Below are 243,793 nucleotides of genomic sequence, written 5' to 3' on the forward strand. Positions count from 1 at the left end.
CAAATATTAAATATCATAGCAGTATAATGAACTTTCAGATATATTTTATGATCCTGATTGGGAAAAAGGTTTAAATCCAACGAACGAAAACGCGTTATGTCACACAGTGTTGGTCGTTGGTTATGGAAAAGATCAGAGCAAACCACGTGGTGAAGACAAGTACTGGATTATCAAGAACAGGTATGCCATCATATTTTTGTGTAAACGCCATGAGGACAACATGTTATAAACCATTAGTTACCAATGTGGAACAAAACCAAACTACAACAAATCAGCAAAGTGTTTATCGTTTTTATCGTGTACAATTATACCTTAAATAAGATATATCCTTGTTGGTAAAGTCTTTAAAAACTTCTTAAAAATACTGTAAAATTTCTCAAATTGACTATATTTGCTCAGTTGGGGAGTTGACGATGATTCGGGTTTCAAAAAAATTGCCAAAGATGGAGACAACAATTGTTTTGTTTCCGGACAAGCAATTTATCCTGTTGGCGTGCGTTGCTACTCACCAGAGGAAAGCTAGGCCACAGTTAAAAATTGTCAATGTGCCAAGAAGAATAAAAACGTAACAAGGACTCGCATATTTTGACTAAAATAGTAAAATAGTTTTCGATCAGTCCGATCACACTTGAAAGGCCCGTACCGTAACTACGTAGCAACCAAGATAACGTTGCCATGTAATTTTCTGGTGATTGTTTGTTGGTCGTCTCCATGGCGCCAGTTTTCCTGTGTAAAGTTTAACCCGGTTTTCCAGTAACTGAATGTCTTCTGTTAAATGCTTGCTGTGAACAATCTTTTTTCAGAACCTCTAAATCGTCACCCCTCTCACTAGAAAAGTGTGCTTTTATATCAGGCTCAGCCTTTACTACTTAACCTAATAGTCTCCGCTTTATGTGTTAACTCTGTATGCTTACATACAGATAGTGTATTTGTTAATGCGTGTGTCTAATTATTTGACTAACTTTGTATCAAAGTAGTTTTAATGAAGTAATAAAGATGTATTTAGTGAAATTCTCCGCATTAAGTTTTCAATTAAAGTCAGGTAAGGGAACAACATAAGAACCCACGTGCGACATTATGTCAAATGTACTGAACAAATAGGATTTCCCAATCAAATTCTACTCAAGTTATATTAGATTTATATATCGCAAACTTGGAGAACAAATTGGAAAAAAATGCAGCGATTGAAGAGTGCAATTCATCATAACGTAATTAATAATTTGCGTAAATTCAATATTATCAAGTGTACATAAAACTAATATCAAAGGAGCAAAAATCCATGGTTAATATTTACATCCCAGTAATAAATGCTTAACTGATCGGAACCGGGGGCACCCTGGGGTTGTGGATTATTGATTTAAGTGTGTGAGAAGTCACAAGGTTTGTGTTTAAAAAAAACTTCAAATTTCAACATTCTGCCCCAGGCTTTAATGCAGATTCCTACGTCATTTTGTCTGACTCGCGCCCTGAAATTTGTTTGCTGCATTCGTGCAAGTTTGAAACTTAAATTCCAATGCGAAAAACATATGGCCTTGTAATTATCATGCTTTTTGTCTTTGGTTTAAATTAATGCCGGATAATTGTCCATGCTTTAACGGTTTGATATTTCGACAATTTCTACGAAGGAATGTGAACCGTTAAGTTATCATTATATACCTTAGTTGTTCAGCCACAATTTACACTTCCGTCAGGATGTTTATATTACTTGTGGTACAATCTATCCGCGGTGGAGTTAACATGGACGTGAGCCACAAGCAAAACGTTGCGCGTCATCTTCTCCACTGTGGTGAATGCAGATATCATAGAAAATTTAATACATGAGTTACAACTCTGTGATGTTTGGTCCCGAAATAAAAGTGAGAACATGCATACGATGAACAAACTCTCCTTTGTTTGTGATCAACGTTGTAATTATCTATATATAGCGTCCTGAAACCCGGTAGTAATAAACATTGCTGGGCTTTGCACGCACGTTCAATCACCTTTCCGTGTTTACTGCGTGTCTGTGATTGCAGTGTTATGATGTCATGCAGTACCTGGTACAAGATTAATCTGAGGTTGTTTGATGGGAGACGAGATTAGATGATGAAGTAAGCGCTTGGTGCTGCGTGTCGCGATTGCTAAAAGTAGCGTTTGCCACAAAAACTTGAAATTGACAATTTGCCAACGCTTCCTTGAAAACACCTATTTATAATAGTCGGGATGGTTGAACCCAGAATAATAGTTGAATGTGTCTGATATTCTGAATGCAAACGAAGAACAGGAAACAATGCAAACGAATGTCGTTTTGCGAACACTTTTCAACCACCTGTCTGTAAAAAATAAGTAACTTTAATAATGACAAATTGATTGCAAAAATAACCTTGATATAAAGAGTCCAGTTTAATCTTACCCTCCTGGTATTATATGCTTAACTGATCGAAACCAGACCGCACCCAGGGGTTTAAATAACATTGAGTTAAGTGTGTGAGAAGTCGAGATTTTGTTTTAATAAAGTCGCCTGAAACGTTCGATCGGAGCAAAATATTGTAAATAAAATAAAATCAGAACCGAAATGTGAAACTTTCTGCCCCCAGGCTTCAGCGCACATATTGTTACGTCATTTTTCTGACACACGACGGCAATTTTGGTCTTTCTGCATTCGGGCAACTTTGAAACGTAAATTCCAATGTAAATCGTTGGTGACGTTGAAAAATATTAAAGCCAGAGAATCGTTCCTGCCTCAAAGACTTGACATTTAATATAAAATATTATCATCTGTCAAGTCGTCATATAAGGTATTGACCTGAATGTGGAGTTGTTCTCTCATTAAAATATTTACCTGTTTCTATTACTTTTGTTAGTTGTGCTGCAAGCGACGATTTAGAATAAAATTTCTCTTGCAAGTAAAACGTTTGCGTATCACCTCTGTTGCGATGTCTGCTCATATCATAGAAAGCATGAAACATTAAATATTCTGTGCATAGATGCGCGTTGAAATCACCTCATGTTTATTCACATATTCATGATGTCATGCAGTACCTGGTACAAGATTAGTGTTAGGCGGTGCGTGTCGCGATTGCTAAAAGTAGCAACAACTTCGCCTCATGTGGTTGGGAAGTTACCTGCTGCGTGTTTAGTGGTAATGCAATTTTTCTATAAAGCCGGGGGTCTTGCAGCTGTTTGTCCGCATTCAGTTGCCTGGGACAGGAAGGTGTCGAGGGACAGGTAAAGAAAAGTGTTAAGAAATAATACGAGATCTAACTAACTTGGATGCAAATTACTTGGGTCGCATTACAAGAAATTGTCGATTAACATTGGTAGCTCACATTGTAATCCTTGTCCTCAGTTTCGCCACATTTAACGTTTCTCTGTGAAGTAAGTACGTATCCTCGACAACACAAAGCGTGTACGTCTAAAGAACAACAGGTTACCTTACAATAAAGATAATGCAAGCCAGGGAAAATAAATGACTGCAGGAATCAGCCTGTGCAGGTCGCGGTGATCGGTGGACTCCTTTTGGAGTCTCAGGAATATAATAGAGATAATGCAAGTTCACAATTGTTTGGTCGAATACAAAACAAAGACGTGAGCAGAAGAATGTGATAAAAATAATGTGGTGTTGATATTAGTCACAAGAGTAAGTTTTGTAGCTGTTTCAAAACATGTTTGTGTGTAGTTCGATGGAACGGTTAATCAAACGTTTCTTCTCAAAAAAGGTCATGCTTTATCATTGAATCCATATTTTCACATGATTGTTTATATCGTTGTCATAGCAACGAAAGCGTGGGAGTGGCGCACCTAGTGGCATTAATTGCTAGTTGATTGTTACGATGTTTTACAATCGGTTTACATTCTTTGTAACTTCATGTGTAGAATTTATTGCAACAAGTTGATTTTTAAGATTCTCCCTTCATTTGAAATGGAATTTATTTTCTTCTCATGTTTGTTCCTGCAAGTTGCTGCAGGTATTTATATAAAGACATTATGTTAAAATCGTTATATGTTATTCACGAATATATTACACGTCGTACTTGTGTAGGTGGAGGTTCGTCCACTTGCCGACCATCAGGTTATAGTGGACACATTACTGGTTTCGGCATCTCACCATCTTGTTCAAGTTATGGAAGAATTTTATCCACTGGAAATAATGGGGGAATTGCTGCAATACATTTGTACGCCGGCACAATCTTCAACAACATTTGTTCGGTGAAAATACTCGCTCTGTAGTTCAACCCAACTAACCTTAACTTTGAGTTGTGGGAGATCTTGTGCTTACGTGAACCAAACTTATCACATTAAGTTGATAAATATTCCTGTTCGCTACTAAAAGATATAAAAATAGTCAGCGTGACGAGAAACACTTTTGTTATTTTTGCAGATCGAATATTCCACTTTAACATTTGTGACATTTTTCAATTTACTAAAAGATTTATCCAGGAATCCGTGGTTTTAATATTTTCTGACATTGATATCAAAACGACCTGAAAGCCAACCATGAAACCAACTCATTCATGCGGAACAACTTACGTCACATACTTTCGAAAAAAACTTTATTGTAAATTCACTTTTAATTAATATTTGTTAACAACATGTCAACCTCCAACTAATGAGGTAATCTGAAAACCTATTCCAAAACAACTGCTTGAAGAGGTGCCAATCGTTTGATAGTCAACAACAAAACGAACGGAAACCAAACCACGCGTGTAATGCATTGAGATACAGAATGACATTTTTGTCAGAGAGATATAATACTGGTACAGGGAAATCCCCATTTTCTTGCTAATTTATTATATATTATATTATGTTATAATTTTAATGTAGGTTTACGAAGGAAGCAACACAAACGGTGCCTTGTTAGGAACGTTTACAGGTAATGGAAGCACAACAGGAATTGTGAAATCAGATACAGGTTCCATGTATTTGAGTTGTCCCACTTTGCGAGGCATTTCTTCTTCTTCCTATCCCGGATTTGCATTCATAAAAGGTAAGAAACGTAAAATCAAACAATGTATGAAACAAGCAGGAAATATATTTAAATATTATAATCTCCGGTTTGCATCACCACGATAGTATGGGTTTTGCTTTGGCCAGCACGGCCGGGTGGCCGCCTAACGTTATATGCAATCTGTCGCAACCCATCACCTCCCAGTGCGACTGGCTGCGATCCTACGACAGACGGTGATTCTCCGTCACGCTTCAATGAACCTATATATTTTGGAAATAATCAAAAGTTTTCCAAACAAGAAGAAATTTGTATTTTTTTTCTGAATTTTCGAAAAAATCGTTCTGTGAATCACTCAACGACTGTAACAATTTTTAGTTTTGAAAAAACTTTGAAGTTCGAATTAGTTTGATGAGAAAATAATTCTAAAGCTGGTGAAAACAAATTCCAGCTGAAAAAAGTCATAAGGCTTTGATGGATTTAGATAATGTCATGATTGCAATAACATGCTTGACATAGGAAGACAACTTACGGGTTTTCTCATAATGCTGAGCATAAATAGACTGGCCCATATTGCTATTAACACTGTCATGCTTGACATGTTTTTCCTGAACCTAACGTCCTTGACATACAGTGGACATAAAAATTTTGGAAACAAATAAACTTTTAGTTTCGAAACCGCATCTGCGAAATAAAAATCTACACAAAACGTAAAATGTGTTAAACTGATAAATGGTAAACTTGGAATCTGAGCTGAACTGCATTGAAACCACTTTCATCTAAAGGCCGGGTTAAATTCAAAAACTCCTGACCATTAGCATGCCAGGCATCCTCCGTCCTTTTTGCTGAGCTGTAATAACTCTCCGGTCTGAACGTGAGTTGATTAAGCTACACTTATGCGTCAGGTCACAACGCGTCAGACTAGCTTCACATATGTGCAGTTGACCACCACTGTATAGCGCAGTTCATATCACAAACGTGTATATTTTTACTACACCGGGATTCGAACCCAGGATATCCAAAGCACCACGATCAGATTTCAACATACTTTCGTATTTGTGAATACATTTTTAACTAAGGTGACAACAAGTGTTTGATTCAGTTTCCAATACGTCACCAACTTATTTGCCAGCATTAGTCTTTTTCCGTCGAATAATAAAGATTTGGCCAAACACTGAAACTATACAAACGTTTAATGCAACATAAATTAAGTAAAATACTATATTTTTTAGAGTGATTCCCAACAGGAATTGCCGCGGTATACAATTGATTGAAGTTTATACGATGCTGTGCAGTGATATTGTAACAAAAATTGTCAACTTATAGTCGTAATGAAAAAGGTGGACTTGCTCTGACTCCGCCAACTTTCAGTTTATTTTAATTTCTGCAAACTCATGCAAGTACGTAAAATACGAAATGTTGTTTAGTTAACGAACAATCTTGTGATTCGGAGTTGAACGTGGACGATCTTCCAACAACTCTTGTTCTTCCAACTTCGAGCAATGGAAACTTGTTACAATCCCTAGCTTGTAATTATACTGTGACAAGCCCAGTGAGATGTAATTTCACAATATCTGCTTCAGCTTCCTCTCGGTTCGATAATACTGGAGGCTATGGGGACGGTCTGTACGTAAGTTACAAAGCTTTTGTTGCTGTCTCAATATAGGAACGACTTTTTTAAAATTAAACAAACTAAGTTCATTTGATCTCCTGTACCTTGCTGTTGAATAGATTTTATCCGATGATCCTTCACATCCTGGGGTAATTGTTGGCGGGGATCAAACAATAAAACTTCAAGCCCGAAGAATTAATATTCAAATATTCGTATATTACCCAAGCACTCCTCATCCTTCAATCAACATCAGCTCAGGTTTGTATTAAACTAAGTTCGACAATAATGTGAAGCGGAAGTTATGAAGTGGATTGATCAAGTTGAGCAACCGATCATACAAAGAGACTTAGAAAACACAAACCGATTACATAATTCACAAATGCGGACACTAGTGCACAATTTTTATTGTGTGTAGATGACGTAGTTATTATGTGTGTGACTTATGACATTTTGAAACCAAATATTTTTCATAGACGTTTATGTTTCAATTAAACCCTGTTCTCACGGGGACAGTTATGTGTCACCATAAGCACTCCCACTATATGGCTTTGCCGATGATATTACGCACTTCTTGTGTTTACAAGCTTTTGCTTGACATTTCGATGCAAAGCTAACTCTGACGGTCAGCTGATTTCATTTATAAAACTTCCAGTAATTAATGTAAACATAATAGTCAGAAAGAATAACGGAGAATATAAATTGAGACGAAATAAGGTTCATTGACCCAGGAATATTTTTGAACGAAAATCAAAGGAGTTTAAAACAGGAAAGGTGAAACAAGGGTATTTTATTTTTTCAGATTGCAAGATGTATAACGAAATGGAATGCAACACCAATTCTATGAAGTTGAAGTAAGATTTAAAATTTCTAGAAATTGCTAGAGAATTAAATAGTTTTTTCATGAATTGTTACTTTGAATTTATCCAAATTAAACCAAAACAATATAAAAACAAATATACAAAATTTAAATATATTATTCATGTTGTAGATATTTATAGACTTGTTAGCTTCTATTATCATTTGATCTGTTCAATTAGAACGACAACTTTTAACTTTGTATTGGTTATAAGTTTTGTTGCTTCAATGAAATTTGTTTTGATAAAACTTCAGTTAATCTAAAAAAATAAACCAGTTGTTATAAGTAATCACAATCTCATTTTGATGTCGCTTTCGATCTTTTCTTACTGATTTAAACGAAATCTTACACGTCTGTTATTTGCTTCTATTATTTTTTTATAGGTAAAAATTTAGCGACACATTTTACAACATCAACTTCACCAAATCTCATGGTTATTTAAACAACTTTTATTCCAGTGTCAGTTCTCGTGGGTTAAGTAGATTGGAAGCAAGTGGAAAAGATATTTTGTATATTTCGAATCGTACAATGACAAGTCTTGATTCTCTCCCTGGAAGTTGTAAAGCTGCAGCGAAAGATCCTGTTTTCCAATTTGAACTGGATGCGTGTCCTTCAACTCTGGAGGTAATTATATTTAGTGAAAAAATATTTTCCGATGTTCATCTGAATTTACGAAGTTAGCAATTAGGCACAGGAATATTGATTGAGATAAAGCATGTCATAAACCTCAACAAAAACATGTAACAATTTTCATTATCGACCAACTGATCAGAGCATAATCTTCATTATTAATTATTCAAACAAAAATATACTTTATATGTTCTTCGAAGAAATCCCAAAGCAACGTAAGCATCATGTACCAAGTTCGCAATTACAAATTTACCACTCAAGTTGTGAGACGGACATCTTACAATCCATTCTGGGAAATATCGTGCTTTATTCCAGGAATGTTAAACAGAGATATCAAAACTGCTTCTGGAGCAATATCAACTAAACTGTACGCATTGTAATATGTTTACTTTTTCAGTTTGGTGACATTTATGTTTTTGTTGAAACTTAAAAGGAAAGAAAGTTATCTGACTTCACATCGTAGTGTGGGGAATATTACGATCAGATTTGAGTTGTTTAGTGACGAGCAAATGAAAAATCCACTCAGATCAAATTCAATCGTCCAAGTTCCAAACTTCGTTTACGCTAAGGTTGATTCGGCCAGTGGAGGTGGAAAGTTTCACACATCTCTAAGGGTATGTTTGTTCAATGATAATTTGAAACAAATATGTCTCAGTATTCTGTGCATGATTAAGGCTGTGCTGGCTATAAGCTAAGCCATAGAAGTGTGGCCTGAAACACATATGTATGCGTTCACACATGGTAAAAATTTTATGCTAAACAAATATACTCATCAATGAATTTCTCGAAGACAAGTTTGTGAATAAATTAACTTATAATACAAAACTTTGTTGATCATTCTACTCCTTTATTACTAAACTTACGCCATAAGTTATGTAGATGGACTGGGTTAGTGGCTGGCTCTAAAGGGTGCAGTTTTTGGCAATACGTTGTTTATATATGCATGGTTTCTATTAGATATATTAGGAAATTTTTTTTACATAATTAGTGCTAGGATTCCTTGTTTAGCCACTGTTTTAATCAAACTCTATTTGTCAGTTAAAATCGTGCTGGGTCAGCAACATGGGTTCTGATGAAGGAGGTTTGAAATATGAACTCATCACAGAAAGGTAAAAATGTCGACGAAACAAAACCTTCCAAATACATTCCTGTCAATTATGTTCAAGTGAAAGTGATTTAAGAATGTCAGAAAACATAAGCATGAAACTTCACATATTTCCAACCTTACACACTATTTCTCATTTAAATTCAGTGTTTGTTTAACTTCTATTTCATGCCACAATATTAACACAGGTCTATAGAAATTTGTTTTATTCTTGCTTAAAATGTTTGAAGGCATCTTATTAGAGATTTGTTCGAGTTAAAATATACAAAGTTTACAGATAAAATCATATTATCGCAGCTGCAAAGTCGTCCACGAGTTGGAGTCAGAAGATTCAATCGTAATTTTGAGAAACTACCAAAGCACTTTCGTATCCTTTAAGTTTCGCTCATTCGTGTGGAACAACGTGTCTGTGAACGAACAATCCCTGTACGCTCACTGTTACGTGCAATTATGCGACAATGCCAACCACAATTGTCAACAACCGGTGAGGTTTTATACACAGTAACATATTGGTTGTTTTGCACAAATACAAAACTAATTTTACGATACATTTTCGAACTAGTAATTATGGAAATACATAGCTACATAAGATAATACTTTTCATATGTGTTTCACAGGATTGCTCACAAAGACGTGAACGTCGATCAGTTGATTCGGATATAGAAGAGATTTTAACGGTTGGACCATTCTACGTTTCAGCTCCGGATTTGTGTGGAAAGGTGAGGTGGCACAAAGTTTAGATACCTCGGTATATTGTGTGATAAAAATATGCATCAGGCCAAACTGCGCGACGAATGCAAGCCAAGTTTATAGCATGTAGGTAAGTGGTACAAGGAGATATGTGTAAACAGGGTAATCTACTTGGAAACAAAATTTTGCAGGCTGTTTTCCGATGACGTAATAGATTAACATGCAATCGCAACTAAATTTAAAATTAATGTTAAATTTGTAACAAAAACGTAGTCTGCCAGTCTTGCAATATTGCATGATACAAAACAGAATAAACTTGGTTCGATCTTTCGAATGCAATTTCATAATTGTTCGCACACCAAATATAGATTTTGTTTAAGAGGTCAATTCTTCGCAAATGAAATGTTTCCCGTTAATTGAGCAACTACAAAATTTCTGCATATTGTAGGAAAATGGTGGATGTTCAGATTTCTGTAATGATGAACTTGGAGTTGTTCAATGTTCTTGTTTTAAAGGCCGCTATCTCGGGAATGACGAAAAAACTTGTATTGGTGAGAATACAGTTTAGATAAATATTATCATTTATTATACCTCGTTCTTCATACAGAGATATGTTGGATTCTGGTGATATATCAATTCTAGTTATTATCATTCATATTCTTACCAAGCAATTTGCGACAAATTGTGACCATGATTAATATTTTTCTTATGTTTTAATATATTTGTGTGAGTTAATATTCACCATACTTATCTAACTTTACCTATTTATGTGCATGTGTGCAGATGTGGAAGAAGCATTGAAATCTGAAGGTTTGCAACACATGAAAGGTGTTTACATATCAGTTGGATTCATCGTTCTCCTGCTTGTTATGGTGCTGGGGTTGGTTGCTTGGTTTATAAGAGGAAGATTCAATGAGGGAACTGATCGTAGATCGTTGCAGTCGAAGACATACATGTTCATCCCTGCTAAATAACTGATCGTTTGCTGCCAAGTTGTATTTGTATTAAACACGTGCATGAATACTTGACTAACTGAGTTTGTGTAACACGTTGTAAATACAAGCCCCCATATGTATGTTTACAATTTTGATTTATGTCGTCACACAGAATATGGGAATCTAAGATAATGGCACACATGAGATCTGTACTTCATTGTTCATGTTGCGATGTAATCTTGTCAATAGATTTGTCGTATTTCAAGTTTATTAGGTTACGAAACAACAACCTTAGTTGATGGTTTGATGCTTATGAGTATCCTATTAAGAAAAATGGTAATGAAACTGTAAAATGACCACAAATCAAATCGATTGTATGCATGTGACGTTAGGTGGACACACGGCAGTGCTGGCCAAAGCAAAACGCAATATATGACAAGAAAACGGCAAGCCGAAGCCCAGTTTGCGCTACGAAGTATTTTTACGTTGTTTCATCCCATTATCAAGCAAGCGCCGGTAGACTATTGGATTTATTGAAAAACCCACCGGATAATGATAAGTGAACATTTCACTAAAGCAACGGTTAATAAACACTTACGACTGCTCGGATTATGAAAGGACGCATAAACTGTTACATATATCTGAACTTGGAGACCGATCTCAAGCAGAATTAATGGATGAGATGCTGTCATTGTTATGTCGCCGTAAGAAGTGTTTTTTTCGTCATATCTTTCTGCAAAGGATTCCCGAAGAAATACGAATTATACTCGCAAAAAAAGTTTCCAGGGAAACTCGTCAGCCGGCCGTTGTTAGCTACCTTATCGGCCGGCAAAGCTCATAACCTCTTTCACATTTGGGATCATACCACTTGTCGTTATTTTTTAGTTGATACAGGCGCCGAGGTAAGCGTTTTTCCGGGTTCACATCTTGCTCGTCAACAGCAAGCTAAAGGAATCAAGTTTATTACAGCTAACGGCAGCTGACGGCAGCTGACGGCAGCTGACGGCAGCTGACGGCAGCTAACGGCAGCTAACGGCAGCTAACGGCACCTAACGGCACCTAACGGCACCTAACGGCAGCTAACGGCAACAGGATGAATACTTTTTGAAAAAAGATGCTCAAACTCGCAGCAGGCTAATTTCGTTGAAAATGCATACTTGCCGCTGTATCGCAACCTCTACTGGGAGCCGACTTTCTGCGTGCACATTCATTGCTGGTAGATCTATACGTCACAGTTGCCTTGTTCATTTATAATCGTTCGCCAGCATTCCTACAAAAGGCACAAATAACAAATCGTCGCGCATTAGCTAATTCACCACATCTACTGACGATTTTACAAGTTTTCTCTCACGATTTCCGTCCTTCATCGCATTTGCACCGAAGTTTTCCAGCATTGACGCCAGACACAAGGTCCAGCATCGCATTTGCACAACTGGACCACCGATTCATGCAAAGGCACGTCGTTTATCCCCCCGAAAAGCTTGCAATCGCTAGAGCGGAGTTTGCCAAGATGCTTCAAATGGGGATCATTCGTCGTTCATCTAGTCCTTGGGCCGCACCACTACATATGGTATCAAAGTCATCAGGTAAAATTCGCTCCTGCGGTGACTACCGCCGCGTAAATGTGTTTACCCAGCCAGATCGCTACAGCATTCCGCATATTCAAGACATCGCGGCTGTCCGGCGCCAAGATATTTTCTAAGATCGATCTAGTTCGGGGCTACCACCAGGTAAAGACATCCAAAAAATTGCTATCATAACTCCGTTTGGATTGTTTGAATTCCTAAGAATGCTTTCGGCCCAAATTATGCAGCCCAGACTTTCTAACGGCTTATAGACCAGGTTTGTCAATCTTTACCATTTGTTTTTGTTTACCTGGACGACATATTGGTGACCAGCACTTCCCCAAGTCAACAAAATTACACCTGGCCTTCTAATCAACTTAAACAAATGTGTTTTTGTAAAAAACAAATCCAGTTTCTAGGTCATTTGGTTGATGCCGAAGGCTCAAAACCTTTGCCCAAAGTGGAAGTCATAGAAAAATTTCCTTGACCCACCACTGTTAAAGGTTTGCAGAGATTTGCTGGAATGATAAACTTTTATCACAGATTTATTCCTTCTGCCGCAAGTATCATGTTCCCCATTTATACCATGGTCGACTGGCCAGAAGCCATGTGGCGGATGCCACCCTTGAATTTATTGAAGCGTGATGCGTTTTGCTTTGTGTGTCTCGCCCTTTTTCTGCGCCTTTCTTTAGAAATTTAGCGTGATCTTGCAACGACGCACGGTCAATAAAATAGAATACATGCTCAAACACCCACTTCAATATCAAAATAATTACACAACAGATAAAAAGTGCCTCATGCTTGTGACAACGTCTTTTTCAAATAACTAAAACAAGGACAATACATTCAATTTAATAGCCACCGAAAATCTTCAAGCCGGTGAAAAATGTTCAAACGCAAATATCTACGAATATCCTCGCTTTTGTAACCTTAAGATTGAATGAAATTCGGTGTGTGAAAGTGAATAATTAACCAGAAAGCACATAAAGTTCGTTTAATACTTGATTAAATTGAATAAAATTCCGAATGTGAAAGTAAACGCTTAACCACATAAAGTTCGTTTGTCAAAGATGACGTCAAAAGTTACAGAGCGTTCAACTTCTTAATTACGAGTCTTGATTAAACAAATCGTAAACCAGGTGAAGCCAGAGGTCATTAAACAACTTATTTGTGTCACGTTTACTCCTGACATACCAGGAACATATTCGAAAATCCTAGAGCATAATTGTTATTAAACTTTATTGAAACACTAATAAACTCAACATTTGTTGTGGAAAATATTGATATTAATTTAAATAATCCCACACGACTACCATAGAAAACAAAATCAAATGCAGGTGAAAAAACTATCTGTACGAATAAATATCGCATATATTAAATACAACACGACTTTATCACAAATTTCATTGTGACTTAATTTCGGTTCATTTGTGTTAATATGGAAAACCGCTTGAGGACGCTAAAGAATCAAATGCATCTTTATTTCCGCGTGTCGATAAATGCTGATAGAAATGTATGTAAATTAGTTCATCTCAGCCCCAGTGTGCTAACAAGAAAAGAGTTGTGTAAAGTGACGTCAACCTCCTAAACTTTTACTTTCGAAAATAACGACATTTTGTTTGGAATTTGCAGTTGAAAACGGAGCTTCGGTCCATCGTTGGAAGCAATTAATGACGCGTTGTTGCAAAATAAACAAAGACTTTCAGATTCACAGCACAATTGCAGGTCGCACTGTGGACATCACTTTGTAATACATCTAGGTGTGCCATTTTTACAGCGATAATTTTTCCACGGCATTCGCGAGTTTCTCATTTTTAATTTAGTGTTAAATTTGCCAAAAGTTGGTAACCGTGAAGTACGAAAAAGGAAATTAGTCCACGTAATGCTGATCGTCGACCAATGTTGTAACACGCTGGTTTCAAACAATTGGGCTTTGGATAATCAGCCTGCATATGTGGCAAAGGTAATTAATGTCAAACTGTTGACTAAACTACGTCCATATATTTAAGTTAATAGCCACTGAAAATCGTCCATCTGGCGAATCATATTGCGTCGAAATCCTGGTTTATGTAACCTTAAAATTGAATATTTCAAATCGGTATGTAAAACTATACGCTTGACCAGAAAGCACACAAAGTTTGTTTGTCAGCTATGACGTCAAACGTTCAAGCGCGCGTTCAGCTTCTCCATTACGAGTCTTCATTAAACAAATCGTAAACCAGGTGGAGTCAGATACACGGCTGCTGTGGAAGGCTTTTAAATGCGCGTTGTTGCAAATCAAATACAGTCTTTCAGTCTCGCCCCAAGCACAGTGGAAGTTGTTTCGTAAATGAGTAGATTTGTACTGGGTTTAAACTCTTGTACATATATAGTTGGGTTTGGAGTTTTTGATTATTTGGTCGAAACACGTTTTTTGGTCAGTTTTGAAGAAAATCTTGAAAATCTCAGTTTCAAAGAAAAGTACATGAGTTGTTAAAATATATGAGATAATAATTCTATGTAAAAACTGCGGTAATTCCTGGCAAAAAGCACAAAATTTTCTTCAATCTTAAAATGAAGTTTTGTCCGGACATGTTAAAGTGATCGAAGTAAAAATCGACTTTCCTCTTTTAATTTATAGTGTGTTTGTCGGCTGTGACGTCAACAGTTACATCGCGTTCAGTTTCTCCATGATGAGAATTTGCTGCCTTCTATAGCTAGTATGTTAATATGAGACGGAACTTGAGGAAGCTATACCTTATCGGCGAGTGTCGGTGAATGCTTAAAAGTATCAAATGTACTTTTTTGTCAAGTGTGGGTAAAAGTTGGTATATTGTATGTAAATTAGCCAAACTAAACATCGGATTGCTAGCATCTTAAAATGTTGTTTCGACAACAACACAACAGTTAAACTCACAAATGACTATAATTTAGGATATAAGGAATCTATTCTGATTCGTTTTCTGCCAAATTGCCTTAAATTTGGCTGCAATTTAACACAAATTTAAAATTCTGAAAAAAAGCCTGACCCTTATTAAAAAAAATGGATAAGTTTTCTATTTTTTAGATGTCTCAGCCCATTTCTTTTCTTCTCTTAATTTTAGTAAATATGTTTTTGAAGAAAGCTCACAAGCCTGTGTTAAACCCTGATTAAACATCAATTTAATTATTCAACTGTTCTAAACAGACGTTAACACCCGATTTTTTTTACGTTTGCTTAATAGTGCCACAAAGTGGCTAAGTCCACAGTCGTCTGCGCAACGATAACTTGGTTACAGAGGTCACAATGTCACGAACATGGCGAAAGGATTGTGCTAGAGTACCAACGAAATATCTTTGTGTTTTTTTTACATAAATAAGTTTATGCAGACTTTAGTTTTAAAGAGTTGTTGGATTAATCTGTACTAAAATTTTGTTTATAATGTTTTTGGAGCCTCGGGGTCACCAGGAAAGCGGTTGATGCTTCATTGCGAGAGCTGCGCAGAGTCAGAAGAGGGTTTGCTGTTAACAATAAACCTTAAAAGCTATAAACTAGTTCCAGTAGAACTACGTGAGAATGCTCTATGCTGCAGGGGCTAGAAGGATGTGCTTACTCGAGTTAATTTTGATAAATATTGCGCAACTGTTAAATGAATTGTACAAGCATCGAGATACAAAAAAGCAACATTCGTTTTAAGGACCTAAGTTGTATTTTGGAGACCTGAAGGAAACAAATGCATTGCAGGATTGCTGACACTTGCTTGAAAGAAGAATGATATATTCGTAAATATAAGACTCATGTCCCTGCTGATGTGGCAGGATTATAGACAGCTTCTGAAAAGGATCCTGTGAAGAAGGACAGAGATAATTAATACAACTAAACACGAAATTTTCGCTTGCTCTTACCATGGTGTTGTTGTGAACACATTCCAGGAAAATGCAGCCTTTCAGTTTAATCGTCTATTATATATCTGGTAAATTAAACTCACATTATAATCAAGGACCAATTTGCAGTAAGCCTTTAAAGGCGTAAACTAACTGCCAATAACATTTCTCTGCATGCTTAGATCAGAAATATTGATCATTTATTTAGTGCAGAGTCTGAATTTACAGCCTGTCAGCCCGAGGCAGCTTAAATTAAGCTGACTTAAAAGCCCCATGTAAATTAGTCGTTTTCGCGCTTCGAATTTGAAAATCACGTGACCCGGTCAAGTCGACTTGGCCATGTAAACAGGGTTATTGCCTCCATAGAAACAGACAAATAAGAACAAGGAAAGTTTCTTCTCCATCAAATTGCACCAAAAACATCGTTTATCGAGGAACACGTGAATATGATAACTGTGCAACAGTTTTCTTTGCCTCACACAAAAACCAATTAAAAATTAGATATTTGTACATGCAGTATATAGATATAATTAATTTGCGATCAACTCCTTTTGCCATGAAATAGAATCCTTGTTTAAAACGATGCACTAAACTATTGCTTTGCATGATGTAGGCACAGTAAGAGTTATGCAAAAAAAGCAAAATTTTTATTTAAAAATTTTACCTCTCTGTGTCACCGCGAGGAAAGAAATGTGATCATGGATCTGAGTTTAATTGGCGAGTAACGACACAACCATGTAGTTGCGTCACTCGTATCGGTTGTGTCTGGTTCAAATACCAGGTAGATCGTGTTTCATGTTATCGCGTTGGATGCGTTCCTTTGTATGGCGACATACGGTTGGTTATTGTCTTTGCACAGAAACAATACGTAGTATAAGAGAATGTATAGAAATCATAAAATTTACAACCGCCGCAACAATACTGGAGCAGGGGTTCCCATACTTTAGTCGCGGCGACTGCGTTGGGAACCGTGAAGATTTAGCAGAAAGAGAATGTATAGAAATCATTAGTGTTATTAGCGCGCGAAAACGTCGGCCCGTCGCCCGGGCGAGGAGGGTTTGCCGTGTCTTCACTGTAGCCTGGCGCCCCGTCCGAGAAAGTGCGTCGCCCACTACCGGTGGGCAACGTCTTGAAACACGGACCGAGTGGTCTAACGTCCGCGCGAGCCACGGGAAAGTGCGAAACGAATAGGCGCAGTGGTGAGATGCCGTCTCTCGTGTGATGCATTTTTTCGCCCGCTCGGCCGAAAAAGTCCGAGGCGATTCTGACGTAAAATTCTTTAGACAAATTTGGATATAGGGGCGAACGTGATTAAAAGAAATCATAGCAGTGATTCGTAGACATTGTATATTATTACATTGTTGTTGCGCTATCTTAGAAATTGAAAGTTGTTGACAATCGCTGTCTAATTATGCGTCTGGCGTAATATGTAAGACTGATCTCAAGTTGCTGTCCCAATAAAATCATATTTGCCGTTCTTCGAATGAAAAAGACTTTCGTGATGTTTCTATAAACAGGCTTAAGTAAACAGCTTGTGAATCGTAGGTGTAAAATAAACTAGCTTTACGGTAAAGTTTTATTTCTCAGAGAACTATGTGACCAGTGCGGTTGGGACAAATCAACAACTCAATTGCCAAATATTTCGTATTTCTTGTTTTCGTTCTTTATTACGCGTACATTGTTTGTCATATGGATGTGAATTAAAAATACTTAAGGTGCAACAAACATCCATTGTTCCAAATCAGAAAAGCGATAGTGACAAAACAATGAAACAATACACAGATGCGTGGAGAAAAACAATCGCGATTTGATTGAGAGTCGCATTGTTCTCACTCTACAACACAAGAGTTCGCTTAACAATAAGTGCGTGACGGTTTTTTCGTTAAGGCAGCTGTTACTTTGTGAAAACAGCTGGTTTATTTAGTCTCACTTTAATGTTGTTGGAAGTTAATACTGAAAGCAAAGCCAGTTTAAAATGTCATTTATAAGTGAATTGTGACCAGGAGCAAATTTAAATGTGTGACATTGATCGTTGTGAATGAGCTGGGGGTGCTTTTATTGCAAACCAACAACAGCTGTTACGTATGGTGATGTTTTGGGGAGGTTGTAATGTAATTAAAGAAGTGTGCAATGTAGGGTGATGTGCTGTGATTTTTTTCAGGTTCCAAAATATACGCATTGATCTGGTGTGGTAATATGCTTGTAAAATGGCGATTGTGAACACTCATTGAACGTACATATAACTAAAATACAACACTAATATATGTCTGCCATTGTGCAACAAGGAGTTCTGCCAGAAGAACGAGGAACTTTCTATTCGATTTATGATCTATGGATCAAGACATGTGAAATCAGACCATTTATTGCGTTTAATTAGCAAGTAACATTTCAACTCGGTATTTCGTCACTCGTATCGGTCGGGTCTGGTCAAATAAACAGGTTCCAAACAATCAATGAACCCAGCCCTGTAGACACCCACCAAGTACCAGGTAGATCGTGTTTCATGTTATCGCGTTGGATGCGCTCCTTTGTATGGCGACACAGGGTTGGTTTTTGTATATGCACAGAAACACGGAGTAATGTGAATAATGAATGTTACGGGATAGCAAGGTGGCAGCAAAACTTTCCATCAGTCGACTTTAAATGTGTGGCTTTCCCCATTTCCTACGAAAATAACGAGCTTCCGTGTATTTACTAAAGTGTTGCATGAACGCGTCAACATGCACAGACTATCTGCGTCGCGCTACCAATCGTGAAAAGTATGTACTATTTTTTTTTGTGGACCAATCTATATGTATTGTCTAGCGCTACTTCGGTACAGGTGACGTAGGCAAATTGATTGCCTTGTGTTGTGACGTAATAAGTGAGGCGTGGTACCACAATTTGACATGCTTGGTTACTTACTGGTAAATCCATGCAACTAAACCAATTTCTCACTTAAAAGCGTAAACTGGTCGGAAACAATACACAAACGGTGGTTGTGAAGTGGCGCACTGCCTTTCTTTGTTTAAGGTTTCTTACTCGCAAAAACTGTGACTTGTGGGTCTTGAAGGAACCAGCCCAGTTAAGTACGAAACGTCAAAAGTTGCTTTCGTCATCTATACAGAAGTCAGGTTATTTCGCTCGCCCAAGCTGGGCTTTCGTATAGAAAAGAATGCACCATTTGATAAAAGCATGGAGTTCGCTTTGGCAATAATTAAACGTTAAAGCTGCTTGTAAACTGGAACGCAGACTAATTTCTTTGTCAGTTATGACGTCAAACGTCGAGCGCGCGTTCTGTTTCTCCATTACGAGTCTTTATTAAACAAATCGTAAACCAGGTGAAGCCAGAGGTCATGTCCTTCATGGAACAACATGTTAGGGATATATGGATACTATTCCAATTCGTTTTCTGCCAAATTGCCGGAAATCTGGCTGCAATTTAACTCAAATTTAAAATTCCGAAGAAAAGAGCCTGCTGACCCTTATTACAAAAAATGGATAAGTTTTCTATTTTTTAGATGTCTCAGCCCATTTCTTTTCTTCTCTTAATTTTCGTAAATCTGTTTTTGAAGAAAGCTCACAAGCCTGTGTTAAACCCTGATTAAAGATCAATTTAATTATTTAACTGTTTTAAACAGACCACAACACCCGAATTTTTTAAATGTTTGCTCAATAGTGCCACAAAGCGGTAGCGTCCACAGTCGCCTGCGCAACGATAACTGGGTTACAGAGGTCACAATGTCACAAACAGGGTGAAAGGAGTGTGCTGGAGTCCCAACGAAATATCCTTGTGTTTTTTTACATAAATAAGTTTATTCAGACTTTCTTAGTTTTTTTCAAGTTTTAAAGAGTTGCTAGATTAATCTGTACTGAGGTTTTGTTTTGTAGTTTAAGCTTGGATTAAAGAAATGATTTCTGTGAGCTGCATTTATGTTTATTTACAGTGAAAAGGTTTCAAACACTGAAAAGGTTTAAAAAATTGTGACAAGTTGCTGCATTTGTTTTCGAAAGAAAGACACTGCCGACAAACATCATGACGGACACAGAAAGCAAGAGAAGAATGACTACAACAATTTCAGAATCTGGTTCAAAAGTTGACCAACAGAAAGCAGGTCTAATGCATTATTCTCTCCTTTGTTGCATAAAATTGAATTGGAAGTTACTAAAATCAATTAGGCCTTAAACTAAACCTTAGTTTTATTGGGAATGTATCATGCATAGTGACTTTTTAATTAAAGTAACTAAAATATAATTTTTATTTTTTTTTTTTTAAGTAATTTGCAAATGCTATTTTAGGCACTAACAAGATATTAACCTTGAATCAGATTTCTCACAGCACATATCAGCACCAGGAGCAACCATAGCTGGTAGCATTGCCGGAGTTCAAGGTGATGTCAATCAACCAACAATAATAAACAACTACAATACACCAGGTATATTTGTCAACTGATCAATGCACTGTAAACTACTGCAACATAAAATGGTACATTCTGTTTATGTTCACATTTAATTTTTGCAATAAAACTTTTTAACCTTTGCACCAACATACCGTTTCATTTTATACATAACGATATTATACCCTTAAAGTCAAATTAGTGTGAATTTTTGCAGGTCCATCAAACGAAGATGACCAAGCAGATGAAAGTAAGCTGTTGTATCCTCTTTACTGCATTTAAAATATTCAGATAATGTCTGACAATAATGCCCGAATGCTTCCATATGATAATGTCTAGTGAGCCATAATTACTTGTCTCTAGTTACCGTATTTTACGGACCATAAGGCGCAACTTAAATCCTTTTTTTCCTCATAAATTGATCGTGCGCCTTATAAGCCGGTGCGCCTAATGTATGGATCAAGTAGTGCTTTATTGCCTACACTCAAAACCAGTACCGGTACTATTATAAATAAACCACCGTCTTACACAATAAACTACGGTAAAAGCAACTAGCAACTGTGATATTCATACTATTGAGACTTGCTTACATTTATTACGTAACAAGTTTTTGTTTAATGAGCTTTATACGGTATAACCCATACTCCTTAAAATACCTTGCGTTCTATAGCCCGGTGCGCCTTATGTATGAACAAAAAACTAATCAAAGGAATTTATTGACAGTGCGCCTTATAATCGGGTGCGCTTTATGGTCCGTAAAATACGGTATATTTCTGTCTGCAGACAAAAAGCAGCAAGAAGCCATTCAAATCATCAAACTTGAACAGGATAAAATTAAGTCTGTCACACCTCTTTCTGGTTTAAATGAAGAAGGAATCCCAGATGTTTGTCCACAGCTGGAGAAACGTGATTTCTACCAAGGTATTGATACCAAGACAGGTGAAGAGTTTGTGCCATCAACAATAAGGTACAATGAAAATAAAGTTAAAGGAGAGCGTATAACTTTTGATGAACTGCTTTCCACAATCGAAAGTGGTGATCAGTTTCTTGCCATTATTGGCGCAGCTGGTGCAGGGAAATCCACTTTGTCCAAGAAACTTTTGAGAAAAAACAAAGATGGGTATTTGGTGTTACACCTAAGTTTCATGAATATAGATTATGGAGATGAAAAACTCACACTTCAAGAACTCCTACTTGATAGGCAGTTTCCAGATGTTAAGCAAACTGACCTTGATGCTGCATTTAAATGGATGAAACAAAACCAAGAAAAATGTGTTTTGGTATTTGATGGTCTGGACCAGGCAACATGGTCATTAGAAAATGTGAAGCGAATTAATACAGATTATAAAACTCGGTTCACAGTTCAACAGCTTGTTGCTAATCTCTGCAGCAAAACCCTGTTCAAAAAATCATCATTGATCTTTACATCACGTCCTCATTCACTGCTTTCCATTCCTGTGGGACTTCGTCCAAAACCCACTATATATATCCGTGACCTTACTACAGAAAACACGAAGAAGCTATTTGATTTCTTTGCTGGAGAAAAGGCAAACGAACTGTGGGAAAAACTTAAAGAAACTCCAGAAATGCTAGACTTTTGTCACAATCCATTACTTTTGCAGTTTGCTGTGTATGCTGGTTTGTTTGGTGACAAAAACTGTTTTGGCACAATTACAAGCTTATTTGATGTAGTTTTGCAACAACTCGATGCATCCGAGCATTCTAAGGGTAGTATACACTTTTTGAGAGAAGCACTTGGCAGAATGGCATATAATGGAATGACTCGTAAAACTGTTGTATTTACCCACCAAGAACTCTCAAATGTGGGCCTGGAGTATCTTAAAGTACAAGATGTTATAATAAAACTACCAAAATTTTCGTGGTTTTCAGAAAGAAAAGTTTTCAATGTTGCAGCTTCTTGTTTTTTCTTTGTTCACCAAATGATTCAGGAATTTTCTGCTGCTTCGTACATTTCCTTGTTCATGCCAGATGAAGACTTCGACAAATTCCTTGATACATTGGTTGGAGAAGAACACTGGAACATGACGCGACGATTTGTTTGTGGCCTCTTGCTTGGAAAGGAAAGTTGTAAGTACATTCCTTAATCTGTATATTTTGTGTCATAAGGTTTGCAGGCTTGGCTGGATCAGCCACTTTTTCCTGACAAGTCGGAGCAAAATTTGAAAAATCAAGCTCCCGGTGAGGTTTGAACTCACGACCCTGGGCTGACCAGGCCCAACGTTCTACCAACTGAGCTATATGAGCTCAGTGGTTTCACGGGGTATATTGTGGCGAACAACTTGCCAGGCAACATTCACATACACGTAGGGGATCTCTACCACCGTATCAGATAACGCAGTAATATTTCATGCAATGGCATGATCGCCCAACTGCACAGTTCCTTGCTTGGCGATACTGCCAATCATGCCATTGCATGAAATATTAGTGGTATAGATCTCCTGTAGCTCAGTTGGTAGAGCGTTGGTTGGCCCATGGTCATGAGTTCAAACCTCACCGGGAGCTTGATTTTTCAAATTTTGCTCCGACTTGTCAGGAAAAAGTGGCTGATCCAGCTAGGCTGCAATGCCTGGGCTGCCAAGCCTGAAAACACAATATTCGCGATACGTTACCTGTGATCGCCAAGCAAGGACCTGCGCAGTGGGGCGATCATGCCATTGCATGAAATGTTACTGCGTTTTGTGTCATAATTTCTTTTTTGCTTACAGCTTCAAGAAGTGACAATACTGAAACCAACTTGGACCCTGGATGTGCTACTAGTTCCGCTAGCAAGATGACATTCCCCAGCATTCCACAAAAAGGTTTTGTTGCATTTGATGTTGCCAGTTAAGCTGTTAAGGTCAAGTAACTGAAAATATTTCAAAAACTTGCAAAACTGGACCAAAACTAAATGCCAACGTAACTTCAATGTGAGTCTAGCAGGCCACAAGTTGGAGTAAACCAATCAAATCTGCTTTTTGTTATTCTCATGTATCGGTCATTGCCTTGCCTTCATAACATTACAAAAATACGCAGTCGCGTATGCTATTTGAATTGACATATTTATACTCAACAATTTCACAGCACTGCGGTTAGTTTTGCACTGCGTTTTTTAACACAGCACATGGTAACGCAAAGCTTCTACAAATAATGGCTGTGTTTGTAAAAATATATGTGAGTGCAAATAATTCGTGCAACCAAATACATTTTTACAATTTCCATTGCAAATGTTGGTCTTTCTTGTTTTCCAGACAAAAGTGCGAAATTATTGGATGCGCTTTCAAGATATCTTCAATCTCAACCCTTGCAATACGATCTACTGAGTGAGTATATGATATAAATGCCAACAGTTTAATGCGTGTTTGTAAACATTACATTTATTTATGTAACAATGGGCTGGTCTGTTACGTCACACAGTCATTGTTTGAACCGAACACTCAGTGCAGTTTTTTATCAGTTGTTAAAAAATGTCGTAAAGGAAGGTCGTGTTTATTTCTTTCGTAATATTTTGTGATAATTTAAACGTTTTATATTGGATTGATTTGTTGGTTCTTGTGTTGATTAAATCCGACTTAAACGTGGGGAATTCTGTGCAAGAATAAAGTAAGTTTTATTTTAAGTGATTTTATTAAAACTGGAAACCAGACATCTGCTTTTTTAATAAACTTTCCTGTTTTGTTTCAGATTTATTTCTGGATTTGAAGGAAATCCAAAAACTCCATCTAAAAATATTCGCCGGGTTTTGTCCTCGGGAGTTGAATTTTCCCTCAACCCGACTTCACCCAATCCTTGAGGTTTTGTCGGAATTTTTACCAAAAGTTACAAGAAACGATTTGGGGCTGGGGCTGTTTGGTTGCGACCTGAACTCCGAAGATTTAACGATTATTTGTGAAGCAATAAAAAGAATGAAATACGGGGTTTGTTCGGTTTTTGTTTATTTTCTGAATAAGTTTTTATTTGAATAAAAGCATTTTTTACCAAAGTTTTCGATTTTAAGAAAAATGACATAAAATATTTTTATTGTAGTTTAGGGAATAATTTTTGTTTGTATATTTTTTACTCTTTTCCAGTTTTAATATTTGTTTATTCCTGGTTTAAAGAGCATCAAAACATTTCCTACAAACAATATTTATATTTTAAATAGTTGGAATGTCTCGACCTGGGTAGAAACGACTTTCATCGAAGAGAAGATGTCGAAAAAATTTGTGGGATTTTACCGAAGGTTGGGAGGTGGTTGGTTCTGCGTTACTGCGAATTGGATCCGGATTCGATTAAGATGGTGGAGGACGCACTTGAGAATATGAGAGTTCCTGTGAGGATTTAATTTAAAAGATTTATTTGTAAATATTAATAAAATCAAAACTTTTGTGACTTTTCAGCCGGAAGTTGTGGGTTTGGATGAAGATGAACAGTCCCTCCCCACCTTCGATTTTGACTCCAGTGGTTCGGATTCGAGTGATTCTGACTCCAGTGGTTCGGATTGAAGCAGAAGCTCAACACAAAAACTACCTCATGTTCCTCATAATTATTCGTTTTTTTCGTGATTCCTCAAAAATAAATAAATTTAACAAAAACAAAACTTCCACCATTTTGTTTTCTTCCGCAGCGGTCACCAAGACCGAAACTTTAACGATGCCGGTAGGGTTTTTTTAAACGAATAGAAATAAAATTAGGATTGAACACCGGGCCGATTTGTTTGGCAATTAAAATACGTGCAGTTTTAAAAACAAAGATTTAAACTTTTGATTTAAAGATTTAATATTTTAGTTAATATCTGTTTGCAAATTTAGCACGTAACGACCAACCAATAGATGCGCGAATTTGATAAGTTTTCCAACTTCTGTCATTTCGTCAAAATTGTTTTTTTAAAACAAAATTAAATATCATGTTCGAATAAACACAAATTGAAAAGATATCACAAAATCAAGACAGCTAATGACAAGCAACGAATTAACAATTAGAAAAACGTGATTCAGGCTTGGAAAGAGTAATTTAACGTATCCTTTGTAATTTAGTTCACTGGAATCGCAGCTAGGGCAATAAAGGAGTCTGGGCCTAGGCTACTTTTTCCGGTAGATACTCTAACATGTCACGAACGGACGATGGGGATTTCCCCGGCTCTTGCGTAGCTACTTAAACTTGCGTTTTCACGAGACTATAAGCAATAGTACAACTCCAATATTAGGTTGATTATAGCACAAACCTTATTACACACAAAGAGCGTCATGTTTTTTTGCGGGATTTGTTTATAGGCCATGAATTTCGACACTATAGGACATGTGTGCCATTGTCTATCAGCACGTGGTGAACGAAACGTTTCGTTTATGTAAGATATTTCGTTTGTTTTTAAAATGCCTCCTGGGCAATGCCTTATTAGCTATTTTAGTTCGGAAAGAATGATATTTCCAACAAACATGTCCAAAACGCTGGTTTAACCATGCCATGGATGAACCAAGGAAATCGACCGTTCATGAGGTGGTTAGAATATCTACCACTTTTTTCCGACAAGTCGGAGAGAGATATGCAAAATAACCCCACCTGCTGGTAAGTTTCAAACTAAAGGCTATGGGTTAACCAGGCCCAACACTTTACCTACTGAGCTACGCGATTTCAGAGATTTGAAGGTAGTTTAATATGGTCAACATACACTGGTGAGTCAGCACACAACTTTACTAACGATCTACACATCTCTACTACTAATCACACCACGCAGAAATGTATCATGATATCATATGTGAAGGTTGGCTAGTGCAGATGAGGTTGCCAAGTAGGGGTTTTCACAGTAGAGCGATCCTGTCTAGTTCCTGTGTTAGTAATTCGTACAACCATAAACAACCATGTATTTGCCTGCGGTCGAGTCCAAACATCAGCTTGCATTCATTTTTATTGGTTTTACAGACAGTAATATCTGCATGTTAAAGGGATATCGTTTTTCTGACATTGTTTTATCCAAGGTGCCACACAGTTGGAATGTCCCCCGAAGCTACAGCCTTGACAATATGTGTAGAGTCCGCGCACTTGAAGCTGACAGTAGAAACACGTGACTGGTTTGTTTTTGTGTTCCGCATCAATGCGTCTGTCACATGACCAGGGGTTACTCTGGGGCATTCGTCGTTGGCAGACTTGGCATCCCAGGGTGAAAGTTGAAGAGGATGAGAGAGATTGGATTGCAGGAACTCGGCTCAGTTTTACAACCTGAACGAAAATTATTTTCATCAACAAATGCGAAAAATAGTTTAATCTGTTGATGTCATGGTGCAAGTTTCAAACTAAAAGTAATTGTATTGGTATTGGCATAACATAATATAAAAACTAAATAATTAACAAGAAAAGAATTAACTGTGAATTGAACAAAACATATAGTAGTTATTCCACCTGAGCATGTTGTATCCATAACCTGTTCTTTGCCAACAAATCAAGGTAGGAGTTTTGCCAATGATCAACTGTTTCCACATCAATAGGAAGGTTATATGTGGATGGATAGGATGACATTGCAAGCAGCATACACACTGGACTTTGCACATCATTCATTTCAGCAAAAAATCTGCAAATACATTGCATACAATGCATGTAACATACTGAAAACTGGAAATTCAACACCAGAACTATTTTTTGGTGAATAAACATTATTGAAGGTTATGTGGGTCATGGATGGCAACATTAGAGAGAAGAACATTTATGTGAAGACTTTTTATCTATGTACCAGCAGTTGGCAGAATATTTTATCTCATTGTCAGATAAGCGTTAGTTCGGTTGTTTCAAAAATATGCTGTTGATGAATCGTTGGGTTTCTTTGTCAATTTCAAAAATACGATGTTTTGAACTGCACAAACTCACTCTAATTGCTGACAGGCAATCTCTTCTTTAATTGAATCGAGTGGAGCCGGCCAGAGAGTGGGACACACACTGATGACTCCATCTGAGATGTTAAGCTCCTCATCAGCAGGAGATGTTGAAGAAGAAGAATCCATCTCCTTGGTAACGACCTTCTCATGCCACCTCCCACCGTGAGCAGTCAGGATTCGTTTTTCAGATTCATTTTCAATATTCATTCCAGTAGGTGCATCTATTCGACCAAACTTTGAGATCGCGTCCAGTTCGATGTCCTGAAAAAGACAGGAGATTGTTTCTTACATCTTTCATTACTTAGGGTGTGGTGCAACCTTAAAACTGTGTTCACAGCAACCCTATGTTTAGCAACACAAAACACTGTGGCCTATCTATCTATATATATCGATCACACCTCTCTCTGTTGGAACGCTTCAGTTGGAACGAGATATTCGTGCTCAGACAAAAACTCAGCTTCTGATGTTATTCCACCATAACCAAACCTAAATCATTAAACTAGATTACAGATTATAATTTCCACTACATCAATTTTGGACATCTTGGTGTTTAATAGTAGATAACACCCTGAATTCTGTTGTGGATGCAGCAACAGGAAAGCATGATAATATATTCTTTTAGTAGTTTTTGCACAATTGTGTTGCAACAAACTTTGCATGATTTTATATTTGAGAATAATATCTCTAAACTACCCAGGGTCATCATCTGTCATGTAGAGATCAGGTTCTGATTGTCGTCCTCGAGCGATATCAGTGAGATAATCTTCTACCTCAAGCCTTCCATCATCAGAACGTTGATCAGCTTCCCCACCATGGTTTGCTGAACCATTCAATGCATGTGAACCATGCAGTTCATCCTACAGCAAACACAAACCAGTCATTGTGTGTAGAAGCAATCTTTATAACATTTATATCCAACGACTAGTGATAATCAATATTTACCATGTTTTGTTATGAACAAATGCTGGTTTAACGTTAGAAAATCATTTTGTTTTTCAAACATCAAACCATGGTCACAAGAATCCTTCGATTCCACCCCAAAAAACCATGGCATAATTATATCTATTCCTACAACTGTCTGCATACCATGCATTTCGCAACTATTTATGAGGTGAAGATCTGTAACAATTGTTTATTCAGTAGCACATATTACGTCACTAAAACCACCTTACCTTTTTCACAGTGAGTGAGTGCCTTTTGTTTTTTGCCTCTGCTTTTTCCAGCTTTTCTGAAACTTCAGGTTGTGATTTGTTCAAATGAATCTCTTTGTCGAAAAACACTCCAAGCAATTTCCACGTCCGAGCAACATTACAGAATCCACCTTTCAAAGCAACATCAGAGTTGTGCGAGCAAAGCTCTTCGAAAGTCATTTTTGTCCCACTTCCATCTAAAACATAGTTTTTCGCCACAAACTAAATTGGTTAAAGAGTTAATTGCTCTACAACAAAGTCTGTCATAGTTGGATAATCATCAAAGTCAGAACTTGGTTTTAAATCAGACTTGGTGCTTGAAAATATTCTGAACTTTGATCTGGAATTAAGAAAGTTGTTTTGTCTTTGAAATGCAACTGGCGAAGAAGGACTGGAAATACTCAAACCGTCCAAATCAATCACGTCTTTTGATCAAGTTTTCCATCCAAATATTGTTGGTAATTTTGAAGCAGAACCAGTGGGACTCTGTGCCCTGGGTGTTGATGCTGTGGCTTGACTTGCGAGGGCGATATGACCACATGAGCTGATGGCAAGTCCAATACTCACGGCCTGCTTAGCTGGACAAGAAGCGTCAAGTAATGAATGCATCATGAGACGGCCATCTTTCGAACATGACAAAATAAAATTTGGATCTGACTTTTTCCAAACTATTCCAGAGGGTGATCCTTAAAATATGTTCAGTTCATTGTTTAAACAGTAAATTAATCAAAAAACAAATGGTTGTTTGATACAACTACAATTATAATTCATACCTGGAAATGAGCAAATGGGACATATTTCCTATGCAGATGCCAAATGTTCACGCTGAATTCAAGCATCATAGATATAGTAGCAAGTTGCTCTGGATGGTGGGGTCTCCATTTAACCGAAGCTACGGACGACATGGTTGGAACATTGTTTATTTCTTTCTCCCTGTTGTTTTCAATCGACCAAACCTGGAATGTGACAATTGGAAACATTGGAAAACAATATTTAACACTGACAATGATTAGATCCGTTACCAGCAATGACACGAAAAGCACCTTTCTCACGCCCTCCAGTGCAAAAACAGAGTTGAAAACTTATTCGTGTTATTACAATCACCCACCTTAACCATATTATCACGCCCTCCAGTGGCAAGAGTCATTTTGTGATCTGGTTCCGGGTGCCAGTCGAGAGTATACACAGATCCCTTGTGTGCGATAAACTGGTGAACGTAACCTGTAGGTCGCCTGTAATCCCATATCTAGTAACAACAACAACAAAAATTAACATGAAAACTTTTGGTGCAATATTCTAATTTGCTCTCACTAAAATGCTGAGTTTGCATTTAAACTGAGAACATTTTTAGTATCACAAGCACTGGTTTACTGTTTCACTGCATTTATATTTACCAAAAGGACAGACCAAATATTTCATAAAAACTTACATTTTAAATTGGTTTTATATGTTAGAACAGTGTGGTCCAACTAAATTTCGTCGCAGGCCATAACAAACCGTTAGTTTATCCCACAGGCCATTGTACATACGGAATTACGGATCGAAATTGCTATTACACGAATAGCACAACTCAATTTTTAATAAATGCGATTTGTGGTCGAGCAGCTTCTTTTAACGAAAGGGGTCATGTAAACAGGAATTTGGTTGTGGCCATGCAAAGACAATTGTACAAAGTTGTGTTTCAAGTCAGGTTACAATTCTCGGGCAAACGAAAATTAGATCACGGGCCAAAATTGGCCCGCGGGCCTGTAGTTGGACCACGCTGTGTTAGAATATAACAGTGAGGTGATTTTAACAAAAATCAATTTAATGTGAGATTCCTTGAGTCGGTTTGAGTTGTTTTATTTATTCCATGACATCCATGTGTTTCTGGCATTATTATTTTATTATATTTCTATGATAACATGTTTACAACACGACTGCATTAAATATCCAGATTCAGTCGAAAATTGGCTGCAGGTATTTTTATGAAAATTAGCACACCCCTAAAACTTACTTGTACATAACCATTATCGAAGCTAGCAGCAAAAAAAAAATATTCATGAGGATTGAACTGAACACTTCTCACGCCATCAGCTTTGCTTTGAAACGTGTAGGTACTTTCCCTTCTCCACAAATCAAACAGCTTCATCGTTCCGTCCTTAAAAAACAAATGATGCAGTGTTGCTTCTAAGCTTGTGATTTGAATAAACACATAAAATATATTTTTATAAACTTTACACTTCGCTTTGACTTGTTTGCAGCCAAAAGTAAAATAACACTTATAATACAGAAAATTTGTAACAGAAAAATGTACGTGCTCCTGTAAGACGTGTTACAAGTTACATTGAGCACCAAACTAAACTTTATCGATCAAGATTTGTGATTGCGAAAAAGTCTTGTGTCACATAAAAATGCAAATTTGAACAAACTTGTCTTACGCTCTTGACAGGTCCCATCTATGTAAGAAACTCATTTTTATTTAAAAACCATACATATATATAACACCTGTGATGCACCCGCGCGAGCCTTATCTGTGACGTCGGTCAGGTCAGCTCCTTATATTGATGGAGCTCTACCAATCGCGTCAGTCAAACTGATGATGACAAAAGTTTTTGTCGAAACGTCTTTAACATGACAGTGTTAATAACAATATGGGCCAGTCTATTCATACTCAGCATTATGAGAAAACCTGTGAGTTGTGTTTCATACCTGTGATCCACTTAGCAAAAGATTTCCTTCCGAGTTGTGAAACGACACTTTGGTGACCGTGCGACGATGTTCAGACAATATAGCGAGCTTCTTCTCACGACCAGGAGTGTTTAAATCCCAAGCTACAACCGCTTCATTAGTAGCAGCAGTTGCGATCAAATTTTCATCCACGGGACTCCAACCCACGTCAGAACAACTCATGTTCAAACCCTGAAATGAAAAAACAAAACATTTTAACTAATTGTGTATGTGTGAACTAATAATGCTGATGAACAGCAATTGTAATCACATGAAAAATTAGGTTAAGCATGCAGCCACAGGTAAAAGCTAATTTGATTTCAATAACTTATGCTGTATTATTTTGTTGGGTGGTAGATGGCTATGGCCAGTCATGAGTAAAAAAAAATACCAATATGCCTTCCTTAAAAATACAACAGCAATTGCAAAAACATACACTTATAACATGAAACGAAACACAATCAGCACTATCAAAAACAGTGGCACACATTAATTCCATCGGAGCACACCTGTTTTCTTCCAACATGAAGATTAAGGTGCTCGCTGAAACCATTAACCTCATCAACATGATAAATTTTCAACAGAGACCTTCCAGCGATGACCACTTTACTGTTGTCCTTACTGAGGCAAAGTGCATTCACTGCTGTTCCAACATCTATTGAAACGGCTTTGTTTCTCTTCATAATTTCAAGTTTTCCGATGAAATATGCTGTGTTTTATATTTAATATCACTTCCACAACACGTAAGCACTTTGGTTTACAGAAGACAAGGTCATGAAATTTATTGTATATTTAAAGAACAACACACTGGCTCTGTTTGCCTTTGTAAATTTTTGATAAAATTACACAATAACAACAATTATTCCAATCCGACCCAGAAAAACCATTTAAGCGCAGATGCAAAGGTGATTTTTCACAGATAAGGAAACCTGCTTACGGTTAACTACGTAAGTACTGTAGCAGCAAGTTCTTAAACAAACTAATTCCCGAGAAAATGTAAACAAAACAAATTCGTCTCTTGCACGCTTCAGTGATTTTCCAACACGAACAGCGATTTTATCCTCGCAACCAGAACATTAACTTTTCTAATGTTGATTGCTGACTTGCAATAATCAACTAATTTTTTGCATACACAAAATAAACAGATTGAATAAAGTTGATATACATTTTGCATGAACGAGCAATATCCTATATTACAAATATTCGGTTGGAAGCCAACAATTTATTGTAGTAAAGCTACTCGATTTCTACAAAAAATTAAGTTAAATATGCATATGTCTAACTTTGTCAAACATTCTTTACTAAGTACACACGATGCAATTATGAGTAAAAAAATGTTACATCAGTGGAAGAATCTGGGATGTTCACAGTTTTATAAATCTCACAAAACGTGTCACTTCAAAAGGGAATGCAAGAACATAAAAAAGCAGCATCTAACAATCTTTCACATAATACAGGAAGCATACAAATTTTCACAGTGAAATATTTACAAACTACACGAACTTGTCGCGCAACTGCATACAATGTTTTGAACCTGACAAGAAAAACAGGAAACTGTTGTTCTAAAATAAGTAAAACTTGGGAACAGAAAATTTTTATTTCTTTGTAGAAACTTTTCTGTTGGCCGGGGAAATCGAACGTGCTCTCATCGTCCGGTGAGCAGCTCTGAAAAAATCCACATTTCAGTGTTCCTGTATTTTAACGTACACTACGAGGCATTTCCTACCCGTTAACATGTAAGGTGTTTCCCCTCGTTTGCGCTGTTTGAGGTCTTGACGGCCCTGAATAAACAAAGGTTAATATTTTTATGATTGAAATAAACCCCAGAACTTTTGCTGCATGAAAACATGTGTCTAAGCTCAGTAGAAATGTACGTTAACACAAATTGTAACGAACTTACTCCTCTTTTCTTTAACAATCGGCAAAGCGATGGTCGCCTGTCGTTTAAACTCGGCTACAAACTCATCAGACACTTTTCCATCTTCACCCAAATTGTCCGTAAGAGTGACGTAAAGGCCTTCAGTCGCTCTACATGACGTCATCAACTCTCTGCTCGCCGTTCGGTTGAAAGATAAATATCCTAAAAATGTCATCATAAAGTTTAAACCACGTGGAAATAGATAAATGTCAATATAATACATAAGGTAATAGGGAAACCAAGTGCATGTTTTCCTAAACAATCTCACGTTATTTTGTCACCCGAAAACTCCATAGAAATCATATATAGACAGCTAACCTAATGCCTGGGCAGCAGTTTGTCGAACCAACAGATTCTCCGACTTCACTTTACCAAGAAGTTTCTCCACAGCGCCGCAAGTGACGATGGCTTCAGGAACGCCCGCCCTTGTGTGGGCGAGTGACGCAAGATAATCCGCTGTAATACGTCATCATTACGTCATCTTTCTTTCATGTGAAACTACAGTTTTTTTGGTAGTTTTAAAAATCGGATCCTTGCACCAAAACAAATCCTCAAACGTTATGAGGCTCAAACCACCCAAGCGTGAAATCCGTTGTTGTTGTTGTTGGATTCGGTTGAATGCGAACATGGTTAGTGCGGATACTGCTTGTAATTTCACCGCCTTAGAAAGAACAAAACAATTGTTAGTAAAAATTACTTCCAATTCGTTCACACATAAACTATGCACACGCAATTAACTTTATCGCCAATTATTTGTACGTAAATTTCAATAGAAAGTAAATACCCTGGCTTAAAGCAAGCTTCGCAGATTCAACAGGAGTTGTGGGAAACAAGTAGTAGAGGTGGGGATTACCCACCCGGTACTATATATTGAGCATTCTTTATTACATCACAAAGGTTTTACAACAAACCCACCATACTGGGCGAGTTGCAGACTTGCAGAATAATTTCGAATCCGAATCCGTCCAATTCGTTCAGTTTGTCTTCGTTCTCCTGACAACCGCTAACAAGACACGATAAACAATGGAAAAGATCGACCTTTAGAACAAACATCTTTTGTTTAATCGCGACTCTATGACGTAATTTCTGGCATCGCGTCACCTGCATCTTCTCGTCACGTGACGTTTACCACACTCTGTTGACCAGCAGCTCAATGGCGCCCTCTTCGGCAATTGTGAGTTGAGAGTTATTGTTGTTTATGTGGGCTACACCTGGACCGATGTGAAAATAAAGTGAAATAATAATGAACAAATTTATCAAAAACAAACTTTAGGAAATTCACCGATTTTACAAACACAAAATATTGCATTCTGAACGAAACCAATATTTTCTAATTGCTAAAAACCAACAGAAGACGTTCAAGCTCCCTCTAATGCTTTAGAAAACAAAAAAGCTTCACGCGCAGCCATTGTCGTTATTATAATACCTGGAAAGTACGTTACAGAGAAAGGAAAAATTGTCACGCACCAATGCACATCTTGTTAATAGCGTCCAGTGTTCCCATGACGACTTTCCGACTGGTTTTCACCAACCTGAGCAACCGGATGAGCGGAGGGATAGTGTTGTCACGTGACAAACGCGCCTGACTCGATGAACTTTTCCAGCTCCATGCTGCCACCGCCTGGCAACCTACAAACGAGTCAATACATTCCAGCCATTGACATCATAAAATCGTTTTGCTAAAATACTCCGCGAAGAATCTGTTTAGCGACAACTTCCACTGATTGGGATCTTGTGTTTCCTGAACTCATTTTGTTTTACCGACATACACTGTTTTATTTTTAATATTATTCGTTTGTTTTATTTCAAATATCAGAAATAAAACAACTTTTTACCGATCAACTGAAGCGTGTCGGATTTGCTGAGTAACATGTCAATGATTTGACCCGTCCCGATTCTGCGAGCAATTGCTCTCTGCTGCTCAGGGTGGTGACCGGCCAACGACCACAGTGCGCATGCGCCGCGTTCCTTCACCTCATCCGACCAAATCTGTTACGAACAGTTGATGGAAATCTTTACATTGGGCTGATTAATGTTTTTTTGCAAAATGGAAAGGAAAAATCAAAAAATGTCGTAAAAGAGTTCCACTAAAAGTCACAAGGTTTCAATGAGAAATTTCTTTAAACTTGACAAACTTGATTTTTGTAACTTCATTTTCTACTTACTTGAAACAGACGACACAGAGCGGTCGGAGCTTCTTCTAACGACGCCTCGTGTTGGGCTCCCTGGTTCCCTCTAGTGATACATCCAACAGCAAGCGCAGCTTTCATCTGAGCGGGAATGCAATGTCCTCGCAATATCGCCACCAGCGGCGCCAACACTCCGATTTGAACAAACTCGTTCTGTGTAAAATCTTTGGTTAAATTTTTAACTTTCTGACATTCAGGAAACAACAAAAAAGACCAATTTTAATATTTCAGTAAATCTTTTGCAAAAATAACACCGGCCAAACAAAATGATTACTGCAGGCAATAGAAACAACGACTTCACTTCTTGACTGAAAATATTCAGTTCTTCAACAGGTGCAAAACCCCACAAGTGTGGATTAATATTTAGGTCACAATTCACAACAAGCTTCATCCCCACACCCGTTATACCTGGTTGTCCTGGTTGTCATCGCAAACAGCGGCAATCGCGTCAGCAGTCGCCGTCTGAAGCGAATCGTCCTTCACCGTGAGAAAATCAACCAGGAACCCGGAAGCTCCACACTCCATAATTCTCCGCTGGATGTCGCCCGCACCACTCGTGTCTCCCCGACAGAGTGAAGCCAGGGTGTTGATGACGTTGACAAGCACATCCACAACCTGGAACAGTACAAGCTGGAAAGTTACAATTACCTTAAATCCCATGGGAAGTATACGACGGACGTGAGGCATCGGTTTTAAACCAACTGCAATAAATTTAATCCAGAATTCCCCTGTTATTTCTGACTCACGTCAACGTGGAGTTCAACTAACGGCCGGATACCACCATGTGCGGCGATGCGTGACGCGTTGTCATCCACGTGAGCGAGATCCGAGAGAACGACGGAGGAACGCGATTGAATCTCGCATCTCTCATCCGTAGATTCCAGATCCTGGTGCTCCGGATCAAGATCGTGGGATGCCATGGGTTTTAACAGAGAAATAAGAGCTGCGAAAAATAGTCCCCGATTTAAAAGAAACAAGTCTGACCAATCGACGGCATATTCAATATATTTTACACTTAACTTAATCAAATGCTGTACGATAAGCAGACATTGCACAAATTACATAATTTTTACGCAAAGTTACTGCAGACATGAACAGAAAACGTGGGTTTCCGAGTCAGACACACAATTTCTCTTACGTTTTTACGTGATTTTCAAAAAAATACTGAACAGGTATTCAACTACGATTTCTATCCTGACAAAAGTGAAATATTAACCACGTGACTTAACACCTACTTGGAATCGCGCCAGCGTTCGCAATCTCAACTCTAACGTCATCCTGTTCCGACATGAGGCAAATAACAGAACAAGCGAGTGATCTTAAGGGAGAAGTCGTCTCGTCTTCCAAATCCTTCCCTAAACCTTCAACACAAATGTTCACTGAGTCCTCGACCACAAAATTCGATGGTTTGGGATTTCTGGAGTTACAACTTGGACTCCAACCACAAACACACACTCAGTGCATCCGCGTAAAGATTTAACGAAGCTTATTGCGGGAATAAAAACGTTGCAGCGACATTTAGCAGCAAACAACACACGTCTTTTAGTGAGTGCCAGTCAGGTTTAGTGGGTGTTTCGACCATTAGGTCTCATCCATAGGCGCCGAACACGGGTATGCCGGGTATGCCTCGCATACCCGGACGAAAATCTCGGGTATGCCGCATACCCGAAAATCTGACCAACGTTCGTCATGCTGCTGTTTTGGAGTTTCTCTTTGTCATTTGAAAAAGGCTCTTTGTTTAATATTCAATGCGGTCTTACCGCACATAAACATGCGTTCATTTGGAAAAGTACTTTGCGTTGCGTGAAGTTCGTAAACTACAAGCCTTAACATAGTCTCACGCCCAACCCTTTCTAGCGCCAAGAAAGATATTTTGCATTTGATGACGTCATAAAATGACGCAATATAATTTGGCATACCCGACAAAATTTTAAAGTCGGCGCCTATGGTCTCATCCGTGCAACTTTTGGGGCCAGTGACGAAACATCCGGGCGAACACCACGCACAGTCGCCGGGATAGCTTTAAATTTAATTTATCCGACGAAAAACATGTGCCCACATTGACCACAGTTAAAAACGAACCAGAATCAAGGGACATGGTTCCTGACTTGGGTCTTCTTCTTGCGCTCCGGAGCAAATTAACAAGAGGAGGAACTGCATCAGCCTCCAACAGAGGGCGCCAGTAAGTCGGTGTGCGATGAAGCAGAACCTCGAGGCAACGAAGCGAAGCGTCTTGGCGGGAAACGAATCGGAATTCCAGCATTTCTTAAATAGAGAATTTGTTTTTTGTGAGGTTGCGATAATGTTAGGGAATAATAAATAAATAAATTGTCACATTTTCCACACACAGAGTTTCCGACTTATTTCGAAAATAAACAAAATTTTCTCAAAATTACAACATCAACCGATGGAACCAAAGTTCCTTAAAGAGTCATCCGCCCTGCTAATAAATTCACAAATACATACGCATATACGCAAAAAGCATCTTCAGCGTAATTTCAGTACGTAATCCTGGTGCTATTACGCAACAATGACGTCACTCACCAACCAAAGATGGCCACACGTTTAAACTTTCCTCGTCATCACCATCCTTCCTCCCCTCCAAACTAATCAAATATTTGATGACGTCAGTGTGGTAACTGAGGGCTGCTCTTTGCACGGGACCGTCATTGTTGATGTCACGCGATCGCACGGTGGCGCCAGACTTGATGAGAAATTTGAGGCAATCGAGCGCTCCACTTGAGGCAGCAACGAGCAGTGGTGTAGCGTTGTCCCTGTTTCAACAACGTTGGTGAAGGCGCTCGACGTTATATTAAGCACAAAAAGCCTGATCGGAATTCATGGCAAGGAGAGTCAGGGTTCGAACCCCGGTGTGGTAAAAAATCAGCAGCTGTTTTTCATTAAATTCCCATTTTCGTGACGTATTTGTTTCATTGATGACGAAATTAGCAGTGGTTGGATACCGGGTTAGTTTAAATAAGTGCATATACACAGGGATGAGTCAGACCTAACCCGAATATCGTACGTGGAATGCGCTCCACTCAGATTGTAACAACGTCGCTAGGAATCACACACCTGTTTATATAATAATGTCACTGTTTCTTTTGAGACCAATTAGAATTGATGACGCAACTCTAGCAATATATGATACATGTGCGGCAAGTTGAAAGTAAAAATAAACTAGGTTGATATATACTGGTTAGTACAGTAATTATGGATGTGTGTTAGATCTGCGGATACATGCACGCACTGTTTCAATTTATAAAGTCTTATCAGTGCAGCTGGTGACTGTGGCACTGGGGCAGCTTGGATACTGTCAGGGACACAGATTTTAACTTCGTGGTGTCTGTGGTGTAAGTGTGCATGGTAGTCTACAAGGTAGCCCAGTGCCACAGTCACACCAAACTGCACTTATGAGACCTTATAGGATAAAATATTGTGTGCAAGTGTCTGCAGTTCTCATGGATTATTATGGCTCTTTACTGCTTGTAAGGAAGAAACACATTTAGTGCTTGTTTTGTATTTGGACCGATTCTGTTTGAAGTCAGAACACTGCACTTCATAATAGATTTAAAGTATAAGCGGGTTTAGTGCATTTTTGAAACCTTATTTTGATAACCCAACCCCCGTTTTGCCATTATTTTGCAAACATATATATCTTATATGCACGTCTTATGCCCGCGACAGATCCCAGTATGGAAACTCGTTATCACACGATCATCTCAAATCCACCAACCTGTGATCCACTCAGCAAAACATTTCCATGAGAGTTGTGACACTTTCGTGACCGTGTGACCAACATTCAGACAATATAGCAAGCCAGGAGTGTTTAAATCCCAAGCTACAACTGCTTCATTAGTAGCAGCAGTTGCGGTCAAGTTTAAATCCACAGGACTCCAACCCATGTCAACTCATGTTTAAGCCCTGAAATGCTAATTATGTGTTAGGACAAACATGCTGATGACCAGAAACTGTGATCATGTCAAATGTTAGGTTCAGTTAATTATGTCAACTATATGATTTCATTGGGTGATGACTAGCAACATGTTACAACACAAACTTGTTGATGTTTTTTGTTTAAACAAACATTTGCCTGAACACTCAGGGCTATAGGGTGAGAAATTCTTACCACAAACAAATCAAAGTTTGGGTCAACTTCTGACATTGTAAATGCAAGTTGAATTATAACCACAATTACTTTAATCAATATCACAGCTTTGTTTTCACCCCAAACTTATTGTATATATTTTTTTTATTTTTTTGTTTTTGACTTCATTTTAACACATACCGCAGGTTCAAGTATTTTCCCATGGATCATCATGAGATCACAAACAAAATAACAGAAATTTGTCGTGTCAGACTTACCAGAAGCAGTGTTTTTACAAACTATTTGGGCAGTCGGTTGGGATTTGAGAACTGCAACTAAATCATTAAACGAAGTTGGTCGGATCCATGAAGTTCCACCATTAAATAATTCAAGCCTGGTTGCTTTTTGTTGCACTAACTTTCGTTACTTGCATTTTAAATGACAGAACTCCTTTTCAAGATCCTAAGAAACAAAAACTGTTAAAAATTTCTAGAGATACAATGTTGTTTAATTAAAGTATTTGTTGGTCACAGAAAAGGAATCAGAAAGTTTGTACACTTTATTGCATGTTGTACCTCAATGTCTGAACATTTTTCCAGCAGTTTTGGGTCAGCATCTGTTGCAGAAGATTTCATTGCATCAAGTATGGGACGATATCCTGTACAAGACAAATGTCTCCATCAAAACTATCTTTGCTCGGTTGGAGTTGGATCTTCTGATAAAAGGCTAAAAAGATGGGAGGGTTACTTTATGGTTTTATTGGCAACTCCATATAAACGTGTATATACTACAATGATTTAATATAATAAGCACAGTTGTGTTTGAAAGGCCAGAAAAACATACTCTGAATAACCCACCACAAATTTTCTGTGTATTCTAATTTATAAACGAACCTGTACATATTTATGACGAAGCCAGGAGTGCAATAACCACACTGTGAACCATCGAACTCAGCTACACGAGTTTGTATTGCATTGTAGTCATCTCTTCGTGACCCAAGTCCTTCCACAGTTGTTACTCTGCACCCGTCCACTGAAGCAAGCAGGCTGAGGCACTTAATACATTTGTCAATACATAAATTTTTTTTAATATGCATTTTTATGTCAAACACAGTAAAATTAGTTAATGAACAGGAAGCATCTGCATATCAGTTATGATTAAACAACAAACCAAGACATAGAATTTAACTTTGAACATTCACCGAGTTTACAGCTTCTATCTTTCCAGGAGTTTTCTCCATGGCAACCATGCAACATCCACATCCACTCCCTCATAACACATCACTTTTGTTCCAGTGAGTCCTGGTTGTGATCGGAGCCATGAGTTCAGGCTCATCATGGGATCCACATCATCAACTGAACAAAGCAAACAGGTTTACAACAACTAATAATTTCTACTTCTATCTTTAACAAATATGTCCAAATTTTTTGTGTTATCTGTTGCCAACAACTAAAATTAACTAAATAAAAATGCATTAAAAAGCTAAAAAAAGAAATGCAGAAGATTTTTGCACATAAGCTTCAACAAACCTGTATACAGTTGTCCATTTGCATGGAATGATATTGAGGTACTTGTCACTGTACCAAGTATAAACACCTAAAGTGGATGAATAGAAAGTTTTGTCCCATGTATTCAAGAAATTCCTACAAAATCTTGTTGACAAAAAATGCACCATCGGTTTTGTATTAAAATTAATAACCTTTTACAACGGGGTTGAGAGATAAAATATAAAAAAAGACAAACCACAGCAATTAATTCATGGATGGATCCCGGATTGGAAAGTTTGTTTTTTTGAGCGGATTTTGTTTTTGGCGATCGTTAATTGTGCAGACGATCACAACATTTTTTCGTATGTTAGTGCATTACAGACAACTATGGAAAGCAAGTAGAAGTTACAGAGTTGTTCGTAATAATTACAGTGTCAAATAAAAATATAAGTAAAGTGATCGAAAAAGTGGTCAAATATGAAATACTGCCAAATGCAAAAACTGCCTGCAAGAATTTGTCAGAAACAACCAATCTGGGGGCTTACCTATCTAACAACTAATTCTGAAACAGACCACACAAAAACATGATGATAAATCTTAATATAAATTTAAAATTAACGTGAAAACAAACTTTCGCAGGTCTGGTAATACACAAAAGCTTTCACAGCATTGGAATTAAACTCCGCTGGTGAACTCTCTGCGACGCTTAGCTGAAAAGTCATCATTCATTTGTTTTTCTGAGTTTCCATTTTTTCCTAAAAACGTGACTTGGCACTGGACAGATAGGGGATTTCCCAATGTGTTAAAATAATGACGTCGTGTTTTTTTGATGATCAGAAAAGGTTGTGCTTCAGGGCCCGTTTTCTGACGCCATAAAAATTTAGGGATTTTTGTAAGGCCATAATTTCATCTGTTTTTTTTCAATATCAATACATTTTCCAAACAGAAATAAAAAAGAATTTTGTGTCCTAAGATTGCGGAACCTTCCCTTAACGCGAAACATAGACTGTACGTTTCAAGTTACGCCTCAACTACTATGCAAAATGTAACGGTTACGACCCACTGAAACTAAACACACCCTCTCCTCGCAACCAGCATTCAGTTGTTAAGTGTGTAGTAGTTTGCTGATTCACTGAAGATTTGTAAGGGTTAGTATTTGTTACTAAGATTGTTTTTTTACTGACTTCGCGAGCAATCGGTAAAGAAAACCCGAAACTCTGGCTTATTGTGAGTTGGGCAGGGGTCTACTTTCATATTGAACTGAGAAAACGTTATGCGGAAACGTTTTGTAGAAAATGTTGATTTTTCGTATTTGTGTTACGCTTCTTACACCAAACGCTTTCCAAGGTCCTCAGGACGCTGCATTACCGGCTCACCACAAGCCTGTTCCAGCACAACGGTTTTCCCAACAGATTAAATATTGTTCATAACACTTTAAAATACAAGCAGGCGAATAACGATCTACAAAGCAGCCTGGCAGTCCTCTTTCAGAGTCTCGCGTTAGTCCCGTTTCTATCTTTTATATCACTCGTCATTGGCCCAACGGTGTCACGTGAGAGAGAGGGAGTTAGCGCTGCGATATAAAATCAACGTACGGTGACTGGTGCGTTCGAGACAATTAAGTGAATTAAAATATAAATTAACATAAAAACATTTAATTAAGTAGGTGGAAGGTTTAAGAAAAAGAGGTGAAAAAACGTGGCGTAAATGAATACGTGATATAATAAAGCGTGAAAACTTGGAAAGAAAACGTCAAACGAGTGATCGCAGGTTCTTTTGCGCTACATTTGTGGAGTTAACTTTTAAGATAACCAGTTATCTGCAGACAGTTGTGCACACGGTTTCGATCTATAAGATCTCATCAGTGCAGCAGAACAGGAGATGACTGACGACGGTCTGGTCGACCAACAATCCACACAGACACTATTTGAGTTGTATGTGGAGGTTAAATATAAACATCACATTTTATGATTATATTTGCGATCAATCAACTCACCAACGTTGAAATTCAAGGATGTAATTCAATGGTTCTCAAACTGTTCGTCGGGACGCCCTGGTGCATTCATTTCAATTTCCAAAAGCGTCGGGTAAATTTAATCCCAGCCTTTCACAATAATCAGTGCGTCACAAGTACTGTGAATATCTCCAAATGCGTCGCACTGGAATATGTTCATTTACTTATTTGTTTCCACACCGAGATTCGAACCCACGACATCCTGTGGACAAATCCCGATCGCTTTTTTTGTTTGTATGACTCGGGTGCTTTAACCGAAGTTTTCATTCGATGTGCTCTCCAGCGACACCTATCTAATCAGCCACAGTCATTTCTCATGACGTAACAGCAGTCGGTTTCGCTTTGCAATCAATTGTTTTAATCGCGCAGCGTTAAAATGAGTTGAAAGCGAGAAGTTGGTAAATCATGTGTGACGTCAAGCAAGTAGTCATGGTGAAGACTCATAGTTTTATGTACGGTTGTGTATGCGTACAAATCTGTATTTGAACAAGAATTTGTATGTTAAATCTTATATGTTACTCACAGCAGTAGTTGATTAAATTATTCCAGCAAGTACTTAGTTATTTATTACAACAATTAAAGTTAATTAGCTAATCAAAAACATTGATTTCTTTATCAAGTGTAGTCACCACGTATTGTATACTGTTGGAATGTGACTGCAGCGTATATACAGAAACTTATACGCAGCAAAATGATGTAACCCATAGTATATCCTGGCGTTGAAATGGTGATAACTTATCATATACCGTTATCATGTTAATACATACTGGCATTTTTATGTAGGCATAACTTTTTTATTTCAACGTGCTGAGCCTGAACAATGTTTGGCGATCTTGATGATGACGTAGATCAAGTATGGAATGAGTGGATCGCAAAATACAGTAAGTTTATTCCTGGTTTCCACCAAATTGCTTCAATAAGTTTTCATTCTTAATTTACACCCAATTAACATTTATAGTTATATGTTGCAGTTATTTCGATGGTTTGCAGATAAACAATATTTAAACGAGGACGAACTTCGTGAAAGAAAAAGTATTTGGGAAAGAAGTTTAGCTGAAGTGAAAGAACACAATGAAGATTTCAAGACTGGAAAGTTCACATACAGGATTTCACTAACACAGTTCAGTGATCTGGTAAAAAAACAACACATGTCCAAATCAACGCAGTAATGTTTCATACAATGGTGGCTGACACAGCTAGACTGCAATACCTGGGCTGCGAAACCTGTTAACCTAATGATTTCCAACTAAGTTTTGAGTAAACGTTTGTTTAAATACATTTCAACACAGAAAAACGATGAACTCCCATGGATGGACGATCGGAATGTGGCAGAATGTTACAGACCACCCTTGTTATTCGGAGCATCGAATCTGGGTGAAGAATGTCAAGAAACTGACCCAGATGTTGGCATTGAGGGACCCAACCCTAAAAGTTTTGACTGGAGGGTCAAGGGTTGTGTAACACCCATGCAAGACCAAGGAACTGAGTTACCCGCTTGCTGGATATTAAGTGCAGTAAGCGTTCGTTACAAATGCCTAACTGGTATAACTACCGTGATATAAATATGCAGGTAGCAGCCGATGAATCTCATCACAAGAGAAACAATGGAGAATTGGTCAAACTTTCTGAACAACAATTAGCTGATTGTGACGAAAAGGGTGGAGGAACAGGAGATCTGGAATGGGCGTTTGATTACATTCGAAGGAATGGACTCGTTTTTTAACATGAATATCCGTTCATTGGCAAGGTTGATTTAACGAAAATCCATTTTTAATGTTAAACAACAATTGGATCTTCAGTGTGCTTTTTACCTCATAACATACTTCCCATAGACGTCCATTACTAAAGTACCTTGTAGATTGCCAGAGTTATAACGTAACCACCACTAAACTACTGGTTTCTGCAAATGAGAGTTTAATTGGATCCTCCGGGTACTAGCTAGTTTCGAGAAACCAAACATAAAAATCAGCAAACATTTCCGCTCGCGCAACGCTTTTTAGATAGAACAATAATAATCTAAATTTACGACAAGGTCTTCAGCATTTATATTCGACAACTTAACATAATACATCATGATTTGGCGAAAATATGTGTACGACAATTAGTGCTGTTACATTGGACATTTTTCTTTGTTGCTATAGTCTTTAAACTTCTTACAAATAATTTAAAATTACTCAAATTTCCAATATTTGCTCAGTTGGGGAGTTGGTGAAAATGATTCAGGTTACAAGATCGAGACAACAATTGTTTTGTTTCTGGACAAGCAGTTTATCCTGTTGGCGTGGGTTGCTACTCACCAGAGGAAAGCCAGACCACAGTTAAATAATGTCAATGAATTAAGAAGACTAAAAACGTAGCGGACTCTTATATAAAATAGTTATTTTGACTAAAATAGTAAAATAGTTGTGTCCGATTAGTCCGACCACACTTTGTGAAATGCTTGTTACGTAACTACGTAACCTAGCAACCAAAATAACAAAAACCTTGGTTACACACAAAAAAAGAAATAATAGATATAGTTTCCCTTGGCATATTGTTTACACGTAATATTGTTGTCATGTAATTTTCTGGTCATTGTTTGTTGGTCGTTTCCATGGCGCCAGTTTTCCTGTGTAAAGTTTAACCCGGTTTTCCAGTATCTGAATGTCTTCTGTTAAATGCTTGCTGTGAACAATACTTTTTTCAGAACCCCTACACCGTCACGCCTCTCTCTAGTATATAAAGTGTGCTTTTATCAGTCTCAGCCTTTACTACTTAACCTAATAGTCTCCGCTTTATGTGTTAACTCTGTATGCTTACATACCGATAGTGTATTTGTTAATGCGTGTGTCTAATTCTTTGACTAACTTTTTATCAATGTAGTTTTAATGAAGTAATAAAGATGTATTTAGTGTAATTCTCTGTGTTACATCTTGTTTGCCAGTAATTGCCGATTTCTATGAATGAGCATTTTTCTTTGCACTAATGTGTGTTGCAATATCATACGGTCTGTGACGCAATAATAAGAGACCAAGTTTTAAGTGACAACGCAACGTGGTTTTGTCCTTTTTGTGTCCGACAACTGTGCAGTACAGTGCTACGTCATTTTCATTCTTGCAAAAGGTTTTTGTGTTGCGAGCGGACATTTTCTGGTGAGTCTATTTGTACATATGTGTGAAACTACTCAAGAATCAAATAACCGAGATGTGTAAATTGTAATTTTGGCAAATTTAACTGCGATGACTCAGAAGTCAGTTCGCTGAACAGTATAGCTGCCCTTGTTGATGTGATTAAGTTTACGCACGGTGTTGACGCTGTCTTTGTACTCACAGTGTCTCTCTTGCATTTGTACACACGTGGAGCGTGTGGTATTCAATCTTCTGTCGCCTAAAGTTATCGGTAAGCATTGTGTGTGTTACGTCATAGTGGCGCATTGTAGTTTATGTTGCCTGTTTCGTTTAGGTGTGATACAGTAACTGCTTGGACCGTCTTTGTGGTCCAGAGTTTCCCGGTTCCCAAATAGTTGGTGAGCGTTATGCTGTAATTATCTACGTGAAGTGTATTTGTTTGACACATTGCCTTCTGTGTAGAAACCGTGTTCTAAGGGTCCACGTGTCCTATACGTGTCTTTCGTCTCCTCCCGACGTCTGTACCGTCTATACTTCGAATACATTCCATCTTGCGTACGAGTGCGTACTGCACATTCGATAACAAACATAACATCAACTGAGTGAGCGAGTTTGAGGCCCATTAAAACTGCGGGAATTCCGCCTCGTGTGACGTTCCGCGCCAAGAACCGGGGCGCGTTCAACGGACGTTACACTCTGCATCAGGTTTTCAATTAAAGTCAGGTTAGGGAAGAACATAAGAACTCACGTGCGACTTTATGTCAAATGTACTGAACAAATAGGATTTCACAATTAAATGTTACTCAAGTTATATTAGATTTATGTATCGCAGAAATGGGAAACAAATTATAAAAAATAGTAACGATTGAAGAGTGCAATTCATCATAACGTAATTAAATAATTGGGTAAACTCAGTTTGATCAAATGTACACAAAACAAATATCAACACAACAAAAGGTCATGTTTAATATTTACATCGCAGTAATAAATGCTTAACTGATCGGAACCGGGGGCACCCTGGGGTTGTGGATTATTGATTTAAGCGTGTGAGAAGTCACAAGGTTTGTGTTAAAAAAACTTCAAATTTCAACATTCTGCCCCAGGCTTGCACAACCCCAGGGTGCACATTTTCGTGGCGCGAGTCAGACAAAATGACGTAAGAATCTGCATTTTGTCTCGCGCCTCGAAATTTTTTTGCTGCATTCGGGCAACTTTGAAACGTAAATTCCAATGCGAACCGTTTGTGGCCTTGTAATTATCATGCTTTTTGTCTTTAGTTAAAATTGAAGAAAGATAATTGTTCATGCCTCAGCGGTTTGGTCTTTCGACAATTTCTACGAAGGAATGTCAACCGTGAAGTTGTCATAAAATACCTTGGTTATTCAGCCACAATTTACACTTCCGTCAGGATTTTTATATTATTTGTGGTACAATCTATCCGCGGTGGAGTTAGCATGGACGTGAGCCACAAGCAAAACGTTGCGCGTCATCTTCTCCACTGTGGTGTATGCAGATATCATAGACAATTTAAAACGTGAGTTACATCTCTGTGATGTTTGATCCCGAAATAAAAGTGAGAACATGCATACGATGAACAAATTCTCCTTAGTTTGTGATCAACGTTGTAATTATCTATATATAGCGTCCTGAAACCCGGTAGAAATAAACATTGCTGGGCTTGCACGCACGTTCAATCTCCTCACCGTGTTTACTGCAAACTGCTAGTAATTAACATTACTTGCACGCACGTTCAATCTCCTCACCGTGTTTACTGCAAACTGCTAGTAATTAACATTACTTGCACGCACGTTCAATCTCCTTACCGTGTTTACTGCAAACTTGTGATCGCAGTATTATAATGACGTTATGCAGTACCTGGTACAAGGCTAATCTCAGGTTGTTTGGTGGGAGACGACATTAGAAGATGAAGTAAGCGCTTGGCGCTGCGTGTCGCGTAGTAGCGTTTGCCGCAAAAACTTGAAATTCACAATTGCAAACGCGTTCTTGAAAACACCTATGTATAAAATTCGGGATGGTTGGACCCAGAATAATAGTTGAATGTGTCTGATATTCTGAATGTAAACGAAGAACAGGAAACATTGCAAACGAATGTCGTTTTGCGAACACTTTTCAACCACATGTCTGTAAAAAATGTGTAACTTTAATAATGACAAATTTATTGCAAAAATAACCTTGATACAAAGAATTCTGTTTAATCTTACCCTCCTGGTATTAAATGCTTAACTCAAGGTATTGACCTGAATGTGGAGTTGTTCTGTCATTAAAAATTACCTGTTTGTGTTACTTTTGTTGGTTGTGCTGCAAGCGACGATTCAAAATAAAATTTCTCTTGCAAGTAAAACGTTTGCGCATCACCTCTGTTGCGATGTCTGCTCATATCATAGAAAACATGAAACATTAAATATTCTGTGCATGGATGCGCGTTGAAATCACCTCATGTTTATTCACATATTTATGATGTCATGCAGTACCTGGTACAAGATTAGTGCTTGGCGGTGCGTGTCCCGACTGCTGAAAGTAGCAACAACTTCGCCTCATGTGGTTGGGAAGTTACCTGCTGCGTGTTTAGTGGTAATGCAGTTTTTCTATAAAGCCGGGGGTCTTGCAGCTGTTTGTCCGCATTCAGTTGCCTGGGACAGGAAGGTGTCGAGGGACAGGTAAAGAAAAGTGTTAAGAAATAATACGAGATCTAACTAACTTGGATGCAAATTACTTGGGTCGTATTACAAGAAATTGTCGATTAACATTGGTAGCTCACCTTGGCATCAGTTTCCTAACATTTAACATTTATCTATGAAGTTAGTCGTAACTGCTTGAGGTAACAACGTTGCTTATCCTCGACAACACGAAGTGTGTACGTCTAAAGTACAACAGGTTATCTTACATTAGAGATAATACAAGCCAGAGAATATGTGAAAAATGAATGCAGGAACCGACCTGTGCAGGTCGCGGTGACCGGTGGATCTGTCTTTACAAATCAATATATTATATTCCTGTGACAATGAGTGAAGCACGATCACCGCTTGTGTGTAATTTTTATTTTTTCTCATAAATAAAAATTTCGCCTGTTGGCATCCTCAGTTTCTGTCTTATTCAAATTGAAATGTTTCCACTCCTTTTGGAGTCTCAGGAATATAACAGAGATAATGCAAGTTCACAATTGTTAATGCGAATACAAAACAAAGACGTGAGCAGAAGAATGTGATAAAAATAATGTAGTGTTGATATTAGTCACAAGAGTAAGTTTTGTAGCTGTTTCAAAACAGGTTTGTGTGTAGTTCGATGGAACGGTTAATGAAACACTTCTTTTCTAAAATAGGTCATGCTTTACCATTGCATCGACATTTTCACATGATTGTTTATATCGTTGTCATAGCACCGAAAGCGTGGGTGTGGCGCACCTAGTGGCCATAATTGAAAGTTAATTATTACGAAGTTTTACAATTGGTTTACATTCTTTGTAACTTCATATGTGGAATTTATTGCAACAAGTTGATTTTTAAGATTCTCCCATCAGTCTTAGAAGTCAGTTCGCTGAACAGTATAGCTGCCCTTGTAAATGTGATTAAGTTTACACACGGTGTTGACGCTGTCTTTGTACTCACAGTGTCTCTCTTGCATTTGTACACACGTGAAGCGTGTGGTATTCAATCTTCTGTCGCCCAAAGTTATCGGTAAGCATTGTGTGTGTTACGTCATAGAGGCGCATTGTAGTTTATGTTGCCTGTTTCGTTTAGGTGTGCGACAGTAACTGCTTGGACCGTCTTTGTGGTCCAGAGTTTCCCGGTTCCCAAATAGTTGGTGAGCGTTATGCTGTAATTATCTACGTGAATTGACACATTGCCTTCTGTGTAGAAACCGTGTTCTAAGGGTCCACGTGCCCTATACGTGTCTTTCGTCTCCTCCCGACGTCTGTACCGTCTATACTTCGAATACATTCCATCTTGCGTACGAGTGCGTACTGCACATTCGATAACAAACATAACATCAACTGAGTGAGCGAGTTTGAGGCCCATTAAAACTGCGGGAATTCCGCCTCGTGTGACGTTCCGCGCCAAGAACCGGGGCGCGTTCAACGGACGTTACACTCTGCATCAGGTTTTCAATTAAAGTCATGCTAGGGAAGAACATAAGAACTCACGTGCGACTTTATGTCAAATGTACTGAACAAATAGGATTTCACAATTAAATGTTACTCAAGTTATATTAGATTTATGTATCGCAGAAATGGGAAACAAATTATAAAAAATAGTAACGATTGAAGAGTGCAATTCATCATAACGTAATTAAATAATTGGGTAAACTCAGTTTGATCAAATGTACACAAAACAAATATCAACACAACAAAAGGTCATGTTTAATATTTACATCGCAGTAATAAATGCTTAACTGATCGGAACCGGGGGCACCCTGGGGTTGTGGATTATTGATTTAAGCGTGTGACAAGTCACAAGGTTTGTGTTAAAAAAACTTCAAATTTCAACATTCTGCCCCAGGCTTGCACAACCCCAGGGTGCACATTTTCGTGGCGCGAGTCAGACAAAATGACGTAAGAATCTGCATTTTGTCTCGCGCCTCGAAATTTTTTTGCTGCATTCGGGCAACTTTGAAACGTAAATTCCAATGCGAACCGTTTGTGGCCTTGTAATTATCATGCTTTTTGTCTTTAGTTAAAATTGAAGAAAGATAATTGTTCATGCCTCAGCGGTTTGGTCTTTCGACAATTTCTACGAAGGAATGTCAACCGTGAAGTTGTCATAAAATACCTTGGTTATTCAGCCACAATTTACACTTCCGTCAGGATTTTTATATTATTTGTGGTACAATCTATCCGCGGTGGAGTTAGCATGGACGTGAGCCACAAGCAAAACGTTGCGCGTCATCTTCTCCACTGTGGTGTATGCAGATATCATAGACAATTTAAAACGTGAGTTACATCTCTGTGATGTTTGATCCCGAAATAAAAGTGAGAACATGCATACGATGAACAAATTCTCCTTAGTTTGTGATCAACGTTGTAATTATCTATATATAGCGTCCTGAAACCCGGTAGAAATAAACATTGCTGGGCTTGCACGCACGTTCAATCTCCTTACCGTGTTTACTGCAAACTGCTAGTAATTAACATTACTTGCACGCACGTTCAATCTCCTTACCGTGTTTACTGCAAACTGCTAGTAATTAACATTACTTGCACGCACGTTCAATCTCCTTACCGTGTTTACTGCAAACTTGTGTTCGCAGTATTATAATGACGTTATGCAGTACCTGGTACAAGGCTAATCTCAGGTTGTTTGGTGGGAGACGAGATTAGAAGATGAAGTAAGCGCTTGGCGCTGCTTGGCGCTGCGTGTCGCGTAGTAGCGTTTGCCGCAAAAACTTGAAATTCACAATTGCAAACGCGTTCTTGAAAAAACCTATTTATAAAACTCGGGATTGTTGAACCCAGAATAATAGTTGAATGTTTCTGATATTCTGAATGTAAACGAAGAATAGGAAACATTGCAAACGAATGTCGTTTTGCGAACACTTTTCAACCACATGTCTGTAAAAAATGTGTAACTTTAATAATGACAAATTTATTGCAAAAATAACCTTGATACAAAGAATTCTGTTTAATCTTACCCTCCTGGTATTAAATGCTTAACTCAAGGTATTGACCTGAATGTGGAGTTGTTCTGTCATTAAAAATTACCTGTTTGTGTTACTTTTGTTGGTTGTGCTGCAAGCGACGATTCAAAATAAAATTTCTCTTGCAAGTAAAACGTTTGCGCATCACCTCTGTTGCGATGTCTGCTCATATCATAGAAAACATGAAACATTAAATATTCTGTGCATGGATGCGCGTTGAAATCACCTCATGTTTATTCACATATTTATGATGTCATGCAGTACCTGGTACAAGATTAGTGCTTGGCGGTGCGTGTCCCGACTGCTGAAAGTAGCAACAACTTCGCCTCATGTGGTTGGGAAGTTACCTGCTGCGTGTTTAGTGGTAATGCAGTTTTTCTATAAAGCCGGGGGTCTTGCAGCTGTTTGTCCGCATTCAGTTGCCTGGGACAGGAAGGTGTCGAGGGACAGGTAAAGAAAAGTGTTAAGAAATAATACGAGATCTAACTAACTTGGATGCAAATTACTTGGGTCGTATTACAAGAAATTGTCGATTAACATTGGTAGCTCACCTTGGCATCAGTTTCCTAACATTTAACATTTATCTATGAAGTTAGTCGTAACTGCTTGAGGTAACAACGTTGCTTATCCTCGACAACACGAAGTGTGTACGTCTAAAGTACAACAGGTTATCTTACATTAGAGATAATACAAGCCAGAGAATATGTGAAAAATGAATGCAGGAACCGACCTGTGCAGGTCGCGGTGACCGGTGGATCTGTCTTTACAAATCAATATATTATATTCCTGTGACAATGAGTGAAGCACGATCACCGCTTGTGTGTAATTTTTATTTTTTCTCATAAATAAAAATTTCGCCTGTTGGCATCCTCAGTTTCTGTCTTATTCAAATTGAAATGTTTCCACTCCTTTTGGAGTCTCAGGAATATAACAGAGATAATGCAAGTTCACAATTGTTAATGCGAATACAAAACAAAGACGTGAGCAGAAGAATGTGATAAAAATAATGTAGTGTTGATATTAGTCACAAGAGTAAGTTTTGTAGCTGTTTCAAAACAGGTTTGTGTGTAGTTCGATGGAACGGTTAATGAAACACTTCTTTTCTAAAATAGGTCATGCTTTACCATTGCATCGACATTTTCACATGATTGTTTATATCGTTGTCATAGCACCGAAAGCGTGGGTGTGGCGCACCTAGTGGCCATAATTGAAAGTTAATTATTACGAAGTTTTACAATTGGTTTACATTCTTTGTAACTTCATATGTGGAATTTATTGCAACAAGTTGATTTTTAAGATTCTCCCATCAGTCTTAGAAGTCAGTTCGCTGAACAGTATAGCTGCCCTTGTAAATGTGATTAAGTTTACACACGGTGTTGACGCTGTCTTTGTACTCACAGTGTCTCTCTTGCATTTGTACACACGTGAAGCGTGTGGTATTCAATCTTCTGTCGCCCAAAGTTATCGGTAAGCATTGTGTGTGTTACGTCATAGAGGCGCATTGTAGTTTATGTTGCCTGTTTCGTTTAGGTGTGCGACAGTAACTGCTTGGACCGTCTTTGTGGTCCAGAGTTTCCCGGTTCCCAAATAGTTGGTGAGCGTTATGCTGTAATTATCTACGTGAATTGACACATTGCCTTCTGTGTAGAAACCGTGTTCTAAGGGTCCACGTGCCCTATACGTGTCTTTCGTCTCCTCCCGACGTCTGTACCGTCTATACTTCGAATACATTCCATCTTGCGTACGAGTGCGTACTGCACATTCGATAACAAACATAACATCAACTGAGTGAGCGAGTTTGAGGCCCATTAAAACTGCGGGAATTCCGCCTCGTGTGACGTTCCGCGCCAAGAACCGGGGCGCGTTCAACGGACGTTACACTCTGCATCAGGTTTTCAATTAAAGTCATGCTAGGGAAGAACATAAGAACTCACGTGCGACTTTATGTCAAATGTACTGAACAAATAGGATTTCACAATTAAATGTTACTCAAGTTATATTAGATTTATGTATCGCAGAAATGGGAAACAAATTATAAAAAATAGTAACGATTGAAGAGTGCAATTCATCATAACGTAATTAAATAATTGGGTAAACTCAGTTTGATCAAATGTACACAAAACAAATATCAACACAACAAAAGGTCATGTTTAATATTTACATCGCAGTAATAAATGCTTAACTGATCGGAACCGGGGGCACCCTGGGGTTGTGGATTATTGATTTAAGCGTGTGACAAGTCACAAGGTTTGTGTTAAAAAAACTTCAAATTTCAACATTCTGCCCCAGGCTTGCACAACCCCAGGGTGCACATTTTCGTGGCGCGAGTCAGACAAAATGACGTAAGAATCTGCATTTTGTCTCGCGCCTCGAAATTTTTTTGCTGCATTCGGGCAACTTTGAAACGTAAATTCCAATGCGAACCGTTTGTGGCCTTGTAATTATCATGCTTTTTGTCTTTAGTTAAAATTGAAGAAAGATAATTGTTCATGCCTCAGCGGTTTGGTCTTTCGACAATTTCTACGAAGGAATGTCAACCGTGAAGTTGTCATAAAATACCTTGGTTATTCAGCCACAATTTACACTTCCGTCAGGATTTTTATATTATTTGTGGTACAATCTATCCGCGGTGGAGTTAGCATGGACGTGAGCCACAAGCAAAACGTTGCGCGTCATCTTCTCCACTGTGGTGTATGCAGATATCATAGACAATTTAAAACGTGAGTTACATCTCTGTGATGTTTGATCCCGAAATAAAAGTGAGAACATGCATACGATGAACAAATTCTCCTTAGTTTGTGATCAACGTTGTAATTATCTATATATAGCGTCCTGAAACCCGGTAGAAATAAACATTGCTGGGCTTGCACGCACGTTCAATCTCCTTACCGTGTTTACTGCAAACTGCTAGTAATTAACATTACTTGCACGCACGTTCAATCTCCTTACCGTGTTTACTGCAAACTGCTAGTAATTAACATTACTTGCACGCACGTTCAATCTCCTTACCGTGTTTACTGCAAACTTGTGTTCGCAGTATTATAATGACGTTATGCAGTACCTGGTACAAGGCTAATCTCAGGTTGTTTGGTGGGAGACGAGATTAGAAGATGAAGTAAGCGCTTGGCGCTGCTTGGCGCTGCGTGTCGCGTAGTAGCGTTTGCCGCAAAAACTTGAAATTCACAATTGCAAACGCGTTCTTGAAAAAACCTATTTATAAAACTCGGGATTGTTGAACCCAGAATAATAGTTGAATGTTTCTGATATTCTGAATGTAAACGAAGAATAGGAAACATTGCAAACGAATGTCGTTTTGCGAACACTTTTCAACCACATGTCTGTAAAAAATGTGTAACTTTAATAATGACAAATTTATTGCAAAAATAACCTTGATACAAAGAATTCTGTTTAATCTTACCCTCCTGGTATTAAATGCTTAACTCAAGGTATTGACCTGAATGTGGAGTTGTTCTGTCATTAAAAATTACCTGTTTGTGTTACTTTTGTTGGTTGTGCTGCAAGCGACGATTTAGAATAAAATTTCTCTTGCAAGTAAAACGTTTGCGCATCACCTCTGTTGCGATGTCTGCTCATATCATAGAAAACATGAAACATTAAATATTCTGTGCATGGATGCGCGTTGAAATCACCTCATGTTTGTTCACATATTCATGACGTCATGCAGTACCTGGTACAAGATTAGTGCTTGGCGGTGCGTGTCCCGACTGCTGAAAGTAGCAACAACTTCGCCTCATGTGGTTGGGAAGTTACCTGCTGCGTGTTTAGTGGTAATGCAGTTTTTCTATAAAGCCGGGAGTCTTGCAACTGTTTGTCCGCATTCAGTTGCCTGGGACAGGAAGGTGTCGAGGGACAGGTAAAGAAAAGTGTTAAGAAATAATACGAGATCTAACTAACTTGGATGCAAATTACTTGGGTCGTATTACAAGAAATTGTCGATTAACATTGGTAGCTCACCTTGGCATCAGTTTCCTAACATTTAACATTTATCTATGAAGTTAGTCGTAACTGCTTGAGGTAACAACGTTGCTTATCCTCGACAACACGAAGTGTGTACGTCTAAAGTACAACAGGTTATACTACATTAGAGATAATACATGCCAGAGAATATGTGAAAAATGAATGCAGGAACCGACCTGTGCAGGTCGCGGTGACCGGTGGATCTGTCTTTACAAATCAATATATTATATTCCTGTGACAATGAGTGAAGCACGATCACCGCTTGTGTGTAATTTTTATTTTTTCTCATAAATAATAATTTCGCCTGTTGGCATCCTCAGTTTCTGTCTTATTCAAATTGAAATGTTTCCACTCCTTTTGGAGTCTCAGGAATATAACAGAGATAATGCAAGTTCACAATTGTTAATGCGAATACAAAACAAAGACGTGAGCAGAAGAATGTGATAAAAATAATGTGGTGTTGATATTAGTCACAAGAGTAAGTTTTGTAGCTGTTTCAAAACATGTTTGTGTGTAGTTCGGTAGAACGGTTAATGAAACACTTCTTTTCTAAAATAGGTCATGCTTTACCATTGCATCGACATTTTCACATGATTGTTTATATCGTTGTCATAGCACCGAAAGCGTGGGTGTGGCGCACCTAGTGGCCATAATTGAAAGTTAATTATTACGAAGTTTTACAATTGGTTTACATTCTTTGTAACTACATATGTGGAATTTATTGCAACAAGTTGATTTTTATGATTCTCCCATCAATCATTTTGTCGAAGTTGAGTTGTTTTATGTTCAGAATAAGTTTCTGAGTAAAGTTGAAAATATCAATCAAGCCCAACAGCTCAAAGATGTTTAATATCAGATAAATATATTTCGCCTAAAGAGGCATCATCAGTTTCTGTGACTGCAGAGTGTATAAATCAGAAGCAACGTAACCATTTAAGTTAACACAAGGTTTATAACTTCTATTACAATAACTTCTATTCTCTTCAGTTGTCGATGTCAGGAAAAACATTTGAAATGGAAATTATTTTCCTCTTATGTTTGTTTCGGCATGTTGCAGGTTTTGTGCCAGCTGCAGGTATTTATATAAAGACATTATGTTAAAATCGTTATATGTTATTCACGAATATATTAAACGCCATACTTGTGTAGATTTGATGGCGTCCAAATGCCGACCATCAGCTTATAGTGGACAGAGAACTATTTTCAGCATCTTTTCGTTTTGTCCAACGTTTGAGAAAGGTTTATCCACTGGAAATGATGGGGGAATTGCTGCAATACATTTGTCCTCCAGATCACTCGGCAACAAGATTTGTTCGGTAAATATGTCCGCTCTGTAGTTCTGCTCAACCAACCTTAACTTTGAGTTGTGGGAGATCTTGTGCTTACGTGAACCAAACTTATTACAACAAGTTGATGAATATTCCTGTTCGCAACTGCAAGATATAAAAATAATTAGCGTGACGATAAATTCTAACGTTATTTTTGCGGATCGAATATTGTACTTTAACATTTGTGGCATTTTTTAATTATCTGTATAATTTATTCAGGCGTCAGTGGTTGAATTCTTTTCTGATAATGATAATAAAACAACCTGAAAGCGAACCATAGAAATAACTGACTAATGCGTTTAGAGGGCAAATACCGGTATGTGGAACAGGGAAATCCCTATTTTTCATACTAGTTATTTGTATGTTTTGTTATATTGTAGGTTTTCGAAGGAAAATTCGGACCCGGTGACATGACAGGAGCCTTGTTAGGAGAGTTTACTGGTGATGGAAGTGCAACAGGAATTGTGAAATCGGATACAGGTTTCATGTATTTATATTGTTGGACGATGAAAGGCATTCCTTCTGTGACTTTTCCCTTCGTTGCATTCATGGAAGGTAAGAAACGTAAAACCAAACAATGTAAGAAACAAGCAGGAAATGTATTTGAATATCATAAATCGATTAAAGTTAAGATGCAACGGCATTCGGCCAACTTTCAGTTTAATTTAATTTCGACAAACTCATGCAAGTACGTAAAATACGAAATGTTGTTTAGTTAACAAACAATCTTGTGATTCGGAGTTGAACGTGGACGATCTTCCAACAACTCTTGTTTTTCCAACTTCGAGCGATGGGAACTTGTTACAATACCTAGCTTGTAATTATACTGTGACAAGCCCAGTGAGATGTAATTTCACAATATCTGCTTCCTCTGTTAGCCCTAGGTTTGAAGGCCCTGACGGACTCTATGTAAGCTGCATTCTGAAAGTTTTCGTGACTGCCATTATAGAGACGTTGTTGTTATCTTTGATATAAAACAAACTAAGTTCATTTGACCTACTGTACCTTGTTGTTGGATAGATTTTATCCGATGATCCTTCACATACTGGGGTAATTGATGGCGGGGATCAAATAATAAAACTTCAAGCCCGAAGAATTAATATTCAAATATTCGTATATGACTCTGACACTCCTCCTCCTTCAATCAGCATAAGCTCAGGTTTGTATTATATCAAGTTCGAGAATAATGTGAGGCAGAAGTAATGAAGTGGGTTGAACAAGTTGAGCAACCGATCATATAAAGAGACTTAAACACAAACCGATTACATAATTTAAAAATGCGGACACTGTGTAGTGCACAATGCTTAGTGTGTGTGGATGACGTAGTTATTATGTGTCTGACTTATGGAATTTTCAAACAAATATTTTTCATACAAGTTTGTGTTTAATTACACCCTGTTCTCACGGGGAAAGTTATGTGTCACCATAAGCACTTTCACTACATGGCTTTGCCTATGATATTACGCACTTCTTGTGTTTGCAAGATTTTGCTTGACATTTCGATGCAAAGCTAACTCTGTGATGGTCAGCTGCTTTCATTTTTAAAACTTCCAGTAATTAATGTAAACATAATAGTCAGAAAGATTAACTGAGAATATAAATTGAGACGAAATAAGGTTTATTGACCCAGGAATATTTTTGCACTAAAATCAAAGTAGTTTAAAACAGGAAAAGTGAAACTAGAATATTATTTTATATTCAGATTGCAAGATGTATAACGAAAAGGAATGCAACTCAAATTCTATCAAGTTAAAGTAAGACTTAAAACTTATAAAAATTGCTAGAGGAATAAATATTTTTTTCATGAATTTGTTACTTTGAATTCATCCAAACTAAACCAAAACAATGATATAAAATTTCTTTGTTTTAGTTATAAGTTTTGTTGCTTGCATGAAATTTGTTTTGATAAAACTTCAGTTAATCTAAAATAATAAACAAGTTATGATGAGTAATCACAATCTCATTCAGATGTCGGTCATCCGAACTTTTCTAACTGATTATAAATATAAACGACATCTTACACATCTATTATTTTCTTCTATTGCTTTTTTATAGGTTATAAATTAGCGACGTATTTTACAACATCAAGTTCACCAATCTTATGGTTATTTAAACAACTTTTATTCCAGTGTCAGTTCCTATGGGTTAAGAGCATTGGATGCAAGTGGAAAAGATATTTTGTATATTTCAAATCGTCCCATGACAAGTCTTGATTGTCTCCCTGGAAGTTGTAAAGCTGCAGCGAAAGATCCTGTTTTCCAATTTGAACTGGGCGCGTGTTCTTCAACTCTGGAGGTATTTGTATTTAGTGAAGAAATATTATCCGATGTACATCTGAATTTATTAAATCTGGCAGTAACTGAACTGGTCCGCAATACAGTTAATAATAATGGGGTTATTACATACAATTTGTGGGGTTGTTCAGTAGCAGAAAACAAACTACTGTCGCCTCCCTTAGAGCGACCGAGAGGCACGACTGCGTCTCGGGCCTCGCACCCAACGGGGCTGACTGAGTCTCGATGGCAATTCGGCCTCGTAGGCAACTTGCCTTCTCTATCTCAAGGTTACTGTTGGAGTTAAATAACTCCTTTACACAAGTCTGTGCGTCTTCTAAGTAGTCTAACTCCCGACTAAACACATACATCCACCAAGCTTCAAACCAGTCCAAAGGTGTTCATAAATCCGTTTATTGTCGATAATCCAGTAAAGTAATACAGCACACAGCACAGAAGTTTCTTTGACTTTGTTTATGATTTCAGTTATATATATGGCTTTATGGCCTAAATGTCGTGGTTAATGACACAAGTGTAATGTCGCTGCCTCTGCAGGCTAGCATTTTTTCACATGCTACTGACGCCGCTTTGTTGGACATCACAACATGGGCATTCGTTGAACGCGTGATTACAATGACTTTGGTTTTAACTCCCGGCTTGGTTTTAACATAAATTAGCTGTAAGTTTTAGGGCCTTTTTTCTTTGTAAACATGTGTTGTGCAGCGACACTACTGATGCAACCTGAGTCAATAGATAAGTTTCGTGTAAGAGGTGATTTCCATTAACTTAACTTACTTTGCACGTTAATGATGTCATCGTCGTTAGAGTTGTTGACCTATTTTCAAAGCGATAATATTTGACTTCACTCACAACTTAAGGCGTCACTCATGTTATGAAAAGTTAAAATGATAAGCAGCGTAATATGTGAGTGCACGTATGATAAGTTGCGATTTTCTTGATATTTGCTCTGAATTACTTTCGAAGAAAAGTAAAATCAACCTAAGTTTTGTAAACGAACTTAGCAATTAGGCATATTAATCTTGAATAAGACAAAGCATGTCATAAACCTTTAAAAAACATATAAAAATTTTCATTATCGACCAACTGATCAGAGCATAATCTTCATTATTAATTATTCCAACAAAAATATACTTTACATGTTTTTTCGAAGAAATCCCAAAGCAACGTAAGCATCATGTACCAAGTTCGCAATTACAAATTTACCACTCAAGTTGTGAGACGGAGATCTTACAATCCACACTTGGAAATATCGTGCTTTATTTCGGAAATATTAAACAGAGATATCAAAACTGCTTCTAGAGCAATGTCAACTAAACTGTACGCATTGTAATTTAATTACTTTTTTAATTTGGTGACATTTATGCTTTTGTTGAAACTTAACAGGAAAGAAAGTTATCTGACTTCACATCGTAGTGTCGGGAATATTACGATCAGATTTGAGTTGTTTAGTGACGAGCAAATGAAAAATCCACTCAGATCAAATTCAATCGTCCAAGTTCCAAACTTCGTTTACGCTAAGGTTGATTCGGCCAGTGGAAGTGGAAAGTTTCACACATCTCTAAGGGTATGTTTGTTCAATAATAATTTGAAATAAATATGTATCAGTGCATTATTAAGGCTCTGCTGGTCATAAGTTAAGTCTTAGAAGTGTGGCCTGAAATACACATATATACGTTCACACACGGTAAAAATTTTATGCTAAATAAATAAATTCATTGATGAATTCCTCGAAGTCAAGTTTGTGAATAAATTAACTTTTAATACAAAAACTTTGTTGACCATTCTACTCCTTTATTACTAAACTTACGTCATAAGTTATGTAGGTGGACTGGATTATTGGCTGGACCTAAATGCGCTCGTTGTTGTTGGCTGACAAAGCGTTGTTTATTTATGTATGGTTTCTATTAGATATATTAGGAATTTTTTTCATATGATTTGTGCAAGGATTCCATGTTTAGCCACTGTTTTAATGAAACTCTGTTTGTCAGTTAAAATCGTGCTGGGTCAGCAACATGGATTCTGATGAAGGAGGTTTGATACATGAACTCATCACAGAAAGGTAAAATGTCGACGAAAAAAAACCTTCCAAATACATTCCTGTCAATTATGTTCAAGTGAAAGTGAATTAAGAATGCCAGAAAACATAAGCACGAAACTTCACATATTTCCAACCTTACCCACTATTTCTCATTTAAATTCAGTGTTTTTTCTACTTCTATTTCATGCCACAATATTAACACAGGTCTATAGAAATTTGTTTTATTCTTGCTCAAAATGTTTGATGGCATCTTATTAGAGATTTGTTCGTGTTAAAATATAAAAAGTTTACAGATAAAATCATATTATCGCAGTTGCAAAGTCGTCCACGAGATGGAGTCTGAAGATTCAATCGTAATTTTGAGAAACTACCAAAGCACTTTCGGATCCTTTAAGTTTCGCTCATTCGTGTGGAACAACGTGCCTGTGAACGAACAATCACTGTACGCTCACTGTTACGTGCAATTATGCGACAACACTTCTGATGGTTGTCAACAACCGGTGAGGTTTTGTATAGACAGTAAAATTGACTCTTTCTTCCTTGGCAGAATTACGTACATAGTAACATATTAGCTGTCCTACACAAGAACAAAACTGATTTTACGAAAAAATACTCACACAATTTTCAATCGAATAATCTTGATAAGCTTCTGGATTTATTTACAAATTTTCAGAGTTTTATTATGAAAACGCAAAACATTTATTCATGTGTGTTTCACAGGATTGCTCACAAAGACGTGAACGGCGATCAGTGGATGCGGATATAGAAGAGATTTTAACGGTTGGACCATTCTACGTTTCAGCTCAGGATTTGTGTGGAAAGGTGAGTAGATGCATTTAAGCTCTCGGTATATAGCATAGAGCCGTACTTAGTTGTACATCACGTTATATACTAAACGAAAAACAGATTAACTAATCTTCAAAAACACGTAAGCAGCTAAGTTAGTGAAAGGTCCAGTGTGTATTGGTGCGTTCGTATATTTAGTTTTACACATAAACTACTAACAGGGTTATCGATCCACAGTCTACCGGGGCAGTCATCAGTAATTAAGTTTGTTAATTTTTTTGTGCTATTTTTTTGGTTGTACAAATACTCCAGTCTGTTGTCTAGTCTGTATCATAAATATCTTTTATTGTAGGAAAATGGTGGATGCACAGATTTCTGCAACGAAGAACTTGGAGTTGTCCAATGTTCTTGTTTTAAAGGCCGCTATCTCGGGAATGACGAAAAAACTTGCATTGGTGAGAACTTATATCTTTAGCTATTTGAATATCGTCTGATCCGATTTAAGGCTGCAATTTTTGAGGAACAAAATTACCTTTCCAAGTCAAAGAACAACAAAAGAGAGTTCCACATCTTATCTTCAAAAATAATTGAAGTTGTCTGACTTAAAAATTCTAAAACGTTTGCTGATGAAAATTCTATAAATCATGACAACCAATCAGCAAATAAACAATACTGGTATTTCTTTTTCCATACCATGTAACTATATGTCCCAATAACTCTATCTTACCTTAATATATGTGTGTGTGCAGAGGTGGAAAAAGCATTGGAATCAGAAGGTGTCCAGGATATGAAAGGTGTTTACATAGCAGTTGGATTCATCGTCGTTCTGCTTATTATTGTGCTTGGGTTGGTTGCTTGGTTTATGAGACGTCGTTTCAACAAGGATGTTTAATGTGATAACTGAAGACATAAGTGTACCCTGCGTGTAACTAACTGACTGATTTAATTAACAGCTTAACGTATATTTGTATAATCCCGTGTATAACGCACACTTTTGTATCTTGCTGCAAAAATACAACCTGACATATATCTGTGTGTGTAGAATTGTTGCTTTATAAGAGATTAGTTTCAAAGTGCTGCGTTGTCTCCAAGCACAATCCAACCACTCAACTTAAAAAAAAATAACGCTAACACCGCTTGTGAAATCACGTGATGTTATCGAAATACAATATGCCTGACAGCAACAGAAACATAAAATAGTATTTGAACATACGCATAGCAATGTCTATTCATTGCACCAAGAAGTATCAAGATTCACTTTTAACATGAGATTATCGCTATTATGGAAAACGCCGTTTGGCAGAAGGTTATTTAACGAAAGGGAGTTTACTTATCTAAGTAAGGGTCACTTGTTTACGGAAGAATTTGCTTCATACCATATGGCGCTGATGTACAGCGACATGGTCTATGTTTAGTGTCGCCGCACAACATATGTGCATACAAAAATCCCAAACTTACAACTTTGTTGTGCCTGAGAGTTAAAACCAAATCATTATAATCACGCGTTCAATGAATGCCCAAGTTGTGATGTCAAACGAAACGACATGGGTGAAAAAGTGCTAGCCAGTAGATGCAACGACATTATAGCTGTGTTATAAACCATGTTATGTAGGCAATCAAGCGATATAGTTAACTTAGGCAACCAAACTAACTACGTAAATAGTTATATTAAACATAGGTACTTCTTGCAAATAATAAATAACGTTAATTTAAACACAAATACTTGTTTCGCAAATGATAAATAAAGCTAAAATAAACATAACTACTTTTAGTTAATCGGAAAACAAAGACTTGGATTTCAACATAAACAACATATTTGGGGCACTTACGTAATCTAGCAATATAAACAACTGACGTAATCGACCAAATCGGTAAGCAAGTTCAAGTTGCGCAATAAGGTATATTTGGTAATCATCGACCCCTTTAAAAATCACAGGGTCAGCGTTCACGTCGTCAATATTTAACTGTAGTTCATGCGGATCTAAATATAATAAAAGTAGAAATGATTGTGAAATAACTTCAAGGAAAGACAAAGAAACAAACAACCAAAATATGTTACGGAGAATTCTTACCATCAACGAGCAGTACCAGTTCATCTGTGGTGCAGTTGTCTGACGTTGGTTTATTTGTTATCTGGTAAACCAAACCAAACACACCTTAATGTTGGTTTGTATTCTGTTGGCTTGTTTCGAGAGATGCTTGATAACCGTCGCCAGACATTGATCCAGCAAAGCACGTTCTCTGAGCAGTGATGCGTGACTGAAAAAATATTTGTAACGGTTTTAAGGTACAACATACTATTTGAATCAACAAATCAAGCACTCAGCCTAAGGTGAGGTTCTTGAGCAAACATGTACGTTATCATGTCCTAAATAACAAACAACCTTGGTTGGAATTTGTATGTGTTGATGTCTTTGAAAAGGTCGGACTACGAACAACGCTGTGTAAATATCTCAATCCGCTACTGCGTCAAACAGCAAAGTTATCTGCGTATTCGATAATTTACCCAACAATATATTGTCAATCTCTCCGCCGTCGACTCACTCGCTTTGTCCGCAGTAAGATTGTGACGCAACAAATATCAGCTGTCCAGCCAAGCGGAACCAGTAATTCCTCTCTCAGCAGCGAAACAAAATGCGGAACTTAATTCACAATCGTTGCCTGTGGCAGCATTTGTGAGGAAACTGTTACTTTGTGAAAGCGGATTCCTTTATTCGTTTTTAAGTGTAGCAGCAAGTTCTTAAACAAACTAATTCCCAAGAAAATTGTAAACAAAATTCGTCTCTTGCACGCTTCAGTGATTTTCCAACACGAACAGCGATTTTATCCTCGCAACCAGAACATTAACTTTTCCAATGCTGATTGCTGACTTGCAACATAGAATACTGTTTTAGTGTTCTATGCTTGCAATAATTACCTAATTTTTTTTGTATACACAAAATAGACAGATTGAATCAAGTTGATATACATTTTGCATGAACGAGCAATATTCTATATTACAAATATTCGGTTGGAAGCCAACAATTTATTGTAGTAAAGCTACTCGATTTCTACAAAAATTTAAGGTAAATATGCATATGTCTAACTTTGTCAAACAATCTTTACTAAGTGCACACGATGCAAATATGAGTAAAAAAATGTTACATCAGTGGAAGAATCTGGGATGTTCACAGTTTTATAAATCTCACAAAACGTGTCACTTCAAAAGAAAATGCAAAAACATAAAAAAACAGCATCTAACAATATTTCACATAATACAGGAAGCATACAAATTTTCACAGTGAAATATTTACAAACTACACGAACTTGTCGCGCAACTGCATACAATGTTTTGAACCTGACAAGAAAAACAGGAAACTGTTGTTCTAAAATAAGTAAAACTTGGGAACAGAAAAGTTTTGTTTCTTTGTAGAAACTTTTCTGTTGGCCGGGGAAATCGAACGTGCTCTCATCGTCCGGTGAGCAGCTCTGAAAAATCCATATTTCAGTGTTCCTGTATTTTAACGCACACTACGAGGCATTTCCTACCCGTTAACATGTAAGGTGTTTCCCCTCGTTTGCGATGTGTGAGGTCTTGGCGGCCCTGAATAAACAAAGGTTGATATTTTTATGATTGAAACAAACCCCAGAACTTTTGCTGCATGAAAGCTTGTGTCTAAGCTCAGTAGAAATGTGCGGTAACACAAATTGTAACGAACTTACTCCTCTTTTCTTTAACAATCGGCAAACCGATGGTCGCCTGTCGTTTAAACTCGGCCACAAACTCATCAGACACTTTTCCATCTTCACCCAAATTATCCGTAAGAGTGACGTAAAGGCCTTCAGTCGCTCTACATGACGTCATCAACTCTCTGCTCGCCGTTCGGTTGAAAGATAAATATCCTAAAAATGTCATCATAAAGTTTAAACCACGTGGAAATAGATAAATGTCAATGTAATACATAAGGTAATAGGGAAACCAAGTGCATGTTTTCCTAAACAATCTCACGTTATTTTGTCACCCGACAACTCCATAGAAATCATATATAGACAACCAACCTAATGCCTGGGCAGCAGTTTGTCGAATCAACTGATTCTCCGACTTCACTTTACCAAGAAGTTTCTCCACAGCGCCGCAAGTGACGATGGCTTCAGGAACGCCCGCCCTCGTGTGGGCGAGTGACGCAAGATAATCCGCTGTAATACGTCATCATTACGTCATCTTTCTTTCATGTGAAACTACAAATCACCCAAAAAGTCGAATATATATTTCAACACGTACCTGCCATTGCCACTACGTCATCGTTGACGTCATCGAGGAAGTTGACGAGCGTAATGACGCCTCTAGCGGAAGATTCGACAAGGGAAGTGTTTGTTATGATGCGAGCGAGAACAACCAGCTGTTAAATACACAACTGCTATAACTTAAAACCACTTCCTCCACGCTTTCGTCCCACATAAACCACAAGGTTTATATTATTGCATGAGGTTTCAATTCATCTCACAAAGCTGTCTGAGATACAAGATATTTCTTTCCAACTTTACCTGAAAAGCTGCGGTAGTTTTAAAAATCGGATCCTTGCACCGAAATAAATCCTCAAACGTTATGAGGCTCAAATCACCCAAGCGTGAAATCCGTTGTTGTTGTTGGATTCGGTTGAATGCGAACATGGTTAGTGCGGATACTGCTTGTAATTTCACCGCCTTAGAAAGAACAAAACAATTGTTAGTAAAAATTACTTCCAATTCGTTCACACATAAACTTGCACACGCAATTAACTTTATCGCCAATTATTTGTACGTAAATTTCAATAGAAAGTAAATACCCTGGCTTAAAGCAAGCTTCGCAGATTCAACAGGAGTTGTGGGAAACAAGTAGTAGAGGTGGGGATTACCCACCCGGTACTATATATTGAGCATTCTTTATTACATCACAAAGGTTTTACAACAAACCCACCATACTGGGCGAGTTGCAGACTTGCAGAATAATTTCGAATCCGAATTCGTCCAATTCGTTCAGTTTGTCTTCGTTCTCCTGACAACCGCTAACAAGACACGATAAACAATGGAGAAGATCGACCTTTAGAACAAACATCTTTTGTTTAATCGCGACTCTATGACGTAATTTCTGGCATCGCGTCACCTGCATCTTCTCGTCACGTGACGTTTTCCACACTCTGTTGACCAGCAGCTCAATGGCGCCCTCTTCGGCAATTGTGAGTTGAGAGTTCTTGTTGTTTATGTGGGGTACACCTGGACCCATGTGAAAATAAAGTGAAATAATAATAAACAAATTTATCAAAAACAAACTTTAGGAAATTCACTGATTTTACAAACACAAAATATTGGATTCTGATCGAAAGTTAAAGCTCCCTCTAATGCTTTAGAAAACAAAAAAGCTTCACGCGCAGCCATTGTCGTTATGATAATACCTGAAATGCACGTTACAGAGGTAGGAAAAATTGTCACGCACCAATGCACATCTTGTTGATAGCATCCAGTGTTCCCATGACGACTTTCCGACTGGTTTTCTCCAACCTCAGCAACCGGATGAGCGGAGGGATAGTGTTGTCACGTGACAAACGCGCCTGACTCGATGAACTTTTCCAGCTCCATGCTGTCACCGCCTGGCAACCTACAAACGAGTCAATACATTCCAGCCATTGACATCATAAAATCGTTTTGCTAAAATACTCCGCGAAGAATCTTTTTAGCGACAACTTCCACTGATTGGGATCTTGTGTTTCCTGAACTCATTTTGTTTTACCGACATACACTGTTTTATTTTTAATATTATTCGTTTGTTTTATTTCAAATATCAGAAATAAAGCAACTTTTTACCGATCAACTGAAGCGTGTCGGATTTGCTGAGTAACATGTCAATTATTTGACTCGTCCCGATTCTGCGAGCAATTGCTCTCTGCTGCTCAGGGTGGTGACCGGCCAACGACCACAGTGCGCATGCCCCGCGTTCCTTCACCTCATCCGACCAAATCTGTTACGAAAATGACAGTTGATGGAAATCTTTACATTGGGTTGATTAATATTTTTTTTCAAAATGGAAAGGAAAAATCAAAAAATGCCGTAAAAGAGTTCCACTAAAAGTCACAAGGTTTCAATAAAAAAATTCTTTAAACTTGACAAACTTGATTTTTGTAACTTCATTCTCTACTTAATTGAAACAGACGACACAGAGCGGTCGGAGCTTCTTCTAACGACGCCTCGTGTTGGGCTCCCTGGTTCCCTCTAGTAATGCATCCAACAGCAAGCGCAGCTTTCATCTGAGCGGGAATGCAATGACCTCGCAATATCGCCACCAGCGGCGCTAAGACTCCAATTTGAACAAACTCGTTCTGCGTGAAATCTTCGGTTAACTTTTCAACTTTCTGACATTTAGAAAACAACAAAAAAGACCAATTTAATATTTCCATAAATCTTTTGTAAAAACAACACCGGCCAAACAAAATGATTACTGCAAGCAATATAAACAACGACTTCACTTCTTGACTGAAAATATTCAGTTCTTCAACAGGTGCAAAATCCCACAAGTGTGGATTAATATTTAGGTCACAATTTACAACAAGCTTCATCCCCACACCCGTTATACCTGGTTGTCCTGGTTGTCATCGCAAACAGCAGCAATCGCGTCAGCAGTCGCCGTCTGAAGCGAATCGTCCTTCACCGTGAGAAAATCAACCAGGAACCCGGAAGCTCCACACTCCATAATTCTCCGCTGGATGTCGCCCGCACCACTCGTGTCTCCCCGACAGAGTGAAGCCAGGGTGTTGAGGACGTTGACAAGCACATCCACAACCTGGAACAATACAAGCTGGAAAGTTACAATTTCCTCAAATTCCATGGGAAGTATACGACGGACGTGAGGCATCGGTTTTAAACTAACTGCAAAATTTAATCAAGAATTCCCCTCCTGTATTTCTGACTCACGTCAACTTGGAGGAGTTCAACTAACGGCCGGATACCACCATGTGCGGCGATGCGTGACGCGTTGTCATCCACGTGGGCGAGATCCGAGAGAACGACAGAAGAACGCGATTGAATCTCGCATCTCTCATCCGTAGATTCCAGATCCTGGTTCTCCGGATCATGATCGTGGGAGGCCATGGGTTTCAACAGAGAAATAAGTGCTGCGAAAAATAGTTCCCGATTGAAAAGAAACAAGTCTGACCAATCGACGGCATATTCAATACATTTTACACTTAACTTAATCAAATGCTGCACGATAAGCATACATTGCACAAATTACATAATTTTTACGCAAAGTTACTGCAGACATGAACAGAAAACGTGATACATAAAATAGCACCGATAAAACCATGAGGGTTTCCGAGTCAGACACACAAGTTCTCTTCCGTGTTCACGTGGTTTTCAAAAATACTGAACTGGTATTCAAGTACGATTTCTATCCCGAGAAAAGTGAAATATTAACCACGTGACTTAACACTTACTTGGAATCGCGCCAGCGTTCGCAATCTCAACTCTGACGTCATCCTGTTCCGACATGAGGCAAATAACAGAACAAGCGAGTGATCTTATGGGAGAAGTTGTCTCGTCTTCCAAATCCTTCCCTAAACCTTCAACACAAATGTTCACTGAGTCCTCGACCACAAAGTTCGATGGTTTGGGATTTCTGGAGTTACAACTTGGACTCCAACCCCAAACACACACTCAGTGCATCCGCGTAAAGATTTAACGAAGCTTATTGCGGGAATAAAAACGTTGCAGCGACATCTAGCGGTAAACAACACATGTCTTTTAGTGAGTGCCAGTAAGGTTTAGTGGGTGTTTCGACCATTAGGTTTCATCCCTGCAGCTTTTGGGCCAGTGACGAAACATCCGGGCGAACACCACGCACAGTCGCCGGGATAGCTTTAAATTTAATTTACCCGACGAAAAACATGTGTCCACATTGACCACAGTTAAAAACGAACCAGAATCAAGGGACATGGTTCCTGACTTGGGTCTTTTTCTTGCGCTCCGGAGCAAATTAACAAGAGGAGGAACTGCATCAACCGCCAACAGAGGGCGCCAGTAAGTCGGTGTGCGATGAAGCAGAACCTCGAGGCAACGAAGCGAAGCGTCTTGGCGGGAAACGAATCGGCATTCCAGCATTTCTTAAATAGAGAATTTGTTTTTTGTGAGGTTGCAATAATGTTAGGGAATAATAAATAAATAAATTGTCACATTTTCCACACACAGAGTTTCTGACTTATTCCGAAAATAAACAACATTTACACAAATTTACAACATACAACCGATGAAACCAAAGTTCCTAAAAGAGTCATCCACCCTGTTATTAAATTGGTGAATACATACGCATATACACAAAGCATCGTCAGCGTAATTTCAGTATGTTATTATTACGCAACAATGACGTCACTCACCAACTAATGCTGGCCACACGTTTAAACTTTCCTCGTCATCACCATCCTTCCTCCCCTCCAAACTAATCAAATATTTGATGACGTCAGTGTTGTAACTGGGGGTGCTCTTGTCACGGGACCGTCATTGTTGACGTCACGCGATCGCACGGTGGCGCCAGACTTGATGGGAAATTTGAGGCAATCGTGCGCCCCACTTGAGGCAGCAACGAGCAGCGGTGTAGCGTTGTCCCTGTTTCAACAACATTGGTGAAGGCGCTCGACGTTATATTAAGCACAAAAAGCCTGATCGGAATTCATGGCAAGGAGAGTCAGGGTTCGAACCCCGGTGTGGTAAAAGATCAGCAGCTGTTTTTCATTAAATTCCCATTTTCGTGACGTATTTGTTTCATTGATGACGAAATTAGCAGTGGTTGGATACCGGGTTAGTTTAAATAAGTGCATATACACAGGGATGAGTCAGACCTAACCCGAATATCGTACGTGGAATGCGCTCCACTCAGATTGTAACAACATCGCTAGGAATCACACACCTGTTTATATAATAATGTCGCTGTTTCTTTTGAGACCAATTAGAATTGATGACGCAACTCTAGCAATATATGATAAATGTGCGGCAAGTTGAAAGTAAAAATAAACTAGGTTGATATATACTGGTTAGTGCAGTAATTATGGATGTGTGTTAGATCTGCGGACACATGCACGCACTGTTTCAATCTATAAAGGTCTCATCAGTGCAGCTGGTGACTGTGACAACTTGGATACTGACAGGGACACAGATTTTAATTTCAAGGTGTCTGTGGTGTAAGTGTGCATGGTAGCCTACAAGCTAGCCCAGTGCCACAGTCACACCAAACTGCACTGATGAGACCTTATAGGATGAAATATTGTGTGCACGTGTCCCCATTTCTCATGGATTATTATGGCTCTTTACTGCTTGTAAGGAAGAAACACATTTAGTGCTTGTTTTGTAGTTTGACTGATTCTGTTTAAAGTCAGAATACTGCACTTCATTATAGATATTTTGATAACCCAACCCCCGTTTTGCCATTGTGAATTATTAAACATATATGTTTATGCACGTCTTATGGCCTCGGCAGATCTCAGCATGGAAACTCGTTATCACACGATCATCTAAAATCCACCAACCTGTGATCCACTCAGCAAAAGATTTCCATGAGAGTTGTGACAATTTCGTGACCGTGTGACCAACATTCAGACAATATAGCAAGCCAGAAGTGTTTAAATCCCAAGCTACAACCGCTTCATTAGTAGCAGCAGTTGCGGTCAAGTTTACATCCACAGGACTCCAACCCATGTCAACTCATGTTCAAGCCCTGAAATAAAAAAAATGCTAATTATGTGTTAGGACTAACATGTTGATGACCAGGTACTGTGATCATGTCAAATGTTAGGCTTAGTGAATTATGTCAACTATATGATTTTATTGGGTGATGACTAGCAACATGTTACAATATAAACTTATTGATGTTTGTTGTTTAAACAAACATTTGCCTGAATACTCAGGTTATAGGGTGAGAAATTCTTACCACAAACAAATCAAAGTTTGGGTCAACTTCTGACATTGTAAATGCAAGTTGAATTATAACCCCAATTACTTTAATCATTATCACAGCTTTGTTTTCACCCCAAACTTATTGTATATACCTCATTTTTTTGCCTTCATTTTAACACAAACCATAGGTTCAAGTACTTTCCCATGGATCATCATGAGATCACAAACAAAAAAACAGAAATTTGTCTTGTCAGATTTACCAGAAGCAGTTTTTCCACAAACTATTTGAGCAGTCGGTTGGGATTCGAGAACTGCAACTAAATCAATGAACGAAGTTGGTCGGATCCATGAAGTTCCACCATTAAATAATTCAAGCCTGGTTGCTTTTTGTTGCACCAACTTTCGTTTGTTGCATTTCAAATGACAAAAATCCTTTTCAAGATCCTGAAAAACAAAAACTGTTAAACATTTCTTGAGATAAAATGTTGTTTAATTAAAGTATTTATTGGTAACAGAAAAGAAATCAGGAAGTTTGTACATTTTATTGCATGTTGTACCTCAATGTCTGAACATTTTTCCAGCAGTTTTGGGTCAGCATCTGTTGCAAAAGATTTCATTGCATCAAGTATGGGACGATATCCTGTACAACGACAAATGTCTCCATCAAAACTATCTTTGCTCGGTTGGAGTTGGATCTTCTGATAAAAGGCTAAAAAGACAAGAGGATTACTTTATGGTTTTATTGGCAACTACATAAACAAGCAGTTGCCTGAATACTCAACAGCAATAATTTTTTTTTTTTTTGCAATGATTTAATATAATAAGCACAGTTGTGTTTGAAAGGTCAGAAAAACATACTCTGAATAACCCACCACAAATTTTCTCTGTATTCTAATTTATAAGCGAACCTGTACATATTCATGACGAAGCCAGGAGTGCAATAACCACACTGTGAACCATCAAACTCAGCTACACGAGTTTGTATTGTATTGTAGCCATCTCTTCGTGACCCAAGTCCTTCCACAGTTGTTACTCTGCACCCGTCCACTGAAGCAAGCAGGCTGAGGCACTTAATACATTTGTCAATACATAAGATTTTTTTTAAATATGCATTTTTATGTCAAACACAGTAAAATTAGTTAATGAACAGGAAGCATCTGCATATCAGTTATGATTAAACAACAAACCAAGACATTGAGTTTAACTTTTTACAATCACCGAGTTTACAGCTTCTATCTTTCCGGGAGTTTTCTCCATGGCAACCACGCAACATCCACATCCTCCCTCATAACACATCACTTTTGTTCCAGTGAGTCCTGGTTGTGATCGGAGCCATGAGTTCAGGCTCATCATCGGATCCACATCATTAACTGAACAAAGCAAACAGGTTTACAACAACTAATAATTTCTACTTCTATCTTCAACAAACACGTCCACATTTTTGTGACATCTGTTGCCAACAACTAAATAAAAATGCATCAAAAGCCTTAAAAAAAGAAACACAGAAGTTTTTTTGCACATAAGCTTCAACAAACCTGTATACAGTTGTCCATTTACATGGAATGATATTGAGGTACTTGTCATTGTACCAAGTATAACCACCTAAAGTGGAAGCATAGACAGTTTTGGGGTCTGGTGTACTTTTAGCACCACACCTGATATCTCAGCTATCCCTAGTACAACAAACCTGAAACTTTACACGAATGTTAAATGACACCTTACCAGTTACCATACCAAAAATGACGTCATCACCTATGGCGTAACGAAACTTACAAGACTTCGAAATTTTCCTCTCTATACGCGCTACGCCAGTCAACGAACTGCAATAGCATACTCCGTAAGGTACAACACCCACAAAACAAAAGTGTTGTTTGATGAAAATTTAAAAGTCTCACAAGTAACCTCCTTGCGTTGTGTGACTATTACTGATTTATTAAATGCCTTCTTAAGCAAACACGCCAAAGTAGACCGCAGTTATTACAAAAAAACACAACAAACAGCATGTACTTTTTTCACCACTGCAAATTGTCAGGATCATATAGCAAACACCACTGGTCCAATAGAGTCCATTGTGGCATCATTACAAAGGTATAACCCTGTACTTTACACCAAAGTTACATTTAAAGATATATTTCAATTGTGCGACACCTAGTGGCGTTTAGAACAAGGACGATATACGAAACATTGTGACGTCACAAGCAAACTACTTATCGAATCGAAATTTGGAGCGATCGAAAGACATGTCCTTTGTGACAAAGCGTACCAAATTTCAGCATGCAGCAGCCTTTACTTTTGAGTTGGGAGCCCATCAAAGACCCCCACCTAATTTGCTCGTATACACGCAAAAAGGCCGAAACCGACCATGTGTACTTTTAGCACCACATATTCGATGGGTCGTAGCGTGGAAAGTAGAGACCCCATAGGGTCGGTTGATGCATCGTGTGGAAGGTCTATCTTTCTACTTTACCGTCCACCGAAATTCAAGTACCTACTGTGTTTGTGCGACACCTAGTGGCGTTTAGAACAAGGATGATTTGCGCAACGAAACCCCGGCACCTGTGTATAACCCTTTGCGTTGTTGCACACAAATATGCTTTGTTACGCAGAAGTTCGAGAAGGTTATTTACCGATAAAGAAACTTGCTTTCTTAGAAATACAGTGATGGGGCTTCGCAATTAGTTGTTTTTGGGCAACGCCTTTTGGCTTTTTTTTGCGCGACATCTAATGGTTTAGGATTTACACTAAATTTTGAAAATGCATCATTTTCAACGCGTATGACGTATTACTGCGTCGACACATACTTTTCAGACAATGTACAATGTGACATGTACGTTATCATGTCCTAAATAACAAACAATCTTGGTTGGAATTTGTACATGCTGATGTTGTTGAAATGGTCGGACTACGAACAATGCTGTGTAAATACCTCAAACCGCTACCGCGAAAAACAGCAAAGTTATCTGCGTTCATAATATGGTTAACTCGCCATTCGTCAATTAGAATCCCCTCGGTCCTTTTATCTTTTGCCTTGGAAGAACAAAAACGTAATAAATTGTTCAATCGGTGTTTCAGTTGTTATCGCGAAACTCATCAAAGGGAAAACATACTAAAAATAAAAGTGTTATTTGATAATTTCCCAACAATATATTGTCAATCTTTCCGCCGTCGACTCACTCGCTTTGTCCGCAGTAAGATTGTGACGCAACAAATATTAGCTGCCCAGCCAAGCGGAACCCACATTATTTCCTCTCTCAGAGCTCAACGAAAATGCGGAACTAAACTCACAGCCGTTGACTTGGGCAGAATTTATGAGGAAACTGTTACTTTGTGAAGGCGGATTGATTCCTTTATTCGTTCTCAAGTGAAGATTGCAGCAAGCAAACCTTTATCACAAACAAGTTCAATACATGTTCTCCAAGCATGATTTTAGGAAATAGGCAAGGTTTGCGCGAGATTTTATCGACGAAAGTGTGTTGCGTGTATGCATATGGCTTGGTGGCAACTAAAAGAGCGGCGTGCGACGGTCGGGTTGGAGTGAGTTTCGTCGAATTTAGCATAGGGTCCTCGACTGAATTGGTTAAAGTATAATTTCATTCGATGGTGGGTGGTTTTGTATAGGATTGTTGTTTCGAAAGAACAGCTTGGGCCAACGTTTGTGCAAGGTTTTATCGGCGAAAGTGTACATCGGACCACCCTTAAACCGTGTTTACAATACAGCAGCGTACAGCAGCGTACAGCAGCGGCTTAATGTGCTTCAGATAAGTTTAATATTTTTGGAAAGCTTGATTTTAGTGCTTTCGTTTGGTTGGAAATTGATAGCGGGGTAATTTTTCAAGGAAAAAAATTTTTTTTTTCAATTAGCTTCCCTCTGGTCCAATGCCAATCTTTCCTCCGTCGACTCACTTGCTTTGTCCGCAGTAAGATTGTGACGCAACAAATATCAGCTGCCCAGCCAAGCGGAACCAGTATTTCCTCTCTCAGCGCTCAACGAAAATGCGGAACTAAATTCACAGCCGTTGACTTGGGCAGAATTTATGAGGAAACTGTTACTTTGTGAAAGCGACTTTATTCCTTTATTCATTCTCAAGTGATGATTGCAGCAAGCAAACCTTTATCACAAACAAGTTTAAAAGATGTTCTCCAAGCATGATTTTAAGAAATAGCACGAGTTGAAATTTGAGCCACAATGCTGAGAAAAAAACGCGTAGAAGTTTGTTTGTTGTGATCTGGGCCCACATCAGTTATAAATAGTTTGAGGCAGTAATTACTTTATATTGTGACGAAATAAGTAAGGCGTGGTACTACACTTTGACATGCTTGGTTACTCACTGGTAATTTCTCACTCAAAAGCGTAAACTGGTTTGGAAGGTAAACAATACGTAGACGGTGGTTGTGACGTAAGTGGCGAACTGCCTTTGTTTGCTGAAGGTTTCTTACTCGGAAAAACTGTGACTTGTTGGTCTTGGAGGGATCAGCCCAGCTAAGTAAAAAAGTCAAGGTTGCATTCGTCATCTATACAGAAGTTAAATCGCTTGCTTAAGCTGTGCTTTCGTATAGCAAGAAAACGCCATTTGTTAAAAGCATGGGGTTCGCTTTGGCAACGTGTTCGATTCGCGTGTTGCTCTATAGCGTTCTAGGGCGCAAGGGGGGTATGGTCAATATTTGTCCAATTAAAGAAGGTTCGCGTTTTGTTAGAAGGCCAAATTTGATTTTATTCGATAGCAGGAGTGTGTAAGGTTGTTGGTTAAAAATGCAGCGGCATACGTTTGTGCAAGGTTTTATGGCCGAAATGTGTTCGTGGTGTGCGGAAAACATGGGAAAATAAGTGTGGTATAGTTTTTGTTTTGCAAATTTGACAATGTTCGCGTTTTTTAGAAGGCCAAATTTGGTTTTATTTAATAGAATTAAGGCAAAAGAATATTCGTTTTGAAGGATTTCAGCGGCAAACGTCGTTGCTTAGAGTTATGTCATAATACGCATATAATATTCATAACCGATTATAAATATGTTTTTTTTTCATAGTTTTGATATCGTTAGAAAGGTCAGCCTATGGACTTTTACGTGTAAAAAAATCATGCTGCTACCTCGTAGGCGGCCGAGTAACCCGCGTTCAAAGTAACTAACATCCCTCTTGGTAACTATTACAACAACAATCAATGCAGAATGAGACAAAATATCGTTTTAACCACGAATAGTAGGCTTGATTATTTACCACTTGCGTTGTGTGGGTTCAAGCAAATCTTCAAATAACAGAGAACTCGCAGTTAACATCGGTCTGCCATTGAAAGCAATTAAATGCGCACTGGATTTGAACGAGTGGTGCTTCGATATCCGTGCGCAAACACGGTTGTAAAAGATACGTCATCATATTAAAAGTGTTAGCCATCGAAAATTATATGTGGGGCGAGACGCTACACGTCCGAAAAACCTGGTTTACTTCACCTTAAAGTTGCTTGTAAACTGGAGCGCAGATTAATTTTGTTTGTCAGCTATGACGTCAAACGTTCAGCGCGCGTTCAGCTTCTCTATTACGAGTCTTCATTAAACAAATCGTAAAGAAGGTTAAGGCAGTGGTCAGGTCCTTTATAGAAATTAATTTAGGATATAAAAATCCTATTCCAATTCGTTTTCTGCCAAATTTCCAGAAATTGCCAGAAATCTGGGGGCAATTTAACACAAATTTAAAATTCTGAAAAAAAGAGCCAGACCCTTATTACAAAAAATTTTTGTGATTTCTATTTTTTAGATGTCTCAGCCCATTTCTTTTCTTCTCTTAATTTTAGTAAATCTGTTTTTGGTGAAAGCGCACAAGCCTGTTTTAAACCCAGATTAAAGATCAATTTAATTATTCAACTGTTCTAAAAAGATCTTAACACCCAGTTTTTAAATGTTTGCTCAATAGTGCCACAAAGCGGTAGCGTCCACAGTCGTCTGCGCAACGATAACAGAGGTCACAATGTCACAAACGGGGTGAAAGGATTGCGCTGGAGTACCAACGAAATATCTTTGTGTTTTATTTACATAAATAAGTTTATGCAGACTTTCTTTGGTTTTAAAGAGTTGCTAGATTAATCTGTACTGAGGTTTTGTTTTGTAGTTTAAGCTTGGATTAAAGAAATGATTTCTGTGAGCTGCATTTATGTTTGTTTGCAGTGAAAAGGTTTCAAAAATTGTGCCAAGTTGCTGCATTTGTTTTCGAAAGAGGGACATTGCCGACAAACATCATGACGGACACAGAAAGTAAGAGAAGAAGAATGACTACAACAATTTCAGAATCTGGTTCGAAAGTTGTCCAACAGAAAGCAGGTCTAATGTGTTATTCTCTCCTTTATTACATAAAATTAAATGGAAAGTTACTAAAATCAATTATGCCTCATACTAAACCTTTGCTTTATTGGGAATGTATCATGCATAGTAACTTTTTAATTAAAGTAGCCTAACTAAAATGAAATTTTTATTTTTAGGCAAGTAATGTACAAATGCTATTTCAGGCACTAACAAGATATTAACTTTGAATCAGATTCCTCACAGCACATATCAGCACCAGGAGCAACCATAGCTGGTAGCATTGCCGGGGTTCAAGGTGATGTCCATCAACCAATAATAATAGCCATCAACAATACTTCAGGTATATTTGTCAACTGATCAATGCACTGTAAACTAATGCAACATTAAATGGTACATTCTGTTTATGTTCACATTTAATTTTTGCAATGAAACTTTTTAACCTTTGCACCAACCAACCGTTTCATTTTATACAAAGCCGATATTATACCCTTAAAGTCAGATTAGTGTGAATTTTTGCAGGTCCATCAAACGAAGGTGAACAAGCAGATGAAAGTAAGCTGTTTCATCCTCTTTACTGCATTTAAAATATTTACCTAGATAATGTCTGACAATAATGCCCGAATGCTTCCATATGATAATGTCTAGTGAGCCATAATTACTTGTCTCTAGTTATATTTCTGTCTGCAGACAAAAAGCAGCGAGAAGCCATTCAAATCATCAAACATGAACAGGACAAAATTAAGTCTGTCACACCTCTTTCTGGTTTAAATGAAGAAGGAATCCCAGATGTTTGTCCACAGCTGGAGAAACGTGATTTCTACCAAGGTATTGATACCAAGAAAGGTGAAGAGTTTGTGCCATCAACAATAAGGTACAATAAAAATAAAGTTAAAGGAGAGCCCATAACTTTTGATGAGCTGCTTTCCACAATCGAAAGTGGTGATCAGTTTCTTGCCATTATTGGCGCAGCTGGTGCAGGGAAATCCACTTTGTCCAAGAAACTTTTGAGAAAAAACAAAGATGGGTATTTGGTGTTACACCTAAGTTTCATGAATTTAGATTATGGAGATAAAAAACTCACACTTCAAGAACTCCTACTTGATAGGCAGTTTCCAGATGTTAAGCAAACTGACCTTGATGCTGCATTTAAATGGATGAAACAAAACCAAGAAAAATGTGTTTTGGTATTTGATGGTCTGGACCAGGCAACATGGTCATTAGAAAATATGAAGCGAATTAATACAGATTATAAAACTCGGTTCACAGTTCAACAGCTTGTTGCTAATCTCTGCAGCAAAACCCTGTTCAAAAAATCATCATTGATCTTTACATCACGTCCTCATTCACTGCTTTCCATTCCTGTGGGACTTCGTCCAAAACCCACTATATATATCCGTGACCTTACTACAGAAAACACGAAGAAGCTATTTGATTTCTTTGCTGGAGAAAAGGCAAACGAAATGTGGGAAAAACTTAAAGAAACTCCAGAAATGCTAGACTTTTGTCACAATCCATTACTTTTGCAGTTTGCTGTGTATGCTGGTTTGTTTGGTGACAAAAACTGTTTTGGCACAATTACAAGCTTATTTGATGTTGTTTTGCAACAACTCGATGCATCCGAGCATGCTAAGGGTAGTATACACTTTTTGAGAGAAGCACTTGGCAGAATGGCACATAATGGAATGACTCGTAAAACTGTTGTATTTACCCACCAAGAACTCTCAAATGTGGGCCTGGAGTATCTTAAAGTACAAGATGTTATAATAAAACTGCCAAAATTTTCGTGGTTTTCAGAAAGAAAAGTTTTCGATGTTGCAGCTTCTTGTTTTTTCTTTGTTCACCAAATGATTCAGGAATTTTCTGCTGCTTCGTACATTTCCTTGTTCATGCCAGATGAAGACTTCGACAAATTCCTTGATACATTGGTTGGAGAAGAACACTGGAACATGACGCGACGATTTGTTTGTGGCCTCTTGCTTGGAAAGGAAAGTTGTAAGTACATTCCTTAATCTGTATATTTTGTGTCATAAGGTTTGCAGGCTTGGCACCCCACGCATTGCTGCCTGGCTGGATCAGCCACTTGTTCCTGACAAGTCGGAGCAAAATTTGAAAAATCAAGCTCCCGGTGAGGTTTGAACTCACGACCCTGGGCTGACCAGGCCCAACGTTCTACCAACTGACCTATATGAGCTCAGTGGTTTCACGGGGTATATTGTGGCGAAGGGACACTGGTGCGCAAGCGCACAACTTGCCAGGCAACCTTCACATACACGTAGGGGATCTCTACCACCGTATCAGATAACGCAGTAATATTTCATGCAATGGCATGATCGCCCAACTGCACAGGTCCTTGCTTGGCGATACTGCCAATCATGCCATTGCATGAAATATTAGTGGTATAGATCTCCTGTAGCTCAGTTGGTAGAGCGTTGGTTGGCCCATGGTCGTGAGTTCAAACCTCACCTGATTTTTCAAATCTTGCTCCGACTTGTCAGGAAAAAGTTGCTGATCCAGCTAGGCTGCAATGCCTGGGCTGCCAAGCCTGAAAACACAATATTCGCGATACGTTAGCTGTGATCGCCAAGCAAGGACCTGCGCAGTGGGGCGATCATGCCATTGCATGAAATGTTACTGCGTTTTGTGTCATAATTTCTTTTTTGCTGACAGCTTCAAGAAGTGACCATACTAAAACCAACTTGGAGCCTGGATGTGCTACTAGTTCCGCTAGCAAGATGACATTCCCCAGCATTCCACAAAAAGGTTTTGTTGCATTTGATGTTGCCAGTTAAGCTGTTAAGGTCAAGTAACTGAAAATATTTCAAAAACTTGCAAAACTGGACCAAAACTAAATGCCAACGTAACTTCAATGTGAGTCTAGCAGGCTACAAGTTGGAGTAAACCAATCAAATCTGCTTTTTGTTATTCTCATGTATCGGTCATTGCCTTGCCTTCATAACATTACAAAAATATGCAGTCGCGTATGCTATTTGAATTAACATATTTATACTCATCAATTTCACAGCACTGCGGTTAGTTTTGCACTGCGTTTTTTAACACAGCACATGGTAACGCAAAGCTTCTACAAATAATGGCTGTGTTTGTAAAAATATATATGAGTGCAAATAATTCGTCCAACCAAATACATTTTTACAATTTCCATTGCAAATGTTGGTCATTCTTGTTTTCCAGACAAAAGTGCGAAATTATTGGATGCGCTTTCAAAATATCTCAAATCTCAACCCGAGCAATACGATCTACTGAGTGAGTAAATGATATAAACGCCAACAGTTTAATGCGTGTTTGTAAACATTACATTTATTTATGTAACAATGGGTGGGTTTGTTACGTCACACAGTCATTGTTTGAACCGAACACTCAGTGCAGTTTTTTTCAGTTGTGAAAAAATCTTGCAAAGGCAGGTCGTGTTTATTTCTGTCCTAATATTTTGTGATAATTTAAACGTTTTATATTGGATTGATTTGTTGGTTCTTGTGTTGATTAAATCCGACTTAAACGTGGGGAATTCTTTGCAAGAATAAAGTAAGTTTTATTTTAAATGATTTTATTAAAACTGGAAACCAGACATCTGCTTTTTTAATAAACTTTCTCCTGTTTTGTTTCAGATTTATTTCTGGATTTGAAGGAAATCCAAAAATGCCATCTAGAAAAACTCGCCAGGTTTTGTGCTCCTGAGTTGAATTTTACCCAAACCCGACTTCACTCAATCCTTGAGGTTTTGTCGGAATTTTTACCAAAAGTTACAAGAAATGATTTGGAGCTGACGATGTTTGGTTGCGACCTGAACTCCGAAGATTTAACGATTATTTGTGAAGCAATAAAAAGAATGAAATACCGGGTTTGTTCGGTTTTTGTTTATTTTCTGAATAAGTTTTTATTTGAATAAAAGCATTTTTTACCAAAGTTTTCGATTTTAAGAAAAATGACATAAAATATTTTTATTGTAGTTTAGGGAATAAATTTTGTTTGTGTATTTTTTACTTCTTTTCCAGTTTTAATATTTGTTTATTCCTGGTTTAAAGAGCATCAAAACATTTCCTACAAACAATATTTATATTTTAAATAGTTGGAACATCTTTACCTGAGTTTCAACGACTTTCATCGAAGAGAAGATGGGGAAAAAATTTGTGGGATTTTACCGGAGGTTGGGAGGGAGTTGGATCTGCGTTGGTGCGAATTGGATCCGGATTCGATTAAGATGGTGGAGGACGCACTTGAGAATATGGAAGATCCTGTGAGGATTTAATTTAAAAGATTTATTTGTAAATTTTATTAAAATCAAAACTTTTGTGACTTTTCAGCCGAAAGTTTTGGGTTTGGATGATTCTGACTCCAGTGGTTCGGATTTGAGTGATCCTGACTCCAGTGGTTCGGATTGAAGCAGAAGCTCAACACAAAAACTACCTCATGTTCCTCATAATTATTTGTGTTTTCGTGATTCCTCAAAAATAAATAAGTTTAACAAAAACAAAACTTCCGCCATTTTTTTTTCTTCCGCAGCGGTCACCAAGACCGAAACTTTAACGATGCCGGTAGGGTTTTTTAAACAAATAGAAATAAAATTAGGATTGAACACCGGGCTGATTTGTTTGGCAATTAAAATACGTGCAGTTTTAAAAACAGAGATTTACACTTTTGATTTAAAGATTTAATATTTTAGTTAATATCTGTTTGTAAATTGAGCACGTTACGACCAACCAATAGATGCGCGAATTTGATAAGTTTTCCAACTTCTGTCATTTCGTCAAAATTGTTTTTTTAAAACCAAATTAAATATCATTTTCGAATAAACACAAATTGAAAAGATATCACAAAATCAAGACAGCTTATGACAAGCAACGAATTAACAATTGGGAAAACGTGATTTAGGCTTGGGAAGAGTAATTTAACGTATCCTTTGTAATTTAGTTCACTGGAATCGCAGCTAGGGCAATAAAGGAGTCTGGGCCTAGGCTACTTTTTCCGGTAGATACTCTAACACGTCACGAACGGACGATTGGGATTTCCCCGGCTCTTGCGTAGCTTCTTGAACTTGCGTTTTCAAGTAATAGTACAACTCTACTATTAGGTTCATTATAGCACAAACCTTATTACGTAAAGAGCGTCATGTTTTTTTGCGGGATTTGTTTGAAGGCCGTGAATTTCGACACTATAGGACATGTGTACCATTGTCTATCAGCACGTGGTGAACGAAACGTTTCGTTTATGTAAGATGTTTTCTTGTTTTTAAAATACCTCTGTGCAATGCCTTCATAATTATTTTAGTTCGGAAAGAATGATATTTCCAACAAACATGTCCAAAGCGCTGGTTTAACCATGCCACGCGTGAACCAAAGAAATCGACCGTTCGTGAGGTGATTAGAGTATTGTCGCCGCACAATACATGTATATACTAAAAAAGGCCCAAAGCGTATATAACTATCTTATGACCGAGAGTTAAAACCAAAGTCATTGTAATCACGCGTTCAACGCATGTCCGAGTTGTGATGTCAAATAAAACGACATGGGAAAAAAAGAAGAACCAATTTCCGGTTTAGGTCAATTCCTGATCGGACAATTTAATAGCAAAAACTTGCCGAGCTGGTGGCAGGTGAAAAAATTGTAGCCGGTAGAAGCAGCCACATTATAGTTGTGTTATAAACCATGTAATTTGGGAAATAAAGCCATATAGGTAACTTAGGCAACAAAACTAACTGCGTAAATCAAGTAAAAATAATTATAGGCACTTCTTTGGCAAATAATAAATAAGGTTAATTTAAACACAAGTACTTCTTTCGCAAATGATAAATAAAGCTTAAATAAACATAACTACTTTTAGTTATTCGGAAAACAAAGTCAATCTAAACATAAACAACCTATTTAGGGCACTTAGATAATCAAGCTATATAAATAACTGACGTAATCGACCAACTTCAAGTTGCATTAAAGTTGCGCAACAACTCCAAATAAGGTATCAATACGTGTGGCCAACCGCAGACTACATAAGCAGAGCGACTAGCGCCTGCCAAATCAGTGTGTTTTAACTGTTGCTGTGTAAGGGTCTAGGCTGTTGGTTCTGCTTTAGTACTCTCCATGTTTTGAAGAAACTTCTGTGCTGTGTTGTATTATATTACTGGATTATAAACAATAAACGGATTTATGAACAACTCTGAACTGGTTTGAAGCTTGGTGGATGTGTGTTTAGTCGAAGTTAGACTACTTAGAAGACGCACAGACTTGTGTAAAGGAGTTCTTTAACTCCAACAGTAATCTTGAGATAGCGAAGGCAGGTTGCCTACGAGGCCGAGTTGCCATCGAGACTCGGTCGGATCCTTTGGGTGCGAGGCCCGAGACGCAGTCGTACCCCACGGTCCCTCAGCGGGGGCGTACGCCGACAGTATCGACCACTTTTCCGACAAGTCGGAGCGAGATATGCAAATTAACCCCACCTGCTGGTATGTTTCAAACTAAAGGCAATGAGTTAACCAGACCCAACACTCTACCAACTGAGCTACGCGAATTTAGAGATTTGAAGGTAGTTTATAATGGTCAAGATACACTGGTGAGTCAGCACACAACTTTACTAACGATATACACATCTCTACCACTAATCATACCAAGCTGAAATGTATCATGATACTATATGTCAAGGTTAGCTATTGTAGATGAGGTTGCCAAGTACGGGTTTTCACAGTAGAGCGATCCTGTCTAGTTCCTGCGTTAGTAATTCGTACAACTATAAACAACCATGCATTTGCCTGCGGTCGAGTCAAGATATCAGCTTGCATTCATTTTTATTGATTTTACAGACAGTGATATCTGCATGTTATAGGAATATCGTTTTTCTGACATTGTTTTATCCAAGTTGCCACACAGTTGGAATGTCCCCCGAAGCTACAGCCTTGACAATATGTGTAGAGTCCGCGCACTTGAAGTTGACAGTAGTAACACGTGACTGGTTTGTTTTTGTGTTCGGCATCAATGCGTCGGTCACATGACCAGGGGTTACTCTGGGGCATTCGTCGTTGGCAGACTTGGCAGCCCAGCGTGAAAGTTGAAGAGGATGAGAGAGATTGGATTGCAGGAACTCGGCTCAGTTTTACAACCTGAACGAAAATTGTAAAGCTAGCACAGTGCCACTCAACAGCTGCACTGATGAGATCTTACAGGTCGAAACAATGCGTGTACACACTCTGTCTGCAGCTTTGAATGAAAATTATTTTAATTGACAAATGTGAAAGAGTTGAATCTGTAGATGTTCTTGTGCAAGTTTCAAACTAAAAGTAATTGTACTTATATTGGCATAACATCTGTATACAACTTACACAATTCATATTGTTGGCTCCACTTTGCTTATCATAGAGTAGTTATTTCACCTGAGCATGTTGTATCCATAACCTGTTCTTTGCCAACAAATCAAGATAGGAGTTTTGCCAATGATCAATTGTTTCAACATCAATAGGAAGGTTATATGTGGATGGATAGGATGACATTGCAAGCAGCATACACACTGGACTTTGCACATCATTCATTTCAGTAAAAAATCTGCAAATACATTGAATACAACACATGTAGCAAACTGAAAACTGTTAGAGTTTTGTGAAAAAATAGAAAAAGAAATTCAACTCCACAAATAATTTTGAGTGAATAAACATGATTGAAGGTTATGTGTGTTGTGGATGGCAACATTAGAGTAAAGAACATTCTTGTAAAGACTTTTTACCTATGTACAAGTAGATTATTTTATCTCATTGTCTGGTAAGTGTTAGTTCTGTTGTTTCAAAAATATGCTGTTGATAAATCATTGTATTTCTTCGTCAATTCAAAAAATGCGATGTTTTGCCGGAATGCTTTGAACTGCACAAACTCACTCTAATTGCTGACAGGCAATCTCTTCTTTAATTGAATCGAGTGGAGCCGGCTAGAGAGTGGGACACACACTGATGACTCCATCTGAGATGTTAAGCTCCTCATCAGCAGGAGATGTTGAGGAAGAAGAATTCATCTCCTTGGTAACGACCTTCTCATGCCACCTCCCACCGTGAGCAGTCAGGATTCGTTTTTCAGATTCATTTTCAATGTTCATTCCAGAAGGTGCATCTATTCGACCAAACTTTGATATCGCGTCCAGTTCGATGTCCTGAAAAAGACAGGAGATTGTTTCTTACATCTTTCATTACTTAGGGTGTGGTGCAACCTTAAAACTGTGTTCACAGCAACCATATGTTTAGCAACACAAAACACTGTGGCCTATCTATCTATATATATTGATCACACCTCTCTCTGTTGGAAAGCTTCAGTTGGAACAAGATATTCGTGCTCAGACAAAAACTCAGCTTCTGATGTTATTCCACCAAAACCAAACCTAAATCATTAAACTAGATTACAGATTATAATTTCCACTACATGTTTTAATTTTAGACATCTTGGTGTTTAATTGTAACACCATTAATTTTGTTGTGGATGCAGCAACAGGAAAGCTTGATAATATATTCTTTCAATAGTGTTTGCATGATTTTATATTTAAGAATAATATCTCTAAACTACCCAGGGTCATCATCTGTCATGTAGAGATCAGGTTCTGATTGTCGACCTCGAGCGATATCAGTGAGATAATCTTCTACCTCAAGTCTTCCATCATCAGAACGTTGATCAGCTTCCCCACCATGGATTGCTGAACCATTCAATGCATGTGAACCATGCAGTTCATCCTACAGCAAACACATCAGTTATTGTGTGTAGAAGCAATCTTGGTAAAATTCATGTCCAACAATTAGTGATAATCAATATTTACCATGTTATGTTATGAACAAATACTGGTTTAACTTTAGAAAATCATTTTGTTTTTTAAACATCAAACCATGGTCACAAGAATCCTTTGATTCCATTCCCATAAAAAAACATGGCATAATTATATCTATTCCTACAACTTTCTGCATACCATGCATTTCGCAACTACTTATAAGGTGAAGATCTGCAACAATTGTTTATTCAGTAGCAGATATTACGTCACTAAAACCACCTCACCTTTTTCACAGTGAGTGAGTGCCTTTTGTTTTTTGCCTCTGCTTTTTCTAACTTTTCTGAAACTTCAGGTTGTGATTTGTTCAAATGAATCTCTTTGTTGAAAAAAACTCCAAGCAATTTCCACGTCCGAGCAACATTACAGAATCCACCTTTCAAAGCAACATCAGAGTTGTGCGAGCAAAGCTCTTCGAATGTCATTTTTGTCCCACTTCCATCTAAAACATAGTTTTTCGCAACAAACCTAAATTGGTTAAGAGTTAATTGCTCTACAACAGAGTCTGTCATAGTGGGACAATCATCAAAGTCAGAACTTGGTTTTAAATCAGACTTGGTGCTTGAAAATATTCTGAACTTTGATCTGGAATTAAGAAAGTTGTTTTGTCTTTGAAATGCAACTGGCGAAGAAGGACTGGAAATACTCAAACCGTCCAAATCAATCACGTCTTTTGATCCAGTCTTCCATCCAAATATTGTTGGTAGTTTTGAAGCAGAACCAGTGGGACTCTGTGTCCTTGGTGTTGATGCTGTGGCTTGACTTGTGAGGGCGATATGACCACATGAGCTGATGGCAAGTCCACTACTCATGGCCTGCTTAGCTGGACAAGAAGCGTCAAGTAATGAATGCATCATGAGACGGCCGTCTTTCAAACATGACAAAATAAAATTTGGATCTGACTTTTTCCAAACTATTCCAGAGGGGCTGTCTGTGTGATCCTTAAAATATGTTTAGTTCATTGTTTAAACAGAAAAATAATCAAAAAACAAATGGTTGTTTGATACAACTACAATTATAATTCATACCTGGAAATGAGCAAATGGGACATATTTCCTATGCAGATGCCAAATGTTCACGCTGAATTCAAGCATCATAGATATAGTAGCAAGTTGCTCGGGATGGTGGGGTCTCCATTTAACCGAAGCTACGGACGACATGGTTGGAACATTGTTTATTTCTTTCTCCCTGTTGTTTTCAATCGACCAAACCTGGAATGTGACAAGTGGAAACATTGGAAAACAATATTTAACACAGACAATGATTAGATCCATCACCAGCAATGACATGAAAACCACCTTTCACACGCCCTCCAGTGCAAAAACAGAGTTAAAAAATTATTCGTGTTATTACAATCACTCACCTTAACCATGTTATCACGCCCTCCAGTGGCAAGAGTCATTTTATGATCTGGATCAGGGTGCCAGTCAAGAGTATACACAGATCCCTTGTGTGCGATAAACTGGTAAACGTAACCTGTAGGTCGCCTGTAATCCCATATCTAGTAACAACAACAACCAAAATTAACATGAAAACTTTTGGTGCAATATTTTAATTTTTCTCACTAAAATGCTGAGTTTGCATTTATACCGGGAACAATTTTAGTATCACAAGCACTGGTTTACTGTTTCACTGGAAGGACATACCAACTATTTCCAAAAACCTAGATTTTGAATTGGTTTCATATGTTACAATATGACAGTGAGGGGATTTTCACAACATGACAGCATTAAATATCCAGATTCAGTTTAAAATTGGCTGCAGGTATTTTTAAATAAGTTAGCACACCCCTAAAACTTACTTGTACATAACCATTATCGAAGCTAGCAGCAAAAATAAAATATTCATGAGGATTGAACTGAACACTTCTCACGCCATCAGCTTTGCTTTGAAACGTGTAGGTACTTTCCCTTCTCCTCAAATCAAACAGCTTCATCGTTCCGTCCTTTAAAAAACAAATGATACAATATGGCTTCTAAGCTTGTTATTTGAATAAACACATATTTTTATAAACTTTACACTCTGCTTTGACTTGTTTGCAGCCAAAAGAAAAATATCACTTGTGATGCATATATTTTCTTACAGAAAAATGTACATGCTCTGCTCCTGTAAGAAGTGTTACAAGTTATATTGAGCACGAAAATAAACTTTAACGAACAAGATTTGCTGATTGTGAAAAAGGCTTGTGTCATATGACAATGCAAATTTAAACAAACTTGTCTAACGGTCTTGACAGGTCCCATCTACATAAGAAACACATTTTTATTTAAAAACCACCCATATATAAAACACCTGTGATCCACTTAGCAAAAGATTTCCTTCCGAGTTGTGAAACGAAACTTTTGTGACCGTGCGACGATGTTCAGACAATATAGCAAGCTTCTTTTCACGACCAGGAGTGTTTAAATCCCAAGCTACAACCGCTCCATTAGTAGCAGCAGTTGCGATCAAATTTTCATCCACAGGACTCCAACCCACATCAGAACAACTCATGTTCAAACCCTGAAATGAAAAAACAAAACATTTTAATTAATTGTGTATTTGTAAACTAATTATGCTGATGAACAGCAATTGTAATCTTAAAAAATTAGGTTAAGCATGCAGCCACAGGTAAAAGCTAATTTGATTTCAATAACTTATGATGTATTATTTTGTTGGGTGGTAACTGGCTTTGGCCAGTCATGAGCAAAGAAAAATACCAATATCCCTCCCTTAAAAATACAACAGCAATTGCAAAAACATACACTCATAACATGAAACGAAACACAATCAGCACTATCAAACTCAGTGGCACACATTAATTCCATCGTAGCAAACCTGTTTTCTTCCAACATGAAGATTAAGGTGCTCGCTGAAACCATTAACCTCATCAACATGATAAACTTTCAACAGAGACCGTCCAGCGATGACCACTTTACTGTTGTCTTTACTGAGGCAAAGTGCATTCACTGCTGTTCCAACATCTATTGAAACGGCTTTGTTTCTCTTCATAATTTCAAGTTTTCCGATGAAATATGCGGTGTTTTATATTTAATATCACTTCCACAACACATAAGCACTTTGGTTTACAGAAGGCAAGGTCATGAAATTTATTGTATATTTAAAGAACAACACACTGGCTCTGTTTGCCTTTGCAAATTTTTGACAAAATTACACAATAACAACAATTATTCCAATCCGACCCAGAAAAACCATTTAAGCGCAGATGCAAAGGTGATTTTTCACATATAAAGAAACCTGCTTACGGTTAACTACGTAAGTACAGTAGCAGCAAGTTCTTAAACTAATTCCCGAGAAAATGTAAACAAAACAAATTCGTCTCTTGCACGCTTCAGTGATTTTCCAACACGAACAGCGATTTTATCCTCGCAACCAGAACATTAACTTTTCTAATGTTGATTGCTGACTTGCAATAATCACCTAATTTTTTGTATACACAAAATAAACAGATTGAATAAAGTTGATATACATTTTGCATGAACGAGCAATATTCTATATTACAAATATTCGGTAGAAAGCCAACAATTTATTGTAGTAAAGCTACTCGATTTCTACAAAAATTTAAGTTAAATATGCATATGTCTAACTTTGTCAAACATTCTTTACTAAGTACACACGATGCAATTATGAGTAAAAAAATGTTACATCAGTGGAAGAATCTGGGATGTTCACAGTTTTATAAATCTCACAAAACGTGTCACTTCAAAAGGGAATGCAAGAACATAAAAAAAACAGCATCTAACAATATTTCACATAATACAGGAAGCATACAAATTTTCACAGTGAAATATTTACAAACTACACGAACTTGTCGCGCAACTGCATACAATGTTTTGAACCTGACAAGAAAAGAAAAACAGGAAACTGTTGTTCTAAAATAAGTAAAACTTGGGAACAGAAAAGTTTTATTTGTTTGCAGAAACTTTTCTGTTGGCCGGGGAAATCGAACGTGCTCTCATCGTCCGGTGAGAAGCTCTGAAAAAATCCACATTTCAGTGTTCCTGTATTTTAACGTACACTACGAGGCATTTCCTAGCCGTTAACATGTAAGGTGTTTCCCCTCGTTTGCGATGTGTGAGGTCTTGGCGGCCCTGAATAAAGAAAGCTTGATATTTTTATGATTGAAATAAACCCCAGAACTTTTGCTGCATGAAAGCTTGTGTCTAAGCTCAGTAGAAATGTACGTTAACACAAATTGTAACGAACTTACTCCTCTTTTCTTTAACAATCGGCAAACCGATGGTCGCCTGTCGTTTAAACTCGGCCACAAACTCATCAGACACTTTTCCATCTTCACCCAAATTATCCGTAAGAGTGACGTAAAGGCCTTCAGTCGCTCTACATGACGTCATCAACTCTCTGCTCGCCGTTCGGTTGAAAGATAAATATCCTAAAAATGTCATCATAAAGTTTAAACCACGTGGAAATAGATAAATGTCAATGTAATACATAAGGTAATAGGGAAACCAAGTGCATGTTTTCCTAAACAATCTCACGTTATTTTGTCACCCGACAACTCCATAGAAATCATATATAGACAACCAACCTAATGCCTGGGCAGCAGTTTGTCGAATCAACTGATTCTCCGACTTCACTTTACCAAGAAGTTTCTCCACAGCGCCGCAAGTGACGATGGCTTCAGGAACGCCCGCCCTCGTGTGGGCGAGTGACGCAAGATAATCCGCTGTAATACGTCATCATTACGTCATCTTTCTTTCATGTGAAACTACAAATCACCCAAAAAGTCGAATATATATTTCAACACGTACCTGCCATTGCCACTACGTCATGGTTGACGTCATCGAGGAAGTTGACGAGCGTAATGACGCCTCTAGCGGAAGATTCGACAAGGGAAGTGTTTGTTATGATGCGAGCGAGAACAACCAGCTGTTAAATACACAACTGCTATAACTTAAAACCACTTCCTCCACGCTTTCGTCCCACATAAACCACAAGGTTTATATTATTGCATGAGGTTTTAATTCATCTCACAAAGCTTTCTCAGATACAAGATATTTCTTTCCAACTTTACCTGAAAAGCTGCGGTAGTTTTAAAAATCGGATCCTTGCACCGAAATAAATCCTCAAACGTTGTGATGAGGCTCAAACCACCCAAGCGTGAAATCCGTTGTTGTTGTTGGATTCGGTTGAATGCGAACATGGTTAGTGCGGATACTGCTTGTAATTTCACCGCCTTAGAAAGAACAAAACAATTGTTAGTAAAAATTACTTCCAATTCGTTCACACATAAACTATGCACACGCAATTAACTTTATCGCCAATTATTTGTACGTAAATTTCAATAGAAAGTAAATACCCTGGCTTAAAGCAAGCTTCGCAGATTCAACAGGAGTTGTGGGAAACAAGTAGTAGAGGTGGGGATTACCCACCCGGTACTATATATTGAGCATTCTTTATTACATCACAAAGGTTTTACAACAAACCCACCATACTGGGCGAGTTGCAGACTTGCAGAATAATTTCGAATCCGAATCCGTCCAATTCGTTCAGTTTGTCTTCGTTCTCCTGACAACCGCTAACAAGACACGATAAACAATGGAGAAGATCGACCTTTAGAACAAACATCTTTTGTTTAATCGCGACTCTATGACGTAATTTCTGGCATCGCGTCACCTGCATCTTCTCGTCACGTGACGTTTTCCACACTCTGTTGACCAGCAGCTCAATGGCGCCCTCTTCGGCAATTGTGAGTTGAGAGTTCTTGTTGTTTATGTGGGCTACACCTGGACCGATGTGAAAATAAAGTGAAATAATAATCAACAAATTTATCAAAAACAAACTTTAGGAAATTCACTGATTTTACAAACACAAAATATTGGATTCTGAACGAAAGTTAAAGCTCCCTCTAATGCTTTAGAAAACAAAAAAGCTTCACGCGCAGCCATTGTCGTTATGATAATACCTGAAATGCACGTTACAGAGGTAGGAAAAATTGTCACGCACCAATGCACATCTTGTTGATAGCATCCAGTGTTCCCATGACGACTTTCCGACTGGTTTTCTCCAACCTGAGCAACCGGATGAGCGGAGGGATAGTGTTGTCACGTGACAAACGCGCCTGACTCGATGAACTTTTCCAGCTCCATGCTGCCACCGCCTGGCAACCTACAAACGAGTCAATACATTCCAGCCATTGACATCATAAAATCGTTTTGCTAAAATACTCCGCGAAGAATCTGTTTAGCGACAACTTCCACTGATTGGGATCTTGTGTTTCCTGAAGTCATTTTGTTTTACCGACATACACTGTTTTATTTTTAATATTATTCGTTTGTTTTATTTCAAATATCAGAAATAAAGCAACTTTTTACCGATCAACTGAAGCGTGTCGGATTTGCTGAGTAACATGTCAATTATTTGACTCGTCCCGATTCTGCGAGCAATTGCTCTCTGCTGCTCAGGGTGGTGACCAGCCAACGACCACAGTGCGCATGCGCCGCGTTCCTTCACCTCATCCGACCAAATCTGTTACGAAAATGACAGTTGATGGAAATCTTTACATTGGGTTGATAAATGTTTTTTTTCAAAATGGAAAGGAAAAATCAAAAAATGCCGTAAAAGAGTTCCACTAAAAGTCACAAGGTTTCAATAAAAAAATTCTTTAAACTTGACAAACTTGATTTTTGTAACTTCATTTTCTACTTACTTGAAACAGACGACACAGAGCGGTCGGAGCTTCTTCTAACGACGCCTCGTGTTGGGCTCCCTGGTTCCCTCTAGTAATGCATCCAACAGCAAGCGCAGCTTTCATCTGAGCGGGAATGCAATGACCTCGCAATATCGCCACCAGCGGCGCTTTGAACAAACTCGTTCTGCGTGAAATCTTCGGTTAACTTTTCAACTTTCTGACATTTAGAAAACAACAAAAAAGACCAATTTAATATTTCCATAAATCTTTTGTAAAAACAACACCGGCCAAACAAAATGATTACTGCAAGCAATATAAACAACGACTTCACTTCTTGACTGAAATTATTCAATTCTTTAACAGGTGCAAAATCCCACAAGTGTGGATCAATATTTAGGTCACAATTCACAACAAGCTTCATCCCCACACCCGTTATACCTGGTTGTCCTGGTTGTCATCGCAAACAGCAGCAATCGCGTCAGCAGTCGCCGTCTGAAGCGAATCGTCCTTCACCGTGAGAAAATCAACCAGGAACCCGGAAGCTCCACACTCCATAATTCTCCGCTGGATGTCGCCCGCACCACTCGTGTCTCCCCGACAGAGTGAAGCCAGGGTGTTGATAAACAAAAAAAAACAAAAAAAAAGCCAGGGTGTTGATGACGTTGACAAGCACATTCACAACCTGGAACAATACAAGCTGGAAAGTTACAATTACCTCAAATTCCATGGGAAGTATACGACGGACGTGAGGCATCGGTTTTAAACTAACTGCAAAATTTAATCAAGAATTCCCCTCCTGTATTTCTGACTCACGTCAACTTGGAGGAGTTCAACTAACGGCCGGATACCACCATGTGCGGCGATGCGTGACGCGTTGTCATCCACGTGGGCGAGATCCGAGAGAACGACAGAAGAACGCGATTGAATCTCGCATCTCTCATCCGTAGATTCCAGATCCTGGTTCTCCGGATCATGATCGTGGGAGGCCATGGGTTTCAACAGAGAAATAAGTGCTGCGAAAAATAGTTCCCGATTGAAAAGAAACAAGTCTGACCTATCGACGGCATATTCAATATATTTTACACTTAACTTAATAAAATGCTATACGATAAGCATACATTGCACAAATTACATAATTTTTACGCAAAGTTACTGCAGACATGAACAGAAAACGTGATACATAAAATAGCACCGATAAAACCATGAGGGTTTCCGAGTCAGACACACAAGTTCTCTTCCGTGTTCACGTGGTTTTCAAAAATACTGAACTGGTATTCAAGTACGATTTCTATCCCGACAAAAGTGAAATATTAACCACGTGACTTAACACTTACTTGGAATCGTGCCAGCGTTCGCAATCTCAACTCTGACGTCATCCTGTTCCGACATGAGGCAAATAACAGAACAAGCGAGTGATCTTATGGGAGAAGTTGTCTCGTCTTCCAAATCCTTCCCTAAACCTTCAACACAAATGTTCACTGAGTCCTCGACCACAAAGTTCGATGGTTTGGGATTTCTGGAGTTACAACTTGGACTCCAACCCCATAAATAGAGAATCGTCTTGGCGGGAGAACGAATCGGAATTCCAGCATTTCTTAAATAGAGAATTTGTTTTTTGTGAGGTTGCAATAATGTTAGGGAATAATAAATAAATAAATTGTCACATTTTCCACACACAGAGTTTCTGACTTATTCCGAAAATAAACAACATTTACACAAATTTACAACATACAACCGATGAAACCAAAGTTCCTAAAAGAGTCATCCACCCTGTTATTAAATTGGTGAATACATACGCATATACACAAAGCATCGTCAGCGTAATTTCAGTATGTTATTATTACGCAACAATGACGACACTCACCAACTAATGCTGGCCACACGTTTAAACTTTCCTCGTCATCACCATCCTTCCTCCCCTCCAAACTAATCAAATATTTGATGACGTCAGTGTTGTAACTGGGGGTGCTCTTGTCACGGGACCGTCATTGTTGACGTCACGCGATCGCACGGTGGCGCCAGACTTGATGGGAAATTTGAGGCAATCGTGCGCCCCACTTGAGGCAGCAACGAGCAGTGGTGTAGCGTTGTCCCTGTTTCAACAACATTGGTGAAGGCGCTCGACGTTATATTAAGCACAAAAAGCCTGATCGGAATTCATGGCAAGGAGAGTCAGGGTTCGAACCCCGGTGTGGTAAAAGATCAGCAGCTGTTTTTCATTAAATTCCCACTTTCGTGACGTATTTGTTTCATTGATGACGAAATTAGCAGTGGTTGGATACCGGGTTAGTTTAAATAAGTGCATATACACAGGGATGAGTCAGACCTAACCCGAATATCGTATGTGGAATGCGCTCCACTCAGATTGTAACAACGTCGCTAGGAATCACACACCTGTTTATATAATAATGTCGCTGTTTCTTTTGAGACCAATTAGAATTGATGACGCAACTCTAGCAATATATGATAAATGTGCGGCAAGTTGAAAGTAAAAATAAACTAGGTTGATATATACTGGTTAGTACAGTAATTATGGATGTGTGTTAGATCTGCGGACACATGCACGCACTGTTTCAATCTATAAAGGTCTCATCAGTGCAGCTGGTGACTGTGACACTGGCTGGGACAACTTGGATACTGACAGGGACACAGATTTTAATTTCAAGGTGTCTGTGGTGTAAGTGTGCATGGTAGTCTACAAGCTAGCCCAGTGCCACAGTCACACCAAACTGCACTGATGAGACCTTATAGGATGAAATATTGTGTGCACGTGTCCGCATTTCTCATGGATTCTTATGGCTCTTTACTGCTTGTAAGGAAGAAACACATTTAGTGCTTGTTTTGTAGTTTGACTGATTCTGTTTAAAGTCAGAATACTGCACTTCATTATAGATATTTTGATAACCCAACCCCCGTTTTGCCATTGTGAATTATTAAACATATATGTTTATGCACGTCTTATGGCCTCGGCAGATCCCAGCATGAAAACTCGTTATCACACGATCATCTAAAATCCACCAACCTGTGATCCACTCAGCAAAAGATTTCCATGAGAGTTGTGACACTTTCGTGACCGTGTGACCAACATTCAGACAATATAGCAAGCCAGAAGTGTATAAATCCCAAGCTACAACCGCTTCATTAGTAGTAGCAGTTGCGGTCAAGTTTACATCCACAGGACTCCAACCCATGTCAACTCATGTTTAAGCCCTGAAATTAAAAAAAATGCTAATTATGTGTTAGGACAAACATGTTGATGACCAGGTACTGTGATCATGTCAAATGTTAGGCTTAGTGAATTATGTCAACTGTATGATTTTATTGGGTGATGACTAGCAACATGTTACAATATAAACTTATTGATGTTTGTTGTTTAAACAAACAGTTGCCTGAATACTCAGGGCTATAGGGTGAGAAATTCTTACCACAGACAAATCAAAGTTTGGGTCAACTTCTGACATTGTAAATGCAAGTTGAATTATAACCACCATTACTTTAATCATTATCACAGCTTTGTTTTCACCCCAAACTTATTGTACCTCACTTTTGCCTTCATTTTAACACATACCGCAGGTTCAAGTATTTTCCCATGGATCATCATGAGATCACAAACAAAATAACATAAATTTGTCTTGTCAGACTTACCAGAAGCAGTGTTTCCACAAACTATTTGAGCAGTCGGTTGGGATTTGAGAACTGCAAATAAATCATTAAACGAAGTTGGTCGGATCCATGAAGTTCCACCATTAAATAATTCAAGCTTGGTTGCTTTTTGTTGCACTAACCTGACCTTTTTAAGGTCCTAAGAAACAAAAACTGTTAAATATTTCTTGAGATACAATGTTGTTTAATTAAAGTATTTATTGGTAACAGAAAAGGAATCAGGAAGTTTGTACATTTTATTGCATGTTGTACCTCAATGTCTGAACATTTTTCCAGCAGTTTTGGGTCAGCATCTGTTGCAGAAGATTTCATTGCATCAAGTATGGGACGATATCCTGTACAACGACAAATGTCTCCATCAAAACTATCTTTGCTCGGTTGGAGTTGGATCTTCTGATAAAAGGCTAAAAAGACAAGAGGGTTACTTTATGGTTTTATTGGCAACTACATATAAACATGCATATACTGCAATGATTTAATATAATAAGCACAGTTGTGTTTGAAAGGCCAGAAAAACATACTCTGAATAACCCACCACAAATTTTATGTGTATTCTAATTTATAAGCGAACCTGTACATATTCATGACGAAGCCAGGAGTGCAATAACCACACTGTGAACCATCAAACTCAGCTACACGAGTTTGTATTGTATTGTAGCCATATCTTCGTGACCCAAGTCCTTCCACAGTTGTTACTCTGCACCCGTCCACTGAAGCAAGCAGGCTGAGGCACTAAATACGTTTGTCAATACATAAATTTTTTTTAATGTGCATTTTTATGTCAAACACAGTAAAATTAGTTGATGAATAGGAAGCATCTGCATATCAGTTATGATTAAACAACAAACCAAGACATAGAGTTTAACTTTCAACATTCACCGAGTTTACAGCTTCTATCTTTCCAGGAGTTTTCTCCATGGCAACCACACAACATCCACATCCACTCCCTCATAACACATCACTTTTGTTCCAGTGAGTCCTGGTTGTGATCGGAGCCATGAGTTCAGGCTCATCATGGGATCCACATCATCAACTGAACAAAGCAAACAGGTTTACAACAACTAATAATTTCTACTTCTATCTTCAACAAACATGTCCACATCTTTTGTGTTATCTGTTGCCAACAACTAAAATTAACTAAATAAAAATGCATTAAAAAGCTAAAAAAAGAAATGCAGAAGATTTTTGCATATAAGCTTCAACAGACCTGCATACAGTTGTCCATTTACATGGAATGATATTGAGGTGCTTGTCACTGTACCAAGTATAACCACCGAAAGTGGATGCATAGAAAGTTTTGTCCCACGTATTTAAGAAATTCCTACAAAATCTTGTTGACAAAAAATGCACCATCGGTTTTGTATTAAAATTAATAACCTTTTACAATGGGGTTGAGAGATAAAATATAAAAAAGACAAACCACAGCAATTAATTCATGGATGGATCCCGGATTGGAAAGTTTGTTTTTTTGCGCGGATTTTGTTTTTGGCGATCGTTAATTGTGCAGACGATCGCAACGTTTTTTCGTATGTTAGTGCATTACAGACAACTATGGAAAGCAAGTAGAAGTTGCAGAGTTGTTCGAAAAATTACAGTGTCAAATAAAAATATAAGTAAAGTGATCGAGAAAGTGGTCAAATATGAAATACTGCCAAATGCAAAAACTGTCTGCAAGAATTTGTCAGAAACAACCAATCTGGGGGCTTACCTATCTAACAACTAATTCTAAAACTGACTACACAAAAACATGATGATAAATCTTGATAATATAAATTTAAATTAACGTGAAAACAAACTTTCGCACGTCAGGTAATACACAAAAGCTTTCACAGCATTGGAATTAAACTCCGCTGGTGAACTGAACTCTCTGTGACGCTTAGCTGAAAAGTCATCATTCATTTGTTTTTCTGAGTTTCTATTTTTTCCTAAAAACGTGACTGGGCACTGGACAGATAGGGGATTTCCCAATTTGTTAAAATAATGACGTCAATGTTTTTTGATGATCAGAAAAGGTTGTGCTTCAGGGGCCGTTTTCTGACGCCATAAAAATTTAGGGATTTTTGGAAGACCATAATTTCATCTGTTTTTTTTTCAATATCAATAGATTTTCCAAACAGAAATAAAAAAGAATTTTGTGTCCTAAGATTGCGGAACCTTCCCTTAACGCGAAACATAGACTGTACGTTTCAAGTTACGCCTCAACTACTATGCAAAATGTAACGGTTACGACCCACTGAAACTAAACACACCCTCTCCTCGCAACCAGCATTCAGTTGTTAAGTGTGTAGTAGTTTGCTGATTCACTGAAGGTTTGTGTATATGACGTCACATTTCTCGTATGTTATGTTGTGTTTACGTGGCATCTGTATTTTTATTAACGTCGAGTAATACGCCACGAACCCATTTCAACATACGGCGGATAACACGCTGTTTATTGTATGCACGGAAGACAGCTAATTATCCGGCTATTCAAATTACGTGACCCTTCCATCAACACAGCTGTCATTTCAAATGAGTCACGTATCAGTCCGAACCCAAACGACCCTGTATGCGTTTTCTATATAAGCCACACATCTTTGGAGTCATATAGAGTCATATGGAGAAATATAGAGAAACATAGAGTCACGGAGAGTCGCATAGAGTCATTTAAGTCAAGACATTAAGTCGATAATTTTCAAGACAAACAGACATACATTTTAGTACGCGTGGTTTGTAACGTTTTATTGTAATATTCGTGCGACTGTTATTTATGCATTAAACCGACAGATTGACTTTGGTTTAGATAGTAGGCTTTTTATCAGGAGTCAGATATACGGCAGTGTTAATATTTTGTGTAGACGTTTTAAATAACGCCCTACATTTGTAAGGGTTAATATTTGTTACTAGGCTTGTTTTTGCTGACTTCGCGAGCAATCGGTAAAGAAAACCTGAAACTCTGGCTTATTGTGAGTTGGGCAGGGGTCTACTTTCATATTGAACTGAGAAAACGTTATGCGGAAACGTTTTGTAAAAAATGTTGATTTTTCGTATTTGTGTTACGCTTCTTAAACCAAACGCTTTCCAAGGTCCTCAGGACGCTGCATTACCGGCTCACCACAAGCCTGTTCCAGCACAACGGTTTTCCGATCAGATTAAATATTGTTCATAAAACTTTAAAATACAAGCAGGCGAATAACGATCTACAAAGCAGCCTGGCAGTCCTCTTTCAGAGTCTCGCGTTGGTCCCGTTTCTAACTTTTATATCACTCGTCATTGGCCCAACGGTGTCACGTGAGAGAGAGGGAGTTAGCGCTGCTATGTAAAATCAACGTGCGGTGACTGGTGCGTTCGAGACAATTAAGTGAATTAAAATATAAATTAACATAAAAACATTTAATTAAGTAGGTGGAAGGTTTAAGAAAAAGAGGTGAAAAAACGTGGCGTAAATGAATACGTGATATAATAAAGCGTGAAAACTTGGAAAGAAAACGTCAAACGAGTGATCGCAGGTTCTTTTGCGCTACATTTGTGGAGTTAACTTTTAAGATAACCAGTTATCTGCAGACAGTTGTGCACACGGTTTCGACCTATTGGGTCTCATCAGTGTATTTGATGACTGACGACGGTCTGGTCGACCAACCAGCCACACAGAGTCTATTTGAGTTGTATGTGGAGGTTAAATATAAACATCACATTTTATGATTATATTTGCGATCAATCAACTCACCAACGTTGGAATTCAAGGATGTAATTCAATGGTTCTCAAACTGTTCGTCGGGACGCCCTGGTGCATTCATTTCAATTTCCAAAAGCGTCGGGTAAATTTAATCCCAGCCTTTCACAATAATCAGTGCGTCACAAGTACTGTGAATATCTCCAAATGCGTCGCACTGGAATATGTTCATTTACTTATTTGTTTCCACACCGAGATTCGAACCCACGACATCCTGTGGACAAATCCCGATCGCTTTTTTTGTTTGTATGACTCGGGTGATTTAACCGAAGTTTTCATTCGATGTGCTCTCCAGCGACACCTATCTAATCAGCCACAGTCATTTCTCATGACGTAACAGCAGTCGGTTTCGCTTTGCAATCAATTGTTTTAATCGCGCAGCGTTAAAATGAGTTGAAAGCGAGAAGTTGGTAAATCATGTGTGACGTCAAGCAAGTAGCCATGGTGGAGACTCATAGTTTTATGTACGGTTGTGTATGCGTACAAATCTGTATTTGAACAAGAATTTGTATGTTAAATCTTATATGTTACTCACAGCAGTAGTTGATTAAATTATTCCAGCAAGTACTTAGTTATTTACTACAACAATTAAAGTTAATTAGCTAATTAAAAACATTGATTTCTTTATCAAGTGTAGTCACCACGTATTGTATACTGTTGGAATGTGACTGCAGCGTATATACAGAAACTTATACGCAGCAAAATGATGTAACCCATAGTATATCCTGGCGTTGAAATGGTGATAACTTATCATATACCGTTATCATGTTAATACATACTGGCATTTTTATGTAGGCATAACTTTTTTATTTCAACGTGCTGAGCCTGAACAATGTTTGGCGATCTTGATGATGACGTAGATCAAGTATGGAATGAGTGGATCGCAAAATACAGTAAGTTTATTCCTGGTTTCCACCAAATTGCTTCAATAAGTTTCATTCTTAATTTACACCCAATTAACATTTATAGTTATGTTGCAGTTATTTCGATGGTTTGCAGATAAACAATATTTAAACGAGGACGAACTTCGTGAAAGAAAAAGTATTTGGGAAAGAAGTTTAGCTGAAGTGAAAGAACACAATGAAGATTTCAAGACTGGAAAGTTCACATACAGGATTTCACTAACACAGTTCAGTGATCTGGTAAAAAAACAACACATGTCCAAATCAACGCAGTAATGTTTCATACAATAGTGGCTGACACAGCTAGACTGCAATACCTGGGCTGCGAAACCTGTTAACCTAATGATTTCCAACTAAGTTTTGAGTAAACGTTTGTTTAAATACATTTCAACACAGAAAAACGATGAACTCCCATGGATGGACGATCGGAATGTGGCAGAATGTTACAGACAACCCTTGTTATTCGGAGCATCGAATCTGGGTGAAGAATGTCAAGAAACTTACCCAGATGTTGGCATTGAGGAACTTAACCCTAAAAGTATTGACTGGAGGGTCAAGGGTTGTGTAACACCCGTGCAAGACCAAGGAACTGAATTACCCGCTTGCTGGATATTCAGTGCAGTAAGCGTTCGTTACAAATGCCTAACTGGTATAACTACCGTGATTTAAATATGCAGGTAGCAGCCGTTGAATCCCATCACAAGAGAAACAACGGAGAATTGGTCAAACTTTCTGAACAACAATTAGTTGATTGTGACGAAAAGGGTGGAGGAACAGGAGATCTGGAATGGGCGTTTGATTACATTCGAAGGAATGGACTCGTTTTTTAACATGAATATCCGTTCATTGGCAAGGTTGATTTAACGAAAATCCATTTTTAATGTTAAACAACAATTGGATCTTCAGTGTGCTTTTTACCTACTAACATACTTCCCATAGACGTCCATTACTAAAGTACCTTGTAGATTGCCAGAGTTATAACGTAACCACCACTAAACTACTGATTTCTGCAAATGAGAGTTTAATTGGATCCTCCGGGTACTAGCTAGTTTCGAGAAACCAAACATAAAAATCAGCAAACATTTCCGCTCGCGCAACGCTTTTTAGATAGAACAATAATAATCTAAATTTACGACAAGATCTTCAGCATTTATATTCGACAACTTAACATAATACATCATGATTTGGCGAAAATATGTGTACGACAATTAGTGCTGTTACATTGGACATTTTTCCTTGTTGCTATAGTCTTTAAACTTCTTACAAATAATTTAAAATTACTCAAATTTCCAATATTTGCTCAGTTGGGGAGTTGGTGAAAATGATTCAGGTTACAAGATCGAGACAACAATTGTTTTGTTTCTGGACAAGCAGTTTATCCTGTTCGCGTGGGTTGCTACTCACCAGAGGAAAGCCAGACCACAGTTAAATAATGTCAATGAATTAAGAAGACTAAAAACGTAGCGGACTCTTATATAAAATAGTTATTTTGACTAAAATAGTAAAATAGTTGTGTCCGATTAGTCCGACCACACTTTGTGAAATGCTTGTTACGTAACTACGTAACCTAGCAACCAAAATAACAAAAACCTTGGTTACACACAAAAAAAGAAATAATAGATATAGTTTCCCTTGGCATATTGTTTACACGTAATATTGTTGTCATGTAATTTTCTGGTCATTGTTTGTTGGTCGTTTCCATGGCGCCAGTTTTCCTGTGTAAAGTTTAACCCGGTTTTCCAGTATCTGAATGTCTTCTGTTAAATGCTTGCTGTGAACAATACTTTTTTTCAGAACCTCTAAATCGTCACACCTCTCTCTAGTATATAAAGTGTGCTTTTATCAGTCTCAGCCTCTACAACTTAACCTAATAGTCTCCGCTTTATGTGTTAACTCTGTATGCTTACATACCGATAGTGTATTTGTAAATGCGTGTGTCTAATTCTTTGACTAACTTTGTATCAATGTAGTTTTAATGAAGTAATAAAGATGTATTTAGTGTAATTCTCTGTGTTACATCTTGTTTGCCAGTAATTGCCGATTTCTATGAATGCGCATTTTTCTTTGCACTAATGTGTGTTGCAATATCATACGGTCTGTGACGCAATAATAAGAGACCAAGTTTTAAGTGACAACGCAACGTGGTTTTGTCCTTTTTGTGTCCGACAACTGTGCAGCACAGTGCTACGTCATTTTCATTCTTGCAAAAGGTTTTTGTGTTGCGAGCGGACATTTTCTGGTGAGTCTATTTGTACATATGTGTGAAACTACTCAAGAATCAAATAACCGAGATGTGTAAATTGTAATTTTGGCTAATTTAACTGCGATGACTTAGAAGTCACAGTATAGTGAACAGTATAGCTGCCCTTGTTAATGTGATTAAGTTTACGCACGGTGTTGACGCTGTCTTTGTACTCACAGTGTCTCTCTTGCATTTGTACACACGTGAAGCGTGTGGTATTCAATCTTCTGTCGCCCAAAGTTATCGGTAAGCATTGTGTGTGTTACGTCATAGAGGCGCATTGTAGTTTATGTTGCCTGTTTCGTTTAGGTGTGCGACAGTAACTGCTTGGACCGTCTTTGTGGTCCAGAGTTTCCCGGTTCCCAAATAGTTGGTGAGCCTTATGCTGTAATTATCTACGTGAATTGACACATTGCCTTCTGTGTAGAAACCGTGTTCTAAGGGTCCACGTGTCCTATACGTGTCTTTCGTCTCCTCCCGACGTCTGTACCGTCTATACTTCGAATACATTCCATCTTGCGTACGAGTGCGTACTGCACATTCGATAACAAACATAACATCAACTGAGTGAGCGAGTTTGAGGCCCATTAAAACTGCGGGAATTCCGCCTCGTGTGACGTTCCGCGCCAAGAACCGGGGCGCGTTCAACGGACGTTACACTCTGCATCAGGTTTTCAATTAAAGTCATGCTAGGGAAGAACATAAGAACTCACGTGCGACTTTATGTCAAATGTACTGAACAAATAGGATTTCACAATTAAATGTTACTCAAGTTATATTAGATTTATGTATCGCAAAAATGGGAAACAAATTATAAAAAATAGTAACGATTGAAGAGTGCAATTCATCATAACGTAATTAAATAATTGGGTAAACTCAGTTTGATCAAATGTACATAAAACAAATATCAACAGAACAAAAGGTCATGTTTAATATTTACATCGCAGTAATAAATGCTTAACTGATCGGAACCGGGGGCACCCTGGGGTTGTGGATTATTGATTTAAGCGTGTGAGAAGTCACAAGGTTTGTGTTAAAAAACTTCAAATTTCAACATTCTGCCCCAGGCTTGCACAACCCCAGGGTGCACATTTTCGAGGCGCGAGTCAGACAAAATGACGTAAGAATCTGCATTTTGTCTCGAGCATCGAATTTTTTTTGCTGCATTCGGGCAACTTTGAAACGTAAATTCCAATGCGAACCGTTTGTGGCCTTGTAATTATCATGCTTTTTGTCTTTGGTTAAAATTGAAGAAAGATAATTGTTCATGCCTCAGCGGTTTGGTCTTTCGACAATATCTGCGAAGGAATGTCAACCGTGAAGTTGTCATAAAATACCTTGGTTATTAGGCCACAATTTACACTTTTTTTATATTATTTGTGGTACAATCTATCCGCGGTGGAGTTAGCATGGACGTGAGCCACAAGCAAAACGTTGCGCGTCATCTTCTCCACTGTGGTGAATGCAGATGTCAAAGAAAATTTAATACAAGAGTTACAACTCTGTGATGTTTGATCCCGAAATAAAAGTGAGAACATGCATACGATGAACAAATTCTCCTTAGTTTGTGATCAACGTTGTAATTATCTATATATAGCGTCCTGAAACCCGGTAGAAATAAACATTGCTGGGCTTGCACGCACGTTCAATCTCCTTGCCGTGTTTACTGCAAACTGCTAGTAATTAACATTACTTGCACGCACGTTCAATCTCCTTACCGTGTTTACTGCAAACTGCTAGTAATTAACATTACTTGCACGCACGTTCAATCTCCTTACCGTGTTTACTGCAAACTTGTGATTGCAGTATTATAATGACGTTATGCAGTACCTGGTACAAGGCTAATCTCAGGTTGTTTGGTGGGAGACGAGATTAGAAGATGAAGTAAGCGCTTGGCGCTGCGTGTCGCGTAGTAGCGTTTGCCGCAAAAACTTGAAATTCACAATTGCAAACGCGTTCTTGAAAACACCTATTTATAAAATTCGGGATGGTTGAACCCAGAATAATAGTTGAATGTGTCTGATATTCTGAATGTAAACGAAGAATAGGAAACATTGCAAACGAATGTCGTTTTGCGAACACATTTCAACCACATGTCTGTAAAAAATGTGTAACTTTAATAATGACAAATTTATTGCAAAAATAACCTTGATACAAAGAGTTCTGTTTAATCTTATCCTCCTGGTATTAAATGCTTAACTCAAGGTATTGACCTGAATGTGGAGTTGTTCTGTCATTAAAAATTACCTGTTTGTATAACTTTTGTTGGTTGTGCTGCAAGCGACGATTTAAAATAAAATTGCTCTTGCAAGTAAAACGTTTGCGCATCACCTCTGTTGCGATGTCTGCTCATATCATAGAAAGTGTGAAGCATTAAATATTCTGTGCATGGATGCGCGTTGAAATCACCTCATGTTTATTCACATATTTATGATGTCATGCAGTACCTGGTACAAGATTAGTGTTAGGCGGTGCGTGTCCCGATTGCTGAAAGTAGCAACAACTTCACCTCATGTGGTTGGGAAGTTACCTGCTGCGTGTTTAGTGGTAATGCAGTTTTTCTATAAAGCCGGGCGTCTTGCAGCTGTTTGTCCGCATTCAGTTGCCTGGGACAGGAAGGTGTCGAGGGACAGGTAAAGAAAAGTGTTAAGAAATAATACGAGATCTAACTAACTTGGATGCAAATTACTTGGGTCGTATTACAAGAAATTGTCGATTAACATTGGTAGCTCACCTTGGCATCAGTTTCCTAACATTTAACATTTATCTATGAAGTTAGTCGTAACTGCTTGAGGTAACAACGTTGCTTATCCTCGACAACACGAAGTGTGTACGTCTAAAGTACAACAGGTTATCTTACATTAGAGATAATACAAGCCAGAGAATATGTGAAAAATGAATGCAGGAACCAACCTGTGCAGGTCGCGGTGACCGGTGGATCTGTCTTTACAAATCAATATATTATATTCCTGTGACTCGGAGTAAAGCACGATCACCGCCTGTGTGTAATTTTTATTTTTTCTCATAAATAATAAATTCGCCTGTTGGCATCCTCAGTTTCTGTCTTATTCAAATTGAAATGTTTCCACTCCTTTTGGAGTCTCAGGAATATAACAGAGATAATGCAAGTTCACAATTGTTAATGCGAATACAAAACAAAGACGTGAGCAGAAGAATGTGATAAAAATAATGTTGTGTTGATATTAGTCACAAGAGTAAGTTTTGTAGCTGTTTCAAAACATGTTTGTGTGTAGTTCGATGGAACGGTTAATGAAACACTTCTTTTCTAAAATAGGTCATGCTTTACGATTGCATCGACATTTTCACATGATTGTTTATATCGTTGTCATAGCACCGAAAGCGTGGGTGTGGCGCACCTAGTGGCCATAATTGAAAGTTAATTATTACGAAGTTTTACAATTGGTTTCCATTCTTTGTAACTTCATATGTGGAATTTATTGCAACAAGTTGATTTTTAAGATTCTCCCATCAGTCATTTTGTCGAAGTTGAGTTGTTTTTGTTTAGAATATGTTTCTGAGTAAATCTGAAAATATCAATCAAGCCCAACAGCTCAAAGATGTTTAATATCAGATAAATATATTTCGCCTAAAGAGGCATCATCAGTTTCTGTGACTGCAGAGTGTATAAATCAGAAGCAACGTAACCATTTAAGTTAACACAAGGTTTATAACTTCTATTACAATAACTTCTATTCTCTTCAGTTGTCGATGTTAGGAAAAACATTTGAAATGGAAATTATTTTCCTCTTATGTTTGTTCCTGCAAGTTGCTGCAGGTATTTATATAAAGACATTATGTTAAAATCGTTATATGTTATTCACGAATATATTACACGCCATACTTGTGTAGATTTTATACACCCCATGTGCAAACCAGGACATTTTAGTGGACAGAGTACTATTTTCAACATCTTAACCTTTTGTCCATCGTTTGAGAGACGTTTATCCACTGGAAATGATGGGGGAATTGCTGCAATACATTTGTCCTCCGGCACAATCTTCAACAACATTTGTTCGGTGAAAATACTCCCTCTGTTAACCAACCTTAACTTTGAGTTGTGGGAGATCTTGTGCTTACGTGAACCAAACTTATTACAACAATTTTATGAATATTCCTGTTCGCAACTGCAAGATATAAAAATAATTAGCGTGACGATAAATTCTAACGTTATTTTTGCGGACCGAATATTCTACTTCAACATTTGTGGCATTTTTTAATTATCTGTATAATTTATTCAGGCGTCAGTGGTTGAATTCTTTTCTGATAATGATAATAAAACAACCTGAAAGCGAACCATAGAAATAACTGACTACTGCGTTTAGAGGGCAAATACCGGTATGTGGAACAGGGAAATTCCTATTTTTCATACTAATTATTTGTATGTTTTGTTATATTGTAGGTTTTCGAAGGAAAATTCGGACCCGGTGACATGACAGGAGCCTTGTTAGGAGAGTTTACTGGTAATGGAAGTGCAACAGGAATTGTGAAATCGGATACAGGTGTCATGTATTTATATTGTTGGTCGTTGGAAGGCATTCCTTCTGTGACTTTTCCCTTCGTTGCATTCATGGAAGGTAAGAAACGTAAAACCAAACAATGTAAGAAACAAGCAGGAAATGTATTTGAATATCATAAATCGATTAAAGTTAAGATGCCTCGGCATTCTTTAGTTTTCGTTATCAAATGTTGAACATCGGTTTTGTGGACGCATATTAAACAGCGCTAAACGGTCAAGCTTCACTGAACCTTCACAGTTTTGATATAATAAGAAGTTTCCCAGACAAAAAAAAATTGTATTTTTTCTGAATTTTCGAAAGAATCGTTTAATGAATCACTCAACGACTTTAGCAATTTTTGGTGTTTGTCCTGATAAAGTTACGACCGAAATGTCGACCAAGCAAATAATTATTTGCCACAAGAGCTTATGAGGTTTTACAACATTATGCCTGGCAGCGTCAGAAACAAAATGTTTCTGGTGTTTATTAAAAACAATTGAACACTTTGAGATTTAAACGTTTTATATTTTTTTTTGTGAAAACTAAAGTTCGAATTAGTTTGATGTGAAAATAATTCTAAAGCTGGTGATAAAAAATCGCGTTGAAGAAAGTTCGATTGAAACTTAAACTCTCGGTAAGGCATCGATGGATTCAGATGATGTCAAGATTGCAATAAATCTAACATGCTTGACATACAGTGGACACAAAAAATTTTGAAAGTGGACACAAAAAAAGTGGATTAAGCTACACTTATGCGTCAGGTCACAACGCGTCAGACTAGCTTCACATATGTGCAGTTGACCACCATCGTACAGCGCAGTTCATATCACAAACATATATTTTTACTACACCGGGATTCGAACCCAGGATATCCAAAGCACCACGATCAGATTTAAGCATACTTTCGTATTTGTGAATACATTTTTAACGAAGGTGACAACAAGTGTTTGATTCAGTTTCCAATACGTCACCAACTTATTTGCCAGCATTAGTCTTTTTCCGTCGAATATTAAAGATTCGGTCAAATACTGAAACTAAGCCGAAAAAAGTGGACTTGCTCTGATTCGGCCAACTTTCAGTTTAATTTAATTTCTACAAACTCATGCAAGTACGTAAAATACGAAATGTTGTTTAGTTAACAAACAATCTTGTGATTCGGAGTTGAACGTGGACGATCTTCCAACAACTCTTGTTCTTCCAACTTCGAGCTATGGATTCTTGTTACAATACCTAGCTTGTAATTATACTGTGACAAGTCCAGTGAGATGTAATTTCACAATATCTGCTTCCTCTGTTAGCATTACGTTTGGTCGCAATGGATATAAAGACGGACTCTATGTAAGCTGCATTCTGAAAGTTTTCGTGACTGCCATTATAGAGACGTTGTTGTTATATTTGATTTGAAAACAAACTAAGTTCATTTGATCTACTGTACCTTGTTGTTGAATAGATTTTATCCGATGATCCTTCACATCCTGGGGTAATTGTTGGCGGGGATCAAATTATTAAACTTCAAGCCCGAAGAATTAATATTCAAATATTCGTTTATCGACCATTCACTCCTCCTCCTTCAATCAGCATAAGCTCAGGTTTGTATTAAACCAAGTTCGACAATAATGTGTGGCAGAAGTAATGAAGTGGGTTGAACAAGTTGAGCAACCGATCATATAAAGAGACTTAAACACAAACCGATTACATAATTCACAAATGCGGACACTGTGTAGTGCACAATGCTTAGTGTGTGTGGATGGCGTAGTTATTATGTGTCTGACTTATGGAATTTTCAAACAAATATTTTTCATACAAGTTTGTGTTTAATTAAACCCTGTTCTCACGGGGAGAGTTATGTGTCACCATAAGCACTTCCACTACATGGCTTTGCCTATGATATTACGCACTTCTTGTGTTTGCAAGCTTTTGCTTGACATTTCGATGCAAAGCTAACTATGTGATGGTCAGCTGCTTTCATTTTTAAAACTTCCAGTAATTAATGTAAACATAATAGTCAGAAAGATTAACTGAGAATATAAATTGAGACCAAATAAGGTTTATTGACCCAGAAATATTTTTGCACTAAAATCAAAGTAGTTTAAAACAGGAAAAGTGAAACTAGAATATTATTTTATATTCAGATTGCAAGATGTATAACGAAAAGGAATGCAACACAAATTCTATCAAGTTAAAGTAAGACTTAAAATTTCTAGAAATTGCTAGAGGAATAAATATTTTTTTCATGAATTTGTTACTTTGAATTCATCCAAACTAAACCAAAACAATGATATAATATTTCTTTGTTTTAGTTATAAGTTTTGTTGCTTAAATGAAATTTGTTTTGATAAAACTTCAGTTAATCTAAAATAATAAACAAGTTATGATGAGTAATCACAATCTCATTCAGATGTCGGTCATCCGAACTTTTCTAACTGATTATAAATATAAACGACATCTTACATTTCTATTATTTTCTTGTATTGCTTTTTTATAGGTTATAAATTAGCGACACATTTTACAACATCAAGTTCACCAGTCTCATGGTTATTTAAACAACTTTTATTCCAGTGTCAGTTCCCATGGGTTAAGAGCATTGGAAGCAAGTGGAAAAGATATTTTGTATATTTCAAATCGTCCCATGACAAGTCTTGATTGTCTCCCTGGAAGTTGTAAAGCTGCAGCGAAAAATCCTGTTTTCCAATTTGAACTGGACGCGTGTTTTTCAACTCTGGAGGTATTTGTATTTAGTGAAGAAATATTATCCGATGTACATCTGAATTTATTGAATCTGGCAGTAACTAATCTGGTCCGCAATACAGTTAATAATAATGGGGTTATTACATACAATTTGTGGGGTTGTTCAGTAGCAGAAAACAAACTACTGTCGCCTCCCTTAGAGCGACCGAGAGGCACGACTGCGTCTCGGGCCTCGCACCCAACGGGGCTGACTGAGTCTCGATGGCAATTCGGCCTCGTAGGCAACTTGCCTTCTCTATCTCAAGGTTACTGTTGGAGTTAAATAACTCCTTTACACAAGTCTGTGCGTCTTCTAAGTAGTCTAACTCCCGACTAAACACATACATCCACCAAGCTTCAAACCAGTCCAAAGGTGTTCATAAATCCGTTTATTGTCGATAATCCAGTAAAGTAATACAGCACACAGCACAGAAGTTTCTTTGACTTTGTTTATGATTTCAGTTATATATATGGCTTTATGGCCTAAATGTCGTGGTTAATGACACAAGTGTAATGTCGCTGCCTCTGCAGGCTAGCATTTTTTCACATGCTACTGACGCCGCTTTGTTGGACATCACAACATGGGCATTCGTTGAACGCGTGATTACAATGACTTTGGTTTTAACTCCCGGCTTGGTTTTAACATAAATTAGCTGTAAGTTTTAGGGCCTTTTTTCTTTGTAAACATGTGTTGTGCAGCGACACTACTGATGCAACCTGAGTCAATAGATAAGTTTCGTGTAAGAGGTGATTTCCATTAACTTAACTTACTTTGCACGTTAATGATGTCATCGTCGTTAGAGTTGTTGACCTATTTTCAAAGCGATAATATTTGACTTCACTCACAACTTAAGGCGTCACTCATGTTATGAAAAGTTAAAATGATAAGCAGCGTAACATGTGAGTGCACGTATGATAAGTTGCGATTTTCTTGATATTTGCTCTGAATTACTTTCGAAGAAAACTAAAATCAACCCAAGTTTTTTAAACGAACTTAGCAATTAGGCATATTAATCTTGAATAAGACAAAGCATGTCATAAACCTTTCAAAAACATATAACGATTTTCATTATCGACCAACTGATCAGAGCATAATCTTCATTATTAATTATTCCAACAAAAATATACTTTACATGTTTTTTCGAAGAAATCCCAAAGCAACGTAAGCATCATGTACCAAGTTCGCAATTACAAATTTACCACTCAAGTTGTGAGACGGAGATCTTACAATCCACACTTGGAAATATCGTGCTTTATTTCGGAAATATTAAACAGAGATATCAAAACTGCTTCTAGAGCAATGTCAACTAAACTGTACGCATTGTAATTTAATTACTTTTTTAATTTGGTGACATTTATGCTTTTGTTGAAACTTAACAGGAAAGAAAGTTATCTGACTTCACATCGTAGTGTCGGGAATATTACGATTAGATTTGAGTTGTTTAGTGACGAGCAAATGAAAAATCCACTCAGATCAAATTCAATCGTCCAAGTTCCAAACTTCGTTTACGCTAAGGTTGATTCGGCCAGTGGAAGTGGAAAGTTTCACACATCTCTAAGGGTATGTTTGTTCAATAATAATTTGAAATAAATATGTATCAGTGCATTATTAAGGCTCTGCTGGTCATAAGTTAAGTCTTAGAAGTGTGGCCTGAAATACACATATATACGTTCACACACGGTAAAAATTTTATGCTAAATAAATAAATTCATTGATGGATTCCTCGAAGTCAAGTTTGTGAATAAATTAACTTTTAATACAAAAACTTTGTTGACCATTCTACTCCTTTATTACTAAACTTACGTCATAAGTTATGTAGGTGGACTGGATTATTGGCTGGACCTAAATGCGCTCGTTGTTGTTGGCTGACAAAGCGTTGTTTATTTATGTATGGTTTCTATTAGATATATTAGGAATTTTTTTCATATGATTTGTGCAAGGATTCCATGTTTAGCCACTGTTTTAATGAAACTCTGTTTGTCAGTTAAAATCGTGCTGGGTCAGCAACATGGATTCTGATGAAGGAGGTTTGAAACATGAACTCATCACAGAAAGGTAAAATGTCGACGAAAAAAACCTTCCAAATACATTCCTGTCAATTATGTTCAAGTGAAAGTGAATTAAGAATGCCAAAAAACATAAGCATGAAACTTCACATATTTCCAACCTTACACACTATTTCTCATTTAAATTCAGTGTTTGTTTAACTTCTATTTCATGCCGCAATATTAACACAGGTCTATAGAAATTTGTTTTATTCTTGCTCAAAATGTTTGATGGCATCTTATTAGAGATTTGTTCGTGTTAAAATATAAAAAGTTTACAGATAAAATCATATTATCGCAGTTGCAAAGTCGTCCACGAGATGGAGTCTGAAGATTCAATCGTAATTTTGAGAAACTACCAAAGCACTTTCGGATCCTTTAAGTTTCGCTCATTCGTGTGGAACAACGTGCCTGTGAACGAACAATCACTGTACGCTCACTGTTACGTGCAATTATGCGACAACACTTCTGATGGTTGTCAACAACCGGTGAGGTTTTGTATAGACAGTAAAATTGACTCTTTCTTCCTTGGCAGAATTACGTACATAGTAACATATTAGCTGTCCTACACAAGAACAAAACTTTACGAAAAAATACTCACACAATTTTCAATCGAATAATCTTGATAAGCTTCTGGATTTATTTACAAATTTTCAGAGTTTTATTATGAAAACGCAAAACATTTATTCATGTGTGTTTCACAGGATTGCTCACAAAGACGTGAACGGCGATCAGTGGATGCGGATATAGAAGAGATTTTAACGGTTGGACCATTCTACGTTTCAGCTCAGGATTTGTGTGGAAAGGTGAGTAGATGCATTTAAGCTCTCGGTATATAGCATAGAGCCGTACTTAGTTGTACATCACGTTATATACTAAACGAAAAACAGATTAACTAATCTTCAAAAACACGTAAGCAGCTAAGTTAGTGAAAGGTCCAGTGTGTATTGGTGCGTTCGTATATTTAGTTTTACACATAAACTACTAACAGGGTTATCGATCCACAGTCTACCGGGGCAGTCATCAGTAATTCAGTTTGTTAATTTTTTTGTGCTATTTTTTTGGTTGTACAAATACTCCAGTCTGTTGTCTAGTCTGTATCATAAATATCTTTTATTGTAGGAAAATGGTGGATGCACAGATTTCTGCAACGAAGAACTTGGAGTTGTCCAATGTTCTTGTTTTAAAGGCCGCTATCTCGGGAATGACGAAAAAACTTGCATTGGTGAGAACTTATATCTTTCGCTATTTGAATATCGTCTGATCCGATTTTAAGCTGCAATTTTTGAGGAACAAAATTACCTTTCCAAGTCCAAAGAACAACAAAAGAGAGTTTCACATCTTATCTTCAAAAATAATTGAAGTTGTCTGACCTAAAAATTCTGAAACGTTTGCTGATGAAAATTCTATAAATCATGACAACCAATCACCAAATAAACAATACTGGTATTTCTTTTTCCATACCATGTAACTATATGTCCCAATAACTCTATCTTACCTTAATATATGTGTGTGTGCAGAGGTGGAAAAAGCACTGGAATCAGAAGGTGTCCAGGATATGAAAGGTGTTTACATAGCAGTTGGATTCATCGTCCTTCTGCTTATTATTGTGCTTGGGTTGGTTGCTTGGTTTATGAGACGTCGTTTCAACAAGGATGTTTAATGTAATAACTGAAGACATAAGTGCACCCTGTGTGTAACTAACTGATTGATTTAATTAACAGCTTGACGTATATTTGTATAATCCCGTGTATAACGCACACTTTTGTATCTTGCTGCAAAAATACAACCTGACATATATCTGTGTGTGTAGAATTGTTGCTTTATAAGAGATTAGTTTCAAAGTGCTGCGTTGTATCCAAGCACAATCCAACCACTCAACTTAAAAAAAAATAACGCTAACACCGCTTGTGAAATCACGTGATGTTATCGAAATACAATATGCCTGACAGCAACAGAAACATAAAATAGTATTTGAACATACGCATAGCAATGTCTATTCATTGCACCAAGAAGTATCAAGATTCACTTTTAACATGAGATTATCGCTATTATGGAAAACGCCGTTTGGCAGAAGGTTATTTAACGAAAGGGAGTTTACTTATCTAAGTAAGGGTCACTTGTTTGCGGAAGAATTTGCTTCATACCATATGGCGCTGATGTACAGAGACATGGTCTATGTCTAGTGTCGCCGCACAACATATGTGCATACAAAAATCCCAAACTTACAACTTTGTTGTGCCTGAGAGTTAAAACCAAATCATTATAATCACGCGTTCAATGAATGCCCAAGTTGTGATGTCAAACGAAACGACATGGGTGAAAAAGTGCTAGCCAGTAGACGCAGCGACATTATAGCTGTGTTATAAACCATGTTATGTAGGCAATCAAGCGATATAGTTAACTTAGGCAACCAAACTAACTACGTAAATAGTTATATTAAACATAGGTACTTCTTGCAAATAATAAATAACGTTAATTTAAACACAAATACTTGTTTCGCAAATGATAAATAAAGCTAAAATAAACATAACTACTTTCAGTTAATCGGAAAACAAAGACTTGGATTTCAACATAAACAACATATTTGGGGCACTTACGTAATCTAGCAATATAAACAACTGACGTAATCGACCAAATCGGTAAGCAAGTTCAAGTTGCGCAATAAGGTGTATTTGGTAGTCATCCACCCCTTTAAAAATCACAGGGTCAGCGTTCACGTAGTCAATATTTAACTGTAGTTCATGCGGATCTAAATATAATAAAAGTAGAAATGATTGTGAAATAACTTCAGGAAAGACAAAGAAACAAACAACCAAAATATGTTACGGAGAATTCTTACCATCAACGAGCATTACCAGTTCATCTGTGGTGCAGTTGTCTGACGTTGGTTTATTTCTTTTCTGGTAAACCAAACCAAACACACCTTAATGTTGGTTTGTATTCTGTTGGCTTGTTTCGAGAGATGCTTGATAACCGTCGCCAGACATTGATCCAGCAAAGCACGTTCTCTGAGCAGTGATGCGTGACTGAAAAAATATTTGTAACGGTTTTAAGGTACAACATACTATTTGAATCAACAAATCAAGCACTCAGCCTAAGGTGAGGTTCTTTAGCAAACATGTACGTTATCATGTCCTCAATAACAAACAACCTTGGTTGGAATTTGTATGTGTTGATGTCTTTGAAAAGGTCGGACTACGAACAACGCTGTGTAAATATCTCAATCCGCTACTGCGTCAAACAGCAAAGTTATCTGCGTATTCGATAATTTACCCAACAATATATTGTCAATCTCTCCGCCGTCGACTCACTCGCTTTGTCCGCAGTAAGATTGTGACGCAACAAATATCAGCTGTCCAGCCAAGCGGAACCAGTAATTCCTCTCTCAGCAGCGAAACAAAATGCGGAACTTAATTCACAATCGTTGCCTGGGGCAGCATTTGTAAGGAAACTATTACTTTGTGAAAGCGGATTCCTTTATTCGTTTTTAAGTGTAGCAGCAAGTTCTTAAACAAACTAATTCCCAAGAAAATTGTAAACAAAATTCGTCTCTTGCACGCTTCAGTGATTTTCCAACACGAACAGCGATTTTATCCTCGCAACCAGAACATTAACTTTTCTAATGCTGATTGCTGACTTGCAATAATTACCTAATTTTTTTTGTTTACACAAAATAAACAGATTGAATAAAGTTGATATACATTTTGCATGAACGAGCAATATTCTATATTACAAATATTCGGTAGAAAGCCAACAATTTATTGTAGTAAAGCTACTCGATTTCTACAAAAATTTAAGTTAAATATGCATATGTGTAACTTTGTCAAACAATCTTTACTAAGTGCTGTCGCCGCACAATACATGTATATACTAAAAAAGGCCCAAAGCGTATATAACTATCTTATGACCGAGAGTTAAAACCAAAGTCATTGTAATCACGCGTTCAACGCATGTCCGAGTTGTGATGTCCAATAAAACGACATGGGAAAAAAGAAGAACTCATTTCCGGTTTAGGTCAATTCCTGACCGGACAATTTAATAGGAAAAACCTGCCGAGCTGGTAGCAGGTGAAAAAATTGTAGCCGGTAGAAGCAGCCACATTATAGATGTGTTATAAACCATGTAATTTGGGCAATAAAGTCATATAGGTCACTTAGGCAACCAAACTAACTATGTAAATCAAGTTAAAATAATTACAGGCATTTCTTTGGCAAATAATAAATAAGGTTAATTTAAACACAAGTACTTCTTTCGCAAATGATAAATAAAGCTAAAATAAACATAACTACTTTTAGTTATTCTGAAAACAAAGTCTACCTATACATAAATAACCTATTAGGGCACTTAGTTAATTAAGCTATATAAATAACTGACGTAATCGACCAAATCGGTCAACTTCAAGTTGCATTCAAGTTGCGCAACAACCGCAGACTATATAAGCAGAGCGACTATAGCGCCTGCCAGATCAGTGTGTTTTAACTGTTGCTGTGTAAGGGTCTAGGCTGTTGGTTCTGCTTTAGTACACTGTATAGGAGCCCCAATTGTACTGTACTGTACTTGGATTTATTCGTTGGATTATATCAATAAATGGATTTATGAACAACTTTGGACTGGCTTGAAGCTTGGTGGATGTATGTGTTTAGTCGGGAGTTAGAATATTTAGAAGACGCACAGACTTGTGTAAAGGAGTTCTTTAACTCCAACAGTAAACCTTGAGATAGAGAAGGCAAGTTGCCTACGAGGCCGAGTTGCCAACGAGACTCAGTCGGATCCGTTAGGTGCGAGGCCGAGACGCAGTCGTACCCCACGGTCACCCAGCGGGGACATACCCCGACAACGGGTAAACCGACAGTGCACACGATGCAATTATGAGTAAAAAAATGTTACATCAGTGGAAGAATCTGGGGTGTTCACAGTTTTATAAATCTCACAAAACGTGTCACTTCAAAAGGGAATGCAAGAACATAAAAAAACAGCATCGTATCTTTCACATAATACAGGAAGCATACAAATTTTCACAGTGAAATATTTACAAACTACACGAACTTGTCGCGCAACTGCATACAATGTTTTGAACCTGACAAGAAAGGAATAACAGGAAACTGTTGTTCTAAAATAAGTAAAACTTGGGAATAGAAAAGTTTTGTTTCTTTGTGGAAACTTTTCTGTTGGCCGGGGAAATCGAACGTGCTCTCATCGTCCGGTGAGCAGCTCTGAAAAAATCCACATTTCAGTGTTTCCTGTATTTTAACGTACACTACGAGGCATTTCCTACCCGTTAACATGTAAGGTGTTTCCCCTCGTTTGCGCTGTTTGAGGTCTTGGCGGCCCTGAATAAACAAAGGTTGATATTTTTATAATTGAAATAAACCCCAGAACTTTTGCTGCATGAAAGCTTGTGTCTAAGCTCAGTAGAAATGTACGTTAACACAAATTGTAACGAACTTACTCCTCTTTTCTTTAACAATCGGCAAACCGATCGTCGCCTGTCGTTTAAACTCGGCTACAAACTCATCAGACACTTTTCCATCTTCACCCAAATTGTCTGTAAGAATGACGTAAAGGCCTTCGGTCGCTCTACATGACGTCATCAACTCTCTGCTCGCCGTTCGGTTGAAAGATAAATATCCTGAAAATGTCATCATCAAGTTTAAACCACGTGGAAATAGATAAATGTCAATGTAATACATAAGGTAATAGGGAAACCAAGTGCATGTTTTCCTAAACAATCTCACGTTATTTTGTCACCCGACAACTCCATAGAAATCATATATAGACAGCTAACCTAATGCCTGGGCAGCAGTTTGTCGAACCAACCGATTCTCCGACTTCACTTTACCAAGAAGTTTCTCCACAGCGCCGCAAGTGACGATGGCTTCAGGAACGCCCGCCCTCGCGTGGGCGAGTGACGCAAGATAATCCGCTGTAATACGTCATCATTACGTCATCTTTCTTTCATGTGAAACTATAAATCACCCAAAAAGTCGAATATACATTTCAGCACGTACCTGCCATTGCCACTACGTCATCGTTGACGTCATCGAGGAAGTTGACGAGCGTAATGACGCCTCTAGCGGAAGATTCGACAAGGGAAGTGTTTGTTATGATGCGAGCGAGAACAACCAGCTGTTAAATACACAACTGCTTTTACTTAAAACCACTTCCTCCACGTTTTCGTCACACATAAACCACAAGGTTTAGATTATTGCATGAGGTTTTAATTCTTCTCACAAAGCTGTCTGAGATACAAGATATTTCTTTCCAACTTTACCTGAAAAGCTGCGGTAGTTTTAAAAATCGGATCCTTGCACCGAAATAAATCCTCAAACGTTGTGAGGCTCAAACCACCCAAGCGTGAAATCCGTTGTTGTTGTTGGATTCGGTTGAATGCGAACATGGTTAGTGCGGATACTGCTTGTAATTTCACCGCCTTAGAAAGAACAAAACAATTGTTAGTAAAAATTACTTCCAATTCGTTCACACATAAACTATGCACACGCAATTAACTTTATCGCCAATTATTTGTACGTAAATTTCAATAGAAAGTAAATACCCTGGCTTAAAGCAAGCTTCGCAGATTCAACAGGAGTTGTGGGAAACAAGTAGTAGAGGTGGGGATTACCCACCCGGTACTATATATTGAGCATTCTTTATTACATCACAAAGGTTTTACAACAAACCCACCATACTGGGCGAGTTGCAGACTTGCAGAATAATTTCGAATCCGAATCCGTCCAATTCGTTCAGTTTGTCTTCGTTCTCCTGACAACCGCTAACAAGACACGATAAACAATGGAGAAGATCGACCTTTAGAACAAACATCCTTTGCTTAATCGCGACTCTATGACGTAATTTCTGGCATCGCGTCACCTGCATCTTCTCGTCACGTGACGTTTTCCACACTCTGTTGACCAGCAGCTCAATGGCGCCCTCTTCGGCAATTGTGAGTTGAGAGTTCTTGTTGTTTATGTGGGCTACACCTGGACCGATGTGAAAATAAAGTGAAATAATAATAAACAAATTTATCAAAAACAAACTTCAGGAAATTCACTGATTTTACAAACACAAAATATTGCATTCTGAACGAAACCAATATTTTCAAATAGGTAAAAAAAACAACACCAGACGTTCAAGCTCCCTCTAACGCTTTCGAAAACAAAAAAGCTTCACGCGCAGCCATTGTCGTTATGATAATACCTGAAATGCACGTTACAGAGGTAGGAAAAATTGTCACGCACCAATGCACATCTTGTTGATAGCGTCCAGTGTTCCCATGACGACTTTCCGACTGGTTTTCTCCAACCTGAGCAACCGGATGAGCGGAGGGATAGTTTTGTCACGTGACAAACGCGCCTGACTCGATGAACTTTTCCAGCTCCATGCTGCAACCGCCTGGCAACCTACAAACGAGTCAATTCCATTCCAACCATTGACATCATAAAATCGTTTTGCTAAAATATTCCGCGAAGAATCTTTTTAGCGACAACTTCCACTGATTGGGAGTTTCCTGAACTCATTTTGTTTTACCGACATACACTTTTTTATTTTTAATATTATTCGTTTGTTTTGTTTCAAATATTAGAAATAAAGCAACTTTTTACCGATCAACTGAAGCGTGTCGGATTTGCTGAGTAACATGTCAATTATTTGACTCGTCCCGATTCTGCGAGCAATTGCTCTCTGCTGCTCAGGGTGGTGACCGGCCAACGACCACAGTGCGCATGCGCCGTGTTCCTTCACCTCATCCGACCAAATCTGTTACGAAAATAAAAGTTGATGGAAATCTTTACATTGGGTTGATTAATGTTTTTTTTGCAAAATGGAAAGATGCCGCAAAAGAGTTCCACTAAAAAAAGAATGCCGCAAAAGAGTTCCACTAAAAGTCACAAGGTTTCAAAAAGAAATTTCTTTAAACTTGACAAACTTGATTTTTGTAACTTCATTTTCTACTTACTTGAAACAGACGACACAGAGCGGTCGGAGCTTCTTCTAACGACGCCTCGTGTTGGGCTGCCTGGTTCCCTCTAGTGATGCATCCAACAGCAAGCGCAGCTTTCATCTGAGCGGGAATGCAATGACCTCGCAATATCGCCACCAACGGCGCTAACACTCCGATTTGAACAAATTCGTTCTGTGTAAAATCTTTGGATAAATTTTTAACTTTCTGACATTTAGGAAACAACAAAAAAGACCAATTTTGATATTTCAGTAAATCTTTTGTAAAAACAACACTGGCCAAACAAAATGATTACTGCAAGCAATATAAACAACGACTTCACTTTTTGACTGAAAATTCAGTTCTTCAACAGGTTCAAAATCCCACAAGTGTGGATTAATATTTAGGTCACAATTCACAACAAGCTTCATTCCCACACCCGTTATACCTGGTTGTCCTGGTTGTCATCGCAAACAGCAGCAATCGCGTCAGCAGTCGCCGTCTGAAGCGAATCGTCCTTCACCGTGAGAAAATCAACCAGGAACCCGGAAGCTCCACACTCCATAATTCTCCGCTGGATGTCGCCCGCACCACTCGTGTCTCCCCGACAGAGTGAAGCCAGGGTGTTGATGACGTTGACAAGCACATCCACAACCTGGAACAATACAAGCTGGAAAGTTACAATTTCCTCAAATCCCATGGGAAGTATACGACGGACGTGAGGCATCGGTTTTAAACCAACTGCAATAAATTTAATCCAGAATTCCCCTCCTGTATTTCTGACTCACGTCAACTTGGAGGAGTTCAACTAACGGCCGGATACCACCATGTGCGGCGATGCGTGACGCGTTGTCATCCACGTGAGCGAGATCCGAGAGAACGACGGAGGAACGCGATTGAATCTCGCATCTCTCATCCGTAGATTCCAGATCCTGGTGCTCCGGATCAAGATCGTGGGATGCCATGGGTTTTAACAGAGAAATAAGAGCTGCGAAAAATAGTCCCCGATTGAAAAGAAACAAGTCTGACCAATCGACGGCATATTCAATATATTTTACACTTAACTTAATCAAATGCTGTACGATAAGCAGACATTGCACAAATTACATAATTTTTGCGCAAAGTTACTGCAGACATGAACAGAAAACGTGATACATAAAATAGCACCGATAAAATCATGAGGGTTTCCGAGTCAGACACACAATTTCTCTTACGTTTTTACGTGATTTTCAAAAAAATACTGAACAGGTATTCAACTACGATTTCTATCCTGACAAAAGTGAAATATTAACCACGTGACTTAACACCTACTTGGAATCGCGCCAGCGTTCGCAATCTCAACTCTGACGTCATCCTGTTCCGACATGAGGCAAATAACAGAACAAGCGAGTGATCTTATGGGAGAAGTCGTCTCGTCTTCCTAATCCTTCCCTAAACCTTCAACACAAATGTTCACTGAGTCCTCGACCACAAAGTTCGATGGTTTGGGATTTCTGGAGTTACAACTTGGACGCCAACCCCAAACACACACTCAGTGCATCCGCGTAAAGATTTAACGAAGCTTATTGCGGGAATAAAAACGTTGCAGCGACATTTAGCGGTAAACAACACACGTCTTTTAGTGAGTGCCAGTCAGGTTTAGTGGGTGTTTCGACCATTAGGTCTCATCCGTGCAGCTTTTGGGGCCAGTGACGAAACATCCGGGCGAACACCACGCACAGTCGCCGGGATAGCTTTAAATTTAATTTATCCGACGAAAAACATGTGCCCACATTGACCACAGTTAAAAACGAACCAGAATCAAGGGACATGGTTCCTGACTTGGGTCTTCTTCTTGCGCTCCGGAGCAAATTAACAAGAGGAGGAACTGCATCAGCCGCCAACAGAGGGCGCCAGTAAGTCGGTGTGCGATGAAGCAGAACCTCGAGGCAACGAAGCGAAGCGTCTTGGCGGAAAACGAATCGGAATTCCAGCATTTCTTAAATAGAGAATTTGTTTTTTGTGAGGTTGCGATAATGTTAGGGAATAATAAATAAATAAATTGTCACATTTTCCACACACAGAGTTTCCGACTTATTTCGAAAATAAACAAAATTTTCTCAAAATTACAACATCAACCGATGGAACCAAAGTTCCTTAAAGAGTCATCCGCCCTGCTAATAAATTCACAAATACATACGCATATACGCAAAAAGCATCTTCAGCGTAATTTCAGTACGTAATCCTGGTGCTATTACGCAACAATGACGTCACTCACCAACCAATGCTGGCCACACGTTTAAACTTTCCTCGTCATCACCATCCTTCCTCCCCTCCAAACTAATCAAATAATTGATGACGTCAGTGTGGTAACTGAGGGCTGCTCTTTGCACGGGACCGTCATTGTTGACGTCACGCGATCGCACGGTGGCGCCAGACTTGATGAGAAATTTGAGGCAATCGAGCGCTCCACTTGAGGCAGCAACGAGCAGTGGTGTAGCGTTGTCCCTGTTTCAACAACATTGGTGAAGGCGCTCGACGTTATATTAAGCACAAAAATCCTGATCGGGATTCATGGCAAGGAGAGTCAGGGTTCGAACCCCGGTGTGGCAAAAAATCAGCAGCTGTTTTTCATTAAATTCCCATTTTCGTGACGTATTTGTTTCATTGATGACGAAATTAGCAGTGGTTGGATACCGGGTTAGTTTAAATAAGTGCATATACACAGGGATGAGTCAGACCTAACCCGAATATCGTAGGTGGAATGCGCTCCACTCAGATTGTAACAACGTCGCAAGGAATCACACACCTGTTTATATAATAATGTCGCTGTTTCTTTTGAGACCAATTAGAATTGATGACGCAACTCTGGCAATATATGATAAACGTGCGGCAAGTTGAAAGTAAAAATAAACTAGGTTGATATATACTGGTTAGTACAGTAATTATGGATGTGTGTTAGATCTGCGAATACATGCACGCACTGTTTCAATTTATAAAGTCTTATCAGTGCAGCTGGTGACTGTGACATTGGCTGGGGCAGCTTGGATACTGTCAGGGACACAGATTTTAACTTCGTGGTGTCTGTGGTGTAAGTGTGCATGGTAGTCTACAAGGTAGCCCAGTGCCACAGTCACACCAAACTGCACTTATGAGACCTTATAGAATGAAATATTGTGTGCAAGTGTCTGCAGTTCTCATGGATTATTATGGCTCTTTACTGCTTGTAAGGAAGAAACACATTTTGTGCTTGTTTTGTATTTGGACCGATTCTGTTTAAAGTCAGAACACTGCACTTCATTATATATTTGAAATTTAAGCAGGTTTAGTGCATTTTTGAAACCTTATTTTGATAACCCAACCCCCGTTTTGCCATTATTTTGCCCAAACATATATATCTTATATGCACGTCTTATGCCCGCGACAGATCCCAGTATGGAAACTCGTTATCACACGATCATCTCAAATCCACCAACCTGTGATCCACTCAGCAAAACATTTCCATGAGAGTTGTGACACTTTCGTGACCATGTGACCAACATTCAGACAATATAGCAAGCCAAAAGTGTTTAAATCCCAAGCTACAACCGCTTCATTAGTAGCAGCAGTTGCGATCAAGTTTACATCCACGGGACTCCAACCCATGTCAACTCATGTTTAAGCCCTGAAATGCTAATTATGTGTTAGGACTAACATGCTGATGACCAGGAACTGTGATGATGTCAAATGTTAGGTTTAGTGAATTATGTCAACTATATGATTTTATTGGGTGATGACTAGCAACATGTTACAACACAAACTTGTTGATGTTTTTTGTTTAAACAAACATTTGCCTGAACACTCAGGGCTATAGGGTGAGAAATTCTTACCACAAACAAATCAAAGTTTGGGTCAACTTCTTACATTGTAAATGCAAGTTGAATTATAACCACCATTACTTTAATCATTATCACAGCTTTGTTTTCACCCCAAACTTATTGTATATATTTTTTTTATTTTTTTGTTTTTGACTTCATTTTAACACATACCGCAGGTTCAAGTATTTTCCCATGGATCATCATGAGATCACAAACAAAATAACAGAAATTTGTCGTGTCAGACTTACCAGAAGCAGTGTTTTTGCAAACTATTTGAGCAGTCGGTTGGGATTTGAGAACTGCAACTAAATCATTAAACGAAGTTGGTCGGATCCATGAAGTTCCACCATTAAATAATTCAAGCCTGGTTGCTTTTAGTTGCACTAACTTTCGTTTGTTGCATTTTAAATGACAGAACTCCTTTTCAAGATCCTAAGAAACAAAAACTGTTAAAAATTTCTAGAGATAAAATGTTGTTTAATTAAAGTATTTGTTGGTCACAGAAAAGGAATCAGAAAGTTTGTACACTTTATTGCATGTTGTACCTCAATGTCTGAACATTTTTCCAGCAGTTTTGGGTCAGCATCTGTTGCAAAAGATTTCATTGCATCAAGTATGGGACGATATCCTGTACAACAACAAATGTCTCCATCAAAACTATCTTTGCTCGGTTGGAGTTGGATCTTCTGATAAAAGGCTAAAAAGACGAGAGGGTTACTTTATGGTTTTATTGGCAACTACATATAAACAAGCATACACTGCAATGATTTAATATAATAAGCACAGTTGTGTTTGAAAGGCCAGAAAAACATACTCTGAATAACCCACCACAAATTTTCTGTGTATTCTAATTTATAAGCGAACCTGTACATATTCATGACGAAGCCAGGAGTGCAATAACCACACTGTGAACCATCAAACTCAGCTACACGAGTTTGTATTGCATTGTAGCCATCTCTTCTTGACCCAAGTCCTTTCACAGTTGTTACTCTGCACCCGTCCACTGAAGCAAGCAGGCTGAGGCACTAAATACATTTGTCAATACATAAATTTTTTTTAATGTACATTTTTATGTCAAACACAGTAAAATTAGTTAATGAACAGGAAGCATCTGCATATCAGTTATGATTAAACAACAAACCAAGACATAGAGTCTAACTTTTAACATTCACCGAGTTTACAGCTTCTCTATCTTTCCAGGAGTTTTCTCCATGGCAACCACGCAACATCCATATCCACTCCCTCATAACACATCACTTTTGTTCCAGTGAGTCCTGGTTGTGATCGGAGCCATGAGTTCAGGCTCATCATGGGATCCACATCATCAACTGAACAAAGCAAACAGGTTTACAGCAACTAATAATTTCTACTTCTATCTTTAACAAACATGTCCACATTTTTTGTGTTATCTGTTGCCAACAACTAAGATTAACTAAATAAAAATGCTAAAAAAAGAACTGCAGAAGATTTTTGCATATAAGCTTCAACAAACCTGTATACAGTTGTCCATTTACATGGAATGATATTGAGGTGCTTGTCACTGTACCAAGTATAACCACCTAAAGTGGATGAATAGAAAGTTTTGTCCCACGTATTTAAGAAATTCCTACAAAATCTTGTTGACAAAAAATGCTCCATCGGTTTTGTATTAAAATTTATAACCTTTTACAATGGGGTTGAGAGATAAAATATAAAAAAGACAAACCACAGCAATTAATTCATGGATGGATCCCGGATTGGAAAGTTTGTTTTTTTGCGCGGATTTTGTTTTTGGCGATCGTTAATTGTGCAGACAATCGCAACGTTTTTTTCGTATGTTAGTGCATTACAGACAACCATGGAAACAAGCAGAAGTTACAGAGTTGTTCGTAATAATTACAGAGTCAAATAAAAATATAAGTAAAGTGATCGAAAAAGTGGTCAAATATGAAATACTGCCAAATGCAAAAACTGCCTGCAAGAATTTGTCAGAAACAACCAATCTGGGGCCTTACCTATCTAACAACTAATTCTAAAACAGACCACACAAAAACATGATGATAAATCTTGATATAAATTTAAAATTAACGTAAAAACAAACTTTCGCAGGTCAGGTAATACACAAAAGCTTTCACAGCATTGGAATTAAACTCCGCTGGTGAACTCTCTGCGACGCTTAGCTGAAAAGTCATCATTCATTTGTTTTTCTGAGTTTCCATTTTTTCCTAAAAACGTGACTTGGCACTGGACAGATAGGGGATTTCCCAATATGTTAAAATAATGACGTCAGTGTTTTTTTGATGATCAGAAAAGGTTTCGTATTTGTGTTACGCTTCTTAAACCAAACGCTTTCCAAGGTCCTCAGGACGCTGCATTACCGGCTCACCACAAGCCTGTTCCAGCACAACGGTTTTCCAATCAGATTAAATCTTGTTCATAAAACTTTAAAATACAAGCAGGCGAATAACGATCCACAAAGCAGCCTGGCACTCTGGCAGTTCTCTTTCAGAGTCTCGCGTTGGTCCCGTTTCTATCTTTTATATCACTCGTCATTGGCCCAATCGTGTCACGTGAGAGAGAGGGAGTTAGCGCTGCGATATAAAATCAACGTGCGGTGACTGGTGCGTTCGAGACAATTAAGTGAATTAAAATATAAATTAACATAAAAACATTTAACTAAGTAGGTGGAAGGTTTAAGAATAAGAGGTGAAAAAACGTGGCGTAAATGAATACGTGATATAATAAAGCGTGAAAACTTGGAAAGAAAACGTCAAACGAGTGATCGCAGGTTCTTTTGCGCTACATTTGTGGAGTTAACTTTTAAGATAACCAGTTATCTGCAGACAGTTGTGCACACGGTTTCGATCTATTGGGTCTCATCAGTGTATTTGATGACTGACGACGGTCTGGTCGACTAACAAGCCACACAGACACTATTTGAGTTGTATGTGGAGGTTAAATATAAACATCACATTTTATGATTATATTTGCGATCAATCAACTCACCAACGTTGGAATTCAAGGATGTAATTCAATGGTTCTCAAACTGTTCGTCGGAACGCCCTGGTGCATTCATTTCAATTTCCAAAAGCGTCGGGTAAATTTAATCCCAGCCTTTCACAATAATCAGTGCGTCACACGTACTGTGAATATCTCCAAATGCGTCGCACTGGAATATGTTCATTTACTTATTTGTTGCCACACCGAGATTCGAACCCACGACATCCTGGGGACGAATCCCGATCGCTTTTTTTGTTTGTATGACTCGGGTGCTTTAACCGAAGTTTTCATTCGATGTGCTCTCCAGCGACACCTATCTAATCAACCACAGTCATTTCTCATGACGTAACATCAGTCGGTTTCGCTTTGCAATCAATTGTTTTGATCGCGCAGCGTTAAAATGAGTTGAAAGCGAGAAATTGGTACATCATGTGTGACGTCAAGCAAGTAGCCAAGGTGGAGACTCACAGTTTTATGTACGGTTGTGTATGCGTACAAATCTGTTGTATTTGAACAAGAATTTGTATGTTAAATCTTATATGTTACTCACAGCAGTAGTTGATTAAATTATTCCAGCAAGTACTTAGTTATTTATTACAACAATTAAAGTTAATTAGCTAATCAAAAACATTGATTTGTTTATCAAGTGTAGTCACCACGTATTGTATACTGTTGGAATGTGACTGCAGCGTATATACAGAAACTTATACGCAGCAAAATGATGTAACCCATAATATATCCAGGCTTTGGAATGGTGATAACTTATCATATGCCGTTATCATGTTAATACATACTGGCATTTTTATGTAGGCATAACTTTTTTATTTCAACGTGCTGAGCCTGAACAATGTTTGGCGATCTTGATGATGACGTAGATCAAGTATGGAATGAGTGGATCGCAAAATACAGTAAGTTTATTCCTGGTTCAACCAAATTGCTTTAATAAGTTTCATTCTTATTTTACACCCAATTAACATTTATAGTTATTGCTAAATACTGCTCTTCTGGCAAACTTTGTTGTATTTACGTTTCTCGACGTTTCGGCTATTATTGATTTGCAATTTAAGCTGGTTTAGTGCCTTTTGAAACCTTATTTTGATAACCCAACTCCCATTTTCACATTGTGTAATCCTAAACATATATGTCTATGCACGTCTTGTGCCCTCGACAGATCCAAGCATGGAAACTCATTATCACACGATTATCTAAAATCCACCAACCTGTGATCCACTCAACAAAAGATTTCCATCAGAGTTGTGAAACTTTTGTGACCGTGCGACGATGTTCAGACAATATAGCGAGCTTCTTCTCGCGACCAGGAGTGTTTAAATCCCAAGCTACAGCCGCCCCATGTGCGGCAGAAGTTGCTGGATGTAGAATATTTCCACTTTTACCATGGATTTAAATCTCAAAACCGTCTTCCAGCGCAATCACTCTACATGCGTTTCTGTTTTAGTTTGATTTGAATGAAATGCAAGCACGTTAAAGTTGCGTCAGGTTCTCAGCTGGACTTATTCCCAAACTACACGTATCATTAGCCCCATCTTGCGGTAGCGTTTGCAATCCCTGATGACGTCCAAAATATTTAAAACAATTATCGCTTATGAGGGACTACTTCCAAATACTGTTGGTTTATTATTTGGTTCTGCGGAGTTGGACTTGGTTTAATAGCCACCGCACCACGTCAAGGTACCAACCCTCGCGGTGGGTCTCATCTAAGTCAGTAGAGAGACCCTCGTTCGGCACAGAACCACAACCGCAATGAGGAAAACAGACTGGCCCGGATTGGGCGTCATTTGTTGGTGGATATTCAAATCCCACGAAATGAAGTCTGCAAAAACAAAAGGAGTCGTTAATTTTCGATAAATTGATGAAACACGCAACAGATTCTTTAAATAAAATACATGAACACGTGGCCATCATTTTAAACCAACTGCATCCTGAAAACCTGCCAGCCTGTCATAGTGTATATATCCATTATATAAACGGAGAGTAACGCGCTAATGGATATTCCCACATTTTTTCCCGGCTACGATGGGTGGCAGAGTGTGACTGAAGCTTCGACACCAACAGTTTATAAACTGCTGTTGCCAGCATAGAACTAGTGGTTGTGTGCTGATGATGAGGACAGCAATAATACGTGGTTGGCATCTGTTACAATATTCGATACTTGGTTGTAAACTGCTTGTAACGAAGATCGCACTCTGGGCACAGGCGAGTATCAGGTTAGGCGGTGAGTAGTTTTTTTACTACGTGTGTCCGGGCAAGGTGCATTACAGATCCAAGTGAAATATTATGCTGGGAATGTTACCTTGTGATTTTACATGCGTCGAACAACAAGATAAACGCAAGTACCTTTCAGCTATCACGCCGACCAATGCCGAACTAACGGTATTACAGTGTACAGCACTGACTCATGCGTATGCTACGAGCAAACATGTTCAGCGCATTGCTCACTCCATACCATGACATAAACATCGTTTGCCAACTAGTTGATTTTACATCGAGTAGAATGTTAACATACTTCGGTAGGAGATTTTTTCAGCAGGCTTCGCAATAACTTGTTGTGTACTAAGAATAGATCGAACCTGAAAGAGCATGATTGCGATGTCACGTTGATGCCTAACCACAGTGTAGTATGGACTAATACAATGACTTACCAACCATTTGGTCGACATCGACCTCTTTAAAAATCACGAGGCCAGCGTTCACGTCGTCAATATTTAAATGTATTTGGATCCAAACATAATAAATGTAGAAATGATTGTGAAATAACTTCAAGAAAAGACAAAGAAACAAACAACCAAAATATGTTACGGAGAATTCTTACCATCAACGAGCATTACCAGTTCATCTGTGGTGCAGTTGTCTGACGTTGGTTTATTTCTTATCTCGTAAACCAAACCAAACATACCTTAATGTTGGTTTGTATTCTGTTGGCTTGTTTCGAGAGATGCATTGCGCAACATCATTTTCAACGCGTATGACGTATTATTGCGTCGACACATACTTTTCAGGCAATGTCCAATGGCGTATATCTACCCCCAACACTTCAAAACTGTCGCCAGAACCCTAATCCAGACAAAGTACGTTTTGCGAGCAGTGATGCGTGACGAGTAAAGAAAAAAGTTTTGTGATGACCACGTGATCGGTGGGTTGCTATAACAACAGTTGGCCTACCCAGGGCACATGTATTTTTTATCGATTCAAGATAATGATGAACAAAATACAAGATGTTGTTGATGCCTTACAGTAGACAGGACAATGTAGGTATGCGCAATACTTGAAACAATGAAAACATGCGCACACCTAATTGTGTAATCGCGAGCATGTCCTAAATAACAAACAATCTTGGTTGGAATTTGTATATTTTGATGTCTTCGAAAAGGTCGGACTACGAACAATACTGTGTAAATATCATAACCCGCTACCGCGTAAAACAGCAAAGTTATCTACGTATTTGTTAATTTACTCAACAATATATCGCCAATCTTTCCGTCGTCGACTCACTCGCTTTGTCCGCAGTAAGATTGTGACGCAACAAATATCAGCTGCCCAGCCAAGCGGAACCCACATTATTTCCTCTCTCAGCGCCCAACGAAAATGCGGAACTAAAATCACAGCCGTTGACTTGGGCAGAATTTATGAGGAAACTGTTACTTTGTGAAAGCGGATTGATTCCTTTATTCATTCTCAAGTGAAGATTGCAGGAAGCAAACCTTTATCACAAACAAGTTTAAAAGATGTTCTCCAAGCATGATTTTAAGGAATAGCCCGAGTTGAAATTTGAGCCACAATGCTGAGAAAAAAACGCGTAGAAGTTTGTTTGTTGAAAGCTGGGCCCACATCAGTTATACATAGTTTGAGGCAGTGATTACTTTATATTGTGACGTAATAAGTAAGGCGTGGTACTACACTTTGACATGCTTGGTTACTCACTGGTAAATCCATACAACTAAAGCAATTTCTCACTCAAAAGCGTAAACTGTTTGGAATGTAAACAATACACAGACGGTGGTTGTGACGTAAGTGGCGCACTGCCTTTGTTTGCTGAAGGTTTCTTACTCGCAAAAACTGTGACTTGTTGGTCTTGGAGGGATCAGCCCAGCTAAGTAAGAAAAGTCAAGGTTGCTTTCGTCATCTATACAGAAGTTAAATCGCTTGCTTAAGCTGTGCTATCGTATAGCAAGAAAGCGCCATTTGTTAAAAGCATGGGGTTCGCGTTGGCAACGTGTTCGATTCGCGTGTTGCTCTATAGCGTTCAAGGGCGCAAGGGGGGTATGGTCACTATTTGTCCAATTAAAGAAGGTTCGCGTTTTGTTAGAAGGACAAATTTGATTTTATTCGATAACAGGAGTGTGTAAGGTTGTTGGTTAAAAATGCAGCGGCATACGTTTGTGCAAGGTTTTATGGCCGAAATGTGTTCGTGGTGTGCGGAAAACATGGGAAAATAAGTGTGGTATGGTTTTTGTTTTGCAAGTTTGACAATGTTCGCGTTTTTTAGAAGGCCAAATTTGGTTTTATTTAATAGAATTAAGGCAGGAGAATATTTGTTTTGAAGGATTTCAGCGGCAAACGTCGTTGCTTAGAGTTATGTCATAATACGCATATAATATTCATAACCGATTATTAATATGTTTTTTTTTCATAGTTTTGATATCGTTAGAAAGGTCAGCCTATGGACTTTTACGTGTAAAAAAATCATGCTGCTACCTCGTAGGCGGCCGAGTAACCCGCGTTCAAAGTAACTAACATCCCTCTTGGTAACAATTACAACAACAATAAATGCAGAATGAGACAAAATATCGTCTTAACCACGAAGAGTTGGTTTGATTATTTACCACTTGCGTTGTGTGGGTTCAAGCAAATCTTCAAATAAGAGAGAACTCGCAGTTAACATCGGTCCATTGAAAGCAATTAAATGCGCACTGGATTTGAACGAGTGGTGCTTCGATATCCGTGCGCAAAAACAGTTAAAAAAGATACGTCATCATATAAAAGTGTTAGCCATCGAAAATTATATGTGAGGCGAGACGCTACACGTCCGAAAATCCTGGTTTATTTCACCTTCAAGTTGCTTAGAACCTAGAGCGCAGATTAATTTTCTTTGTCAGCTATGACGTCAAACGTCGAGCGCGCGTTTAGCTTCTCCATTACGAGTCTTCATTAAACAAATCGTAAACCAGGTGAAGACAGAGTTCAGGTCCTTCATGAAACAACATGTTTGTGTCACGTTTACTCCAGACATACCAGGATCGTATTCGAAAATGTATTGAAGCATGAATTATGAGCATGGGAATGGGTCAGAACCATATTGCAAGCAGAAAATATAGCAGACAATAGTAGCCAGGATAACCAGAGCAGAAATTAATTTAGGATATAAGGATCCTATTATAATTCGTTTTCTGCCAAATTGCCTGAAATTTGGCTGCAATTTAACACAAATTTAAATTCTGAATAATAGGGCCAGACCTATATTCCAAAAAATTTTATGTTTTCTATTTTTTAGACATCTTAGCCCATTTATTTTATGCTCTTAATTTTAGTAAATCTGTTTTTGGTAAAAGCACACAAGCTTGCTTAAACCCTGATTAAAGACCAATTTAATTATTAAACTGTTCTAAACAGACCACAATACCCGAATTTTTTAAATGTTTGCTCAATAGTGCCACAAAGCGGTAGCGTCCACAGTCGTCTGCGCAACGATAACTTGGGTTACAGAGGTCACAATGTCACATGCAGGGTGAAAGGATTGCGCTGGAGTACCAACGAAATATCTATCTGTTTTATTTACATAAATAAGTTTATGCAGACTTTCTTTGGTTTTAAAGAGTTGCTAGATTAATCTGTACTGAGGTTTTGTTTTGTAGTTTAAGCTTGGATTAAAGAAGTGATTTCTGTGAGCTGCATTTATGTTTATTTACAGTGAAAAGTTTTCAAAAATTGTGCCAAGTTGCTGCATTTGTTTTCGAAAGAGGGACATTGCCGACAAACATCATGACGGAGTCAGAAAGCAAGAGAAGAAGAATGACTACAACAATTTCAGAATCTGGTTCAAAAGTTGTCCAACAGAAAGCAGGTCTAATGTGTTATTCTCTCCTTTATTACGTAAAATTAAATGGAAAGTTACTAAAATCAATTATGCCTCATACTAAACCTTAGCTTTATTGGGAATGTATCATGCATAGTAACTTTTTAATTAAAGTAGCCTAACTAAAATAAAATTTTTATTTTTAGGCAAGTAATGTACAAATGCTATTTCAGGCACTAACAAGATATTAACTTTGAATCAGATTCCTCACAGCACATATCAGCACCAGGAGCAACCATAGCTGGTAGCATTGCCGGGGTTCAAGGTGATGTCCATCAACCAATAATAATAACCATCAACAATACTCCAGGTATATTTGTCAGCTGATCAATGCACTGTAAACTAATGCAACATTAAATGGTACATTCTGTTTATGTTCACATTTAATTTTTGCAATAAAACTTTTTAACCTTTGCACCAACCAACCGTGTCAATTTATGCAAAACCGATATTATACCCTTAAAGTCAGATTAGTGTGAATTTTTGCAGGTCCATCAAATGAAGATGACCAAGCACATGAAAGTAAGCTGTTGTATCCTCTTTACTGCATTTAAAATATTCACCGAGATAATGTCTGACAATAATGCCCGAATGCTTCCATATGATAATGTCTAGTGAGCCATAATTACTTGTCTCTAGTTATATTTCTGTCTACAGACAAAAAGCAGCAAGAAGCCATTCAAATCATCAAACATGAACAGGATAAAATTAAGTCTGTCACACCTCTTTCTGGTTTAAATGAAGAAGGAATCCCAGATGTTTGTCCACAGCTGGAGAAACGTGATTTCTACCAAGGTATTGATACCAAGAAAGGTGAAGAGTTTGTGCCATCAACAATAAGGTACAATGAAAATCAAGTTAAAGGAGAGCGTATAACTTTTAATGAGCTGCTTTCCACAATCGAAAGTGGTGATCAGTTTCTTGCCATTATTGGCGCAGCTGGTGCAGGGAAATCCACTTTGTCCAAGAAACTTTTGAGAAAAAACAAAGATGGGTATTTGGTGTTACACCTAAGTTTCATGAATTTAGATTATGGAGATGAAAAACTCACACTTCAAGAACTCCTACTTGATAGGCAGTTTCCAGATGTTAAGCAAACTGACCTTGATGCTGCATTTAAATGGATGAAACAAAACCAAGAAAAATGTGTTTTGGTATTTGATGGTCTGGACCAGGCAACATGGTCATTAGAAAATATGAAGCGAATTAATACAGATTATAAAACTCGGTTCACAGTTCAACAGCTTGTTGCTAATCTCTGCAGCAAAACCCTGTTCAAAAAATCATCATTGATCTTTACATCACGTCCTCATTCACTGCTTTCCATTCCTGTGGGACTTCGTCCAAAACCCACTATATATATCCGTGACCTTACTACAGAAAACACGAAGAAGCTATTTGATTTCTATGCTGGAGAAAAGGCAAACGAACTGTGGGAAAAACTTAAAGAAACTCCAGAAATGCTAGACTTTTGTCACAATCCATTACTTTTGCAGTTTGCTGTGTATGCTGGTTTGTTTGGTGACAAAAACTGTTTTGGCACAATTACAAGCTTATTTGGTGTTGTTTTGCAACAACTCGATGCATCCGAGCATGCTAAGGGTAGTATACACTTTTTGAGAGAAGCACTTGGCAGAATGGCATATAATGGAATGACTCGTAAAACTGTTGTATTTACCCACCAAGAACTCTCAAATGTGGGCCTGAAGTATCTTAAAGTACAAGATGTTATATTAAAACTGCCAAAATTTTTGTGGTTTTCAGAAAGAAAAGTTTTCGATGTTGCAGCTTCTTGTTTTTTCTTTGTTCACCAAATGATTCAGGAATTTTCTGCTGCTTCGTACATTTCCTTGTTCATGCCAGATGAAGACTTCGACAAATTCCTTGATACATTGGTTGGAGAAGAACACTGGAACATGACGCTACGATTTGTTTGTGGCCTCTTGCTTGGAAAGGAAAGTTGTAAGTACATTCCTTGATCTGTATATTTTGTGTCATAAGGTTTGCAGGCTTGGCACCCCACGCATTGCAGCCTAGCTGGATCAGCCACTTTTTCCTGACAAGTCGGAGCAAAATTTGAAAAATCAAGCTCCCGGTGAGGTTTGAACTCACGACCCTGGGCTGACCAGGCCCAACGCTCTACCAACTGAGCTGCAGGAGCTCAGTGGTTTCACGGGGTATATTGTGGCGAAGGGACACTGGTGCGCAAGCGCACAACTTGCCAGGCAACCTTCACATACACGTAGGGGATCTCTACCACCGTATCAGATAACGCAGTAATATTTCATGCAATGGCATGAATGCCCAACTGCACAGTTCCTTGCTTGGCGATACTGCCAATCATGCCATTGCATGAAGTATTAGTGGTATAGATCTCCTGTAGCTCAGTTGGTAGAGCGTTGGTTGGCCCATGGTCATGAGTTCAAACCTCACCTGATTTTTCAAATCTTGCTCCGACTTGTCAGGAAAAAGTTGCTGATCCAGGTAGGCTGCAATGCCTGGGCTGCCAAGCCTGAAAACACAATATTCGCGATACGTTAGCTGTGATCGCCAAGCAAGGACCTGCGCAGTGGGGCGATCATGCCATTGCATGAAATGTTACTGCGTTTTGTGTCATAATTTCTTTTTTGCTGACAGCTTCAAGAAGTGACAACACCGAAACCAACTTGGAGCCTGGATGCGCTACTAGTTCCGCTAGCCAGATGCCATTCCCCAGCATTCAACAAAAAGGTTTTGTTTGCATTTGATGTTCCCAGTTAAGCTGTTAAGGTCAAGCAACTGTAAATTTTTCAAAAACTTGCAAAACTGGACCAAAATTAAATGTCAGCCTAACTTCAATGTGAGTCTAGCAGGCTACAAGTTGGAGTAAACCAATGAAATCTGTTTTTTGTTATTCTCATGTATTGGTCATTGCCTTGCCTTCATAACATTACAAAAATACGCAGTCGCGTATGCTATTTTAATTAACATATTTAAACTCAACAATTTCACAGCACTGCGGTTGGGTGCACAGCGTTTTTTAACACAGCACATGGTAACGCAAATCTTCTACAAATAATGGCTGTGTTTGTAAAAATATATATGAGTGCAAATAATTCGTCCAACCAAATGCAATTTTACAATTTCCATTGCAAATGTTGTTCTTTCTTGTTTTCCAGACAAACGTGCGAAATTATTGGATGCGCTTTCAAGATATCTCCAATCTCAACCCTATGGATACGATCTACTGAGTGAGTAAATGATATGAATGCCAACAGTTTAATGCGTGTTTGTAAACACAACATTTATTTATGTAACAATGGGTGGGTTTGTTACGTCACACAGCCATTGTTTGAACCGAACACTCAGTGCAGTTTTTTTTCAGTTGTTAAAAAATCTTGTAAAGGAAAGTCGTGTTTATTTCTGTCCTAATATTTTGTGATATTTCAAACGTTTTATATTGGATTGATTTGTTGGTTCTTGTGTTGATTAAATCCGACTTAAACGTGGGGAATTCTGTGCAAGAATAAAGTAAGTTTTATTTTAAGTGATTTTATTAAAACTAGAAACCAGACATCTGCTTTTTTAATAAACTTGTTCCTGTTTTGTTTCAGATTTATTCCTGGATTTGAAGGAAATCCAAAAATGCCATCTAGAAAAACTCGCTGAATTTTGTCCTCAGATGTTGAATTTTTTCGGAACCCGACTTCACTCAATCCTTGAGGTTTTGTCGGAATTTTTACCAAAAGTTACAAGAAACGATTTGTGGCTGCAGATGAGTGGTTGCGACCTGAACTCCGAAGATTTAACGATTATTTGTGAAGCAATAAAAAGAATGAAATACCGGGTTTGTTCGGTTTTTCTTTATTTTCTGAATAAGTTTTTATTTGAATAAAAGCATTTTTTACCAAAGTTTTTGATTTTAAGAAAAATGACATAAAATATTTTTATTGTAGTTTAGGGAATAATTTTGTTTGTGTATTTTTTACTTCTTTTCCAGTTTTAATATTTGTTTATTCCGTTTTAAAGAGCATCAAAACATTTCCTACAAACAATATTTATATTTTAAATAGTTGGAATTTCTCGACCTGGGTTTCAACGACTTTCTTCGAAGAGATGATGGGGAAAAAATTTGTGGGATTTTACCGAAGGTTGGGAGGTGGTTGGGTCTGCGTTGGTGCGAATTGGATCCGGATTCGATTAAGATGGTGGAGGACGCACTTGAGAATATGGAAGATCCTGTGAGGATTTAATTTAAAAGATTTATTTGTAAATTTTAATAAAATCAAAACTTTTGTGACTTTTCAGCCGGAAGTTTGGGGTTTGGATGAACAGATCCCCCCCAACTCCGATCCTGACTCCAGTGGTTCGGATCCGAGTGATTCTGACTCCAGTGGTTCGGATTTGAGTGATTTTGACTCCAGTGGTTCGGATTGAAGCAGAAGCTCAAGACAAAAACTACCTCATGTTCCTCATAATTATTTGTGATTTCGTGATTCCTCAAAAATAAATAAATTTAACAAAAACAAAACTTCCGCCATTTTTTTTTCCGCAGCGGTCACCAAGACCGAAACTTTAACGATGCCGGTAGGGGTTTTTAAACGAATAGAAATAAAATTAGGATTGAACACCGGGCCGATTTTTTTGGCAATTAAAATACGTGCAGTTTTAAAAACAAAAATTTACACTTTTGATTTAAAGATTTAATACTTTAGTTAATATCTGTTTGTAAATTTAGCACATTACGACCAACCAATAGATGCCGCGAGTGTAATAAAATTTTCAACTTCCGTCATTTCGTCAAAATTGTTTTTTAAAAACAAAATTAAATATCATGTTCGAATAAACACAAATTGAAAAGATATCACAAAATCAAGACAGCTTATGACAAGCAACAAATTGACAATTGGGAAAACGTGATTCAGGCTTGGGAACAGTAATTTAACGTATCCTTTGTAATTTAGTTCACTGGAATCGCAGCTAGGGCAATAAAGGAGTCTGGGCCTAGTCTACTTTTTCATGTAGATACTCTAACACGGAAGATACTTTTACACCGGGTCACAAAGTTTTTTCCAAACTTGATCCACATATAAGCCTATGTAACATAGAAATCTGTGCGAATATTAACGCAACATTTTCGTGTAGTATTTCAACTCAAATATATAAACAAAAATAACAGGCGGTGGCCCTGTTCATGCCTAACCATTAAATTCGCACAGATTTCTTTTTTACACATACTTACATGTGGATCAAGTTTAGATTAAACTTTGTGACCCGGTGTAGTAGTATTTTCCCTCTAACACGTCACGAACGTACGATGGGGATTTCCCCGGCTCTTGCGTAGCTACTTAAACTTGCGTTTTCACGAGACTAAGCAATAGTACAACTCCAATATTAGGTTCATTATAGCACAAACCTTATTACGTACAAAGAGCGTCATGTTTTTTGCGGGATTTGTTTGAAGACCGTGGATTTCGACACAATAGGACATGTGTACCATTGTCTATCAGCACGTGGTGAACGAAACGTTTCGTTTATGTAAGATGTTTTCTTGTTTTTAAAATACCTCTGTGCAATGCCTTCATAATTATTTTAGTTCGGAAAGAATGATATTTCCAACAAACATGCCCAAAGCGCTGGTTTAACCATGCCATGCGTGAACCAAGGAAATCGACCGTTCGTGAGGCGGTTAGAGCATTGTCGCCGCACAATACATGTATGTACTAAAAAAGCCCAAAGCGTATAACTATCTTATGACCGAGAGTTAAAACCAAAGTCATTGTAATCACGCGTTCAACGCATGTCCGAGTTGTGATGTCCAATAAAACGACATGGGAAAAAAAGAAGAACCAATTTCCGGTTTAGGTCAATTCCTGATCGGACAATTTAATAGGAAAAACTTGCCGAGCTGGTGGCAGGTGAAAAAATTGTAGCCGGTAGAAGCAGCCACATTATAGTTGTGTTATAAACCATGTAATTTGGGAAATAAAGCCATATAGGTAACTTAGGCAACAAAACTAACTGCGCAAATCAAGTTAAAATAATTCTATTTCTTTAGCAAATAATAAATAAGGTTAATTTAAACACAAGTACTTCTTTCGCAAATGATAAATAGAGCTTAAATAAACATAACTACTTTTAGTTATTCGGAAAACAAAGTCAACCTAAACATAAACAACCTATTTAGGGCACTTAGATAATCAAGCTATATAAATAACTGACGTAATCGACCAAATCGGCCAACTTCAAGTTGCAAGCAAGTTACGCAACAACCCCAAATAAGGTATCAATACGTGTAGCCAACCGCAGATTATCGACAATAAACGGATTATGAACAACTTTGGACTGGTTTGAAGCTTGGTGGATGTATGTGTTTAGTCGGGAGTTGGACTACGTAGAAGACGCACAGACTTGTGTAAAGGAGTTATTTAACTTCAACAGTAACCTGGAGATTGTGACGACAAGTTGCCTACGTGGTTGAGTTGCCATCGAGACTCAGTTGGGTCCTTTGGGTGCAAAGCCTGAGACGCAGTCGTACCCCACGGTCAGGCAGTGGGTGCGTACCCCGACAGAACGAAACGTTTCGGTTATGTAAGATGTTTTGTTCGTTTTTAAAATACCTCTGTGCAATGCCTTAATAATTATTTTAGTTCGGAAAGAATGATATTTACAACAAACATGTCCAAAGCGCTGGTTTAATCATGTCACGCATGAACCAAGGAAATCGATCACTTTTTCCGACAAGTCGGAGCGAGATATGCACAAAAAACCCACTGCTGGTAAGTTTTAAACTAAAGGCTATGGGTTAACCAAACCCAACGCTCTACCAACTGAGCTACGCGATTTCCGAGATTTGAAGGTAGTTTATAATGGTCAAGATACACTGTGAGTCAGCACACAACTTTCCTAACGATCTTAACATCTCTACCACTAATCACACCACGCAGAAATGTATCATGATATCATATGTGAAGGTTAGCTATTGTAGATGAGGTTGCCAAGTACGGGTTTTCACAGTAGAGCGATCCTGACTAGTTCCTGCGTTAATAATTCTTACAACCATAAACAACCATGTATTTGCCTGCGGTCGAGTCCAGACATCAACTTGCATTCATTTTTATTGATTTTACAGACAGTGATATCTGCATGTTAAAGGGATATCGTTTTTCTGACATTGTTTTATCCAAGTTGCCACACAGTTGGAATGTCCCCCGAAACTACAGCCTTGACAATATGTGTAGAGTCCGCGCACTTGAAGTTGACAGTAGAAACACGTGACTGGTTTGTTTTTGTGTTCCGCATCAATGCGTCGGTCACATGACCAGGGGTTACTCTGGGGCATTCGTCGTTGGCAGACTTGGCAGCCCAGGGTGAAAGTTGAAGAGGATGAGAGAGATTGGATTGCAGGAACTCGGCTCAGCTTTACAACCTGAATGAAAATTGTAAAGCTAGCACAGTGCCACTCAACAGCTGCACTGATGAGACCTTACAGGCCGAAACAGTGCATGTACACACTCTGTCTGCAGCTTTGAATGAAAATTATTTTAATTGACAAATGTGAAAAAGAGTTGAGTTTATTGATGTCCTGGTGCAAGTTTCAAACTAAAAGTAAATGTATTGATTTTGTCGTAACTTGGATAAAAAAGGGAACAGCGGCCATCTGTATACAACTTACACGGCTCCACTTTGCTTATCATAGAGTAGTTATTTCACCTGAGCATGTTGTATCCATAACATGTTCTTTGCCAACAAATCAAGGTAGGAGTTTTGCCAATGATCAACTGTTTCAACATCAATAGGAAGGTTATATGTGGATGGATAGGATGACATTGCAAGCAGCATACACACTGGACTTTGCACATCATTCATTTCAGCAAAAAATCTGAAAATACATTGAATACAACGCATGTAGCAAACTGAAAACTGTTAGAGTTTTGTGAAAAAATAGAAAAAGAAATTCAACTCCACAACTAATTTTGATTGAATAAACATGACTGAAGGTTATGTGTGCTGTGGATGGCAACATTAGAGTAAAGAACATTCTTGTAAAGACTTTTTACCTACGTATAAGCAGTTGGCAGATTATTTTATCTCATTGTCTGGTAAGTGTTAGTTCGGTTGTTTCAAAATATGCTGTTGATAAATCGTTGTATTTCTTTGTCAATTTAAAAAATACGATGTTTTGCCGGAATGCTTTGAACTGCACAAACTTACTCTAATTGCTGACAGGCAATCTCTTCTTTAATTGAATCGAGTGGAGCCGGCCAGAGAGTGGGACACACACTGATGACTCCATCTGAGATGTTAAGCTCCTCATCAGCAGGAGATGTTGAGGAAGAAGAATTCATCTCCTTGGTAACGACCTTCTCATGCCACCTCCCACCATGAGCAGTCAGGATTCGTTTTTCAGATTCATTTTCAATGTTCATTCCAGAAGGTGCATCTATTCGACCAAACTTTGATATCGCGTCCAGTTCGATGTCCTGAAAAAGACAGGAGATTGTTTCTTACATCTTTCATTACTTAGGGTGTGGTGCAACCTTAAAACTGTGTTCATAGCAACCATATGTTTAGCAACACAAAACACTGTGGCCTATCTATCTATATATATTGATCACACCTCTCTCTGTTGGAACGCTTCAGTTGGAACAAGATATTCGTGCTCAGACAAAAACTCAGCTTCCGATGTTATTCCACCATAACCAAACCTAAATCATTAAACTAGATTACAGATTATAATTTCCACTACATGTTTTAATTTTGGACATCTTGGTGTTTAATTGTAGATAACACCGTGAATTTTGTTGCGGATGCAGCAACAGGAAAGCATGATAATATATTCTTTTACTAGTTTATGCACAATTGTGTTGCAACAAACTTTGCATGATTTTATTTTTGAGAATAATATCTCTAAACTACCCAGGGTCATCATCTGTCATGTAGAGATCAGGTTCTGATTGTCGACCTCGAGCGATATCAGTGAGATAATCTTCTACCTCAAGTCTTCCATCATCAGAACGTTGATCAGCTTCCCCACCATGGATTGCTGAACTATTCAATGCATGCGAACCATGCAGTTCATCCTACAACAAACACAAACCAGTCATTGTGTGCGGAAGCAATCTTGGTAAAATTTATATCCGACGATTAGTGATAATCAATATTTGCCATGCCATGTTATCAACAAATACTGGTTTAACTTTAGAAAATCATTTTGTTTTTAAAACATCAAACCATGGTCACAAGAATCCTTTGATTCCATCCCCATAAAAACATGGCATAATTATATCTATTCCTACAATTGTCTGCATACCATGCATTTCGCAACTACTTATAAGGTGAAGATCTGCAACAATTGTTTATTCAGTAGCAGATATTACGTCACTAAAACCACCTTACCTTTTTCACAGTGAGTGAGTGCCTTTTGTTTTTGGCCTCTGCTTTTTCTAACTTTTCTGAAACTTCAGGTTGTGATTTGTTCAAATGAATCTCTTTGTTGAAAAAAACTCCAAGCAATTTCCACGTCCGAGCAACATTACAGAATCCACCTTTCAAAGCAACCTCAGAGTTGTGCGAGCAAAGCTCTTCGAAAGTCATTTTTGTCCCACTTCCATCTAAAACATAGTTTTTCGCAACAAACCTTAATTGGTTAAGAGTTAATTGCTCTACAACAGAGTCTGTCATAGTTGGATAATCATCAAAGTCAGAACTTGGTTTTAAATCAGACTTGGTGCTTGAAAATATTCTGAACTTTGATCTGGAATTAAGAAAGTTGTTTTGTCTTTGAAATGCAACTGGTGAAGAAGGACTGGAAATACTCAAACCGTCCAAATCAATCACGTCTTTTGATCCAGTTTTCCATCCAAATATTGTTGGTAATTTTGAAGCAGAACCAGTGGGACTCTGTGCCCTGGGTGTTGATGCTGTGGCTTGACTTGCGAGGGCGATATGACCACATGAGCTGATGGCAAGTCCACTACTCATGGCCTGCTTAGCTGGACAAGAAGCGTCAAGTAATGAATGCATCATGAGACGGCCATCTTTCGAACATGACAAAATAAAATTTGGATCAGACTTTTTCCAAACTATTCCAGAGGGGCTGTCTGTGTGATCCTTAAAATATGTTTAGTTCATTGTTTAAACAGAAAAATAATCAAAAAACAAATGGTTGTTTGATACAACTACAATTATAATTCATACCTGGAAATGAGCAAATGGGACATATTTCCTATGCAGATGCCAAATGTTCACGCTGAATTCAAGCATCATAGATATAGTGGCAAGTTGCTCTGGATGGTGGGGTCTCCATTTAACCGAAGCTACGGACGACATGGTTGGAACATTGTTTATTTCTTTCTCCCTGTTGTTTTCAATCGACCAAACCTGGAATGTGACAAGTGGAAACATTGGAAAACAAATATTTAACACGGACAATGATTAGATCCATTACCAGCAATGACATGAAAACCACCTTTCACACGCCCTCCAGTGCAAAAACAGAGTAAAAAATTTTTCGTGTTATTACAATCACTCACCTTAACCATGTTATCACGCCCTCCAGTGGCAAGAGTCATTTTATGATCTGGATCAGGGTGCCAGTCAAGAGTATACACAGATCCCTTGTGTGCGATAAACTGGTGAACGTAACCTGTAGGTCGCCTGTAATCCCATATCTAGTAACAACAACAACCAAAATCAACATGAAAACTTTTGGTGCAATATTTTAATTTTTTCTCACTAAAATGCTGAGTTTGCATTTATACTGGGAACATTTTTAGTATCACAAGCACTGGTTTACTGTTTCACTGGAAGGACATACCAACTATTTCAAAAAAACCTAGATTTTGAAATGGTTTCATATGTTACAATATGACAGTGAGGGGATTTTCACAACATGACAGCATTAAATATCCAGATTCAGTTTAAAATTGGCTGCAGGTATTTTTAAATAAGTTAGCACACCCCTAAAACTTACTTGTACATAACCATTATCAAAGCTAGCAGCAAAAATAAAATATTCATGAGGATTGAACTGAACACTTCTCACGCCATCAGCTTTGCTTTGAAACGTGTAGGTACTTTCCCTTCTCCTCAAATCAAACAGCTTCATCGTTCCGTCCTTTAAAAAACAAATGATGCAATATGGCTTCTAAGCTTGTTATTTGAATAAACACATATTTTTATAAACTTTACACTCTGCTTTGACTTGTATGCAGCCAAAAGCAAAATATCACTTGTGATGCATATATTTTCTTACAGAAAAATGTACATGCTCTGCTCCTGTAAGAAGTGTTACAAGTTATATTGAGCACGAAAATAAACTTTAACGAACAAGATTTGCTGATTGCGAAAAAGGCTTGTGTCATATGACAATGCAAATTTAAACAAACTTGTCCAACGGTCTTGACAGGTCCCATCTACATAAGAAACACATTTTTATTTAAAAACCACCCATATATAAAACACCTGTGATCCACTTAGCAAAAGATTTCCTTCCGAGTTGTGAAACGAAACTTTTGTGACCGTGCGACGATGTTCAGACAATATAGCGAGCTTCTTTTCACGACCAGGAGTGTTTAAATCCCAAGCTACAACCGCTCCATTAGTAGCAGCAGTTGCGATCAAATTTTCATCCACGGGACTCCAACCCACGTCAGAACAACTCATGTTCAAACCCTGAAATGAAAAAACAAAACATTTTAATTAATTGTGTATGTGTAAACTAATTATGCTGATGAACAGCAATTGTAATCTTGAAAAATTAGGTTAAGCATGCAGCCACAGGTAAAAGCTGATTTGATTTCAATAACTTATGATGTATTATTTTGTTGGGTGGTAACTGGCTATGGCCAGTCATGAGCAAAGAAAAATACCAATATCCCTCCCTTAAAAATACAACAGAAATTGCAAAAATACACACATATAACATGAAACGAAAACACAATCAGCACTATCAAACTCAGTGGCACACATTAATTCCATCGGAGCAAACCTGTTTTCTTCCAACATGAAGATAAGGTGCTCGCTGAAACCATTAACCTCATCAACATGATAAATTTTCAACAGAGACCGTCCAGCGATGACCACTTTACTGTTGTCCTTACTGAGGCAAAGTGCATTCACTGCTGTTCCAACATCTATTGAAACGGCTTTGTTTCTCTTCATAATTTCAAGTTTTCCGATGAAATATGTGGTGTTTTATATTTAATATCACTTCCACAACACATAAGCACTTTGGTTTACAGAAGACAAGGTCATGAAATTTATTGTATATTTAAAGAACAACACACTGGCTCTGTTTGCCCTTGCAAATTTTTGATAAAATTACACAATAACAACAATTATTCCAATCCGACCCAGAAAAACCATTTAAGCGCAGATGTAAAGGTGATTTTTCACAGATAAAGAAACCTGTTTACGGTTAACTACATAAGTACAGTAGCAGCAAGTTCTTAAACAAACTACTTCCCGAGAAAATGTAAACAAAACAAATTCGTCTCCTGCACGCTTCAGTGATTTTCCAACACGAACAGCGATTTTATCCTCGCAACCAGAACATTAACTTTTCTAATGCTGATTGCTGACTTGCAATAATTACCTAATTTTTTTGTGTACACAAAATAGGCAGATTAAATAAAGTTGATATACATTTTGCAGGAACGAACAATATTCTCTATTACAAATATTTGGTTGGAAGTCAACAATTTATTGTAGTAAAGCTACTCGATTTCTACAAAAATTTAAGTTAAATATGCATATGTCTAACTTTGTCAAACATTCTTTACTAAGTACACACGATGCAATTATGAGTAAAAAAATGTTACATCAGTGGAAGAATCTGGGATGTTCACAGTTTTATAAATCTCACAAAACGTGTCACTTCAAAAGGGAATGCAAGAACATAAAAAAACAGCATCTAACAATATTTCACATAATACAGGAAGCATACAAATTTTCACAGTGAAATATTTACAAACTACACGAACTTGTCGCGCAACTGCATACAATGTTTTGAACCTGACAAGAAAAGAAAAACAGGAAACTGTTGTTCTAAAATAAGTAAAACTTGGGAACAGAAAAGTTTTATTTGTTTGTAGAAACTTTTCTGTTGGCCGGGGAAATCGAACGTGCTCTCATCGTCCGGTGAGCAGCTCTGAAAAAATCCACATTTCACTGTATTTTAACGTACACTACGAGGCATTTCCTACCCGTTAACATGTAAGGTGTTTCCCCTCGTTTGCGCTGTTTGAGGTCTTGACGGCGCTGAATAAACAAAGGTTGATATTTTTATGATTGAAATAAACCCCAGAACTTTTGCTGCTTGAAAGCTTGTGTCTAAGCTGAGTAGAATGTACATTAACACAAATTGTAACGAACTTACTCCTCTTTTCTTTAACAATCGGCAAACCGATGGTCGCCTGTCGTTTGAACTCGGCTACAAACTCATCAGACACTTTTCCATCTTCACCCAAATTGTCTGCAAGAGTGACGTAAAGGCCTTCAGTCGCTCTGCATGACATCATCAACTCTCTGCTTGCCGTTCGGTTGAAAGACAAATATCCTGAAGATATCATCATAAAGTTTAAACCACGTGGAAATATATAAATGTCAATATAATAAATAATACAAACAAACTCCATAGAAATCATATATAGACAGCTAACCTAATGCCTGGGCAGCAGTTTGTCGAACCAACTGATTCTCCGACATCACTTTACCAAGAAGTTTCTCCACAGCGCCGCAAGTGACGATGGCTTCAGGAACGCCCGCCCTCGTGTTGGCGAGTGACGCAAGATAAACCGCTGTAATACGTCATCACGCATTTTTCTTCCATGTAAAATTACAAATCACCCAAAATGTCGAATACATTTTATTTTCAACACGTACCTGCCATTGCCACTACGTCATCGTTGACGTCATCGAGGAAGTTAACGAGCGTAATGACGCCTCTAGCGGAAGATTCGACAAGGGAAGTGTTTGTTATGATGCGAGCGAGAACAACCAGCTGTTAAAAAAACAGCGGCTATAACTTAAAACCACTTCCTCCACGCTTTCGTTCAATACAAACCACAAGGTTTAAATTATTGCACGAGGTTTAATTCATTTCACAAAGCTTTCTCAGATACAAGATATTTCTTTCCAACTTTACCTGAAAAGCTGCGGTAGTTTTGAAAATCGGATCTTTGCACCGAAATAACTCCTCAAACGTTGTGAGGCTCAACCACCCAAGCGTGAAATCCGTTGTTGTTGTTGGATTCGGTTGAATGCGAACATGGTTAGTGCGGATACTGCTTGTAATTTCACCGCCTCAGAAAGAACAAAACAATTGTTAGTAAAAATTACTTCCAATTCGTTCACACATCAACTTTTACATCAAAAATTGAAATATTGGGATCTAACCATAACTACAGATGCAGGCCTAGCGATCACTGTAACTTTCGTAATAACATTAAAAAAGCAGTAGCTTTTGCTACAGGATCAGTCTGGCTCAAAATCAGAAATATATATTTCGCTCCATGGCCAGTGTTTACTGCAGTGTCACATAAACTATGCACACGCAATTAACTTTATCGCTCATTATTTGCATGTAAATTTCAATAGAAATCAATGCCGTGGTTTAAAGCAAGCTTCGCAGATTCAACAGGAGTTTTGAGAAACAAGTAGTAGAGGTGGGGATTACCCACCCGGTGCTATATATTGAGTATTCTTTATTACATCACAAAGGATTTTCCACAAACCCACCATACTGGGCGAGTTGCAGACTTGTAGAATAATTTCGAATCCGAATCCGTCCAATTCGTTCAGTTTGTCTTCGTTCTCCTGACAACCGCTAACAAGACACGATAAACAATGGAGAAGATCGACCTTTAGAACAAACATCTTTTGTTTAATGGCTACTCTATGACGTAATTTCTGGCATCGCGTCACCTGCATCTTCTCGTCACGTGACGTTTTCCACACTCTGTTGACCAGCAGCTCAATGGCGCCCTCTTCGGCAATTGTGAGTTGTGAGTTCTTGTTGTTTATGTGGGGTACACCTGGACCGATGTGAAAATAAAGTGAAATAATAATAAACAAATTTATCGAAAACAAACTTCACTGATTTATGAACGAAACCAATGTTTTCTAATTGTTAAAAACCAACACCAGACGTTCAAGATCCCGCTAATGCTTTAGACAACATAGCATTAGCGGGATCTTGAACGTCTGGTGTTGGTTTTTAACGTTACAGAGGTAGGAAAAATTGTCACGCACCGATGCACATCTTGTTAATAGCGTCGAGTGTTGCCATGACGACTTTCCGACTGGTTTTCTCCAACCTGAGCAACCGGATGAGCGGAGGGATAGTGTTGTCACGAGACAAACGCGCCTGACTCGATGAACTTTTCCAGCTCCATGCTGCCACCGCCTGGCAACCTACAAACGAGTCAATACATTCCAGCCATTGACATCATAAAATCGTTTAGCAAAAATACTCCGCGAAGAACCTGCGACAATTTCCACTTACTGGGATCTTGTGTTTCCTGAACTCATTTTGTTTTACCGACATACACTTTTTTATTTTTTATATTATTCGTTTGTTTTATTTCAAAAAATATAAATAAAGCAACTTTCTACAGCAGATCAACTGAAGCGTGTCGGATTTGCTGAGTAACATGTCAATGATTTGACTCGTTCCGATTCTGCGAGCAATTGCTCTCTGCTGCTCAGGGTGGTTACCGGCCAACGACCACAGTGCGCATGCGCCGCGATCCTTCACCTCATCCGACCAAATCTGTTACGAAAATGACAGAAAAAGGAAATCTTTATATTAGATTGATTAATGTCTTTTTTCAAAATGGAAAGGAAAAATCAAAAATTTCAAAAAAGAGTTCCACTAAAAGTCACAAGGTTTCAAAAGGAATTTTCTTTAAAGTTGAGAAACTTGATTTTTGTAACTTCATTCTCTACTTACTTGAAACAGACGACACAGAGCGGTCGGAGCTTCTTCTAACGACGCCTCGTGTTGGGCTCCCTCTAGTGATACAACCAACAGCAAGCGCAGCTTTCATCTGAGCGGGAATGCAGTGACCTCGCAATATCGCCACCAGCGGCGCCAACACTCCAATTTGAACAAACTCGTTCTGCGTAAAATCTTCGGTTAAGTTTTTAACTTTCTTTAACATTCAGGAAACAACAAAAAATACCAATTATAAATTGCAGTAAATGTTTTGGAAAATCAACAGTGGCCAAACAAAAGGATTAATGTGAGCAATATAAACAACGACTCCACTTCTTAAATTAAAATATTCAATTCTTCAACGGGTTCAAAACCCATTAAGTGTGGATCAATATTTAGGTCACAATTCACAACAAGCTTCATCCCCACACCCGTTATACCTGGTTGTCATCGCAAACAGCGACAATCGCGTCAGCAGTCGCCGTTGATGACGTTGACAAGCACATCCACAACCTGGAACAATACAAGCTGGAAAGTTACAATTTCATCCAATGGGAAGTATGCGACGAACGTGAAGCATCGGTTTTAAACCAACTGCAATAAATTTAATCCAGAATTTCCCCTCCTGTTATTTTTTGACTCACGTCAACTTGGAGGAGTTCAACTAACGGCCGGATACCACCATGTGCGGCGATGCGTGACGCATTGTCATCCACGTGAGCGAGATCCGAGAGAACGACAGAAGATCGCGATTGAATCTCGCATCTCTCGTCCGTAGATTCCAGATCATGTTGGTCCGGATCAAGATCGTGGGAGGCCATGGGTTTTAACAGAGAAATAAGAGCTGCAAAAAATAAATTCCATACTTACATTTTCACTGCATTTATCCCCGATTGAAAAGAAACAAGTCTGACCAATCGACGGCATATTCAATATATTTTACACTTCACATATCAAATGCTATACGATAAGCAGGCATTGCACAAATCAAAAAAATTTTACGCAAAGTTACTGCAGACATGAACAGAAAACGTGATACATAAAATAGCACCGATAAAACCATGAGGGTTTCCGAGTCAGACACACAATTTCTCTTACGTTTTTACGTGATTTTCAAAAAAATACTGAACAGGTATTCAACTACGATTTCTATCCTGACAAAAGTGAAATATTAACCACGTGACTTAACACCTACTTGGAATCGCTCCAGCGTTCGCAATCTCAAATCTGACGTCATCCTGTTCCGACATGAGGCAAATAACAGAACAAGCGAGTGATCTTATGGGAGAAGTCGTCTCATCTTCCAAATCCTTCCCTAAACCTTCAACACAAATGTTCACTGAGTCCTCGACCACAAAGTTCGATGGTTTGGGATTTCTGGAGTTACAACTTGGACTCCAACCACAAACACACACTCGGTGCATCCGCGTAAAGATTTAACGAAGCGGAAAAAACGTTGCAGCGACATCTAGCGGCAAACATCACATGTCTTCTAGTGAGTGTCAGCCAGGTTTGATGAGAAATTTGAGGCAATCAAGCGCTCCACTTGAGGCAGCAACGAGCAGTGGTGTAGCGTTGTCTCTGTTTCAGAAAAAATCCTGATCGGAATTCATGGTAAGGAGAGCACGGGTTGGAACTCCAGTGTGGTAAAAAATCAGCAGGTGTTTTTTTGTTAAATTAGCATTTTTGCGCCTATTCATGTTGGTTTCATTAATGACAAAATCAGCAGTGGTTGGATACCGGGTTCAGTTTAAATATCGTTGCAAGGCATAAGTGCAATACACAGGGATGCCCGAATAGCGACGTTGTTACAATCTGAGTGGAGCGCATTTCCCTAACCCGAATATCGTACGTGGAAATGCGCTCCACTCAGATTGTAACAACGTCGCTAAGAATTTCACACTTGTTTATATAATAATGTCGCTGTTGCTTTCACGAACAAATATAATTATTGACGCATCTCTTGCAAAATATAATAAATGTGACCAGAGGGATGTTAGTTGACAAAAAAAATCGCCAGTTAACAAAAGTTTGAACGCGCGTGACTCGGCCGCCTTACGAGGTAGCGACTTACTTTTTTCACACAAAGATAGATCACAGGCTGATCTTTCCAACGAAAGAAAAAAAAAAAAAATTTGCATTAATTTGCGAATATGAATATGATATGTTTGCTATGTCATAACCATAAGTAAACATCGATTCCCGCTGAAATCCTTAAGGGTAGATATTCTTTGGTGTCTGTACTATCTAAAAATAGTAAACTTTTTCGCGAGAAAAAACGCGCGCCCTCTCAAATTTGAAGAATATTAACCATAACCCCCACATTTTTCAACGCTCTGCGCTCGCCGCGAAAGGTAACAAAAAAAATCGCCAGTTAACAAAACTTTGAACGTGTGTTACTCTGCCATCTTAAAAGCCAGCGACTTACTTTTTTCACACAAAGATAGATCACAGGCTGAACTTTCCAACAAAAGAAAAATCAAAAAAAAATTTGCATTAATTTGCGAATATGAATATGATATGTTTGCTATGTCATAACCATAAGTAAACATCGATTCCCGCTGAAATCCTTAAGGGTAGATATTCTTTGGTGTCTGTACTATCTAAAAATAGTAAACTTTTACGCGAGAAAAAACGCGCGCCCTCTCAAATTTGAAGAACATGACGCAACTCTAGCAATATATGATAAATGTGCGGCAAGTTGAAAGTAAAAATAAACTAGGTTGATATATACTGGTTAGTGCAGTAATTATGGATGTGTGTTAGATCTGCGGACACATGCACGCACTGTTTCAATTTATAAAGGTCTCATCAGTGCAGCTGGTGACTGTGGCACTGGGACAGCTTGGACACTGGCAGACACACAGATTTCAACTTTGTTGTGTAAGTGTGCATGGTAGTTTGCAAACTAGCCCAGTTCCACAGCCACACCAAACTGCACTGATGAGACCTTATAGATCGAAATATATTGCGCATGGTCCACAGTTCTCATGAATTATTATGGCTCTTTCATGCTTGTAAGAAAAAGGAAGAAACACACATTGTGCTTGTTTTGAAGTCAGAACACTGAACTTATTTAAAGATTTGAAATTTAAGCTGGTTTAGTGCCTTTTTGAACCCTATATTGATAACCAACCCTTGTTTTGCTGTTGTGTAAATTAAACATATATGTCTATGCACGTCTTATGCCCTTGACAGATCCTAGTATGGTAACTCATTATCATGCGATCATCTAAAATCCACGAACCTGTGATCCACTCAGCAAAAGATTTTCTTCCAAGTTGTGAAACTTTTGTGACCGTGCGACGATGTTCAGACAATATAGCGAGCTTCTTCTCACGACCAGGAGTGTTTAAATCCCAAGCTACAACCGCTCCATTAGTAGCAGCAGTTGCGATCAAATTTTCATCCACGGGACTCCAACCCACGTGAACTCATGTTCAAACCCTAAATTTTTATCAAAAAACTTCATATCAACTGATTATGTGTTAGGAACTGTCATGCTGATGACCAGAAATTGTGATAACATCAAATTAGGTTTAGTGAATTATGTATGATTTTACTGGGTGGCGACTAGCAACATGTTACAATATAAACTTATTGATCGAAACAGTGGCCATCTGTCTGCAGCTTACACAAATTATTGATGTTTGTTGTTTAAACAAACATTTGCCTGAATACTCAGGGCTATAGGATGAGCAATTCTTACCACAAACAAATCAAACTTTGGGTCAACTTCTGACAAATGCAAGTTGAATTATAACCACCATTACTTTAATCATCATCACAGCTTTGTTTTAATCCCAAACTACTTATATTTTACACAGGACTTTGCATCACCAAAGTATGTTATGTATTTTGTTGCCTTCAATTCAACACATACTATAGGTTCAAGTATTTTCCCATGGACCATCATGAGATCACAAACAAAAACAAAAAAACTTGTCGTGTCAGACTTACCAGAAGCAGTGTTTCCACAAACTATTTGAGCAGTCGGTTGGGATTTGAGAACTGCAACTAAATCATTAAACGAAGTTGGTCGGATCCATGAAGTTCCACCATTAAATAATTCAAGCCTGGTTGCTTTTTATTGCACCAACTTTCGCTTGTTGCATTTTAAATGACAAAAGTCCTTTTCAAGATCCTGAGAAACAAAAACTGTTGAACATTTTTAGAGGTACAATGTTGTTTAATTAAAGTATTTGTTGGTCACAGAAAAGGAATCAGGAAGTTTGTACATTTTAAAATACCTCAATGTCTGAACATTTTTCCAGCAGTTTTGGGTCAGCATCTGTTGCAAAAGATTTCATTGCATCAAGTATGGGACGATATCCTGTACAACGACAAATGTTTCCATCAAAACTATCTTCAACTTTTTGCTCGGTTGGAGTTGGATCTTCTGATAAAAGGCTTAAGTGCGACAGCGTGTTCAGTCTCCATGACCTCCAAATAACGTTGTGACGTAATAAGTAAGGCGTGGTACTACACTTTGACATGATTGGTTACTCACTGGTGAATCCATACAACTGAAGCAATTTCTCACTTAAAAGCGTAAACTGTTTGGAAGGTAAACAATACACAGACGGTGGTTGTGAGTTAAGTGACGCACTGGCAACAACTACTTGTTCGTTATAAACGTTTACTTGGCGGCATAAGAATAGGAGTCTGACCCATCTTGCAAGTAGAAAACATAATGGGAAATAGTTGCCGGGACCAGACCCAACGCTCACCAACTGAGCTACATGAACTCAGCGGTTTCAAGGGGTAGATTGTGGCCAAGGTACAATGGTCAGGCAAACTTCGCATATACGTAGGGGATCTCTACCACTATAATCAGACAACGCAGTAATGTTTCATGCAAATGCAATGCCTGGGAAGCCTATAAACCTTATGATCTCGAAACGATAGCGGTGACTACCAAACAAGGACCTGCGCAGTGGGGCGATCTTGACAATCATGCATTGTATCATTACTGCAACAATTTAACATTTAAAATTCCGAAAACAAAAAGACAGTCTCATATTAAAAAAAAAAACATTAATATGTTTTCTATATTTTGGATGTTTCGATCCATAACTTTAATTTAAATCCATTGTTTTTGTTCCTGGCAAGTCTGCGTCAAACCTTGATCAAAGATCAACTTAATTATTCAAATGTTCTGAATAAACGTCCACATCCGATTTCGATCCATTTTTTTTATGGGAATCAAATGCAACAAGTCAATAATTTTTTTTAAACATTTGCTCATTAGTGCCACATAGCGGTAGCGTCCACAGTCGCCAGCGCAACGGTAACAGACCAACAGAGCACAGAGGTTACAAACAGGGTCAAAGAATTGCGCTGGAATCCTAACGAAATATTCTAAGTTTATGCAAATTTCCTTTCAGGTGTAAATCCTGCCAGCTAAAAACGTATTGAATTTTGGCAATTTGAGACAAGTTGGAAAACTTTTTGGAAGAAACAAACTCCCAACAAACATCATGGGTAACACAGAAAGTAAGAAAAAAACAACAACTGTCACAAGCTCTAAATCTGGTTCGAGTGTTGACCAACAGAAAGCAGGTTAAAAATATTCTCTCTTTCATAGAATAAAATAGAAGTTCAAAGTTACTAAAATCACCTATGTCTGAAACTAATATCTTGCATAGTAAACCAAATATGTAACAGCTCTAATACCAACTCTTGTTTTGTTCGGAATGTATCACGCATTGTGAGTTATTGCAAATATTTTACATACGCTTCTGTTGACACTGACAAAGTTTTGATATCTTAAAATTTAGGCTCCTCACAGCAAATATCAGCTCAAGAAGCAACTATAACTGGAAGCAATGTTGGGGTTCAAGGTGATGTCAATCAACCAACAATAATTAACAACTACAATACTCCTGGTAAGCTAATTTGGCCATGTAGTGGAAACTAATTCAACATATAATGCTGCTGTAAGCCTATTCACATAAAATTTTGTTTTTTAGCTATAAAACGTTTTTAATTTGATGCCCGAAATTTCCAACATAATTTATTGTATACAAACACTTAGTAAAGTTATTGTGAATATAATTAAAGGTTTATCAAACACCACGAATGAAGACCAAGGAGATGAAGGTAAACTATTACAAAAACTTTATCTTACAATAATCTTTACTGAAACCATTTACAATCTTTATCAAAGTAAGTCACCAATGTAACAAATTGTTTGGCTTCGGGCAATGGAATTTTAGTTGGTGAGTTGGAATATGCAGACAACTTTATTATTTAAACACAATTTTGCAACCTGTAAAGAAAGAAGCCTGATCTATCAATAATTCATTAGGTCAAGTCTGTCGTCAAAAACCTAATGTTAGGTTTGCTAGGTGAACCATTACTTTATGCCTGTTTTCTCACAGAAAAGCAGCAAGAAGCCATTGAAATCATCAAAAAGCAGCAGGATAAAATTAAGTCTGTCACACCTCTTCCTGGTTTGAATGAAGATGGAATCCCAGATGTTTGTCCACAGCTGGAAAAACTTGATTTCTACAAAGGTATTGATACCAAGAAAGGTGAAGAGTTTGTGCCATCAACAATAAGGTACAATAAAAATAAAGTTAAAGGAGAGCCCATAACTTTTGATGAGCTGCTTTCCACAATCGAAAGTGGTGATCAGTTTCTTGCCATTACTGGCGCAGCTGGTGCAGGGAAATCCACTTTGTCCAAGAAACTTTTGAGAAAAAACAAAGATGGGTATTTGGTGTTACACCTAAGTTTCATGAATTTAGATTATGGAGATGAAAAACTCACACTTCAAGAACTCCTACTTGATAGACAGTTTCCAGATGTTGAGCAAACTGTCCTTGATGCTGCATTTAAATGGATGAAACAAAACCAAGAAAAATGTGTTTTGGTATTTGACGGGATGGACCAGGCAACATGGTCATTAGAAAATATAAAGCGAATTAATACAGATTATAAAACTCGGTTCACAGTTCAACAGCTTGTTGCCAATCTCTGCAGTAAAACCCTGTTAAAAAAATCATCATTGATGTTTACATCACGTCCTCATTCACTGCTTTCCATTCCTGTGGGACTTCGTCCAAAACCCACTATATATATCCATCACCTTACTACAGAAAACACGAAGAAGCTATTTGATTTCTATGCTGGAGAAAAGGCAAACGAACTGTGGGAAAAACTTAAAGAAACTCCTGAAATGCTAGACTTTTGTCACTTTTGCAGTTTGCTGTGTATGCTGGTTTGTTTGGTGACAAAAGCTGTTTTGGCACAATTACAAGCTTATTTGATGTTGTTTTGCAACAACTCGATGCATCCGAACATGCAAAGGGTAGTATACACTATTTGAGAGAAGCACTTGGCAAAATGGCATATAATGGAATGACTCGTAAAACTGTTGTATTTACCCACCTAGAACTCTCAAATGTGGGCCTGGAGTATCTTAAAGTACAAGATGTTGTAATAAAACTACCAAAATTTTCGTGGTTTTCAGAAAGAAAAGTTTTCGATGGTGCAGCTTCTTGTTTTTTCTTTGTTCACTTAACGATTCAGGAGTTTTCTGCTGCTTCGTACATTTCCTCGTTCATGCCAGATGAAGACTTCGACAAATTCCTTGATACATTGGTTCGAGAAGAACACTGGAACATGACGCGACGATTTGTTTGTGGCCTCTTGCTTGGAAAGGAAAGTTGTAAGTACATTCCTTGATCTGTATGTATTGTGTCATATGGTTTGCAGGCTTGGCAACCCAGGCATTGCAGCCTAGCTGGATCAGCCACTTTTTCCTGACAAGTCGGAGCAAGATTTGAAAAATCCGGTAAGGTTTGAACTCACGACCCTGGGCTAACCAGGCCCAACGCCCTACCAACTGAGCTACAGGAGCTCAGTGGTTTCGCGGGGTATATTGTGGCCAAGGTACACTGGTGCGCAAGCGCACAACTTGCCAGGCAACCTTCATATATACATAGGGGATCTATACCACCGTATCAGATAAGGCAGTAATGTTTGATGTAATGGCGTGATTGGCAGGATCGCCCCACTGCACAGGTCCTTGCTTGGCCATCCTGCCGCTCAGTTAAGCGTTGGGCCTGACCGGGAGCTTGATTTTTCATATCTTGCTCCGACTTGTCAGGAAAAAGTGGCTGATCTAGCTAGGCTGCAATGCCTGGGCTGCCTAGCCTGCAAATCTAATGATCACGATACGTTAGCTGTGATCGCCAAGCAAGGACCTGCGCAGTGGGGCGATCATGCCAATCATGCCATTGCATGAAATGTTACTGCGTTTTGTGTCATAATTTCTTTTTTGCTGACAGCTTCAAGAAGTGACAATACCGAAACCAACTTGGAGCCTGGATGTGCTACTAGTTCCGCTAGCCAGATGACATTCCCCAGCATCCAACATAAAGGTTTTGTTGCATTTGATGTGCCCAGTTAAGCTGTGAAGGTCAAGTAACTGAAAATTTTTCAAAAATTTGCAAAACTGGACCAAAACTAAATGTTTGCCTAACTTCTATGTGAGTCTAGCAGGCTACAAGTTGGAGTAAACCAATGAAATCTGCTTTTTGTTATTCGCATGTATCGGTCATTGCCTTGCCTTCATAACATTACAAAAATATGCATTCGCGTATGCTATTTGAATTAACATATTTATACTCAACAATTTCGCAGCACTGCGATTAGGTGCACAGCGTTTTTTGACACTGCACTTGGTAACGCAAAGCTTCCACAAATGATGGCTGTGTTTGTAAAAAAATATATGAGTGCAAATAATTCGTCCAACCAAATACATTTTTACAATTTCCATTGCAAATGTTGGTCTTTCTTGTTTTCCAGACAAACGTACGAAATTATTGGATGCACTTTCAAGATATCTCCAATCTCAACCCGAGTATTACAATCTACTGAGTGAGTAAATGATATGAATGCCAACAGTTTAATGCGTGTTTGTAAACATTACATTTATTTATGTAACAATGGGTGGGTTTGTTACGTCACACAACCATTGTTTGAACCGAACACTCAGTGCAGTTTTTTTTCAGTTGTTAAAAAATCTTGTAAAGGAAAGTCGTGTTTTTTTCGGTCCTAATTTTTATATTTTCTGATAATTTAAACGTTTTATATTGGATTGATTTGTTGGTTCTTGTGTTCATTAAATCCGACTTAAACGTGGGGAATTCTGTGCAAGAATAAAGTAAGTTTTAGTTTAAGTTATTTTATTAAAACTGGAAACCAGACATCTGCTTTTTTATTAAAACTTGTTTTGTTTCAGATTTATTTCTGGATTTGAAGGAAATTCAAAACTGCCTTCCAGAAAAACTCGCCCCGTTTTGTCCTCAGTGTTTGAATTTTTCCTCAACCCGACTTCACTCAATCCTTGAGATTTTGTCGGAATTTTTACCAAAAGTTACAAGAAACGATTTGTGGCTGATGCTGGGAAGTTGCGACCTGAACTCCGAAGATTTAACTATTATTTATGAAGCAATACAAAGAATGGAATACGGGGTTTGTTCGGTTTTTGTTTATTTTCGGAATCAGTTTTTATTTGAATAAAAGCATTTTTTACCAAAGTTTTCGATTTTAAGAAAAATGACATAAAATATTTTTATTGTAGTTTAGGGAATAATTTTGTTTGTGTATTTTTTACTCTTTTCCAGTTTTAATATTTGTTTATTCATGGTTTAAAGAGCATCAAAACATTTCCTACAAACAATATTTATATTTTAAATAGTTGGAATTTCTCGACCTGAGTGAAAACGACTTTCATCGAAGAGAAGATGGGGAAAAAATTTGTGGGATTTTATCGAAGGTTGGGTGGTGGTTGGATCTGAGTAACTGCAAATTGGATCCGGATTCGATGAAGATGGTGGAGGACGCACTTGAGAATATGGAAGATCCTGTGAGGATTTAATTTAAAAGATTTATTTGCAAATATTATTAAAATCAAAACTTTTGTGACTTTTCAGCCGACAGTTGAGGGTTTGTATGTACAGATCCCCCCCAACTCCGATTCTGACTCCAGTGGTTCGGATTGAAGCAGAAGCTCAACACAAAAACTACCTCATGTTCCTCATAATTATTCGTGTTTTCGTGATTCCTCAAAAATAAATAAATTTAACAAAAACAAAACTTCCGCCATTTTTTTTTTCTTCCGCAGCGGTCACCAAGACCGAAACTTTAACGATGCCGGTAGGGTTTTTTAAACGAATAGAAATAAAATTAGGATTGAACACCGGGGCGATTTTTTCGGCAATTAAAATACGTGCAGTTTTAAAAACAGAGATTTACACTTTTGATAAAAAGATTTAATATTTTAGTCAATATCTGTTTGTTAATTGAGCACGTTACGACCAACCAATAGATGCGCGAATTTGATAAGTTTTCCAACTTCTGTCATTTCGGCAAAATTGTTTTTTTAAAACAAAATTAAATATCATGTGCGAATAAACACAAATTGAAAAGATATCACAAAATCAAGACAGCTTATGACAAGCAACGAATTAACAATTAGGAAAACGTGATTCAGGCTTGGAAAGAGTAATTTAACGTATCCTTTGTAATTTAGTTCACTGGAATCGCTGCTAGGGCAATAAAGGAGTCTGGGCCTAGGCTACTTTTTCCGGTAGATACTCTAACACGTCACGAACGGACGATGGGGATTTCCCCTGCTCTTGCGTAGCTTCTTGAACTTGCGTTTTCACGAGACTAAGCAATAGAATTTCGACACTATTGGACATGTGTGCCATTGTCTATCAGCACGTGGTGAACGAAACGTTTCGTTTATGTAAGATGTTTTCTTGTTTTTAAAATACCTCTGTGCAATGCCTTAATAAATATTTTAGTTCGGAAAGAATGATATTTCCAACAAACATGTCCAAAGCGCTGGTTTAACCATGCCACGCGTGAACCAAGGAAATCGACCGTTCGTGAGGCGGTTAGAGTATTGTCGCCGCACAATACATGTATATACTAAAAAAGGCCCAAAGCGTATATAACTATCTTATGACCGAGAGTTGAAACCAAAGTCATTGTAATCACGCGTTCAACGCATGTCCAAGTTGTGATGTCCAACAAAACGACATGGGAAAAAAGTAGAACTCATTTCCGGTTTAGGTCAATTCCTGATCGGACAATTTATGGGAAAAACCTGCCGAGCTGGTGGCAGGTGAAAAAATTGTAGCCGGTAGAAGCAGCCAGATTATAGTTGTGTTATAAACCATGTAATTTGGGAAATAAAGCCATATAGGTAACTTAGGCAACAAAACTAACTGCTTAAATCAAGTTAAAATAATTATAGGAATTTCTTTGCCAAAATTTAAACACAAGTACTTCTTTCGCAAATGATAAATAAAGCTTAAATAAACATAACTACTTTTAGTTATTCGGAAAACAAAGTCAACCTAAACATAAACAACCTATTTAGGGCAATTAGATAATCAAGCTTTTTAGGCTAAATAACTGACGTAATCGACCAAATCGGCAAACTTCAAGTTGCATTAAACTTGCGCAACAACTCCAAATAGGGTATCAATACGTGTGGCCAACCGCAGACTACATAAGCAGAACGACTAGCGCCTGCCAAATCAGTGTGTTTTAACTGTTGCTGTGTAAGGGTCTAGGCTGTTGGTTCTGCTTTAGTACTCTCCATGTTTTGAAGAACCTTCTGTGCTGTGTTGTATTATATTACTGGATTATAAACAATAAACGGATTTATGAACAACTCTGAACTGGTTTGAAGCTTGGTGGATGTGTGTTTAGTCGAAGTTAGACTACTTAGAAGACGCACAGACTTGTGTAAAGGAGTTCTTTAACTCCAACAGTAACCTTGATATAGCGAAGGCAAGTTGCCTACGAGGCCGAGTTGCCATCGAGACTCTGTCGGATCCTTTGGGTGCGAGGCCCGAGACGCAGTCGTACCCCACGGTCCCGCAGCGGGGCGTACGCCGACAGTATCGACCACTTTTTTCCGACAAGTCGGAGCGAGATATGCAAAATAACCCCACCTGCTGGTATGTTTCAAACTAAAGGCAATGGGTTAACCAGGTCCAACGCTCTACCAACTGAGCTACGCGATTTCAGAGTTTTGAAGGTAGTTTATAATGGTCAAGATACACTGGTGAGTCAGCACACAACTTTACTAACGATCTACACATATACATCACTAACCATACCACGCAGAAATATATCGCGATATCATATGTGAAGGTTGGCTATTGCAGATGAGGTTGCCAAGTACGGGTTTTCACAGTAGAGCGATCCTGTCTAGTTCCTGCGTTAGTAATTCGTACAACCACAAACAACCATGTATTTGCCTGCGGTCGAGTCCAGACATCAGCTTGCATTCATTTTTATTGGTTTTACAGACAGTGATATCTGCATGTTAAAGGGATATCGTTTTTCTGACATTGTTTTATCCAAGTTGTCACACAGTTGGAATGTCCCCCGAAACTACAGCCTTGACAATATGTGTAGAGTCCGCGCACTTGAAGCTGACAGTAGAAACACGTGACTGGTTTGTTTTTGTGTTCCGCATCAATGCGTCGGTCACATGACCAGGGGTTACTCTGGGGCATTCGTCGTTGGCAGACTTGTCAGCCCAGGGTGAAAGTTGAAGAGGATGAGAGAGATTGGATTGCAGGAACTCGGCTCAGTTTTACAACCTGAACGAAAATTACTTTCATCAACAAATGCAAAAAAGAGTTTAATCTGTTGATGTCCTTGTGCCAGTTTCAAACTAAAAGTAATTGTATTGATATTGGCATAACATAAAATAAAAAATTAACAAGAAAAGAATTAACTGCAAATTGAAACAAAACATACAGTAGTTATTCCACCTGAGCATGTTGTATCCATAACCTGTTCTTTGCCAACAAATCAAGGTAGGAGTTTTGCCAATGATCAACTGTCTCAACATCAATAGGAAGGTTATATGTGGATGGATAGGATGACATTGCAAGCAGCATACACACTGGACTTTGCACATCATTCATTCCAGCAAAAAATCTGAAAATACATTGAATACAACACATGTAGCATGTTGAGACCTGTGAATGTTTTGAGAAAATAAAAAATAAATTCAACACAAGAACTATTTTTGAGTGAATAAACATTCTTGTAAAGACTTTTTACCTATGTACAAGCAGTTGGCAGATTATTTTATCTCATTGTCTGGTGAGTGTTAGTTCTGTTGTTTTAAAAATATGCTGTTGATGAATCGTTGCATTTCTTTGTCAATTTCAAAAATGCGATGTTTTGCCGGAATGTTTTGAAATGCACAAACTTACTGTAATTGCTGACAGACAATCTCTTCTTTAATTGAATCGAGTGGAGCCGGCCAGAGAGTGGGACACACACTGATGACTCCATCTGAGATGTTAAGCTCCTCATCAGCAGGAGATGTTGAGGAAGAAGAATCCATCTCCTTGGTAACGACCTTCTCATGCCACCTCCCACCGTGAGCAGTCAGGATTCGTTTTTCAGATTCATTTTCAATGTTCATTCCAGAAGGTGCATCTATTCGACCAAACTTTGATATCGCGTCCAATTCGATGTCCTGAAAAAGACAGGAGATTGTTTCTTACATCTTTCATTACTTAGGGTGTGGTGCAACCTTAAAACTGTGTTCACAGCAACCATATGTTTAGCAACACAAAACACTGTGGCCTATCTATCTATATATATTGATCACACCTCTCTCTGTTGGAACGCTTCAGTTGGAACAAGATATTCGTGCTCAGACAAAAACTCAGCTTCTGATGTTATTCCACCATAACCAAACCTAAATCATTAAACTAGATTACAGACTATAATTTCCACTACATCAATTTTAGACATCTTGGTGTTTAATTGTAACACCATTAATTTTGTTGTGGATGCAGCAACAGGAGAACATGATAATATATTCTTTTATCAGTTTATGCACAATTGTGTTGCAACAAACTTTGCATGATTTTATATTTAAGAATAATATCTCTAAACTACCCTGGGTCATCATCTGTCATGTAGAGATCAGGTTCTGATTGTCGTCCTCGAGCGATATCAGTGAGATAATCTTCTACCTCAAGTCTTCCATCATCAGAACGTTGATCAGCTTCCCCACCATGGATTGCTGAACCATTCAATGCATGCGAACCATGCAGTTCATCCTACAGCAAACACAAACCAGTTATTGTGTGTGGAAGCAATCTTGTTAACATTCATATCCAACAATTAGTGATAATCAATATTTGCCATGCCATGTTATGAACAAATACTGGTTTAACTTTAGAAAATCATTTTGTTTTTTAAACATCAAACCATGGTCACAAGAATCCTTCGATTCCAGTCCTCAAAAAACATGGCATAATTATATCTATTCCTACAACTTTCTGCATACCAGGCATTTCGCAACTATTTATAAGGTGAAGATCTGCAACAATTGATTATTAGCACATATTGTGTCACTAAAACCACCTCACCTTTTTCACAGTGAGTGAGTGCCTTTTGTTTTTTGCCTCTGCTTTTTCCAACTTTTCTGAAACTTCAGGTTGTGATTTGTTCAAATGAATCTCTTTGTTGAAAAACACTCCAAGCAATTTCCACGTCCGAGCAACATTACAGAATCCACCTTTCAAAGCAACATCAGAGTTGTGCAAAGCTCTTCGAAAGTCATTTTTGTCCCACTTCCATCTAAAACATAGTTTTTCGCAACAAACCTAAATTGGTTAAGAGTTAATTGCTCTACAACAGAGTCTGTCATAGTTGGATAATCATCAAAGTCAGAACTTGGTTTTAAATCAGACTTGGTGCTTGAAAATATTCTGAACTTTGATCTGGAATTAAGAAAGTTGTGTTGCCTTTGAAATGCAACTGGCGAAGAAGGACTGGAAATACTCAAACCGTCCAAATCAATCACGTCTTTTGATCCAGTTTTCCATCCAAATATTGTTGGTAGTTTTGAAGCAGAACCAGTGGGACTCTGTGCCCTGGGTGTTGATGCTGTGGCTTGACTTGCGAGGGCGATATGACCACATGAGCTGATGGCAAGTCCACTACTCATGGCCTGCTTAGCTGGACAAGAAGCGTCAAGTAATGAATGCATCATGAGACGGCCATCTTTCGAACATGACAAAATAAAATTTGGATCTGACTTTTTCCAAACTATTCCAGAGGGGCTGTCTGTGTGATCCTTAAAATATGTTCGTTTGTTGTTTAAACAGTAAATTAATCAAAAAACAAATGGTTGTTTGATACAACTGTAACATAATTCATACCTGGAAATGATCAAATGGGACATATTTCCTATGCAGATGCCAAATGTTCACGCTGAATTCAAGCATCATAGATATAGTAGCAAGTTGCTCTGGATGGTGGGGTCTCCATTTAACCGAAGCTACGGACGACATGGTTGGAACATTGTTTATTTCTTTCTCCCTGTTGTTTTCAATCGACCAAACCTGGAATGTGACAATTGGAAACATTGGAAAACAATATTTAACACCGACAATGATTAGATCCGTTACCAGCAATGACACGAAAAACACCTTTAACAGATGCAAAAACAGAGTTGAAAACTTATTCGTGTTATTACAATCACCCACCTTAACCATATTATCACGCCATCCAGTGGCAAGAGTCATTTTGTGATCTGGTTCCGGGTGCCAGTCGAGAGTATACACAGATCCCTTGTGTGCGATAAACTGGTGAACGTAACCTGTAGGTCGCCTGTAATCCCATATCTAGTAACAACAACAACCAAAATTAACATGAAAACTTTTGGTGCAATATTCTAATTTGCTCTCACTAAAATGCTGAGTTTGCATTTAAACTGAGAACATTTTTAGTATCACAAGCACTGGTTTACTGTTTCACTGCATTTATATTTACCAAAAGGACAGACCAAATATTTCAAAAAAACTTACATTTTAAATTGGTTTTATATGTTAGAACAGTGAGGTCCAACTAAATTTCGTCGCAGGCCATAACAAACCGTTAGTTTATCCTGCGGGCCATTGTACATACGGAATTACGGATCGAAATTGCTATTACACGAATAGCACAAATCAATTTTTAATAAATGCGATTTGTGGTCGAGCAGCTTCTTTTAACGAAAGGGGTCGTGTAAACAGGAATTTGGTTGTGGCCATGCAAAGACAATCGCACAAAGTTGTGTTTCAAGTCAGGTTACAATTCTTGGACAAACGAAAATTAGATCACGGGCCAAAACTGGCCCGCGGGCCTGTAGTTGGACCACGCTGTGTTAGAATATAACAGTGAGGTGATTTTAACAAATATCAATTTAATGTGAGATTCCTTGAGTCGGTTTGAGTTGTTTTATTTATTCCATGACATCCATGTGTTTCTGGCATTATTGTTTTATTATATTTCCATGGTAACATGTTCACAACATGACAGCATTAAAAATTCAGATTCACTTGAAAATTGGCTGCAGGTATTTTTGTATAAGTTAGCACACCCCTAAAACTTACTTGTACATAACCATTATCGAAGCTAGCAGCAAAAATAAAATATTCATGAGGATTGAACTGAACACTTCTCACGCCATCAGCTTTGCTTTGAAACGTGTAGGTACTTTCCATCCTTTAAAAACAAATGATGCAGTGTTGCTTCTAAGCTTGTCATTTGAATAAACACATAATATATATATATTTTTATAAACTTTACACTTCGCTTTGACTTGTTTGCAGCCAAAAGCAAAATAACACTTATAATACAGAAAATTTCTAACAGAAAAATGTACGTGCTCCTGTAAGACGTGTTACAAGTTACATTGAGCACCAAACTAAACTTTATCGATCAAGATTTGTGATTGCGAAAAAGGCTTGTGTCGCAAAAAATGCAAATTTGAACAAACTTGTCTTATGGTCTTGACAGGTCCCATCTATATAAGAAACACATTTTTATTTAAAAACTATACATATATATAACACCTGTGATCAAAGCAAAAGATTTCCTTCCGAGTTGTCAAACGAAACTTTTGTGACCGTGCGACGATGTTCAGACAATATAGCGAGCTTCTTCTCACGACCAGGAGTGTTTAAATCCCAAGCTTCAACCACTCCATTAGTAGCAGCAGTTGCGATCAAATTTTCATCCACGGGACTCCAACCCACGTCAGAACAACTCATGTTCAAACCCTGAAATAAAAAATAATCATTTTTATCAATTGTGTATGTGTAAACTAATTATGCTGATGAACAGCAATTGTAATCTTGAAAAATTAGGTCAAGCATGCAGCCACAGGTAAAAGCTAAATTGATTTCAAAAACTTATGATGTATTATTTTGTTGGGTGGTAACTGGCTTTGGCCAGTCATGAGCAACGAAAAATACCAATATGCCTCCCTTAAAATACAACAGCAATTGCAAAAACCTACACTTATAACATGAAACGAAACACAATCAGCACTATCAAACTCAGTGGTGTAGCGGCCTCTCTAACTACGTTTGCGCTCCTACAGCGAACCGGACAAATTGCCTTTTTTCTTTTACTCTCGTCCCTCGTGGTTTATTCGCCCATTGTGTCATTCCATTAGTTTGTACCTCGAATAAACACCTCGCTACATTTGGTGACCCCGAGCGTGCAAAAACGTTTTTTTGCATGATGAATGAAACCGCAAACTCAGAGAACGCTGTAGCCATCAAGCTACCTTTGTTTTGGACAGCTCAGCCACGAGTTTGGTTTCGGCAAGCCGAGGCGCAGTTCGCTCTGAAAAACATTACAGGCGATCAGACGAAGTACTATTATGTCGTTTCGGCCTTAGATCAGGACACAGCAAAGCGTCTACTCAACCTGCTGGACAATCCGCCCAATGATGACAAGTACGAGTCAATTAAAGCACGATTGATTGACACCTTTGGTCTTACGCGTTCGCAGAGGGCCAGGCAGCTACTGCACATGCCCCCTTTGGGCGATAGAATGCCATCCGCTTTAATGGATGACATGCTGGCTTTGCTTGGTGATGACAAGGAATGCTTTGTTTTTCAAGAACTGTTCTTGGAGCGCTTGCCAGAATATGTACGGACACGACTGATAGGAGAGGAGTTTCGTGATTCGCGACTCTTAGCACGCAAAGCTGATGCGATATGGACAGGAAGTCAGCCGTCTACGGATTTCGCACTTTCCAACGTGCGTCGCAGCAAACCTTCCAAGTCTTCATCAGGTTTGCCACAGATAATGCCCGATTCGAAGTCGCTTTGTTTTTATCATCGTCGTTTCGGCAAAGATGCGATAAAGTGCCGCCCCCCTTGTGCACTGCAGGGAAACGACGAGGCCGGCCATCATTAGTTGCTACGATGGCCGGCGCAGTTAGTAGTCTTTTCTTTGTGTGGGATAGCTCAGCGGGTCGTAATTTTCTTGTTGACACCGGCGCCGAGATAAGCGTCATACCTCCCACGGGACTAGAGCGCCGCACCAATCCTCCTGGAAAGGCTCTAGTCGCTGCTAATGGTACTCACATCCGGACGTACGGTTCACGTCTAGTCACCATGAATTTTCCTCCCGGCAAATTTCAATGGAAATTTGTTCTGGCCGAAGTTTCCCGGCCGTTACTCGGCGCTGATTTCCTGCGGGCAAATTCCCTTCTGGTTGACCTCAAGCACCGACGCCTAATCAACGCCGAAACCTTCTCCAGCAGTAAACTGGGCAAAGCAGCGCAATCGGCTCCCCACCTCAACGCCATTTCCGCAGGCACATCGGTCTATGCTCGAATGTTGGCTGAATTTCCAGGGATAGCTTCTCCCCATTTCTCGCAGTCGCTTCCTAAGCATGGAGTTCAGCATTTCATCCCCACCAGCGGACCACCCGTGCACTCTCGCGCTCGACGACTTCCTCCCGAAAAGCTCGCCCGCGCTAAGAAGGAATTTCACAACATGCTACAACTGGGAATTATTAGACGCTCATCCAGTCCATGGGCTTCGCCCCTGCACATGGTACCAAAGTCGTCCGGTGGGTGGCGCCCATGCGGCGATTACCGCCGTCTTAACGCTGCTACCCAGCCTGATCGTTACGCTATCCCCCACATCCAAGATTTTTCGGCTCGTTTGGCCGGATGTCGAGTTTTCTCCAAAATTGACCTTGTTCGCGGCTATCACCAAGTTCCTGTGGCACCGGATGATATTGCGAAAACGGCGGTTATCACGCCTTTTGGCCTTTTCGAATTTCTTCGCATGCCCTTTGGTTTGAAAAACGCGGCACAAGCCTTCCAGCGACTTATGGACACGGTATGTCAATCCTTGGATTTTGTGTTCGTCTACCTAGATGACATACTCGTCGCAAGCAAGTCCCTCTCTGAGCACTACGACCATTTAAAACGCCTTTTTAAGCAGCTTTCAGATCATGGCCTCGTCATTAACCTCGGCAAATGCCAGTTTGGAGTATCCAAAATTGATTTTCTGGGACATCGGGTTGACACCAACGGTGCACGACCTCTTCCCAACAAGGTTGAAGCCATTCAGAATTTCCCTCGCCCTACTACTATCAAAGGACTCCAAGAATTCGCAGGTATGGTAAACTTTTACCATCGTTTTATTCCTGGGGCTGCACGCATAATGTCACCAATCTACGATTCACTTTCGGGCAATCCTACAAAGTTGATTTGGAGTGACAAGCTAAATTCGGCTTTCTCAGAGGGAAAAGTCGCCCTAGCCCGTGCCACACTGTTGCACCACCCTTTACCCGATGCGCCGACCGCTGTAACTACCGATGCGTCACAGCACTCCATTGGAGCTGTCCTCCAACAATTTATTGACAATGCCTGGCGCCCACTGGCCTTTTTCAGCAAACGTTTACGACCACCCGAGCAGAAATACAGTGCCTTTGACAGAGAACTACTCGCCTTGCACCTTGCCATTCGTCACTTTCGATATTTTCTGGAAGGTCGCGTGTTTACCGCTTACACGGATCACAAACCTTTGACTTTTGCTTTTACTAAAGTGTCAGCTCCATGGTCATCGCGCCAACAATGTCATTTAACCGCGATTTCAGAGTTTACCACAGACGTGCGACACATCGCAGGCAAGCAAAACCACGTTGCCGACGCACTCTCGCGCGGTTCCATTGATGCTGTTCGACTACCTCTGGATTTGGATTATTCGTCATTGGCAGCCGCTCAGTCCTCTCCCGAAGTTCAAGCGTATCGCACTGCTGTCACTAACCTTAAACTAGAGGACATACAGCTCGATCAATCCGGGACCACCATCCTCTGTGACGTCTCGTCCGGCTCACCCCGTCCAGTTGTTCCAACATCATGGCAACGCAAAATTTTTGACATAATACATGGTCTATCGCATCCGTCGATACGGTCTACACGCAAACTTGTCGCATCCAAGTTTGTTTGGCACGGCTTACGCCGCCAGGTCACCCTTTGGGCGAGACAGTGCATCCACTGTCAAAGGGCAAAAGTCCAGCGCCACACTCGTGCGCCTCTGGCGAACTACCCACCCTGTCGTGCACGTTTTCAACAGATCAACGTCGATATCGTCGGTCCTCTCGCACCTTCACAGGGAAACAGGTACCTTTTTACCATTGTTGACCGTTTTACCAGATGGCCGGAAGCAATTCCTATGCCAGATGCAACCACCCTGACGTGTGCACGGGCCTTCGCGTTCCATTGGGTTTCTCGTTTCGGGATTCCTTCCGACCTCACATCGGATCGCGGCCCCCAGTTTACCTCGGAGTTATGGACGGTTTTCACCCAACTTCTGGGAATCCAACTACACCGAACAACTGCGTTTCACCCTCAGGCTAATGGCCTTGCGGAGCGATTTCATCGGCATATGAAGAGCGCCCTAATGGCACGGCTAGCAGGCCCCAACTGGGTAGACCAGCTCCCGTGGGTTATGCTTGGCATCCGGACTGCTCCCAAAGAAGACCTGCAGGCATCATCGGCCGAACTTGTTTACGGTTCTACCATAACGGTACCCGGCGATTTCTTCCGTTTCGGCCAATCCTTTCCTACCCCTCAAGATGTCATTCCATCGTTGAGGGACACAGTGCGTCAACTGGTGCCGACATCGATGTCACGCCATGGTTCCGTTCGCACAATGCTCCCACAAGCGTTAAGCACGACCCCGTACGTTTTTGTACGCAAAGATGGACACCGACCCCCGCTTACGCCGCCATACGATGGCCCATATCGCGTCCTTGATCGCAATAGCAAGACTTTTACGCTTGCCATTGGTGGACACAATCAGGTCGTTTCCATCGACCGTGTGAAGCCTGCACATGTCGACCTCACACAACCGGTACAGGTGGCTGTGCCTCCTCGCCGCGGTCGACCCCCGACATTAACGCACCACCCACCGCCATCCGACCCGGGGCTGTCCGAGCCGGTTTCGCACACTTCGACTCCGCCTTTTCTGGTTCCACCTGAACCCTCGCATACATCACTGGGCCCACCGGAGCACCAGCCCAACTTTTCACATTCAGGCAGACACACGCGCACGCGTGGCAACATTCGTATTCCACTTCGTTTTCAGTGTTGATATATGTCCGTTTCTGGAGGGGGGTCATGTAGCGGCCTCTCTAACTACGTTTGCGCTCCTACAGCGAACCGGACAAATTGCCTTTTTTCTTTTACTCTCGTCCCTCGTGGTTTATTCGCCCATTGTGTCATTCCATTAGTTTGTACCTCGAATAAACACCTCGCTACAGTGGCACATATTAGTTCCATCGGAGCAAACCTGTTTTCTTCCAACATGAAGATTAAGGTGCTCGCTGAAACCATTAACCTCATCAACATGATAAATTTTCAACAGAGACCGTCCAGCGATGACCACTTTACTGTTGTCCTTACTGAGGCAAAGTGCATTCACTGCTGTTCCAACATCTATTGAAACAGCTTTGTTTCTCTTCATAATTTCAGAAACCTGCTTACGGTTAACTACATAAGTACTGTAGCAGCAAGTTCTTAAACAAACTAATTCCCGAGAAAATGTAAACAAAACAAATTCGTCTCTTGCACGCTTCAGTGATTTTCCAACACGAACAGCGATTTTATCCTCGCAACCAGAACATTAACTTTTCTAATGTTGATTGCTGACTTGCAATAATTACCTAATTTTTTTGTACACACAAAATAGACAGATTGAATAAAGTTGATATACATTTTGCATGAACGAGCAATATTCTATTTTACAAATATTCGGTTGAAAGCCAACAATTTATTGTAGTAAAGCTACTCGATTTCTACAAAACCTTAAGGTAAATATACATATGTCTAACTTTGTCAAACATTCTTTACTAAGTACACACGATGCAATTATGAGTAAAAAAATGTTACATCAGTGGAAGAATCTGGGATGTTCACAGTTTTATAAATCTCACAAAACATGTCACTTCAAAAGGGAAAGCAAGAACATAAAAAAACAGCATCGCATCTTTCACATAATACAGGAAGCATACAAATTTTCACAGTGAAATATTTACAAACTACACGAACTTGTCGCGCAACTGCATACAATGTTTTGAACCTGACAAGAAAAGAATAACAGGAAACTGTTGTTCTAAAATAAGAAAAACTTGGGAACAGACAAGTTTTATTTGTTTGCAGAAACTTTTCTGTTGGCCGGGGAAATCGAACGTGCTCTCATCGTCCGGTGAGCAGCTCTGAAAAATCCACATTTCAGTGTTCCTGTATTTTAACGTACACTACGAGGCATTTCCTACCCGTTAACATGTAAGGTGTTTCCCCTCGTTTGCGCTGTTTGAGGTCTTGACGGCCCTGAATAAACAAAGGTTGATATTTTTATGATTGAAATAAACCCCAGAACTTTTGCTGCATGAAAGCTTGTGTCTAAGCTCAGTAGAAATGTACGTTAACACAAATTGTAACGAACTTACTCCTCTTTTCTTTAACAATCGGCAAACCGATGGTCGCCTGTCGTTTAAACTCGGCTACAAACTCATCAGACACTTTTCCATCTTCACCCAAATTATCCGTAAGAGTGACGTAAAGGCCTTCAGTCGCTCTACATGACGTCATCAACTCTCTGCTCGCCGTTCGGTTGAAAGATAAATATCCTAAAAATGTCATCAAGTTTAAACCACGTGGAAATAGATAAATGTCAATATAATACATAAGGTAATAGGGAAACCAAGTGCATGTTTTCCCAAACAATCTCACGTTATTTTGTCACCCGACAACTCCATAGAAATCGTATATAGACAGCTAACCTAATGCATGGGCAGCAGTTTGTCGAACCAACTGATTCTCCGACTTCACTTTACCAAGAAGTTTCTCCACAGCGCCGCAAGTGACGATGGCTTCAGGAACGCCCGCCCTCGTGTGGGCGAGTGACGCAAGGTAATCCGCTGTAATACGTCATCATTACGTCATCTTTCTTTCATGTGAAACTACAAATCACCCAAAAAGTCGAATATATATTTCAACACGTACCTGCCATTGCCACTACGTCATCGTTGACGTCATCGAGGAAGTTGACGAGCGTAATGACGTCTCTAGCGGAAGATTCGACAAGGGAAGTGTTTGTTATGATGCGAGCGAGAACAACCAGCTGTTAAATACACAACTGCTATAACTTAAAACCACTTCCTCCACGCTTTCGTCCCACATAAACCACAAGGTTTATATTATTGCATGAGGTTTTAATTCATCTCACAAAGCTGTCTAAGATACAAGATATTTCTTTCCAACTTTACCTGAAAAGCTGCGGTAGTTTTAAAAATCGGATCCTTGCACCGAAATAAATCCTCAAACGTTATGAGGCTCAAACCACCCAAGCGTGAAATCTGTTGTTGTTGTTGGATTCGGTTGAATGCGAACATGGTTAGTGCGGAGACTGCTTGTAATTTCACCGCCTTAGAAAGAACAAAACAATTGTTAGTAAAAATTACTTCCAATTCGTTCACACATAAACTATGCACACGCAATTAACTTTATCGCCAATTATTTGTACGTAAATTTCAATAGAAAGTAAATACCCTGGCTTAAAGCAAGCTTCGCAGATTCAACAGGAGTAGTGGGAAACAAGTAGTAGAGGTGGGGATTACCCACCCGGTACTATATATTGAGCATTCTTTATTACATCACAAAGGTTTTACAACAAACCCACCATACTGGGCGACCTTAAGAACAAACATATTTTGTTTAATCGCGACTCTATGACGTAATTTCTGGCATCGCGTCACCTGCATCTTCTCGTCACGTGACATTTTCCACAGTCTGTTGACCAGCAGCTCAATGGCGCCCTCTTCGGCAATTGTGAGTAGTGAGTTTTTGTTGTTTATGTGGGCTACACCTGGACCGATGTGAAAATAAAGTGAAATAATAACAAACAAATTTATCAAAAACAAACTTCAGGAAATTCACTGATTTTACAAACACAAAATATTGCATTCTGAACGAAACCAATATTTTCTCATAGTTAAAAAAAAACACCAGACGTTCAAGCTCCCTCTAATGCTTTAGAAAACAAAAAAGCTTCACGCGCAGCCATTGTCGTTGTGATAATACCTGAAATGAACGTTACAGAAAAATTGTCACGCACCAATGCACATCTTGTTAATAGCGTCCAGTGTTCCCATGACGACTTTCCGACTGGTTTTCTCCAACCTGAGCAACCGGATGAGCGGAGGGATAGTGTTGTCACGTGACAAACGCGCCTGACTCGATGAACTTTTCCAGCTCCATGCTGCCACCGCCTGGCAACCTACAAACGAGTCAATACATTCCAACCATTGACATCATAAAATCGTTTTGCTAAAATACTCCGCGAAGAATCTGTTTAGCGACAACTTCCACTGATTGGGATCTTGTGTTTCCTGAACTCATTTTACTGTTTTATTTTTTATATTATTCGTTTGTTTTATTTCAAATATCAGAAATAAAGCAACTTTTTACCGATCAACTGAAGCGTGTCGGATTTGCTGAGTAACATGTCAATGATTTGACTCGTCCCGATTCTGCGAGCAATTGCTCTCTGCTGCTCAGGGTGGTGACCGGCCAACGACCACAGTGCGCATGCGCCGCGTTCCTTCACCTCATCCGACCAAATCTGTTACGAAAATGACAGTTGATGGAAATCTTTACATTGGGTTGAATAATATTTTTTTGCAAAATGGAAAGTAAAAATCAAAAAAATGCCGCAAAAGAGTTCCACTAAAAGTTACAAATTTTAATGAGAAATTTCTTTAAACTTGACAAACTTGATTTTTGTAACTTCATTTTCTACTTACTTGAAACAGACGACACAGAGCGGTCGGAGCTTCTTCTAACGACGCCTCGTGTTGGGCTTCCTGGTTCCCTCTAGTGATGCATCCAACAGCAATCGCAGCTTTCATCTGAGCGGGAATGCAATGACCTCGCAATATCGCCACCAGCGGCGCTAACACTCCGATTTGAACAAACTCGTTCTGTGTAAAATCTTCGGTTAAATTTTCAACTTTCTGGCATTTAGGAAACAACAAAAAAGACCAATTTTAATATTTCCGTAAATCTTTTGTAAAAACAACACCGGCCAAACAAAATGATTACTGCAAGCAATATAAACAACGACTGTTTCAATCTATAAAGGTATCATCAGTGCAGCTGGTGACTGTGACACTGGCTGGGGCAACTTGGATACTCACAGGGACACAGATTTTAACTTCATGGTGTCTGTGGTGTAAGTGTGCATGGTAGTCTACAAGGTAGCCCAGTGCCACAGTCACACCAAACTGTACTAATGAGACCTTATAGAATGAAATATTGTGTGCAAGTGTTCGCATTTCTCATGGATTCTTATGGCTCTTTACTGCTTGTAAGGAAGAAACACATTTTGTGCTTGTTTTGTATTTGGACCGATTCTGTTTGAAGTCAGAACACTGCACTTCATTATAGATTTGAAATTTAAGCAGGTTTAGTGCATTTTTACAACATGTTACAATATAAACTTGTTGATGTTTGTTGTTTAAAATAAACATTTGCCTGAATACTCAGGGTTATAGGGTGAGAAATTCTTACCACAAACAAATCAAAGTTTGGGTCAACTTCTTACATTGTAAATGCAAGTTGAATTATAACCACCATTACTTTAATCATTATCACAGCTTTGTTTTGACCCCAAACTTATTGTACCTCACTTTTGCCTTCATTTTAACACATACTATAGGTTCAAGTATTTTCCCATGGATCATCATCAGATCACAAACAAAAAAAACATAAATTTGTCGTGTTAGACTTACCAGAAGCAGTGTTTCCACAAACTATTTGAGCAGTTGGTTGGGATTTGAGAACTGCAACTAAATCATTGAATGAAGTTGGTCGGATCCATGAAGTTCCACCATTAAATAATTCAAGCCTGGTTGCTTTTTGTTGCACCAACTTTCGTTTGTTGCATTTTAAATGACAAAAATCCTTTTCAAGATCCTGAGAAACAAAAACTGTTGAACATTTCCAGAGATACAATGTTGTTTACTTAAAGTATTTGTTGGTCACAGAAAAGGAATCAGGAAGTTTGTACATTTTATTGCATTTTGTACCTCAATGTCTGAACATTTTTCCAGCAGTTTTGGGTCAGCATCTTTTGCAAAAGATTTCATTGCATCAAGTATGGGACGATATCCTGTACAACGACAAATGTTTCCATCAAAACTATCTTCAACTTTCTGTTCGGTTGGAGTTGGATCTTCTGATAAAAGGCTAAAAAGACAAGAGGGTTACTTTATGGTTTTATTGGCAACTACATATAAACATGCATATACTGTAATGATTTAATAAAATAAGCACAGTTGTGTTTGAAAGGCCAGAAAAGCATTCTCTGACATTTTATTTTGAAAAAAAATTGTCAATAACCCACCACAAATTTTCTGTGTATTCTAATTTATAAGCGAACCTGTACATATTCATGACGAAGCCAGGAGTGCAATAACCACACTGTGAACCATCAAACTCAGCTACACGAGTTTGTATTGCATTGTAGCCATCTCTTCGTGACCCAAGTCCTTCCACAGTTGTTACTCTGCACCCGTCCACTGAAGCAAGCAGGCTGAGGCACTTAATACATTTGTCAATACATAAGATTTTTTTTAAATATGCATTTTTATGTCAAACACAGTAAAATTATGTATAAGCTGCAGACAGATGGCCACTGTTTTGACCTAAAAGGTCTCATCAGTGCAGCTGGTGTGACGATAAGACGACTTTGCTGACCAAACGGCCAAGCAAAGACTTCCACTTTGTGGTGACTATGCAATCACCGTCATCCGTTGGGCACCAAACTAGGTGCAACCTTACGGAGAAAACAAAGTGGAAACACCATGACCAAGCAAAGCTCAACCAATAGTGCCATCAGGCCCCGTGTCTGCAGCTTATACACAATTCATATTATTGGCTCCACATTGCTTATCACAGTAAAATTAGTTAATGAATAGGAAGCATCTGCATATCAGTTATGATTAAACAACAAACCAAAAAATAGAGTTTAACTTTTAACATTCACCGAGTTTACAGCTTCTATCTTTCCGGGAGTTTTCTCCATGGCAACCACGCAACATCCACATCCTCCCTCATAACACATAACTTTTGTTCCAGTGAGTCCTGGTTGTGATCGGAGCCATGAGTTCAGGCTCATCATCGGATCCACATCATCAACTGAACAAAGCAAACAGGTTTACAACAACTAATAATTTCTACTTCTATCTTTAACAAACATGTCCACATTTTTTGTGACAGCTATTGCCAACAACTAAAATTAACTAAATAAAAATGCATTAAAAGCCTAAAAAAAGAAATGCAGAAGTTTTTTTGCAAATAAGCTTCAACAAACCTGTATACAGTTGTCCATTTACATGGAATGATATTGAGGTACTTGTCATTGTACCAAGTATAACCACCTAAAGTGGAAGCATAGATAGTTTTGTCGTATTTAAGAATTAGCTACAAAATCTTGTTGACAAAAAATGCACCATCGGTTTTGTTTTAAAATTAATAACCTTTTACAACGGGGTTGAGAGATAAAATATATAAAAAAAATTCACAAATTGCTGACAAACCACAGCAAATCAATACATGGATCCCAGAGTGGAAAGTTTGTTTTTTGCTCAGAGGATTTTGTTTTGGCGATCGTTAACTGCGCAGACGTTTTTTTCATATGTTAATGCATTAGCTCATTAATATTTTGCGGATTATCGGTAAATTTTCACAAAATTATTTGACATTTTTTCCTAAAACATGATAATGATAAATCTTGATAATATAAATTTAAAATTAACGTGAAAACAAAAGTTTTGTAAATCAGAAGAAATACACAAGAGCTCTTACAGCATTGGAATTAAATCTCGCTGGCAAACTCCCTGCGACGCATAGCTGAAAAGTCATCATTCATTTGTTTTCTGAGTTTACATTTTTTCCTAAAAACGTGACATCGCACGGAAAGGACAGGGGATTTCCCAATGCATAAAATAATTACGTCAGCTATTTTTAATGATCAGAAATGGTTGGGCTTCAGGGGCCTTTTAACTGACATCATAAAAAATTAAGGATTTTTGTAAGGCCACAGTTTCATCTGTTTTCTTCCACAGCAATACATTTTCCAAACAGAAATAGAAACAAAATTTGTGTCCGAAAAGAACCTCCCCTTACGCGAAACCCTGTGTAGGTTTCAAGTTACGCATCAACTTCTATGTAACGGTTACGACCCACTGAAACTAAACACACCCTGTCTCCTCGCAACCAGCATTCAGTTGCTAAGTGTGTAGTAGTTTGCTGATTCACTGAAGGTTTGCAAGGGTTAATATTTGTCACTAAGCTTGTTCTAGCTGACTTTGCGAGCAATCAGTTAAGAAACCGTGAAACTCTGGCTTATTTTGAAGTGGACAGGGGTCTACTTTCACATTGAACTGAGAAAACGATATGCGGAAACGGTTTGAGTTATAGTAGAAGTTAAAAAGAAACATTGGATTTTATGATTATGATAATACATGCGATCAATCAACTCACCAAAGTTGGAATTTAAGGATGTAATTTAATGGTTCTCAAACTGGTCGTCGCGTTACCTCGGTGCGTCATTTCGAATATCCAAGGGCGTCGGGTAACTTAAAACCCGGTCTTTTACAATAATCGGTGCGTCACACGTACTGTGCATATCTCCAAATGCTTCGCACTGCAATATGTTCTTCTACTTATATGTTGCCACACCGGGATTCGAACCCGCGAGACCCTGTGGACGAATCCCGATCGCTCTTTTGTTTGTATGACTCGGGTGCTTTAACCGATGTAGAAGTTTTATGTCATTCGATGTGCTCTCCAGCGACACCTATCGAATCAGCCACATATATATAAAGTCATTTCCTTCAACGACGTAACAGCGGTCGGTTTCGCTTTGCAATTTATTGATTTGATTGCGCAGCGTTAAATTGATTTGAAAGCGAAGTAAATGATATGTGACGTCAAGTAGCAAATGTGGAGACTCATAGTTTTATGTACGGTTGTGAATGCGTACAAAGCTATTGTATTTGAACAAGAATTTGTATGTCAAATTTTATTTGTTACTCACGGAAAAGAAGATAACATTTATGATTAAATCGATAGCAAACAAAACAAGATCTTGCTTTATTTACTTGCGATAAAGTGCACAGCAGTAGTTTAGCGTTGATTAAATTATTCCGGCAATTACTAAGTTATTTATTCCAACATTTAATTTAGTTGATTAGCTAATTAAAAAGCATTGATTAGTTTATCAAATGTAGTATCACCCCATATTGTGTACTGTTGGAATGTGTGAAAAGTGTATATGCAGAGAAACTTATACGCAGCAAAATGATATAATACATAAATGCCCTGACGTGGCGTGATAACTTATCATATACCGTTATCATGTCAATACTTACTGGCACGTTTATGTAGGCATAACTTTTTTGTTTCAACGTACTGAACAATGTTTGGCGATCTTGATGATGACGTGGATCAAGTATGGAATGAGTGGATCGCAAAATACAGTAAGTTTATTCCTGGTTTCCACCGAATTGCTTCAATAAGTTTCATTCTTAATTTACATCGATTTAACATTTAGAGTTATGTTGCAGTTATTTCGATGGTTTGCAGATAAACAATATTTAAACGAGGACGAACTTCGTGAAAGAAAAAGTATTTGGGAAAGAAATTTAGCTGAAGTGAAAGAACACAATGAAGATTTCAAGACTGGAAAGTTCACATACAGGATTTCACTGACACAGTTCAGCGATCGGGTAAAAAAACAACACATGTTCAAACAATGCAGTAATGTTTCATACAATAGTGGCTGATACAGCTAGACTGCGATGCCTGGGCTGCGAAGCCTGTTAGCCTAATGATTTCCTACTAAGTTTTGAATAAACGTTTGTTTAAATACATTTCAACACAGAAAAACGATGAACTCCCATGGATGGACGATCGGAATGTGGCAGAATGTTACAGACAACCCTTGTTATTCGGAGCATCGAAAATGTGCGAAGAACCTCAAGAAACTGATCCAAATGCTGGCATTGAGGAACCCAACCCTGAAAGTTTTGACTGGAGGGACAAGGGTTGTGTAACACCCGTGAAGGACCAAGGAACTGAGTTACCCGCTTGCTGGATATTCAGTGCAGTAAGCGTTCGTTACAAATGCCTAACTGGTATAACTACCGTGTTTTAAATATGCAGGTAGCAGCCGTTGAATCTCATCACAAGATAAACAACGGAGAATTGGTCAAACTTTCTGAACAACAATTAGTTGATTGTGACAAAAAGGGTGGAGGTACAGGAGATCTGGAATGGGCGTTTGATTACATTGGGAGGAATGGCCTCGTTTTTGAACATGAATATCCGTTCATTGGCAAGGTTGATTTAAAGAAAATCCATTTTTAATATTAAACAACAATTGGATCTTCAGTGTGCTTTTTCCTCATAACATACTTCCCATAGACGTCCATTACTAAAGTACCTTGTAGATTGCCGGAGTTATAACGTAACCACCATTGAAGTACTGGTTTCTGTAATTGAGAGTCTTGAAAAGAGATACGTTTAATTGTATCTTCCAGAACTGGTTTGGTTTGAGAAACCAAACATCAAAATCAGCAAAACTTATTAGGTTGAACCATTGTAATCGAAATTTACGAAAAGATCTTCGTAAACAAAAAGTTACATAACATACATCGTGATTTGGCGAAAATATGTGTACGACAATTTGTGCTGTTACATTGGACAGAGAACACGATGCAGAGATGGACCTTGCAGACGTATCGGAATCAAAGGATTCAAGAAAATAAAAGGATGTGAAAAAGAGCTTGAAAATGTGGTGGCGAAAGTTGGGCCGGTTGCTGTCAGTTTGGTTGCTTCAAATAAATCCAAATTCCACGCTCACACAAACTATGAAGGTAACTATTTGAAAACAACTTCTTATAACTTAACTGTAAATAAATTTGCCATTTTGCGAGCAAATATTAAAAATCATATCAGTGTAATGAACTTTCAGACATATTTTATGATCCTGATTGGGAAAAAGGATTAAATCCAACGAACGAAAACGCGTTACGTCACACAGTGTTGGTCGTTGGTTATGGAAAAGATCAGAGCAAACCACGTGGCGACAAGTACTGGATTATCAAGAACAGGTATACGATCATATTTTTGTGTAAATGCCATGAAGACAACATGTTATAAACCATTAGTAACCAATGTGGAACAAAACCAAACTACAACAAATCAGCAAAGTGTTTATCGTTTTTATCGTGAACAATTATACCTCAAATATGATACATCCTTGTTGGTAAAGTCTTTAAAAACTTCTTACAAATACTGTAAAATTTCTCAAATTGAGAATATTTGCTCAGTTGGGGAGTTGACGATGATTCGGGTTTCAAGAAAATTGCCAAAGATCGAGACAACAATTGTTTTGTTTCTGGACAAGCAATTTATCCTGTTGGCGTGGGTTGCTACTCATCAGAGGAAAGCCAGACCACAGTTAAATAATGTCAATGTGCCAAGAAGAATAAAAACGTAACAAGGACTCGCATATTTTGACTAAAATAGTAAAATAGTTTTCGATCAGACCGACCACACTTGAAAAGCCCGAGACGTAGCAACCAGGATAACGTTGCCATGTAATTTGCTGGTGGATTGTTTGTTGGTCGTCTCCATGGCGCCAGTTTTCCTGTGTAAAGTTTAACCCGGTTTTCCAGTAACTGAATGTCTTCTGTTAAATGCTTGCTGTGAACAATACTTTTTTCAGAACCCCTACACCGTCACGCCTCTCTCTAGTATATAAAGTGTGCTTTTATCAGTCTCAGCCTTTACTACTTAACCTAATAGTCTCCGCTTTATGTGTTAACTCTGTATGCTTACATACCGATAGTGTAGTTGTTAATGCGTGTGTCTAATTCTTTGACTAACTTTGTATCAATGTAGTTTTGATGAAATAATAAAGATGTATGTAGTATAATTCTCTGCATCAGGTTTTCAATTAAACTCAGGTAAAAGAACAACATAAGCACCCATGTGCGACTTTATGTCAAATGTACTGAACAAATATGATTTCCCAATTAAATTCTACTCAAGTTATATTAGATTTATGTATCGCAAAATTGGAGAACAAATTAGAAAAAAATGCAGCGATTGAAGAGTGCAATTCATCATAACGCAATTAAAAATGTGGGTAAATTCAATATTATCAAGTGTCCATAAAACTAATATCAAAGGAGCAAAAATCCATGTTTAATATTTGCATCCCAGTAATAAATGCTTAACTGATCGGAACCGGGGGCACCCTGGGGTTGTGGATTATTGATTTAAGCGTGTGAGAAGTCACAAGGTTTGTGTTAAAAAAACTTCAAATTTCAACATTCTGCCCCAGGCTTCAATGCAGATTCTTACGTGATTTTGTCGGACTCGCGCCTTGAAATTTGTTTGCTGCATTCGGGCAACTTTGAAACGTAAATTCCAATGCGAAAAACATGTGGCCTTGTAATTATCATGCTTTTTATCTTTGGTTAAAATTAATGCCGGATAATTGTCCATGATTTAACGGTTTAGTCTTTTCACAATTTCTACGAAGGAATGTCAACCGTGATGTTGTCATAAAATACCTTTGGTTGTTCAGCCACAATTTACGCTTCCGTCGGAATTTTTATATTATTTGTGGTGCAACCTGTCCAGGTGGAGTTTACATGGACGTGAGCCACAAGCAAAACGTTTCGCGTCATCTTCTCCACTGTGCTGAATGCAGATATCATAGACAATTTAATACATTAGTTACAACTCTGTGATGTTTGGTCCCCCAAATAAAAGTGAGAACATGCATACGATGAACAAACTCTCCTTTGTTTGTGATCAACGTTGTAATTATCTACATATAGCGTCCTGAAACCCGGTAGTAATAAACGTTGCTGGGCTTTGCACGCACGTTCAATCTCCTTATCATGTTTACTGCGTGTCTGTGATTGCAGTGTTATGATGTCATGCAGTACCTGGTACAAGATTAATCTCAGGTTGTTTGGTGGGAGACGAGATTAGAAGATGAAGTAAGCGCTTGGCGCTGCGTGTCGCGATTGCTAAAAGTAGCGTTTGCCACAAAAACTTGAAATTGACAATTTGCAAACGCGTCCCTGAAAACACCTATTTATAAAAGTCGGGATGGTTGAACCCAGAATAATAGTTGAATTTGTCTGATGTTCTGAATGTAAACGAAGAACAGGAAACAATGCAAACGAATGTCGTTTTGCGAACACTTTTCAACCACCTGTCTGTAAAAAATAAGTAACTTTAATTATGACAATTGATTGCAAAAATAACCTTGATATAAAGAGTCCAGTTTAATCTTACCCTCCTGGTATTAAATTCTTAACTGATCGAAACCTGACCGCACCCAGGGGTTAAATAACATTGAGTTAAGTGTGTGAGAAGTCGAGAATTTTGTTTTAATAAAGTCGCCTGAAACATTCGATCGGAGCAAAATATTGTAAATAAAATAAAATCAGAACCGAAATGTGAAACTTTCTGCCCCCAGGCTTCAGCGCACATATTGTTACGTCATTTTGTCTGACACGCGACTGCAATTTCGCTCTTTCTGCATTCGGGCAACTTTGAAACGTAAATTCCAATGCAAGCCGTTTGTGACGTTAAAAATCATTAAAGCCGGAGAATCTTTCTCGCTTAAAGGCTTATTGATATTTCCTTTAAAATATTATCTTTTGTCAAGTCGTCATGTAAGGTATTGACCTGAATGTGGAGTTGTTCTGTCATTAAAAATTACCTGTTTGTGTTACTTTTGTTGGTTGTGCTGCAAGCGACGATTTAGAATAAAATTTCTCTTGCAAGTAAAACGTTTGCGCATCACCTCTGTTGCGATGTCTGCTCATATCATAGAAAGCGTGAAACATTCAATATTCTGTGCATGGATGCGCGTTGAAATCACCTCATGTTTATTCACATATTTATGATGTCATGCGGTACCTGTCCGACCACACTTGAAAAGCCCGTGAGGTAACTACGTAGCAACCAGGATAACGTTGCCATGTAATTTTCTGGTGATTGTTTGTTGGTCGTCTCCATGGCGCCAGTTTTCCTGTGTAAAGTTTAACCCGGATTTCCAGTAACTGATTGTCTTCTGTTAAATGACATAATACTCTTTGCTTTATGTGTTAACTATGTGTACTTGCATACCGATAGTGTATTTGTTAATGCGTGTGACTAAATCTTTGACTAACTTTTTATCAAAGTAGTTTTAATGAAGTAATAAAGATGTATTTAGTGTAATTCTCTGCATCGGGTTTTCAATTAAAGTCATGCTAGGGAAGAACATAGGAAATCACGTGCGACTTTATGTCAAATGTACTGAACAAATAGGATTTCCCAATTAAATTCTACTCAAGTTATATTAGATTGATGTATCGCAAAATTGGAGAACAAGTTAGAAAAAAAATGCAGCGGTTGAAGAATGCAATTCATCATAACGCAATTAAAAATGTGGGTAAATTCAATATTATCAAGTGTACATAAAACTAATATCAAAGGAACAAAAATCCATGTTTAATATTTACATCGCAGTAATAAATGCTTAACTGATCGGAACCGGGGGCACCCTGGGGTTGTGGATTATTGATTTAAGCGTGTGAGAAGTCACAAGGTTTGTGTTAAAAAAACTTCAAATTTCAACATTCTGCCCCAGGCTTTAATGCAGATTCTTACGTCATTTTGTCTGACTCGCGCCTTGAAATTTCTTTGCTGCATTCGGGCCACTTTGAAACGTAAATTCCAATGCGAAAAACATGTGGCCTTGTAATTATCATGCTTTTTGTCTTTGGTTTAAATTAATGCCGGATAATTGTCCATGCTTTAACGGTTTGATATTTCGACAATTTCTACGAAGGAATGTGAACCGTTAAGTTATCATTATATACCTTAGTTGTTCAGCCACAATTTACACTTCCGTCAGGATGTTTATATTACTTGTGGTACAATCTATCCGCGGTGGAGTTAACATGGACGTGAGCCACAAGCAAAACGTTGCGCGTCATCTTCTCCACTGTGGTGAATGCAGATATCATAGAAAATTTAATACATGAGTTACAACTCTGTGATGTTTGGTCCCGAAATAAAAGTGAGAACATGCATACGATGAACAAACTCTCCTTTGTTTGTGATCAACGTTGTAATTATCTATATATAGCGTCCTGAAACCCGGTAGTAATAAACATTGCTGGGCTTTGCACGCACGTTCAATCACCTTTCCGTGTTTACTGCGTGTCTGTGATTGCAGTGTTATGATGTCATGCAGTACCTGGTACAAGATTAATCTGAGGTTGTTTGATGGGAGACGAGATTAGATGATGAAGTAAGCGCTTGGTGCTGCGTGTCGCGATTGCTAAAAGTAGCGTTTGCCACAAAAACTTGAAATTGACAATTTGCCAACGCTTCCTTGAAAACACCTATTTATAATAGTCGGGATGGTTGAACCCAGAATAATAGTTGAATGTGTCTGATATTCTGAATGCAAACGAAGAACAGGAAACAATGCAAACGAATGTCGTTTTGCGAACACTTTTCAACCACCTGTCTGTAAAAAATAAGTAACTTTAATAATGACAAATTGATTGCAAAAATAACCTTGATATAAAGAGTCCAGTTTAATCTTACCCTCCTGGTATTATATGCTTAACTGATCGAAACCAGACCGCACCCAGGGGTTTAAATAACATTCAGTTAAGTGTGTGAGAAGTCGAGATTTTGTTTTAATAAAGTCGCCTGAAACGTTCGATCGGAGCAAAATATTGTAAATAAAATAAAATCAGAACCGAAATGTGAAACTTTCTGCCCCCAGGCTTCAGCGCACATATTGTTACGTCATTTTTCTGACACACGATGGCAATTTTGGTCTTTCTGCATTCGGGCAACTTTGAAACGTAAATTCCAATGTAAATCGTTGGTGACGTTGAAAAATATTAAAGCCAGAGAATCGTTCCTGCCTCAAAGACTTGACATTTACTATAAAATATTATCATCTGTCAAGTCGTCATATAAGGTATTGACCTGAATGTGGAGTTGTTCTCTCATTAAAATATTTACCTGTTTCTATTACTTTTGTTAGTTGTGCTGCAAGCGACGATTTAGAATAAAATTTCTCTTGCAAGTAAAACGTTTGCGTATCACCTCTGTTGCGATGTCTGCTCATATCATAGAAAGCATGAAACATTAAATATTCTGTGCATAGATGCGCGTTGAAATCACCTCATGTTTATTCACATATTCATGATGTCATGCAGTACCTGGTACAAGATTAGTGTTAGGCGGTGCGTGTCGCGATTGCTAAAAGTAGCAACAACTTCACCTCATGTGGTTGGGAAGTTACCTGCTGCGTGTTTAGTGGTAATGCAATTTTTCTATAAAGCCGGGGGTCTTGCAGCTGTTTGTCCGCATTCAGTTGCCTGGGACAGGAAGGTGTCGAGGGACAGGTAAAGAAAAGTGTTAAGAAATAATACGAGATCTAACTAACTTGGATGCAAATTACTTGGGTCGCATTACAAGAAATTGTCGATTAACATTGGTAGCTCACATTGTAATCCTTGTCCTCAGTTTCGCCACATTTAACGTTTCTCTGTGAAGTAAGTACGTATCCTCGACAACACAAAGCGTGTACGTCTAAAGAACAACAGGTTACCTTACAATAAAGATAATGCAAGCCAGGGAAAATAAATGACTGCAGGAATCAGCCTGTGCAGGTCGCGGTGATCGGTGGACTCCTTTTGGAGTCTCAGGAATATAATAGAGATAATGCAAGTTCACAATTGTTTGGTCGAATACAAAACAAAGACGTGAGCAGAAGAATGTGATAAAAATAATGTGGTGTTGATATTAGTCACAAGAGTAAGTTTTGTAGCTGTTTCAAAACATGTTTGTGTGTAGTTCGATGGAACGGTTAATCAAACGTTTCTTCTCAAAAAAGGTCATGCTTTATCATTGAATCCATATTTTCACATGATTGTTTATATCGTTGTCATAGCAACGAAAGCGTGGGAGTGGCGCACCTAGTGGCATTAATTGCTAGTTGATTGTTACGATGTTTTACAATCGGTTTCCATTCTTTGTAACTTCATGTGTAGAATTTATTGCAACAAGTTGATTTTTAAGATTCTCCCTTGATTTGAAATGGAAATTATTTTCTTCTCATGTTTGTTCCTGCAAGTTGCTGCAGGTATTTATATAAAGACATTATGTTAAAATCGTTATATGTTATTCACGAATATATTACACGTCGTACTTGTGTAGGTGGAGGTTCGTCCACTTGCCGACCATCAGCGTATAGTGGACACAGAACTGGTTTCGGCATCTCAGCATCTTGTTCAAGTTATGGAAGAATTTTATCAACTGGAAATGATGGGGGAATTGCTGCAATACATTTGTACTACAGCACACTCGGCAACAACATTTGTTCGGTGAAAATACTCGCTCTGTAGTTCTACTGAACCAACCTTAACTTTGAGTTGTGGGAGATCTTGTGCTTACGTGAACCAAACTCATCACATTAAGTTGATAAATATTCCTGTTCGCTACTAAAAGATATAAAAATAGTCAGCGTGACGAGAAACACTTTTGTTATTTTTGCGGATCGAATATTCCACTTTAACATTTGTGACATTTTTCAATTTACTAAAAGATTTATCCAGGAATCCGTGGTTTTAATATTTTCTGACATTGATATCAAAACGACCTGAAAGCCAACCATGGAACCAACTCATTCATGCGGAACAACTTACGTCACATACTTTCGAAAAAAACTTAAATAATTCTTTATTGTAAATTCACTTTTAATTAATATTTGTTAACAACATGTCAACCTCCAACTAATGAGGTAATCTGAAAACCTATTCCAAAACAACTGCTTGAAGAGGTGCCAATCGTTTGATAGTCAACAAAACGAACGTAAACCAAACCACGCGTGTAATACATTGAGATACAGAATGACATTTTTGTCAGAGAGATATAATACTGGTACAGGGAAATCCCCATTTTCTTGCTAATTTATTATATATTATATTATGTTATAATTTTAATGTAGGTTTACGAAGGAAGCAACACAAACGGTGCCTTGTTAGGAACGTTTACTGGTGATGGAAGCACAACAGGAATTGTGAAATCAGATACCGGTTCCATGTATTTGAGTTGTCCCACGTTGCGAGGCATTTCTTCTTCTGCTAATCCCGGATTTGTATTCATAAAAGGTAAGAAACCAAAACAAACCAAACAATCTAAGAAACAAGCAGGAAATGTATTTGAATATCACAAATCGATTAAACTTAAGATTCAACCGCATTCATTAATTATTAAATGTTTAACATCGGTTTTGTCGACGAATATTAAACACCGTTAAACAATCACGCTTCACTAAACCTTTACATTTTTAAAATAGTAAAAATTTCCCCAGTGAAGAAGATATTTGTATTTTTTCTTTCGGAAAGAATCGTTTTGTGAATCACTGAAAGACTTCAACAATTTTTGGAGTTTAAAAAAACTTTGTCCTGATAAAGTTCGATTGCATAACGACCGAAATGTCGACCAAGCAAATAATTATTTGCCATAAGAACTTATGAGGTTTTGCAACTATATGCCTAAGATTTAAACGTTTAAAAACAATTGAACCCTTTAAGATTTAAACGCTTTATATTTTTTTTGTGAAAACTAAAGTTCGAATTAGTTTGATGTGAAAATAATTCTAAAACTGGTAAAATCGCTTTGAAGAAAGTTCGATTGAAACTTAAACTCTGTAAATACGCGTTATGAGACTTCGATGGATTCAGATAATGTCAAGATTGCAATAAATTTAACGTCCTTGACAAACAGTGAACACAAAAACTTTTGAAAACAAATTAGTTTTGTAACCGAGCTGGTGGAAAAACATCTGCGAAACAAATATCTACACAAAATGTGTTAAAATGATAAATATTTGGTTAAATTGGAATCCAAGCTGAACTCCATTGAAACCACTTTCATCTAAAGTCCGGGCTATATTCAAAAACTCCTGACCATTAGCATTCCAGGCATCCTCCGTCCTTTTTGCTGAGCTGTAATAACTCTCCGGTCTGAACGTGTAGAGTGGATTAAGCTACACTTATGCGGCTGCTCACAACGCGTCGGACTAGCTTCACATATGTCAAGGTGACCACCACCGTATAGCGCAGCACAAACATGTATATTTTTTTACTACACCGGGATTCGAACCCAGGATATACAAAGCACCACGATCAGATTTTAACATACTTTCGTATTTGTGAATACATTTTTAACTAAGGTGGCAACAAGTGTTTGATTCAGTTTCCAATACGTCACCAACTTATTTGCCAGCATTAGTTTGTTTTCGTCGAATAATAAATATTCGGCCAAACACTGAAACTACACAAACGTTTGATGCAACAAACAATTAAAGTAAAATACAGTATTCTTTAGAATGATTCCCAACAGGAATTGCCGCGGTACAATCGATTCCAAGTTTATACGATGCGGTGCAATGATATTATCACAAAAATTATTACCATTTAGTCGTGTTTCGGTCGAAAAACGAGGACTTGCTCTGTTTCGGCCAACTTTCAGTTTAATTTAATTTCGACAATCTCATGCAAGTACGTAAAATACGAAATGTTGTTTAGTTAACGAACAATCTTGTGATTCGGAGTTGAACGTGGACGATCTTCCAACAACTCTTGTTCTTCCAACTTCGAGCAATGGAAACTTGTTACAATCCCTAGCTTGTAATTATACTGTGACAAGCCCAGTGAGATGTAATTTCACAATATCTGCTTCAGCTCTTCGCAGTACGTTTGGCCGCGGTGGAAGTGCAGACGGACTCAATGTAAGTTGCATTCAGAAAGTTTTCGTGACTGCCATTATAGGGACGTTGTTGTTATCTTTGATATAAAAACAAACTAAGTTCATTTGATCTCCTGTACCTTGCTGTTGAATAGATTTTATCCGATGATCCTTCACATCCTGGGGTAATTGTTGGCGAGGATCAAATTATAAAATTTCAAGCCCGAAGAATTAATATTCAAATATTCGTATATCACTCTGGCACTCCTCATCCTTCAATCAACATCAGCTCAGGTTTGTATTAAACTAAGTTCGACAATAATGTGAAGCGGAAGTTATGAAGTGGATTGATCAAGTTGAGCAACCAATCATACAAAGAGACTTAGAAAACACAAACCGATTACATAATTCACAAATGCGGACACTAGTGCACAATTTTTATTGTGTGTAGATGACGTAGTTATTATGTGTCTGACTTATGACATTTTGAAACCCAATATTTTTCATAGACGTTTATGTTTCAATTAAACCCTGTTCTCACGGGGACAGTTACGCACTCCCACTATATGGCTTTGCCGATGATATTACGCACTTCTTGTGTTTACAAGCTTTTGCTTGACATTTCGATGCAAAGCTAACTCTGACGGTCAGCTGATTTCATTTATAAAACTTCAAGTAATTAATGTAAACATAATAGTCAGAAAGAATAACGAAGAATATAAATTAAGTGAATCTATTGAGACGAAATAAGGTTCATTGACCCAGGAATATTTTTGATCTAAAATCAAAGGAGTTTAAAACAGGAAAGGTGAAACAAGAGTATTTTATTTTTTCAGATTGCAAGATGTATAACGAAATGGAATGCAACACCAATTCTATGAAGTTAAAGTAAGATTTAAAATTTCTAGAAATTGCTAGAGAAATAAATAGTTTTTTCATGAATTGTTACTTTGAATTTATCCAAATTAAACCAAAACAATATAAAAACAAATACACAAAATTTAAAAATATTATTTATGTTGTAATTAATTATAAGTTTTGTTGCTTCAATGAAATTTGTTTTGATAAAACTTCAGTTAATCTAAAAAAATAAACCAGTTATTATAAGTAATCACAATCTCATTTTGATGTCGCTTTCGATCTTTTCTAACTGATTTAAACGAAATCTTACACGTCTATTATTTGCTTCTATTATTTTTTTATGGGTAAAAATTTAGCGACACATTTTACAACATCAACTTCACCAAATCTCATGGTTATTTAAACAACTTTTATTCCAGTGTCAGTTCTCATGGGTTAAGTAGATTGGAAGCAAGCGGAGAAGATATTTTGTATATTTCGAATCGTACAATGACAAGTCTTGATTCTCTCCCTGGAAGTTGTAAAGCTGCAGCGAAAGATCCTGTTTTCCAATTTGAACTGGATGCGTGTCCTTCAATTCTGGAGGTATTTGTATTTAGTGAAGAAATATTTTCCGATGTACATCTGAATTTACGAACTTAGCAATTAGGCACAGGAATATTGACTGAGATAAAGCATGTCAAAAACCTCAACAAAATCATGTAACAATTTTCATTATCGACCAACTGATAAGAGAATAGTCTTCATTATTAATTATTCAAACAAAAATATTCTTTATATGTTCTTCGAAGAAATCCCAAAGCAACGTAAGCATCATGTACCAAGTTCGCAATTACAAATTTACCACTCAAGTTGTGAGACGGACATCTTACAATCCACTCTGGGAAATATCGTGCTTTATTCCAGGAATGTTAAACAGAGATATCAAAACTGCTTCTGGAGCAATATCAACTAAACTGTACGCATTGTAATATGTTTACTTTTTCAGTTTGGTGACATTTATGTTTTTGTTGAAACTTAAAAGGAAAAACAGTTATCTGACTTCACATCGTAGTGTCGGGAATATTACGATTAGATTTGAGTTGTTTAGTGACGAGCAAATGAAAAATCCACTCAGATCAAATTCAATCGTCCAAGTTCCAAACTTCGTTTACGCTAAGGTTGATTCGGCCAGTGGAAGTGGAAAGTTTCACACATCTCTAAGGGTATGTTTTGTTCAATGATAATTTGAAATAAAAATGTGTCAATATTCTGTGCATGATTAAGGCTGTGCTGGCTATAAGCTAAGCCATAGAAGTGTGGCCTGAAATACACATATATGCGTTCACACATGGTAAAAATTTTATGCTAAACAAATATACTCATCAATGAATTTCTCGAAGCCAAGGATGTAAATAAATTAACTTTGAATACAAAAACTTTGTTGATCATTCTACTCCTTTATTACTAAACTTACGCCATAAGTTATGTAGGTGGACTGGGTTAGTGGCTGGCTCTAAAGGGTGCAGTTTTTGGCACTGACAATACGTTGTTTATATATGCATGGTTTCTATTAGATATATTAGGAAATTTTTTGTACATAATTTGTGCGAGGATTCCATGTTCAGCCAATGATTTAATGAAACTCTATTTGTCAGTTAAAATCATGCTGGGTCAGCAACTTGGATTCTGATGAAGGAGGTTTGAAATATGAACTCATCACAGAAAGGTAAAAATGTCGCTGAAACAAAACCTTCCAAATACATTCCTGTCAATTATGTTCAAGTGAAAGTGATTTAAGAATTGCAGAAAACATAAGCATGAAATTTCACATATTTCCAACCTTACACACAATTTCTCATTTAAATTCAGTGTTTGTTTTAGTTCTATTTCATGCCACAATATAAACACAGGTCTATAGAAATTTGTTTTATTCTTACTTAAAATGTTTGACGGCATCTTATTAGAGATTTGTTCGTGTTAAAATATACAAAGTTTACAGATAAAATCATATTATCGCAGTTGCAAAGTTGTCCACGAGATGGAGTCTGAAGATTCCATCGTAATTTTGAGAAACTACCAAAGCACTTTCGTATCTTTCAAGTTTCGCTCATTCGTGTGGAACAACGTGTCTGTGAACGAACAATCACTGTACGCTCACTGTTACGTGCAATTATGCGACAATGCCAACCACAATTGTCAACAACCGGTGAGGTTACATACACAGTAACATATTGGTTGTTTTGCACAAATACAAAACTAATTTTACGATACATTTTCGGATTAGTAATTATGGAAATCAATAACAATATAAGATAATACTTGTACATATGTGTTTCACAGGATTGCTCACAAAGACGTGAACGGCGATCAGTGGATGCGGATATAGAAGAGATTTTAACGGTTGGACCATTCTACGTTTCAGCTCCGGATTTGTGTGGAAAGGTGAGGTGGCACAAAGTTTAGATACCTCGGTATATTGTGTGATAAAAATATGCATCAGGCCAAACTGCGCGACGAATGCAAGCCAAGTTTATAGCATGTAGGTAAGTGGTACAAGGAGATATGTGTAAACAGGGTAATCTACTTGGAAACAAAATTTTGCAGGCTGTTTTCCGATGACGTAATAGATTAACATGCAATCGCAACTAAATTTAAAATTAATGTTGAATTTGTAACAAAAACGTAGTCTGCCAGTCTTGCAATATTGCATGATACAAAAGCAGAATAAACTTGGTTCGATCTTTCGAATGCAATTTCATAATTGTTCGCACACCAAATATAGATTTTGTTTAAGAGGTCAATTCTTCGCAAATGAAATGTTTCCCGTTAATTGAGCAACTACAAAATTTATGCATATCGTAGGAAAATGGTGGATGTTCAGATTTCTGTAACGATGAACTTGGAGTTGTTCAATGTTCTTGTTTTAAAGGCCGCTATCTCGGGAATGACGAAAAAACTTGCATTGGTGAGAATACAGTTTAGATAAATATTATCATTTATTATACCTCGTTTTTCATACAGAGATATGTTGGATTCTGGTGATATATCAATTCTAGTTATTATCATTCATATTCTTACCTAGCAATTTGCGACAATGATTAATATTTTTCTTCTGTATTAATATATTTGTGTGAGTTAATATTCACCATACATATCTAACTTTACCTATTTATGTGCATGTGTGCAGATGTGGAAGAAGCATTGAAATCTGAAGGTTTGCAACACATGAAAGGTGTTTACATATCAGTTGGATTCATCGTTCTCCTGCTTGTTATGGTGCTGGGGTTGGTTGCATGGTTTATAAGAGGAAGATTCAACGAGAGAACTGATTGTAGATCGTTGCAGTCAAAGACATACATGTACATCCCTGCTAAATAACTGATCGTTTGCTGCCAAGTTGTATTTGTATTAAACACGTGCATGAATACTTGACTAACTGAGTTTGTGGAACACGTTGTAAATACAAGCCATCATATCTATGTACAATTTTGATTTATGTCGTCACACAGAATATGGGAATCTAAGATAATGGCACACATGAGATCTGTACTTCATTGTTCATGTTGCGATGTAATCTTGTCAATGGATTTGTCGAAGTTTATTAGGTTACGAAACAACAACCTTAGTTGATGGTTTGATGCTTATGAGTATCCTATAAAGAACAATGGTAATGAAACGGTAAAATGACCACAAATCAAATCGATTGTATGTCACGCGAAAAGTGAACAATATCCACCAGAAATAAGAAATATTCAGATTGCATGTGACGTTAGGTGGACACACGGCAGTGCTGGCCAAAGCAAAACGCAATATATGACAAGAAAACGGCAAGCCGAAGCCCAGTTTGGGCTACGAAGTATTTTTACGTTGTTTCATCCCATTATCAAGCAAGCGCCGATAGACTATTGGATTTATTGGAAAACCCACCGGATCACGATAAGTACAATTCACTAAAGCAACGGTTAATAAACACTTACGACTGCTCAGATTATGAAAGAGCGCATAAACTGTTACATACATCTGAACTTGGAGACCGATCTCAAGCAGAATTAATGAATGAGATGCTGTCATTGTTAGGTCGCCGTAAGCAGTGTTTTTTTCGTTATATCTTTCTGCAAAGGATGCCCGAAGAAATACGAATTATACTCGCAAAAGAAGATTTTAACGACCCACGTGTTTTTGCACAACGTGCTACCATTCTATGGAAGGCAAGGGCCGAGGAGTGCTATGCGTTCACGGCTGCCGCAAAGGTAGACAAGCGCAACGCGCTCGCGGCGTCTCCACGTGCATCTACATGCACTGCAGCAAGTCAGAAACTGAGGTAAGCGTTTTTCCGGCTTCACATCTTGCTCGTCAACAGCAAGCTAAAGGAATCAAGTTAATTGCAGATAACGGCAGCTAACGGCAGCTAACGGCAGCTAACGGCAGCTAACGGCAGCTAACGGCAGCTAACGGCAGCTAACGGCAGCTAACGGCAGCTAACGGCAGCTAACGCCAGCTAACGCCAGCTAACGCCAGCTAACGCCAGCTAACGCCAGCTAACGCCAGCTAACGCCAGCTAACGCCAGCTAACGCCAGCTAACGCCAGCTAACGGCAGCTAACGGCAGCTAACGGCAGCTAACGGCAGCTAACGGCAGCTAACGGCAGCATGATTAATACTTTTGGGAAAAAGATGCTCAAACTCGCAGCAGGCAAATTTCGTTGAAAATGCATACTTGCCGCTGTATCGCAACCTCTTCTGGGAGCCGACTTTCTGCGTGCACATACCTTGCTGGTAGATCTATACGTCACAGTTGCATTGTTCATTCATAATCGTTCGCCAGCATTCCTACAAAAGGCACACATAACAAATCGTCGCTCATTTGCAAATTGACCACATCTACTAGCGTTTTTACAAATCTTGTCTCACGATTTCCGTCTTTAACCGCACCGAAGTTTTCCAGCATTGACCCCAGACACAAGGTCCAGCATCGCATTTGCACTAATGGACCACTGGTTCATGCAAAGGCACGTCGTTTATCCCCCGAAAAGCTTGCAATCGCTAAAGCGGAGTTTTCCGAGATGCTTCAAATGGGGATCATTCGTCGTTCATCTGGTCCTTGGGCCGCACCACTACATATGGTACCAAAGTCATCAGGTAAAATTCGCTCCTGCGGTGACTACCGCCGCGTAAATGTGTTTACCCAGCCAGATCGCTACAGCATTCCGCATATTCAACACTTTAACATCGCGGTTGTCCGGCGCCAAGGTATTTTCTAAGATCAATCTAGTTCGGGGCTACCACCAGGTAAAGACATCCAAAAAAATTGCTATCATAACTCCGTTTGGATTGTTTGAATTCCTAAGAATGCTTTCGGCCTAAATAATGCAGCCCAGACTTTCTAACGACTTACAGACCAGGTTTGTCAATCTTTACCATTTGTTTTTGTTTACCTGGACGACATACTGGTGACCAGCACTTCCCCAAGTCAACATAAACTACACCTGGCCTTCTAATCAACTTAAACAAATGTGTTTTTGTAAAAAAACAAATCCAGTTTCTAGGTCATTTGGTTGATGCCGAAGGCTCAAAACCTTTGTCCAGTAAAGTGGAAGTCATAGAAAAATTTCCTCGGCCCACCGCTGGTTTGCAAAGATTTGCTGGAATGATAAACTTTTATCACAGATTTGTTCCTTCTGCCGCAAGTATCATGTCCCCCATTTATAATTCCATGTCAAAAAGGAATGCTCAGCTGCAGTGGTCTCGTGATTTGCAATGTGCTTTTGACGCAGCAAAACTTGCGCTGGCAAATGCAACGAAACTTAACCATCCACATCGTGATACCACAGTCGCCCTGACTGTTAATGCATCTGATAGGGCTGTATAGGAGCGGTGCTTAAACAGCATATAAACGGGGTTTGCAAACCTCCCATTTTTTAGTCGTCAATTGCGTGTTAACGAGATGAAGTACAGCGCATTCGACCGAGAGTTGCTGGCGGCTCATCTGGCTATTCGCCATTTCCGATACTTTCTGGAGGGCCTCATATTTACCCTCTACACCGACCACAAATTGTTGACTTTTGCGTTACAAGGGCATCGGATCTTTTCGGCAAGACAACAGCACCACTTGTCCGTCATATCCGAATATACAACGGACCTTCGTTATGTACAAGGCAAATACAATTGTGTTGCTGATACATTATCCAAAGCAGTAATTGGCTCCATTCGAAATCCTGCAATCAATCTGGATCACATTACTGTTACCAAAGCACAGCATGTTTCACAAGTTGGGGGCGCTTGATCACATGGAAAAATTTCTCTTATAGCGTAAGTCAGTGTTTCCCACCGGTGGTACTTATAACCACTAGTGGTATGCGACCGCATTCCAGGTGGTACGCGAGCACCTTTCCGTGATTATCTTAGCTCTTACTTGGTGGAACGTGCGTTTAGCGCCTTCACCACTTTTTTAGATGGAAAAAGAAATCGTCTTGATTTCGGCAGTTGAGGAACTTAGGGTACCCTGCAGATACCCTGCAGATCGACGTTGACCGAAAGGTACCACAAAGTGGAGACTAGTGTGCCTGCTAGTGTGAAAGCTAGCACAGTGCCACACAACAGCTGCACTGATGAGACCTTACAGGTCGAAACAGTGCGTGTACACACCCTGTCTGCAGCTTTGCAATATTATGGCTTTTTTTGCACATATATTGCTTAATCCTGATGTATAAGAATGATGCTGAGATATGAGTCAGGTGACTGTTGTCGGTGGTAATAGTTGCTGTTGTTGCTTCAAAACACAAAAGAAATGTTTGTTAAGTCCGATAACCGCATTCTACTCTACTGAGACAAAGGCTGGAATTTTTGTGTTGGAATTAAAAGTTTTTTGTGCAGCGACATCATTCCCACACTAGCATGACTATGTGTGCAGAAAAGCAACCCATGAATGCGAACCCGCGTCACATTAATACAATTGTTTTGCGCAGTTACACCATTCCCACATAAGTATGACTCCATAAAAGTGGGCGTAGAAAAGCTATTCGCGGATCCGACTTTGCGTCATCCATTGGTCGGACGTCACAATGCTTCAGGTTAAAATGGGCCTGAAATGCATTAGTTTTAAACAGGAGTCAATTAACAAAACGCATGTAGCACAGAGGTAACTTCATTTGGGCGATAATTTTTCACGTTTAGGCAAAGCAGAATTTGACGAAGAATATTATTATCATGTTCAGCCAGGCATATTGCAGTTTATTTAATCTGCTCTTCTTGTGTAATTCGAGATTTATTCGCCGCAGTAAATGCCCATACCGAAAACAAGCAGCTACCTGACGCGCTGGATGTCGTTAAATCCAGCCTTTTTTGTTTTTAAAGCTATTATGTTACATTTGCTGCTAAGCATATATAGTATTTTAATTAACCTGTTCCTGTGGCGCAAAAGTTTTATCCCACAAATTGATTTACCACTGCACCATGCGATTTTATGTCCCTATTTTCACAAATGCATTTCAGACAATCATTTCTTGTAGTATTGTGACGTCAGATTTATTGTGTCACGCGGTGAGATCCATTAATTAGACTACTATCTTCCAAAACATTATGTTTATTAAAACAATACTAATTGCAATACCATAAAAAACTACTTTAATGAGAAGTGACGCAAAATATCATGTTCGTTTTACAGTCTCAATCATAAAAAAGGAATTTACTACGTTGTTGGTCATGGGGAAAGAGTATTTCTTTAGCCTTGCTTTAAACTGAGATGTAAGAATGATGCGTGTAGTGCATTCAAAACTCGTTTTAGGTCACAATGATAGATAGGACTCAATTAACAAAACACATGTAGCACAGAGGTTACTTCAACTGTGAGATAAATTTTTACTCTCATGCAAAGCAGCATTTTACGAAGAATATTAGTTTTTTGTCCTGCCAAGCTTATCGAATTCAAATTAATCTGTTGTTCTTGTGCAATTTGAGATTTAAGCGCCGCAGTAAATGCCCACACCCAAAACTAGCAGCTGCCTGACGCGCTGGATGTCGTTAATTCCAGACGTTTTTATTTTCGTCAAAGCCAATTTGGGTTTTCAGTGTAAGGAACTACTTGACAATTTTTGATCTTTCAAATCGTAAAATTTTCCCACAAGATGGATTTACGATTGCACATAACGAATTTAACTTCCTATTTATTTGTTAAACTAATGAATTTCGGCCAATCTTTTCTTGCAGAAATCCTAAAGTAAAATTTTCGAAGGTGATTGTGTTTTTACTTAAACAAATTAAAAAGTTGGAAGCATTTCAGATTAATTTTACAAATCAGCATTTGCGTTCTAAGAATAAAAGCATATCCCCTGTTTTCATTATTTTTGCGAACATAAGTAAGAACATGGTGGCAAACTTAGATGGATTTAAAGCGCGAATCCCAGACACACGGTTCCCATTTCGGCCAGCCTTGGTTGTCAATACGCACCACACGTCATCAAACTCTAAAATTATGGGCGTTGGAAAGCAACCCACACGAATCCGAACCTGCGTCACATTAATAAAATTGTTTTGTGCAGTTACATCTTTCCCACATACGCATGACTCTATAAAAGTGGACGTATAGGAAAGCAATTCACAGGTCCGATTTTGCGTCATCCATTGGTCAGACGTCTCCAGTTTTTGTGAAAATGTGATGTATAGACAAAACAGAAAAATAATATTATGTTGATGTTGCTGCCAAGTATATTGTAACTTGCTTACGCGGACAGTCCTTTACTTTGTGACCTTGGCGTTCGCGGTGCGTCCAGAAATCACGCATTTCCCGATCGCCCTCTCGCATGAAGTTTTTGCCATCATTTGACATTTCTTTTCCGTGTGCAGACAAAAGTGCTCTGCTAAGGCCGTCAAATCATTCAGGGACTTGGGCGCATGCTCTTTAAGATAAGTCGCTGTTTCCTTGGAACAAGCTTTAAGAAACTTTTCTTTGATAAACAACTGCCTGGCACTTTCCCATTCAGTTGTGTGGTTTGAACTTTTCACCCACTTGTCAAGGTAGCCTCCAAGACGAACGACAAACTGTACAGGGTTGGTCTTATCCTCCAGTAAACATAAATGTAGAGAAAGAAGTTTGTGACGATATTCAGTAAAGCGGAACCCACTCCATTCGACTCGTCATTATGAGTTTACAGATGTAGCTTTACGTAGCAGGTCTACTGTTGTTGGTTAAGGAAGAGTAACTAGTAGATGTTTTCTTGCAGTAAATGTAGTTGAAAGAAATTGAACAGATTAATCTATTTTAAAAAGGTCAACCCTAAATAGGTATTTTAAAAGTTTTCGGTCTAGGCGAAGCAGTGTTTGTTAAACCTTGCTTAATCCTGATGTATAAGAATGATGCTGAGATATGAGTCAGGTGACTGTTGTCGGTGGTAGTAGTTGCTGTTGTTGCTTCAAAACACAAAAGAAATGTTTGTTAAGTCCGATAACCGCATTCTACTCTACTGAGACAAAGGCTGGAATTTTTGTGTTGGAATTAAAAGTTTTTTGTGCAGCGACATCATTCCCACACTAGCATGACTATGTGTGCAGAAAAGCAACCCATAAATGCGAACCCGCGTCACATTAATACAATTGTTTTGCGCAGTTACACCATTCCCACATAAGTATGACTCCATAAAAGTGGGCGTAGAAAAGCTATTCGCGGATCCGATTTTGCGTCATCCATTGGTCGGACGTCACAATGCTTCAGGTTAAAATGGGCCTGAAATGCATTAGTTTTAAACAGGAGTCAATTAACAAAACGCATGTAGCACAGAGGTAACTTCATTTGGGCGATAATTTTTCACGTTTAGGCAAAGCAGAATTTGACGAAGAATATTATTATCATGTTCAGCCAGGCATATTGCAGTTTATTTAATCTGCTCTTCTTGTGTAATTCGAGATTTATTCGCCGCAGTAAATGCCCATACCGAAAACTAGCAGCTACCTGACGCGCTGGATGTTGTTAAATCCAGACGTTTTTGTTTTTAAAGCTATTATGTTACATTTGCTGCCAAGCATATAGTATTTTAATTAACCTGTTCCTGTGGCGCAAAAGTTTTATCCCACAAATTGATTTACCACTGCACCATGCGATTTTATGTCCCTATTTTCACAAATGCATTTCAGACAATCATTTCTTGTAGTATTGTGACGTCAGATTTATTGTGTCACGCGGTGAGATCCATTAATTAGACTACTATCTTCCAAAACATTATATTTATTAAAACATTACTAATTGCAATACCATAAAAAACTACTTTAATGAGAAGTGACGCAAAAGATCATGTTCGTTTTACAGATGTGAAAAAAACAATTTGTAAAAAGGAACTAAATATTTAGCAATATTTTTTGTGTCCCCGCAAAAAAATTGTGCTCACTGTAAATGTAGCCGTAAACAAATGCACACATTACACTAAATTCAAAGTAACAATCCTAAAAAAGGAATTTACTACGTTGTTGGTCATGGGGAAACAGTATTTCTTTAGCCTTGTTTTAAACTGAGGTGTAAGAATGATGCGTGTAGTGCATTCAAAACTCGTTTTAGGTTACAATGATAGATAGGACTCAATTAACAAAACACATGTAGCACAGAGGTTACTTCAACTGTGAAATAAATTTGTACCCTTATGCAAAGCAGAATTTTACGTAGAATATTAGTTTTATGTCCTGTCAGGCATATCGAATTCAAATTAATCTGTTGTTCTTGTGCAATATGAGATTTAAGCGCCGCAGTAAATGCCCACACCCAAAACTAGCAGCTGCCTGACGCGCTGGATGTCGTTAATTCCAGACGTTTTTATTTTCGTCAAAGCAAAGTTGGGTTTTCAGTGTAAGGAACTACTCGACAATTTTTGATCTTTCAAATCGTAAAATTTTTCCACAAGATGGATTTACGATTGCACATAACGAATTTAACTTCCTCTTTATTTCTAAACCAATGAATTTCGACCAATCTTTTCTTGCAGAAATCCTAAAGTCAAATTTTCGAAGGTGATTGTGTTTTTACTTAAACAAATTAAAAAGTCGGAAGCATTTTAGATTAATTTTACAAATCAGCATTTGCGTTCTAAGAATAAAAGCATATCCCCTGTTTTCATTATTTTTGCGAACATAAGTAAGAATATCGTGGCAAACTTAGATGGATTTAAAGCGCGAATCCCAGACACACGGTTCCCATTTCGGCCAGCTTTGGTTGTCAATACGCACCACACGTCATCAAACTCTAAAAATATGGGCGTAGGAAAGCAACCCACACGAATCCGAACCTGCGTCACATTAATAAAATTGTTTTGTGCAGTTACATCTTTCCCACATACGCATGACTCTATAAAAGTGGACGTATAGGAAAGCAATTCACAGGTCCGATTTTGCGTCATCCATTGGTCAGACGTCTCCAGTTTTTGTGAAAATGTGATGTATAGACAAAGCAGAAAAATAATATTATGTTGATGTTGCTGCCAAGTATATTGTAACTTGCTTACGCGGACAGTCCTTTGCCTTGTGACCTTGGCGTTCGCGGTGCGTCCAGAAATCACGCATTTCCCGATCGCCCTCTCGCATGAAGTTTTTGCCATCATTGGACATTTCTTTTCCGTGTGCAGACAAAAGTGCTCTGCTAAGGCCGTCAAATCATTCAGGGACTTAGGCGCATGCTCTTTAAGGTAAGTCGCTGTTTCCTTGGAACAAGCTTTAAGAAACTGTTCTTCAAAAACAACTGCCAGGCACTTTCCCATTCAGTTGTGTGGTTTGAACTTTTCATCCGCTTGTCAAGGTAGCCTCCAAGACGAACGACGAACTGTACAGGGTTTTCTCCAGACTCTCGTTTTGACTCGCGAAACTTGACCCAATAACCCTCCTCCGTTAGACCGCAACGAAGCAAAAGTGCCCGTTTAAGTTGATCGTAATCCACGATGTCTTGATCGGACAATCTCGAGTATACCTCCAACGCCCTTCCGGTTAGCAACGCACTCAGCGAAGTCGCCCACTCTGATTTGTCCCACTTGCTGTTAGCCGCAAACCTTTCAAAGCGCAATTAATAACTATCGAGCTCGTCTTTTCCATAAACAAACAAAGGCAACTTTGATGTAACGTTATTTGTTATGAGCATGGGAATTGCGGTCCTTCTGAAAACTCATGTAGCATCGTAGGCATTGTAGGCTGTCAATGCCTAGACTCAATGTTTACTATGCCTGCAATGCCCATAATGGCATTTTAGAGGCACCCTGGGAATGGCACTGGCAACAACTACTTGTTCGTTATAAACGTATACTTGGCAACATAAGAATAGGAGTCTGACACATATCTTAAGTAGAAAACATAATGAGGAAATAGTTGACAGGACCAGGCCCAACGCTCACCAACTGAGCTACAAGAGCTCAGTTGTTTCACGGGGTATATTGTGGCCAATACACTGGTGCGCAAGCGCATAACTTGCCAGGCGACCTTCACATATACGTAGGGGATCTCTACCACTATAATCAGACAACGCAGGAAAATCCGACAATGTTTCATGCAGATGCAATGCCTGGGAAGCCTGTAAACCTAACGATCACGATTCTGATCGCCAAGTAAGGACCTGCTCAGTGAGGCGATCCTGCCAATCAAGTCATTGCATGAAACATTACTGCAATAATTTAATATGTTTAAATTTCTGAAAACAAAATGACAGTGAAAACAAAATGACAGTCTCATATTACAAAAAAGCATAAATATGTTTTCTATAATATGGATGTTTCGATCTACTTATAATGCTTTAATTAAATCCACTGTTATAGTTCCTACTTTGAAAATTCGTTTTCTAGCACAACTTATTTTTAAACGGTTGTTGAAGCCAGCCAGCCTGCGTCAAACCCTGATCAAAGATCGACTTAATTATTCAACTGTTTTGAATAAACCTCGACACCCGATTTCGATCCATTTTTATGGGAATCAAATGCAACTTTATCAATTACTTTTTTTTCAACATTTGCTCATTAGTGCCACATAGCGGGAGCATCCACAGTCGCCTGCGCAACGGTAACAGGCTAACAGAGGTCACAAACAGGGTCAAATAATTGTGCTGGAATCCTAACGAACTATTCTAAGTTTTTGCAGATTTCCTTTCAGGTGTAAATCCTGCCAGCTAAAAACACATTTAATTTTTGACAAATTGGAAAACTAACTGGAGAAACAAACTACCAACAAACATCATGGGTAACACAGAAAGTAAGAAAAAAACAACAACTATCACAAGATCTAAATCTGGTTCGAGAGTTGAACAACAGAAAGCAGGTTAAAAATTTTCTCTCTTTCATAGAATAAAATAGAAGTTAAAAGTTACTAAAATCACCTATGTCTGAAACTAATATCTTGCATAGTAAACCAAATATGTAACAGCTCTAATACCAACTCTTGCTTTGTTCGGAATGTATCACGCATTGTGAGTTATTGCAAATATTTTACATACGCTTCTGTTGACATTGACAAAGTTTTGATATTTAAAAATTTAGGCTCCTCACAGCACATATCAGCACCAGAAGCAACCGTAGCTGGTAGCATTGTCGGGGTTCAAGGTGATGTCAATCAACCAACAATAATTAACAACTACAATACTCCTGGTAAGATAATTTGGCCACGCAATGGAAACTAATTCAACACATAATGCTGCTGTAAGTCTATTCACATAAAATGTTTTTTTTTAGCTATCAAACTTTTTTAATTTTATGCCCGAAATTTCCATCATAATAATTTATGATATTCAAACACTTAGTAAAGTTATTGTGAACATATTTGCAGGTTTATTAAACACCACAAAAGAAGACCAAGGAGATGAAGGTAAACTAATACAAAAACTTTATCTTACAATAATCTTTACTGAAACCATTTACAATCTTTACCAAAATAATTCACCTATGTAGCAAATTGTTTAGTTTGGGTCAATGGAATTTTAGTTGGTGAGTTGGAATATGCAGACAACTTTTTTATTTAAACACAGTTTTGCAAACTGTAAAAAAAAGAAGCCTAATCAATCAATAATTTATTAGCCAACACCTTAATGTTAGGTGAACCACAACTTTATCCCTGTTTTCTCACAGAAAAGCAGCAAGAAGCCATTGAAATCATCAAAAAGCAGCAGGATAAAATTAAGTCTGTCACACCTCTTTCTGGTTTAAATGAAGATGGAATCCCAAATGTTTGTCCACAGCTGGAGAAACGTGATTTCTACCAAGGTATTGATACCAAGAAAGGTGAAGAGTTTGTGCCATCAACAATAAGGTACAATGAAAATAAAGTTAAAGGAGAGCGTATAACTTTTGATGAGCTGCTTTCCACAATCGAAAGTGGTGATCAGTTTCTTGCCATTATTGGCGCAGCTGGTGCAGGGAAATCCACTTTGTCCAAGAAACTTTTGAGAAAAAACAAAAATGGGTATTTGGTGTTACACCTAAGTTTCATGAATTTAGATTATGGAGATAAAAAACTCACACTTCAAGAACTCCTACTTGATAGGCAGTTTCCAGATGTTAAGCAAACTGACCTTGATGCTGCATTTAAATGGATGAAACAAAACCAAGAAAAATGTGTTTTGGTATTTGATGGTCTGGACCAGGCAACATGGTCATTAGAAAATATGAAGCGAATTAATACAGATTATAAAACTCGGTTCACAGTTCAACAGCTTGTTGCTAATCTCTGCAGCAAAACCCTGTTCAAAAAATCATCATTGATCTTTACATCACGTCCTCATTCACTGCTTTCCATTCCTGTGGGACTTCGTCCAAAACCCACTATATATATCCGTGACCTTACTACAGAAAACACGAAGAAGCTATTTGATTTCTTTGCTGGAGAAAAGGCAAACGAACTGTGGGAAAAACTTAAAGAAACTCCAGAAATGCTAGACTTTTGTCACAATCCATTACTTTTGCAGTTTGCTGTGTATGCTGGTTTGTTTGGTGACAAAAACTGTTTTGGCACAATTACAAGCTTATTTGATGTTGTTTTGCAACAACTCGATGCATCCGAGCATGCTAAGGGTAGTATACACTTTTTGAGAGAAGCACTTGGCAGAATGGCATATAATGGAATGACTCGTAAAACTGTTGTATTTACCCACCAAGAACTCTCAAATGTGGGCCTGGAGTATCTTAAAGTACAAGATGTTATAATAAAACTACCAAAATTTTCGTGGTTTTCAGAAAGAAAAGTTTTCGATGTTGCAGCTTCTTGTTTTTTCTTTGTTCACCAAACGATTCAGGAATTTTCTGCTGCTTCGTACATTTCCTTGTTCATGCCAGATGAAGACTTCGACAAATTCCTTGATACATTGGTTGGAGAAGAACACTGGAACATGACGCGACGATTTGTTTGTGGCCTCTTGCTTGGAAAGGAAAGTTGTAAGTACATTCCTTAATCTGTATATTTTGTGTCATAAGGTTTGCAGGCTTGGCACCCCACGCATTGCTGCCTGGCTGGATCAGCCACTTTTTCCTGACAAGTCGGAGCAAAATTTGAAAAATCAAGCTCCCGGTGAGGTTTGAACTCACGACCCTGGGCTGACCAGGCCCAACGTTCTACCAACTGACCTATATGAGCTCAGTGGTTTCACGGGGTATATTGTGGCGAAGGGACACTGGTGCGCAAGCGCACAACTTGCCAGGCAACCTTCACATACACGTAGGGGATCTCTACCACCGTATCAGATAACGCAGTAATATTTCATGCAATGGCATGATCGCCCAACTGCACAGTTCCTTGCTTGGCGATACTGCCAATCATGCCATTGCATGAAATATTAGTGGTATAGATCTCCTGTAGCTCAGTTGGTAGAGCGTTGGTTGGCCCATGGTCATGAGTTCAAACCTCACCTGATTTTTCAAATCTTGCTCCGACTTGTCAGGAAAAAGTGGCTGATCCAGGTAGGCTGCAATGCCTGGGCTGCCAAGCCTGAAAACACAATATTCGCGATACGTTAGCTGTGATCGCCAAGCAAGGACCTGCGCAGTGGGGCGATCATGCCATTGCATGAAATGTTACTGCGTTTTGTGTCATAATTTCTTTTTTGCTGACAGCTTCAAGAAGTGACAATACTGAAACCAACTTGGACCCCGGATGTGCTACTAGTTCCGCTAGCAAGATGACATTCCCCAGCATTCCACAAAAAGGTTTTGTTGCATTTGATGTTGCCAGTTGAGCTGTTAAGGTCAAGTAACTGAAAATATTTCAAAAACTTGCAAAACTGGACCAAAACTAAATGCCAACGTAACTTCAATGTGAGTCTAGCAGGCTACAAGTTGGAGTAAACCAATCAAATCTGCTTTTTGTTATTCTCATGTATCGGTCATTGCCTTGCCTTCATAACATTACAAAAATACGCAGTCGCGTATGCTATTTGAATTGGCATATTTATACTCAACAATTTCACAGCACTGCGGTTAGTTTTGCACTGCGTTTTTTAACACAGCACATGGTAACGCAAAGCTTCTACAAATAGTGGCTGTGTTTGTAAAAATATATATGAGTGCAAATAATTCGTGCAACCAAATACATTTTTACAATTTCCATTGCAAATGTTGGTCTTTCTTGTTTTCCAGACAAAAGTGCGAAATTATTGGATGCGCTTTCAGGATATCTCCAATCTAAACCCGTGCAATACGATCTACTGAGTGAGTAAATGATATGAATGCCAACAGTTTAATGCGTGTTTGTAAACACAACATTTATTTATGTAACAATGGGTGGGTTTGTTACGTCACACAACCATTGTTGGAACCGAACACTCAGGGTGGAATGCAGAAACCCCGCTTAACTTTAAGCCCGGCTTAAATCCCCGCTTAACTTTTAAGCGCTATGCAGAAACCCCGCTTAACTTTAAGCCCGGCTTAAATCCCCGCTTAAAACGTCATAAGTTAAGCGGGGATTGTCGGGCGCTTAAAACCCCGCTTAACTTTTGGACGTAGCAACTGCTTGACGACGGCAAAACTGCGCTACCAGGTCCCTGAGTTCGGGTGTAGTCGACAGTCGGTAAAAACGGCAAAAATAGCTAATATTTGTGCTACAGGTGGCAGAAAGTAAGAATTTTTGTTAGATTATTGAATATTTGTTCAAAAGAGAGGGTGCTGGGGTGTTTTTCATTGGTAAGTTGTCTGAAAAAGGTGATAGTATAGTCAATTTTTTAATTTTATTGGGCAAAATTTTTGTAGGGTGCAACAATTGTGCAGAAAATGATTTGATGTACATTGACATGTTATATTTTAAGTAAATTTTACAACAACATGATTTAGCAATTAGACTATTACCAAATAGAGCATTTTTTCTAACTTGGTTTCAAATTTTATTAAATTTAGGCATTATTTAAAGAAGTTGATCTATAACATTTAAATAATCTGCTAAAATGGAAACCTTGGACCTTCTATCATTTCTTGATGATGATGATTTAGATCTTGTGGAAGAAACAACATCAATTCCACACAGGACTCTTCATGACTGGCAAAACCCTTTGGAGCGTTACACTGATGCAGAATTTAGATCCCGGTACCGTTTTACAAAAGATGTTGTTGGTGAACTATATACCAAATTACAACCTGGTATTACACAGCGACAGCAAGCCATACCATCTATGATTCAGCTGCTGATTACCTTGCGTTTTTTTGCAACTGGTCATTTTCAAACTAGCGATGGAGATTTGGTTAAATGCCATCAAACCACTGTGTGTCGTGTTGTAAAGCGAATTACTTGTTTAATTGCATCGCTACACCACACTCTAATCAAGTTTCCAAGTGCTAATGAACTGTCTTCTGTGAAGCAAAAGTTCTATTCAATATCTCGGTTTCCCTCTATCATCGGAGCTATTGACTGTACTCACATACCAATAGTCTCCCCTGGAGGTGATAACGCAGAAGTGTTTCGCAACCGTAAGGGTTATTTTTCCATCAATGTCCAGTGTGTCTGTGACCCATCGATGCAAATTACTAATGTTGTTGCACGATGGCCTGGCTCCACTCATGACTCCAGGATTTTCGATAACAGCAGGTTATGTGCAGAGATGGAAGACAACCACCACTCTGGCATTTTACTTGGTGATGGGGGGTATGCATGTCGTAAATATTTGCTAACCCCCTTGCAGAATCCCCAAACACCAGCTGAAATTCGATATAATCGCAGTCACATAAAAACAAGAGGAATTATCGAAAGAACTTTTGGAGTTTTGAAGCAGCGGTTTCGATGTCTTCGAATTCCTTTGCGGACAAAACTTGAAAACTCTCTTCCAATTATAGTTGCAGTTGTGTGCCTCCATAACTTCGCAATTCAAAGAAGAGATGTTATTCCTTTTGAAGCCAGTGATGAAGAAATCAACATCACACCACCTGCAGAGGCACCATCATCAACTAATGGTAGAAGATTTAGACAATACTTTATTGAGCATCATTTTTCATAATTTGTATTGTATAATGCCTTTGAAATTTTGCAGTTTTTGAAATATGTAATAGTTTTTTTCATGTAAAAGCAGGTATAATAGAGCTCCTGGCGAAAGGTCCTGCTTACCAAAAAAACCTAATGATCGCACAGGGATTACCTCATGGGTGCGATTGGAAAATCTCAAATTTTGTGTACAAATTCTATTGTGTTTTATTATTCTGCCTGCTCAGTCCTTTATTACCCTGCCGCTTTTCTTGCATGCACTCATTGTAGTACTGATGATGAACGCAGTTAGTGTTCGAAACGTTTACTATTTCTAATGTATAACAGCATTTTAGCTTTGGCTTTCATCTTCAAAGTTATTAACTCCAAATATTTTGCACCCAAGTATTCTGTATGGCTTATGGAATAAATACTGTAACTGCAACAAGTGTTCGTTATTGAACCAGGGGCGCCTAAACTTTTTTAAATGAGGAATTTTCATCAGGTGAAGACGCCCGCAGGCCGGTGTTTTTCATCGTAGGCAAAAATGCAAATATACGACTGCATAACAATCGTTTCGTTTCCCAAACTGCTAAGAAGGACAGTGAAGCATTTTATTTAACTTACATTTTTAAAGAACTTAAATGCCCAAATCAATACCGCAGCGGTCCACTTTGGACACCCATACATTAAAAAAAGTGCATATGTCTCGATGATGACAATGTTATCGACTGAAACAAAAATCCATCCATTTATTGCGCATTTATGCAATGGTTCAAACTGTAAAAATAATGCACTTTATTTAGCCTTTTGACTCGACTTTGTCGATCTGTCCTGCTGTCCTACCTAATACATCACTTCTCAAGGTTTTTTTTGTTAAAGCAGGACAGAGGCCCTTCCTTGAGATCAATATTAGGATTATAGGACAAAAACAAACACTAAAATAAAAACAAAGTAAAGCAATGAACAAGCAGGCCCTCTTGTTCATTGTAATAAAGAAAGAAGAATGAAAACAAGAAAAAATAAAGTTCAATAAAGTTTTTTTATTAAAATATTTAATTTTTAAAATTTTTTGTGTTAATTTTATTTACAATGATTAAGGAGGGAACAATTGGCCAAGTGATTAACCTTAGTGACAAAACAACAAGAACAAACAATTGCACTAAGGTTAAATTACAAAAACATCAAGTAGGTAAACAAACTGTTATATGCACTAATGTGAAAATGCATCAGAGTAATGTTTGTTAAACCTACATAAATCAAAAAAACTACAAATTAACTCTGCTACATCTTCATACAAGAATACATACAAAAATTCATAAACCTAGCTGGTGTTTAAGAAGCAAAACTTTAAGGTCATGTTCGATCTTTTCTCTCTCCTCCTTCCGAACCTCTCTCTCCTCCTGGTTGCGGAGCCACTGATGTTGTTCGGCTCTCCGAACCATCTCCTTCTCTAACATCTCCCTTCTCAGATCAGCATAGCTGTGCTGAGGGGCAGACCTTGCAGAACTGCAACACCCTTCAGCATTGCTTAGGGGTGCTGCAGCCTGCACAAGGAAGACGTCAGGATCCACCTCTGCATGACCACTTACAAGTTCTGCCATATAATAATTCTTGCATAAAAATCTCTGTGTCTATAGAAAACATTTTGTCTATCATTTCCTTTTTTTCTTTAACCTGTCTCTGAATAACCCTGCCATAACTGTTTGATACTATCTGTCATAAACTACTTTGATGATCTAAGCTTTAAGCCCTCAACACAAAAAACCTCACCAACTTCTACTTGACCAGAACCAAGTTCCGCGTCCTTGTCGAACAGGTTGCACAGCGGGTGTACCTGCCCGGTTATCATGGCTACAAATGCAAGCAAAACAATTTTAGCAAATCATAACAAAAATTTGTCAAACGATATCTGTATAGGCTACCTGAGACTCTGCTCGACAAAGCATCCAATGGCTCAGCTGGCTTGCCGCCTCCAGTTTGGAAAGTGGCTCTTCGCTGGGCGGTTGACCCCTTGCGAGCCTTGTCTTTGAGGTTTTTCCATAACCTCTGCAAGGCGGCCACATTCCTTGCCTGCGATGATGTGCAGGCATTGAACTTGTCGGCAACAAGCAACCATTTTTCCTGCTTGGTCTTCAAGCTTGCCCCATCTGTCCTTTTGTTTTCAATTATGGAGAAGAAATTATCTTCTCCAATAATGTCAACAAAGAGACACCGCTCAGTTTCAGTGAAGTTTTCACTGCGCGGTCTTTTCGCCTGTGAGGGTTGGATGGGGGTGGATGGCATATTCTGAGCCATTTTCAAATAAGATTTTTTAATATTTTTGTTAGGAATGTAAAATAACAAAGGTACACCTATCTGCAAATACAAGAAAACTTGTTTATTTCCCAAAAAAACTGTACTACGACTACTTAAACTAGTAAATTATAATTTTGTAGTTCACCTTTGGTAAAATAATAAAAAAATCTTCAAATTCAATTCACTACAAACGTAAAAAGCTCTATTTTTAACTTTTTTTGCGCCGCATCTTCGAAAGAAGTGGCCTGTAATGTGAAAACACTGCACTGCCAATCCACCGAATGCCTGACAACCGGGATCTACAATTTCCCGCCAAAAGTTAAGCCGAGCTTAGCTGAGAAGGAGTTAAGCGGGGTTTCTGCATAGCAATTTAAGCCGGGCTTAGATAAGCCGGGCTTAAAAGTTAATCCCGGATTAAGTTAAGCGGGGTTTCTGCATTCCACCCTCAGTGCAGTTTTTTTCAGTTGTGAAAAAATCTTGTAAAGGAAGGTCGCGTTTATTTCTGTCCTAATATTTTGTGATAATTTAAACGTTTTATATTGGATTGATTTGTTGGTTCTTGTGTTGATTAAATCCGACTTAAACGTGGGGAATTCTGTGCAAGAATAAAGTAAGTTTTATTTTAAGTGATTTTATTAAAACTGGAAACCAGACATCTGCATTTTTAATAAACTTGTTCCTGTTTTGTTACAGATTTATTTCTGGATTTAAAGGAAATCCAAAGATGCCACCAAGAAAAAATCGCCGGGTTTTCTCCTCGGATGTTGCATTTTTCCTCAACCCGACTTCACTCAATCCTTGAGGTTTTGTCGGAATTTTTACCAAAAGTTACAAGAAATGATTTGGGGCTGTGGATGATTGATTGCGACCTGAACTCCGAAGATTTAACGATTATTTGTGAAGCAATAAAAAGAATGGAATACGGGGTTTGTTCGGTTTTTGTTTATTTTCTGAATAAGTTTTTATTTGAATAAAAGCAATTTTGACCAAAGTTTTCGATTTTAAGAAAAAGGACATAAAATATTTTTAATGTAGTTTAGGGAATAAATTTTTTTTTTTGTATTTTTTACTTCTTTTCCAGTTTTAATATTTGTTTATTCCTGTTTTAAAGAGCATCAAAACATTTCCTACAAACAATATTTATATTTTAAATAGTTGGAATATCTCGACCTGAGAGGAAACGACTTTCATCGAAGAGAAGATGGGGAAAAAATTTGTGGGATTTTACCGAAGGTTGGGGGGAAGTTGGATCTGGGTGACTGCGGATTGGTTCCGGATTCGATTAAGATGGTGGAGGACGCACTTGAGAATATGGAAGATCCTGTGAGGATTTAATTTAAAAGATTTATTTGTAAATTTTAATAAAATCAAAACTTTTGTGACTTTTCAGCCGTTAGTTTCGGGTTTGTATGAACGATTCTGACTCCAGTGGTTCGGATTCGAGTGATCCTGACTCCAGTGGTTCGGATTGAAGCAGAAGCTCAACACAAAAACTACCTCATGTTCCTCATAATTATTTGTGTTTTCGTGATTCCTCAAAAATAAATAAATTTAACAAAAACAAAACTTCCGCCATTTTTTCTTCCGCAGCAGTCGCCAAGACCGAAACTTTAACGATGCCGGTAGGGTTTTTTTAACAAATAGAAATAAAATTAGGATTAAACACCGGGCCGATTTTTTTGGCAATTAAAATACGTGCAGTTTTAAAAACAAAGATTTACACTTTTGATTTAAAGATTTAATATTTTAGTTAATATCTGTTTGTAAATTTAGCACGTTACGACCAACCAATAGATGCGCGAATGTAATAAGATTTCCAACTTCTGTCATTTCGTCAAAATTGTTTTGTTTTAAACAAAATTAAATATCATGTTCGAATAAACACAAATTGAAAAGATATCACAAAATCAAGACAGCTTATTACAAGCAACGAATTAACAATTGGGAAAACGTGATTCAGGCTTGGAAAGAGTAATTTAACGTATCCTTTGTAATTTAGTTCACTGGAATCGCAGCTAGGGCAATAAAGGAGTCTGGGCCTAGGCTACTTTTTCCGGTCGATACTCTAACACGTCACGAACGGACGATGGGGATTTTCCCGGCTCTTGCGTAGCTACTTAAACTTGCGTTTTCACGAGACTAAGCAATAGTACAACTCCAATATTAGGTTTATTATAGCACAAACCTTATTACGTACAAAGAGCGTCATGTTTTTTTGCGGGATTTGTTTGAAGGCCGTGAATTTTGACACTTTAGGACATGGGTACCATTGTCTATCGGCACGTGGTGAACGAAACGTTTCGTTTATGTAAGATGTTTTCTTGTTTTTAAAATACCTCTGTGCAATGCCTTCATAATTATTTTAGTTCGGAAAGAATGATATTTACAACAAACATGTCCAAAGCGCTGGTTTAACCATGCCACGCATGAACCAAGGAAATCGACCGTTCGTGAGGTGGTTAGAGTATTGTCGCCGCACAATACATGTATATACTAAAAAAGGCCCAAAGCGTATCACTATCTTATGACCGAGAGTTAAAACCAAAGTCACTGTAATCACGCGTTCAACGCATGTCCGAGTTGTGAAGTCCAATAAAACGACATGGGAAAAAAAGAAGAACCAATTTCCGGTTTAGGTCAATTCCTGATCGGACAATTTAATAGGAAAAACTTGCCGAGCAGGTGGCAGGTGAAAAAACTTGTAGCCGGTAGAAGCAGCCACATTATAGTTGTGTTATAAACCATGTAATTTGGGAAATAAAGCCATATAGGTAACTTAGGCAACAAAACTAACTGCTTAAATCAAGTTAAAATAATTATAGGCATTTCTTTGCCAAAATTTAAATACAAGTACTTCTTTCGCAAATGATAAATAAAGCTTAAATAAACATAACTACTTTTACTTATTCGGAAAACAAAGTCAACCTAAACATAAACAACCTATTTAGGGCACTTAGATAATCAAGCTATATAAATAACTGACGTAATCGACCAAATCGGCCAACTTCAAGTTGCATTAAAGTTGCGCAACAACTCCAAATAGGGTATCAATACGTGTGGCCAACCGCGGACTACATAAGCAGAGCGACTAGCGCCTCAGTGTGTTTTAACTGTTGCTGTGTAAGGGTCTAGGCTGTTGGTTCTGCTTTAGTACTCTCCATGTTTTGAAGAAACTTCTGTGCTGCACTGTAAACTGTAATGGTGGAAATTTGCACCTATGTGGGTGATACAGTTTTTTCTCCCATAGGGATGAAATACATTATATAACCCAAGGGTGGATGTTACTAAACCACCCCATGATAGTGCAATTTCCACCCTACTGGAGAGGATACTTTTCCATACCCACCCATGAAGTAGCAGTTTCCACCCTACAGCACAATACAAACACACATTTTATTGTCCAGCATCAGTTTGTATTTTTTAGATTTAGATGCATCACGACAGTTGTCTGGGATTCAATAAAATCAACAGTTCGTTTTTACTGCATAACAAACTGGCGAAACTTTAAAGTTAGTTAATTACTTTAAACACAGGTTCAGGCACTTCACTTACATTCAAATGTAAAACATATCCACACATAATGCATGAGACAATTACGTCTGGGATCTCCCAAGAAAATGAACAGCTCATTTTTGATGCATAACAAACTGGCCAAACTTTACAGTTTGTTAATCACTTTCAACACAGGCACTTCCACTTTTACATTCAAATGTAAAATATACCCACATAACAATGACATTGTTTTGGAAATTTGCTTGGGAATGGTTACATCAAAAACCCAATAAGCAGCAATAAGTGTGGATAACCCTTGCAAGATACCACCACTGACTGATACAGCACAACCATCCACAAAAACAAAGAAGCATGTTTTATCAGCATCATACTGTAAGGTTGGATATGGTGAGATAACATCCTGCAAATATAATTTATTAATGTATTTGCTTGAAAGGGGAAACAATTATCAATTCACTTGCCTTGTCCATTGCAAAGAAATAGGCCAAATTTTCTTTAAACAATGTTGGAATACAAAGCATCCAGAAAAAAACATCTTGATCTAAAACAACACATGATACATGTATAATCTTTTTTAACAAGCAGCACCCCATACATAAGAAGATATACTAACACTTTATAAACCAAAAACAATTCTATTAATAAACAGTTTTTTGCTCAGTAGCATGTCCACCTAAAATTTTATTCCAAGCCTCTGGAACATCACCCCAACGAATTAACTTTTTTGCCTTTCTTAGTTCCGCAGTTTGTAGAAGAGTCTCAACATCAACATTTGTTATTTGCTTCATTTCTTCCAATACCTTCACAAAAACTTTTCATTTTTATATTCTAAAAAATGAAATTGCTCACCATTCTGCACAAAAACAAAATGACTGATCCTCACATATGAGTTGAAAAAGCTCACCACAAAAAAAAAACTTTCCAACATAATGCTTACCCATGTCGAAAACTGTAATGCCTCGTACTCTTCAAACAATGCGCTCATGGGCAACCCTTCCAGAATTAATTTTCTCCTTGCAGAGAAAGTCCTCATAAGCCTGTCTTTGATTACAGAAAAATTAGGATTCTTCTGTTTTATTTCCTTTTTTAATACTTCTTTGTGATAATTTATGCTGAATTCATCTTCTGCACTCGAATTCTGAGTATGTGTACAGAAACAATGCTAATGAAACACACTTACTTGCAAAAGAAAACATATGTTGTTAACTCACACTGTCCGAAAGCTTGCTTCTTCTCTTTTTGCTTACTGTCTCTACCACATCATCTTGCTTTCTACGCTTGTAACACTGGCCATACTTTTCTTTCATTTTGTTTCTAATAGCATCTTCAACAAGATGCCTTCTGAAATCCTTGAACTTGCCTCGCAACATGTTGAGCCAAGAAGTCTAACATAAAGATACAAATTAATACAATTTTTGTATTAACAAACGAGGGCTTACATGAAATGATCCAGTTGGTGAAAACCTGTCTCGCAGTGCTGGGTATGTTGTCACAAGAGACAAACAGACTTCTCTATACTGATTTGGCATCGGATAACTAAAAATTAAAACACAATATCACTGCACAGCACGTTTTTGCAATGAAACAAAATAATACTTACTTTGTGTATCTTCGCATATCATTAAAAATGATATTTACAATTTGCCTTCTAGTTCTACCTGGGATAATTGCCTCTTCCTCTTTTATAGAAGCAGTAACACACATCGGAAATGGTGGCAATTTATATACCAATGGCCACTTTAGTAACTCTTCTTCAATGCTGCAAGCGCTCGAAAACGACTCTTCAAATGGTGATGTAACATCACTTTCTTCTGCTGTGCTAGTGCTCGGGCTTGTAGTTGGTTCCTCTGGTGATCTTGATTGTAATTTTAGTTTACTTAAATTTGGAATAATTTCTTTATTTTCCACATCTACCCAATCCTGAAATTGACTGTTAAACACTTGCAGCTGAACATTTTTTACACCAAAAGTTTTTTTCAGAACATCATGTAGATTTTCCAGTGAACTTACTGTTACAACTTTTTTTACATCTCCATAAGTCACATGAAACATTTTTGACTAGCTTCTAGAAAACCACAAAAAAAAACAATTATAAACTTTTATATAAGCAAGTGGAGGCAATAATGATTTCCGTAAGCTGCATACAGATGGCCACTGTTAGCTTACGTTTTTATGCCAAGTCATTCATGAGGGCATATGCGATAATTGAGCTTTATATACTCATGCTTGTTAACCACATATATATCATGAGCACGACTCATTTCCATTCCAGCCTTAAAAATATGCCAGTAATTTGTGGGAAATACCTCAAAACATTGTAAATGGTCATTAAACATGGAATAATACAAATTACCAGTTATATACCATCCCTCATTAATAAGCAATATAAACTTTGTTTGCAAAAAAATAGGCTGCTCCTCGATTATGTCGATGACAAAAAAATCATTAAAACAATAGCGACAACAGTCAAACAACAAGCACCTGGTCGATTCTAAGTTAGGGTTTAGCACGCTAAAAGTATTACTGAGGAGATTAAATGCAGCAGTTGGCATAGACTTGACACTAATATATTTAATGGATACATGACCTTTTAACATTTTGTCATTGCTTAGACAGTTCATCCCACTTTGTTCCCAGCACCTCAGTCCCTGGATACGCTTGGTTACAGTAAGGCAAATGTTTTTGAAGTTGCAAGATCTTTTCACAACCTTTTTTACCCGTTGGTGATAAGACTCAAACCTCATTGACCACAAGTGTCGTAGTGGACCAAAGCGTATAATTAATCTTGGGTAATGCAACATGAAATGAAACTTCGGTTTCAGTTTTGTTTTATCTACTTCCATAACTAGCTGATAAAAGTCAAGTATAAGTATGTCGAGTTCATTGATCCATTCTGTAGCAATTTCAGGGGCAAACACAATGTCACAAATGTTTGACAACAACTTATATACTTTCCACACAGTACAATCCACAGAAACAAATTGGCCCAATAAAAACGGAAAAATCCTAAACAAACACCATGACTCATGTGCATTTAGGGCACATGAAGTTCCGAGAATCCAACTAACAGGCTTGTTTTGCCTGTCATTGCGGCCAAACTGAAAGTCTTTTAATTTGTGAATAATGTCAGATCGACACAGTTTCTTTGATCTTCCAAGTTCCTCAATTATCAGGTTTAAAGTAACTGGAATAACCCCCTCCAGCATATCATGCATAATATCTGGGGGTAGGCCTAGTATGACATCAAATGATGAAAGGTTTGAAAGTATGGGTGAGCACCTTACTCCGTATGCAGAAATTAGAGAGTTATCCTCAGCAACAGATGCAACATGTGACATATGATTTTGTGCTGTTCGCAAAGCAAACATGCTTTCATGACATTTGGACTTTACTTCATTATGAGTACACAAACAAAATCTGCAAACACGGCCACTAGAAAATGTCTTGCGAAACCCACCAATGTCATGCATGGCCAAATTGTCCCCACATATGCAAGAAACTCCACACATAAAGTGAATAGTCCGGCCATCATTTACATTAACAGTCAGACCAAACTTTTCCAAGTTTTCCATGTCTTCAGAGAATTTATGCAGAACTGGCCCATATCCCACATTCTTTATTTGTGTAGACAAGGCAACAATTAACAAATGTATATTGCTGTGATTCGAAAGATACTTTTTTTCCATATTGCAAATAGTAAAATAAAAACAGGTTAATTTATGAATACCACGGGATGTTCCAAGAGGGTTACACACTTCAATATCATCGCAATATAGTTGTATTCTCAATTTATATCGATCCCCTTTAAAATATGCATTTAGTCGAAAAGCTTCTCCATCTGTATAATCACATAATCCTACATGTGAATGCTGTAAATTTCTGGCAATACTGTCTGCAACATCACTATGGGAGATATATCTTTTTAGAGTTTCAGTAATTGGTACATACTGAAAACTTTCATTTTCCACACCCAAACTAATTTCCTTAGATTCGACCAAACCAACAGACAGGCAATAATTCCTGTAAAATGATTCATTTTTGATTTTTTTACATAACGTTTGATGTTGGTCAGCCAGAAAATGCTTGATAGAAGTTAAAGGACTCTCAGTATGGAACTGACAAACAAATTGTGCAACATCAGTCATAATGTCTAAAGACACAGTTACTGGCAAAACGTGCTTTTCGCGCAGCTTTAAAAACAGTGACATAAAAGAGTCATCAAATTGAAATTCGGGAAGAGCCTCCTCACATACTTCTTCATCCTTTCGCTTTACAGTTAATAAATTTGCATTAGGATTATTATTGGTCTCACCACAATCAATCAAGTCATTTAAACATTTATGTGATTTGTACAAATGCACACGGTACGATTCATAAGATGTGTACGTCCTGTTGCAGTTCTCCAATGTACATTTAAAACGATCGGTGAAACCTTCATGCAAATGGCTGCTTCGAAGATGTTTTAAGTGAAGCTTAAATGAACTTTGTACCACATCACATCCTGGGTAAGGGCACTTTAGCATGGTCGTCTTGTACACACTTTACCAACTTAAATTTTTATATTTTTTTTCAAGAAAATTAGAAGTATCTGCTAAAAGTATTTCGTACAAATTAGGGCTACTTACCACACAAAATATAAGGGCCAGTTTTTCAACCAAAAAACTTGTCCAACACTTCCAGGTCTACAAATAACAAACCACTCCTGTATAACTGAAATATTTTGCAACAACACGTGCAGGCGACGCAGGACGCAATCAATAAAGAGATCAGTTAACAAGTAACATGCCACAAAGACAAAGTAGTCCCCACGTGTACAACTACAAATTGTTTGGTATATGTTTAATCGATTCGAGTATTCTTCAAAAGTATTTCAACAATATATTAATTTGGATTAAAAATAACTTAAAACGATTCAAGAATTATGCAGCAGAGAAATAATTTCATAATTCCTTTTTGCCAATATTCATCCGCCGCGTCACGTGTTATGGCACAAGTTCTGCGGTGCGCAGTTAAATCGTCCTCTGCTAAAACACACTCTTTATTGATACAGTTGTTGTATTAATTTTATTTTTGCTTGAAGATACTGCTAAAACACTCTCTTTAATTAACTTTTGCATATCCGCCTCCTTCCACTATTACTACCAAATAAACTTGTGGTGTTACCACAGAGCAATAATTCCCAACCTTTTTTCAGGAAACCCTATTTTTTAAATTCTATAATGCAAAATTATCGCGCACAAGCATAAAAGTCAGTTTGACGTAACAAACACTTAAAAAACTACAAAGCATCCATATTCACAAGTCCTAATACACATTTTTTTGCTTTACTTGCAATAAGCGACCCAACTTTGAGTCGCGACTCACAGATGAGGAAACACCGCTATGGAGGAAGTTGTAAACGATTTAGCCTAAATCAAAAATTCTGAGTGTAGGTGGTTGCCACAAACGGAAACATAGCGTGGATTTTAGTGCACTTTCGTTTCTATCATACAAAAATTAAAAATGCATGTTCGCCTCCTATCTGAGGTGGAATCAAAAGATTTATCCTTTGGTCATGATCGAAAAAGGTAGATTATTAATTTTTCACCTACATAGGGTTGTAAATTGTACTTTCCACCCATGCGTAGGGTGGGTAATTTTCCACCCTACCGAATTTTCCACCTTTACGCTTTACAGTGTGTGTTGTATTATATTACTGGATTATAAACAATAAACGGATTTATGAACAACTCTGAACTGGTTTGAAGCTTGGTGGATGTGTGTTTTGTCGAAGTTAGACTACACTGTAAACTGTAAAGGCGGGAATTCCCACCTAAATCGGTGGTTCACCGATTCTACCCTTTGGGTGGATTTTAATTTCCACCTTTTCTAATCCACCCATATAGGTGGTTTTAACCACCTAAATTGGTGGATTACTCCACCTTTGCATATGGTGGATTTGCTTTTCCACCTCTCCTAATCCACCTTTCCTGTGGGTAGTTTTGTGTTTCCACCTCGACTTTTTGTAATTTTTCCGGTTTATTAGAAAATGTCACAATGGTTCACATGTACTGACAAATTGCAGGGGAAAAATAAATAACCTATGGTTTTTGAATGGTTGAAAAAATATTTTGGCATACTGATGGGGCAACATTTATGGAACAGAACAAGAACACTTTGAAGAGAACGTTTCGGAACAGAACAAGAACACTTTGAAGAGAACGTTTCGGAACAGAATAAGAACACTTTGAATAGAACGTTTCGGAACAGAACAAAAACATAAAGTGCATGTGACACGGTTATGTTTAAACCATTGTGAACAAAATTTTGTATGATGTCACAGCTTGTGCTGGCACTTCGAGGTAACATAATTTGTGGGTTGTCCTATGCTTAAACTATTCGATATCTACAATGTATTTTAGATGTTTTTTCTACACTAGTTTCACGCAAAGTTACCATAGCTGTGTCACATGCAAGAATATACCAAGAAAACATTGAAGGGGACATCAAACACAACACTTTCACAACTTGTTAATAACACGCAATACTGATAAAGGCATTGCTATGTTCTGCATATTTGCAACATACCCAGCCAAAAATGACAAGGTCCTGTTTCCATTGGAAGGGAAGCAAATGTTAAATATCCAGTAGCACGCCAAAATTACCGCGATCCCTGTTTCTAATGAGTGAATGTCTGTTATGACATTCCCATCAACATGTACATTGAATGTGTTGCTCTGGGAGTTATGTACAATTTTTGGATAAGGAGAAGTAACATCCTGCAAAAATGTTAAGTTTAAAAAATAACACACTTAACAAAAAGAAAGTTTGTATGTTTGCAAACCTACCTTATCAGTTTGAAATATGCAGTCTATATTTTCATTAAATACTGTTGGAATAGCCACCAGTGAACATTTTTCCTTGTCTGTAACAAATATGTATGAGTTGTAAATCAATTTACAGATTGATATTCAAAGCATTTAAAGAACATAAAAAAGTATTCTAAAGAAATTTACAACTGCAGCGGAAAATGTTGTGTTTAACACTTACCTATTAATTCCATCACTTTTTTAATTAACAAGAGGAGGAACTGCATCAGCCGCCAACAGAGGGCGCCAGTAAGTCGGTGTGCGATGAAGCAGAACCATTGATGACGAAATTAGCAGTGGTTGGATACCGGGTTAGTTTAAATAAGTGCATATACACAGGGATGAGTCAGACCTAACCCGAATATCGTACGTGGAATGCGCTCCACTCAGATTGTAACAACGTCGCTAGCAATCACACACCTGTTTATATAATAATGTCGCTGTTTCTTTTGAGACCAATTAGAATTGATGACGCAACTCTGGCAATATATGATAAATGTGCGGCAAGTTGAAAGTAAAAATAAACTAGGTTGATATGTACTGGTTAGTACAGTAATTATGGATGTGTGTTAGATCTGCGGATACATGCACGCACTGTTTCAATCTATAAAGTCTTATCAGTGCAGCTGGTGACTGTGGCACTGGGGCAGCTTGGATACTGTCAGGGACACAGATTTTAACTTCGTGGTGTCTGTGGTGTAAGTGTGCATGGTAGTCTACAAGCTAGCCCAGTGCCACAGTCACACCAAACTGCACTGATGAGACCTTATAGGATGAAATATTGTGTGCAAGTGTCTGCAGTTCTTATGGATTATTATGGCTCTTTACTGCTTGTAAGGAAGAAACACATTTTGTGCTTGTTTTGTAGTTTGACCGATTCTGTTTGAAGTCAGAACACTGCACTTCATTATAGATTTGAAATTTAAGCAGGTTTAGTGCATTTTTGAAACCTTATTTTGATAACCCAACCCCCGTGCCATTGTTTTGCCCAAACATATATATCTTATATGCACGTCTTATGCCCGCGACAGATCCCAGTATGGAAACTCGTTATCACACGATCATCTCAAATCCACCAACCTGTGATCCACTCAGCGAAACATTTCCATGAGAGTTGTGACACTTTCGTGACCATGTGACCAACATTCAGACAATATAGCAAGCCAGAAGTGTTTAAATCCCAAGCTACAACCGCTTCATTAGTAGCAGCAGTTGCGGTCAAGTTTACATCCACAGGACTCCAACCCATGTCAACTCATGTCCAAGCCCTGAAATTAAAAAAAATGCTAATTATGTGTTAGGACTAACATGTTGATGACCAGGTACTGTGATCATGTCAAATGTTAGGTTTAGTGAATTATGTCAACTATATGATTTTATTGGGTGATGACTAGCAACATGTTACAATATGAACTTGTTGATGTTTGTTGTTCAAACAAACATTTGCCTGAATACTCAGGGTTATAGGGTGAGAAATTCTTACCACAAACAAATCAAAGTTTGGGTCAACTTCTGACATTGTAAATGCAAGTTGAATTATAACCACAATTACTTTAATCATTATCACAGCTTTGTTTTCACCCCAAACTTATTGCACCTCACTTTTGCCTTCATTTTAACACATACCGCAGGTTCAAGTATTTTCCCATGGATCATCATGAGATCACAAACAAAAAAACAGAAATGTTAGACTTACCAGAAGCAGTGTTTCCACAAATTATTTGAGCAGTTGGTTGGGATTTGAGAACTGCAACTAAATCATTAAACGAAGTTGGTCGGATCCATGAAATTCTACCATTGAATAATTCAAGCCTGATTGCTTTTAGTTGCACCAACTTTCGTTTGTTGCATTTTAAATGACAGAACTCCTTTTCAAGATCCTGAGAAACAAAAACTGTTGAACATTTCCTGAGATACAATTTTGTTTAATTAAAGTATTTGTTGGTCACAGAAAAGGAATCAGGAAGTTTCTACATTTTATTGCATTTTGTACCTCAATGTCTGAACATTTTTCCAGCAGTTTTGGGTCAGCATCTTTTGCAAAAGATTCCATTGCATCAAGTATGGGCCGATATCCTGTACAACGACAAATGTTTCCATCAAAACTATCTTCAACTTTCTGCTCGGTTGGAGTTGGATCTTCTGATAAAAGGCTAAAAAGACAAGAGGGTTACTTTATGGTTTTATTGGCAACTACATATAAACATGCATATACTGTAATGATTTAATATAATAAGCACAGTTGTGTTTGAAAGGCCAGAAAAGCATTCTCTGACATTTTATTTTGAAAAAAAATTGTCAATAACCCACCACAAATTTTCTGTGTATTCTAATTTATAAGCGAACCTGTACATATTCATGACGAAACCAGGAGTGCAATAACCACACTGTGAACCATCAAACTCAGCTACACGAGTTTGTATTGCATTGTAGCCATCTCTTCGTGACCCAAGTCCTTCCACAGTTGTTACTCTGCACCCGTCCACTGAAGCAAGCAGGCTGAGGCACTAAATACGTTTGTCAATACATAAATTTTTTTTAATATGCATTTTTATGTCAAACACAGTAAAATTATGTATAAGCTGCAGACAGATGGCCACTGTTTCGACCTAAAAGGTCTCATCAGTGCAGCTGGTGTGACAATAAGACGACTTTGCTGACCAAACGGCCAAGCAAAGACTTCCACTTTGTGGTGACTATGCAATCACCGTCATCCGTTGGGCACCAAACTAGGTGCAACCTTATGGAGAAAAGAAAGTGGAAACACCATGGCCAAGCAAAGCTCAACCATTAGTGCCATCAGGCCCCGTGTCTGCAGCTTATACACAATTCATATTATTGGCTCCACATTGCTTATCACAGTAAAATTAGTTGATGAATAGGAAGCATCTGCATATCAGTTATGATTAAACAACAAACCGAGACATAAAGTTTAACTTTCAACATTCACCGAGTTTACAGCTTCTATCTTTCCGGGAGTTTTCTCCATGGCAACCACGCAACATCCACATCCACTCCCTCATAACACATCACTTTTGTTCCAGTGAGTCCTGGTTGTGATCGGAGCCATGAGTTCAGGCTCATCATCGGATCCACATCATCAACTGAACAAAGCAAACAGGTTTACAACAACTAATAATTTATACTTCTATCTTTAACAAACACGTCCACATTTTTGTGACAGCTATTGCCAACAACTAAAATTAACTAAATTAAAATGCATCAAAAGCCTTAAAAAAAGAAACGCAGAAGTTTTTTTGCAAATAAGCTTCAACAAACCTGTATACAGTTGTCCATTTACATGGAATGATATTGAGGTACTTGTCATTGTACCAAGTATAACCGCCTAAAGTGGAAGCATAGATAGTTTTTTCGTATTTAAGAATTAGCTACAAAATTTTGTTGACAAAAAATGCACCATCGGTTTTGTATTAAAATTAATAACCTTTTACAACGGGGTTGAGAGATAAAATATTTAAAAAAAATCACAAATGGCTGACAAACCACGGGCTTCTCTAAAACACGCAATCTACGCAATCTACGCAATCTACGCAATCTACGCAATCTACGCAATCTACGCAATCTGTGCAATCTATACGTTTGCCGTTTGCTTGCCTGAATTATATCTTTTCATAGACCCATTGGAAGTAAACTAAATATCTATAAATCATAGAATTAACGTCTAGCGCCATCTTTCGGCCAACACACGCAATCTTTGTTACTCAGAACCAACGCAATCTGTTCGAAAATGGCGGGGGCATTAATTCAAATGAGCTGTGGCATCGTATTAAGAGGATAGTGAAGATTAAACTGATGCACGACCACGCCAAGCTCTTCAATTGTTTTTTTGATAAATTGTGCTATTATGTGGAAGTGCCTTAAACAAATTATCATCATATAAACGTTTGAAAATTGATTTTAGGCACAGAAGGGTACGTCTATATATTCAAACTCTGACAAGCAATGTGCCAAGTGGTCATAAAGACTAAACACAAAATAAAAGTTTCATACGATGCCACAGCTCATTTGAATTGAATTAATGCGCCCGCCATTTTCGAACAGATTGCGTTGGTTCTGAGCAACGTACATTGCGTGTGTTGGCCGAAAGATGGCGCTAGATCCATGGTTTATAGATATTTAGTTTATTTCCTATGGGCCTATGAAAAGATATAGTTCAGGTAAAAAGTCAGTCTGGGTATAGATTGCGTAGATTGCGTAGATTGCGTAGATTGCGTAGATTGCGTAGATTGCGTGTTTTAGAGAAGCCCACAAACCACAGCAAATCAATACATGGATCCCAGAGTGGAAAGTTTGTTTTTTGCTCAGAGGATTTTGTTTTGGCGATCGTTATTTGCGCAGACGTTTTTTTCATATGTTAATGCATTAGCTCATTAATATTTTGCGGATTATCGGTAAATTTTCACAAAATTATTTGACATTTTTTCCTAAATGATAAATCTTGATAATATAAATTTAAAATTAACGTGAAAACAAAACTTTTGCAAATCAGAAGAAATACACAAAAGCTTTCACAGCATTGGAATTAAATCTCGCTGGCAAACTCTCTGCGACGCTTAGCTTAAAAGTCATCATTCATTTGTTTTCTGAGTTTAAATTTTTTCCTAAAAACGTGACTTGGCACGGAACGGACAGGGGATTTCCCAATGCGTAAAATAATGACGTCAGCTATTTTTTATGATCAGAAATGGTTGGTCTTCAGGGGTCTTTTAACTGACGCCATAAAAAATTAAGGATTTTTGTAAGGCCACAGTTTCATCTGTTTCTTTGCATAATAATATATTTTCCAAACAGAAATATAAATTAAATTTGTGTCCGAAGAGAACCTCCCCTTAAGCGAAACCCTGTGTAGGTTTCAAGTTACGCATCAACTTCTATGTAACGGTTACGACCCACTGAAACTAAACACACCCTGTCTCCTCGCAACCAGCATTCAGTTGCTAAGTGTGTAGTAGTTTGCTGATTCACCGAAGATTTGTAAGGGTTAATATTTGTCACTAAGCTTGTTCTAGCTGACTTTGCGAGCAATCAGTTGAGAAACCGTGAAACTCTGGCTTATTTTGAAGTGGACAGGGGTCTACTTTAATATTGAACAGAGAAAACGATAAGCGGAAACGGTTTGAGTTATAGTAGAAGTTAAAAAGAAACATTGGATTTTATCATTATGATGATACATGCGATCAATCAACTCACCAAAGTTGGAATTTAAGGATGTAATTTAATGGTTCTCAAACTGGTCGTCGCGTTACCTCGGTGCGTTGTTTCGAATATCCAAGGGCGTCGGGTAACTTAAAACCCGGCCTTTCACAATAATCAGTGCGTCACACGTACTGTGCATATCTCCAAATGCGTCGCACTGCAATATGTTCTTTTACTTATTTGTTGCCACACCGGGATTCGAACCCGCGAGATCCTGTGGACGAATCCCGATCGCTGTTTTTGTTTATATTTTGTTTGACTCGGGTGCTTTAACCGATGTAGAAGTTTTATGTCATTCGATGTGCTCTCCAGCGACACCCATCGAATCAGCCACATATATAATGTCATTTCCTTCAATGACGTAGCAGCGGTCGGTTTCGCTTTGCAATTAATTGATTTGGTTGCGCAGCGTTAAATTGAGTTTAAAGCGAAGTTGGTAAATGATGCGTGACGTCAAGTAGCAAATGTTGAGACTCATAGATTTATGTACGGTTGTGAATGCGTACAAAGCTATTGTATTTGAACAAGAATTTGTATGTCAAATTTTATTTGTTACTCACGGAAAAGAAGATAACATTTATGATTAAATCGATAGCAAACAAAACAAGATCTTGCTTTATTTACTTGCGATAAAGTGCACAGCAGTAGTTTAGCGTTGATTAAATTATTCCGGCAATTACTAAGTTATTTATTCCAACATTTAATTTAGTTCATTAGCTAATTAAAAAGCATTGATTTGTTTATCAAATGTAGTATCACCCCATATTGTGCATTGTTGGAATGTGGCTGCAGCGTATATGCAGAGAAACTTATACGCAGCAAAATGATGTAATACATAATATGCCCTGACGTGGCAATAGTGATAACTTATCATATACCGTTATCATGTTAATACATACTGGCACGTTTATGCAAGCATAATTTTTTTGCTTCAACGTACTGAACAATGTTTGGCGATCTTGATGATGACGTAGATCAAGTATGGAATGAGTGGATCGCAAAATACAGTAAGTTTATTCATGGTTTCCACCAAATTGCTTTAATAAGTTTCATTCTTAATTTACATCGATTTAACATTTAGAGTTATGTTGCTGTTATTTCGATGGTTTGCAGATAAACAATATTTAAACGAGGACGAACTTCTTGAAAGAAAAATTATTTGGGAAAGAAGTTTAGCTGAAGTGAAAGAACACAATGAAGATTTCAAGACTGGAAAGTTCACATACAGGATTTCACTGACACAGTTCAGCGATCGGGTAAAAAACAACACATGTCCAAATCAACGCAGTAATGTTTCATACAATGGTGGCTGATCCACCTACACTGCGATACCTGGGCTGCGAAGCCTGTTAGCCTAATGACTTCCTACTAAGTTTGAGTGAACGTTTGTTTAAATACATTTCAACACAGAAAAACGATGAACTCCCATGGATGGACGATCGGAACGTGGCAGAATGTTACAGACCGCCCTTGTTATTCGGAGCATCGAAAATGTGCGAAGAACCTCAAGAAACTGACCCAGATGTTGGCATTGAGGAACCCAACCCTGAAAGTTTTGACTGGAGGGACAAGGGTTGTGTAACACCCGTGCAAGACCAAGGAACTGAGTTACCCGTTTGCTGGATATTCAGTGCAGTAAGCGTTCGTAACAAATGCCTAACTAGTATAGCTACTGTGATTTAAATATGCAGGTAGCAGCCGTTGAATCTCATCACAAGATAAACAACGGAGAATTGGTCAAACTTTCTGAACAACAATTAGTTGATTGTGACAAAAAGGGTGGAGGAACAGGAGATCTGGAATGGGCGTTTGATTACATTAGAAGGAATGGACTCGTTTTTGAACATGAATATCCGTTCATTGGCAAGGTTTGTTCAACGAAAATCCATTTTTAATATTAAACAATAATTGGATCTTTAGTGTGCTTTTTACCTCATAACATACTTCCCATAGACGTCCATTACTAAAGTACCTTGTAGATTGCCAGAGTTATAACGTAACCACCACTAAAGTACTGGTTTCTGTAATTGAGAGTCTTGAAAAGAGATACGTTTAATTGTATCTTCCAGTACTGGTTTGGTTTGAGAAACCAAACATCAAAATCAGCAAAACTTATTAGGTTGAACCATTGTAATCGAAATTTACGAAAAGATCTTCGTAAACAAAAAGTTACATAACATACATCGTGATTTGGTGAAAATATGTGTACGACAATTTGTGCTGTTACATTGGACAGAGAACAACATGCAGAGATGGACCTTGCAGACGTATCGGAATCAAAGGATTCAAGAAAATAAAAGGATGTGAAAAAGAACTTGAAAATGTGGTGGCGAAAGTTGGGCCGGTTGCTGTCAGTTTGGTTGCTTCAAATAAATCCAAATTTCACGCTCACACCAACTATGAAGGTAACTTTTTGAAAACAACTTCAAATATTAAATATCATAGCAGTGTAATGAACTTTCAGATATATTTTATGATCCCGATTGGGAAAAAGGTTTAAATCCAACGAACGAAAACGCATTACGTCACACAGTGTTGGTCGTTGGTTATGGAAAAGAGAGCAAACCACGTGGAGAAGACAAGTACTGGATTATCAAGAACAGGTATGCCATCATATTTTTGTGTAAACGCCATGAAGACAACATGTTATAAACCATTAGTTACCAATGTGGAACAAAACCAAACTATAACAAATCAGCGAAGTGTTTATCGTTTTTATCGTGTACAATTATACCTTAAATAAGATATATCCTTGTTGGTAAAGTCTTTAAAAACTTCTTAAAAATACTTTCTTCTCAAATTGACAATATTTGCTCAGTTGGGGAGTTGGTGACGATGATTCGGGTTTCAAGAAAATTGCCAAAGATCGAGACAACAATTGTTTTGTTTCTGGACAAGCAATCTATCCTGTTGGCGTGGGTTGCTACTCACCAGAGGAAAGCTAGACCACAGTGAAAAATTGTCAATGTGCCAAGAAGAATAAAAACGTAACAAGGACTCGCATATTTTGACTAAAATAGTAAAATAGTTTTCTCCGATCACACTTGAAAGGCCCGTAACGTAACTACGTAGCAACCAGGATAACGTTGCCATGTAATTTGCTGGTCATTTGTTAGTTGGTCGTCTCCATGGCGCCGGTTTTCCTGTGTAAAGTTTAACCCTGTTTCCAGTAACTGATCGTCTTCTGTTAAATGCTTGCTGTGAACAATACTTTTTTCAGAACCCCTACATCGTCACACCTCTCTGTAGTATATAAAGTGTGCTTTTATCAGTCTCAGCCTTTACTACTTAACCTAATAGTCTCCGCTTTATGTGTTAACTCTGTATGCTTACATACCGATAGTGTATTTGTTAATGCGTGTGTCTAATTATTTGACTAACTTTGTATCAACGTAGTTTTAATGAAGTAATAAAGATGTATTTAGTGTAATTCTCTGCATCAGGTTTTCGATTAAAGTCAGGTTAGGGGACAACATAAGCCCCCACGTGCGATTTTATGTCAAATGTTCTAAACAAATAGGATTTCCCAATCAAATGCTACTCAAGTTATATTAGATTTATGTATCGCAAAATTGGAGAACAAATTAGAAATAAAAAATGCAGCGGTTGAAGAATGCAATACATCATAACGCAATTAAAAATTTGGGTAAATTCAATATTATCAAGTGTCCATAAAACTAATATCAAAGGAACAAAAATCCATGTTTAATATTGACATCCTTGAACCCAGAATAATAGTTGAATGTGTCTAATATCTGAATGTAAACGAAGAATAGGAAACATTGCAAACGAATGTCGTTTTGCGAACGCTTTTCAACAACATGTGTGTAAAAAATGTGTAACTTTAATAATGACAAATTTATTGCAAAAATAACCTTGATACAAAGAGTTCTGTTTAATCTTACCCTCCTGGTATTAAATGCTTAACTCAAGGTATTGACCTGAATGTGGAGTTGTTCTGTCATTAAAAATTACCTGTTTGTGTTACTTTTGTTGGTTGTGCTGCAAGCGACGATTTAGAATAAAATTGCTCTTGCAAGTAAAACGTTTGCACATCACCTCTGTTGCGATGTCTGCTCATATCATAGAATGTGTGAAACATTAAATATTCTGTGCATGGATGCGCGTTGAAATCACCTCATGTTTATTCACATATTCATGATGTCATGCAGTACCTGGTACAAGATTAGTGCTTGGCGGTGCGTGTCCCGACTGCTGAAAGTAGCAACAACTTCGCCTCATGTGGTTGGGAAGTTACCTGCTGCGTGTTTAGTGGTAATGCAGTTTTTCTATAAAGCCGGGAGTCTTGCAGCTGTTTGTCCGTATTCAGTTGCCTGGGACAGGAAGGTGTCGAGGGACAGGTAAAGAAAAGTGTTAAGAAATAATACGAGATAACCAAAATTCGCCTGTTGGCATCCTCAGTTTCTGTCTTATTCAAATTGAAATGTTTCCACTCCTTTTGGAGTTTCAGGAATATAACAGAGATATTGTAAGTTCACAATTGTTAATGCGAATACAAAGCAAAGACGTGAGCAGAAGAATGTGATAAAAATAATGTAGTGTTGATATTAGTCACAAGAGTAAGTTTTGTAGCTGTTTCAATACATGTTTGTGTGTAGTTCGATGGAACGGTTAATGAAACACTTCTTTTCTAAAATAGGTCATGCTTTACCATTGCATCGACATTTTCACATGATTGTTTGTATCGTTGTCATAGCACCGAAAGCGTGGGTGTGGCGCACCTAGTGGCCATAATTGAAAGTTAATTATTACGAAGTTTTACAATTGGTTTCCATTCTTTGTAACTTCATATGTGGAATTTATTGCAACAAGTTGATTTTTAAGATTCTCCCATCAATCATTTGTCGAAGTTGAGTGGTTTTGTGTTCAGAATAAGTTTCTGAGTAAAGTTGAAAATATCAATCAAGCCCAACAGCTCAAAGATGTTTAATATCAGATAAATATATTTCGCCTACAGAGGCATCATCAGTTTCTGTGACTGCAGAGTATGTAAATCAGAAGCAACGTAACCATTTAAGTTAACACAAGGTTTATAACTTCTATTACAATAACTTCTATTCTCTTCAGTTGTTGATGTTAGGAAAACATTTGAAATGGAAATTATTTTCCTCTTATGTTTGTTTCGGCAAGTTGCACGTCATGCTTGTGATGATTGGCAAACTCTAAGAGGGTTCCCCATCCTATGCAAACCAGGACCTTATAGTGGACAGAGTACTGATTTCCTCATCTTATACTTTTGTCCAAAATTTTTGAGAGCTTTATCCACTGGAAATAATGGGGGAATTGCTGCAATACATTTGTCCTCCAGCACAATCTTCAACAACATTTGTTGGGTGAAAATACTCGCTCTGTAGTTCTACTAAACCAACTTTAACTTTGAGTTGTGGGAGATCTTGTGCTTACGTGAACCAAACTTATCACAACATGTTTATAAATATTCCTGTTCGCAACTGCAAGATATAAAAATAATTAGCGTGACGATAAATTCTAACGTTATTTTTGCGGATCGAATATTCTACTTTAACATTTGTGGCATTTTTTAATTATCTGTATAATTTATTCAGGTGTCAGTGGTTGAATTCTTTTCTGATAATGATAATAAAGCAACCTGAAAGCGAACCATAGAAATAACTGATTAATGCGTTTAGAGGGCAAATACCGGTATGTGGAACAGGGAAATTCCTATTTTTCATACTAATTATTTGTATGTTTTGTTATATTGTAGGTTTTCGACGGACGAGAACCCACTGAGAGCATCTTAGTAGGAGAGTTTACTGGTAATGGAAGTGCAACAGGAATTGTGAAATCAGATACAGGTTACATGCTTTTATATTGTTGGAGGTTGAAAGGCCTTTCTTCTCCTCTTTCTCCCAACTTTGCATTCATGGAAGGTAAGAAACGTAAAACCAAACAATGTAAGAAACAAGCAGGAAATGTATTTGAATATCATAAATCGATTAAAGTTAAGATGCAACGGCATTCTTTAGTTTTCGTTATCAAATGTTGAACATCGGTTTTGTGGACGCATATTAAACAGCGCTAAACGGTCAAGCTTCACTGAACCTTCACAGTTTTGATATAATAAGAAGTTTCCCAGACAAAAAAAAATTTGTATTTTTTCTGAATTTTTGAAAGAATTGTTTAATGAATCACTCAACGACTTTAGCAATTTTCGGTGTTTGTCCTGATGAAGTTCGATTGCATAACGACCGAAATGTCGACCAAGCAAATTATTATTTTTCATAAGAGCTCATGAGGTTTTACAACATTATGCCTGGCAGCGTTATTTAAAAACAATTGAACCCTTTGAGATTTAAACGTTTTATATATTTTTTTTGTGGAAACTAAAGTTCGAATTAGTTTGATGTGAAAATAATTCTAAAGCTGGTGATAAAAAATCGCGTTGAAGAAAGTTCGATTGAAACTTAAACTCTCGGTAAGGCATCGATGGATTCAGATGATGTCAAGATTGCAATAAATCTAACATGCTTGACATACAGTGAACACAAAAACTTTTGAAAAACAATTAGTTTTGTAACCGAGCTGGTGGAAAAACATCTGCGAAACAAATATCCACACAAAATGTGTTAAAATGATAAATATTTGGTTAACTTGGAATCTGAGCTGAACTGCATTGAAACCACTTTCATATAAAGTCCGGGCTAGACTCGAAAACGTTTGACCTTCAGCATTCCAGGCATCCTCCGTCCTTTTTGCTAAGCTGATATAACTCTCCGGTCTGAACCTGTATAGTGGATTAAGCTACACTTATGCGTCAGGTCACAACGCGTCAGACTAGCTTCACATATGTGCAGGTGACCACCACCATACAGCGCAGTTCATATCACAAACATATATTTTTACTACACCGGGATTCGAACCCAGGATATCCAAAGCACCACGATCAGATTTAAGCATACTTTTGTATTTGTGAATACATTTTTAACGAAGGTGACAACAAGTGTTTGATTCAGTTTCCAATACGACACCAACTTATTTGCCAGCATTAATCTTTTTCCATCGAATATTAAAGATTCGGTCAAATACTGAAACTAAGTCGAATAAAGTGGACTTGCTCTGATTCGGCCAACTTTCAGTTTAATTTAATTTCTACAAACTCATGCAAGTACGTAAAATACGAAATGTTGTTTAGTTAACAAACAATCTTGTGATTCGGAGTTGAACGTGGACGATCTTCCAACAACTCTTGTTCTTCCAATTTCGAGCTATGGATTCTTGTTACAATACATAGCTTGTAATTATACTGTGACAAGTCCAGTGAGATGTAATTTCACAATATCTGCTTCCTCTGTTAGCATTACGTTTGGTCGCAATGGATATAAAGACGGACTCTATGTAAGCTGCATTCTGAAAGTTTTCGTGACTGCCATTATAGAGACGTTGTTGTTATATTTGATTTGAAAACAAACTAAGTTCATATGACCTACTGTACCTTGTTGTTGAATAGATTTTATCCGATGATCCTTCACATCCTGGGGTAATTGTTGGCGGGGATCAAATTATTAAACTTCAAGCCCGAAGAATTAATATTCAAATATTCGTTTATCGACCATTCACTCCTCCTCCTTCAATCAGCATCAGCTCAGGTTTGTATTAAACCAAGTTCGAGAATAATGTGTGGCAGAAGTAATGAAGTGGGTTGAACAAGTTGAGCAACCGATCATATAAAGAGACTTAAACACAAACCGATTACATAATTTAAAAATGCGGACACTGTGTAGTGCACAATGCTTAGTGTGTGTGGATGACGTAGTTATTATGTGTCTGACTTATGGAATTTTCAAACAAATATTTTTCATACAAGTTTGTGTTTAATTAAACCCTGTTCTCACGGGGAGAGTTATGTGTCACCATTAGCACTTCCACTACATGGCTTTGCCTATGATATTACGCACTTCTTGTATTTACAAGCTTTTGCTTGACATTTCGATGCAAAGCTAACTATGTGATGGTCAGCTGCTTTCATTTTTAAAACTTCCAGTAATTAATGTAAACATAATAGTCAGAAAGATTAACTGAGAATATAAATTGAGACGAAATAAGGTTTATTGACCCAGAAATATTTTTGCACTAAAATCAAAGTAGTTTAAAACAGGAAAAGTGAAACTAGAATATTATTTTATATTCAGATTGCAAGATGTATAACGAAAAGGAATGCAACACAAATTCTATCAAGTTAAAGTAAGACTTAAAATTTCTAGAAATTGCTAGAGGAATAAATATTTTTTTCATGAATTTGTTACTTTGAATTCATCCAAACTAAACCAAAACAATGATATAATATTTCTTTGTTTTAGTTATAAGTTTTGTTGCTTAAATGAAATTTGTTTTGATAAAACTTCAGTTAATCTAAAATAATAAACAAGTTATGATGAGTAATCACAATCTCATTCAGATGTCGGTCATCCGAACTTTTCTAACTGATTATAAATATAAACGACATCTTACACATCTATTATTTTCTTGTATTGCTTTTTTATAGGTTATAAATTAGCGACACATTTTACAACATCAAGTTCACCAGTCTCATGGTTATTTAAACAACTTTTATTCCAGTGTCAGTTCCCATGGGTTAAGAGCATTGGAAGCAAGTGGAAAAGATATTTTGTATATTTCAAATCGTCCCATGACAAGTCTTGATTGTCTCCCTGGAAGTTGTAAAGCTGCAGCGAAAAATCCTGTTTTCCAATTTGAACTGGACGCGTGTTTTTCAACTCTGGAGGTATTTGTATTTAGTGAAGAAATATTATCCGATGTACATCTGAATTTATTGAATCTGGCAGTAACTAAACTGGTCCGCAATACAGTTAATAATAATGTGGTTATTACATACAATTTGTGGGGTTGTTCAGTAGCAGAAAACAAACTACTGTCGCCTCCCTTAGAGCGGGCCTCGCACCCAACGGGGCTGACTGAGTCTCGATGGCAATTCGGCCTCGTAGGCAACTTGCCTTCTCTATCTCAAGGTTACTGTTGGAGTTAAATAACTCCTTTACACAAGTCTGTGCGTCTTCTAAGTAGTCTAACTCCCGACTAAACACATACATCCACCAAGCTTCAAACCAGTCCAAAGGTGTTCATAAATCCGTTTATTGTCGATAATCCAGTAAAGTAATACAGCACACAGCACAGAAGTTTCTTTGACTTTGTTTATGATTTCAGTTATATATATGGCTTTATGGCCTAAATGTCGTGGTTTATGACACAAGTGTAATGTCGCTGCCTCTGCAGGCTAGCATTTTTTCACATGCTACTGACGCCGCTTTGTTGGACATCACAACATGGGCATTCGTTGAACGCGTGATTACAATGACTTTGGTTTTAACTCCCGGCTTGGTTTTAACATAAATTAGCTGTAAGTTTTAGGGCCTTTTTTCTTTGTAAACATGTGTTGTGCAGCGACACTACTGATGCAACCTGAGTCAATAGATAAGTTTCGTGTAAGAGGTGATTTCCATTAACTTAACTTACTTTGCACGTTAATGACGTCATCGTCGTTAGAATTGTTGACCTATTTTCAAAGCGATAATATTTGACTCCACTCACAACTTAAAGACGTCACTCATGTTATGAAAAGTTAAAATGATAAGCAGCGTAATATGTGAGTGCACGTATGATAAGTTGCGATTTTCTTGATATTTGCTCTGAATTACTTTCGAAGAAAAGCAAAATCAACCTAAGTTTTGTAAACGAACTTAGCAATTAGGCATATTAATCTTGAATAAGACAAAGCATGTCATAAACCTTTAAAAAACATATAACAATTTTCATTATCGACCAACTGATCAGAGCATAATCTTCATTATTAATTATTCCAACAAAAATATACTTTACATGTTTTTTCGAAGAAATCCCAAGGCAACGTAAGCATCATGTACCAAGTTCGCAATTACAAATTTACCACTCAAGTTGTGAGACGGACATCTTACAATCCACACTTGGAAATATCTTGCTTTATTTCGGAAATATTAAACAGAGATATCAAAACTGCTTCTAGAGCAATGTCAACTAAACTGTACGCATTGTAATTTAATTACTTTTTTAATTTGGTGACATTTATGCTTTTGTTGAAACTTAACAGGAAAGAAAGTTATCTGACTTCACATCGTAGTGTCGGGAATATTACGATCAGATTTGAGTTGTTTAGTGACGAGCAAATGAAAAATCCACTCAGATCAAATTCAATCGTCCAAGTTCCAAACTTCGTTTACGCTAAGGTTGATTCGGCCAGTGGAAGTGGAAAGTTTCACACATCTCTAAGGGTATGTTTGTTCAATAATAATTTGAAATAAATATGTATCAGTGCATTATTAAGGCTCTGCTGGTCATAAGTTAAGTCTTAGAAGTGTGGCCTGAAATACACATATATGCGTTCACACACGGTAAAAATTTTATGCTAAATAAATAAATTCAATGTGATTAGTAAATCAAATCTGGATCAAAAAAACCAAAGGCCCCTGGCAGGCTGTCGATCGCACACCGTATCAATAATAATGTATTAAAATCCAAACACAGCGATCTTCAGACAGCTCAGATCGATTTATTTAGAGAAAAATATATTTCGCCTAAAACGGCATCATCAGTTTCTCCATTTACCAAAACTTATTCAAATAGATGTATATTACTCTATTTGAATAAGTTTTGGTAAATGGAGAAACTGATGATGCCGTTTTAGGCGAAATATATTTTTCTCTAGATAAATCGATCTGATCTGTCTGAAGATCGCTGTGTTTGGATTTTAATACATTATAAATAAATTCATTGATGAATTTCTCGAAGTCAAGTTTGTGAATAAATTAACTTTTAATACAAAAACTTTGTTGATCATTCTACTCCTTTATTACTAAACTTACGACATAAGTTATGTAGGTGGACTGGATTATTGGCTGGACCTAAATGCGCTCGTTGTTGTTGGCTGACAAAGCGTTGTTTATTTATGTATGGTTTCTATTAGATATATTAGGAATTTTTTTCATATGATTTGTGCAAGGATTTTATGTTTAGCCACTGTTTTAATCAAACTCTGTTTGTCAGTTAAAATCGTGCTGGGTCAGCAACATGGATTCTGATGAAGGAGGTTTGAAATATGAACTCATCACAGAAAGGTAAAAATGTCGCTGAAACAAAACCTTCTAAATACATTCCTGTCAATTATGTTCAAGTGAAAGTGATTTAAGAATTGCAGAAAACATAAGCATGCAATTTCACATATTTCCAACCTTACACACTATTTCTCATTTAAATTCAGTGTTTGTTTTAGTTCTATTTCATGCCACAATATTTTTTTTTTTTTTTTTTTTTTTTTTTTTTTATTCGGATGAGCACAAGGCCACCACGAATATCACACTACAAGTAGGAATGGAAAAAGACGAATAAAAAGGGTACAAAAGGAAAAAAGATTTTGTAGACGACATGTATTACACAATAATAGAAATAGAAAAGTTTGGAGGAGAGAGAGGAAAAAGTGCGGGAAAGGGACAGTTACGTTAACAATGACGCTAATGGAGTGCATAAGAATACAAAAAAAGGAGGCACGTGCAAAAATACACACAAAAAATAATACTTGTAACAACACATCGGGGGGGTGGAGAGAAGGTTACCAGTTTTGGGTGATGAAAGTTTTTTACGTCGGCCAGGACGCCTTCGAGAGAGGGGTTTTCCCTGTAACGCTGTAAAGTGAGTCTTAGAGATATAGATGTTTTAAAGGATCGGATGAGGTGTGTGGGGATGTTATTCAAAGGGCGGGGGTCGTGTTTAATGCGATTACGGGTTTTCCAAATGATGTGGGTTAAGGAGGAGTTTAAAAGGGCTGTTAGAGTCGACGCGTAAGGGGTATCGTGTTGGGGGAGTTTTGGGAAATTAAGGTGTAAAGGGGTGTCGAAGTAGGGAATGGTGGTATTTAGCAAGGAGTTAAGGTTTTTTTTAACGAGGTTTAGAAGGGGTTGAATTGTGGGGCAGTTGTGGAAAAGATGTGAAAAGGTTTCGGATGGGTAAGTGCAGAGGTAACAGTGAGGATTTTTGTCGAGTGGAAGAAAGGTTTGTTGGCATTTGAGGGGGAGAATTTTGTAGGTGAGGCGGTAATTGAATGTTTTAAGATAATTGGGGAAAATAGGGTTATGAATTTGGGTCCAGTCTGTCAGGTTATGGGGGTTTGGGGAGGTATTTGTCAATCTGGTGTTGAGGGGTTTTAATTTAGGGCAAAGAAGTTCCTGTTCTGTGGGGTTTATGGAGGTTATTAAAGTGTATAGGTACTGATAGTGAGGGGAGGGTGTTGCTGCGTGAGGTAGAAAATTTCGTGTCCGGAGGTCGAATAATTGAGAAATTTGGAGTCCAAGGTTATATTCGAAAAAGGAAAGTTGCGGTGTAGTTGGGGTGTCAAGGATACGATGTTTATAATATTTTTTGAAGGAAGAAAGCAAAAGAAGGTCGGAATAGAGGGGGATGTTGGCCGCGCCGTAACCTCCGAGGTCACGGCGGGCTGCCAGAGTGTTGATGGGCAAGGTAGGGTTGTTTGGGCCTACAACAAAGTTCACCACGATGCCGTCGACCCACTCGCGTTGCCGGGATGGTAGGGGGTAGGTGTTGGCCATATAAGAGATTTTGGGGAGGAGCATTGTTTTGGAAAGGATGCATTTCGAATCGAAAGTTAGAAAGGGGTTGCTTATAGAGTTGGCGCGGGTTTGTAAAGAGGAAATTTTTGTGTGCCATGCCGTTGTTATAGCTGAGGGTGCGCCGATGGGTGTTTTTAAAGGATTTATTGAGTTAAGGTTCCAATTAATATGATTCAAAAGGGGTTCGTCGGTAAGAGGTTGGAGGATGGCAATTGCTTCGGTTTTGGTGGGGTTTAGTTTAAGACCAGATAATTTACTAAATTTATCAATTAATGCCAGGGATTGGATGAGGGATTGCCGATGCGCCACCACTAGGGTGACGTCATCGGCGTAAGCAATTGCCTTGGGTGTATTTCGGCATGGCACAGGGGTAGACATGATAGCGGGGGTGTTTTGGATGGCAACGAGAAGTGGGTCTAAGGCAGGGGTGCACAACCTTTTTACTATTGCCGGCCGCAACACACACACTACTGTGTGCTAACGGCCGCCACTGAATATACTGCTTTTTCAACGATATACCCCTGATAATTACGACAAGTTGACGTGAGCAATATAAGAAAGGAATGGAAATGATTCAATACCTGAAAAATGTGCACTATTTATTATTTACATTTGCCAAATTACGTATGTTACAATGTAATGAAATGTCGAATTATTCAATGACTGCCTTGTTCTTGCACGCTAGGTTCACGTCTCCATCATAAAATAATTCACTTCCCATTTGGGATTAAACGCCCTTTTCTCTTGTTTTAACAACCTTTTACGTTTCAGCGACATGACTGAGCGATTCCACTGTTTAGCTTTTCGACAACTGTACATGCGTACATAACAATTCACCGATATACTATTGATGTTTTATGACGTCACCATTTTGATATAAATGTGCACGGCCGCAAAAAATAGCGTCCGCGGCCGCATGCGGCCGTACGGCCGCAGGTTGTGCACCGCTGTACTAAACGAAAAACAGATTGAGTAATCTTCAAAAACACGTAAGCAGCTAAGTTAGCGAAAGGTCCAGTGTGTATTGGTGCGTTCGTATATTAAGTTTTACACATAAACTACTAACAGGGTTATCGATCCACAGTCTACAGGGGCAGTCATCAGTAATTCAGTTTGTTACTTTTTTTTTTGCTATTCTTTGGTTGTACAAATATTCCAGTCTGTTGTCTAGTCTGTATCATAAATATCTTTTGTTGTAGGAAAATGGTGGATGTTCAGATTTCTGCAACGATGAACTTGGAGTTGTCCAATGTTCTTGTTTTAAAGGCCGCTATCTCGGGAATGACGAAAAAACTTGCATTGGTGAGAACTTGGCAACAAAAACACTTTCTCTAAAGTTTGAATTATTCCCACGCACCGTGGCCCAAATGCTTACGTATATTTCGGGCACATTCATACTTTTCGGCAATATATCTTTCGCTATTTGAATATCGTCTGATCCGATTTTAAGCTGCAATTTTTGAGGAACAAAATTACCTTTCCAAGTCCAAAGAACAACAAAAGAGAGTTTCACATCTTATCTTCAAAAATAATTGAAGTTGTCTGACTTAAAAATTTTAAAACGTTTGCTGATGAAAATTCTATAAATCATGACAACCAATCACCAAATAAACAATACTGGTATTTCTTTTTCCATACCATGTAACTATATGTCCCAATAACTCTATCTTACCTTAATATATTTGTGTGTGCAGAGGTGGAAAAAGCATTGGAATCAGAAGGTGTCCAGGATATGAAAGGTGTTTACATAGCAGTTGGATTCATCGTCCTTCTGCTTATTATTGTGCTTGGGTTGGTTGCTTGGTTTATGAGACGTCGTTTCAACAAGGATGTTTAATGTGATAACTGAAGACATAAGTGCATCCTGCGTGTAACTAACTGATTGATTTAATTAACAGCTTAACGTATATTTGTATAATCCCGTGTATAACGCACACTTTTGTATCTTGCTGCAAAAATACAACCTGGCATATATCTGTGTGTGTAGAATTGTTGCTTTATAAGAGATTGGTTTCAAAGTGCTGCGTTGTCTCCAAGCACAATCCAACCACTCAACTTAAAAGCTGACTCAAAGTTGGTAATGTAACAAACACAACGAAAATATACAAACATAAAAACGCATACAATGACTTCAGCGCATTCAGATTTGCATTAATTCGTCAATTTGTTGTAAACCAGAGTAGCCGACCGTGTAACTCCACTTACAAACTAGTAATTGTATTTCACCATAGTAATTGAATCTTAACAGTCTGTTCTTCTGGCACATATATAAAAACGTAACTTTATTCACCGACGTTTCGCCTGTTATCCAACAACGCTTTCTCAGGGTAATGATACAGGTACAGCACACAACTAACACCAAGAAAACGAAAAAATAACGCTAACACCGCTTGTGAAATCACGTGATGTTATCGAAATACAATATGCCTGACAGCAACAGAAACATAAAATAGTATTTGAACATACGCATAGCAATGTCTATTCATTGCACCAAGAAGTATCAAGATTCACTTTTAACATGAGATTATCGCTATTATGGAAAACGCCGTTTGGCAGAAGGTTATTTAACGAAAGGGAGTTTACTTATCTAAGTAAGAGTCACTGGTTTGCGGAAGAATTTGCTTCATACCATATGGCGCTGATGTACAGAGACATGGTCTATGTCTAGTGTCGCCGCACAACATATGTGCATACAAAAATCCCAAACTTACAACTTTGTTGTGCCTGAGAGTTAAAACCAAATCATTGTAATCACCCGTTCAATGAATGCCCAAGTTTTGATGTCAAACGAAACGACATGGGTGAAAAAGTGCTAGCCAGTAGACGCAGCGACATTATAGCTGTGTTATAAACCATGTTATGTAGGCAATCAAGCCATATAGTTAACTTAGGCAACCAAACTAACTACGTAAATAGTTAAATTAAACATAGGTACTTCTTTGGCAAATAATAAATAACGTTAATTTAAACACAAATACTTGTTTCGCAAATGATAAATAAAGCTAAAATAAACATAATTACTTTCAGTTAATCGGAAAACAAAGACTTGGATTTCAACATAAACAACGTATTTGGGGCACTTACGTAATCTAGCAATATAAATAACTGACGTAATCGACCAAATCGGTAAGCAAGTTCAAGTTGCGCAATAAGGTGTATTTGGTGGTCATCTACCCCTTTAAAAATCACGAGGCCAGCGTTCACGTCGTCAATATTTAACTGTAGTTGGATCTAAATATAATAAATGTAGAAATGATTGTGAAATAACTTCAGGAAAAGACAAAGAAACAAACAACCAAAATATGTTACGGAGAATTCTTACCATCAACGAGCGTTACCAGTTCATCTGTGGTGCAGTTGTCTGACGTTGGTTTATTTCTTACCTGGTAAACCAAACCAAACACACCTTAATGTTGGTTTGTATTCTGTTGGCTTGTTTCGAGAGATGCTTGAT

General features: G+C 38.1%; 13 protein-coding genes, 2 long non-coding RNA genes and 8 pseudogenes across 19 annotated transcripts; 10 read left to right on the forward strand and 13 right to left on the reverse strand.

Moving 5' to 3' along the window:
- The first annotated feature begins 20,095 nt into the window (after positions 1-20,095).
- On the forward strand, positions 20,096-82,797 carry LOC145901485 (protein NLRC3-like). The gene is made up of 10 exons (XM_082989184.1): positions 20,096-20,111; positions 78,210-78,355; positions 78,570-78,677; positions 78,857-78,889; positions 79,025-80,329; positions 81,005-81,097; positions 81,527-81,598; positions 81,961-82,193; positions 82,422-82,589; positions 82,657-82,797. Exons 2-10 carry the CDS (start codon positions 78,274-78,276, stop codon positions 82,732-82,734), a joined length of 2,172 nt encoding a protein of 723 aa, XP_082845310.1. The 5' UTR covers positions 20,096-20,111; positions 78,210-78,273; the 3' UTR covers positions 82,735-82,797.
- LOC145901486 (uncharacterized) lies at positions 24,236-25,031 on the forward strand. Its single transcript, XR_014402526.1, has 3 exons — positions 24,236-24,450; positions 24,678-24,845; positions 24,913-25,031. It is a non-coding gene; the product is annotated as an uncharacterized LOC145901486 (long non-coding RNA).
- LOC145902473 (GATOR2 complex protein WDR24-like) lies at positions 26,224-32,645 on the reverse strand (annotated as a pseudogene). Its single transcript, XR_014402610.1, has 11 exons — positions 31,787-32,645; positions 31,260-31,469; positions 30,565-30,708; positions 29,677-29,814; positions 29,335-29,524; positions 28,551-29,257; positions 28,072-28,235; positions 27,777-27,864; positions 27,371-27,639; positions 26,909-27,077; positions 26,224-26,728 (listed from the first exon to the last, which is right to left on the reverse strand). The product of XR_014402610.1 is annotated as a GATOR2 complex protein WDR24-like (transcript).
- Positions 33,000-41,680, reverse strand: LOC145903183 (ankyrin and armadillo repeat-containing protein-like; annotated as a pseudogene).
- Positions 43,793-44,695, forward strand: LOC145903184 (procathepsin L-like). The gene is made up of 4 exons (XM_082991254.1): positions 43,793-43,853; positions 43,963-44,105; positions 44,262-44,486; positions 44,543-44,695. The coding sequence occupies exons 1-4, from the start codon at positions 43,793-43,795 to the stop codon at positions 44,693-44,695; spliced, it is 582 nt and encodes a 193-aa protein (XP_082847380.1).
- Positions 56,235-63,185, forward strand: LOC145902590 (uncharacterized). Its single transcript, XM_082990624.1, has 15 exons — positions 56,235-56,478; positions 56,697-56,784; positions 56,859-57,025; positions 57,418-57,592; positions 57,753-57,946; positions 58,058-58,196; positions 58,740-58,791; positions 59,167-59,332; positions 60,482-60,648; positions 60,715-60,895; positions 61,320-61,390; positions 61,683-61,869; positions 62,090-62,191; positions 62,508-62,610; positions 62,905-63,185. Exons 1-15 carry the CDS (start codon positions 56,419-56,421, stop codon positions 63,045-63,047), a joined length of 1,995 nt encoding a protein of 664 aa, XP_082846750.1. The 5' UTR covers positions 56,235-56,418; the 3' UTR covers positions 63,048-63,185.
- On the reverse strand, positions 65,680-71,349 carry LOC145903185 (ankyrin and armadillo repeat-containing protein-like; annotated as a pseudogene).
- Positions 70,546-72,715, reverse strand: LOC145903455 (uncharacterized). Its single transcript, XR_014402647.1, has 4 exons — positions 72,607-72,715; positions 72,310-72,493; positions 71,683-71,870; positions 70,546-70,765 (listed from the first exon to the last, which is right to left on the reverse strand). It is a non-coding gene; the product is annotated as an uncharacterized LOC145903455 (long non-coding RNA).
- Positions 72,719-73,633, reverse strand: LOC145903186 (uncharacterized). The gene is made up of 4 exons (XM_082991255.1): positions 73,585-73,633; positions 73,268-73,419; positions 72,922-73,118; positions 72,719-72,758 (listed from the first exon to the last, which is right to left on the reverse strand). The coding sequence occupies exons 1-4, from the start codon at positions 73,631-73,633 to the stop codon at positions 72,719-72,721; spliced, it is 438 nt and encodes a 145-aa protein (XP_082847381.1).
- Positions 82,798-85,137: 2,340 nt separating the features above from the next.
- LOC145903313 (GATOR2 complex protein WDR24-like) lies at positions 85,138-90,163 on the reverse strand (annotated as a pseudogene). Its single transcript, XR_014402637.1, has 11 exons — positions 89,952-90,163; positions 89,427-89,636; positions 88,936-89,079; positions 88,498-88,635; positions 88,163-88,345; positions 87,362-88,075; positions 86,882-87,045; positions 86,612-86,699; positions 86,206-86,474; positions 85,711-85,879; positions 85,138-85,440 (listed from the first exon to the last, which is right to left on the reverse strand). The product of XR_014402637.1 is annotated as a GATOR2 complex protein WDR24-like (transcript).
- Positions 90,164-91,166: 1,003 nt separating this feature from the next.
- On the reverse strand, positions 91,167-94,338 carry LOC145903187 (ankyrin and armadillo repeat-containing protein-like). Its single transcript, XM_082991257.1, has 11 exons — positions 94,222-94,338; positions 93,802-93,906; positions 93,467-93,620; positions 93,099-93,260; positions 92,769-92,878; positions 92,583-92,705; positions 92,167-92,328; positions 91,904-92,021; positions 91,681-91,818; positions 91,345-91,524; positions 91,167-91,225 (listed from the first exon to the last, which is right to left on the reverse strand). Exons 1-11 carry the CDS (start codon positions 94,336-94,338, stop codon positions 91,167-91,169), a joined length of 1,428 nt encoding a protein of 475 aa, XP_082847383.1.
- A 16,615-nt stretch (positions 94,339-110,953) lies between these two features.
- On the forward strand, positions 110,954-112,432 carry LOC145903708 (uncharacterized). The gene is made up of 3 exons (XM_082991836.1): positions 110,954-111,003; positions 111,379-111,544; positions 112,078-112,432. The coding sequence occupies exons 1-3, from the start codon at positions 110,960-110,962 to the stop codon at positions 112,192-112,194; spliced, it is 327 nt and encodes a 108-aa protein (XP_082847962.1). The 5' UTR covers positions 110,954-110,959; the 3' UTR covers positions 112,195-112,432.
- Positions 112,433-112,636: 204 nt separating this feature from the next.
- Positions 112,637-115,255, forward strand: LOC145903188 (pancreatic secretory granule membrane major glycoprotein GP2-like). Its single transcript, XM_082991258.1, has 7 exons — positions 112,637-112,860; positions 112,927-113,107; positions 113,532-113,602; positions 113,894-114,080; positions 114,297-114,398; positions 114,715-114,817; positions 115,113-115,255. Exons 1-7 carry the CDS (start codon positions 112,718-112,720, stop codon positions 115,253-115,255), a joined length of 930 nt encoding a protein of 309 aa, XP_082847384.1. The 5' UTR covers positions 112,637-112,717.
- Positions 115,256-118,866: 3,611 nt separating this feature from the next.
- LOC145903189 (ankyrin and armadillo repeat-containing protein-like) lies at positions 118,867-127,538 on the reverse strand. The gene is made up of 20 exons (XM_082991259.1): positions 127,448-127,538; positions 126,625-126,695; positions 126,182-126,392; positions 125,913-126,064; positions 125,616-125,799; positions 124,495-124,594; positions 123,789-124,018; positions 123,327-123,509; positions 122,320-122,519; positions 121,980-122,186; positions 121,550-121,726; positions 121,197-121,350; positions 120,834-120,995; positions 120,466-120,575; positions 120,280-120,402; positions 119,867-120,025; positions 119,604-119,721; positions 119,381-119,518; positions 119,045-119,224; positions 118,867-118,925 (listed from the first exon to the last, which is right to left on the reverse strand). Exons 1-20 carry the CDS (start codon positions 127,536-127,538, stop codon positions 118,867-118,869), a joined length of 3,009 nt encoding a protein of 1,002 aa, XP_082847385.1.
- A 6,738-nt stretch (positions 127,539-134,276) lies between these two features.
- Positions 134,277-213,617, forward strand: LOC145903852 (protein NLRC3-like). Of its 2 annotated transcripts, none has more exons than XM_082992026.1 (9): positions 134,277-134,425; positions 134,640-134,747; positions 134,927-134,959; positions 135,095-136,399; positions 137,075-137,167; positions 208,004-208,075; positions 212,802-213,034; positions 213,264-213,431; positions 213,499-213,617. In XM_082992026.1, exons 1-9 carry the CDS (start codon positions 134,344-134,346, stop codon positions 213,529-213,531), a joined length of 2,127 nt encoding a protein of 708 aa, XP_082848152.1. In that variant the 5' UTR covers positions 134,277-134,343; the 3' UTR covers positions 213,532-213,617. The 2 variants fall into 2 exon arrangements, with proteins under 2 accessions (XP_082848152.1, XP_082848151.1); XM_082992025.1 differs by lacking the exons at positions 208,004-208,075; positions 212,802-213,034; positions 213,264-213,431; positions 213,499-213,617 and adding exons at positions 137,596-137,667; positions 138,031-138,263; positions 138,490-138,657; positions 138,725-138,931.
- Positions 141,543-146,581, reverse strand: LOC145903507 (GATOR2 complex protein WDR24-like; annotated as a pseudogene).
- Positions 147,621-151,780, reverse strand: LOC145901674 (ankyrin and armadillo repeat-containing protein-like; annotated as a pseudogene).
- Positions 162,579-172,258, reverse strand: LOC145903438 (GATOR2 complex protein WDR24-like; annotated as a pseudogene). Its single transcript, XR_014402646.1, has 11 exons — positions 172,019-172,258; positions 167,267-167,473; positions 166,805-166,945; positions 165,917-166,054; positions 165,590-165,772; positions 164,795-165,504; positions 164,319-164,482; positions 164,028-164,115; positions 163,622-163,890; positions 163,172-163,340; positions 162,579-162,997 (listed from the first exon to the last, which is right to left on the reverse strand). The product of XR_014402646.1 is annotated as a GATOR2 complex protein WDR24-like (transcript).
- LOC145901676 (uncharacterized) lies at positions 167,940-168,623 on the forward strand. The gene has a single exon (XM_082989433.1). The coding sequence runs from the start codon at positions 167,940-167,942 to the stop codon at positions 168,621-168,623; it is 684 nt and encodes a 227-aa protein (XP_082845559.1).
- On the reverse strand, positions 173,000-176,570 carry LOC145901677 (ankyrin and armadillo repeat-containing protein-like). The gene is made up of 10 exons (XM_082989434.1): positions 176,520-176,570; positions 175,533-175,709; positions 175,198-175,351; positions 174,845-175,006; positions 174,486-174,595; positions 173,997-174,155; positions 173,734-173,851; positions 173,511-173,648; positions 173,178-173,357; positions 173,000-173,058 (listed from the first exon to the last, which is right to left on the reverse strand). Exons 2-10 carry the CDS (start codon positions 175,635-175,637, stop codon positions 173,000-173,002), a joined length of 1,185 nt encoding a protein of 394 aa, XP_082845560.1. The 5' UTR covers positions 175,638-175,709; positions 176,520-176,570.
- On the forward strand, positions 180,752-182,638 carry LOC145903731 (procathepsin L-like). The gene is made up of 5 exons (XM_082991857.1): positions 180,752-180,901; positions 180,958-181,134; positions 181,502-181,670; positions 181,769-181,907; positions 182,127-182,638. The coding sequence occupies exons 1-5, from the start codon at positions 180,758-180,760 to the stop codon at positions 182,263-182,265; spliced, it is 768 nt and encodes a 255-aa protein (XP_082847983.1). The 5' UTR covers positions 180,752-180,757; the 3' UTR covers positions 182,266-182,638.
- On the reverse strand, positions 200,166-203,538 carry LOC145901684 (uncharacterized; annotated as a pseudogene).
- A 15,015-nt stretch (positions 213,618-228,632) lies between the features above and the next one.
- LOC145903190 (uncharacterized) lies at positions 228,633-242,176 on the forward strand. The gene is made up of 17 exons (XM_082991260.1): positions 228,633-228,693; positions 228,800-228,942; positions 229,097-229,321; positions 229,378-229,554; positions 229,923-230,091; positions 230,151-230,289; positions 232,911-233,040; positions 233,433-233,598; positions 234,861-235,063; positions 235,176-235,314; positions 235,858-235,909; positions 236,285-236,450; positions 237,577-237,743; positions 237,810-237,990; positions 238,763-238,833; positions 241,539-241,641; positions 242,036-242,176. Exons 1-17 carry the CDS (start codon positions 228,633-228,635, stop codon positions 242,174-242,176), a joined length of 2,433 nt encoding a protein of 810 aa, XP_082847386.1.
- Positions 242,177-243,793: the final 1,617 nt, after the last annotated feature.

This window comes from Ascidia mentula, chromosome 5 (assembly GCF_947561715.1).
Source record: "Ascidia mentula chromosome 5, kaAscMent1.1, whole genome shotgun sequence".
Taxonomy (NCBI): domain Eukaryota; kingdom Metazoa; phylum Chordata; class Ascidiacea; order Phlebobranchia; family Ascidiidae; genus Ascidia; species Ascidia mentula.

Bases quoted from the DNA above. Each gene is read 5' to 3' on its own strand.
- LOC145903731 (XM_082991857.1), top strand. From the start codon at position 180,758: ATGTGCGAAGAACCTCAAGAAACTGATCCAAATGCTGGCATTGAGGAA. The intron at 181,135-181,501 runs GTTGATTTAAAG...TACATTGGACAG, and splicing joins AATATCCGTTCATTGGCAAG to AGAACACGATGCAGAGATGG. The intron at 181,671-181,768 runs GTAACTATTTGA...ATGAACTTTCAG, and splicing joins CGCTCACACAAACTATGAAG to ACATATTTTATGATCCTGAT.
- LOC145903188 (XM_082991258.1), top strand. From the start codon at position 112,718: ATGTACCAAGTTCGCAATTACAAATTTACCACTCAAGTTGTGAGACGG. The intron at 113,108-113,531 runs GTATGTTTGTTC...TCTGTTTGTCAG, and splicing joins AGTTTCACACATCTCTAAGG to TTAAAATCGTGCTGGGTCAG. The intron at 114,081-114,296 runs GTGAGGTTTTGT...TGTGTTTCACAG, and splicing joins CTGATGGTTGTCAACAACCG to GATTGCTCACAAAGACGTGA.
- LOC145903852 (XM_082992025.1), top strand. From the start codon at position 134,344: ATGACGGAGTCAGAAAGCAAGAGAAGAAGAATGACTACAACAATTTCA. The intron at 134,748-134,926 runs GTATATTTGTCA...GAATTTTTGCAG, and splicing joins AACCATCAACAATACTCCAG to GTCCATCAAATGAAGATGAC. The intron at 137,168-137,595 runs GTTTTGTTTGCA...CTTGTTTTCCAG, and splicing joins CCCCAGCATTCAACAAAAAG to ACAAACGTGCGAAATTATTG.
- LOC145903708 (XM_082991836.1), top strand. From the start codon at position 110,960: ATGTATAACGAAAAGGAATGCAACACAAATTCTATCAAGTTAAA. The intron at 111,004-111,378 runs GTAAGACTTAAA...CTTTTATTCCAG, and splicing joins ACAAATTCTATCAAGTTAAA to TGTCAGTTCCCATGGGTTAA. The intron at 111,545-112,077 runs GTATTTGTATTT...CTGCCTCTGCAG, and splicing joins CGTGTTTTTCAACTCTGGAG to GCTAGCATTTTTTCACATGC.
- LOC145903190 (XM_082991260.1), top strand. From the start codon at position 228,633: ATGTTTGGCGATCTTGATGATGACGTAGATCAAGTATGGAATGAGTGG. The intron at 228,943-229,096 runs GTAAAAAACAAC...ATTTCAACACAG, and splicing joins TGACACAGTTCAGCGATCGG to AAAAACGATGAACTCCCATG. The intron at 230,290-232,910 runs GTATGCCATCAT...AGGACCTTATAG, and splicing joins TACTGGATTATCAAGAACAG to TGGACAGAGTACTGATTTCC.
- LOC145903189 (XM_082991259.1), bottom strand. From the start codon at position 127,538: ATGACTTTTCAGCTAAGCGTCGCAGAGAGTTCACCAGCGGAGTTTAAT. The intron at 120,403-120,465 runs GTGACGCGATGC...TTTGTTCTAAAG, and splicing joins CACGTGACGAGAAGATGCAG to GTCGATCTTCTCCATTGTTT. The intron at 118,926-119,044 runs GTAAGTTCGTTA...TTGTTTATTCAG, and splicing joins GATTGTTAAAGAAAAGAGGA to GGCCGCCAAGACCTCAAACA.
- LOC145901677 (XM_082989434.1), bottom strand. From the start codon at position 175,637: ATGAAAGCTGCGATTGCTGTTGGATGCATCACTAGAGGGAACCAGGAA. The intron at 174,596-174,844 runs GTGCGTGACAAT...ACATCGGTCCAG, and splicing joins TATTAACAAGATGTGCATTG to GTGTAGCCCACATAAACAAC. The intron at 173,852-173,996 runs GTAAAGTTGGAA...TGTATTTAACAG, and splicing joins AAACTACCGCAGCTTTTCAG to CTGGTTGTTCTCGCTCGCAT.
- LOC145901485 (XM_082989184.1), top strand. From the start codon at position 78,274: ATGACGGACACAGAAAGTAAGAGAAGAAGAATGACTACAACAATTTCA. The intron at 78,678-78,856 runs GTATATTTGTCA...GAATTTTTGCAG, and splicing joins AGCCATCAACAATACTTCAG to GTCCATCAAACGAAGGTGAA. The intron at 78,890-79,024 runs GTAAGCTGTTTC...TTCTGTCTGCAG, and splicing joins AGGTGAACAAGCAGATGAAA to ACAAAAAGCAGCGAGAAGCC.
- LOC145902590 (XM_082990624.1), top strand. From the start codon at position 56,419: ATGTGGAATTTATTGCAACAAGTTGATTTTTATGATTCTCCCATCAAT. The intron at 61,391-61,682 runs GTAAAATGTCGA...ATATTATCGCAG, and splicing joins CATGAACTCATCACAGAAAG to TTGCAAAGTCGTCCACGAGA. The intron at 62,611-62,904 runs GTGAGAACTTAT...GTGTGTGTGCAG, and splicing joins TGACGAAAAAACTTGCATTG to AGGTGGAAAAAGCATTGGAA.
- LOC145903187 (XM_082991257.1), bottom strand. From the start codon at position 94,338: ATGGAGTGTGGAGCTTCCGGGTTCCTGGTTGATTTTCTCACGGTGAAG. The intron at 93,621-93,801 runs GTAAGTAGAAAA...TTTTCGTAACAG, and splicing joins CTCTGTGTCGTCTGTTTCAA to ATTTGGTCGGATGAGGTGAA. The intron at 91,525-91,680 runs GTTGGTTGTCTA...TGACATTTTTAG, and splicing joins AACTGCTGCCCAGGCATTAG to GATATTTATCTTTCAACCGA.
- LOC145903186 (XM_082991255.1), bottom strand. From the start codon at position 73,633: ATGACAAGTACCTCAATATCATTCCATGTAAATGGACAACTGTATACA. The intron at 73,420-73,584 runs GTTTGTTGAAGC...TGCTTTGTTCAG, and splicing joins AAATGGACAACTGTATACAG to TTAATGATGTGGATCCGATG. The intron at 72,759-72,921 runs GTGGGTTATTCA...TTGTCTTTTTAG, and splicing joins GAATACAGAGAAAATTTGTG to CCTTTTATCAGAAGATCCAA.
- LOC145903184 (XM_082991254.1), top strand. From the start codon at position 43,793: ATGTTTGGCGATCTTGATGATGACGTAGATCAAGTATGGAATGAGTGG. The intron at 44,106-44,261 runs GTAAAAAAACAA...ATTTCAACACAG, and splicing joins TAACACAGTTCAGTGATCTG to AAAAACGATGAACTCCCATG. The intron at 44,487-44,542 runs GTAAGCGTTCGT...ATAAATATGCAG, and splicing joins CTTGCTGGATATTAAGTGCA to GTAGCAGCCGATGAATCTCA.
- LOC145901676 (XM_082989433.1), top strand. From the start codon at position 167,940: ATGAATGAAACCGCAAACTCAGAGAACGCTGTAGCCATCAAGCTACCT.